The sequence below is a fragment of the Castor canadensis genome, chromosome 12, assembly GCF_047511655.1.
Source record: "Castor canadensis chromosome 12, mCasCan1.hap1v2, whole genome shotgun sequence".
Lineage (NCBI taxonomy): Eukaryota > Metazoa > Chordata > Mammalia > Rodentia > Castoridae > Castor > Castor canadensis.
In genome coordinates, this window is record NC_133397.1 from 123,224,180 (window position 1) to 123,487,898 (window position 263,719).

General features: G+C 40.3%; 6 protein-coding genes and 2 long non-coding RNA genes across 23 annotated transcripts; 5 read left to right on the top strand and 3 right to left on the bottom strand.

Moving 5' to 3' along the window:
• Positions 1 to 605: 605 nt before the first annotated feature.
• Dbt (dihydrolipoamide branched chain transacylase E2) lies at positions 606 to 36,802 on the top strand. 2 transcript variants are annotated; one of them, XM_020166449.2, is made up of 11 exons: positions 606 to 700; positions 8,267 to 8,390; positions 11,622 to 11,697; positions 17,493 to 17,674; positions 23,011 to 23,132; positions 26,066 to 26,282; positions 26,580 to 26,746; positions 29,936 to 30,013; positions 31,291 to 31,482; positions 31,602 to 31,673; positions 34,858 to 36,802. In XM_020166449.2, exons 1-11 carry the CDS (start codon positions 650 to 652, stop codon positions 35,023 to 35,025), a joined length of 1,449 nt encoding a protein of 482 aa, XP_020022038.1. In that variant the 5' UTR covers positions 606 to 649; the 3' UTR covers positions 35,026 to 36,802. The 2 variants fall into 2 exon arrangements, with proteins under 2 accessions (XP_020022038.1, XP_073907004.1); XM_074050903.1 differs by lacking the exons at positions 26,066 to 26,282; positions 26,580 to 26,746.
• Positions 36,803 to 52,439: 15,637 nt separating this feature from the next.
• Positions 52,440 to 77,792, top strand: Lrrc39 (leucine rich repeat containing 39). 3 transcript variants are annotated; one of them, XM_020166458.2, is made up of 9 exons: positions 52,440 to 52,596; positions 59,862 to 60,054; positions 66,341 to 66,446; positions 67,596 to 67,752; positions 68,402 to 68,538; positions 72,216 to 72,361; positions 73,226 to 73,378; positions 74,455 to 74,591; positions 77,659 to 77,792. In XM_020166458.2, exons 2-9 carry the CDS (start codon positions 59,942 to 59,944, stop codon positions 77,712 to 77,714), a joined length of 1,005 nt encoding a protein of 334 aa, XP_020022047.1. In that variant the 5' UTR covers positions 52,440 to 52,596; positions 59,862 to 59,941; the 3' UTR covers positions 77,715 to 77,792. The 3 variants fall into 3 exon arrangements, with proteins under 3 accessions (XP_020022047.1, XP_020022048.1, XP_073907017.1); XM_020166459.2 differs by lacking the exon at positions 77,659 to 77,792 and having other exon boundaries at positions 74,291 to 74,585; XM_074050916.1 differs by lacking the exon at positions 77,659 to 77,792 and having other exon boundaries at positions 74,395 to 74,585.
• Positions 72,267 to 97,958, bottom strand: Trmt13 (tRNA methyltransferase 13 homolog). 9 transcript variants are annotated; one of them, XM_074050913.1, is made up of 12 exons: positions 96,872 to 97,623; positions 94,864 to 94,910; positions 94,712 to 94,778; positions 92,027 to 92,115; positions 87,891 to 87,953; positions 87,377 to 87,446; positions 87,123 to 87,229; positions 86,623 to 86,790; positions 83,738 to 83,810; positions 82,567 to 82,641; positions 78,774 to 79,206; positions 76,411 to 78,131 (listed from the first exon to the last, which is right to left on the bottom strand). In XM_074050913.1, the coding sequence occupies exons 4-12, from the start codon at positions 92,096 to 92,098 to the stop codon at positions 77,936 to 77,938; spliced, it is 1,257 nt and encodes a 418-aa protein (XP_073907014.1). In that variant the 5' UTR covers positions 92,099 to 92,115; positions 94,712 to 94,778; positions 94,864 to 94,910; positions 96,872 to 97,623; the 3' UTR covers positions 76,411 to 77,935. The 9 variants fall into 9 exon arrangements, with proteins under 9 accessions (XP_073907013.1, XP_073907014.1, XP_020022039.1 ...); XM_074050910.1 differs by lacking the exons at positions 92,027 to 92,115; positions 96,872 to 97,623 and adding exons at positions 78,580 to 78,691; positions 97,717 to 97,958 and having other exon boundaries at positions 77,992 to 78,131; XM_020166451.2 differs by lacking the exons at positions 92,027 to 92,115; positions 96,872 to 97,623 and adding exons at positions 78,655 to 78,691; positions 97,717 to 97,958 and having other exon boundaries at positions 77,993 to 78,131.
• Positions 97,954 to 143,924, top strand: LOC109678084 (spindle assembly abnormal protein 6 homolog). Of its 2 annotated transcripts, XM_074050904.1 has the most exons (17): positions 97,954 to 98,252; positions 106,293 to 106,353; positions 107,749 to 107,828; positions 108,182 to 108,286; positions 109,297 to 109,468; positions 110,484 to 110,549; positions 111,587 to 111,706; positions 125,755 to 125,946; positions 130,309 to 130,503; positions 130,603 to 130,692; positions 130,770 to 130,949; positions 131,409 to 131,490; positions 132,308 to 132,444; positions 134,678 to 134,806; positions 140,085 to 140,182; positions 141,188 to 141,282; positions 141,362 to 143,924. In XM_074050904.1, exons 1-17 carry the CDS (start codon positions 98,188 to 98,190, stop codon positions 141,466 to 141,468), a joined length of 1,974 nt encoding a protein of 657 aa, XP_073907005.1. In that variant the 5' UTR covers positions 97,954 to 98,187; the 3' UTR covers positions 141,469 to 143,924. The 2 variants fall into 2 exon arrangements, with proteins under 2 accessions (XP_073907005.1, XP_073907006.1); XM_074050905.1 differs by lacking the exon at positions 106,293 to 106,353.
• Positions 143,381 to 181,666, bottom strand: Mfsd14a (major facilitator superfamily domain containing 14A). Of its 2 annotated transcripts, XM_074050906.1 has the most exons (12): positions 181,422 to 181,663; positions 167,465 to 167,560; positions 160,819 to 160,881; positions 160,000 to 160,127; positions 158,058 to 158,172; positions 154,892 to 155,110; positions 154,348 to 154,461; positions 153,573 to 153,644; positions 148,900 to 149,012; positions 146,910 to 147,007; positions 145,769 to 145,932; positions 143,381 to 144,728 (listed from the first exon to the last, which is right to left on the bottom strand). In XM_074050906.1, exons 1-12 carry the CDS (start codon positions 181,503 to 181,505, stop codon positions 144,522 to 144,524), a joined length of 1,473 nt encoding a protein of 490 aa, XP_073907007.1. In that variant the 5' UTR covers positions 181,506 to 181,663; the 3' UTR covers positions 143,381 to 144,521. The 2 variants fall into 2 exon arrangements, with proteins under 2 accessions (XP_073907007.1, XP_073907008.1); XM_074050907.1 differs by lacking the exon at positions 145,769 to 145,932 and having other exon boundaries at positions 181,422 to 181,666.
• On the top strand, positions 180,629 to 202,353 carry LOC141414955 (uncharacterized). Its single transcript, XR_012439975.1, has 4 exons — positions 180,629 to 180,806; positions 199,563 to 199,686; positions 201,778 to 201,857; positions 202,136 to 202,353. It is a non-coding gene; the product is annotated as an uncharacterized lncRNA (long non-coding RNA).
• Slc35a3 (solute carrier family 35 member A3) lies at positions 188,260 to 230,717 on the bottom strand. Of its 3 annotated transcripts, none has more exons than XM_020153787.2 (8): positions 230,355 to 230,717; positions 210,648 to 210,852; positions 207,187 to 207,341; positions 206,985 to 207,107; positions 202,268 to 202,439; positions 198,452 to 198,570; positions 197,321 to 197,454; positions 188,260 to 191,754 (listed from the first exon to the last, which is right to left on the bottom strand). In XM_020153787.2, exons 1-8 carry the CDS (start codon positions 230,589 to 230,591, stop codon positions 191,664 to 191,666), a joined length of 1,236 nt encoding a protein of 411 aa, XP_020009376.2. In that variant the 5' UTR covers positions 230,592 to 230,717; the 3' UTR covers positions 188,260 to 191,663. The 3 variants fall into 3 exon arrangements, 2 of the variants coding, with proteins under 2 accessions (XP_020009376.2, XP_020009379.2); XM_020153790.2 differs by lacking the exon at positions 230,355 to 230,717 and adding an exon at positions 229,960 to 230,090; XR_012439974.1 differs by lacking the exon at positions 198,452 to 198,570.
• Positions 230,718 to 230,930: 213 nt separating this feature from the next.
• Positions 230,931 to 235,387, top strand: LOC141414956 (uncharacterized). The gene is made up of 2 exons (XR_012439976.1): positions 230,931 to 231,067; positions 234,248 to 235,387. It is a non-coding gene; the product is annotated as an uncharacterized lncRNA (long non-coding RNA).
• Positions 235,388 to 263,719: the final 28,332 nt, after the last annotated feature.

Genomic DNA, 263,719 nt, shown 5'->3' on the forward strand with positions numbered 1-263,719 from the left:
ATACATTGCCTACTTATGGCGTTCTATAAGAAGGAAAGATAATGGTGATGACATTTTAATTTTAGATGTTGGGTAAATCTTTCATGGAAAAAAAAAAAATAGCGAGAAGCCAATTTCGTTAATCAAGAACACTTAATGGGAGTAAGAAATGCTAGTCACTGGAAGTGTTCCAGGGTGGATTTAGGAAACAAGTACAGAGCCTTGCTACAAAGTACAGAAATGTTTCATTTTTCTGTAATCTAGTTACCATACAGCACCAAGAAGGATACTTTCCTACTCACCCCTCAGGGCTTAACCTGTCTTTAGGTGAGCGCTCCTCCTTTGGGTGACTCCGTTTCCCCCAGTACAAGGACTAAAAAGATTATCGTTGGAGCATATGTGCTTACGCAGCAGTACCAGGCCCGAGTCCGCACCAGGATTGAAATCTGAGCCACCCTGCTCCTTCTCACTTCTCTCCCACTCCCTTAGACGCTTTGCTATCAGCGCCCCACGAGGTCGCTCGGGCCCGCCCACTCCCTGATTGGCTACCGGGTGGGAGGCTCGTTCCTTCGCTCCCCATTGGCTGCTCAGGTGCGTCTCCCGCCTCCTGATTGGCCGCCCGGAGAGGGCCTCTCTCCCAGTTACCCAGAGACGCTATTTCCGGAGAAAGATGGCCGCAGTGCGTGCCCTGGGGACCTGGAGCTGGAGCGCAAGGCTGCAGGTAAGCCGGTGTGGGTGACGTCGGGCAGGGAAGGAGCGGTTTCTACGGAGTCACATCCAGGAGTGCTGTGTTACTTCTCCGAGAGCCACGGGTCCACCCGATGGACAGGTGGAGGATGCGTGGTAAGGAAAGGGCAGAGAAGGGGGGCGAGCCCACCGGTCTGCAAACCGGTCTGCACTCCTGCCCCGGACGCCAGGGCGCTTCTGTCGCGATCAGGTCGCCGTCCTGTATTACCTGCATCCCCAGACCCCACTAGCCTTTCACCTGCTGACCTTTGACTGAGCACCTGCCAGGTGCCAGGCATTGTGAAAGGCGCTTAGGGATACAGAGATAGATTCTTTCGGCATTGGTGCGCGCCCACGGTATGGCAGATGCTGGTCCTACCACCCCTGACCTCAGGAGATGCGCAGCCTAAAGGAAGAAACCTGTCGAGCACAGAATGCCACCGGCGGTCCTTACCCCTGAGGAATGGAGAGGCTTGGAATTCCCGTGCCCACGTCACTCCAACTTTTTATCACCCCATTGTCCTGCAAGTCCCCCTTTGTCATACTTCGCAAAGTACTGAGGCATCCCAAATGACACTATTTCATCCTATCTGCACACCTCCTTCTTCTTCTTCTTCTTCTTCTTCTTCTTCTTCTTCTTCTTCTTCTTCTTCTTCTTCTTCTTCTTCTTCCTCCTCCTCCTCCTCCTCCTCCTCCTCCTCCTCCTTCTTCTTCCTTCTTCTTCTTCTTCTTCTTCTTCTTCTTCTTCTTCTTCTTCTTCTTCTTCTTCTTCTTCTTCTTCTTCTTCTTCTTCTTCTTCTTCTTCTTTCTTCTTCTTCTTCTTCTTCTTTTCTTTTTCTTTTCTTCTTCTTCTTCTTCTTCTTCTTCTTCTTCTTCTTCTTCTTCTTCTTCCTTCTTCTTCTTCTTCTTCTTCTTCTTCTTCTTCTTCTTCTTCTTCTTCTTCTTCTTCTTCTTCTTTCTTCCTTCTTCCTTCTTCTTCTTTCTCCTTCTTCTTCCTTCTTCTTCTTCCTCCTCCTTCTCCTCCTCCTCCTCTCCTCCTCCTCCTTCCTTTCTTTCTTTCTTTCTTCCTCAACACCCTCCTCCTCCTCCTCTCCTCCTCCTCCTCCTCCTCCTTCCTTTCTTTCTTTCTTTCTTCCTCGACACCCTCCTCCTCCTCCTCCTCCTCCTCCTCCTCCTCCTCTCCTCCTCCTCTCCTCCTCCTCTCCTCCTCCTCCTCCTCCTTCCTTTCTTTCTTTCTTTCTTCCTCGACACCCCCTCCCCTTTCTCCATTTCCCTAGAGGTCTCTATAGCGATTGACTCCTGACCTTTCAAGAACCTGCTGTGTGCAGCAGGTCCTCTGCTAGGCACTGGGAATACAAATACAAAACAGAGACTGCAATCTCCCAGAGACTGCATCCTTGTAGTGGGGGCAGGGAAGAAGGAGACAGCGGTAGCTATTAACAATTACAACTCAGCATACGAAGTGCAGTGATGGGACAAGTGCATAGAGCTACAGGAAAACAAAGGAGTGGATCCCTGTGGGGGACGTGGGGATCAGAGAGAAATTCCCAGAGGACACTGAGTAACTTGAGGTGTGTGAAGGATGAGTAGGAGGCGACCAGAACAGGGCTCTTGTCAGCAGTACCTTGCTAGGTTTGGGCTGCCCTTCTTTTGCAAGCTCTCCATTCTTGGCTTCTAGACACCAGCCTCCCAATATTCTTCTTCCCACATCTTTGGCCACTTTGTTCCAAACTCCTGGGGTTTTTGTTGTTTATTTTGTGTTTTTTTGTTTTGGGTGGTACTGAGGTTTGAACTCAGTGGGTTCACACTTGCCAGGCAGACACTGTACCACTTCAACAACCCCTCCAGTTAATCTGTTTCTTTACCCAGTTTTAAATACAGTGAAAGGCTGCATAAGGATGTTACAGTCCACTATGGACTATATATATGACAATGTTCCTGTAAGATTATAATGGAACTGAAAAGTCCTATTGCCTAGCTTTTTACTGTACTCTTCTTACAGATGTGTTTAGAGATACAGATACACAATACCATCTGTGACAGTTGCATGCAGTGTTTACTACAGTTGTGCAGCACAGGAGCAATAAGTTATATCATGCAACCTAGATGTGTAATAGCAGAGCTGTTTAGTTTGTGTAACATGCACTAAGATGTTTGCATCTCAGAACATATGACTGTTCTTGATCACTTTTTTTTAGTGGTACTGGTGTCGGAACTCATGACCTCATGCTTGCCAGGCAGGCACTCTATCACTTGAGCCACTCCTCCAGCCCATGCCTGTTCTTAAGTGATGTGTGACTAATGGCGTTCCTAGAGGCTCTGACTTGGGCCCTCTGAACTTTTCCCATTTCCTGTGTTAGCTCATCCACTTCTTTGGGTTTAATTACTATCTGTGCTGATGATTCCCTGATCGTCCAACCAGTTCTACCACAGACTCATGTGGCATATGTCCAAGAAGTCTACAAATGCATTGTATAAGAAGTGTATTCTTAGATGCAAATAATAAAAACCCAACCAATAAGTAGGAAATTAAACATCTATGTGCACATAGAGCATCCCAAAATGAGATGCCAGCTGGCATTGAGAAAGAGACTCATCATCAGGGTTGTCATATCGGCAATTCATTTGCCCTTTCCATCATGGCCATAAGAGAGCTGCTACAACTTCTTACTCAATATCAAGGCAAGAAGGAGGAAGGGATGGAACCAGGTGACTTAACTGGGTAAAACAGTGTGATCTGGCCAGTGCTAGCACAGAGAGCTTAGAAAACCTAGCCTTTAACCATCTCACAATGTGCCATGATACCTCAAAGACACCTCAGACTCTCTGGTTTCCTGAGTTGAACCCTCAAACCTGCTTCTCTTGTATCTAGCCTGTAACTCTGAAGAACATCTGGTCCCTGTTTTTTACCCTGCCACCACTTCAGGTGTCCTAGTTCATCCTAACTGGACCTCCTGCCTCTGATCTATGCCTTTCCATCTCTTTCTCCACAGTGTAACCAGAGTGGTCTTGTAGAGTAAGGCACACATTTGATGTCCTTTTCTTGCTTAGGACTGCCTCAACAAGGCTGGTAGAGTGGCTCAAGTGATAGAGCACCTGCCTAGTAAAGCCTAGTAAGCGGGAGGCCCTGAGTTCAAGCCCTAGTTCCACCAAAATAAATAAATAAGAAATCTGGAATACTGCCTCAACGAAATGTCCAAAATTCAAGTGACTGGGAAGTTTATGATCAGACCTTTCCAGTTTCCCAGTCTTCATTTCTTTCTTTTTTTTTTTTTGCGGTACTGGGGCTTGAACTCATGACCTTCACCTTGAGCCACTCCGCTAGCCCTTTTTGTGATACATATTTTTGAGATAGGGTCTCACAAGCTATTTGCCCAGGCTGGTTTTCAACTGTGATCCTCCTGATGTCTGCCTCCTGAGTAGCTAGGATTACAGGCGTGAGCCACCAGCACCTAACAAGTCTTCATTTCTTATTAAAAACCGATCCTGACTCTGCTGTTCCTACCTTCCCCAATACACTAGAACGCTGTTAAACACCTTGGACTCATTTGAACACACAATGTGTGTTGATTCCTTTGCATACGTGTTTCCTCTGCTATAAATACTTGCCTTACACCCCATGGCCTCTCCAGCAGCACAGCTTATCTCCTGCTGTGCTACTCACATCCCATGTCTTACAGCAGCTCAGTTTCCTTCCTTTGGGTTTCCTTAATACACTCTATGTCCACCATTGCAGCACTGTAACAATCACTGCCCACTTGCCCTTGACTTTCACTCTACTGTATACTCTATAAGGGAAGGATGTGCATCATTTTTTGTTCTGTATATAATCCCCAGTGCCTGGCATGTTGTATGTGCTCATAAATATTTGTTGAGTGACTCAGTAAAAAGAGTGTTTTCATCTTTTATAAAAGTAAGCTAGCCAGGCAGGCTCACGGCTATAATCCTAGCTACTCAGGAGGTAGAGATCAGGAGGATCATGGTTCAAAGCCAGCCTGGGCAAATAGTTTTCAAGACCCTATATCAAAAAAACCATCACGTAAGGACTGATGGAGTGGCTCAAGATGGAGGCCCTGAGTTCAAACCGTGGTACCACAAAAAAAAAAAAAGTTGTAAGCAATGGGAACTCTTACCACCCCTAGGGAATTATTCAGATACAGATGGCCTTATACCACGTTTCACATTTCCCTGGATATTATGCATTTGATGGTTAACCAACTTAACCACATCATATTGGACTTTTCTATGGTGTCTGTCCTCCTTTGGAATAGACTAATTTAAACTTAGGGACTACATATTGCATAGGATTTAGCTTTGAATTTCTGGTTCCAGCACAGTGTCTGACTTTAGGCTTGCTCAGCAATTACCTGTTGGATTATTATTATTTCTTTATTATGCTAATGTGTAAAACTTTTTGTCTAATTTTTTTTGTGGTACTGGGATTTGAACTCAGGGCTTGGTCTTAGGCACATTTTCTACCACTTGAGCATGCTCCCCAGCCTGCTACAATTTTTTTTTTTGGTATTCTTGTAGTAGATATTGAATTATTAGTAATTACCTTGAATCACTAGATGCAAAGTGGGATTGCCTCAGACAAGGTGGGCCAGATAGTCTCCATAGAATTTGGTTCATAGGTAAATTAAAAATTGCCTCAACTACAAAATATATAAAACTGGTAACTGTATAAGTATGCCTTTTCTTTTTTTGCTGGGACTGGGATTTGAACTCAGGACTTTGCACTTGCAAAGCAGGCCTCTACACTTGAGCCATACCTTCACTCCATTTTGTTCTTATTACTTTGGAGATGAGGTTTCAAGGCTGGCCTCGAACCTCACTTGATCCTCCTGATCTCAGCCTCCTAAATAGCTGGGATTACAGGTGTGAGCCACAGGTGCCTGGCAAGCATTCTTATTTTATTTTATTTTATTTTTTTCTTTTATTCATATATGCATACAATGTTTGGGTCATTTCTCTCCCCTCCCCCAACCCCCTAAGCATTCTTTTTTAAATGAAAGCCTTATGCTTAATTTACTAGTTTAAGTTTGATTCTGGGAGGAAAAAGTCTTCTCTAGCTTCACTAGTGTTTTTTTTTTTTTTTCACTAGTGTTTTTTAGTCTCTCTCTTTCTCTCCACTGTCATCACTTTGGTCAGGAGCCTGTTATTTTGTGTCTCAAGGTTGTAATCATGCCTTGGCCTCTACCTTTCTCTTCAACGATGGTAGTCTAATAAATGATTGCTAGACTGATTTCCTAATCCTTTTTTTAAGAAAACACACAATACATAAATCCTTACTCCTTTTCCTGGGCTGGAGGTGTGGCTCAAGTAATAGAGTGCATGCCTAGCAAGTGGGAGACCATCAGTTCAAACCCCAGAACCACCAGAAAAAAACATATTCCTTTCCTAATAAACTTTATTATTACTTTCATTAAAAAAAAAAAATCCTTACTCCTTTTTCTGACATTTACAGTTTCAACAATTTGGTCCTGGAGCTTTCTTTTATAAATTTGATGCAACCAAATCAAGTTGCTCAGTGCCCCAGCAGATTCCGGAAGCAAATTCCTGGCACGGTTCCTTTGGTTGTGCTCTTGCTCTGCATCGGGGCTTCTGTGTCCTTGTGCTCTCTATTGTTTGTTCTTATCCAAGAAGCCTTCCCAGGTCAAGCTAATCTGAAAACACCCACACATCTCTCCTTAAGTTCCTTTACTGCCTATAATTTATTACGAAAAATTAGAGCATGATCTTCCCATAGTTTCATTTTCTTTCAAAAGTTGCAAAATGATGGGGCCAGGCATGGTGGTGCATGTCTATAATCACAGCTCCTTGGGAGGTGGAGAGAGGAGAATGGTGGCAAAAAGTGAGAGACCCTATCTGAAAAATAAACTGAAGCATAAAGGGCTGGAGGAGTGGCTCATGTGGTAAAGCACCTGCCTACCAAGCATGAAGGCCTGAGTTCAAACTCCTGTAACTGCCCCCCCAAAAAAGTTCAAAAATCTGAAGTATTTTATTTAAATCAAAGCAAATCTATGTATTTCAAAACTTGTATTTACTTGCTGTACATTTTCTACCTGAGTAGGCAGAGTTTGACTTTATTCTTTGATTTTTTTTGTTGTTGATCAAGAGCCAGGGTTGTGGGAGTTGAAGGAGAAAGGAAGGTCAAACAAAAGGGGTATGCTGGGAAAAAAGAATTTTTTCACTGTCTGCTTAGTTTTAAGCTATCAATTTAAATTACTTTAGATAAGCTCTATTGTTCCTGAATGTCAATGTTGAAATGAAAATAAAGATATTATCAAGATTAGTTGCTTGAGAATGAGATTTTTAAAGAAAAGCTGAGATGTATGTTTACTTATTTTTGGCAGTACTGGAGTTTGAACTCAGGTCTTCACACTTGCCAGGCAGGCGCTCTACCACCGAGCCATGCCCCCAGCCCTGAGATGCGTGACTTATGAACGGGATCTTCACATTTTCTTTGCTTCAGAAATCAGTAACAACTTAAAAATTAAGTTTTAGAAAAATCACATAAGAATTTAAATGTACTGTTCCAGTCAGTAAATCAATTTTTTTATTTCATATTATTTGCTTTCAGAAAAAAAAAATTCTTATTTCTAAGTACGTGTTAAAACATGACTAGTACAGGTTGGGTGTGGTGGCCTATGTCTGTAGTCCCAACTACTTGGAAGGCTGAGGCAGGAGGATCACTTGAGCACAGGAGTTCAAGACCAGCCTGGGCAACATGGCCAGAACCCATCTCAAACAAACACAAAACCAACCAACCAAAGTCTCTAATGTGTATCATAACTTTACATTTTTACAGACTAATTGCTACTAATACACGTGATTTTTTTTCACTAAGAAGTTAGACATTATTGCAGTTTACCTAAAGTTTGATATAGTTATCAGATAGTAATAACACTGAAATGTCAACATTCAAAATAAATTATTACACCTTTCAGACACTTAGGTTTTTATATATCAAGTTAAACACATCCAAGCCTAACATATTGCCTGTTATCATACTAAAGTGTTACATAAAATAGTTAAAAAGTCATCTATAAATTGTAATGAGAGAACTTTGGGGACACTCAGTGGAAGAATGCTTGCCTAGCATGTAGAAGGCCCTGAATTCCATCTCTAGTGCTGGGGGAAAAAAAAAAAACCTTTGGGTATAATACTTACATACGTCTTTCCATGTTTTACGTGCTAATAATCACTATGAAATTTCCATAGCTTTATTTCGGGAAGTCTAATGGCTTCCTGTAAGCTGAAGTGTAAGGAATTTTGGATCTGACCCTGAGACTATATTACTAAACAAAAGAACAACAAAATGTTCTCCTTATGCTAAAATTTGAGTCCTTTTGATTTCTTGGACAAAAATTCTTAAGAAAATACCAATCTTCATAACCTTGATTGTTCCTGCTGAAGTGTCCTGAGTTTTGCCTAGAGAATCTCCTATTGACCTTGTGATAATGATTATTCTAAAATAGAACTGAAATTCAATATATACTTAAACAGATAAACTGTTCAGTTACTTTGTAAATGCCTCTTTTTGTGTTCTGACCTGTAGATTTGTGTTCGCTATTTTCAAACATGTAGTAATCTTCCCGTTTTGAAGCCAAAATGCGTGTGTTTCTTCGGTTATCCTTCATTTAAGTATAATCACCCACGTCACTTACTGAGAACAGCTGCTGGTAAGTATGCTCTCAAACAGCATGTGTAAATAAAGCATCTTATGAGTATTGTCTAATTTTTTTTTTTTGGTAGTTGGAGACTAACCAAAGTCGAACAGAGTTGACCTTGTACTTGTGGCGTGGCTCTCCCTACATTTACCCGTTTCCCATGTTCTGTTTTTCCTCCTACTCCCTGCTTTCCTTGATGCGTGTCTTTAGTCTGTTGGGATTGTGTTATTGGGCTATCGATTCCCACATCGGTATGTGGGACCTTAGTGTATGTTGGTAATGAAAAATAGAATTCAGACAAATTCTGCTCTTCAATGATTTTTACATGTCAGCCTCCACAACAGCCTAAGACTTGTAAGTCTTACCTTCACCACTTTAAATAAAAGATTAACATTTATATATGTATATACATATATGTGTGTGTGTATACAGACATCCTCACATACAGCCACACAAAACATACATGGTCCTGGAGGGGCTCCAGTAGTAAAGTGCCTGCCTTGTAAGTGTCAGAGCCTGAGTTCAAAGCCCAGTACTGCCAAAAATAAATAAATAAAAAATTTTAAAAGTCAGTTTCATCTGGACTATGGCATAATTATAGTAGTTAATTCATTGTATTGTGGAATTCATTCATTCTACAAGTATTTGTTGGTCACCCACTGCACCATGGCACTGCCCTGGGTACCTGCAATACATCAGGAGGCAAAATTAACATCTTTATACCTGGCAGATTAAATAATTAGAATGTGAAAAGCATTTGGTATCTATTTTTCTCTGTGCACTCTTCTCTTTTTAAGGTCCTCTTCCTTTGCTTCTCTTTGATTTCAGTTTTTACAGGAGCACACTCTTCGCCATGCCTCTTCTTACATCCCATCAACTCTCATGCCTCAAGTATCACCTGCTCATTGGACATTTTGGAATCTGTAGCTGTAGCTTGAACATCTGTCTCACCAGTTGGTGGCTAAGCATCTCTGTTCCTGTCTCATGTATAAATCAGATTCCCCAAACCCAGTCTTTTACAAGTCTCTTTTTCCCAGATTCCTTAAATCAAATAGTTCAGCTAGAAACCTAGAGTCATCCTGAATCCTGTCTCACTTCCAGTCATTTGCCAAACACCGTCAATTTCACATCTCATGTGTTCCTCAAATCCATCTTCTCCTTTTCCAACAGCTTTGAGGACTATGTAAGCTCCATTCCTAAGTCTTACCTACAGTAGGCGCCTGCTTTCCCTCCCTGCTTTGCCTCTGCTGTTCCCCCCCTAACAAGCCACTCCAAGTTTAGTGGCTTGAAATCATCTAGGTGAGAGTGTCCAAGATCGCGTCAGTCACGCGTCTGACAGTTTTTGCTGGTTTTCCACTGGGACATCTCATTTCTCCTCCATATGGCCTATCATTCTCAGGGACATTAGATCAGCATTCCAAAAGGAAGAAGGTAGAAGCGTGAGGACCCTTGAGACCTGGGCTGCTGAACTTGCACGGCTTCATTTCTTCTACACTGGGTAATCCAGCAAGTCAGCCCAGCATAGCTATAGATGTGGTGACACAGATTCTACCTCTCGATGGGAACGTGGCTCCTGGTGACCTTTAGGATAAAGTCCAAACATCTTAGCATGGCACACAAAGCTGTTTTACATCTGGGTCGCTTTGCCAATACCCTCCCTTTGTTCAACCATATAGAACTGTGCATCATTCCCTTACCCTGCTATGCAGTCATTCCTGTGTTCTTGCTTTCCTTGCTGAGTATTGCTGTGCACTGAGGTGCCACTGTTTACTCTTCATTTTGATGACATAGATAGATTTCTCCTTCTTCATTTGAACTCAAAACCAACCATTCTTGATCACAAATCTTTGTGTTCCTTTCTAATTACTTCCTTTGCAAAAAAAAAAAAAGTCTAGAAGTAGAATTACTTATTGAATTAAAGATGTAGACTTTCAAAAACATTTAAGGCATTTTGTTGTTTTGTTTTTTGGGAGGCAGGGTATTGTATTCCCAGGTTGGCGTCAAATGCCTTGGTTCAAATAACCATCCTTTCTCAGCCTCCTGAGTAGTGCAGGCCACCACACCCAGCTCTTAAGTTTTCTGGTCCTTCTAAATCACGTTCCTTTTTAGAGAGACACCAGGACATACATTAAGCAGTAAGCTGGGAGAGAGCCCTACATTAGAGAGGAAACAACTGCTTAATACCTCCAGGCCAAAAAGCTGTTTTATATTTCCTTACTGTTTAACTCCTCTATCTATCCACTCAAGATTTTTTTTGCAGCACTGGGATTTGAACTCAGGGCCTCATGCTTGCTAGGCAGAGTGTCTACCAGTTAAGCCACTCCACCAGCCCTTAACTCCTCTATTTATCAAGGGAAGTTTTATAATCCCATCACCGGGTTGCACATTTTATACATACATGGTTAGCAGCAGTCTGAAGACAGATCTTCTGAGTAGATTCAGAGTCATTTGTTAACTTGGAAAAGTGGAGAGGACCTGGGGATGCTGGGTATTGACTGGAAATCCTTTGTCTTTTGGGAATAATTACCATACAACTTCTCAGTTTTATTTAAAAAAAAAAAGAGGGTGGGGGGGGCCACGAGTATAGGTCAAGTGTTAGGTTGCCTACTTAGCACATGCAAAGTCTGGAGTTCAAAACCCCAGTACCACCAAAACAAAGAAAAAGGTAGACATTTGCAAGAGGGCTGAACATGGAAAGAGGAAAGAAAAGTGTTAGGGATAATTTGGCAGAACCTAATTTAGGCATATAAGAATTTCCCATCAGGTCTACTGATTTCTACCCATAAAGAGTAAGGATGGTGACAGGGAGTCAAAAGAGATCTAACTGACAGCAGGCCATTTCTGGTAAATTATTGTCATTTCCTACCATAAATTAGGAGATCCCGTGGGGAACCTTATTGTATATATCCTTGTTCCGCTTTCTGTTCATTACTATTGTTTCAAAACCTCATTGATTTGTTAGCAGGGACTTTTGTAACCCTGTAAAAGAACATTATTTGGGAAGTTGAAAAATGTAAGTTCTATGTCAGTGTCACTAGGTCTGTGTCATGGAATAACTTATTTAAATCCTTAATGGTTATGAATAGTGGTTTTGATTTTAGAATTATAAAATGCCTGCATTTTTGTCTGAAAGATGGAACAGTTTCTGTCTCTGCTTGACAGCATTTTCTAATTTGAGATGTAAGAGCAACTAATGGTAATATAGACACATTTAATAAGGTCATTTCTCATTTGTCTTTGAAGCTGTACGGGGGCAACTCGTTCAGTTCAAACTCTCAGACATTGGAGAAGGGATTAGAGAAGTCACTGTGAAAGAATGGTAAGTTCATCTCAAAAAAAAAAAATCTAAGTAAATGTAAAACTGACTTAAGCACAAATGAGTATGAGTTAATTTAAACTGAGAAATTTCTTCATAAAACATTTAATACTTTTTTTTAACAGCAGTAAGTTATAATTACTTTGAGTTGACAATATGCTTGTGGCAAAATTTGTCATACGCCAAAGCATTTTATTTGATGTGACTTGTGGATAATTATTGCTCCCTCCCCCTTTTTAAGATCCTTTTACTGTCTATCCTTTATGTCAGCTAAAAAGGAAAATTAATTTAGAGTAATCCCAGGAGGATCTCAAGTTCAAGGCCTGCTTGAACTACACATGAGACCCTGCCTCAAACAAAACAAAATAAAAACATGGAAATTATCTTATAAAAGGTGATAAATTGATATAAAGATACAAACCATACACACACACACACACACACACACACACATATGATGGGAGGTCTTGGGGATTGAACCCAGGGCCTTAAGCAGCCTAAGCAGGTACTCTACCACTGACCTACACCCACCCCACCATATATATGTCTTTAAAGCATTTAATGTATGAACTTATAATTTCCTTCCAAATTATTTTGAAATCATCCTATAGTCTGTGCTCTCTTTACCACGCTGAAAATGATTTTAGTAAGAAATGTTTGACTCACTTTGACCTGACACTCTTTCCCTATATCTTTAGGAAATTAAATTATATATTCATATATATTATACACACACATACACACCTGAAACAAGCCCCTCTACCACTTTAGTCATCTTCTACCCTTTTTCTTTCTCTTATTGGGAGGAAAAAAACCACCTCTGCATCCTAAACTAACTTTAAGAGGTTTTTAGAAGTAACAATTCAGGTGAGTAAATAGATTTTTCTGACCATAATTTTATACTGTTCAAGAGCCTTCCCTTCCCACCCCTTTTCTTCCCTTTCCCCCTTTCCCCTTTCCTTCCCTTTCTTCTCTCCCCTCCACTTCCCTCTCCTCCCCTTTCTTCTCCCCTCCTCTCCACTCCTTTTCCTTCCCCCCATGTTATATAGCCCAGGCCTGACCTTGAACTTGGGAGCCTCCTGTCTCAGCCTCCTGAGAACTGAAATTACAGGTATGCTCCTCCATACCAGCTCAGATTCTTTTAAGGATCTGATTAAGCCACTTGAACATTCTTTTCCTCTACTTCTTACCATTTTTGATTTGTAAATAGAAGAGGACTATAATAACATAGACATCCCTTACAGCTGTGTGTTAGTGGCACAGTGGGATTGTGAGATGAGGAATGAACCTCAGTCAGAATATCCTGACTTTGAAGCTTATCAGCTACCTTATCTGTGACTTACTTATTCTGAGTCACTGTCTCTTAATGTATAAAGTGGGGCCTTGTACATTTATACTGCCTCTGCCTACTCACAATGTTGTTGAAATGAATGTAATGTGTAGGAAGTGCCTTTAAAAACCTCCAAAGAGCTATGTACATTTGATTTATTGATACTTTATTTTTAAGACCAAGTTACCCTTTCTAGGTTTTTAAATTTTTCTGACATTTCTTAATTCCTACTCTTGTTAATTCTGTAGCTCCACATGCTAGTGAAAGATTTGAGGTTCTTGGAATAGGAAATTGTTTTATTCTTGATGAAAAGCCTAAGGCTAGATGTTTTGCCCTATGTCTATAATCCCAGCTAAGTGGAGGTCACAGGGTGTCAAGTTCAAGGCTACGCTGGGCTTCACAGCAAATTGAAGGCCAGCCTGAGCTACATGAAAGACTATCTCAAAAACCAAGGGCTGGAGATGAGTTCAGCACTCCTAAAAAATAAAGAACAGAAAATCAAATAGTAAATCTATTAGTTTTTCAATGAGAGATAAATCATTTGTTTTTCAGAAATTCTTAAAGAAACATTAAGAGCTTTCTTGAGATTGAGGGTATGGTTCTCATGGTGGAGCTCCTGCCTAACAAGCATATGGCCCTGAGTTCAAACTCCAGTATTGAACCCTTTCCCCCAAAAAAAAGCTTTCTTGAGTTTTTTTGCTTTTTGGGTTTTTTTTTTTTTGGCAGCACTGGGGTTTGAATTCAAGGCCTCAATGCTTGCAAGGCAGGTGCTCTACCCCTTGAGCCATTCCACCAGCTCTTGAGTTGTATGTTTGATCTCTAACTTCATATTTATAAATAACTCAGGAAAAATACATATTGTCTTATAATTGGTAAAATGCTAAAAAGCAAAATTTGGTCTATAGAAAGGAGCCTGAAATCTGAATAAGTAAGGAAGCATAATTTGACAGAAAGTGTGGTTTTGTATAAGGGGGAAGTTTATTGTTAGAAGTTGTTTTTCCATACATTTATGTGTGAATAAAGTATGAATAAAGAAGAAAAATACTCCAATTTCAAAAACAAAATAAAAGTTTAGACAACATACGTGTTTTTCTCTTAAAATCTATTTTGTCTGATATTGGTAACCATTCCACCTCTTCTTTTGGTGTTTGTATGTTTTCTATCCTTTTCACTTTTAATCAGTCTTTTTTTCGTTTCCCCCTTCAATTTTCATCCTTTTACTCTGAAAAAAAAGATGAAAAAGTATATCTTATATCCACATACTTGGATCATTAAAAAAATCCATTCTGATCTTTCCTTTTTTATTCAAGTATTTAAGCCATTTACGTTTAATGTCACTACTAATAAGGTAAGATTTTTATCTGTCATTTTGCTCTTTGTTTTTTTTTTAACCATTACTGCCTTCTTTTGAATCAAGTAAATATTTCTTGTGTAGTATTTTAGTTCTCTTTTTAATTTACTTGTGTTTTTACCTTTACTGATGTTCTTTATTTATTCATATGCATTTGAGTTTCTGTTTAATCTTTCATTTCAGCCTGAATATCTTAGTATTTTTGGAAGGACAAGTGTGTTGGACTGATTTTTATCAGTTTTATGTGAAATATTTCAATAGTTTCTGCCAGATAGGAGATTTTTGATTGACAGTTTTCTCCCTTCAGCATGTTGAATATACCATTTTATTGTCTTCTGGCTTGCGTGTTTTCTGATTAGAAATCCTGTTAACCTCAGGAGGAGTCCTTGTACATGGTAAGTGGTTTTTCTTAGGCTGTTTTCAAGATTCTCTATTGTTCAACAGTTTGATTTTGATGTATCTAGGTGTGGCTCTCTTTGAGTTTCTCCTTCTTGGAATTGGTTGAATTTCTTACATGTGTACACTAGTGTTTTCCATCATATTTGGAAAACTTGGGGGCACTGTTTCTTCATATATTCTTTCTGCCCCTTTCTCCTTTCCTCACAGAAAACTGATGATGTCTTGCAGTTCTCTGAGGTTATGTTCATTTTTTCTTTTCTTTTTATTCCTTGGAAAAATCTCAACTGACCTAACTTTAAATTCACAGATTCTTTCATCTACCAAATAGATTCTGCTGTTGAGCCCTAGTGAAGTTTTCATTTTAGTCATTGTAATCTGCAGCTATAGAATTTGGTGTGTTTTTTTTAATTTATATATATATATATATATATGTATATATATATATATATATATTTCAATCACTTTATTGATCTTCTCTCTATTTTGTGAGACATCATTGTCTCATACTTCCTGCTAATTTTATACATTCTTTTTGATCTTTGAATGCATTTTAATATTCATTTAAGTTAACTTTTAATTGTCAATTTTAAGTCATTGGCTAGTAAGCCCAACATCTGGACTTCCTCAGTGATAGTTTTTGTTGTCTACATTTTTTTCAAGTGTATAGGCCTTATTTTTCTGTTTCTTTGCATTCTTCATATGTTTTGGTTGAAAGGTGGACATTTTAAATGACAAATCTGGGAATCATATCTCCTCTTTCCCAGGAGTTTTTTTTTTTTTTTTTTTTTTGGCAGTACTGAGGTTTGAACTCAGGCCTTCATGCTTGCTAAGCATGCTTGCTAAGCAAACACTATAAAGCTTGAGCCATCCCTCCAGCCCTTTTTTACCTCCCCAGGACTTTTGTTGTTGCTACCACTGAAGTCTATACACGAGTTAGTGAACCCCTAATGATTAGATATAGATTTCCTTAAATATCTTGAGCCAATAAGGCTTCAACTCTTTGCCAAGGAATTCTGTGTGTACTCTGAACAATTCTGTGTGTACTCTGAACACACCTCAGTCCTATGGCAATTTAAAGTTGTGCCTCAGCCTTTGTTTTCTGCATTCACAGGGCCTCATTCAGCTAGATGTGACAGGTTGGAGCCCACTGAGGTCTTCCTTGAGCACGTCATAGCGCTGCACATTTGCATGGCCTTTCAGATCCTTCAGAATGTGTCAGCACTTTACAAAGCTGCCTGTGGGCATCTCATTGCCCAGATCTTCCTTTTGAGATTCTTGGCCATACTTTGCCCCCAGCTTCTCTTACTATTTCAGCCAACCAATACTTATAAGAATACTGCCAATTGTTTTCATCAAACACTGGCAATAGATCTTTTCCAGCAAAGGGAGCTCTGAGTTGCACCAAGAGAAACCCTGTGGATACAGCTTTTCCCGGGAGCTGCCAGGCAAGTCACAAAGAGTGACAGTTCTCTGGGTGTGTAGCTTTTTGTGGAGTTCCACACCCCATCTGCCAGGCTGCTGATTTTCATGGCTACTGCTGAGCAAGGTAGGGGAAGGAAGATAGTAATAGAGCAAGTTAAACATACCACAGAATCTGTTGTTTTTAATGAGGCCCAGCCAGTTTTCCTAAATAAGTACATCTCAGTTTTTGCAAACATTTTTTAAGTTCTAGAATTCTGAAGAGTTGATTTTTTTTTAACTTTTGTCAGCGTACTTGTTGCTTGTATGGAAGAGAGATCTTTGGAGGTCCTTAGTTTGCCATTCTGGAAATATAATTTCTCTGTATGTGCCCCTTCCTTCCTTCTTTCCTTTCTTCCTCCCTCCTTTTCTCCCTCCCTCCCTTCCTCCCTTCCCCCTTGGGATTGAACTCAGGACTTCGAGCATGCTAGGCTAGCACTCTACCACTGAACTATACATGGAGCTTTTATGTGTGCTTTTAAACCTAATGCTATGTCATGCATGATGTTTTATCATGGCTCTGAGAGCTGGTTAAGATAGGAAGACAAGGAGTAAGAATGGATTAACAATTATCTTGAAGAATTAATGGCAAGTCAGAAATATGCTAGACACTTCAGGAATGGTATTAGAATCAAAATTGTCTGTAGCATTTCAGGTTTGGTCCCGTTCCTCCTGTTCTGTTTGCTAAGAATGTCTATATGAACTCTGTAAAAGCATACCTAAAATGATTAAGGTAATGATATGCAAAGGAAGACTAAAATAATTCTAGAAAGAAACAGCGAGAGAACTCTTACTTAAAATTCAATGCACAAAGGATGTGTATTGAAGACATCAAGTTTTTCTTTCTTTTTTTTTTTTTTACTTAATTCTAGAAACAATGGCATTTCTTAGAGGCATGTTTCAGATTTGGGGTTTTTAAGTTAGAGTTGCTCATCCTGTAATACAAGTCAATAAACAAATACCATTTAAAAAATAACATTTGAAGAACTTTTCCAAAAAGATGGATCATGCAGAAAACACAAATGTGTGATTAAATCTTTAGATCCATGAACGGTTGTTAAAATTTTAGCATTTCTTGGAGGTCTTATCAAAGCTTCTCTGGAAGCCAAGTTCATCTCTGACACATTTCTTGGTGTACCATCTGGGCGCAATGCACATTGACATGGGCTAGATGGGTGCTGACATGACTCAGCACGGCTTTTACATAGGATGATCTGACATGACTGTTCATGTAAAGTGTCTCGCATCCTTTTCTTTTAGGTATGTGAAAGAAGGAGACACAGTGTCTCAGTTTGATAGCATCTGTGAAGTTCAAAGTGATAAAGCGTCTGTTACCATCACTAGCCGTTACGATGGTGTCATTAAGAAGCTCTATTATAATCTGGATGATACTGCCTATGTGGGGAAGCCATTAGTAGACATAGAAACAGAAGCTTTAAAAGGTACCTAAATGTGCTCACCTGTCTTACCCAATCGATTACTGCCGTCCTTTTGTCATTGGGTCCCTACAAAAAGTGATCCTTGCCAGGTGTGGCACCACATGATTTCAATCCCAGCCTTCAGGAGGGTAGTGAGTTCACGGCCAGCATGACTGTATCTCAAAAAAACAGTAAGAACAATAACAATAGTTAAGAGTGATCCTTACTTTTTTTTAGCAGTTCTGGAATTTGAACTCAGGGCCTCATGTATCCTACCACTTGCGCCACTCTGCGCACCCTTTTTTGTGTGGGGTATTTTTGAGATAGGCTTTCTACCCTCCTGATTTCTACCTCTTGAGTAGCTAGGATGGCAAGCATGAGCCACAGGCACCTGGCAAAGGATCTTGGGTTTGTTTGTGTGTTTTTCTTGGTGGGACTGGGGTTTGAATTAGGGCTTTGTGCTTGCCAAGCAGGCGCTGCTCTGCTGCTCGAGCCACACCTCCAGCCACTGATCCTTATTTTTAACACCTCAGAGAATCTATGTTGTGGGTTAAAAAGACAAAATTAGGAAAACAGAAAAGATTCTCTGTAGTGCATATTACCTTTTGATCAGTTACCATGTTGTAAACATGTAAAGTAAGATTTCATTTATCTGGAGGCCTGCCTTCTAGAAACCATTGTGTTCAAAGAAGCAACAAGCTGTCTCAGGATTTAAAGATTCAGGTCCTGAAGACTGGTCACTAAGGACAAAAATTCAAGTATACAAGGATTTAATCTAAGCCAGGTATGATGCTTCATTCCTGTAATGCCAGCCACTCAGGAGGCAGAGGCAGGAAGATCTTGAGTTTGAGAGTAGCCCAAGCAAAAAAAAAAAAAAAAAAAAAAGGGCATAGTTCAAGTATTTGATAGCTTGCCTAGCATGTACAAAGCCCTGAGTTCAATCCCCAGCACACCCCTAACCCCTCCCCACCCCCTGCAGTATAGTTAAATCTAACATAGGACTGCTCTCATTACCACTTGTAATTAATCACCTTTTCATCAGTATAACAAGACTTGATACAGGTTCATTTAGCTCATTCTTTTGGAGATTCGAAATTCAAGATTGGACAGCTCATTGGTTTGGCCTCTGGTAAGGGTGGCTGATGGTGACCTATCCTGGCAGGGGTGCATACAGCAACAAGCAATCACATCTTGTACCTGGAGTGGAGAGCCTAGTCAAGGGTAGCACATTAGGGTGTGCTGAGGACTTCCCACTGGGCCCTGCTTATTAAAGTTTCCACTTACTTTTTAATTTTGCCACCCTGAGGACCAAGTTTCTAATCACAGCAGACCCTTGGGAAACACTCAAGCCACACCCATACCATAGCACCATGGATATCTGTGTAGATTTTATGTAATACATATGTGCATTCCCACTGATGATCGTTATGAAAGCCAAACTTCTGTAAGAGAAATAGAAAAGAAGGAAAGCCAATGAAAGTAACAACATCATTCAGAAGCAGCAGCATCCATGGGACATGAGCAGTCGAAGCTGTAACACAAGGGAATTCATTATGAGAGTGGAAAGAGGACAAATGAAACGTTGAGCAGTTCATTGGCTGCAGATAGCTGGCCCTCTGCCTCCAAAGTTCACTTAGCTCGTGTCATCTAGGAAACAGCTTTGACATCAGGCTGTGATTGGACTCGTAAGCCAGCATTCCATCTGAAGGTGCTGAGATAAAGACATTTTGGTAGTAACTCAGAAGTGTGAATGCAGCATTTGAGTTACAGTGGCAGGCTGAGTCAGAGCTGCAGTTCCATACAATGATAACTAAGACTGCCATCACTTTTTTTCCAGAATCACATTTTAGAATATATAAAGTATTTTTTTCTGTCTTTCCCTGTGAGGGATTCTAGTTTTACAAATAAGGAAGTACATAGTCAGAAAGTTTGGGCAATTTGCTCAATGGTCAGTGTCAAGGCTGGACTTAATATTTAATTATGTGCCATCCTGGAGATCAAACCCAGAGCATCGAGCATGCTGTGCAAATCCTCCACCACCGAGCTGCAGCCTCGGCCCCAGGAGGGCCAAGTTTAGAGCCTCCAGGAGGGCCAAGTTTAGAGCCTAGATTCCTGAGTCATCAATTGAGTATTTTTCACTGTGTTGCCTCTAGAAGTTGAAGATGGCTTACTGAAGGCTTATTATTGCTTATTTCATTTTCCTTACTAAAATGCAGTATATTGTAGAAAGTTATAAAGTGCAGAAAAGTAAGAATAAGAAAATGAAAACCTATGGTCCTACTATACAGAAGTCACCACTACTTAGCACCTAAGTCTCTATCATTCCAGACATTTTTCTAGGGTATATATATTTGGTTTTGGTTCCTTTTTTTTCTTCACAAAAATAATATATTATACATGCTGTAATATGTTTACTTAGTTAATGATCTATGTGTTCTCATGATAAAACATTTTTATTTTGTCTGAATTTCAGGCCATATTTCAATTTCTCCACTTGTCTGCAAATATCCTTGATATTTCAATTTTTTTTCAAACTAGAATCTAATGTCAGAATATACATGTCACCTGGTTATTACATCCCTTAAATGTCTTAGTCTAGTTCATTCTCCCTTTATTTTATTTATTTATTTATTTTAATTAGAGCATAGGAACTTTGCCTTTACATTAACAAACATGTTTCTTTTTTGGTGGTACTGGGTTTGAACTCAGGGCCTTGTGCTTGCTAGGCAGGTGCTCTACCATTTGAGCCACTCCATCAGCCCTAGTTAAAGCTTTTAAAACTGCCTTTGATTCACTATATGAAGATCAGTCACCAAAGATGAAACCTTACAGAATATAGGGTAGTCCTGGAGCCATTCAATCCCACCAGTTGGGGAGAGGGATACAATTCGGGTTTCTTCTTACTTCTGTTCTCCTCAGGTTCTGTTTCTCTAGCGGTAAAATTGTGAGATCTTCCCTGCTTACTCAGCATTTTTTGGATCATCAAAGGAGAAACGTGTAAAAACACTTTAGAAGCTATTTGACATGCTTTGTAGTAAGATGATACTGTGTTAATTAAAAGTAACTACGTGAGTGTGACAAATAACACATGAACGACTTCTCACCAGTATGTTTGTTTTATCACTCCTATTTACACCCAGATTTCTAAAAGACAGAAATATAGAGGTTTTCCAGGAAAGTTTTCCAGGAAATGTTTTCCAGGAAAGTAACTGTGAATGACTTGATCTTTCAAAAATGCATCTAGTAATTTTGATATATATTTTTGGGTTATATGTTTCTCATATTTCAACAAATAGACATTATCCACATTGGTACTGGGGTTCCTACAACAGAATCTCTTGATTTTTCTTTGGGTCTAGTTTCTAATGCTAATCTTTCTTACTAGTGTCTCCAGTAACTTAACTAGATATGAAGAATATACAGAGATTCAGAAAGTTCAACAAAATTACATCTTTAACTCTAGGAGTTGTAGTCCAGTTACTTGGACATGAAAGAAACGTTGCTAGGGTTGGCTGGATGTGGTGGCTCACACCTATAGTCCTAGCTACTTGGGAAACAGCAATCAGAAGGATCACAGTTCAAGGCCAGCCCAAGCAAAAAGTCCAACCAGTGGCTGGATATAATGGTGTGTGCCTGTCATCCCAGCTACACAAGGAAGCACAAGTAAAATAGGCGTAAAGCGAGACCTTATCTGAAAAGTAACCAACACAAAAAGGACTAGTGGAGTGGCTCATATGGTCCAGCAAGAATTTTTGCCTAGTTCAACAAAAACTAGTACTTCCTAAAAAAATAACTAGAGCACAAAAGGACTGGGGGTGTGGCTCAAGTGACAGTGTCTGCCTAGTGAGCTTGAGGTCTGGATTTCAACCCATGGTACTGACCAAAAAAAAAAAGATCAAATACAATTTACTAGGGCCACGAACTAATGGGACAGCACGCGTGAGTCAGCTATAGGCTTGAATTTCAGCTCTTCAATTCTTTTTGACCTTGGGCCAATCCGTTTATCACTCAAGCCTCATTTTGTAAAAGTATATAAAATGGAAATAATAATCCTACCTTACACTGTTGAATGAAGATTAAGTTGATGTTGTGTGTGTAACACGGTATTTCACATATAATAGCGCTCCAATAAAAGGTTTTTGGTTCTTTCCCTTTTTTACCATTCCGAGACTTTTGAGAGCTCCATGGGCCCAATTTATAGACTAGTTAGAGGATTGGACAGACTGTCTCCACAGTGGTGGAAATTTTTATTTGCTTAAAGTTCAATGTCAGTGTCAAAGCAAACCAGGTTGTCTACTGATTTGTGGAAGTTAAGTTTTTCATTTGCTGGTTCAGACAGATTTCCTAACAACAAACTTTGACAATTAAATGCTTGCAAAAAACATTTTTTCTTCCAAAATATACATACTAATAGCTTGATAGTTTTTCTTGCATCATAAGAACCAGATGAGCATTAGCCGCAGAACTCATTAAACCATATTCAAAGCAGAGCAACATTTTATTCTATTTTATTAATGTTTTTAGAGGTCCTGCAGTTTGCACTCAGTCTTCCATTAGGCAGGTGCGCTACTGCCTGAGGCTTGGCCCCAGCCCTCAAAGCAGAGCAGAATTTTAAACTACAATGAAAGCTTTTAAAATGTTCACAAATTTTATATGATTCTTTCAGATAACCTATGTCACATTTGATTCTTTCTTTATGCTTTGTATAAAAATATAACTGAGAAGTGTTTAAAATACAGTATGTTTAAAATTTTATAGAAGAATGCTGGGCACGGAATATATGTCTTTAATCCTAGCTACTAGGAAGGCAGAGTCAGGATGGACCATGGTTCAAGGTCAGCCTGGGCAAAAAAGCTAGCAAAACCTGCCTCAACCAGTAAAGGCGAATGTGGTGGTGTGAGCCTGTAGTCACATCTACAAGGAAGGAGGACTGCAGCCCAAGGCTGGCCCTCGGCAAAAATGTGAGACCCTACCTAAACAATAATTATGGCAAAAAAAAATGGACTTGGGGGTATGGCTCAAGGGTTAGAGAATCTGCCTAGCAAGTGTGAGGCCCTGAGTTCAAACCCCAGTACTGCCAAAAAGAAAAAAAAAACCTTATAGAAAAAACTCTCAGATTAACTTGCAGCTGCTGTATGACTACGAAACATGAAGTACACACATGCACACGAGTACTTAAACAGAACCAGGACTGGCACCATCCCACTCCACACTTACCACTACCATGTTGCACGTTCTCCCCGTCTAATAGTCAAGAATGCTACTTGCCCACTCTGACCAGTCCCTTTGAGTTGTAGGTACTATAGGCCACCAAGCTTTTTACAGGACTCTTTTCAGCTGAAGTATTGCCTTGTTACCAGATTCAGAAGAAGATGTCGTGGAAACGCCCGCCATGTCCCATGATGAGCACACACACCAGCAGATAAAGGGTCAGAAGACTCTGGCCACCCCTGCAGTTCGACGCCTGGCCATGGAAAACAACGTAAGTTTTCTTGCTACTGAAGCTGGCACAGAAGGTACGTGCTCGTGTCTCTGAACAACCAGCCGCCTGTCCTGTGATGAAACGGCATACACAATGTCTGTTACTGAGAAGTGACAGTGACATGTGAGCACTTGGAGAATGACATCAGGAACTTATTATTTGATTCTAGCTGGGCTCTGTGCTTCTGTTACTCTTTATTAGCGCCTCGTAGCATTAAGAGTCATTGAGTACTTACTGAGTGTCTTCGGTCAGGTGAACCACAAATGTAACTGGAGACAGGACCTTGCATACCTGTGATGGATTTATTAAATGCATGAAAATCTGTAAAGGGAATGAGAGAAGCGGATAGGAAAGGGGAGAGAAAGCAGTGGGCCAGGGATGGATGTGGTGACAAGGATCTGCCTTGGTCCAAGAGGGATGGGAAATATCACAGAAGTGTACTACACTGAGACAAGGAGCTGACCATTTATATTCCCTTTGTCGTCTTATAGTCAGCTTCCTGTTTCTATAACAAGATACCTGAGACAACCAACTTAAAAAGAGGAAAGGTTTATTTTGATCCACTTTCGGAGACATAGACAGGCATCCTAGAATTCCCTTCTAGGGCACATCCCCAGTGATCAGAAAACCTCTTACTACATCCTACCTCAAAGTTTCCACCACTTTCTCATAGCCACAAACTTGGGACCAAGCCCACACATGGAACTTTGAGAGATATTCTAGATCCAAACTATAGCAGTCATTGGCCAAATGGAGGGTAAAATGCCAAGCAAGGTGGCATGTTGGCTGTGCAATAACTACTAACACATTGTCTCATTTAACCTGTGAGACGAGGTGCTGTCCTAAGACTTACAGAGGTAAAGTAGCTGAGATCATACAACTGATACAGCAGTGGAACCAGAACTTAACAATGAGTCTGTGTCATGGCAAAACCAGTGCTTCCTGTCATGTCCTGCCCCCATTATTTGAGCATATGTGTACTCAAATATAATCTAGGATGGATTCTTCCTTGGGTTTTAGGGTTTTTTGTTTTTGTTTATCCGTTTAGGCAGAGTCTTGCTGTATAGCCCAAGCTAGCTTTGAACTTGTGATCCTCCTGCCTCTGCCTCCTGTACTGTCACGCTATTCCTTGTGTCTTAGCCCAAAATTAGAAAGTTTGTATATGTTCAAAGTTGAGGCTGGAGGCGTGGCTCAATTGGTAGAGCACGTGCCTAGCAAGCCTGACGCCTTGTGTTCAAACCCTAGTGCTGCCAAAGAAAGAAAAAGCAGAATGGGGAAATGCTTACATAAGTTATGTTATATACCTTGGACAAACTTTTCCTTTCAGTTGTTTTGAGACAGGATCTCACTATATAGGCCAGGCTGCCCTGGTACTCTTAATCTTTCTGCCTCAGCAGCCAAATGCTTGGATTATAGGTCTGAGCCACCGTGCCCAGTCCTCCCCTTGATGCAATTTTACACAATGATTAAGTATGTTCAAATACAAAAGCCAATAAGCATATTAGAAAATAGAAATTACCATATGAAACACTAGGATGTTAAGGCCATCAGATGAAATAATTATGTAATATATTGCTATAAAACAAGTAGGCATGATTAGGCATGCCTAAATTTGGGATACTAAGGCAGGAAGATCATGAGTTCGAGGCCAGCCTGAGCTACATAGCAAGGCCCAGTCTCAAAAAACAACCCCCCTTTTCAAAAACAGGAAAGAATGCTATAAAGCACTTTAGCTATGCTTTTTCTTAGTTATATAGAAAGATCATGTGTAGAAGATATGCATGGCTTAGTTTCCCTGTACCACTTCCTAAAGAAGTGTACAAATATGATTAGAAATTAAATAGTAGATTTTATTATCATAAACCGCTTTTTCTCTTTTCTTACAGATTGAATATTAATTGAATTTGTTTAAAATGAAAAAACCGGTGACACCAGAGGCATTTACAGTTGTTTGTAATTACCTAAAAATTATTTGTTGAAATTCTTAGAGTTCATTTGTTATAAAGTTCATGTTGGGTATTATAGTCCTTTACTTTTTTAAAGTCGTCTTTTAGAGACGCACTAATCCAAAGGAAGTGAGGTACAACCCTCAGAAATTAATTAATACACATATGTATAGGGCTGTCATCTAAGCTGGAATGTGTTTATTTAAATAGAATTAAATATCTTGTACTGATATTTCTAGAGCAACCAGCAGAAAAAATTAATTGTGGGGGTGGTGGGGGGAGGTGACACAAACATTGTATACACATGTAAGTAAATGTAAAATTGGTAAAATAAAAAGAGGAAGGAAAAAAACCGAATTGCGAGAGCTTTATATGCTAATGACTTACAGTATTACATGTCTTACTGGTAGCCAGCATCAGAAGTGTCGATCTAAATTTGTTATAGTGTTTATTTCTTCTTTAAATTCTTACTTCACCTTCTTATGTTGTCTCTAAAAATAGAAAAGGTCAAGAAAGAATTGTGGGAGTTTAAAAAATATCTGATTGAAAATGCAAATTTTCATAAATAGCTATGTATTATATAGATACTTCAATACTGCTATGCCAATAAACAGTGCACACAGAAGTAATAAATAGAGCTGGGGGATGGCTCAAGTGGTAGATCGCCTGCCTTGCAAACAGGAGGCCCTGGGTTCAAACCCCAGTACTGCCAAAAAAAAAAAAAAAAAAGTAATAAATGACTGACCTACTTAGGTATGTTTTCTCTAGCTTATCTGTTAAGATAATAAAAAATGTACTAATTTATTTGGCAAAGATGTAATTACACCTTGAACTGATTACCTTCCACGTGTGTGTGTTGGGAGGTACTTGGGCTTGAACTCAGGGTCTTGCTCTACCACTTGAGCCTAGCCCTGGTTAACTTCCATTTTAAAACCTTGGTGGTAAGGTTTATTTTAGGAAATTATTGTAGGTTTTGTTTTGGTTTAGATCAAGCTAAGTGAAGTTGTTGGCTCAGGAAAAGATGGCAGAATACTTAAAGAAGATATTCTCAACTATTTGGAAAGGCAAACAGGCGCCATATTGCCTCCTTCACCAAAAGCTGAAGTTATGCCACCTCCACCAAAGCCAAAAGACAGGGCTGTTCCCACACCAACATCAAGACCGCCAGTTTTCACAGGCCAAGACAAAGCACAACCTCTAACAGGTAACAGGAACAGCAGTGGAGAGCAACAGTGCATTTATTTTGGAGGAAGCTACTTCAATAAATGCTTGTTTAATATAGGATGTTTTTAATTCTTACTTAAGGAACAGTTCCAATTCAGCATACAACTTTTTAGTGATGAAATAACATAGCTTCCCAGGAAATACTTCAATTTGTGTGTGGTATTAATTTCTGAAGAGTAATACATGATCACGTTTGTACACGGTGATTAGATGTTTCCCACATCACTACATTTGTAAACAACGTAACCATTGTAAACAATGGTTGGATGTTCCCTAGGCTTTCAAAAGGCAATGGTAAAGACGATGACTGCAGCCCTGAAAATACCTCACTTTGGCTATTGTGATGAGGTTAACCTTACTGAACTGGTTAAACTGCGGGAAGAATTAAAGCCCATTGCACTGGCCCGTGGGATTAAACTCTCCTTTATGCCCTTCTTCTTAAAGGTAAGATTTCCTTCATTCCACACAAAGCTTGAGTAGAACTTTACATTTTGTTCTGCAGAGATTAGGGCTGGTGGAGTGGCTCAAGTGGTAGAATGTCTAGCATTGTTCTACAAAGATGTGATGTGCTAACTAGGTTTGCATAAAAATATTCCTTCTCACCATATCATATAGTTAGAAAAATGTGCAGACTTCAACACTTCTTTGTTTCACAAGAATTTACAAAACTGAAATTTCTGTGTCTTATTTTTATCTTTTACCTCTGTGAGCTGGGGGTAGGGGGGAGTTGTTCTAACACTTATGTGTTTGATTCTGAAAGGACCACAGAACAGTCCTGGTCTGAACTAAGAGGAGACTCAGTATTGGTTCTGCATGTCACACATGTGTATTTATTCAGCAAATCTATGTGGTGGGTTCTGAGAATGATTTGTAGTGCAAGACCTTGGGACCAGTATGAAATGGAGTCAGCCCATCATCAGCTGACCTTGAGCACCTTACAGTGTATTTCATATTGATGATCACTGTGCCCAGGCCCTGTGGTAAGCACCCTGTGTGTGGTATCTTAATTCTTGGAGTAACCTGACATATGAACATTACTGTCCCTCTTTCCTTTTGAGGAAGTCAGGCCTCACAGTGGTTGAGAACTTGTCAGGGACCTGTTGTCAACAAGTGGAATGGCCAAATTTCTAGTTCTGTTGTGTTACATGAAAGAGCATCATGATGTCTGAATTCCAGTGTGGCTCCCTCCAGCCCTTCCTTCACATTGCACCAAGATGATCTGTAAATCAGATGATTGGATTATTTCCTCATTCTTTCAGTGGGTCCCCTTCATTACCTTTAAAATAGTTTCCAAACTCCTTTGTGTGACATACAAGTATTATAAGTCTCTGCCGCCCACCTCTCTCATCTTCTCTTATAGCCAGTCCCCACTCTGTCTTAGTTACAATAAGCTACACATGGTAGAATACACAATTCTACCTGAAGTATCCTGTGTCTTTCTGCCTCTCTCTCTCTCTTTCTCTTTCCCTCAAGTTTTATTATGTAGCCCAGGCTGACCTCAAACTTTCAGTCCTTCTGCCTCTGCTCTCCCCTCCTCTTTTGCTGAAATGCATGTACATCCTAAATACCAAATTGTGTTCAGGTGGAAGCCTTCAGAGACCTTCTATGGCTGTCACTGCTTAAACACTCATTTCCCACTGTAATGTATCACAGTATATTGTCAGTGTTTACTTGGTTGTCTCTTTGCTGGACACGGAACCCCATGAGACGGCAACCATTCTCTTTAGCAACTTCCCTTCTGAGTAAGTGGATGCTTACTGGACACCAGATGTGTGTATGTCTCTGTGAAAGGAGAACCTCTGGACTCTGTCAGGGCTGTGGAGTGTATCTGTCAAGGCAAGGCAATTGAAACAGGTGGATGACATCACCCAAATTGTGTGAATAAGAAAATGGCCTAGGGTTGCACAGGGTAGGTAGAAGTTAAGTTAACAAAGACAACCAAAAAGGTGAGTGGAGGCAGGGCTGTGTTGATGGAACAGGCAAGAGTCCCTGACAAGATCTGCTGTCTAGCTAACCAACCACCCCATCGTTTCGTGGTAAGCAACGGTTATATATTGGTTGACTCATGTGAGTCTTCTAGTGAGCAGGGTGAGTCAGCTGACCTGAGCAGAGGCCTCGTGTCTGTGGGCAGTTGGTGAGAGGCTGGCTGGTGCAGGGACGTCTCTTATCCCTGCAGCGTACTCACCTGTTTGTCGTCTCATAGTATTTCAGGGAGGAAAAGAGAAAGCAGAAGTGCCTATGTCCTTTTTCCAAGCTCTGCTGCATCAAGTTTGTTCATGTCCTGTTGACCGAAGCAAGTCACATGACTAAGTTCCGCCCTGGAGACATCAGTACCAAGGGGCATGAGTAGAGGGTGGCATGAAAGGGTGGGCTGTTAATTTGACCTCCACACCTAGTGAGAGGGAAAGCGGTTCAAGAGGAGATGGTGGCCATGTGTGTCACAAAGGTTAAGTAGCAAAGGGATAACCAAAGGCCATTGTACTTTAAGGTCTTGTGTGGCCTTGCCAGACCGGATTGAGTAAGGTACTGTTGAGCAGAGGCCTATTGCAGTTGGCTGGGGAACGAAGAGAAATTGAGGAAGAGCTGACACTCAGAAAAGCTGGAGAAAGGCAGTGGGGCAGAGTGAAGCTCAGTTGGCTTTTGTCTGCAGGACATACCTCCTGCACCTGTGCACGGAAAAGGTGAGGCTGAGGGAACTAGCTGGAGAACCGAAAGGTTAAAATGGTAGTGCGGTTTAGGGGAAGATGGAGACCCCAAGGTCTCAGAAGGTAACCTTGAGAGCGAGCGAGTGAGCGAGCCCTGCCGGTGTGCCTTGCCCCACTCATCTTACTACCTCCTGGTGACAGCAAGGCTCTTGAAGAAAGAATGGACCTGCTTTAGTATACGGAATCTTTTATTGCTGTTTTCCTTCATTGTTACAGTCTGAAATACCCAATCTGCATTTTGAAAATCAAATTTTTTTAAATTAAAAAATTACCATGAACATTTTAGAATATTTTAAAAATACTATGAAGTATCGTACAGGGGGAAAATGACTTAATCCCTGGACACAGATCTGTATTTTCTTTTATAAACTTTTGGTTATACTCAAGACACTTTAGAACAACCTTACCATAACCTTACCTGTGGAAAAGATTAGGGTTACTGGTAACAACTGGCATGCTTACTGAATTATATATAATTAAAGAATTTGCATCAAATTTTTTCATTCTATTTTCCTTCCATTGATCTACTTCCTGAACCTGGCCTAGCTAAAGTAATCTTATGATGTGTGTTTTAATTCCTGGCGTATTTTTGAACCCTGGTTTGCTTCGTATGGAAATCTTAAGACTACTTATGTAAGGGAGGAAATCACTCAGCATTGATACATTTCTTTGGAATTTTGACAGTCACCAGTTATTTTGAAATTCTTGATGTTTACACACTGCCTAACTATTTCGCCTAGTTCTTAATGGTGAGGGCAGTCTAACTTCACACTGGTTGCAGGCTACACTGAAAGTAAGATGCTGAGGCAGGCACTGTCTTGAGAATAAACTAAGCATGAGTAAGAGTCCTTTCCTCTCACCTCCTCTTCGAATCCCCTGCCTTCTCTGAGTCAAAAGTGCTAATGTCACATCCTCTTCTGTTAAACAGGCTGCTTCTTTGGGATTGCTACAGTTTCCTATCCTTAATGCTTCTGTGGACGAAAACTGCCAGAATATAACGTACAAGGTTGGCTATGCTTTGTGAAAATGTTTGTTACAAATAGAAGATGGTGCAAATGTGCTTGTAGGTTAGAGACTTGTATCTACTTCAAGTAGAGATCTTTTTTTAGCAGGGTGCCAGTGGCTCACCTGTAATTCCAGCTACTTGGGAGGCTGAGATAGGAAGGATTGCAGTTCAGGCAAATAGTTCATGAGACCCCCATCTCCAAAATAACCAGAGCAAAATGGACTGGAGGTGTGGCTCAAGCAGTAGAGCACCTCTTTGCAAGTATGAAGCCCTGAGTTCAAATCCCAGTACAACCAAAAAAAAAAAAAAACCTTTTTTTGAGACTAGAATTAAAAATATGGGGTAAAGCAGTAAGCAAAAATATAATTTATTATTATTCTTCTTTTTCTTTTGCAGTTCTGAGGGTTGGAATCAGGGCCTCACACTTGCCAGGCAGGTGCTCTACCACTTGAGGCATTCCAACATCCCTTTTTGTGTTCATTATTTTTGAAATAGGGTCCCATTTTCATTTTTGCATACTTTAAAAAAGTGAATGAAATTATACATCTTTTTAACTTGCTTTTTTCTTTGTCATTTAATATATCATGGACATGATTATACGTCAATAAGTACAACTTTGCTATTCATTTAGCCAGTAACCAGTTGCCAAGTATTTTGATGCTTTGTCGTTTCTCAAACCTACCAACAATCTGCACCCAACATCCCTATTTATTCCTGCCTACTTCTGCATTTATCTCCTAAGTCCAAATTTTTGTAAATATTGGTACATGTTGTCAGGTATTCTCCAGAAAATCTACACCAGCTTACACTCCCACCACTAATATGTGTATTACATTCTTAACAGCAAAATCTTACCTTTTAAAAAAAAAAAATCTGTTTTTGATTTGGTGGTGGCCTTGTGTCCCAGTCCTTTTTGCTTTAGGTTACTTTTCAGATAGTGGCTCACTTTTTCCTGGCCCTGGCCTTGGAATGTGACCTATGGCCTATGACCCTTCTACCTACTGCCTCCTGTTGACTACTATGACAGGTGCATAACACCATGCCTGGCTTACTAAAAAGTTTTCTTTCTTTTAAATCTTTACCATTCTGGTGAAAATAGGTTTTTGTTACTGCCTAAACTGGCCTGGAACTCATGGTCCTCCCGCCTCAGCCTCCCAAGTGCAAGCATGCCAAGCTTGATGAAAACAGTTTGTGATGGTTGTTTTAGAAAATAGTGAAAATTTGTCCTTTCTTTCTTGTTTATTAAAAGGCCTACTATACAATTTTTTATTTCTTAGGCTTCTCATAACATTGGGATTGCAATGGATACCAAGCAGGGGTTGATTGTCCCTAATGTGAAAAACGTTCAGATCTGCTCTATATTTGAGATTGCCACTGAACTGAACCGCCTCCAGCAACTGGGCTCTTCTGGGCAGCTCAGCACCACTGACCTCACTGGAGGAACATTCACTCTTTCCAACATAGGATCAGTGAGTCCTGACGTTCAGATTCAGAAGTCATAACCTAAACTTCTAATCATGTGCTCGGTTAGAAATGTAAAGTGTCATTTGCCACATGTGCCATGAAAGCTTTTCTACTTTTTTTTAAGATTGGTGGTACTTATGCCAAGCCAGTTATACTGCCACCTGAAGTAGCCATTGGGGCCCTTGGAACAATTCAGGTATGTGTATTAAATAATTGAAAAATAGTTAGGCAGCTGGAGACTTGAACATAAAGACTAGTCATTTCTATGGTTTTCCCCTCTCTGTATAAGTCTGAGTTTGTGAAGTTTGACTCCGTAAGACTATTATTTCTTCCTAAGAGCTAGGCCTGCAACTCTGCCAGCTGCCTCAGTGTATGATAAACGGTGGTGGTCTGGGTTATTTCTGTATGGATCAACCATTGTGAATTATGCCAGGCACAGATGTGAGTCTTTATGGAGCCACAAATACAGCCAATCTGCTTCTGTCAAAGTATCTTTATTTCAGAATACTGAAGTATAAATAGCAAGCCAATCCAAATTGTCATTTGTAACAAAGTAAAGTACCATTTAGAGCATTTTTCTAATCTTTAGTTGTACTCAAGGATCACTGGGAGAACTAGTTAAGAATGAAGATTGCTCGGTCTTGTATTTTGAACAAGAACCCAGTGGTTCCAATAAAGTTATTGTATGTATGAGGAGACTGGCTTAGAGCAGGGCTGCAACAATTCCTCACAATGGCTGTGCATCTGAACCATCTGGGGACTTGAACAATTATGCCACACTGGCCCCAAAGCAACTGAGCAGAATTTGAGGGGATGGTCTTGGGCATTCTTATTCACTCAGGGTTGAGAAACCCATGGATACCTCTTTAATACCACCATGACTTAACATCACTGTCACTACATTAACCTTGATTTTGCTCTTCACATTTTCAGAAAAACCTTTCTTCTGTATACTTATACCTTGACCATGCCTGGGACTTGCCTTTCATGAGTTTCTTACTTCATGTAGCATCCAAGACCTCCACAGACACTTCCCTTCAGCCTCTGACTGGATTCTAGCTGCTCTGTTACACACCCTTCTCAACATCGCTTTACCTTCTGGCACACAGAGAAGTTAGGGAGAGAGAAACAAACACACAACATGACACTGTTCTGTCCAACTCTGGCATTTCTGTGAGCAATGATTTCTCCATTACTCATTCTCTTCCCAACAAGAATTCAACATCTGAGTCTCAAAAATTTTGGCTTTCTACAGTCTGCAAATCATCATACCTGTCTGACAAAGTTTTGTTTTTCCTTAATGCTATTTTCTTCTAAATTTAGACACACACATATGTAATTGTGGTTTTTATATATACAAATATATATGCAACATTAAATTTACCATCTTAATCATCGACGCTTAATACCTTAAGTGTATTAAGTCCATCCACTATACTGTGCAGCTGTCACCACTCTCCTGCATGCAATTCTGCCCCACTGATCAGTGATTCCTCACTCCCTCCCCCCAACCCCTGGTAAGCACTCTTCTGTCTGTCTCTGAGTTTGACTGTTCTGGTACTTCATGTAGGTGGAATCACGCAGTATTAGTCTTTTTGTGTATAACTTATTTCACTTGGGATCTTTTCAAAGCTTATGTTGCAGCTTGTATCAATTTCATTTGTTTTTAAGACTGAATAATATCCTGTTGTGTGTACATGCCACGTTTTGTTTATCCATCTGTCAATGAGTTTTTGGGTTGTTTACAGTTTTTTGGCTGTTGTGACTAATGCTGCATGAACATTGGTGCACAAATATCTATTTAACAGGCATATCTTTAAAGAATCATTTGCCTATGATTTCCTCAAGATATGAAGTATAGTTAGATTAATCTAGATCATGACTTAAATGTAATTTTTGTTGGATAAGGACAAATATTACTTAATTCCTTCCTCCTTCTGTTTGGTGTCTCCTTTTTGCTATTTTGTTTTCACTGTCTAAGGCACTACAACCTCTTGGGTTCTTAACTCTTAGTCCTTCCTTTCTTCCTTCCTTCCTTGACCTGTTGGCTACACAAGATAGATGATTAATCTCACCTTCTTGGAACACTTTCTTCACTTTGACTTGCACAATGTCTGGCTGTACTGGCTTTCCTCCTATCTCTCTCTGAGTTTCCTTTTCTGTACCCCACCATTGCCCCAGTCTCTTTAGTATTGGAATAACCCAGGACTCAGTTCTCACCCATTTCATTATCGGATCCAATCTTGGTATCTTTAAATACCATTTATACATTGATGACTCCCAATTTTACACCTCCAGGTCTGGAACTCACCTTCAACTCCAAACTCATATATCCTGCATGGATGTCTGACAGGCATCTGAAAATCTTAAGAGGTCCAAAACCAAAATCGAATTCCTCTCCTTTCCACCAGCCCCCACCCTCCAATCTGCTCCTCGGGAGACTTCTCCTTTCAGTGGATGGCCATTCAGCTGACACACATCCAGGGGCTTCTCATATCAGAATCAAAGGCAAGGCAGTTGCAGTGTCTGACACGACCACACACTAATAGTACTCCAAAGTGTGTAGGGCCCATGGACTGTAGCTGCTGTAATTTTGTCTACCGAATTGAGTAAGAACAAGTCGGGGCTGACATTTTGTGCATTTTTTATTTGCTTAATACTTGTGTGTGTGTGTGTGTGTGTGTGTGTGTGTGTGAGTGGTGCTGGGGATCAAGACCCCAGGCCTTGCACATGCTAGGAAAGTAACAACCACTGAACTACAGTCCTAATGTATTTAAAACTAGCTCACCATGGATTAGAAATGTTTGTTTAAAGAGTCCTTTATCAAAGGTAGATTGAGAAGCACTGCCTTTGATGACATGCCCCATACCCAGCTCTGGCTGTGACCACATCTCTCACCCTTGCCCCTGCCCTTCTCTGGAGCCACCCTGTCTGCTCGGTGGTTCCTCCACCATTGTGGTCATACTTCCCCGCCATCTCCTCTGCATGTATCCCCACGCCCTTGGCTTGTTCCTCAAGCCCTCAGTGAAGAACCTTAAAATCTATTTGTCTCAGTTATCTGTGTCTCCCTAGAGCCTATAAGAGTACTTGGCGTGTAGCTGGTGCTCATTAAATAGTTGTTAAATATTTGGACTCTGAGATGGCATCTGAGGTAAGCATGGGAGCTGTGTACAGGACAGGAGATGCCCTGGAGAAGCTGAAAGCTTAAAGCTTGCTCGCCTGAAGCTGGGAAAGTAGGAGTGAGTGTCGTGGGAATGCCCTCTTCCTGTCTGTCTCAGGGTGCAGGGTTTATCTGATGTCACACCATTGTCACCACAGCCTGCACTTTGAGCAAGTGAAAGTTGATTCCTTGTTTGTTTGTTTATTCTTCTTATTTCTAGGCTCTTCCCCGATTTAACCAGAAAGGAGACGTGTACAAAGCACAGATAATGAATGTGAGCTGGTCAGCTGATCACAGGATTATTGATGGAGCCACCATGTCACGCTTCTCTAATCTGTGGAAGTCCTACTTAGAAAACCCAGCTTTTATGCTGCTAGATCTAAAATGAAGATTAGCAAGATATCCTTGAACTTTTCAAGCTTCCAGAGGGTATGAAAAGCTGCCGCGCCAGCACATTGTCCTTTGTCACAATTTGTAATGTAAATGATTTGTGTTACACAGTTAGGGCTCTAAGGCACAATACTTGGCACTAGTCTGTTAGACTTTTTGCTGAGAAATGAATAAGGGTGTGATGGTTCTCCAGAGGCTTTCACGTTTTGTAGGTCAGGGTGTGGCTTCTTCATATGGTGCTGAGGTCTTTGTATCAATGGGTTGAAACTGGCAAGAAAACAAAATTACTGTTACCAAAAGACAAGTAGTCATACACATACAGTATTTGCCCTGTTTCTTTTTTTATTTTTTAACTAATTCTTAAAGTTTTAAGTTATACTTAGAAAAAGGAGTTTATATTCAAAACTACTTTCCATTTCCCTACAATCATGCTAACTGTCATATATTAAAAAACAAGTGCAATTATCTTTACCTTTTAAGATATCCAGGCGTCTACTCTTGCTTTGAGTAGAGGGTATCTATTTATGTAAATTAACATCTTTTAAAAGGGAAAATTATAACCTGATTTTAATTATGGTTTTATAACCAGTCAGGTTTCATGGTCTCTGATGGATGTACTTTTAGAATTTTGGTAATGCTTTGGCATTTTGTTGGGAAAAACTCTATCTTTGCAAACTCACTTCATGTGAGGAAGAAACTTTAAATCTACCAGCCACTGACATTTTTTTTTAATATTCAGAAGCTCAGTACCTTTTAATTTTCTTGATCGTCAGCTAAAAGAGGAGTGAGAACGGGAAGTGCAGGCTGTTCCTTCTCCATACCTCGAGTAGGAACACGAGGGAGAGGAGAAAGTTGTCATGGGAAGCCATGGGCATAAAGATAAAACAGTGCCAGGCACCAGTGACTCACGCCTATTGCCCTAGCTCCTCAGAGATCAGAGGATCATGGTTCTAGGCCAGCCCAGGCAAATAGTTCAGGAGACCCTATCTCAAAAATACCCAACACCAAACAAGACTAGTGGAGTGGCTCAAGTGGTAGAGCAACTGCCTAGCAAGTGTGAAGCACTGAGTTCAAACCCTAGTGCTGCCAAAAAGTAAATAAATAAATAATGATGATTATTTTGTTAAAGTCCACTTTAATTAGTAATAGCATCAAGATGAAGCTAATCCAATATTTTTGTTTAGAACTCAGAAATCTAGTTTGTTTGTTCAGTTAAATACTGTATGCCAAAATTAGTTGTTCAAGTGGAGTTTTATGACCAAAACAAAACGATTGCTTTATGTCTACTTGATATTTTTCAAAATTGGAATAATTTTTAAATCAAAATAATAAATCAAGTAAATAATATTATTTGGAACACTTAGAACTGGGTGTTGTGGTACATATCTATAATCCCAGTGTTTGGGAGGCTGTGGTAGGAGGATCATGAGTTTGTGGCTGGCCTGGGCCACATGGTTCTACCTCGATAAAAGGGTGTGGGGAGCTGGAGGTGTGGTTCTAGTGGTAGAGCGCTTGCCTAGCAAGCATGAGGTCCTGAGTTCGAACCCCAGTACCATCAAACAGAAAGAGAAAGAGAGAAAATCAGATAGCATGGAGAGTTACAAACAAAATAAAATATGACACATAATCTTATCGCTGTTAACATTTTGATGTCTGAATCTGTATACAAAGCTTTTCTTTTTATAAAATATATACTATTTTATAATTTGATTTTTTAAAATTTATCATTATATTATGGGTATAATTATATTATGTCAATAAACAGTTCCACATTATCATATTTTTAATGATTGCTTAATATTCCATTGTTTGTATTTATTGCACATTCAAATATTAAACTTTGAGCTGAGCATGGTGGTACACAACTGTAATCCCAGCACTTGGGGGGCAGAGGCAGAGGGATTATGAGTTCTGTAGGCCAGTCTGTGCTATATATAGCAAGACCCTAACTCCAAAAAAGAACAAATAAATAACACCTACTGCATCTTCTGTGCACCAAACATGGTGCTACAATCCCTTCCCTCATGATTTCTGCTTGTCATTGAGCTTACATCCTAGGGAAGGAGACAAACATTAAATAACCATATAATCACACCTCTACAGGAAAAGATTAGGAAAAACCAAGGTGCTATGAGCCATCTAAAAGAGGTTACTCAATCAGTCCCATAATCTAAATCTTTATTGACAGGCATTCTCTGAATTTAAGACGAAGAATGACATGATCAGTAAACATGTCAAAACTCGGAGGAGGGCATCCTGTAAGTAAGGCATATAGCACGCTCCCCTGAAGGTCCCACATCATTGGCTCAGGTGTTCTCCACTTCCCCCGAACCTGCTGTTATCACTTCTTTTCAGTGTCAGTCATCAAGAATTCAGGAAGGATTAGGAAAGCAGAATTCCCTGGAGAGATGAGAGCCGGGAGCTCAACTCCAGCAACTTTGCTGATCTCTGGGCTCTGCACATGCTAGGACTGGGATAAGGGGGACAGAGTTTGTGCTGTGTTGCTAGAGGTTGAAATTAAAGCAGAGAAGCCAGAAAATTCAAGTCCTTCGCTAACACGGAAACTGAGTACCAGTACATCATGGTGGTGCCCAGCAGTCTCATGACCCTTACTGCCAAGCCAACACTGTATCTTAGCCCAGGCCACTGACTGCCCCTGCCACTGTCCCCTTCTCCCCCTACCTCAGGGACACAGCAGGCAGCAATACTCCACCTGCTGGAGTGATACCCAGGACTGGAGAAACCAAAGACCATGTACGCAGGCCTGTGTCCCTGCCCTGGCGTCACCATCAGGCACCAGTGGGACAGACTCGAGTTTAGAATCATTGCCAGCCTCAGAGTGTTCCTGCTAATCCCCCCCCACCCCCAATCCCACCTACCCCTCCTTCCCTGAGACTGCAGGTGCATCCCTGCAGCCCTGAGACTCAGGTGTAACCCAGTTGGCATCAGCCACCCGTCTCTTTCCACCACCTGTCCCCCAACTGCAGACCACAGCTGTCACCAGGTCAGTGCTCTCAGATGGAGCCTTAGAATTCCCCAACACTGGGCAGACACCTGTGCCAGGGGGGATGGACTCAAGTCACTGCCAGCTGTGGCATGACCCTTGCAACTGTGCAGGTGCCTATGGCTGTGAGATTCAGGCATGACCCAGATTAGAGAAGGAGTGAGAGAGAGACATAATATCTTTTCTGACCACAATGCAATAAAAGTAAAACTAGATAACAAGAAAACTTTGAAAACAAATACATGGGGAAAGTTTAAGAATTCTTGAAATAATAACCTATGAGAAACAGCAAAAACAATATTAAGAGGAAAGTTTATAGCAATCAATACCTACATCCAAAAACTGAAGATAAACAACATCTTGCTACATCTCCAGGAAATGCAAAACAAAGAACAATCCAAATTCAAAGTTAATAGAAAGAAACAACAAATATCAGAGCAGACACAAATGAAGTAGAGACTGAAAAACTCAACAAACAGCTAATTCTTTGAAAACATAAGCAAAATAGATGAACCACAAGCTAAAGAGAAAGAAGACTCAAATGAGAGCAGGTATTCAAAACAAGACATTGCAACTGACACCATAGAAATACAAAGGTCATTAAAGATTTTTTTATGAACAATTCCATGCCAACAAATATGGTAACATACAAGAAATTGACAAATCCCTAGGCACAGACTTTTACCAATATTGATTCAGGAAGGAATAGAAAACCAGAACAGGCCAGTAACAAGTAATGAGACTAAATCAGTAATAAAAAATCCCCCATCAGCTGGGCAAGGTGGTACATGCCTGTAACCTCAGCTACTCAGGAGGTAGAAAGGAAGTGGGATCAGGAGGATTGTGATTTGAGGCCAGCCTAGGCAAAAAGTTAATAAGACCCCATCTCAACCAACAAGCCAGATATAGGGTGCCTCTGTAATCTCAACTACACAGGTGACATAGGTTGGAGGATTATAGTTTGAGGCTGGTCTTGGGTAAAAGCACATGAGACTTTATCTGAAAATTAACTGGAGCAAAAAAGGGTTCAAGGCATGCCTCAAATGGTAAAGCATCTGCCTAGCAAGCGTGAGGCCCTGAGTTCAAACCCCAGTACTGCTGAAGAAAAAACAAAACCAAAAATAAACCTCCTATCAAAGAAAGGCCTGAAACAGCCAGCATCACTGCTGAGTTCCACCAAACACTTAAAGAAGAACTGATAGCAATTTTTTTAAGTTATCACTAAAATAGAAGAGGAAGGAATTTTTCCAAACACAGTCTACCAAGCCAGCATTACCTTGATACCAAAACCAGATAAGGACACAACAAAGAAAGAATACTATAGGCCAATATTCTTGATGATTGTAGGTGCAAAAATCTTCCACAAAATAATATCAAAACAAACCAAACAGTATACTAACAAGATTACTCACCATGATCAAGTGGGACTCATTGGTAGGATAAAAGGTTGGTTCACCATATGCACATCAATAAATGTGATATACCACATTAACAGAAAGACCGACCACATGATCATCTCAATAGCTGCAAAAAACACTGGACAAATTATAGAAAGTATTTACCTCAACATAATGAAGGCCATTTAAAACCAGCCAATAACTAACACTCTACTGGATGGGGAAAGCTGAAGCTTTCTCTTTGGGGTCTGAGACAAGACAAGGATGCCCACTTTCACCACATTTGATTAAACATTAGCACTGGAAGTCCTAGCCACAGCAATCAGTCAAGAGAAAGAAATAAAGGGCATCCAAATTGGAAAAGAAGTCAAACCATCACTGTTTGCACATGACATGATCTTACATACCTATAAACCCCAAAGATGCCACTAAAAATCCTTTTAGAACTAATGTATGAATTCAGCACAGTTGTAAGACACAAAATACCTACAAAAATCAGTAGCATTGCTAAATGTCAATATCAAATTATCTAACATAGAATTCAACAAAAGCAATTCCATTTACAATAGCTGCAAAAATACTGAGGATAAATTTAACCAAATAGGTGAAAGATCTCTAAAATGAAAAATACAAAATATTCACGAAAGAAACTGAAGAGGACACACAAAATGCAAAGATATCCCATGTTCATGGATTGGGGGATTTAATACTGTTAAAATGTCAATAATAGACAAATCTACAGTTTCAGTGCAATTTCTATCAAAATACCAGTGAGACTCTTCAAAGAACTAGATAAAAAGATTTTAACATTCATATGGAACCACAAAATTCCCCAAAATAGCCAAAGCCATCTCGAGTAACAAGAACAAAGCACGAAGCATTACTCTACCTGATTTTAAAATGTACTATAAATCTGTAGTCATACTAACAATTAAAAGAAAAAAAACAGTATGGAAGCTGAAGATGTGGCTCAAGCAGTAGAACACCTACAGGTGTAAAGCTCTGAGTTAAAAACTTAGTACCACCACCACTACCAACAACAACAAAAAAACAGTATGGTTTGGTATAAATGCAGACACCCACACCAACAGAATAGAATGGAGAGCCTAGGAGAAATGTGTCTTCTGTCAAATGACTTTAACAAAAGTGCAAAGAACAAACATGTTGGAGAAAGAGTTTGTTCAAAACCTGGTGTTAGGAAAATTGGATTTCCACATGCAGATGAATGAAACTAGACACCTATTTCTCACCATATCCCAAGTATCAACTTATGGTAGATTAAAGATAAGTGTAAGACTATTAGAGAAAAAAAAAAACAGAAGAAATGTTTTAAGACATTGGAATGGGGAAATGTTGTTTGGAGAAGACCCTAAGAACAAGGAAACAAAGCAAAAATAGACAAATGGGATTACATCAGACTAAAAAGTTCCTGCACAGCAAAGGAAATACAGAGTGAAGAGACAACCTACACGGTGGGAGAAAATATTTGTAAACTACTTCTGAGAAAGGGCTGATATCCAGAATATATTAGGAACTCCAAATAGTTCCTCCAATTACGAAAAAAAAGAACAAATAACCAACTTAAAAATGAGCAATGGACTGCAACAGAAGACAATAGGTATGTGATAAAATGCCACATCACCGATTCAGGGAAATGCTCATCAAAACCATGAGGAGGTATCACCTCATCCTAGTCAGAATGACTATAATCAGTGGCAATCGAGTGTTAGGAAGAGAACCTTGCATACTTGGTGGGGATGTAAACTGGTACAACCATTGTAGAAAACAGTATAGAAGTTCCTCAAAAAAATTAAAAATACAACTACCATATGACTCAGCAATCCCACTACTGGGTACACATCCAAGGAAATGAAAGCAGTAAGTTGAGAAGACACCTGCATCCCATGTTCATTGCAGCACTGTTCACAGTGGCCAAGGAATGGAGGCAACCTAAGTGTTCACATGTACTCAATGGAATATTATTCAGGCAGGAAAAGAGAATTGAATCCTGTCATTGCAACAACACTGATGGAACTGGAGCTCATTATGTTAAGTGAAATAGCCAGTCATGGAAGGACAAGTAGCACTTGATCTTACTTGTAAGTAGAATATTAAAAAGTTGATTCCATAGAAGTTGAGAGGAGGTGATTACCAGAGGCTGGGGAGGATTTATGAGGGAGAGAAGGGGAAAGGCGGAAGTTCTGGTGCATTATTGTGTAGGGGGGGGTGACTATGAACGACAATAATTCACTGTAGATTTTGAAAGTCTAGAAGAAAGAATTTCAAAAGTTTTGACCAAAAAGAAATGATGAATGTTTGAGGGAACATCAAGATATGTTTAACTTGACTTAGACATTACACATCAAGTGATACATGTTTATGTTTCATATACCAGTTAAAATTAATTCAGTTTAAAAAATGTGAAAGTAACCTCCATAAAGTAAGACATTGCCTTCCCACTCTGTCTCATATTGGGTTTTTAAATGCTGTAAGTCTTTCAGGACATGGTTAGGGAGGAGGATGGAGGGATGGTAGAGTGGGGAGTGGGAGGTAAACACAGAAGATGCTACCAGATCATATGGCTACTGCTAAGATTCCAATACTGAGCAATTTCTGCAACAAAGAATATCTCTATTTTCATCCCAGTTTAAGTTCAGTGTGAAAAAAAAGCAATTTCACTCTCATACTTTGTGTAATGTTGAAAATTCACCTGATACTACAATGCAGATTACCACATCGATACACTGTATTCATCTAATCTTTCTTGAACTTTTTGCATGTTAATATTAGCTTTAATATTGTACTGTTATGCTGGCACAGTAATTGTGACAAAAGAAAAAAGTCTAAGCCTAATTCTATGGTCTAACAAAATATTAATAAAACCCAGTGACTTACCATAGGGATATTTTTATCAAGAGAAAAAGAAGATATGTAGTTGAGTTTACCTGACATAGTCTATGAGAATGTGTAACCACCAAGTTAATTTAAAACAAATCCATTACAAATGCCCTGACCATTTTCCATAGTACCTGTCTCAAGTCTCTTCTATCCAGACATATCCCCTGCCCTGTCATAAGCAAACAGCCTCACCTTCTGTCTCACAGAGTAGACAAGTGGATTCAACTGAAGAATCCTTATTCTCACACTGTTGCTTTGTTCCTCCTTTGGGGGAAGAAGTGGTTCTCCATCAGCAAAACGAAGCTTTTTTTTTTTCTTTGAAATTTTTTATTAGGATATATTCATTATACGGGGGGGGGCGGAATTCATAGTGACAATTCCGATTGCACTTATATTGAACGTTATTTACATTGCCCCCATCGTCTCTCCCTCTCAGCCCCCTCCCCACCCCACTTAAAGCAATTGCAAGAGGTTTCTTAGTTCTGAGAAACCAAGCTTTCTACTGTCAATATTAACTCTACCTCTTTCTTCTGCTCCCTGCCCCCATCCAGCCCAGGCCCCATCTTGATTCCTTGGTCTCTGCCTCCTCACCTCCAGGACTGTACCACAGCTGCTCCCATGGTACATTGGTGAATTCTCATTTCCAGTGTTTCATGGGGGAGGTATGGTCGGATCCCAGAATTTCCACAAACTAGAATATGGCAGGATAATATGCATAAGTCTGTTTCTTTTCCTTCCAGGCACATAGTTAAATATTTCCTGCCTAGCCTGCAGTTCGTAGGGCCATGTAATTCATTTGTGGCCATTAGAAAGTGGGTATATGGGTGAAAGTGATGTGAGCCATATGCAGAGGTGACCCATAAAACCTGTGAAGAGACTCTCCACATTGTCTCCCTTCTTCGCCATAGAAACCTTGAAGGCTGCATAGCAAAGTTGGCGGCCACACAAGATGGAAGAAATCAGTGCTCCACATGAGCAGGTAGAGCAGACCGCCCCCAGGTACCGTCCAGCACAGACTGTTTTGGATGAAATACAGTTGAACAATGTAATTTTATAGCTTTACGACACTAATGTCTTGAGATTAGTCTGCTAGTCTAGTTAGTAGCACTCTAACTCTGAGCTGTTCAATGCCTTATCCACCAGCCACATGTGGCTATTTTAATGTTAGTTAATTAATGTGACCACTGAGTAATTGAAATGTGGCTGGTGTAATTGAGATGCTTGACTTTAATTTTAACTACTTAAACTTTTAATTTAGTTTTAGGGGGGTGGTTCTTGGAGAAGGGGGTTTGAACTCAGATGGGTACTCTACCATTTGAGCCCCTCTGCCAACTCAAAAGTTATTTAAAATAGCCACACATGATGGTAGGAGGTGCCATATTGTACAGCACAAGTATAGAACGTTTTCACCATCACGGAAAATCCCAGGGGAGAGCACTGTCCTGACTAATAAAATAGAGATATATCTTTACTTTTAAAAATAATACCTATAGCAAAACCCAAAAACTCCCTTTATTTGTAATGACTAATATTCCATTGCTTAAATAAAAGAAGGCTCACAACAACCTTCTCACACTTTTGCATCTTCCCAGTACTACTCAAATAAGCATCCTCTCTTGCTCCTTTCCTGCTAAATTTTCTTAGTAGTACTGGGATTTGAACTCTGCACCTTATACTTGCTAGGCAGACACTCTGCCACTTGAGCCACCCCACCAGTCCCTTTCCTGCTAATTTTTATTTCTTTTTGAAGTGCTGAGGATTGAACCCAGGGCCTCATGCACACTAGGCAAGTGCTCTACCACTGAGCTGCTTCCCCAGCCTGCTCAGCTCCTTGGATCTGTAGTCTTTAACTTCTTGCACCCTTTCCCAATTTACCCCACTACACATCTGAAGTCATGCTATTGGTAAAAGGCCTGGCCACATCTCTCACCTGCATATCTCCTGAATAGTCCCCTCTGGACTCACCTCTAGCTTGCACTGTATTTCAACTCTTTAGTATCTCAAAGTCACCAAGTGGTTCGCTGACGTCTCATCACTCAGACCAAGTCAACTGTTGCACTATTCATGCCAAACCTAGCCTGGTCCATATCATCACTATTATCCAATCAGAATAAGCTCAGGCTCTTTGATATTCTGGAAGACATCACCATTACAGTGAGCCCCCAGGTAGCATGTCTCACTGGACTTCTGCAAAGTCAGGGTAAATGGAAATGAAAATTGATTCATTCTGAAGGCAAGTACTGAGGCACAAGGGTCTTTAACCACAGTGAATTCACATGCTAGTCAGACCCTTGAGCGATGACTCCCTGCTGGAGACAGTCCAGAGAAAAGCCACAAAAACAACTGAAGCATGACAGGAATAAATGCCACTCTGTCATAAAGAGGTCATCTATAACAAGCAGTTACAAGGACCCTGTGGAATGTTACAATTCAAAGCATGGGAACAGCTGTGTGGGTCTTAACACGAGACTGGAGAAAAGAAACGAGAACAGGTGGAGATCAAGAATTTAGGTTCTATGTGAGGAAAGACCGGACAAAGGAAAGGGTTCACGTTCATATGGGCTGAGTAGGCAGCAGTCTCCTCCAACAGGCAGTGCTCGTGACCCTCATCCACGCCCCCGAGGACTGACAGGCTGTGTGACAGTTGGGAAGAGCTATTTAGCTTGAAGTTTACTGCAAGAAACTTTCACAATAATTTTAAAAATACAGTTAAAAAAATAGTCCAAAAGACCAAGCTTATAGAATCTGTACAGAAATTGCAAGAGTTTGTTATCCCAGCACTATTCAGAAGGCAGGAGGACCATGAGTTTGAGGCCAGCCCAGGCTACATAGCAGCAAGTCTCTGTCTCAAGAAACAAAACAACAAAAAGCTACTTGGGAGGCTGAGAATGAGACAGCCCGTGTTTCCAGGCCAGCTGGGGATAATGGCTCATGCCTTTCAACTTATCTATGGCAGGAAGCCTAAAATGGGAGGGTGGTGGTCCAGGCTGGCCTGGGCAAAAAGCAAGACCCTATCTCAAAAATAACCAGAGCCAAAAGGGCTGGTGGTGTGGCTCAAAAAATAGAACTCCTGTCTAGCAAACACCAGGCCCTGAGTTCAAACCCCAGTAACACACACACACACACACACAAAGTGCTAGAGTGCAATTAGCTATAAAACCTTAGCAATTTAATTTATTGAAAAAATGTAGGCAGTTAGAGTTCAAACTGGCATAAACAAAAGCAAATGGACTACAGTGATGGCAGGTGCAATTAAGTGAATGGAAACTGCAGAGGGAACTGTAAAACTGACCATGACGCAATCTGAAAACGAGACATTCAAATTCTCAGAGTCCATTGGAAGCAGGTGAGGCACCACACTAACTGCAAACCAAAGGTTTCACAAATTGCAGAAGAACCTGACTGTGGTAGCATTGTGTTGCTGGCACAAGATGAGAACCCTGTTGGTTCCAATGTTGCTTGGATAAAGCAGGACAAATGGCCATGGAGAGGGGTCATTTTTTTTTTTCTTGGTGGGACTGGGGTTTGAACTCAGGACTTCCCACTTGCAAACCAGGTGCTCTACCACTTGAGCCACACCTCCAGTCCAACTGGAATCATTTTTTAAAACTGCGACTGTTTCCACTGTTCTTTCTTGCACTGGTTTCTCTAATATTTTTGTGTATTGGAAATAATGATAAATTCTGGGCCTGGTGGCATGGATCTATAGTCCTTCATACTTGGGATTCCAAGGCCAGAGGATCAAGACTGCCCTGGGCAACATAGAGACCATCTCAAAAAAAAAAAAAAGATAAAAGATAAACATGGTGCATGCTGATTTCAATAGGGCACTATTTTTTCTAAGGCGTTTGCTTTCAGATTATGATACTTGCTAAACACAGAAACAAAATTCTTACAGCTTCTCGCTTTACTACATATTAAAGCACTGCATAGTATTTTCAGAATAGTGAGACACAATTCTTGTAATTGTCTTTTTGAAATTGTATATAAAATGTACTATAAAGTTGGGCCCACATCCTAGAAACAAAGTATTGTGTAATTTACACAGAATTATCTGTGTGAAGAGGTTTTAAATATATATTAAATATAGATTTTATTTCTATAAAACTAAAAGTAGTGCATAAAAATAAAAGCAGATGCCAGGAGCCAGTGGCTGACACCTGTAATCCTAGCTACTTGAGAGACAGATCAGAAGAATCTTAGTACAAGGCCAACCCAGGCAAGAAGTTCAAAAGACCCCCATCTCAACTGAAAAAAAGCTGAGTGTGGTGGCACACACTTGTTATCCCAGCCACAGCAGGAAGTCTAAAACAGGAAGGTCATGATCTAGGTCAGCCTGAGCAAAAATAACCAGAGCAAAAGAAAAGGGCTGGAGGTGTGGCTCAAAAGTGGTAGAGTGCCTGCCTTAGCAAGCATGAAGCTCTGAGTTCAATCTCAGACCACCAAAAAAAAAAAAAAAGAAAAAAGAAACTCTGTGGGTAAATGTCACAGAAGTCAAGTGAGAAGTGAGCCTGGCTACAGTCTGAGAGTTTGAGAGTCAGGGAAAAGTACGTGGTGTCCAGGAGCACGTCCTAGTGTCTGTCTCAGGAATGGCCTCTCTGTTTTTTCAGGCCAAGAGTTGCAAGTTATTAGGTAGCTGTAACTTTCAAATATAAGTCAGGGTCACTCTTCTATTTGGCAAGGGTGCAGTCTGTTGTTTAGGCGTTTCCCTTACACATGCACGTGTGCACACACGCACACATAGCCACTCCATTTACTGAAAGATTTCCACAGCAAAGAATATCAGTGTTGAAACAGCGTGGTAGTGGTGTCAAGACAGACACACAGACCAGTGGAATAGGATAGAGTCCAGAAGTCAACCTCATGTGGAATGATTTTTTTTTTTTTATAAAGAATGTGAACACCACAGAATGGGGAAAGGACTGTCTTTTCAAGAACTGGTTTTGGGAACAGTAGATATGCAAAAGAATGAAGGCGGGCCCTGCTGTGGTTTGCATGTTTGTGTCACCCCCAAATTCATGTATTGAAATCTAACCACCACGATGATGCCATTAAGAGCTGAGGCCGTCGGGAGGTGATTCAGTCATGAAGACTCTGCCTTCGTGAACAGTGAGTGCCCTTGTAAAACAGGCCTGAGGGAAGTTCTTCTCATCTGCCATGTAATCCACCAAATAATGAGGACACAGCAAGAAAGTGCCGCCTGTGAGCAAAGGGCCCTCGCCAGACACTGAACATACTAGAATATTGATCTTGATTCCCCAGCATCCAGAACTGTAGGCAATAAATTCTGTTGTTTAGAAATCACCAGTGCATCACAGAGACACAATCATGGTTCCACATAAACTACTCTATCCATATGACATACCACATCAGCACAATGACAAGAAAAAGCTATGCTTGCTCCAATGGGTGTAGAAAAGCCATCTGACAAAATTTAACATTTTCCATGACAAATTAGGTTTAGAAGGAATGTACAGAGCATCGTGTGCACACTTGTAATTGCAGTGCTTGGGAGGCAGAGACAGGAAGATGGCAAAATTGAGGCCAACTGGGGTGACATAGCAAGATCAAGGTCAGCCTGAGCTACATAGAGAGACCTCCTGACCAAAAAAAAAAGTACATCATAAATGCCACATATAATAATCCATATCTAACCACATACTCAATGGTGAAAAGTGGAAGTGTTCTTTCCAATAAAAATAGCATGAATACTCTTACCACTTCCATCCAATATAGTACTGAAAATCCTAGCCAGAGCAATTGTGCAAAGAAGGAGGTAGAAGGCATACCTTTTACCCAGAGGAAGAAGTGAGATTGTCCCTGTGTGCAATGACATAATTTTATAAATAAAACACCTAAAGATTAAAGAAAAATGTAAGACTTGAAGTGAAACTACTGGGAAAAAAATAGGGGAAAAATTCCACGACTTTGATGTAAGCAACAATTTTTTTGGCTATGAACTCAAAAGCAGGAGCAACAAGACCAAAAGTAGACAAATGGGAGGGATTACACCAAACTAAAAAGCTGCTGAAAAGTAGTGGAAATAACAGAGCTCAGCAATCCCCTGGAACAGGAGAAGGTATTTCCAAGTCACGCATGACAAGGCATTGATATCCAAAATATATAAGGTCTTCAAACAAGTCAATAATAAGAAAACAAATAATTTTAAAATGAACAAAGGATCTGAATAGACATTCCTCTAAAGAAGGTACATAAATGGCCATAGGTATATGAAAAAATGCTCAGAATCATGTATCATTAGAGAAAAGTTAATTAAAACCACAGTAAGGCCTGAGGTATGGCTCAACTGATAGAGTGCTTGCCTAGTGTTCCTGAGGACCTGGGTTCAATCCCCAGCATCAAAAAAGAAAAGCCAAAAAAAAGTCAATACTTTTAAAAAAATGAAAGATAAGTGCTGGAAAGGATGTAGAGAAAAGGGAACACAACATACTGTTGGAAATGTAAATTAGTACAGCCTTATGGAAAACAACAGGGGGGGTTTTCTAAAAAAAATTTAAATTAAAAAGTTACCATATGATCCAACTAGCCTACTACTGGGTATATATCCAAAGGAAATGAAAATATCAGAGATATCTGTACTCTCACGCTCATTGTCACATAATTTGCAACAGCTAAATACAGAATCAACCTGAGTTTTCACCAACGATGAGAGGATAAATAAAATGTAGTACACATACACAATGGAGTACTACTCAGCCTTTAAAAAGAAGGAAATTCTGCCACTTAAAACACAGATAGAACTGGAAGACATTCTGTTAAGTAAAATAAGCCAGACACAGAGGGACAAATGCCACATGATCTCACTTATATGTGAAATCTAAAAAAATATTGAACCAGGTGTGGTGGCACATGCCTGTGATCCCAACACTCAGGAGGTGGAGGCAGGAGTGTCACAAGTTCAAGATTGGCCTGGGCACACAGTGAGACCTTGTCTCAAAAAATTAACTAATAGGTAACTAATTAACTAAACAAACAAACAAGTACAAATTTTAAAACTGAACTCATAGGAATAGAGTAGAATGTTGGTTGCCATGATGGTGGGGGAGATTTAGGACAAAAATAAACACACAAATATATAACCTGGTCTAACTGGATATTGTGAGCATTTAAAAAAATTGTGCATTGAAAGATACCATTGACCAGGCACCAGTGGCTCACACCCATAATCCTAGCTACTTGGGAGGCAGAGATCAGGAGGATCACAGTTCGAACCTAGCCTTGGCAAATAGTTTATAAGACCCTATCTTGAGAATACCCATCACAAAAAGGGCAGGTACCACAAAGAGAGACAGAAAGAGAGAGAGAGAGAGACAGAGAGAGAGAGAGACTTTCAACAGAGTAAAAGCAAAATTCATAGAATGGGAGAAAATGGTAAAGAACTTGAATAGACATTTCTCCAAAAAGTGTACACAGCCAGGTGCTAGTGACTCATGCCTATAATCCTAGCTACTCAGGAGGCAGAGGCCAGGAGGATTGTGGCTCAAACCCAGACTGGACAAACAATTCTCAAGACCCTATCTTGAAAATGCACAACACAAAAAAGGACTGGTGGAGTGGCTCAAGTGGTAGATGCCTGCCTAGCAAGTGTAGGGCCCTGAGTTCAAACCCCAGTACTGACAAAAAGCAAGGTCAACAAGCCCAGGAAAAGACGCTCAACATCGACAATCATTAGGAAATTCGAAGGAAAACTACAATGTGACACTACCTCATCTGTTATGATGGCCATTATCAGAAACAGAAAAAAACAGAAATAACAAGTGTGGGTGAGGAGCAGAATAATTGAAACTTTTCTACTCTGTTGATAGAAATGTAAAATATACAGCTGCTTATGAAAGCAGCATGGTGAATCCTGAAAATTTTTAAATAAAGTTATATGATCCAACAATCCCAATCCCGGGTATACACACAAAAGGACTGAAAGCAACATCTCAATAAGATCTTTGTAAGCCCATGTTTATAACAGTATTATTCACAATGCTAAAACATGGAGGGAACTCAGGTGACTGTCAATGGATGAAAAAAATAAGCACGATGTGCTCTATACATCCAATGGAATATTATTCAGTCTTATAAAGAAAGGAAACTGTGATGAAAGCTACAACGGATGGCCCCTGAGGACCTTATTTTGCTAAGTGAAATAAGCCAGTCACAAAAAAATATAAGTATGGTCTGGTTCCAATGATGTGAAGTACTTAGAGTAGTAGAAATGATAGGGACAAGCGGTTGTATAGGGGTTCACAAGGTGTAGGGGGTCTTGTTTAATGGGTTTAAACTTTTAGTCTTGCAAGAAAGGGTTATGCAGGTGGTGACGGTTGCATGATATTATGGATATATTTAATATCATTGAACTGTACTTAAAGGATTCAAGATGGTAAATTTTATATCTTGTGTGTTTTATAATTTTTTAAGTGGACAAAAGATAAGGAGTCAAGGGAATTAGTCATAGAGGAGACATAATGATGGCAGCAGAGGATGGAGTCATGTGATTGCTGGCTTTGAAGATGAGGGATGGGGCCATGAGCCAAGGAACAGAGGCAACCTCCAGAGATGGAAAAGGCAATGAAACAGATTTCCCCGAGCTCCAGAAGGAACCAGCCCTGTTGCCATCTTGACTTTAACCAAGAAGGAATGGCTGGGGACTTCTGAGTCCTAAGAATGTAAGAGGATAAACCTGTGGGAGTAGAGGGAGAGTGTCAGTGCCATGCAGTTGACAGTGAATCGCGTGGTGTACTTTCTGGGTTTTTCTGGTTCACTGCATTTTATTTGCTTAATTTTCTGTGCCCATCACTAAGTCTTTATAAACTTGAATATCCTAGGTTCACTGTGTATATATTGGACAAATTACTTCATCTCTCTGTACCTCAGTCCCTCATTGGCAAAACAGAGCCTTCCATGGGCTTCTGTGAGGGTGGAATGAGCTAATATCTGTAAGAGCTTAGACAGGGCCTGAATATAATAAGCTAGTAGTGTTAGTTATTATTTCTACCCTCCGGTAGAGACAAGAAAGAAGAGCTAGGCACAGATACTATTACCCTGTGATCATAGGTCTGAAAATAGCTAGCTAGCCAGACTAAGGTTTTCTTTTCAGAAGAGATGATTTTTGCCATGGAGGGAGGTAGCCTAGCTCCTCTCAAATGGCTTCATTCTTCACACAAAGCAGTGTGCACAAATTATCCTACTTTTTCCTTCTGCGTTGTAGGTTTGCCATCCGTGTGAGGCCCAGGTTTGTACTCTGAAGTTCCAGAGGTAAAAACTTCATCAGAGTCCATGACTCTGGCCCACTATAACTGTGATACATATGTTAGGAAAAGAAAACAAAATGTAGCTCAATGGTAGGGTACCTGCTTAGCATGCAGGGACCTGGGATCAAACCCTAGCACCAAACCAAACAAAAACAAAAACTATGCACACCTAGAAGAGGGCCAAATGGGAGGGCAAGTGTGAGAAAAGATAAAATACATTAAAAATATAATGTCAACAAGAAAATTAAGTAGGGGGAGATTCATTATCTTTTGAATTTTATTCATCTGCATATATTACAAATTCAAAAAAATAAATATAACATTTTTTAAGAACTTGGAATTAAGTTCTAGCTACAAAAGCTAAGAAACAGAGGTTGAGAGGTAATTAAATTTGCAGCCTAATGAGTGGAAATATAGCTCAGATATAGAGCTGTTGCTTAGTAGGTGCAAGGTGTGAGTTCAAGCCCCACCACTAAAAAAGCCAAAAGCTGAAGACAGGATCCAGCAGATGTGCATTTCCCTTTAGATTGAATATTTACAGACTTGTCATTTAGCAGGTAGGGTTTTTGTTACACCATACATCACCGTATATCCAAGTTCCTCTGCTTGAAATAGATGCATTGCATTCTGTTAGATACTTCAGATGTGTAAGCCACGAAAAGTAGAAATGCCTCAAACAGGAATTATTTTTCTGGAACTTAGCAATAGTTATGCCTGGTGGTTTTATAATGCCTGCAGGAGAGTGTTTTGCATTTTTCAGTCTACAGCACTCACTCACCTACATTTATCAGTTGATCCTTTGCACAGAATCCCATGTGATTCTTGCTATTCTCAGCTTTGTCCCTGAACTAAAATTAGAACCCGGATGACATTACATTGCACTTGTTACAACCTGACTGAGGATTGTAGTCACTTGGAGCCACACTGAAAAAAATTCACCCTGTCATCCATTCCTAGCTGATAATCATTAACTTTGGGCGTGTCAGCTTCAGTATCCACCAACAGTGGTAAGTATTTTTCATAATACTTTTTCTCTCCATTCTTTACATATAAACAGATTGTTGGTGATAACTTACTTTCCTGTTTCTGTAATTGCCAGAATATATGACCAATCTTGGAATTGAATTTACAAGTCTTTTTAGGGGGATGCATCTTCCCCACAAGCACGAAGCATTTCTTCTGAGATTGTATTGCTTTTGCTTTTACTCTGGATTTGGGAAGCTGACTCTCCCACTCACATTCTTGCCATGCTACCTGCTAGGCTATGTGCTTTTCTGTAATGTACTAATCAGGGCAGAGACCACACTTCTGTGTTGGAAGCAGAAGTACACACACTGTTGCTGACTTGTTTTCTTGTGAGGGAAACCTATGGTTATAGGAAAACTGACAGAGGACCAAAATTTAATAGCAAATGAGGAAATTAATTAGCAATGATTGAATAGTTATATTTAATATATGCATATATAATATATATGTGTAGATACATGTAGCTGGTAAAATACATTTATATGTAGATAGTTGGATTTTAAGATAATATTATTTGCTATTACTTAAAGTATTTAGCAAGTATTTCAATATTGCTAACATTTGAGACAATAAATTACAGGTGATGTGCCCAGGTAATTGGATTACCAGTATATATACTTTTGTACATGTTTCTTACCTAAGGTTTCACTATGTAGCCCAGGCTGGCCTAGAACTCACAATCCTTCTGCCTCAGCCTCCCAAGTACTGGAATTGCACTACACCAAACCCCAAGGTTCCTTCCTTCCTTCCTATCTTTTTGGGTGGTATTGGGGTTTGGACTCAGGGTTTCACACACTCTACAGCTTGAGTCACGCCCCCAGCCTCCTAGGTTCCTTGATGGCAAAAAGATCTGACAATCTGTCCCTGAGTATATTCTGTATGCATTGCTGGAAATAGCTCTCTCTCTCTCCCTCTCACTCTCATACACACACACACACACACACACACACACACACACACTGCACCACTGTGTAATTTTAATTTTAAAAAATCAACAATTAAAAATTAATTAAAAAAAGATTAATGGTGAAAAACCGTGCTCTGTACCCCTCTACCCCATTCCTGCCACCAACCCAATTCCTCAGAAGTGACCTTTTAACCTTCCTGGGATTTAATTTTCAGAGGTCATCTCCACATTTCTTTGATGCTTTGCAGAGGTAGTAATATGCTATTTCTTATCAACTTTAGACATTATCTATGCAACTTCATTCTGGGACGTGCTGATTCAGCTCTCTTATACCTTCAGAAAATTACTTTTTCACTGTATATATATATATATATATATATATATATATAGAAAGAAAAAGAGAGAGAGAGAGAGAGAGAGAGAGAGAGAGAGAGAGAGATGTGTGTAAAAGTTAGGGTTCTGCTATTTTGTCCAGGCTGGCCCTGAACTCCTGGGCTCCAGTGATCCTTCTACCTCAGCCCCCTGAGAAGCTGGAATTACATGTGTGCCCCACTGCACCTGGCTTTGAAATATTTTAATATCAATGTAAAATAGGATCATGACTTTACAAACAGATTTTAGAACACAAACATTAATTTCTAAAACAGCTTCTCTCCATTTGTCTAGAACGTGTGAAGCCTGCACGGCACTCAGCACTACTAAATAAATAACAAATAAATACATAAAATGGTTTCTCTCCCTTCCAGAAGCTTAAATATGAGCATATATAAATCTTAGGGATTTTTAAAAGAACAGTTTTTCTATTTTAATAGTTCTACAGTTGACAAACATTAATTCCTGAATCAAAGGCCTCTAGTAGAAACATCTAGTTTTAAAATGAAATATGTAAATGTACTATTGACTATGAAATCCAGCCAGAAACCATCCTTTCCCCCACACTTCAGACAAACCACCAACTCCTGTCTAGAAGACTAGTGGCACAGACATTACTTTGCTGTCCCCTGCCAGCATCCAGACACCCTGGTTCAGTCTTTATAAAGTCACAGACCAGTTCCAGTCACTGAAAGACAATGCCTCACCTTCCTTGCATTACAGCCTGGCAAGGCACCTGCCAACAATGCAGTTTGGGAAATGAGCCGTCAGGAACATGGCGGCCTGACTGCAGAGTAAACTGTATGTCCTTGGACTGCCAATCAAGTGAGGATCCTGATGAGAAAGCAAAATTCCAGGAAGCATTCTTTTTACCCTCATTTTGAAAAACATTGCTGGGAGCATTCTAGTTCATGTTTCCTGGTGGAGACGTGCTCTTCCTGTTAGGTGTATACCAGGGAGTGTAACTGCTGGTCATAAACTTTGCATATCTACAATGTTAGATTAATAAAACTTTTATTCCAAAATAGCTGTAATAACTTACATCTCCACCAATGCACCAGCACTGTGTGAGGATTTCTGTAATTCACATTTTCACCAACACTTGGAAGGGTCAGTCTTTTTCATTTTAGCCATTCTGATAGGTATGGATTGGCATTTTGATATGATTTTAATCCACATACCCTTAAAGTTGAGCACAATTTCATCTAGGTTTTTTTTTGCCATTTCAATTTCCTGTTTTTTCATCTTATGAAGGTTTCCTTTTTATTACCAGCATACATTAAATATATAAAATAGTGAGTTTCATTCACTGTGACATTTTCAGACATGTATATTGCATACTTTGATCATATTCACCCCCATCTCCCTCTTTTATCCACTCCTCCATCTTCCCTAACATTACTACTTCTACTTTCATATCTTGTTTCTCTTTAGCTTCCACATATGAAAGAAAACATGATACTTTTTAATGGAGTCTGCATTATTTTGCTTAACATGATGATCTCCATTTCCATCCATTTTCCTGAAAATAACATGATTTTGGTTCTTTTTAATGGTTGACTAACACTCCATTCATGTGTTGATGGGCACCTATACTGATTCCATAGCTTGGCTATTGTGAATAGTGCTACAATAAACATGGGTGTACAGGTGTCTCTACTATGCCAACTTTGATTCCTGCAGGTGTGTACCCAGGAGTGGTATACTGGATCTTATAGCAATTCTACTTTTAGTTTTTTGGAGACACATCCCTTCTGATCTCCACTGTGGCTGCATTCTCGCCAGCATTTGTTATTTTTGTTTTCTTAATGGTAGCCATTTTGAATAGAGTAAGATGGAATCTCAAAGTAGTTTTTGTTTGTATTTCCTTGATGACTAAAGCTAATGAACATTTTTTTCATTTTTTTGTCATTTGTACATTTTTTAAGTAGTGCCTGTGAGGTTCTTTTACCCATTTGTTCTCTTGTTGCTTAATTTTTTGAGTTCTTTATATATTCTTGCTATTAATCATCTGTCAGATGAACAGCAGGGGAAGATTTTTTTCCACTCTAGAGGCTGTCTCTTCATTAGCAATTCTGCTATCAGAAGCTTTTTCATTTGAGCAATTTCATTTGTTAATTCTTGATATTCTTTCTTGAACAACTGGAGTCCTATTTGGGAAATTGTTGCCTATCCCTGTACCTTGAAATGTTTCCTCTATGTTTTCTTTCAGGTATTACATTAAGGTCTTTGATACATTAAGGTGTTACATTAAGGTCTTTGATACATTAAGGTATTACATTAAGGTCTTTGATTACATTAAGTTGATTTTTGTACAGGGTGACAGGCAAAGATCTAGACTCAATCTTCTGCCTATAGACACCCAGTTTTCCCAGCACCACTTGTTAAAGTGGTTATCTTTTTTCCAACATATGTTTTTTGGCACATTTGTTGAGAATCAGATGGGTTGCAAGTATTTTATTGAGGATTTTTGTGTCTATGCTCATGAAAGATATTAGTCTATAATTTTCTTTTTTGTGTGTGTCCTTATCTTGTTTTGGTATCAGGTTACTACTGGCTTCATAGAATAACTTTTGAAAACAATAAATTTTTTGGAGGTTACTGTGAATGAAATTATTTTCCTCATTTCCTTCTCAGCAAATTCATTATTGGCAGATCAAAAATATACTGAGTTTTGTGTTTTGATTTTGTATACTACTACTTTGTTGAAAGTATTTATCAGAGCTAAGTGTCTTCTGGTGGAGTCTACAGAGTCTTTTAAGTATAGGATCATATCATCAGCAAATAGTACCAATTTGACTTCTTCAACTCTTATTTGTATTCCTTATATTTCTTCTTTTGTCTTATTTCTCTAGCTAAAATTTCAAATACTATATTGAAAAAGAGTGGTGAGAGTGGATACCCTTGTAACACTTGTTATTTTAAAGGAAATGCTTTCAGTTTTTCCCCATTAAGTATGATACCGGCTAGGGTTTGGTGCATATAGACTTTGAGGCACGAGCCTTCTGTGCCTCATTTCATCAGAGCTTTTTATCATGAAAGGATGTTGAATTTTGTCAAGTGCTTTTTTCTGCATCTAATGAGATGGTTCTGTGATTTCCCTTTGATTCTATTTATGTGCTGTATGACACCATTTGCATGCATACATTGAACAATTCTTGCATCACTGTAATGAAACCAATTTGATTATGGTGTCTTATTAATGATTAATGTGTTGCTGAATTTGGTTTGGAAGTGTTTTGTTGAGGATTTCTACATCTATGTTCACCAAGGTAGTTTTTATATAACTTTCTTTTTCTTTTCTTTTTTTGTCATTTTGTCATATCGTTATCCAGTTTGGTGTCAGGATAATTCTAGATTCATAGAATGAGTTTGGAAGCATTTCTTTCTTCTCTGTTTCTTGGAATATTTTGAGGAGCACTGATGTTAGTGCTTTAAAGATCTAGTAGAATTCATCAGTGAATCCATCCAGTCTAGGCTTTTCTTTGTTGGGACAGTTTGATTACTACTTCAGTCTTATTGCTTGTTTTTATTCTGTTTAGGATTTCTACTATCTTCTTGGTTCAAATTTGGCAGGTTATGTGTGCCTAGAAATTTGTTCATTTCTTCTAGAGTGAGGAAGTGCATCCATGGGGACCCTTATACAGCGACAGTAAGAGTATAAGTGAACAAATCACTTTGGAGAACAGTTTGGCTCTATCTTGTGAAGTGGTACACTGGCATACACTATGAGCCAGCAGTCCTAATTGCAGGTCTGTATTCAATAGAAATAATTCCTCTTGAGCATCAAGAAGAAAAGGACAAGAATTTTAGAGGTATTGCTCATAATGGCAAACTTCTGGGACTCAAATGTCCACATTTACTGGAATGGATAAATTGTGGCAAAGTCATAAAAATGCTTTTTCTTATTTAAGGCTATGTAAAGTCCCATGCTATTGATGTACCACAACATACCGGTGTCACTTGGGTTGTTTTCAGTATTTTGCTGTTGTACAAAGCACTGTAATGACTAACTTTGCAAAAGACTGTTACTCCAGAGGCACCTGCACATCCATGTTTATTGCGGCACTATTCACAATAGCCAAGTTATGGAAACAGCCAAGATGCCCCAGCACAGACGAATGGATTAAGAAAATGTGGTATCTATACACAATGGAATTCTATGCAGCCATGAAGAAGAACGAAATGTTATCATTCGCTGGTAAATGGATGGAACTGGAGAACATCATTCTGAGTGAGGTTAGCCTGGCCCAAAAGACCAAAAATCGTATGTTCTCCCTCATATGTGGACATTAGATCAAGGGCAAACACAACAAGGGGATTGGACTATGAGCACATGATAAAAGCGAGAGCACACAAGGGAGGGGTGAGGATAGGTAGGACACCTAAAAAACTAGCTAGCATTTGTTGCCCTTAATGCAGAGAAACTAAAGCAGATACCTTAAAGCAACTGAGGCCAATAGGAAAAGGGGAACAGGTACTAGAGAAAAGGTTAGATCAAAAAGAATTAACCTAGAAGGTAACACCCATGCACAGGAAATCAATGTGAGTCAATGCTCTGTATAGCTATCCTTATCTCAACCAGCAAAACCCCTTGTTCCTTCCTATTATTGCTTATACTCTCTCTACAACAAAATTAGAGATAAGGGCAAAATAGTTTCTGCTGGGTATTGGGGGGGGGGAGCGGGAAGGGGTGGAGTGGGTGGTAAGGGAGGGGGTGGGGGCAGGGGGGAGAAATGAACCAAGCCTTGTATGCACATATGAATAATAAAAGAAAAATGAAAAAAAAATAAAATAAAAATAAAAAGATAGCAAAAAAAAAATGACTAACTTTGTAATATGTCACTTTACATTTTGAAAATATTTGTGATGTGTGAGGGTCCCTTTGTGAATTTGATAGATAATGCAACATTTCTTTCCACAGGGAATATAACAATCCTTACTGCCACCATTAGTGTATAAGATTGCCCATTTCCCTCTGCTCTTGCAAATTTTATATCTTCCTTTCTAACTTTGTAACTTTGTATATGCTTTCATTGCATTATAGAGTTCCAGTATACTGTTGAATAGAAGTGAGTGTGCACATCTTGAACTGAATTTTTGTGTGTGTGATGGAATCCAGGATTGCACATATGCTAAGCACACACTCTACCACTGAGCTACATCCCAGCCCACTATTTTCCTGAAGTTGGAGGAAAGAATTCAAAGACTTGTGAATCAAATTCCTTGCTTATTTGGTGAAAAATCAATACTACTGCTTGTAAGGCTAGGATATTTCATCAAATGGATCTGCCATAGTTTACATAACCATTTCCTAGTATTGCACATTTTCCTGTTATTTGTGAGATTCCATTTGCAATTTATCTTATGCAACAGCAAATGGTTCTGATATGTTATTCTCTTAACTGAAGTGAGGTTATGCATATGTCACCCAGACTAAATTGGTATCCCAAGATGCTGGATTCGTTTTATGTATCCATTATTTAAGCACTTTCGTATAATAGGACATGTGAACTAGTTGCACTTGCTCATTGCTGTGAATTTCATGGTGGGAAAGGAAGTAAGCTTGGCACCAATTCCCACCTGTGCTGCATATCAGATAAGGGGCCTTGAACAAACTGCTCAGCTTCTTTAAGATTCTGTTTTCTCAAGTGTACGTTAGAGACAAAGAAAATATTCGTATCACAGTATTTTTACAAAAGCTTTTTAAGTGAAATCTGGTATGCACAAAACATACAATATCCAGGTGTGGCGGTATGTGCCTGTAGTCTCAGTTAATTGGGAGGCTGATATGGAAGAACTGCTTGAGCACAAGAGCAATATAGTGAGACCCTTTCTCAAAAACAAACAAAGGAAATAGAACAGTTCTTGGAACAGAGAAAGTGCCCGATAAACATTACCTATTGTGATTATTGTAGTGCTCAGTGAGCATTCTGACCTGTTGCTTTTTCCCTCTGGTACCATTAGGTCCTTTCTGAGACGGCACCTGAGATCCAACTATTCAGAACATCATGAGGTTGATGATTTTATGATCATGTGGAGAAATCATGACAGAAAACGTGGTTTTTACTGGGGCTGTCAACGCTGTAAAGGAAATTTGGGAAGAAAGAATAAAGAAACACAATGAAGATCTGAAGCGAGAGAAGGAATTTCAACACAAGTACGCTCTAACGTGTTTATTACTTTGGTGAAAATTCATAATCTCATCATTATAAAAAGTTCATTTATTAAATGCCTCATTATTGAACTTGATAAAAAAGTTTTACTTGCTGAAAATTCCAAAATATACTTAAAATCCCTGACTTAATGAAACGTGGCTATGAGATGAGAGTCATGAAAATCAAAGTGTTTGTGTGTGAAAACAGTAGTCATCTTTCATAGGACTCTGTTTAACATTCATCAAAGTATGATTAATATCACTTAGCCTAATTTTCAGGACTGTGTGTTCAACATTATATATTCTAGTATCTAAAATAAGATCTGGAGTGAGGGGGAGATAGAAGGACAGGTGTGGGAGGGTATAAATATGGTGGAAATATTACGTACTCATGTATGAAAATGGAAAAATGAGACCTGTTGAAACTGTTCTAAGAATGGGAGAATGGGGAGAGGGGGCATAAAGGAGGATGATGGAGGGTGTAAATTCAACTATGATATATTGTAAGAACTTTTGTAAATGTCACAGTGTATGCCCAATACAGCAATAATATGATAATAAAAAATTTTAAAATAATAATAAATGTAACAAGATGTGGAAATAGAAGGTACTGTAGATTCCCAGCTATTTGAATAGCTGCTATTTGCAGCCAGGGCCTCTGAAGATCACCCGATTTCCTGATCACAGCTTTATGTAGCGAGTATGGTCCTCGTTTCCTCTGCTTCCTTGATATCTTCCCAGTTTTCTAGTGTATTCTACCAATCCCGCACGAGTAGTCCCTTTGCTCATAGATTATACGTGGCTCCCTGTAATTCTCACTCATTCAGTCTCTTCTTAAATAATAAATTAGATAATGTCAGTTAGCAAAAAACAGAAGAACCAACTATAAAGGCTTAAGCAAGAAGAGAAAGGCAGTTCCAAAGGCAGTCAGTGTGAGGCCACAACACAGTGAAGACTCAGTTTCATTTCCATCTCCAAAGCCACTTGGCTTGACCCTCAGGTCAGTGTCCCTCGATGTCACAAGAGGCCAAGGCCCTTCCAGGCACCCCAGCCAAGAATCATTATGTCCTCAGAAGAATGGACATGAGTTTCTTTCTTCTCACAGACCTCTCCCTAGCCTCTCCTTGGATCATCTGTATAACTAATCCAGTTACCTTCCAGAGGAATGAGATTGCATGCTTGGTTTGGGCAAGCCAAGATTTATCCCTGATTCTAGGGGGAAGGGCAAACACATGGAAACAACTGGTATTCTTTCAGCAAAGAATAGAGGGCAGTCAGGCATAGTGGCTCACACCTATAATCCCAGCATTCAGGACATTGAAGCAGGAGGATAGAGAGTTCAAAGTCAGCCTGGACTACATAGTGAGACTTTGTCTCAAAAAGAAAAGAAAAAGAGTAGGGAACAGGCAGGAATGGTCATTGATAAACAATGATTTGTGTCTGGTAAATGTCAGTAAAGATAAAAGATCAGGATGGGGAGAAACCATTCCTCCTATGCAAAGCCAATAAAGCCAATTCCATGCCACGGTAACAGGGTCAGGTAAGGGAAGCAGCCACTTCTGTGTGCTACTGTTTACTAGGGACTCTGCTAAGCGGTTTATTTGTACTCTGTCATTTACTCAATCATCTTCACCTGCTGAAAAAGTGTCATGATGGGGGTTAGGTTGCATTTCCAGAGAAGGAAACCAAAATAATAATAGTGAGGCTTACAAAAGCTCTGTTATTTTACATATATGTATGTGTGTATATATATATATACACACACACACATATAAACACATACACACATATATACATATATATTTTGGAAGCAGAATCTCCCTCTGTAACCCAGTTCATGTAGCTGGTCTCAAACTCCAGATCTACTGTCTCAGCCTCCTAAGTGCTGGGATTACAGGCATGTGCCAGCACACCCAGCTTCTATTCAATGTTCTGATAAGATGCAGACAGAGCACCATGTCTGGGCTAGAGATGGAATAGCACTCCATGGACTCAGACACACACAGCACTCTATCATGTCGCTCAACTGCCTGTGGTTTCCATTATTAAAGCTCCCACTTCTCCCCCATAATCAGCAGCTATGGCCACCATGTTTGTTTCCAGGCCAGTAGGATCCTGCACTTCTAGGAAACTGCACATGCTACTCCTGCTAACCTCTTGTTGCCAAAACCTGGTATAGCCCATACCTAATTTTGAGAGAATGACCAAGTGTCTTTGCCCAGTTACTTTAGAGGATTTTTTTTTTTTTTTTTTTTTTTTTTTTGGTGAGAGAGGGTCTCCTATGTAGTCCAGGCAGGCCTAGAACTCGTGACACTTCTGCCTCCACTTCTGGAGTGCTGTGATTTCAGGCATGCCCAGCTAGAGGATTTATTATTGAGGAATAAGAGGAGTACCTGATATTGTCACACGTGAGTACTGTTATTTCTCTACTTAAAGGGGAAAAACCTAAGGGACAGGCCTAAGGAACCTGTTAAAGGTCACTTCACAAATAAATGTGGATCTGACTCACCTCAGGTCTTACATTTCCTAGATTATAACCTCCCCCCTTTTAAATAAAGCTATTCTTATTAAATTAACTAAGTTTATATTTGTGCAATTCTGGTAAACTTGAATCTAGAGTATTCTTAATAAATTCTACCTATTTTTAAAACAGTGACCAGGAATCATGAGTAGGTTCTAAACTCTTGGATTTCACCTATTACTTGTTTCTGTGTGAAAGAAAAAGTTATCCAGACACTTGCGAAAGATGGTCAGACAGACTTTATTTACTGAAGGGGAGCCGTGGCACTAGGTATGAGGCCCCTGTGGACTTGTAGTGATGGAGACTGGACTTAACTGATCAAAACACACACAAGTGGGGATCTATAACCAAGGGGTGAGGTGTCAGCAGACTCAGACCTCAAGGATAAGGGACTTCTGTCTATGATGACTTGATAAGATTGTTGCTCAAGGAGGCAGTCAGATACCAAAGGAAAGGGATTCTCACTAAACTGGCTTAGTAGGATTCTTGCTCACACTGTACTCTACAGAGACAAAGAGGAAAGCACAGGATTCAAAGGAGGCAGAACACAAAATTTGAGTCAAAGGAGATGGTGGTCAACTGGTGGTCATTGAATTTCAGCAGCTTTGTCGTCGCTGCATAAAAGTAATGAGAATGCGTTATTTGCCCCCTGTTGTTTTTAGTCTTCACGACTATGTTGTGATTAAGCAGGAGGTATCTGTTAATGAAATGCAGTTTCCAAGAGTTAATTTACAAACACCTCTATGAACATTACCATTAGGTCTAGAAATTGAGGAGTTTTCTGACAACCTTTGAGGGAAAAAAAAAAAAGAGATTGTTTAAGAGATTGCTTAAGATCTAGAGTGTTTGCTAATTGTAGCTCAGTGGTAGAGCACTTGTCTAGCCTGCATGAGGCCCTGGGTTTGATCTCTTGACACCACAAATTAAAAAGAAAGGAAGAAACCTTATGTGGAGTTTATAAAGCACAATTTCAGCATACTTTCTATAATCTTAAAACAATTTCATTATAAAATCATTTTACAGCATTATAAAGCTTGGTCTTGCCAGGCATGGTGGTACATATCCATAATCCAAGCATTTGGGAGGCTAAGGCAGGCAGATCAAGAATTTAAGGCCAACCTGGGTTAAAGAGTGAAATCCTGCCTCAGTCAATCAATCAGTAAGAAGGACAGCAACAGGTACTGGCAAGGATGTGAAGAAACTACAATACACTATTGGCATTGTAGCCAATTTGGAAACAGTTTAGGATTTCCTAAAAAAGAACAAATGTCAGGGGAAGAAAAGGGGAGGATGGGGAGTGACAGCTCATGGGTATGGAGGGGTTTCTTTGGGTAAGATACATTTTGGGATTACTGGAGATGGGTAGCTAATACTGTGAAAATACCAAAAACCACTGAACTGTATACCTTAAAAAGAATGAATTCTATGGTATGTGAATTATGTATCAATAAAGCTACTATAAGTCAAATATATGAAGGATTATGAGTTTTTCAAAAACTTAGGATTGTGTTTAGTGTGCACAAGGCCCTGGGTTCTACCGCCAGCACTAAAACAAACCAACTTCAAAAAAAGGAGTGTTACCAGCACCAAGTCCATCTGCTCAAAAGCCAATACTAGCAAGAAGAGAGTTGGTGGGAAAGAAGTCAGGTTTATGCAAGGGTCAACAACCTTAGAAAAATGGGGAGCTCTCATCCACCAAAAAGACCACTCGAGAGAGCTCAGGTATGCAAAAGGGCTTTACAGTGAGGGAAAGAAGGTTCAGGAACACAGCATGCTGGGTGGGGTCCCCATCCATGGCGTCGCTCTCCTGTTTTTTCCTCTGGCTGGAACATCATAGTGACCTTCACCTCCTGGGCTAGTTTCTGTAATACTTTCTTGACAAACATGTTACTTTTCTGCAAGTTAATCCTCACAGCAATTTACATGCTTTGTGTGAGCTGATTCACAGGACTAAATAATGAGGAGTGTTACACGGGTGTTATCTGAAGGCCCCTAGATGTTCTGGGTTCTCTAAATATAAAGAAAGATGGTAGAGTATTTGCTCAGTGTGTGTGAGGCCCTGGGTTCCATCCTCAGCACTGTAAAAAACAAAATAAACACCTACAGAAAGATTATGTAGCAGTTAACATCTTAATCATTCAAGTGCAACTTTTCTTTAAAATTTAGAATACTGGCCAAGTACTGGTGACTCACGCCTGTGATCCCGGCTACTTGGGAGGCTGAGATCAGGAGGTTTAAGGTTCAAGACCAACCTGGGCAAATAGCAGGAAGGACTTCATCTCCAAAATAACCGGAGCAAAATGGACTGGAGGAGTGGCTCAGGAGGTAGAGCCCCTGCTTTATAGCATGAAGCTCTGAGTTCAAACCCCAATGCATAAAAAAAAGAAAAAGAAAAAGAATTTAGAATGCTGAGGCAAGGGAGAAGTAACTGTACAAAGGATAACTCTCAGAGGGGCAGCTGCTGTACAGTAGGATATTTGTGATACTAATCATATTTGTAATTCTTATCTGATTTCCAGAAACCATTGGCCCAGTGGTTTTTTTTTTTTTTTTTGTGATACTGGGATTTGCACTCAGGCCCCTGCAGTTGTTAAGTAAGCGCTCTGTCACTTGAGCCACACCCCCAGAACTTTTTTTTTGCTTTTTTAAGGCTATTTGTCAGATAGGGTCTTGTGGGTTTTGCCTGAGGCTGGTCTCAGACCGCGATCCTCCTGTTACTGGAATCAGTGATGCTTAGGAAGGAGGTCTTCAAAACGGGGAAGGTCTCTCTACCTGGCTCTTGGGCACTGAGTTCATGAGTTTTGCAAAAAAGAATGTTAGATCTCATCAAGGTAGAGACAGAGAAAGTTTATTAGTAAAGCAAAGCAAAGGAAAGATAGTATAGAACCCAGACATGGGTGTGGGAACATCTGATAACAGAGGTATTTATGGTGAAAAAATGGGATGTGGGTTTTGGCTCAAATTTACCTTCAGGAAAGTGCTCTCTTTTGCTCTGACACTGGAATAATGAGCTGCTTTTGCTGTTACACTGTCTTATCAATTGAGCCCAAAGATTTCAAGGCTGGCCTGCCCATTAAATTTGAGTCACGATGACCCAGATGTTTGAACATTCCTTTAAACAAAGGATGGGTCCTACCAGATGCTCCCTTTACAAGACAGCTGTCCATTCTTGGGATAAATATTTTCCTTTGTAGATACTTTTTGTGCCCAGAAGAGTCATTTTCCCAAGAGTCCCTTTCCAGGGTAAGTGTCTTTCTTTAAGATATCCTTGCTTAGTTCTCAGAGTGCACTAATTACCTTTGGGCAAGTGGGCAAGACCAGAGGGAGAGAGCTGCTCTTTTTTTCTTTCCAGTAAATGTTGCAGTTTGTTGAGAGAGTATAAGTCTCGAAGCAGAGAAACCAGGAGCTATATGTTGAGCTATTCATTAGTGCAATGTTTATTTGTGAATTCCTGGCTGCTGTTTCCCATGCTTCAATTTCCCTGATCTATCCTGTCTCATTCCTACCTGTGCCCCCAGAAGCTGGAACTACAACAGACACACATAGACATGCCAGCAATGAGATGGGGTGTTTCATTATTCTTTGTCTAGGTTGGCCTTGAACCTTGGTCCTCCTAATCTCCATCTCCTGAGTATCTGGGTTTACAGGCATGAGCTACCACACCTGGCTTCAATGGTTATTTTTGATGAGTCGTTTTTCTTTTTTACACAAAACTGAACGGTACCTATGTCATTACCTATGAACTACGATGATTTTCTGGTCTCCTAGGCTAGTGCGGATCTGGGAAGAACGAGTAAGCTTAACTAAGCTAAAAGAAAAGGTCACCAGGGAAGATGGAAGAGTCATTTTGAAGATCGAAAATGAAGAATGGAAGGTAAACTCTAGACAAGGAATACTTGACTTTTTGCACTGTGTAGGAAAGTTGAGAGAGTGACTCTGAGGCTGTGTAAGGAAGACTGGAATAGCTAGAAATTCTAATTCTAATAATATGACAGATGAACTTGGGCACCATGAACACAGAAAAGAAACATAACTTCACAAAATTTTTTGAAAAGCTTTAATTTTCTTCCACCTGCCTAAACTCAAGTCATTTGTGGTATTTTTCCTCCTCATCCTTCTAATAAGCATTTTCTCATTTTCTATAAAAAGGTGACCATCTTACTAATGAGTACCACATAGATTTTCCAAAGAATGTTTGATTACAGCTTTACAAAACAGGGCTGGTGCATTGGCTCAAGTGGTAGAGTTCCTGCATAGCGAGAGTAAGGTCCTGAGTTCAAACCCCAGTAGTGGCAAAACAAAAGGCTTTACAAAATGGAAATGGATGCTAATTTTTTGTTAGGTGTAGCTCATTCGTATCCTTTCACTCTCCTTTGCACACATGTGCACTCACACACAGTCGCTTAGTTATATGAGGCATACTCTAATTTTTACAAGGGCTTCCCACCTTGGGGTCAGTGCTCATTTTCATATATATACCTACGTTTAGCTGCATAGTTAATGTCCTTATTTTCTCTTTAATCTATCTTAGCCTGAAATGGAAAACAAATAGAGCTCAGAACAGTTGAAACTCTAAAATCTGTAACTTAAAAAAACTTAAAAAAATCTCTACTTATAAGATCCTTCAAAACAGAAGAGGAAGTGAAGTTTAAATTACTGATTACGTTGATTTTTTTTACATTCTCATGTTGGTGCTCTCATTACTCACATTTCACACGTGCTCAAGGAAAGCCTAACACAACAGAATCTTTAGGACAGACTTTTATGTGTATGCATTATTGATCAATATAGGTTATTTTTGTTTATTCTAAGATTGGAGTTGGAAGGTTTAGCAAAAAAACCCAAACAAACAAAAAAACGTAAAGTTCTTAGAACTCAGAAGTAACACAAAGTACAGAAATGCAACCCAGTAAGGAGAAAATATTCCAAAGTGTTTTTACAAATCAAATGAAAGTCACACGCGAGTGTGGTGTATTGCTAAACTATTTCAGTAAAGTAATAGCTCTGCTATTTTTTACTCTAGACTCTTCCTGCTTCTTTACTGAAACTGAGTCAACTACAGGAATGGCAACTTCATAGAACTGGTTTGTTGAAAATTCCTGAGTTCATCGGGAGATTTCAGAACCTCCTTGTGCTAGATTTATCTCGGAACACAATTTCAGAGATACCTCGAGGAATTGGTAAGGAAGATTGTTTTTATTCTTGTGCTGCTTTATCTACTGGCAGACGGTGTTTTTTGAGAAATTTGTTTTTGATATGTGGCTAAAGATCTCATCCTTATATATTCCTGAATCCTGAGATTTTAAATATTTAATCTAAATTGAAGCTCCAAGGGTTTGTTGAGATGATTCAAGGTGCAATTTCACGTGAGGAAAGTCTCTCTGTAAACACCGTTCTGCAGAGTTTAGAAACAACATTGCTGGTTTGGCTATTTCTCTTACAACTGTTTGTTGCACACAATAAAATTAAAAGATTCATTGCACAGTGGGGGGCAAATCTCCAAATGAAAAATTGCTCTGAGCATAGTGCATTTTGTTTGTTTTTTGATTTTGCTGCTGGGGATCAGAACCAGTGCCTGGTGCACGCTAGGCCAGGGCTCCACCACTGAGCGCCACCCTCAGCACAGGATTTGTAACGTAGATCTGACCAATGAAAATAGTTTTCTTCAACTCCTGTGACTCTGAGGGGGCAGGGCACAGATTAGGAAAAGGGAAGAAAATAAGGTCTATGAATTTGTCAATCTGTAAATTCATCAATGCTGTAATGCTTAGTAACTGGAAACATTTTGACCATCTGTTTTCCCTGTGTTTTTACTTACTTAATTTGTAGGATTGCTCACTAGACTCCAGGAACTGATTCTCAGCTACAACAAAATCAAAACCGTACCCAAGGAACTAAGTAATTGTGCCAGCTTGGAGAAACTGGAACTGGCTGTTAACAGAGATATCTGTGATCTTCCACAAGAGGTCAGAAAGATCTAAATACCTATGATATATTTGTCTGTCTATGAGCAGTTTATTTTTCAACTGTGGGATTGTTAAAAAAATAAAACTCACTGGGCACAGTGGCTCACACCTGTAACCCTAGGTATTTTGGAGGCTGAGATAGGGAGGATCAAGGTTTGAGGCCAGCCTGGGCATATAGTTTGCAAGACTCTATCTCCAAAATAACCAGAGTAAAATGGACTGGAGGTGTGGCTCAAATGGTAGAGTGCCTGCTTTGCAAGCATGAACTTGAGTTCAAACTCAAGTCCCACCAAAAAAGAAGTAAAAGTTTAAAAAACAATAATAAAAAAATAAAACTCACGAGGAATTGCTAAGACTTTTATTTCAGGAAAATACATAGTGAAAATAATTAAAAGTATAATGTGGATCTCTTGTTTGTTTTGGCGGTACTGGGGTTTGAACTCAGGATTCGAGTTTGCTAGACAGGTGCTCTACCACTTGAGCCATGCCTTCAGTGAATTCAGGTTTTTAGCCAAAGAAGAATCTATTTAACACAAAAGATCCTCCTGCTATTGTTACATATTGACATCATTTGTTGACTAGATTGTCATCTTATTGGCGGCCAGAATGAGAATTTTATTTTATTTAAATTCCTAGAATTAAGGACAAGCCTAGGATGTAGTGGTTACTTAATAAATGCTTTTCCTTTGGCCGTACTGGAGATTGAACCCAGGGCCTGGAGGATGTTGGGCAAGTGTTCTCCTACTGAACTATACCCCAGCTCTTAATAAGTGGTTTTTTTGAATTGTTGGGAATACACACTAGTGTGTGGTGATAATAGAAAACCCCTTTTACTGCCTGTGTTGACAGCGATCAGTGATTGCGACAGAAGTAAATCTGGGAAGCATGCTGCTTGTCAGCTTCTTGTCTCTATCCAGTAATAAGGCTAAGGGATGGAAAAGCCTTCAAACTTTGACTTGCTATCTTGTCACTGTTAAACCAGATTGATCATATAAAATAGACATTTGCATTTCAGACATACTTAATGCTCTTACAATCAGCAAATTTCCATGGCATTTTACCTTGGAAACAATGACTTTGCAAGATAAAAGTTAAGAAAAACAATAAAAATAAAAATAAATCTATTCTCTGTTCCCATTTATGTTGGGGAATGTATTAGACTTATTTTCCAAAACCAGTGAACAAGGCACCAATAGTAGTTGCTCTTATAAATAAAATATAGTGCATATATGTATGTGTGTACATTTCATCATGTAATAGTCATATTTAATGAAATGTGTGCCTTTCCACATGACAAAAAAACAATCACATGGACAATTTCTTTACACATTAACAAAGGCCAGTAATTTTTTTCTAATTCCTATGATTTTGTTCCTAGGATTGGCTGCCATCTGTAGGCTATGTGAATATGTGTATGTCTATTAGCCAGTCTCTTACCTTAATTTCTTCACTTTAGGAGGCAGATTACAAATGGAAGAAATACTGAACTGAAATCTTGAGTCTGGGATTGTTTAAACCCCAAAGTGTGGCTTATAAGTAGCCATGTGGCCTTGGACACACCGCCTTACATGACTAGATGTCAGCTTCCACATAGGCAAAATAAGGATGTTATACTATACTTGCTTTATTATCTTTTCAATTTTCTAAAATCAAAAGGTTCTGGTGCTGGGTTGGGGCATGGTTCAGGTAGAATGCTTGCCTAGTATTTTTATTTCAATTTTTTTTTCGTTTATTCATATGTCCATACAATTTTTGGGTCATTTCTCCCCCCTCCCTCCACCCCCTCTCACTTCCAGACAGGAACTATTTTGCCCTTATCTCTAATTTTGTTGAAGAGAGAGTATAAACATTAATAAGAAGGACAAAGGGTTTTTGCAGTTGAGATGAGGATAGCTATACAGGGAGATTCCTCACATTGCTTTCATGTACGTATGTGTTTACATTCTAAGTTGATTCTTCTTGAACTAACCTTTTCTCTAGTTCCTGATCCCTTTCTCATATTGGCCTCTGTCGCTATAAAGTTTCTTCATTAGTTCCTTTGCATTGAGGACATCAAATACTATCATGTTTTTTGGGTTTCTTACCTATCCTCATACCTCCCTGTGTGCTCTTGCCTTATCATGTGGCCAAAGTCCAATCCCCTTGCTGTATTTGCCCTAGAGCTAAAGTCCACATATGAGGGAGAACTTTAAAAAAAAAAAAAAAAAAAAAATGAGGGAGAACTTTCAGATATTGGTCTTCTGAACCTGGCTAACCTCGCTCAGGATGATGTTCTCCAGTTCCATCCATTTACTTGAGAATGATAAGATTTCGTTCTTCTTCACGACTGAGTAGAATTCCATTGTGTATAAATCCCACATTTTCTTTATCCATTCATCAGTAGTGGGGCATCTTGGCTGTTTCCGTAACTTGGCTATTGTGACTACTGCTGCAATAAACATGGGTGTGCAAGTGCACTGAACAAGGGCAGCCCAGGTAAAAAAAGTTCACAAGACCCCCATCTCAATCAATGGCTGGGAGTAGTGGCACACATCTGTCATCCCAGCTACTTGGGAAGCATAAATAGAGGATCATGGTCCAGGCCAGTGGGTATAAAGCAGGACCCTATCTCAAAAATAACCAAAGCAAAAAGTGCTGGTGGAATACTTGGTAAAGCACCCAAGTACAAGGCCCTTGAGCTGAACTCCCAGTACTGCCAAAAAAGAGATATTTAAAAATCATCAATATGAACACATTCTAAAACAGAGGGAAACAGAAGCAAGTGTAAGATAAGTACAGTATCATAATCTTTACATTAAAACACAAGCACTAAATTTTATGAAAACATATATATATAATATAATATTTATAGATAGAAATACATAGAAAATGTATTTTTCTATGCCAATAAGGACATGAAAACATGTGGCAACGATAGATATCAAATTCAGGACAGACATTATCTGTGGAGCACAGGAGGAGCAACAGAGGGCACTGCCACACCAATACAGTTTTGATTTTCAACTGAACACACTAGCATTTGTCCTCTTATTTGCAATAATTTTTGGTTGCTTGTTTCATTTAGAAACTAGGACTACCAAGCAGTAAATATGATGTTTGAGATAATGTGTGTAAATTAAGGGACAAAGTTTCAGTAAAAGTAAGTATTATTTTGAAGATTAAGTTTTTTCTGTGTAACTCTCAACTACAGGATGAAAATAAAACATGATAATAAATGCTTACTCTCAGTATTAAAAAAAAACCCAAAAACCAACCAAACAAAACCTTTTACCATGCAGGTTCTTTCTGTTAACCCTAGAACTTGGTTATTTTGGAAAATGAATTTTCTTTGAATAGATACAATTTTTCCTCTCCCTCTCCCTCTCCCTCTCCTTCTTGCTGTTTCCTTCTCCTGCTCTCTGCTGGGAACTGAGCCCAGGGTCTCACAAATGCTAAGCATTCCATCACTGAGCTATATCCCCAGCCCTAATAGATGTAATTTTCATGAGATGTTTTCATCTCACCGGACCCTATTTAGCTTTATTTTATATTTATTTTTTTGTGGACTGCTGTGCTTAAACAAAGTCCAAGTGTAATATGAACGTTCCCTGATGTGAAATAGCCCCTTTATCCATGTGAATCTTCTAGTAGTTTACACTGTGGACATTTGCCTAGAAAAACCATGCTCTCCTCTTCAGCTTAGCAGACTGCTAAAACTTACTCACCTAGACTTGAGTATGAACCACTTCAGCACAGTCCCTTCTGCGGTATTGGACATGCCTGCCTTGGAGTGGCTGGACATGGGAAGCAACAAACTTGAACGACTTCCTGATACTATAGAAAGGTAAGGTGACTTTGCATACTGCGGACTGATGCCTTAACACCACCTGAGAAAAACAAGAAATAGCAAACTAAACAAGACGAAGGGGTCCCCAGCGTAATCCATCACAACAGGTCCATTTGGTTTGAGATATGCTGCTTTGCAGCAGGTCTTTGCATTTATTCCAAATATGTAAAAGAGTTTGAGGAGGGGGAAAGTGGCTATGTGACTTCAGGACATTACCGGAAAATATGCCACAAGAACAACATTACTTAGTGGTTGCCTGGCACTTCTGTGCACTTCCCAAAAGAACGAGGGAGCTCATGCAGAGATGTTAGTGAACTTCCCCAAGATCAAGGTCAGTTAGTAAGCAACTAACTAGTTAGGATTTGAACCTAGGTAGGCATCTAGGCATTCTGGCCCTATTATGTACTGTCAGTCATTATGCATACTGCCCTGGACTGGAGGTGTGGCTCAAGTGGTAGAGGGTTTTCTTTGCAAGCCTGAAGCCCTGAGTTCAAAACTCAGCCCGGCCAAAAAGAAAAAATTACACATACTGCCTTGCTCTGAATGGCATATTATTGCTGACTTTTCTCTTAGACTCAGATTAGATGACATCTACAGCATTTAAGAAAACTGTGAGCAATATGAAGAACTCCATAGTATGTTGATTTTATTCCTAACACTAGATGAGGGCTACACGAGAGATTAACTCCTGGGTGTAGTTTCCCTAAACACCAGGGTATGTGAAGCCAGTTAAATCAACCAGTAAAAATTGATTAAAGAAGATATTTTAAAAACTGACATTTCTTTGATTTTTAAGGTAATTAAAAACCTGCTTTTAATATTATATGTGACTAACTGCAGAAACCTGTTTTAATTCGTCAGCATGCAGAGTCTACATACATTATGGCTACAGCGGAATGAAATAACATGCTTGCCAGAAACAATCAGCAATATGAAAAACCTGAGCACTCTTGTTCTCAGCAACAATAAACTGCACGATATCCCCGTATGCATGGGAGAAATGGAGAATCTGAGGTAAAAGGTTGCAGAATATTGAGAGATTGTGGTTAATAAATTTGTGTCCTTATTTACATGGATGATGTCTTAAAAATCTTTCCCAGTGTTGAGACTCTATAATTTGGTGGATAGGATTCATTAACACTGGTCTAACTTATTTCAGAAAATCTTTGAAACTAAAATAATACTGGAATTTATCAGTTTTAATAAAAAGCTGGACACTGGTGGCTCACACCTGTAATCCTAGGTACTTGGGAGGCTGAGATTGGGAGGATTGTGGCTTGAGGCCAGCCTGGGCAAATAGCTTTAGAGACCCCCATCTCCAAAATAACCTGAGCAAAATGGTCTGGAGGTGTGGTTCAAGCAGGAGAGCATCTGCTTTGTAAGTGTTGAGCCCAGAGTTCAAACCCCAGTCCCACCTAAAAAAAAAAAAAAAAAAAAAAAAAAAAAGCTATGTTGGTAATATTTTCATGAAAATTATCTTTATAGGCCAATAAACTGCCTCAGCAGTATAAAAGCCAAAAGCATAAACAGACTGATCATCTTCCTTCTAAATAATTATAAGTGCATACAATTAGATTACCTATAGAAAATAGGTATGATTCTTTTCTAATCAAAACCCCATCATTTCTTTTCAAAATTTAACTTCCTGACAGTGAGAATAAGTAAACAGACACCCAACCTCAAAACTTCCACAACAAAATCCATTCATCCCTTCACTTATTCAATAACTATTAGCCTGTACTAGAAGGTTGAGACACAAGTCTATGAAACAGGTCTACTAAATTCATAGAATGAATTCCATATTTCAAATACATTAAAACTGCTCTTAAATGTTAAACTTACCACATTCAATGCATGCTATGAACTAATAGCTGCTTTAAAAATCTTTGGAAATAAGTTGTCTAAAGCTAATTTTTTTTCTTCTAGGAAAGAAACTTAAAGTCTTGGGATATATCACATCTCACCAAGATGTTGTTATTGAAACCAGTTAAAAGAGTAATTTAGCATGTTGTCATTTGATCTTTCTCCAGGGAAATAAACACACACTTGTAAGACACCTATAAAAATACTGTTTTTTGGTGAACTGCTAGGTTTGTCAACTTCAGAGACAACCCACTAAAACTGGAAGTAACACTTCCTCCCAGTGATAGCCCTGAGGAAGAAGAGGAAAAGGAATTATTTGGCCTCCAGTTTATGCATGCATACATACAGGAGTCACAAAAAGCAGGTATGAGCTTTGTATACACCACCGCTTAAATCTTTTCTAGGGATAGAAATAACTTCTTCATCATTCCTTTATGTATTTCTCATCCTTCTTGCCTTTTCTACCAAATTCTGGTCTTGGGCAATATTGTGGGAGGGGAAAAATAAAGGGAAATTCTTTAATTTTGGTAAAGACTGCAAGAGAGTGATTGTATCCAAATTTTTCCAATGGAGTTAGGAAATAAATTCTTTGACTAAGCACCTGAAACACAATCAAGTGTATGAAGATGTAATTCTCTATTTTGGGGGGCGATGGTGGTGGTGCTGGTGCTGGTGAATCAGACACAAGCCTTTTGGCATGCTAGGCAAGTATCCTATCACTGGGCTGCAGCTATAATTCCAGTCATCAACGTGATTCTTAAAGCATCACTACCTCATTCTACCAGTGGCTATCCTTGTCAGTTTGAGAATGAACTGCCTTCCCTTTCCTTCCCTCTTTTTTCTCTCTATATAATCCACAAATGGCAAAAGACCATTTTTCTTAGAACATAGATTTTAACCAACAGTTACATATGAGGTTTTGATATACAGATTACAATCACTTAGTCTCTTATAATTTTTTTTTAATTAAGGAGCAAGCCTTTAAAGAAGCAAAGATTCTTTAAAGAATCTTTAAATCTGAGGCCAAGGGTAAATTCTCTGTTAATACAAGCAATGAAACAATATAGTAATAAAAGCCATGGTTTTGTAATTTGCCAAAGCGTGAAGGGTTTTTGCCTTAAAAGGAAGATTGTAGTTTAACTCAATGTGAGAAAGTGACTTTGAAAACTGAGTGTAAGCAGAGAAGACAGTAACAGCTTTTCTGCTAGGGAAAATCATTTTTGCCAGTATTCATGGAGGATGTTTAGGAATGTTTCTTTAGGAAGTGGTGACTACAGGCTGAGGACAGACAGTTCCATGGCAGAGAACTTGCCCAGCATTCTTAAGGCATTGGGCTCAATCCATAGCACCACAAAAAGGAAGGATTAAGACCACAGAAGGAATAGCATGGATGACACGTTGGGGTAAGACCACTAAAGAGGTTCTGACAGTTTGGGGCCTACTTCTGGAAAGCGGAGAGGAAAAATACATCAAAAACAAGTAGGAGATAAACTTGATCACTGAAGGAAAATGAAGAAAGGGAATTCAGGATAACCAGCAACTGGACGAATGCTGGTGCCAAGATAGGGAGGGAAGTACAGAAGCTGTGTTGGTGAGCAGAGGGAGGTGGCAGAAGCTGAGGACGAGTTCCCATTTTAAAAGTAAATTGGATGCACCTGTGCAACATGCAAGACGCGGTAACTGTGCAGTTGAATGTGAAGTTTCAAGAAGGGGTTTGCTGAACCTGAAAAGTATACCAATCAAGAAGTAGCTATCTGCGTATCTTACGCAGTCACTTTCTCCTATGTGAGAATAAAACGAGGTTGGGAGCCGAGTGCCGGGTGCCAGTGGCTCATGCCTGCAATCCTAGCTACTCAGGAGGCAGGTATCAGGAGGATCATGATTCAAAGCCAGCTTGGGCAGAGTTCCATGGACCCCATCTCAAACAAGCCTTCACAAAAATAGGGCTGGTGGAGTGCCGCAAGGTGAAGGCCCTGAGTTCAAGCCCCAGACCACAAAAAAAGTTGGAACAACAAATCTTGACCTAAGGCTAGCATGTTGAAGGACAAGCTTATTTTCCCGTAAAGTACTTGGTATTACCAGAAGCATATCATTAAGCTAAATAGGCCGCAGGACTGATTGATTCAGTAGGATAATTCTTGGGTGTGTAAGTATGTTTTATGAAGCATAACTGAGATTATGGCTGATGTAGAATATTTTTATTTCTTGGTGTAAAGTTCAATGATACAAAACAAATTTTATGACACAATGAACATTTATGATACAAAATAAGATTGAATGATGTATTATTTCATTTATGTTGTCTTGAGAAGTATGTGTAACTAACTTAAATGTAAACGAAGAGGTAATAAAAGCCTGCCTGTCGTTAAAAATAGATTCATGAACTTTCTACTTGTTGGTATTTACTCTGTACTTGGAACTTCTAAGCATTTTACGTGTTATCTCATTTGATGCACACAACAACCTTGTGAGGTAGGTGTTTTTATTATTAGCATCATCCCCATTTAAGAGGAGAAAACTGAGGCACAAAAAGAAGTAGCTTTCCCAAGGTCACACAGTTGAGAGGTGACAGGGATGGAACTGGAAGCTAGGCAGCCTAACAAGATACATGAGATTAAAGTAGAAAAGGCAGAAATTAAAAACGGGCCAGGCTTCTCATCTACAGTTCATACAACCATAGAAAACTCAGGATAAAAATTGTTACCTTGATATCATTCTATTTTCTAAAATTAGTGATTCTGGAACTTGTGGCATATGTACTAATGATTATGACAACTGTTACAAGCAGATGTAGAAACGAGTCAAGAATAAGATGTGGACGAGAGTAGTATGTTTGGTTTAATATCTGCTTGTGCATAGAAGCCACTGAGCAGTTAAATAAGGCCTAAATGTGAAAAAGGTTTTGGTTTTATTATTTAATTTCTACTTTACATGATATGAATCATGTAATTAACTCTGAAAGTTATTTGTAAATTTCAAACTTAATTTGTGATTGATGCTTGTAAGTATCATTTTAGAAGTTCTACCTAGGTATTTATACAATAAAAAACTGAAAATAGATTTTTTTTTTCCTTCTTGAAAATGTCTCTTCAGTTTTGGTGTTTGTCATGGACAAATTTTGATAGTATATAAACACAAATATATCTCTGGAAGTCTGAAGGTGATTTCATTTACTGATTGTCAACATCTCTGAATTTGTTTGCATTTGAGAAAATCACAATTGTTATTCTTTTTACATCTGCACAGCCAAGTATTCACACTTAAGCCAAATACTCAGATTGGCCTTTGTTAAAAACTGATAATTAATCATTACATCTTGAGCTTGACAAATAAAAAATATTAAATAAACCAAAGGAAAATAAATTTCCCAAAGTACTGTGAAGAGAAGGTTTATATGCTAATCATATGTTGCTGTGTGCTGTGTGTTCCAGATGACCAAATCAACTGTCCAACAACTTTATCCACCTCTATAAATACTGACGGATGAAAGAATTCAAAATGTCCTGCTGAAGAGGACTGCTTTGGGAATTTGGTGAATGCTCTGTGTTTGGACTTCTGAAGTAAAAAAACAATGCTAATGCCAAAGTTTAATGAGGCCACAGTATTTTAAAAGTTCCTATTATCTGCCATTTCTATTTTTATGAATATAAAAATATAATTTAAAAAATTTGTTTTGTGGAAGACAGATATGCTCAAATTTCTTTTCCATTAACCAGTTGTTTGTGATGACGAAGAATGAAATGGCAAAGCAGTTAGCAATACATTTTCCAAAGACACCAAGGGGTCTATATAGTTCTGTAAAGCAGGAATGAATCCCTTTTGCTGTAAATACTGGATGCGGCCTTGATCAATCAGGAGTTTACACAGATGCCCTATTTTCTTCTTTTCTTCAACAGTAAGAGTCCTAAATTGAATAAACACAAATGAATTAAAATTCTGTAAAAGTTTATCACAGGTGTTTTAGTGACTTCTATTCACTGAGGAGCTTCGAAGTAACCTGCGCTACACAAGGTGCTACGACTCATGCTTCCAAGACATTTTACCTATGACACAGTTTAAATGTAAGCAGTTCAATGTACTCTAAAATGGATTGTAAAATGTATTTTCTTGAATAAACTGTTGATAATAGAATCTAAAAAGAAAGTAGTCCCCCTTTATTTCACTTTGTCTGGTTTCACTTACCCAAGTTCAATCACTGTCTGAAAATACTAAATGGGAAATTGCAGAAAAACAACCCCTAAGTTTTAAATTAGCGACATTCTATTGAGTAGCATGGTGAAGTCCCATGGACCCCACTCCTTTCCACCTGGACATGACCATCCCTTAGTCCAGCTGCACTGTGCGTTACCCACACTGTATGCGTTCCCCGCTCATTAGTTGCTGCAGGAGTCATGGTTATCAGGCTGTGGAGGTTTGGCAGTACCCACCGTCTTAAGCCTCCACTGGGGGTGCTGGAATGTATGCCTGTGACAAAGGGAAAGACGACTGTGCAGCAATCACAGATACTTCTCCTTCAGTGTTGCATACTATAAACATAGTCACGTACCCAGGCAGGCCATCAGCTCCATCATCTGCGACTCTGCACCCTCCGTCGTCATGCTCTTCACTACTGTCATTTTGACGATCTTGTCTCTCTGTAGTAATGTCTGCCGCTTCTAAAAGTGTTTTCCGCATCCCGCAAGTTGCCCAACTACTCATTCGCTGGAAATAGTGGAATTCCACAGCTCCAAGGCCGAGAGCCCTGAAATACTCTTTGCCCACATAGTGTCTCCAGTCACACCTGTGGTGACAACAGAGTGCAATAACAATGCCAGCCACAGGGCTCCACTTCTCGGGGACATTTCGTTCATTTCCTTCCTTGGCCAAAGTGTTAACTTTTGTCTCTGTTTTATCATTCTTTATGCGTTTGGCTAAAGGTTCTTCATTCCTTTCCTCATAACTGGCAGCATAGGTTTCAATCAAACATCGTAATGCAAGATCTGCAAACACAATTATGTGCCCCCCCAAACCATATCATCTTTAAAAATAAGTACTTTTTACATTTCTTAAACAGTATGGTTTTTTATTGCCCAACAAAAACCTACTTAGCTATATACTCATAGTAATTCTATGACAAATTATCAATTTTGTTCAAGTTTTGCTCTTTTCTATCTTTTTTTTAGTGACTTATTCTGCATAAAATCTACTTTCCAAGAAAACTACCTGAAGCTTAAGATCTACAATTTGAGACTCTTGTCCAAATACTTGAATTGCCTCTCATTTCTCCTACGCTAGCTAGATAAACTGCACAGAAAACATTTATTTACCTACACTTACATTCCCAGGTAATGCTGAGCTTAAGAAACCCAAAGAAAAGAAGAAAGACAAGTTTGTTCAGCCTATTGATGCTAGGTTCAGGATGCCAGTACTGAAATTAAGACTTTCACAGCAAATAGCAATGGACTGGAAAGTTGACAAATGGGGCCAAAATGTGGAAGGAAGGCTTCACTGAGGCCTTACTGCATGTAAGCATTCATTCAGTGTTTACTAAATGTTGCCTTCTATGTGCAAAACCTTGAAGATGCAATGATGAATGACACACACACATTAAGGTTATGTACTCCACATTAAAATGAAAAAAAAAATTAACACATCTTAAAACTAAAAAGATGGATTTTTGATGACTATGGCTACTTCACACTGAAAACTGCTATACTACTCTCTTGACGATATTAGAAAGTTTACAGATGTACACCACAAAACCTACATTTTTCTCCGATTAGACTGTCATGTTGTGTCTGATTAATTAAAAACATAAGCAATTAAAGACATTTATTTTATTGGCAGTGCTGGGGTTTTAAACTCAGGCCCTTGAGCTCGCTAGGCAAGTGCTCTGCCACTTGAGTCATGCCCTCAACCCTTTTTGCTTTAGTTTATTTTTCACGTAGGGTCTTGGCTGGCCTCTATAATCCTCCTACCTCTGCTTCCCCGTGTAGCATGTACCACCACTCTCAGCCCAAATGCATACACACACACATACAGTATTTTTTTGTGTGTGGGGGTGGTACTGAGTTTGAACTCAGGGTCTTGTGCTTGCTAGGCAGGCACTCTACCTCTTAAGCCACTCTTATCAGCCCTCAAGTGCATTTTTAAAAATTTTATCATCCTAAGATGTAACAAGTGTGTATTAAATGATTTGATATTTCACAAGTAAATTTAATTCAATGTATGAATTTAAGCCAACAAACAGTATTGGGAACTATTATCTGGAGATAGTGAGAGATAATCTATCATTCTGTAAAGTATTATTTTTTTTCTTGTTTTGAGATGGGGGAGCAGGTTCTTGCTATATTGTCCAGACTGGCCTTAACCTCCTGGGCTCAAGACATCCTCTTGCCTAAGCTTCCCAAGTAGCTGGGACTACAGATATGCCGTCACATCTGGGTCCATAAACTATTATTTTCTAATAAGTCATTGTTTTATTTACATCTGACTTAAGCAAATGATTTTTCAGAAATGTGAATTATCAGAAAAATTGCTTAAAGGATTGTTATTTCAGAATTAAAGGGAGCCTTGGCAATCTACCTCACCCTTCTTTTTTATAGTAACCTTTAAAGTCACTAGCCCTTAATGGATAAAATCAAATACCTAGGAAAGGGCAAGGAAACTTAGCAATTTGGTGGCCAAGATTATGCATTCAGACATTCACTGAGTGTTACATTCCATGCACTGTATTAGCATATACCCTATTCTCAAAAAAAACTCAGTGAGGAGATTTAGATAAACATATTAAAATATAATAAAGATATGCAAAGGGTATAGTACTATGATGGTATTTTTTAAAGGAGGCTCCCTGCCCAGCCATTTTGATTGGGTGATTACAATTCCAGGATCAGTAAGAACAGAAGGGCTTTCTATGGCAAGTACACAGGATTTGATGTTGCTGAACAGCAAAGCTGGAGACAGAAACTGGCAGAGAGCTGCTGCGGAGTTTAAGGAAGGGAAAGACAGTAGAAGGGCAGCAGATGGCTCTGAATCTGGTATTTAAAGGACAAGTAGAGGAAGACCATGAAAGAACCAGAAAGAGTGGCATTGATGAAGGAAGGGGAAGAACTGGGAAAGTGTCACGAAAGAGAAGGAAACAGAATTTAAGAAGCACAAGCAACTGCAGCAGAGATAATAGGGGAATTCAGATAGAGTGAATCAAGAGGGGTCAGGGGAGTGTATGGAACAGGAGAAATGGCCACCATGAGTTACACTTTCAAGAAACACTGATTAGGTGGAGAGTCAAAGGTATGTGCTTCCTCCCAGAAAGGAATTGGTTATTTCAGAAGGCTTTTGTGAGGGTTCAGTAAGATAAGGTATAAAAACATAGTCTAAAAACTATGACAGACAACACAAATATACAGAAGTCATCATTTTCAGTCAACTTAAATAATGTCTTATGGAGGCTCCAAGTTCCCCAGGTGTGTGGATGATGAAGCGAGCAGCAGGAGCCAAGATGTAACAACAGGTAACAGTCAGTGAGCACCACTAATGCCAGACACTTCACCTGTAACCTGGTAAATAGCTAATTAATAATAAATCATATTCCTGTTTCACAGATGAGGCAACAAATATCTAACAACCTGATTTGCAAATGCATGCTGTTTGCACTCTCACAAGTTAGATGTGATGGACAGAAGTGTGAATATGGGACTGCCTAGATTTCCTAGTTCAAAGTTTCTTTTTTCTTGCAGGGCACTGGTGGCTCTCACCTGTAATCCTAGCTACTCAGGAGGCAGAGGTCAGGAGGATCAGCCCAGGCAAACAGTTCACGAGACCCTATCTCAAAAAAACCCATCACAAAAAAGAGCTGGTGGAGAGGTTCAAGCAGTAAGAGCACCTGTCTAGCAAGCGTGAGGCCCTGATTTCAAACCCTAGTGCTGCCACAAAAAAAAAAAAAAAAAAAGAAAGAAAATTTGTTTCTTTTTTTCTTTTTCCTGAGAATCCTGAAACACAATAATCTTCCAGTCGGAGAGGTACTTCCCAATTAGGTGCTTAAAAACCTTGCATTTTCTGGGGTGGAGTCAGTTTCTCTAAATAACCTGTTCTCTTTTTTGGCTGAAATCTAACTCAAAGAACCTTAAGGTCCCATATGACACAACATTTACACACGGAATTCATAATTCATATAGCAAAATGATCCAAATAAATAAGAAAGCCCTGTTTCTGATGTAACACTAGCCAGTGCTCCTATGAAGACTATAAGTTGTAAATATAAGAGATCTAAAGTACTCAGCAGAGACCACTGAAGGAGTTGGGGCCATTTCAGCTAAAACTTTACTGTCAACTTCAGCATCATCTGTGTGTTTACATACCTGTTGCCACACCACACAGATGCTTTCCAATTCCTACCACAGGTAGCTTGCCTTCTCTTAGCACAGGGATCTTGCCTGCGATAAAACCAAGAACTAGGTTACCTATCTGTGAGATAAAGTACTAATGTGGCCTTCTGCCACAGAGAATTAGAATTTCAATTTTAGGGGTAAAAGACAAAAAAGGTTCTCACTTTATAGAATCCAACATATAAAGCAGGAAATTATTTAGGGTTTATGACATCAGGAAAGTAATATATTTAGTCAAATAATCTTAAATACAGTAATTTAGATACAAATGTCACATAGCTTCTCAAGACCAGATTAAAATTAGCAGATAGATAATGTCGGGATATTTGCATTACTTTTTTTAAATATGAAAAAAAAACTATTTTTAAAAAAAGATATATAAAAGCAAGTGAAAAAGAAGAAAAAAACAGGGAAGTGAAGAGAATGACTGAAGGGTGTATTTGTATATGGAATGTGAATTCCACAGCAATGACTTATTTTGTTTGGGACAATTTAAAATTCTAGAAAGTATCTTTTATACATAGCTACACAGAGAACTATCTCAATTTTTTTAATAGTTTTGGTAAAGTCACGTTAACTATAGGCAGAAAGCGAAAGCTAGTATGAACAGACTCAAAATTAATTTAAACAGGACAAAGAAGCAATATAAAGAAGCAATATAAGGGCATTATTATCAAAATTTTTAAACTCATTCCAAGTACAACACTTTGTGTACAGTTACTACTGAAAAGCAGTTTTTTTTGGTGGGACTGGGGTTTGAACTCAGGGCTTCATGCTTGCCAAGCAGGCGCTCTACCACTTGAGCCACACCTCCAGTCCATTTTGCTCTGGTTATTTTGGAGATGGGGTCTCTCAAACTATTCACCCAGGCTGGCCTGAACCTCAATCCTCCTGATCTCAGTCCCCCCAAGCAGCTGGGATTACAGGTGTGAGTCACGGGCGTAGTTAGAATGCAAATTTTTAGTGTATCAATCCCAATTCAATTTACATGTATTTGTTACAAACAATATCCTATATTAACAGCAGACTAAGTTTATTTTGTTTTTTCTGGAGCACCACTGTGCATGAATGGATTTCTAAGCGGCCCTCAGAGTTTGAAATGCCTGTGATTTATGGCAGAACAACAGAAAGTTACGGAACTCACTCAGACACAAGTGCTGAATATCAATCTGAAGCCTCTCAAACACTGAATTTTCCTTTCTGTGCTTGCCGTCCACCTGTGTAAACAGAACATTGCTGTAGCAGTGACTTTTTATGTAATCACCAAAAAACCCAGCTTTATGAAAAATGAAGATCTGTTTCTTTCCAAAATTCAGACTAGGTTACCAGTTCTTATTTTTTACTGCTGAAAAAGAGAATGAACAAAAAATTCAAGGTTGTAGTTTTTATAAGAACTCTAAAATAGTATCATTTTCTAAGGCTTGAAAATTGTATCAACTGTTAGGTACAATATAATAAAAATAATATATGCATTTCCTTCAACCCTCACAAAGGAGCGAAGTTCCCAGACATTCAGTGGGTTACTGAAGATGATCTGCCAGCTCCTTTGTCACCCCTGGTGTTCTCCTTTGGCTCGCTCCTCGCCTTACTCTTTGAAAAGTCACGACCACTTTAATCGACACAGATGTGACTGTGACTTACAGGTCTACATTTTGGCTCAATCTCTTGAAGGATCATCAGATGTATCTTTTTTTTTTTCAGTACTGGGGTTTAACTCAGGGCCTTCCACTTGATAGGCAGGTGCTCTATGGCTTGAGCCATTCCACCAGCCCTTTTACCTTTATTTATTTATATATTTATTTATTTTTGCATTACTGGGGTTTGAACTCAGGGCCTTCACCTTGAGTCACTCCACTAGCCCTCTTTTGTGATGAGTTTTTTTTGAGACGGCGTCTTTCGAACTATTTGCCTGGGCTGGCTTTGAACCGTGATCCTCCTGACCCCTGCCTCCTGAGTGGCTAGGATTACAGGGGTAAGCCACCAGTTAGGATCTCATGTGTTTGTCTGGGAGCCAGTCTCAAGACTGCAATCCTCCTACTTGTACCTCCCATGTAGCTGGGATCACAGGCACATGCCACCACGCCTGGCTCATTTGTTGATGGGGTCTCCCTAACTTTGTGCCTAGGTGGCTTTTAACCACGATCCTCCCAATCTCCAAGTCCTGAGTAACTGGGATTACAGGCGTGAACCAATATACCTGGCACCTAGGGCCTTACATATGCTAGGCAAGTACCACTGAGCTACACCCTTAGTCCCTTTTTTAAAGCTGTGATTTTTGTTGTTGTTTGTTTTTAATGGTGCTGGCAATCAAAACCAAGACCTGCTGAATGCTAGGCAAGTTCTCTAACACTAGGCTACATGCCAAGCCCTCAGACATGTCTCCAATTGTGCACTGGAGAGCTCTATGCAACAGCAAAGGGGACACAACTAGAACTGAAACATTATTTCTTCCTCCAAACCCACCCTCCTGGCCCCAAGAACACCGCTTGTTACTTCAGCCATGAAAACATTACCCAGAATGACTCCTCTTCCATAGTCAATGGATACTAGTGAGCCTCGTGGCTTCCATGTTTTTAACAGTTCTCTTCCTCTCCCCTCCTGCACATCCCCTACAAAGGCCTTAGTTCCCTGGCCCATTGCTTAGTTAGATTATTGGGTAAAAATGATCAATCTTCCTGCTTCAAGTTTCAGGTTCTTCCAATACAGACTTATGGTGGTGACAGGATAAACTTTAAAACCCTTTTGCTTCACAACGCTTAACATTCTTTCAATCTCCTCCAACTTCCCCTCCCTCCACCAACTCCACAACAACCCACACTATAGACTGAGGCTGGCTCTCCATCTTCACACTCTCAGAGCATCAGGTCCTTATCATAATCATAACAGACTCAGCACACAGAACCAAAAAACTTGTATATCTGCCCCACCAGAGGTATACTTCTAGAAGGCAAAACCCAATCTTTTCCACTGTGTCCTCAGCACATAGCAAGATACAGCCAAGCTTCTTCCTGAACACACACTGTGAGGCTAGCTCTCTCTCCAGTCTCTTTGCTGCAGAAGTCTGCTTCACACCACACACTCCTATCACATAGGAACGTTTGCATGTGTCCTGTTGTTTCAGACCATTTGCTTACACTGTTCTTGCTTCTTACAATGCTTCTGAAACCCTCTCCAGCAAACACTAATTCACCTTTAGCTCAAGGTTTAGCTCAAACATCACTTTTTCTGTACAGTTCATTCTCCATCACTTCCCTGCAATGAAGCTTATCATTCCTTCCTATACACTGTGTAGACTTTTTGGTTGTTGTCTCCACATCTTAACACTCTACCACAATTACTTATTTGTGTAGCTCTTCATTCTAAACATAAATAACAGAGCACAGGGGTTTTGCCTTTAGCTTTTGTGTGCGTATTACTGGGAGTTTGAATTCAGGGCATTCCACTTGCTAGGCAAGCACTCTACCCCTTGAGCCACAGTCGTTATATAATTTATATACTCAGTGTCTCTTATGGTGCCAAAGAGTAAGCTCAAAAGTACTTTTTGAATGAACAGTAAGTCAGCAGTGGCAAATGTAGGAGTAGGACCCAAGACTTTGAGCTCCTAGATTGAGCTTGGCTCTTTTCACAGATTTTCCTGGCTCTGCAAATTGTGTGTGCGCGCGCGCGCGTGTGTGTGTGTGTGTGTGTGTATGAGAGAGAGAGAGAGAGAGAGAGAGAGAGAGAGAGATTTGAACTCAAGAGCTTTGAGCTAGCAAAGCAGGTGCTCTACTACTTGAGTCACACCTTCAGTCCCTCTGCAAATAATTCTAAGAACACAGATCACAGACCATAAACATTCATATTAAAAAAAATTCAGCTTCAAATTAATTTAATATTGCATTAAATCAATATAATTTGGACAGATAAAAAGCTATAAACAAATACATAAAAAAGGAAATTTATTTTAAGAAACATGTTTCTATCTTTTTTTTCTAAATAAGAAAAATGTTAGTGAAGGTTGGTTCCTATGCACTGCAGGGGTTCACTCACCTTGAATCTTGTGGTCACTTTCTCTACTAGGATGAAATGAACTTTTTCAGCATCTTTTAAGGCAATATCAACCCAATGGGATAATTTCCCCTTTCCTGCTCCAAACTCAACAAAGCATCTTCTTGGACCAAGTAGCTTTAATTTTTCAATGTTACCTAAAATAGAAGCCTGCAAACTTCACAAGATTATTTTATAAACTAGAACAAACAGATTTGGCTCACATGGGAAAACAGCAAGGTAACTTCTATCTAAAGCAGTAGCTCACACTGATCATTTCTGTGTGGCTGTAATTCTTTTCCTACTTTTAAATATTCAATTCTCTACTCAGAACCACATCTACACCAAAAATTTTAATACATGTTTATACATATTTTTTTAAACAGAACTAATTTGTACCTTGAAAAATAAACTAAATAAAATATCATTAATAACTGTTGAGAAAGAATAGAATATGAGCTTTAAACAAATGAACAGAAGTAGTTATCGTGGCATGAATATACCTGCTGTTTCAGGTGCTTGATTGCAGAATCACCATTTCTCGGGTCATTCAGGGCATCAAGTAATGCTGGATGGGACCTAATGTCATCTTTAAGTGTAGAATTCAAGCCTGTGCCAAGTATAAACATGAAAGCTTAAGCGTCCATCACAGGACTCAGAACAACAGTAGTAACATCTCATAAACCAGAACAGTATCAACTCATGTGCCACCTAATTGCTCTAAAATAATTCAACTTGCAACTTTAGACAGACTTACCTTCACTTGCTTTTCTCAATTTCTTAATTAAGTTTTCCAACTGCTCTTCAGATAGAGAAGAAATTGGAACCTATACACAAAAATAAAACTAAATAATGGAGCCCCAAAATACTTTAAAGTACCATGACAGAGACAGGGTAGAGGCTAACAGCTGGGCAAATCCCATCCATGACAGCTTCTTTCTGATAAAACCTCTTTTCTAAGCTGCCATTAGAGCCACCCACTGCTAAGTCTGTACTCAGTCTCTGCCAGGCTACTTTAATTCCCCTAGCTGCCTCCAAGTCACAAAGTCTAGGCTCAGAAGAATCACAGGAAACTCAGAGCACACTGTAGCTTGTTATGAGCATAAGCTAGTCTGGGCACTAACCACTGCTAACAATACTGATTCTACAGGAAAATGCATTCTAAGTTCAAAACACCAGATTTACTCCAGACAAAAATTGGAATATGGCTTATTCACAATGTGAAGATAAAAACTACTGTTTGAAATTAAATATTAAGTCAATGTACTTACTAATTGTTCAGGTATTTCTGTTTCATCTTTTAAGCCTGCATTAATATCTTGAATAAAGAAATCCTTGACAAAAACAAAACAAAACCATAACAATATTATTAATATGAGGCTCTATGAGGCTCACAAAAATTAAGCTGAAAAACTGACTCTTCCTTTCATCTCTTTCTCTGCCTGCCATTGCTCCTCCCATCTATTCAGTTACTAAATCATTACCAAGTGCCTACTGCAGGCCTGGTTTGCATTATGTGACTCCCCCCAAGGCAGACAACGGAAGAGACAAATCCATGTTCATGGATCTTATATTTTAGTGAGGTACTTATCTGAACAAGCATCTGTCATCTAAGAAATTCAGTAAGGATTTTTATTAAAACTTTTACCTGTTTACAGCATAGACTGAGGATTGTGCCAGTTTTGCTTTATGGTGTTAGAGCAAAACAAGAGTATATGCTGCTTATCAGTACATTTTCGATTTCATTTAGCTTAAATTAGTTTGGATTTAAATAGTCATGTGTTTAGTCTACAGCCATACCACCCTGAACGCATCCGATCTCGCTAAATAGTCACGTGTTTAGTGGCGGCCATACTGGAGGATGTTACTCTAGGTGCGTTACACAGTATTACTTCTAGGAGCCCTGAGTGAAGGTGAAAGTGACTTCACTGCAATGGAGACATCACAGCATGCATGGTAATGGGCTTTTGTGCCGTATGTAGCGCATCCTGATTGTGTACTGCTAGCTTTACCTACATGTTTAACAACAAAAACTGGTGGCTAAATGGGATGGGTGAAGAATGCAGGTATTATATAATGTTCCGTTAGATGACTAACAAAACTGTATTAGGAAATTAACTCTAACTATTAAACCTTGATGTATTCTTAGTTAAAAATGGTTGGAAAGAATGTTCTAGGTAAATTGTGCTGTGGACTGGACTTTTATATATGAAAATTATTTATACTGGAGAAACTCTCACCAATCTACTTTCATTTAGTGAGTAAGATTTTTACAAACTGATGATGTGTTTCAAAGTCATGAAGAACAGTGTTATAACTTTACCTGGGTAATAAGGGTCACATTATATAGTATACCAGATAATACTGCTCTGTATTTCTTCCCCAATCTCATCACCCAGAGTTGCCATCTTTCTTTGCCACTGTGTCCTGGCATGTGACAGAACCTGCCCAATGGCATTCAATTTTTAATAAATTCATCTGTTTCCTCAAATTTTCCCCAGAACACTCATTCTACTTGCTTGCTTCTAACTGAAACCTGGCACATAGGTAAGAAAGATACTTGCAAGTAAAGCCTTCTAACAGGAACTTAAAGGCTGCTTTTGGGGCTGGTGGAGAGGCTCAAGTGGTAGAGCACCTGCCTAGGAAGCATGAGGCCCTGAGTTCAAACTCTGGTACCACCACAAAGAAAAAAGACTGTTTTTGGCAAAAGCACTGACTCGTCACTTAGGCTTACAAGTGTCTGATGGATAATTAAAAAGAGGATAACAACTTGCCATCTCTGGCTTCACACTGCATTTGTCTTCTTTGCTATTTTAAACTTTGGGTCAGATTCCAGCTTGACTCTGACAGGTTGACTTTGAAGGAGTGTCCTGAAGCTAGGAATACAAGGTTGATTAGCCCTAAATTTACCTCACTTCTCTTATCCTCTTTTGAGGCTTAAGACACCACGTTAAGAGTAGCTAAGATATTTTCAAGATTCCAGGAATAGTGAGCCTTATAGGCAGATCACCCCATGATGGGAGTGGAGGCTGCCCCCAAAAAGGGACAAAAACCAAATTGTCCACCTCCAAGCAATAAGGATTTTCCTGGTGCCAGTAAGAACCCACAGAAGCAGATCCGAGACAATGATCAACCAGATCAGAGTTCAAGTGAGACAGCTTCACTATTCCTACTTCCTTCTCCTACATAACCCTGGAGTTACGGTCAGTGACTAGAAGACAAGGTAGAGGTCACTAGTCCCCCTTGTTCCCTTCCAGTATGGCCACACAGAATAAATTCTTTTCCTACTTTACCATTCATCTCTTTTGACTGGCCGTGGGTAGCAGAGTCTGCTGTACTGAGACCCCAAGAGTTAAGCCTTTGACCTAGGACTCTGGTAAGTCTCATTTTCTCTTTCTATCAAAGGACCTAAGTTCTGAGGAGGTAGTAAGGTGGTTATCATTTTCCTGTACACAATCTTAATATTAAGATACCTTTCCTTTTTTCTTTTTTGGCAATACTGGGGTTGAACTCATGATGTTGTGCTTGCTAGGCAGGAGCTCTACCACTCCCCCAGCCCTAAAACACTTTCTTTTGAGCTTATAGGGCCCAGCGATTCTCAACATGGAGGCATTTGGTGATATATGGGGGTGTTTTGTCAAAATGACTGAGAAGAGGTACAGTTGGGAGACAATTTTCCCATGGTTGCTCAATTTTCCACAAGTCCTACAAGCAGAGGCACTGACTACCTTTGTTTCACACTGTCTTTTCAAGGATATCTCTGTATCAAACACCATTGAGAAAGAGAAATGGTGTCTCCTATAGATCACATGTTAGGCTCACTTACTGTACAGTATGATATAGAATAGTGTCTACTTATGGAACACAGATCAGGCAGGTTTGCTTACTGCCCAACTAAAAATACCCTACTTCCTTGTGTTTTAGCTCCTGAGCTATTACACAAGCCCACTGCATATGCAGTATCCATGCAGGCTACTCTGGTTTGACCTCATAAGCCTTGGGAAACTAGGGGAATTGATACAAATAAGAAGCTCTTGCTACTTGCTGTGAAGTGAGTAATAAAATTCCTGAGGCTTTGGGTCTAGCTTAGTGGTAGCACACATGTTTAATAGGCATTCTAACACCAAAAACAAAAAACCAAACAAAAAAACCCTTTGTCTCTCTACCTCTGACCCAGGAGCCTCACATCTGCCAGTATTCACAAACCTGTGGCAGAGCAACTTGTTAGGCTGAAAATAAGATGAAATTTCAGAACTTCCTCAGTTCTTGACAAATGCACTTGCCATTTGCTTCTCAGAGACCAGGATGGATGCTCTGTCACCTACAGAGATGCTCTGGATGCACACTAAAACTGTCCCACCAAGAAATCCTGTGCTCTTAAGCCATCTTCTAACCCTCCCAGGGTGGTAAGCCGTCCACTGGCTGTTCATTATCCAACATTCCATCACAGACTTTGAGCAGGGCAACAGTGGCTCACACCTGGAAGTCTAGCTACTTGGGAGGCTGAGACTGGGAGGATTACAGTTCAATGCCAGTCTGGGCAAACAGTTCATGAGACGCCCCCCATCTCCAAAATAACCAGAAGAAAATGGACTGGAGGTATGACTCAAACGGTAGAATGCCTGCCTTGTGTGCACCTCCTTTGCAAATGCTAAGCCCTGAGTTCAAACTCCAATCCCCCCACCAAAAACACTTTGACAGCAAATTGTCCTTTACACACTAACTCCAACACAAATGATCCCATTTTTAAGCCACCTGTGTAACAGCTCTGCCTGACCTTTGTAGTTCTTAATTCCTTCATACCACTTTGACAAAGTATTTCCATGGCCCTCTGGATTGCTGTGAACCATTTAGCCTCCAAAATCTCAAATGCTATTAAACCTATTCTCTAACCACAATTTGCAGTGTGCCTACCCAGCAAGCTCAAAGCCGAGTTCAAACCCCAGTAGCGCCAAAAGAAAAAAAAAAAAGAACTCTTGCTTACTCTACCTTTCTAAAGGCCTGTACTCACTTTTTTTCCAGGTAATTTCTGACTTCCATTTCACGTCATCATTATTGTCCTTTACAACATGGTCCTTCTGTCACACCCACACTTATAATAAAACCTAGTGCCTATATTAATTTGATGTGTTTCCTTCAGTGTTTACTGAAGGTAAATACACCTGATCTCAGCCAAGAGATGGCGAAGTAATTTTACTGTCAATGAAAGGAAATATATACATTTCCCCACAACTCCTGTACCTGTAGATGTATTAGATATATGCATATATTCTGTTGATCAGGTTGATGGCTAACTGCTAAATCATCGATATGCATTCAGTTATGTAAATATAATCTTTAAACTTTTTAAGTTTTGGAGGGTTTGGGACAGGGCTCGTTGCGTAGCTCAGGCTGGCCTTGAACTTACCATATAGCCCAGATTGGCCTCCAACTTTGGATCCTCATGTCTCTGCCTCCCAACTGCTGGGATTACAGTCATGCATCACCATACCTGGCCTAAATTTTTTTTAAAAATAAATTTTACAGTGTATATTTGAGGTTTACAGTATGATTTTATATAGTAAAACGGTTACTATAGTGAAGCAAGTTGTTACTCCCCCTCACCCCAATTCTATTCTGTTACCAAATAGAAATCTGATTTTTTAGCCCCTTGTTGGGTGATAAATGGTTATTATGGTTCTGTGTATCCCTTAGGTATAGAGAAGGGTGACTGTAAACTGTATGACTTTACCTTCAATGCCTAGCTTGCTGAATACTGCTGAAGAAAGACCACTTGGTAATTTGGATTGGTGCCAGTTCAAATTCATTTTCTATTAGCCTGGATCTCAAAGAAGTCTAGCAATTAATCTCTGTAATGTTAATTCTAAACTTTTTCCTCCCCCTCAAATCTCCATTGCATCATTGTCCCCCTCAATCATCTAGTCTTTCACTGGGCGTGCTGGTGCACACCTGTCCTATAATCCCGGCACTCCAGAGGCTGACATAGGAGGATCACAAATTCAAGGCCAGCTGGGGTACACAGAGAGACCCTGTCTCAAAACAAACAACAAAAATTACAGTGATCAAAGGAGAGCTCCCACCATCTTTTAACATTTCCCTCTATTTCAGTGGAAGAGCTACCGCCCTTCGGTTGTTCCTTTCTACCTCTATTTTGTTCCCTATTTCTGCCTCAAGTATCAACAAAGCTCTAGCTCCACTTTCTTCCTTCCTACTGGCCTATTAGCATATGTAAAACTACATCTCCCCCCCCTTGAAAAGATAATTGAAAGAATACTTCCTCTATCCTGCATCCTGTCTGCCATTCCAACATTCAAGTTACATTTACAGCCAAGTCTTTTAAAAAATAGTCTGCCTAATACCTGCTATTTGCTTACCTATCATCCCACTCTCATTTCTGCTCATCCCACCCTATTTACTACGGATTTTGCTAAGATCTTTGATCTTTAACCAATACCATTTTGCCAATCCACAGGTTTTCTTTTCATCCTTACCTTTATTCCTCTGTGATGCTAGTCCTTTCTTTTTGAAATTCTTCTATACATGACCTTCTAATTTTTCTCTTTCCTATCTTTCTTGCTCCATTCTTTGTATAGTTTCTTTTAACAGTTCAACTTTCAACATCGGTGATGCCTAGAGTTCTGCCATGGTCTCCTGATCAACTCCCTGGCTACTCTCATCTTTTACTCAGCTCTCCTCGTATTTTATCTTCAAATCATGTGAAATGCACAGTGCTGACAAAGCAACCTACTCTCACTTCTAGGTTTTTGTACTTATTTTCCTTCTTGAATGGCTGATTCTCCCTTGATCTTGGCTCTCATATGATACTTCCTTTGGAGAAACCGCCCTGACTCCTTCTCATTTCTCTCACCTCTACATTTTCCAAAAGAAAATTATTTATTCTCCTATAGCACCCTGTACTCAGTTTTAGCAAATACTGCACTTTCCTTTTCCCATTGGATTGTAATGTTATTCTAGACAAACTGGCATAAGAACTCACTTCATATCTGCTGAAAAATAAGTTCTTTTTCTTGTCATCCTTACCTTTGGGTAACTAAACACCCAAAGCTTTACCTATAACTGGTATATATTTGACTTCCAAACATTGATTATATGCTCAACCTTTCTATTCATACTCATATATCCAACTGTGAATTTCCAGCCACCAAGTTTTTATAGATTCTGCTACCTCTATAATTCTAGCATTTATCCCCACCCTTCCCATCTTCTTTAATTCAGTCTCTTAAGATGTCACTCCTGAATTTCAGTAACAGCTTTCTCACTTGTTCTCCTTATTCCAAGCAATCCTCCCATGCTGCTATAAAAGAAAGTTTTCTAAGACAAAAATTTGACTTAATTATTCCCAAGTTTAAAATCTTTCAGCAGTTACATTTCAGAATAAAGTTCAAGTTTCTTGAAAGTATGTGGTTTCTCAACTCCATCCTTTTTACATGTTGTTCTTTCTGCTGAGAAGAGCTCGCTCCCTTTTCTTTGCCAAATCAAGGTTCTGGGAAGCCCTTCTTGACCTTTGATTTTAATTCTGATGCAAGTACATGCTCCCATCATTTCCTGCCTTCTTTCTTTTCCTTCCTTCTCTTCCCTTTTCTTTATTCCTTTCCTTCCTCTTTCCTCCCTTTTTCTTCTTTTTCTTTTTGAGACAGTTTCTCACTATGTAGTCTAGATTGCCCCAAACTTGCCTCAGCCTCCCAAGTGCTGGGATTATAAGCGTTCACCACCACTACAACTGGCTCCACTTCTTCATTTGACTTTACTAAAAAATATCCCTTATTTACAAGTCTACTTCCCAGTCTCAACTCCCTTTAAGACTATCATATTTTATTGAAATAAGTTTAATAGGCATGTAATAAATTTTTTTCAATAGTAAAATTATTCTCTGACCACCACTCAGGTCCCATAAGACTATTAACTGTATTTACAAGCTCATGCATCATGTACACTTAAGTGCATTTACCAAATTCAGGCCTCAACGCATGACTCTTGTCCAATATACACATTTGTAATACACTAAATACTATTTTTATAAACACTATACACCATACATGTCACCATTGGGTTTAACTGACCAAACACTTACAGGTTTTGGCTTTTCTCTTGAATTACATTTTTTCAAATGCTTTGCTAGTTGATCTTCATATACTGTGCTAAATTTAAAGAGAAAATTTAAAATGAGATTTGTGACACTTACTGCTTCCAGCACAGAAAAACTCTTATCTAATCCATACTTACTGTTTTGGATCTAAAGGACACAGGATTCTTTTCCGAGTATTTTCTTCCTAATAAATTGAAAAAGGGATATAGTTAGTTAAGTAAAATATCAACCTTATTACTTATAGATGTAACTGTAGAGTACGTGCATTCCGCCCCCCCCCCCCAAAAAAAGTAAGGAAATCTTAAAAAGACACAATGAGAAACTGGCAAAATCAAGTCATCTGGTCTAACAACAAAATCTCCAATGTGGCTGGCTTAGGTAGTATGAATAAATACAGCTTTGGACAAACAAGAATCCATAGCTTCAAATAGGTTATAGAAAAGGCCCACATAAGGAATTTTGAATCTGAGCTAACACTGTTATTTTGTGTGCCACCATGAAAGAAAGAAGTGTTAACCATTTATTTCAAATTAACTAATTTAAAAAGCTGACAAAGATTGTATATATTTATTATGTACAACATGTTCTGAAATCTGGATACACTGTGGAATAGCTAAATTGAGCTAATTAACAAACACATTACCTCCATATTTATTATTCTTTGTGGAAAATGCTACCCATCTAAATGATGACACAGCAGTGATTTTAGGATGCATCTTGATCTATACGTTGTTAAAATGGAGGGGAAATGTCTTAGAACCAACAAAACATGGCATTTTAATAACCTGGCATGGATCATTTTCCACCGGCTTTGCAGCTTTTCAGGATAGCAGTAATATGCTTTTGAGATACACTAATTTAACACTAATTTATATGCACTGTGAGAAAAGAAAGGAAAATTAATAGTGTTGGCAATTCTACCCAACATTCCATATGAGCATGTAAGAAACAGGATAGTGAAATCAAGACAGCCGGCCAGCCAGACTGGTTAGGTGACTCTCAGCTACTAGCTTGGTGTCCCTAGGTAGGCCTCCTGTCTCATGTGAAAGATGAGAAAATACCTTACCTCAGAAGGTCTGTGTAATCTAAGTGAACAAATATTTTTAAAACCAAAACAAGAAAACTGCTTAGCACAGTGCTAGGAGACCATGCTGACGAGTCAGCTCAACTCATGTCTGTTCTGATGTGCCTCTTGGCATGTCCATGAAATTATACACCCTGAATTTTATCGGAAAGCTAAGACATTTCCAACTTTTTAAAAATACTGCACATTATTTCCTCTTTATTTGTTTACTTTAAAACTTAACGTGTAGCAGCCAGGTGCTGTGGTGATGATGGTACAACACATTTGTAGTACCAGCTACTTGGGCTGAGGTGGGCAGACCACTTGAGATTAGTAGTTCAAGACCAGCCTGGGCCACATAGTGCTCTAAAACAAAACAATAAAACTTAACTTCCAAAGCCTAATAACAGAATGGGGGGGGGGAGGGGCTGGAAGAACTTTCTCAATATTCCTCAACATTGGCTCTACAGATATTTTGAGTTGGCAAATTCTTCTGGAGGGGAGGGACGGTTCTATGATTTGTAGATTTACCAGTGTCTGGCCTCTACACATCAGATGCCAGTTACAATAACCAAGATGCATTCAGACATTCCAAATATCTGCTGGGGGACAAAACTTATCCCGCTGAGAACCACTGGGTGAAAATCAGTTATATGTAGTGTCATTACAACTATATATGACACCTTTTTAAAAAGATGGAAACATAACACCCAATTACACCTTAAGTTAGATTCAGGAAAATGGTCACAATTCAAAACCCAATTGTGTCACAGAAAGTGTTTCCACTGGGTGTCTTGTAGTCCTTCTTTGGGGACTAATAACTAGATGTCATTTCTCTCTCGGAATACCAATCAGCCAGTAGAGGTTTATTCATATCCCCTATGACCATCTTTAGTCACCTTCCAGATGTCTGGATAGAGTGGGTACAAAATCCTTCTACAACATATCTCATTCTTCAATCAAGGAATGCTTGCTGACCCCTTAAAACCAGACAGTACAACTGTGGTTGGACTTTAAAGAGTTCCTGCAGTAAGTTACACCTTCCATATTCCAAAAGGAGAAATGTAAAGGAAGGGGCTGACCTGTATTGGATGTTCCCAAGAAGAATAAGAAATAAAATGCCAACAGTTTTAGACGTTTAGAGGGGATGAAATCACAGCTGCTGGTCTATTTGGTTTATTCTTTCTAGTCCTATTGAACATCCATTTTTTTTCTACCAGCATCCTCTTGTCCTTATTTTTCTATCACGCATATCCTATTTAATATACAGAGATACAATTATATTGGCTGATAGCATAGTTACACGTATTACGTTTATCGAACAAAATGGTACCCTTTCAGTTTTCAATTTACAAGGTCAATTTTTATATATTTAAACAAAACCTTTCTGTTCCCAGTGCAGCCCTGAAGTTACAAGTTTACAAGCTGTCTCCTCGAGATTGTAGATCTAAATAAATGTGCCAACGAGAGACTTTCCAGTGCATTCAGAGGCCGGGGTTCCGCTCACAGAACACAATCAGTGAAACGTGGGGACTCCCACCACTGCTGCTGCTAAACGGCCACGTCCCACCAGCCAGGCACAGGATGCAAGTTTGGGGTGAGAGTAAACTCGGTGTCACTCCGACAAACGTGTCAGAGCTGGCGCTTTACAGACAGAGGAAAGGGAGACGATGCTCAGCGCCCGGCTCGTGCTCCCCGCGAGGTCAGAACCGCAGGGGCGGGGGGCGTGGCTCAAGGTGCGGGCGCGAAGCTCCGAGTTCAAACCCCCGTACCGCCACAAAAAATTAAAACTGAAATCAAAATTAAAAAGCTGGAGAATCCAGCGGACAGAAGCAGAAACCTGTCAAAGAGGGGAGGGGCCGGGATCCAGCACCCGCCGACCGGGAACCTTATTTCCGACTGTCGGGAAGGGAGGGCGATACCAGACCTCCGCGGCTCCAGCGTGCTCGCCACAGAACCTTTTCCCCGCGGCCACCACCATCCTGCAGAACCGCTTCTTCTTTTCCACATAGTAACTGCATCTACCCTCAGCTGGAAAACCAGTATCACGCGGACTCGGCGTAGAAGCTGCCATAATAGCGAGAGCATCCAGCGCCCAGCTAAAAGAAAGTTCAGTTTCCTCCCGGTCCTGTTCCCTTAACAAATATGGCGACTTCGGGGCCCAGCACTCAGGTCAGTGGCCGGAAGTAGTGCGCTCGACCACGCCCCTTCCTCCGCAGAACCGGAAGAAGCTGATGGTGGCTGGCGAGGGACAAACCTCCTTCGTTTTCCTCTCTCCTCCTCCGCGGGAGCTGAGCGCCAAACTCAAACTCCACCAGAACGGAGACGTCTTTCAATCTAGCGCTGGAGGTCAGGTCTGTGGGGCTTTTCCGCACACCGGCCGGGGCAGCGGTCCAACATGAGCCAAGTTCTGTTCCAGCAGCTCGTCCCACTGCAGGTGAAATGCAAAGACTGCGAGGAGAGGTGAGGCCGCGTCTCCCAGTGCCGGCGGGTGGCGGTTGGGGTCGGGCCGGCGGGGAAGATGGCGGCTGCGGCAGTGGCGGTGGGACGGGAGTGCGGCCGGGCGTCGCGGAACGGGGTCGGCCGTTGCAGAGGGGACGCGAGGAACGGTTTGAGGAAATGGAAGGAGGTCCATGTCGGAATCCTGGGTCTGGACCGGGTGGTGGGGATTCTCGCCCTGCGCGTCCCCCCTTTGACGGACGAGAGCTGGGCGCAGTCAGCTTCAGACCTCGGCTTGCAGCGCCCTGACCCCAATCCTGACTCCCGCACCCCCTTCTCCTTTGAAGTATACTAGGGTAGATTTTTGCTCCTCAGCTGTAAATAGTAATTTCGGCTCATCGTCACATTCGTTGCAAAATAAATGGTTTAAGCAATGAGAAAAGCAGAAACTGCATTCATTTAAGAAGCACTGTCCGCTTGTTTTGGCCCTGGGGACGTGGTGGTCTTCATGGAGTTCTCAGAAAAGTGCTGTGCGAGCTTTTAATAGATCTGACCGAGAAGTCAGGGGATCTAGGACTTAGTTTAATTAGCTGTCTCTTAAGTTTCCTCACCTGTAAAGTTGACCTAACATGCCTACCCTCATGGTTGTAAGGAGGATCCCGTGTGGAAATGTATTTACAAACTAAAGGACGCAGAAGTGTGGCGTGAAAAATGAGGACACTGGTTTGCTGAGTTGCCAGTAAACTGCGGTCTGTAAATTCAGAATCGGGTCCAGAAGCAATTGGCAGTTCTGAAACCAGCAGCTGTGTAGGAGCTGTACATTATTTTATTTATTTATTTTTTTGGGGGGGGGGTGGGAATCAAACCCAGGATCTTCAGGATCTTGCTCACGCTAAGTGCAGACCCTGCCACTGAGCTGTATCCCCAAACCTTAATTGGTCATAATTTTGTGCTGTTCAGTATGGTAGCCACCAAAGCATTTGAAATGGGGCTTATCCAAATTGATGTGCTGTTAAGTGTAAAATAAAATTCACCTTGGATTTTGACACATGCTACAAAATAAAAATGCAGTACACCACAGTGTTTATGGTGGTTATGTGTTAAAATGGCAATATTGGAGGTGTATTAGGCTAAATACAATGTATTATTCAAACTAATTTTACCTGCTTTTTGAAGTTTCTTTTGAGGGGGGCGGTTAATAGGTGCTGGGGTTTGAACTCGTTGCTTTGCACCTGCTGGGCAGATACTCTGCCACTTGAGCCATGCCCCCAGCCCTTTCTAAAGTTTTCAAATACGGCTTGTAGAGAATTTGAAACAACATCCATCCAAGGCTCACATTTGTGGCGTGCAGTTTTATTTTTATTGGGCAGCATGGTTCCAGTGTTAAAACCTCAGCTCTTCTTCATTACAGTGTTTTGTCGTCACAGTTAATCTTCTTAAAACACAGTGTCAGCCTTTCGATCTTCTTGTTCACAAACCTTTTAGATATTCCTGTCCACGATCGCAGGGATTAGCAAATAGAGCCTGTTGGCGTAATGGCCCACTGTAAGTGAAATTTTATTGAAACACAACCGTGCTTATGGACTTACAATAGTCCATAACTGCTTTTGCCCAACAGTAAAACTGAGTAATTATGCTGTTTTTTGTTTGTTTGTTTGTTTGTTTTGAGGGGGTCAAGATTGGGATGTAGCTCAGTGATCTCTGTGGTAGAGGACACATTCATCCTCAGCTCCGCCAATAAAAAAAAAAGAGAGAGAAATGAGTAAGTATGACAGAGACTCTGTAGCATGCAGAGTCTAGAGTATTTACTCTTTGGCCATTTAGAATTATTTGCTGACCCCTGACTCACAGGAAGAGCAACCTAGATTCTTTAGTTAAGAATTCAAGGCATGTTCTGTTCAACAAATATTTGTAAATTGCCCACTGTGTACCAGGAACTGTCCTTGGTGCTCAAGATATGAAACTCTCTTTCCTTTGTGTCCCTCCCCTCAACCCAAACAAAAGCATTTATCATTGTGTTCCTCTAGGAACGCATAGTGTAATAGGGGATATATAAAGATTTCCCTTGGAAAAGCAGCAGGGCACAGGTTAAGAGTTCAGGCTCTGGAGCTAGATTGCTCGGGCTTAAATTCCAGTTCTGCCACTTATCAACTGTTTGATCTTGCACAGTTTATTATTTCTTCTTTTGTGAGTGTCTTTGGTGGAGAGGTTGTTTATGTTGGTGTTGTGGATTGAACCGAGGCCTCTGCATATGCTGAACACATACTCTGTGGCTGAGCTGCATCCCACACCTCATCTTGTACAACTTAAGTTTCTGTGCCTTAACTTAAATGCATGACAATGCCAGTACCTACCTCATGGGGTCACTGTGAGGATGAAATGCAGTAATACCCGTGGTGTGCTTAGAAAAGTGCCTGGAGCATAATAAGCGTTGGTTACCTTTAGCTATTACACAGTGGTTAATGCATAAAGTAACAAATACAGTGAGGTCATAGAGAAGGAAATTCAGTTGAGAACAGTGGTAATGATGGGAAACTCGGAAGATCAGTGTTGTAGAGTTTTGAAGCCTGTGATTTACCAGCCTGCTTTTTCAGTTTCGTTTCTAAGCTCTTTCCACATTAGTCACACAAGAATGCCTGCTATCTAAATGGGACCTCATAAAACTAAAAAGCTTCTGTTCATCAAAAGAAATGGTCTCTAAACTGAAGAGAACACCCACAGAGTGGGAGAAAATATTTGCCAATTATACATCAGACAAAGGACTGATAACCAGAATATACAGGGAACTTAAAAAACTAAATTCTCCCAAAACTAATGAACCAATAAAGAAATGGGCAAGTGAACTAAACAGAACTTTCGCAAAAGAAGAAATTCAAATGGCCAGAAAACACATGAAAAAATGCTCACCATCTCTAGCAATAAAGGAAATGCAAATTAAAACCACGCTGATTCCACCTCACCCCTGTTAGAATAGCCATCATCAGCAACACCACCAACAAGAGGTGTTGGCGAGGATGCGGGGAAAAAGGAACCCTCTTACACTGTTGGTGGGAATGTAGACTAGTACAACCACTCTGGAAAAAAATTTGGAGGCTATTTAAAAAGCTGGACATCGATCTACCATTTGATCCAGCAATACCACTCTTGGGGATATACCCAAAAGACTGTTACTCCAGAGGCACCTGCACATCCATGTTTATTGCGGCACTATTCACAATAGCCAAGTTATGGAAACAGCCAAGATGCCCCAGCACTGACGAATGGATTAAGAAAATGTGGTATCTATACACAATGGAATTTTATGCAGCCATGAAGAAGAACGAAATGTTATCATTCGCTGGTAAATGGATGGAATTGGAGAACATCATTCTGAGTGAGGTTAGCCTGGCTCAAAAGACCAAAAATCGTATGTTCTCCCTCATATGTGGACATTAGATCAAGGGCAAACACAACAAGGGGATTGGACTATGAGCACATGATAAAAGCGAGAGCACACAAGGGAGGGGTGAGGATAGGTAAGACACCTAAAAAACTAGCTAGCATTTGTTGCCCTTAATGCAGAGAAACTAAAGCAGATACCTTAAAGCAACTGAGGCCAATAGGAAAAGGGGACCAGGAACTAGAGAAAAGGTTAGATCAAAAAGAATTAACCTAGAAGGTAACACCCACGCACAGGAAATCAATGTGAGTCAATGCCCTGTATAGCTATCCTTATCTCAACCAGCAAAACCCCTTGTTCCTTCCTATTATTGCTTATACTCTCTCTACAACAAAATTAGAGATAAGGGCAAAATAGTTTCTGCTGGGTATTGAGGGGGGGAGCAGGAGGGGGTAGAGTGGGTGGTAAGGAAGGGGGTGGGGGCAGGGGGGAGAAATGAACCAAGCCTTGTATGCACATATGAATAATAAAAGAAAAATGAAAAAAAAAAAAAAAAGAATGCCTGCTATCCTCTGAATGTGTCCAATACTCTCTTTGTCCCATACCTTTGCTCCTGCTGTACCTGCCTCAAATGCCTTGCCTTTCATAACTTCTGAGGTGTGGCTTAAATCCCTTTACTATAAGGACCTTTCAAAGTTGGCTAAGTTGAAATTAATTGCCTTTATTTATTTATTAGGTAGCATGGTATAGGAAAGAGATTTGATTTGTTTTTTAAGATAGCACTGGTGTTTGAGCTCAGGGCCTCATGTTTACTAGATAGGTACTGTACCACTTGAGCCATCCCTCTAGACTGAAATATCTGAGTTCTAATTTAGGCTTTGCACTGTGCCTCAGGTTCTTCCTCTGTAAAAGTGATAACAGTTACTTTAGGTTTTTGTTGGTAAATAAGATGATACCTGTATGTGACAGGTACCCAGTAATGCAGGTACTCAGTAGGCGTAAATAACTCTTTCTTTCCCTCTCGCCAGTCCCTAAATACAATCAGAAGTAAATCTAGGAAAGAGTCACTGAATCCGACCTCAGTTTTGAGGACCTGGACCATGTTTATTTCTGTTGGTTTCCCTAGCACCCAGCATTATACCTGGCTCAGAATAGCTTTTATTTGTTTGAATTGAGAGTTTAAGGACACAGCTACTGAGAAATAGCAATTGGGCTAGAAAGCAGTTGTGCTAATGTTGAATGTTTAAGATGCTCTTTGTTTAAGAACACCTGACCAAATCCAAGTGACCCAGGGGTGTTGTGCAGATTTGTATAATGCTCAAAATGTGACGCTTGCTGAGAGGAGAAGTGCTGTCTTTGCCTAATTTGTTCTGTATTGCTCTGTGTCATTAACTGTTACGAGAAAATACAATGTGTAATTTCAGATGTTATACCGCCTCTGAGGTCACATTTTTCTCTGAAATGTTTCTGGGGGTGTTTTTGGAATAAACATTGGGAATATGTTTAATTTATGGACTTTCTATTTTCTTCCCAACATCTAATACATTTGGGCATTTTGAATGTATGCAATGATATCATTAATACGATTGGCAAATTGTAGTATCATAACTTTGAGAATTATGTAAAGGATATTTTATTAAATAGATGCTTCTTCAGTTTATTATTATTACTTTTACAAATTCACAAAGTATGAAAGGACTTCTCAAACTGTAAAATACTACAAAAAGTTAGGTGTAAATTGTAGTATCATGTCACTATGGCAATGTGATAAAAAAAAAAAAAACCTTAAATAAGATGGAAACCAAACATAATGACACTGTAGAGCTAAAAAGACCCTCACAGGACCATCTAGTTGAATCACTTATCTTACAAATTACAGAACTGGGATATTCTTTTTCTCAATAATGTGTAAGTGCAATTAGAGTTATACTCCAACCTCTTTCACATACGGTGTTCCAGATACCAGAAAAATAGGAACAACACTTTCTCTTGTTTTAAAAATAAGTCTTCGAAGAACACCCACAGAGTGGGAGAAAATATTTGCCAGCTACACATCAGACAAAGGACTGATAACCAAAATATATAGGGAACTTAAAAAACTAAATTCTCCCAAAACTAATGAACCAATAAAGAAATGGGCAAGTGAACTAAACAGAACTTTCTCAAAAGAAATTCAAATGGCCAGGAAACACATGAAAAAATGCTCACCATCTTTAGCAATAAAGGAAATGCAAATTAAAACTACGCTAAGACTCCACCTCACCCCTGTTAGAATAGCCATCATCAGCAACACCACCAACGACAGGTGTTGGCGAGGATGCAGGGGAAAAAGGAACCCTCTTACACTGTTGGTGGAAATGTAGACTTGTACAACCACTCTGGAAAAAAATTTGGAGGCTACTTAAAAAGCTAGACATTTATCTACCATTTGATCCAGCAATACCACTCTTGGGGATATACCCAAAAGACTGTGACACAGGTTACTCCAGAGGCACCTGCACACCCATGTTTATTGCAGCACTATTCACAATAGCCAAGTTATGGAAACAGCCAAGATGCCCCACCACTGACAAATGGATTAAGAAAATGTGGTATCTATACACAATGGAATTTTATGCAGCCATTAAGAAGAACTAAATGTTATCATTTGCTGGTAAATGGATGGAATTGGAGAACATCATTCTGAGTGAGGTTAGCCTGGCCCAAAAGACCAAAAATCGTATGTTCTCCCTCATATGTGGACATTAGATCAAGGGCAAACACAACAAGGGGATTGGACTATGAGCACATGATAAAAGCGAGAGCACACAAGGAAGGAGTGAGGATAGGTAAGACACCTAAAAAACTAGCTAGCATTTGTTGCCCTTAACGCAGAGAAACTAAAGCAGATACCTTAAAAGCAACTGAGGCCAATAGGAAAAGGGAAACAGGTACTAGAGAAAAGGTTAGATCAAAAAGAATTAACCTAGAAGGTAACACCCACGCACAGGAAATCAATGTGAGTCAATGCCCTGTATGGCTATCCTTATCTCAACCAGCAAAAACCCTTGTCCCTTCCTGTTATTGCTTATACTCTCTCTACAACAAAATTAGAAATAAGGGCAAAATAGTTTCTGCTGGGTATTTGGGGCGGGGAGAGGGAGGGGGCAGAATGGGTGGTAAGGGAGGGGGTGGGGGCAGGGGGGAGAAATGAACCAAGCCTTGTATGCACATATGAATAATAAAAGAAAAAGGAAAAATAAATAAAAATAAGTCTTCGTGGGTTGGGGGTATAAGAGCACTTGCCTGGCATGCTTGAGGCCCTGGGTTTCATCCCCAGTGCCAAAAACCAAACCGAAACAAAAACTCTCCTCTTTGTGCTGTAGCTCAGTGCTGCTCTTCCATTTCAGATAACAGAAACAAGTTGGAGTAACATTTAACTTCTTCATATAAACTAAGATTGAGCACCCAATTATATGTTCAGTAAGAATTGTAACTAAAATGTCCCATGTTAATGCAACATAAAATTATTAGTCTGAGCTTTAAGAAAGAGCCAGACAGTTGAATGTTGGTCAATTATTTCTAGGTTTTTCCGTCAGTAGTCAATTGCTGTGTCTATAGTTTTTATTTCTGTAGTAGATAAGTAGTAGAACATGGAAATGGTTTAAACAAAATCTCTAGAAGAATAACTTAAAATTGAACAAACTTTAATCCCCCTCACACACACACATTCAGAGAAAAGCCATTTTTCCCAAATTTTAGCAAGGATGTATTTTAGTAAAATAGGATAAAGTAGGAAGAAATAGGAAAGGGAGAGAGACATATCCTACCTCCCATACGGAAAATGGGAGTGAAGACTGACCATTGTCACTGAGCCTAGCAGGAATTTGAAAGCCAGTCCCCTGTAACTGTTTTTACTAGTTTTTCCCTCATTTTCATAGTGTTAGAAATATCTTTAAGATATTGGGTGTCACGAGAGATGACACACTCAGAGGTCAGCAGGCAAGGCAAAATTTACTTCTGCAGAAGGGTGCTCCACAAATAAAAAACAAGGACACCCCGCGGGGAATCTGCTGGGGTTTTAGCTCTCATACAATGCTGCCCCTCCCCTGAATTGGACAGGTTTTGTGTTCACAGTCCACGCACGGTTGGCTAATTGGAAAGGGGACATTGGGAGGGGGCTTTGAAGTCAAAGAAATTTCAAAGCTCAGAGAAGCAATAAGTGTTTTAGGTTACCAGCTCCAGAACCAGGGCATCTACGGAATTTGTCTGGCTGAGCATAGCAGTCCTTTGTTCTTAATAGAAACTTTTGTCACTTTAAGCAATGTCCATGAAGTGAGCGTATAGGAAGCGAGTTAGTGACAATAACACTTGTAACACAGTGGTTATTGATTAAATTCGTTGACAGAAAAGAACCAACCTCGGCTCTCACAATAAACATTTTTTTCTTAATTTGGTTATTGTGTGTGACTACTTTCATGTGTATGTCTGCTCAGTACTGGACTCTGTATGACACAGCATAGAACATGGAATGCAGTGCCCAACCTAAACTTCAATCCAGTGTGCTTTCTAAGAGTCTGTCATCAGCTAGAGAATACCTGTGGAAAGTCTTGGGACATAAGACTGAAAACTTCTCTTAGTTCCCGTGGTAGTGAAGCTCACTGCACATGACTGGCTCTGATAGTTGGACATGTCTTTTCTTACAGGAGAGTAAGTGTTAGAGTGAGCATTGAGCTACAGTCGGTTTCTAATCCAGTTCACAGAAAGGTTGGTGTTTATTTCTTTTTTGAAACATCATTTTTGTGTATTATAGGTAATTCTTTTATTTTTTAAAAAAAGTTACACCCATCTTTAAATTTTGGGTCATTTTGTAATTGTTGCAGTCTAGCATAGTAAAATCTCCTGAGACAACTAAAAGATAATTATACCATATATTTCTAAATCATACAAGAAAAACTAGGGGTTGGAGTAGCAGTCTCCCGGGGTTTGTCTAGATCATTTAAAAGTTAGTACAGTGTGTATTGATGCTTTAAAGAACCGTCCTTTCCTGGTGTAAATGTGAGAAAGCAGAATGACCTGAAGTACAATAGGAAGAAACAGTCTTGAATGTTTTACTTACCTTTTGAAGAGACGCATTTAGATCATCAATGTGATCTTCAAAAGTAGGAATCATTAACAGAGCTAAGGATACAACTCAGGGAGTTGAGAAATACAGCATCTATGTTCTCTTTGCTAGACTTCCCTGAACATCTCAAGGATGTACTAGTATTAGTGGTAGCGTCACATTTTTTTTCTTTCAATAGCATCTTAAAGTGAATTTCAAGAAGTATTTAAATGGAAGCTGCTTAACAACAGGGCATTCTGAGGCAGAGCAAATACCCAAATTGCTATTTTCATAGTGTGGAGGTTATATATTATATTACTTATTATTATTTATGCCTGCCATACGTCTTCATTTTCTAGACTTCTAATGAATGGCTTAGGTTTTTCTAGTACCATAGGAGTTTTATTTCAAACTTATTCTTAACCTGGGTGCTTCATTCTTTATTAGTCCTCCCTTACCCTGTAGCTGTTTTCCTCACACCAGGGTTCTTTGGAGTATGTAATTTTGGTGTGCTTTTCTGCCAGCTTTAGCTCCTGTGATGATCTATCACACCATAAGTTTAACAACCTAGAAAATAGTCTTTATGAAAGGAGCCCACTTCATTAGGAAAATGAAAACAGATGGACCTCCCCGTCAGTAGCCACCTGGAATAGGAGAGACTATGTCCTTACAAGAAGCCTTGGCAACGTGTCACCTGATACTCTTCTACCTGAGACAAATGCTCTGTCCTTTGTAGGGTGGATGATTCTCAGTTCTGCTAATAAATTTGCTGCATTTGAAATGCCATACCAGTTAACTTTGGGGAAACTGAAAATACAAAATTTTCCTATATCTCTGATAAAATTTAGTTAACTTCTTCAGACCCTACATGGCTGTCACAGAGCATATTGTATACTCCTGTTTAAAAGTCTGAATCTCTAAAAACTGACAAAAAAATAAGCAGCCCAGAAACCAAAGCTATCTGAATTGTAACTGTGATGTGTTGATGTTATCAGATCATTTTACTTTCAGGAAAGAGGAGGATCTGTTGAAAACATTAAAAACAATCTTTCTTTTAGGATTTAGTTATCCGTCTGACTGATGATACAGATCCATTTTTTCTGTATAACCTTGTTATATCTGAGGATGACTTTCAAAGGTAATTGATTGTTTTTGGTGGGGAGGAGGTGGGCCTTAGACTAAGTTGCTTAAGATTATGAATGTATTTGTAACCATTCTCTTTGAAAGACATTTACCAGTCATACATATGTATTCAAATTATACATTCCTATTCAGAACATTTAGTTATTGTGAAAATACTGGCTGGTTTGTTCTGTAATTATTTAAGATGTCTTTAAAAAATATTTTATAGATCATATTTCTGCTTAAAATAGCTCAGCAACTTGAAGCTTTTGCTGAATTTTTATTAAGTCTATAAAGTTTCTGTAATCTTTTCAGGGTATTAATTGTAAGTAAAGATAGTAACTCAATTTCTTTTCCTGTCTTTGCTAGTTTAAAATTCCAGCAAGGTCTTCTGGTAGACTTCTTAGCTTTCCCACAGAAGTTTATAGACCTCCTTCAGCAGTGCACTCAGGAGCAAGCCAAAGAAATCCCAAGGTAAGCTGCACAGGAGCACTGCATTACTAAGCTTCTTTCAAGACAGACTCTTCCTTGAAAGCTAGTGGGTGGCAAGATATTTTCCATGTATTATAAGTACTCTGGTTTACTTTAAAAACTGTGGTTAGGGCTCTGTTAAATCTCAGATTTTAAGGAATCTTGATTAAAATCAGAAATACTTAAGGACTGGAGTTGTGACACCAATGGTAGAACACTTACCTAGCAAGCACAAGGCCCTGAGTTCAAATCCTAGTATGGGAGGTGGGGGAGCTTAATTTTTATGTTTTGACAAAGCTACTAAAGTTATTTGAATTATCTTATAGCATCAAGTATTTGTTTTGTCATGATCTTGGAAAAGGGAAGAATAAGATTTTGATGTGGTCCTAATGCTGATCCTTAGAAAGTTTAGCATCAGAGCTGGAGGGCAGCTAAATGGCATAGTGCTCCCTTAGCATGCACAAGGCCTGCGTTCCATCCCAAGCACTGCAAAAAATAAAATCTCCATCAACCTTTTATTGTTTTAATCAACTCATGATTATTACTTGAATCCGTTATTTCATTCGGAGATGCAAAATGAGGCTTTTGTACATCTGTCATTCTTTCCATGTTTATTAGGCATAATTCTATAAAGAAGTTCCTGATCAGTTAAGGCTCTTTGATGCTATGAAAGTTCACATGGAAAGGATAAATGCTTAATTCTTACTTTGAAATTGTCGGTTTTGAGAGTAAGGAGCTGGTACTCTGGGTAGCCAGTGGTGTTGAGTGAATCTCTGTTGTTAGTTTTTCCTGTCTATTTCCTTGTCTTTCCCATTATGAACTTAAGGACTTTCATGGATGCCCTCGTTCAGTCACCTCCCCGACAATTACTTTTTACATTCGGAGTCCTTTCACATCACCCTGGGACTTCTGTGTGCTCCTTCCCTGGTCTTTCTACGTGGAGGAGCTGGTGATGCACTGGCAGACTTTCATGGTCTCATAAGTGTATTACAATGTGACTTTTCTTTTCAAAGGTTTTTGCTACAGTTAGTTTCTCCAGCAGCTATTTTGGATAACTCACCTGCATTTTTAAATGTGGTAGAGACAAATCCTTTTAAGCATCTTACCCACCTATCACTAAAACTTATACCTGGAAATGATGTAGAGATAAAGAAATTTCTAGCCGTCTGTTTGAAATGTAGCAAGGTAAGATTTTTAAATTTAAATTACTCTTTTAAACTAAGTACCAGAGTATTTTGATAAGTGACTGAACAGCTCAATGTTGCTTTTATTTCTGTAATAAACTTATAGTTTTCCATTTAGTCACAGTGTAAGTATAGAATACAAGTATAGAACTGGACCAGGAAGTGACAAACCCAGGTCTTGGGGTTTTTACTAATCACTGTGACCTTACACAGGTTACCTAAACTCTTGTGTCATAATTCCATCAGCTGCCATCTATGTTTGGAAATACCTACCCTATCTAGCCATCTTGAATGACACAAAATACGTGAATGTGCCTTGAATACTGCAAAGGGCTACAGGGCCGTTGATGCAAGGGGACAACATAGTGTTGCCACTTGAGTTTGGGAGGGCTGTTGTGTTTGTTTTTTAATTTTTTGGTGGTACTGGGGTTTGAACTTAGGGCCTCACACTTGCTAGGTAGGCGCTCTACCACTTGAGCCACGCCTCCAGCCCTTTTTTGCTTTTTTAGTTATTTTTCAAGTAGGGTCTTGTGTTTTTGCACAAGGCTGGCCTCAGACCAGCTTCCCATGTGTATTGAGATGGGAGTCTCACTAACTTTTTGCCCAGACTTGTCTGGAACCATGATCTTCCTGATCTCTCCCTCACAAGTAACTAGGATTTCAGGTAAGAGCCACTGTACCTGGCTGCTACTCAAGAACTTTTAGAAAGTGTTTTCAGTTGAATGGTATAGATGAGTGCATCTCAGACATGAATAGCAAACGGGTCATCTGGGGATCTCAAGCTGGTGCAGTGGCTCAAATGGTGGAGCACCTACCTGTCTGGCAAGTGTGAGGTACTGAGTTCACGCCCCGGTACTGCAGGGCGGGGGTGGGGGAGGGATGTAGGTACTGAGCTCTTGCATGTCTTAAACAAACTTTGGGATGGTGCTGATGCTTTATTTTGGTACATGTTGAGTAGCTTGGCTACAGATGATTGCATTAAATTGTAAACTGCATAATTTTATTTTTACTAATAGGAAGAAAAATTATTATTGACGCAATCACTAGATGATGTTACTAGGCAACTGAACGTTACACAAAAGGTAATTCCAGTTTCATATTGTCCTTGCAAGTTATCCAGACATTCATTCTGAATTGCTTCTTGAATTGCATTTAAACTTTTGTGTATTTTTCTTTCAAATAATGTTAACACTGGTCTACCAGATTGTGCTTGGCAAGCACAAGGTCCTGAGTTCAAACTCTAGTACCACAAGAAACAACGAAAAGGATGCTGTTTAATTTCCCCTTGTTTTTGCTACCCTTTCCCTAACAGTTAATTACATTAATCTGATGCTTTCTTTTTTTTTAAAGACATTTAATTTCACTCAAACATATCTGTCACTTCCTATTAATGACACAATTTCTATAAGTTTTCATTAAAGGAATCAATATTTAGTATCTATCACATGTTCTTTCTCTTCTTCCCTTTTAGTCATCTCATTCCTCTGGCTTAAAATGGCTTTTTCAGTTCCCTGTATTCTAAACCTTTCCCTTCTTTTCTTCTGTTATGACCAGAATTAATTCCTGATGAATTTACCATGAGGTCAGTGATAGCTACTGCATTTTTGCCTCTTGTCCTTGAAATTGAGGACGAGATTGTGTGGTAAGCTGCATGGCTTCAGGCAGAAAATACTCTTGCACAACATGGCTCTCGTGGGTTTTATGTGTAAGAAGTGAACTGTTCCTTATGCCTGGCTTGCTCCACCCGCCTGGACTGTTTTACTTCTTAATGCCAGAGGAGAGGATTTGGTGATGAAGAGTTAGATGTAACTAAAAGCTTAAAGATAGTTTAAGCCTGACCTGTGGACCATTTTAAGTCTACAATTGCTTTTGTTCTAATCTTCTTTTTGTGGTATTAGGGCTTGAACTCAAGGCCTTGCACTTGCGAGGCAGTTGCTCTACCACTTGAGCTACTCAGCCAGTTTGTTCTAATCTTGATTACCTCTAATTTAAAATTTTTGAATATGTGTTGAAAAGCTGAAATTTCATTTTCTTTAATATTCTTGTAAGTATTGCCACGTTCTAATCAGAAGTGTAACATACTCAGGAGGCGATCTTAACATTTTGTACTCTAATACAGACATTATCAGAAAAAATGCAGGAATTAGACAGGCTGCGCAATGAGTGGGCATCCCACACAGCCTCCTTGACAAACAAGCATTCTCAGGAGCTGACAGCTGAGAAGGAAAAAGCCTTACAGGTGAGAAAATTGAAGGTAACTGGGAAAATAGGGGTTTATTGCTGTTGCCTGTTTTGTTAATTACAAAAGTAATAAATGTTTGTTTTAAAATTTTCTAATGTTAGAGAAGTATATAAAATAAAAATTAAGCATGTACCTTTCAGTCTTATTATCCATATACAAACTAAAGACTTTGATATGGCTTTCCAAATTTTTCCCTATGTTTAATAATATGTAATTATAAATATATGTGTATATATTTATAGCAACGTGCATTATGATTGTGTGTATTAGCACATAGCTTTTGGTTTTATGCTATTCCAGTGAGTCTTACTGGATATTTCTATTTAACTTATTTCCACTTAACATATTACTGGATATAGTAATTACAATTTTTTTCACTTAACATGTCATTTTGTATCAGTACAGACCTTTCTTTTTAGTGGCTACATAGTAGTCATCATTTGGGTGTGATTTAAATTACTTAATTACTGTATTAAACTGGTGGGTGTTGAGATGCTTCCATTTATCGTAAGCAGAAGGCATGGAATATAAAATATAGATGGTTACTGCAAATTACCACCCAAAAGGGTGACACCAAACAATCTGAAAGATAGTGACTGCCCTCCCTGTGCTCCTGACGTCGCCTAGCCTGGCCTTCTGATTAGCCTTCTCAGTGTTTGCCGCCTGACACGTTTTCGTGGATATTTCTTAGATTCCCAGTAAAGCCAAGCATGTTCTAATGTGACTTTTGACCGTTTTTACTTTCTTGGATTACTTTGTAATATCTTTCATTCCTTTTTGCTATGTAGTTACCATTCTCTACTTTCAGTATAATTTCTTACCTCCTGTATTGTAGTTTCTTTAATACTAATTTTTAAGTGCATTTTACTAGATAGTTGCTCTTCAGGCTACAACTGGATAATTTTTTTATATGTAGCTTTCCTCAAGTTAAGATTTAGAATATTGTACCACCCTTGTAGGTTCCCTTCTGTGCCTTCCCAGTCTATGTAATACTTTACAGGCGGTTATCACCCTTCCACTTTTATCAGTATCAATCAGCCTTGCCTGTTATTGAACTTCACATAAACTGAAGCATAGAATGTTTGTATTTATTTATGTATATCTTCCCTCACTTGGCATAAATATCTCTGAGATTCAGTTATGTTCTTGTGTGTTTCTTTTTATGTTATCATATAGACTCTCATGTCTTTTTCTTAATTGGCATTTGATTATTTGTGGTCTTTTGCTATTGTAAATTTAGCCGGAATGAGTATCCTTGAACGTCTCTTTTTGTAGAGGCATGCACTCATTTCTCGTGGGTATGGTTTAGGATTGAACTGGCTGAGTTGTAGTACAAGCGTATGTTTAGATTTTGTGGAAACTGCCAGTGTTCCAGAGTGGGTTTACGCTGGCGTTCTCTAGGAGTAGTAGTGCCTCATGCGTGTGAGCACTGCTGCAGCACACTGGCCACTTGATTATTCTTCTGTGCAGCGCCCATTCAAGTCATTAGTTCAATATTAAGTTGACCCGTTTGTATTTTTCTTAACGATTTGTAGGAATTATTTGTATATTCTAGACATGAGTCCTTTATCAGCCCTCAGTATCTGCTGGGAATTGGTTCCAGGGACCTTCCACACCCTCAGTCCCCAGGACACCAAAATCCACAGACGCTCAGGTCCCTCATATAAAATGGCATAGTATTTGCTTTTAACCTGTGCACACCTTTTCCTTACATAGTTTTACACACAAACACTTAATACTGTGTAAGTGGTAAGTGAATAGTTGTTACACTCTGCTGTTTTGGGAGTAATGACAAGAAAATGTCTATACATGTTATAATACAGAAACAACTACAATAGGCCTAACTACATGGTGCAGGAATAAGATGGGGAGACTAAGGATATGTGAACTAGCAGAGAGAAGGTTATAGCTGTGTGTGCCAACACATGACTTCATGTAGATTTGCTTAGTGCTTGGCACATGGCACATTCAAGTTTTGCTTTTTGAAATATTACAGAATTTACAAACAATGTTTTAATCCACTGTTAGAAACTAATGTTACCCCTGCTGACTGAAGTATTTTCTGTCTGTGGTTTCCTTTGCATTTCTTAATAGTATAAAGTAAGGACACTTTGCCATATTATTGGTAGCATCTTGTCGCAGCCTGTCACTTGGTTTTTCAGCAGGTTTCTGCCATATACAGCCCTTTTTACTTGAATGTCACCAGATCTGTCAGTCATTCCCTTTTAGCTTACGGTTTTATTCCATGTTTCAAAAGCCTTTATTACTTGAGGATTATGAAAAATATTCTCTATTAGTCTAGAGTTTTTATAATTGCCTTTTATATGTAGCTGGAGTGAGCTTTCTCTTGCTCCTGGTTATTACTGAACCTAACCAGGGCTAACTGGGGGCAACCGGAGATGCAACATAGACAGAAAGTGGGATCAGGTATTTTGGGAGCTCGGGTGGAGATGCACAACCCTCATTGCTTTCTCTATCTTCATTCTTTAAGGCCTTACTCCTTTACAGTTCTTTAAAACTTTGCTTCTGAAGTCTTCTTTAAAACCTTGCTTATAACCTCTTTCCTTAGACTCGCTGTGTCCCATGTTTTCTCTTAGCTGTTTTTTAGCATAATTGCCCTGGCCTGCATGGGTATGCTGCGTGAACCTGACTGAGAGTGACGGGGAGTGAGAAATAAGACGCACACAGACATAAAGACATAAAACAGAAAAGCTGGGGACGGGAGGGTTGCACGTTCCTGATGGGAAATGTGAGTGCCTACCTGAGTCAGAGTGTTTATTAGGACAGTACAAGGAAAAGAGTCGGGTAAAAATCAAGATTTAACAATTCTTGATGCAAGGTGAAGGGAATGAGGTTTTGGTGGGCTAATTTTCCTCAGGCTACAGAAGCTTAATTACAACACATCAGTACTGGAACCATCAAAGCACGCAGGACACCTTATCTAAGGTATTGATTAATCTGGCATCAGGGAGTCTCCTAACAGTTCTGGTACTTTATCTAGTTTTGCATCAGGGGGCTGGTGTGCGGACACAGCAGGTTGTATTCTTTAAGGAGATGTGAGAACAAAGGTCAAGACACCAGGTACTGGGAAAATTATGGTAGAAGAGGCTGTGCAAACTCCTACATGGAGAGGCTGTGCAAACTCCATTATATCCCAGTCCAGGGTCATGCCTGGTCCCCAACATCTCTCCTACTCTATTTCTTAAAAGCTCCCGATGTATTTCTATGTCTAATCTGAGGAGTCACCTTTTGGTCTTTCGAGTTCTGACTGAAAGTAAGCAAAAACAACAAATCATTAGTAACGCAATGCCAATGAAATACCAAAAAGAATATTTTAGAGTACTAAAAGGGTTAAATCCTTGTAATTCAAGTAATATAGTTTTTGCTATATCTGCAGGAGTAGCCACCTGATCGTGTGCTCGCTGCATGGCTGAAATTTGCTGTCTTAAGGCTGTAGGTTAAAGGAGTCATTGTTGTTTTCCCAGGCTCCCATGACATGTGCTTTAACGAGTTTCCATGGGAAGTCTGTGGCATTGTAGGGTGCCTCAGTGGCACAGATATGGTGGAAGCCTGCACAGCACAGTAAATCTTGATGGAATTTCAGCGTTTGAACTTCATCCCACTTAGCCAGCAAAGCAGCTTCTAGAGAATTTAAGCGGATATCAGTTTTTCATCTATAGCAACTTGTTGGAAGGCATAACTGACCTTTTGTGTTAATGTATTAACATAATGAGCATTTTGAATGCTTTGGGAGAGAGCTACTGCAGCAGTAGCCATGGTGGCAATGGCAGTGATGGCTACCACAATGCCTGCTATCAAGAGCCCTGCAAATCTTTTTCTATTACTAATAATGATTTTATTTCTTTGGCAACCTGTAGTCCTCTATCATGATACCATGGTCCCATGAAATTTGTAGGTACCAAGATACAGGGGCTTTGTTTTACTATAAGTAGGCTGCCATTTATGTAATTGTCCACACATGAAGTTAAGTTGCAATTAGAACAAGAGATATCAAAAATATTCTATTTTCTGTAAATGTTAATTGATCCAGGCAATAGAGCAAAAGGATGTTGAACACAAGCTTGCAATCCTTTAATAACAGAGCTGTCTGAATGGCTAGTTAGACTGGCATTAGCAGTAGCAGCTCCAAGCTGCTCCGAGCTAGTACATTCTGATTGAATGGTTCCTCCGTCTGGTACCACCCAAGGGCTGGTCCAGTACCCCATAATATTAGTTTCAGAAGTTCATTATAAGACCAGTACACAAGCTTGTAGTCTAACATTAATAGGCATTGGAGAAGCAGATATACATTGTTCCCATGAGGCTCCCTTATGGGGGCACCAGGGATTGCACTTGTCATGACAGCGGGGAATGTGAGGCCACTGTGTAGCATTATATGACTCAGTGGCATTAAAGCTGAAAACTTCTAGTTTTTTATCAAGAAACTGAGCGCCATTCCATAACAGAGCACTTTTCCAAATGGGCGTGAGAGGGAGAAAATAAGGCAAATTCCCCAGACAAATGGGTAAAGCAACAGCTTGTCCTGTAAAATTATAATTAGTGAAAGTAGGAACCAGGTGTCCACTGGAGTGACCTCCTACCAGCTCAAGAGTCATTAGTAAAAACTGATATTGGTGGACTTTTCCAGGTAACTGCATGAAGCAGAGGTGGATGAGGCACAAAAGCCCAATGTAGTAAGTTCTGGGCTTCTGCAGCATTTACCTGCTGGCTAATGATGGTAATGATAGCTAGCAGAAGAACAGCAGGAATTTCTTCCTGTCCCCACTCCTTAATGGCATTCTTGTCCATATCCACCAAGCATTTTCTTTGACTCCAAGTTGGGGGAGTAGATCCCCCAGTTGTTTCATGCGTTTGTCAAGGTGATGAAGTTATCTCTTGTAGGACTGGTAAGGGTGGTTCCTTATCGCTTTCAGTGACAGGATCTCCAGTGGTTTGGTTTTTGGTGGGCTTGGGCTCCTCTCCTCCTCCATCAGGTGGAGCTTCTGCATCTGATGGCTGATGGGTGCCAAGCATCTTCATGAACCATGAGGGTACCCAAATTGGGTTTTCTGCATCTTCAGGAAAAACACAAGCATGGCCTCGGCCCCATAACAAGTCTGGGCTAGGGCCTTGCCAGGCACCAGTCATTACATCTTTCCACAATACCTGTGGCAAATGTTGTTTATTACAATGTTCCCAATGTTTTTCAGCTGGAGTAAAGCCAAATTCAGAGCAATTTTAAAAATTTAAAGTAAAAAGAGCTTTGTTGATCTGAGTGGCCAGGTTGCTGTCTCCCCCTTCTTGTCTTTGTAATTGAACTTTTAAAGTTTGGTGAGCTCGTTCCATTATAGCTTGGCCTTGTGGGTTGTAGTATATGCCTGTGGTATGAAGAATTTTGTAGGAGGAACAAAAAGCCTTGAAGGCAGTAGATGTATAGCTTGGACCATTATCAGTTTTAATATGGAGCGGCTTGCCCATCACTGCAAAGGCGGCCAAACAGTGGTCTATGACATGGTGTGTTGCTTCTCCTGATCTTGGAGAGGCAAAAACAAAACCAGAGTATCAATAACAACGTGATAAGGCTGTCATCCAAAAGATGGAATGTGAGTAACATCCATCTGCCATAGTGATAGAGGACGAAGACCATGAGGGTTAATTCCATCACTGGGCACAGGCAAATGAGGAGCACATTTTGAACATGACTTAACAATCTGACGAGCTTGTTCAACCTTAGCCAGGGCCATATGACCCTCTGGTGTAAGATATCTAGGAGAAGATGGTTGAGTGTCTCCCTGTAAAATATTTAAGAGAGGAGACAGTTCACGGGTGGTAAGTTTTAAGGCAGGATGTAGCCAATTTATATCACCTAATAATTTTTGAAAATCATTTAAAGTTTTTAAATTATCTTTGCAGATTTCTGGTTTTGGGGGAGCTGATAGTCTGTCCCTCAATAAACTGTCCCAAATATGAAAAGGGAGATTGCTTTTGTACCTCATCTGGAGCTATAGTAAGGCCCATTTGGCCAAATTATAAACAACAAAAGAAGTTTAGAAGAAGTGGATTTTCCTGGCATCCATTTTTAGTTCTGTCTGGACTATAGATGAGATCCTGACAACTTAAAAATGCTGCAGAATGTCAACAAACAACAGTTAAAGGTTTTGAAAAAAGCCAACAAAAGTAAATATTTAGAAGGCCAAACTCAATTGAAAATAGGTATTGGGTAATTGCAAATGCTCTGAAGAAGGACCCAGACTGAGAATGAAAAGGCTTAGAATAGCCATGGTTAAAATACTGAAAAGTAGTTTGGGAATTGTCAGACATTTAGTTATTTCCATTGGAGACTATACTTTTAAGAAAATAATTATGACTGATAGTATTAAAATAGCAGCACTAATGCTCCTTGTTACAATTAGGAACACGTGGACACAGCTTTTAAAAGTTCAGCATCATTAACTTTAGATCTCTTTAAGTTAGGGAGCCAGTGCCTATGATCCCAAATAGCCTCGTTTTTTGATGTCCAGTCACATCTTATACATATACAGTAACACTTATTTGATTAAAACTAATATAGGTCAGGTTTTAAGTAGCAGGATTGCTCAAATGGCAAGGTTTTTCTGAATGTTACTGATTATTAACAGCACACCTGCCAAAAGTTTTATTAAGCATTTTATATGTCAAAGATTTAAATGCAGTGCATTTGGATAAACAACTTTAGGCTGGTCAGTTAAATGTAATTCTTTTGAATAAAAGAGAGCTTTAGCTCGTCATTTTACATAAACGACACTTTAAACTTTGCAAATGTTTGTACCAATTTCAGATAAAGTATAGGCACAGAACACAGTTATAAGGTGGTTATTTAAGAGACCTTTGCATGAGCAAATATGTTAAATGAACTCTGATTTAGTAGTACTAAAGCTTGACAAGATCAACAGAAGACACAAGTAATTACTTTTAATAAAATCTATCCACATAACAGTTTTCTATAGATGTTACTCAGAGCAGAATAATATTAAGATAGCCTTGTTATTTTATGGACATAGAGAATTAGATTTCAGTTTGATATGACCCCCGAAAATCTTTTAGGCAACTCTTAGATTATAGTCAACTTTATCACACACCGAAGCTTTTTATTATATACTTTTAAATCTTACTCAGACCTTCATATGACATTCTGAATCCTCTGATGGCTTGTCCTTACCCTTCCTCTCCATATTTGAAACAATCTTTAAGACAAACCCTTTTTTACAAAATCCTTTCTCATCTAAAAACCTTCCTTTTTTCCTTTAACTTCCCCCAAAATATACACTCAATACCTATCTATATCCTTTCTGCTTATTCACTTTGTAACTTGTATTTTAAAATAACTTTTATAAGAATTTAAATTTAAATAAAATTGTTTTTTCAGTTAGCCTTATTTTTAAAGACACCTTTTGTTAATAGATATAGTTATAAAAGAATTGAATGTAAATTACACCTATGACAAAATGAAGCAGATTAAGGTTACTGTCCATAAAATAGTGCCTATAATTAGTTAGACCTGATTAACATAGCCTTTAAAAAACTGTTTTTTCTTAAAAGTAACAGCAGAAGAAGAGATAGAACAGAAGTTATTGTATTCTTTACAATAATTTTATTAAAAAATCCTCCTAAAGATGTTTAAATATACACATATGTAAAAAAGATTTTAAATTAGGTATGCCATAAATGTCAATTTAAGTGTGCGTAGATTCAAGAGCTCAATAACATGGAAAAATTAAGTGGCTACAGTACATTGCTAAGTTATTTTTTTTTTAATCTTTAGGAGCAGATTGAGAAGTGTCCCATTCTGTTCTTTTAGGACTCATTTTGGTTAGCTTAACAACTGAGGCAAGAATCAATTTTACAAATAGTGTTTTGAGTCAGTCTCAGGTTTTAGTAAGACTGTTGCCATAGCTATTAGATTTTTGTCTCTAATAAGTTAATCATACAATAGACATACACAAAACTCACACAATGAAACACAAAACAAATACATTAATATACACAAAATTTACACAATGACACAAAACAAATACATTAATTTTGAGTGCACTCTTAGACATCGAAGACTTTAGATTTACCTCTAGTATTAAACATACGTACATAGCGATCTCTTTCTTTAGATCTAGTTTGTCCCATATTTATTACTCCCGACTATATTCAGAATTGCGCTCTCCCCTCCTTATTTTCCTTGTGGACACGTCTTTTGGACACATTCCCTCACCTTGTCCAATGAGTTCTCTTGCAGTCAGGCCCCAAGGTCGGGCACCACTTGCCCCGGCCTGCATGGATATGCTGCGTGAGCCTGTCTAAGAGCAACGGGGAATGAGAAATAAGACGCACACAGACATACAGACATACAACAGAGAAGCTGGGGACGGGAGGGCTGCAAGTTCCCGATGGGAAACGTAAGCTCCTACCTGAGTCAGAGGGTTTATTTTATTAGGACAGTACAAGGAAAAGAGTCAGGTAAAAATCAAGATTTAACAATTCTTGATGCAAGGTGAAAGGAATGAGGTTTGGTGGGCTAATTTTCCTAAGGCTAATGAAGCTTAATTACAACACATCAGTTCTGGAATCATCAATGCACACAGGACACTTTATCTAAGGTATTGATTACTATGGCATCAGGGAGTCTCCTAACAGTTCTGGTACTTTATCTAGTTTTGCATCAGGGGGCTGGTATGCAGACACAGCAGGTTGTATTCTTCAAGGAGATGTGAGAACAAAGGTCAAGACACCAGGTACTGGGACAATTATGGTAGAAGAGGCTGTGCAAACTCCTACATGGGGACATGCCTGGTCCCCAACACATAATCTTTCAAAGTCTTTTCTCCCAGGCTTGCACTGTCTGTTTAGCTTTCTTCACACTTGCAAAGAACAACAGCCATGCCTAAAATCTGCATATGCATAACTCATAAAATCCTGGTCCTTAGACTTGCACTGTTCTCTTTAACTTTTCTTTAGCTTAGCTAAAGCCTATGCATAATGTTCTCTCTTTAGCTTCCTTAAAGTCTGGGCCCTCAGGCTTGCTAGCAATTCCCCTTTAGCAATTCTCCTTCAACAATCTTTTCTCTTTAGCATTTTTTTCCTTTTCAAAAGCCTCCTACACCAAAAAGCCTAAAGCTCCCAAAGCAAAAGCCTGGCGTCTTCCTTCAGTGAGTCTTTTATACCCAGTGGTGGCTGGGTGGCTTCACCCAGGGTGGAGCAGCAGTTCTCTGGAAGGGGCATGACATGGTAACAGGAGAAACCTGTGTTCCTGCTTCTCTAAACATGAGCAACTTAGGAGAAGCAGCTGTTCTGCATCTTCCTCTTTTGTGGCCAGGGCTGTGCCAATCTCCATGTACAGATAAACATCTTAGGAAAAGCAGTTGAGCTGCATCTCGCCTTGCTTTTGTCCAGTTCTCATAGGCTTCTCAGAATCTGCTCTCCACATGTAGCTTTCTAAACTATTTGAAATATATTTTTGCAGAGTACAGTATGCAGAAGATTGGTTTTTTTCCTGCTGGTTTTTGTGGTGCTGACAATGCATCTCTTGAACATGCGAGGCAAGTACTCTACCACTGAGCTTTATGTGCAGCCCTCCCTTGACATGTCATCAGTCATTCCCGTGTCTTGCCCCATGACTTCAATATACTAATCTTCACAGTGTTCATCTAGTGGAAAGATACATCTCTCCATTTAATCAGGAATTGTTTGTTTGAAACAGGCATGCTCCTCCCTTTATCTTTATTTTACATTCTTGTCAAACAGTGGTTTTGCTCTATAAATAGGACCATCCACTCCACTGCCTCCACCACAGTGGTTACTTTTTCTCATTGTTTATTGGGAGTATATATATTAATGTCATACCAGTCACCTTGGTAAATGAACACATTAATTCTAATAGTTTTGAAGTCTATTATCTTCGGGTTTTCAGGTGGATATATAAACTCTGAAAAATAGTTGGATTTTTCTCTCTTGAGATTTTTGTCTCTTTTATATAGAAAAGTAAAAAAGGAATCCTTACTTTTTGGTAAATGACTAAAGTATCTTACCTTTAGATAAGATGTTGACTGTGCATTTGAGAGAAAAGGTTTTCTTCTGTTTCAATTCCTAGAGTTTTACCCCCAAAGAATGTGAAGTCAGGTAGACTGATTTTGGGGGAATCTAACCATGTAATCATGTTATGTTTTCCCCCTTAATCTGGTAATGTAATGAATTATAACTGCAGATTTCCAAATGTGGAACCATCTTTGAATTCACTGAATAATAAATAGTTGTAAAGGTTTTAGGGATTTCCTTTAATTAATTTGCTAATATTTAATTCTCTATGTTTATCTATTTTCATAAGTGGTATTGCTCTGAGAGTGCCCCTTTTCCCCCATATTGTTCATTTATTACAATTATGGGCTATTGCAATTATACTATCATGAAATAAGTGAATATTTTCCCATTTTCTTTACGCTTTGAAATAGTGAAGTAAGAAGCAGTTTTCCTTGAAGGCCTGAAGCAATTAATATTTTTAAATTTTTATTTGCATTTAGATTATGTTGAATTTATTACTGTGCCATAAATTTTTGTTTTCTGTTTCTTCTGGGGTATCTTTTTGCCTTGTGCAGCCTCCTCTTCTGGTTTAAGGAACAGTTTGTGCCTTTTCAGTAAGTAGTATCTCAGAGTGGCAGGAGGGAGCTCAAGTGTGGGTTAATCTGACCACATGAGCTCTATAAGTGTGGCTGCACATCTTGGGTGCGTTGCTCACCCGAGTTTTCAATGACCAAAGAATCTGCACCTAACCCCTTCAGTTCAGCATTGCTCTTTGCATTTTTGAGCATGTGCAGCAAAAGTTTAGCACTGTTCTTGGGCCAGCACCCTCTGTCCAGCCCCACTGTTTATCCTCAGCACACCACCCAACTCCATCCTTGTGACACTAGAAGGACGTATTTTACTTCTTCTTTTTTTTTTTCTTAATGGTACTAGACTTTGAACTCAGGGCCTTGCACTTGCTAGGCAGGTACTCTACCACTAGAGCCATACACTCAGCTCATATTCTTTTCTTTTTTATTTATTCATATGTGCATACAATGTTTGGGTCATTTCTCCCCCCTCCCCCCACCCCCTCCCTTACTACCCATCCCGCCCCCTCCTTCTCTCCCCCACCCCCTCAATACCCGGCAGAAACTATTTTGCCCTTATCTCTAATTTTGTTGAAGAGAGAGTATAAGCAATAATAGGAAGGAACAAGGGTTTTTGCTAGTTGAGCTAAAGATAGCTATATAGGGAGTTGACTCACATTGATTTCCTGTGCATGTGTGTTACCTTCTAGGTAAATTCTTTTTGATCTAACCTTTTCTCTAGTTCCTGGTCCCCTTCTCCTATTGGCCTCAGTTGCTTTTAAGGTATCTGCTTTAGTTTCTCTGCGTTGAGGGCAACAAATGCTAGCTACTTTTTTAGGTGTCTTACCTATCTTTATATCTCCCTTGTGTGCTCTCGCTTTTATCTTGTGATCAATGTCCAATCCCCTTGTTGTGTTTGCCCTTGATCTAATGTCCGCATATGAGGGAGAACATACGATTTTTGGTCTTTTGGGCCAGGCTAACCTCACTCAGAATGATGTTCTCCAGTTCCATCCATTTACCAGCGAATGATAACATTTAGTTCTTCTTCATGGCTGCATAAAATTCCATTGTGTGTAGGTACCATATTTTCTTGATCCATTCATCAGTGGTGGGGCATCTTGGCTGTTTCCATAACTTGGCTATTGTGAATAGTGCTGCAATAAACATGGGTGTGCAGGTGCCTCTGGAGTAACCTGTGTCACATTCTTTTGGGTATATCCCCAAGAGTGGTATTGCTGGATCATATGGTAGATCAATGTTTAGCTTTTTAAGTAGCCTCCAAATATTTTTCCACAGTGGTTGTACTAGTTTACATTCCCACCAACAGTGTAAGAGGGTTCCTTTTTCCCCACATCCTCGCTGTTGTTGTTGGTGGTGTTGCTGATGATGGCTATTCTAACAGGGGTGAGGTGGAATCTTAGTGTGGTTTTAATTTGCATTTCCAATATGGCTAGAGATGGTGAGCATTTTTTCATATGTTTTTTGGCCATTTGAATTTCTTCTTTTGAGAAAGTTCTGGTTAGTTCACTTGCCCATTTCTTTATTGGTTCATTAGTTTTGGGAGAATTTAGTTTTTTAAGTTCCCTGTATATTCTGGTTATCAGTCCTTTGACTGATGTGTAGCTGGCAAATATTTTCTCCCACTCTGTGGGTGTTCTCTTCAGTTTAGAGACCATTTCTTTTGATGAACAGAAGCTTTTTAGTTTTATGAGGTCCCATTTATCTATGCTATCTCTTAGTTGCTGAGCTGCTGGGGTTCCATTGAGAAAGTTGTTGCCTATACCTATTAATTCCAGAGTATTTCCTACTCTTTCTTGTATCAACTTTAGAATTTGTGGTCTGATATTAAGATCCCTGATCCCATTTTGAGTTAATATTGGTAAAGGGTGATATACATGGATCTAGTTTCAGTTTTTTGCAGACTGCTAACCAGTTTTCCCAGCAGTTTTTGTTGAAGAGGCTGTCTTTTCTCCATTGTATATTTTTGACGCCTTTGTCAAAGACAAGTTGGTTATAGTTGTGTGGCTTCATATCTGGGTCCTCTATTCTGTTCCACTGGTCTTCATGTCTGTTTTTGTGCCAGTACCATGCTGTTTTATTGTTACTGCTTTGTAATATAGTTTGAAGTCAGGTATTGTGATACCTCCAGCATTGTTTTTTGACTGAGTATTGCCTTGGCTATCCGTGGTCTCTTGTGTTTCCATATAAATTTCATGGTAGATTTTTCAAACTCTTTAATGAATGTCATTGGAATTTTGATGGGAGTTGCATTAAACATGTAGATTACTTTTGGGAGTATAGACATTTTTACTATGTTGATTCTACCAATCCATGAGCATGGGAGATCTCTCCACTTTCTATAGTCTTCCTCAATCTCTTTCTTCAGAAGTGTATAGTTTTCCTTGTAGAGGTCTTTCACATCTTTTGTTAGGTTTACACCTAGGTATTTGATTTTTTTTGAGGCTATTGTAAATGGAATTGTTTTCATACATTCTTTTTCAGTTCATTATTAGTGTATAGAAATGCTAATGATTTTTCTATGTTGATTTTATATCCTGCTACCTTGCTTATAGCTATTGATGCTGTTTATGTTAGCTCATATTCTTAATTTCTATTTTGTCCTTAATTGTTATTTTGAGAATTGATGGCTTTTCTGTTTTTCAGTATTTTTGAAGAATCAGTTTATTTTTGTTTTTTGGTTTTGGTGGTATTGGGGTCTCTCATTCAGGGCCTTCTTATCCATGCTAGGCATGTGTAACTTTCATAATCAGAAAAATATACTTTATTTTTAAAAGGTTTTAGGATTGACTAGGTTTTTTTTTTAAGGCATTTAGGATATTGTGAAGATAGTGTGATATGATCCAAACAGGCACCAGAGACTGCAGTGTCACAGTCATGGTCACATTTCCTTATTGGTAAAATGTAACTTCTGTGCCTTGCCAGTGTTACAGTTGCACAATATTGCTCACACACACACACACACACACACACACACACACACACACACTGTTAAAGCCAAAGTACTGTGATGCTTAAAGCAAAGCTCAGTGTTCTTATGTACTCGCTCATTCTCACACAGATATGTTCATACTGTATGCAGTATTTTTTATGTTATCATGTATCATTCTTTTCTTAACTTGAAAACCATTACTTCGAAACACTTGTGTTTAAGAGAAATGGAAATTATAAATAGGATTTTGGTGTTAATTGCCTTTATCTGTCTTACTTTCTTCTTCATAAAATCTATAATTAAAAATAAATACCAGGCTGCCTAGAAAGCGTGAGGCCCTGAGTTCAAAACTCATTGCCGCAAGAGAAAAGGAAAAAAAAATAGACACCTTTTCAAAACAGGGAAATGTGGGAATGATAACTTCCATTTTTTGTGTTGAGATCATTCCATATTTATACTTTTGTGCTTTTTCTACATAGGCGCAGGTTCAGTGTCAACAGCAGCATGAACAACAGAAGAAAGATCTAGAGGTCCTGCATCAGCAAAGCATCCACCAGCTGCAGAGCAGACTGTCCGAGGTGGAGGCAGCTAACAAGGAGCTGACTGAAAGAAAGTACAAAGGAGACGCCACTGTTCGAGAGCTTAAAGCAAAGCTCTCTGGTGTTGAAGAGGTGTTGAATGTTGCTTCTCCCCATCCTCATTTTATTCATTCCTTTATTTGTTTGGGGCAGTAGTAAGGTTTGAACTCAAGGCATCACATTTGCTAGGAAAACACTATGACACTTACTTACACCTCCTGCCTCGTGTTTTTGCCAGAGCCAGCCTGAACCCAGATTTTATGTACGTCCTGTGTAGCTGGCATAGGCATGCACCACCCCACCAGCTTGTTGGTTGAGATGGGGTCTTGCTAACTTTCTGCTTGGGCCTCAAACTGTGATCCTCCTGAGTTCTGCCTCCTGGCTAGCTAGAATTATAGGTGTGAGCCACCACACCCAGTCACCTGTCCTAATTTTAAAGAATGCCTTAGTTTGGTTACTTTATTTCAGTTTGGTTACTTTATTACTTGTGTTCCTTTTGATACTCTGCAAAGATCTCTTGATGTTAGAGTAATCATGTCAGATAATGCAAAGAACACTGAGAATACGCAGTTCAATAAGCTAATTCAGAACAGAACTAAGGCAAGTGTGGATATTTTTATTGAATGTATTTTTGTGGCTCTACTGTGGTTTATTCTCAGGTGCTCTGGCACGTGAGCTGCGCCCCAGCACCAGGCCCACGCTTGGCTATTGTTAGTTAAGGGCTTACAGAGCAGTTTACTGGCTCAGACATCAGGTCTCTCAGTGTGTTCTTAGTGCTCGTGTGATGTCTGTGTCTTGGGTGCTCAGTGTGATAGGGCTGGTTCTTCAGGCTGCACAGTAGATCATGTACCTATAAGGAGTGTAGTGTCCAGTGATCACAGTGTAGTGGTCATAGTTATCTTAAATTATAGGTAACACTTACTGAGCCTTTGGTATGTGATAGGCACTGTTTAAGTGCTTTTCATAGATTAACTCAGTTCTTGTAAAAATCTCTTTAAGGTAGGTACTGTTGCCCTCACTTTACAGATGATAAAACTAAGGCACAGAAAGGTAAAGAGATTTTCCTAAGGTCACATGGTCAGTAAGTGGAAGAATGAAGACTGGAAGCCACCTTTTATTTGCCTGCTTTGTGACTAGCGTGTTTGTTTTTGTGCTACTCGGACCCAGTACAGGGCCTAGTGCATGTAGTGCACACACTACCGCTGGCTACCACTGTCTGCACTCAGCCTCTCAGTGACGTTTAAAGACCTTCTTGTAATGGCGCAGCACGTCTGTTGATGCCTGGACGCTGATGGCCATCGCTGCTTGGCATTATTCTACTCTGATTTATTTATTTTGCTTTGTTATTTATTTTGCTTTGTTGAGACAGGGTCTCCTGGGGCCCGGGCTTTCTTCAGACTCGTGGTTCTCTGGCCTCAGCCTCCAGGGTGCTAGAATTGCAGGCGCTCCCTGTACATTATTATCATGTGAATTATCTTTAAATAGTCACTTTTTTTTTTTTAAGACAGGGTTTCTCTGTGTTCCCTAGGTTGGCCTCAGACCCCTGATCTCAGGCAAACCCCCTGGCATACCTTTTCCAGTAGCAGGACTGCAGGTGTCCACCACTGTGTCTGACTTGTAGATATTTTAAAATTCTATCATATTTAAGAGCAAAGACCAGCTGTCCATGCACAAAGGTTCAACCTATAATCTCAGCGCCATTCCTTCCCAACTTGATGGGCAGAGATAGGAGAATTATAGTTTCAGATCAGCCTGGACAAAAAAGTTAGTGAGACCCATGTCAGAACACAAGCCAGGGGCTAGTGGAGTATTCAAGTGGTGGAATGGCTCAAGTGGTTGAGTGCCTGCCTAGCAAGCCTAAAGCCCTGACTTCAAACCCCAGTACATCAACCATATTCACCTTCTGAACTTCCTTCTTTTACCCTCCCTCTCCCATTAGTGACCTCCCCTTAGCATGACCTGTTTTTCATAGTATTGCTGTATTTGTATTGGGCGTATATTCCACGTATGAGAGAAAACATGCAAGCTTTGGCTTTTGAACCAGGCTTACTTCACTTAAGATGATGTTCTTCAGTTCTGTCCATTTACCTGCAAATGACAAAATTTCATTCTTCTTTGTGGCTGAATAAAATTCCATTGTATTCCATTTTCTGAATCCATTCATCAGTTAGTGGGGCATCTTGGCTGCACATGTCTTTATTATAATTTGATTTACGTTCCTTCAGGTATATCCCTAGGAGTGCTATTGCAGGATCATATGGCAGTCCTGGTTTTAGTTTTTTAAGAAGCCTTCATACTGTTTTCCATAGTGGTTGTACTAATTTACATTCCCACCAGCAGTGTATAAGGGATCCTTTTTCCCCACATCCTTGCCAACATTTGTTGTTATTTGTGTTCTTGATGGTAGCCATTCTAACAGAAGTGAGGTGGAATCTTAATGTGGTTTTAATTTGCATTTCCTCTGTGACCAGGGATGGTGAGCATTTTTTCATGTGTTTTTTGGCCATTTGGATTTCTTTCTTTGAAAAAGCACTGTTCAGTTCATTTGCCCATTTCTTCCTTGGGTCATTGATTTTTGGGGAGTTTACTTTTTTAAGCTCCCTATGTATTCTGGTTATTATTCCCTTGTCAGATGTATAGCTTGCAAAGATTTTCTCCCCTTCTGTGGGTGGTCTTTTCAATTTAGAGACCATTTCTTTTGTTGTGCAGAAACTTTTTTACTTTCATGTAGTCCCGTTTGTTAATCCTTTCTATTAGTTGCTGAGCCTAAGTTGAGTTCTGTTGAGGAAGTCAGTGCCTGTATTTATTACTTCCAGTGTATTCTCTGCTCTTTCCTATACTAGCTTTAGAGTTTCAGGTCTGATATTCAGGTCCTTAATCCACTTTGAGTTGGTACTAGTACAGGGTGACAGGCAGGGATCTAGTTTCAGTTTTCTGCATGCAGATAACCACTTTTCCCAGCAGCATCTGTTGAAGAGGCTGTCTTTTCTCCATTGTTTGTTATGGGTGCCTTTGTCAAGAAAAGATAAAGCCCCCATGGACATATCCCTAGTGAAGTGCTTTCTTCATCTAGGCCCATTTGTCACCAGCTGGGGAACATGTATTTAGCAAATGAGCCTGTGGGCACCACCATAACATTAATTAAAGTATTTCTCCCAAGATTTGTGTGACAACTTCTAATTGTAAGTCCTGATCTGGGAATTGTTTTGTTTTGTTTTTTATACCTTTAAGTATTCAGTTACTTCATTTTGTGAAAGTATATATTTATAGGCATTAGTGCCCTAAAAATAATAATTGTTGCCATTTATTATGTATTTACCATGTACCAGTCAGTGTTGTAGGCAATTAATGTAAGGACATTTGTGAAAATTGAATGCAATAATTTATGAAGTCTTGCTATGTAGACCAGGCTGGCCTTGACCTCATGATCCTCCCGCCACAGCTTCAAGTGCTGGAATTAGCATGTGTGCCATTATGCCCTGCAAACTCTGTTTTAATAATTGTTGTTTGCTTGGTTTTGCTTTAAAACAAAGAGAAGTCCTGGAATGTTAACTTATTTGTTGGCATGGAAAGATATTTTTAATATATTATGGAAAAAAGGTAAACTATAAAAGTATACAGTGTGACCCATTTTTTGAAAAGAAAATCTGTCCAGGCACTGGTGGTTCACCTCTGTAATCCTACCTACTCAGGAGGTAGAGAGCAGGAGGGTTGCAGTTTGAAGCCAGCCCAGGCAAAATAGTTCACGAGACCCTATCTCAAAAAAACCCATCCCAAAATAGGGCAGTGGAGTGGCACAAGATGTAGGCCCTGAGTTCAAGCCCCAGGACTACAGAAAAAAAAAAATGTACATACAAGCAACAGAAAAGTATTAAGTCTAGGTCGTGGTTCTTGTCCTTCCCTACCCTTGAATAATTTGGAGAGAGAAGAAATTCTTGTCACAAGTTTTTAAAAGTTGTCATTTAGTCATCAATCAGATTGTTTTGCTTTCCCTTGCTGTGATTGAATTAGTGTATTTTACTATTTTATTCCAGTACTTTTTTTTTTTTTGGCGGCACTGGGATTTGAACTCAAGACCTCACGCTTGTCAGTCAAGCACTCTTACCACTTGAGCCACTCCACCAGCCCCTATTTTATTCCAATTGTATAATTTACACATGTCATTAGAGAGACTCTAATGTTTTTGTTTCAACAAAATCTCTGTATTAGTCCTTTAGGATTACTGAAGACATTTTTTTTTTTTTTTCTTTTTATGAGACAGGGTCTCTCTATGAAGCCCAGGCAGGTCTCAAATTTGCAGTATTCCTGCCCCAGCCTCTACATTGCTGGGATTACAGGTGTGGGCCTCCACACCTGGCTTTGAAGACATTTTTGGTATTTTAAACATATGAATTATAAATAATCAGACTAGTCAGTTTCCCTTTTTTATAATGTGTAATTTCTTTTCCCCCATAGGAGCTTCAAAGGAGTAAGCAGGAAGTCTTGTCTTTGCGAAGAGAGAACTCTACCCTGGATGCCGAGTGCCACGAGAAGGAAAAGCATGTTAATCAGCTACAGACAAAAGTGGCGGTTTTAGAGCAGGAAATCAAGGATAAAGACCAGCTTGTTTTAAGAACAAAAGAAGCATTTGATACCATGCAGGAACAGAAGGTCTTTATTCTTCTAAATACGTTATCACTTTTATAAGTGATGCTTTCCCTGGACAAGTTTACACAAATGCTTTAATTATTCATGTTTAAAACAAATCAGGTGGCGTTAGAAGAAAACGGTGAGAAGAATCAGGTACAGTTGGGAAAACTTGAGGCCACAATAAAATCATTATCAGCAGAACTTCTGAAGGTTGGTTTTAAAAATTTAATAGAATGTTAATATTGCATTGGACTATGTAGAGATATACATGTGAAGCTCTTTTATAGGCAAATGAAATTATCAAGAAGTTACAAGGGGATCTGAAAACTCTAATGGGTAAGCTGAAACTGAAGAACACAGTTACTATTCAGCAAGAAAAACTCTTGGCTGAGAAGGAGGAAAAATTACAAAAGGAACAAAAGGAATTGCAAGATGTCGGACAGTCTCTCCGAGTTAAAGAGCAAGAGGTAGTTAATATTTTTTGATTTTGTGTTGTGACTATTTTGTTTACAGAATATAGCAAGGTTCATTAGATGTATTTTTTATATTTCTACTTTGTTACATTAGACAATGGCTTTGGCCTTTTTTTGGCAGTGTTTTGGTATTGTAGAACTAGATTCTATAGAAGTTAACTTATTTCAGCTTGGAAAGGTAGTTACCATGACTCAGATATCTTTATTAAGCATATATGTACAGAATATGTGGATGGGTGTGTGTGTGTGTGTGTGTGTGTGTGTGTGTGTATATATATATATATATATATATATATAATATACACTTAAATAACTGATCATGTAGTTGAGCTCATTCTTTTATTATCATTTAGCGGTACTGGTAGTAATCATTTATTTAATTAGCAGTAATACTTTAGTTTTTATTTTCACCTTTATTTTGTTTGACTTATTGTGAGGATTGACATTTTTCAGGTATGCAGATTACAAGAGCAGTTAGAAGCTACAGTCCACAAACTTGAAGAAAGTAAACAGCTTTTAAAAAATAATGAAAAGTGTAAGTATGTTATATTTTTAAGTAATTGAGGTTTGTAGTTTTATTCTCAACCTGAAATTTTTGTTCAAGTTCATAAAAGTATACATAAATCAAGATATTGCTATTTTATTTCAGCTTTAAATATTGTCTTAATGTCTAATAAATTATATCACTTGCCCTTTAAGACAGGAATTGTCATCATAAAGAAAACTGTATCGTGTCAGTAACTTCAAATTAAAAGTGTTGAAAATATTATCTGTAATTTACTGTTTAAATCCTCACTACTCCTTTTTAGAAAATATCTGTGTTAATCTAATAATAGTAGTTATAATCATACATACATTTTTTGAAACTGGGGTAGATTAAACTTAACATTTTCTCAGTTCCTAGAACTGAGTATCAGACATAAGATTGTGAACTTGAAATCAATTAAGGTGTCATTCTAGAAGCAAAAGCTCACAGAGATTTTTGAGTAGCAAAAGCATGTGCCTCTGAGCTGACGGAGTGAGGGGTCCTGTGTGGCGGTGATAAATAAGAATCTCTAATTGGAAAAGTATAGATGAGCTCCTTTTGTTCAGCGCTGATGTAAGGTTCTTGTAAAAGACTTAAAGCCAAAAAACCTTACTATATCTGGTTACTGTGGTGCATGCCTATAATCCTAGCAGTTGGGAGGCAGAGACAAGAAAATTGTTATTAGTTCAGACTAGTCTAGACTGCCTTGTGAGACCATGTCAAAAACCTAAAGGGAAAAAAAATTATTACAATTTCAAAATATCTAAGATGATTGGAGAAAATAAAAGCAGTCAAAATACTTTGCTTCTTGTTCTCTTTATTTAAGTAATCACGTGGTTAAATAAAGAACTAAATGAAAATCAGCTCATGAGAAAGCACGATGTATTGGGACATGCTTCCACTCCACCTGTACATTCCAGCAGCAACACAATCAGAAGTGGAATTTCTCCTAACCTGAATGTGGTAAGATTTAAAATGCAGTGTCCTGAAGGGCACTGTTCCTAGATTGTCACGAAGTCTTCGTGACAAAAGGTGGTGGGACTAACAAACACTAGATCCTGCATTATATGCACAGTAGCAGAGTGCAGAGTGCCTTGGAAGCGGGGGCATGCATGCACTTAACAGAGAACTGTATGTCAAGGACACACTTCTTCGTATGACTTCATCAGTCATATTAAGTCGTGCCAAATATGCCAAAAAAACTTTAAAATGCATATGCACACAGAATATTTAAAACGCTTCAGGAAGCGAGGTTTTAGGGTTTGGGCTCAAGTTTGAAATAACAATGAAAAAATACTAAGCAATTCTATCAGTGAATTAAAAGAAGGGTGGAGTGGGGATGGGAGGGGTAGGAAGAAAGCTCCGTTAGCAGGTGTGTCAGCTCTAGAGTCTAAAAGAAACTGGTTATGAGCTAGAAAGCCTTCCCAAGACCAGGCCATTTGCTTCTTCCCTACAAGGAATAAGAAGGGAGAATAAGAAAGAAGCTCCTGATGGTTGGGTGGCAAATTTCTGCCATGCCAGCCACTAGGGCAGTGAGGTAGGAGGGATTTGAATTGGAGGCCAGGCAAACAAAGTTATTGAGACCCTATCTCAAAAACAAAAGGAGCTGGAGGTGTGGTTCAAGCAGCAGAGTGCCTATTTTCCAAAGTTCTAAGCCATGAGTTCAAACCCAGTCCCACCAAATAAGTAAATATGCCAGGTGCTTGTGGCTCACACCTATAATCCTAGCTACTTTGGACAGAGGTCAGAAGTGTCATGGTTCATGAAACCCTATCTCCAAAATACCCAACACAAAAAAGGGCTGATGGAGTGACTCACGTGGCAGAGAGCCTGCTTAGCAAGTGTGAGGCCCTGAATTCAAACCCTAATACTGCCAAAAAAAAAAAAAAGAGGCAGTTCTTTTGTGGCCTGGTATTATAAGGGGCAAGGCCAAGGTGGAAGTAGGAACTTGCCTAGCAGTCACACGAGGCCCTAGCTCTTCTGTTGACCGTAAGTTTTACAGAATATCAGAAGGAACAAGTTCACCCTGTAACCATGATGAGTCAAGACAAAAACAAGACCACCCTTTCAACAATCATGTCTGGAGGCAGACAGAAATAGGAACATTACAAACCTCGGCAGTGGCCAGGCACCCTCCTGCCCTGTAGCGTGAGTAGTTGTGACTTCTTTGATACTCAGCTTTGGTCTTAATGCTTTCCTTCTCCCTTATTAAGATTTATTTAGGTCCTCAGTCACACATTTGTGGTCACTTCTAGTTCATGTCAAAGTCCAGTAAACAAGCCTCTGTCCACTTCCTGAGACAAGCCATGGTTCCCATGCAGCACGGTCCTTCATTGTCAGAAGCAGTACACCCAGCTTTTACAGACGTCTATCCTTGTTCCTGGTGCTCTCTGGCTACAGGAGACTGTCAGAGTGTGTAAAACTCAAGTGCCTAGCTGAATTTTTAATCTACTGTGATAGATAGTGCTATGTGTTTAAAAGAGGGAAAAGATTGCTACTGAATTGGAAAGGGGGAAATTGAAAGAGGCGCCTGGAGCTGAATTACAAACCTGAAAAAAATCTTGTAGTCTCACCTTTGATGACTGAAAATAAATGGCCATGTGAAGGAGGTTGTGCTGTGCGGTCACTGATGTATACGATTGTCTCAAGATTTGTGCTTCAGGTGGTCTCTTAGCAAAATAAATGTTTTCAGGACATTGGTTAATAGTTACATATTTAAAAATTAGGGAAAGCAAGTTACTATCTCAATCCATTTAAAGACAATAATCTTGGTTTTTAACTTAATCTGGAAAAAAACTGTTTTATCTTCCGTGAGGCTATTAATTTATGAGCTTTCATTCTTCCTGACACCTTACAGGAAGGCTGGACAGAACTGTTCGTGCTGCTTTGTTTTAACTTACTTCACTTTGGCCCAGACTTGCACAGCCACCCTGAAGAGACCTGGACCATAGGTATTCCAGCGTCATGCTATAAAAACAGTTTTTCTGAATTTATTTTACTTTTTTGCAGTGCTAGTGTTTGAACACAGGGTAGGCAAGTTCTCTACCACTCCCCATCTCTAAAACAGTGTTGTGGAGCCATTAAAATGGGCCTCAGAGATAGTCTCTCAAATATTAATTATTCACAGCCTCCTCAATCAGCAAATACTATTTAGAATTATTTCCCATCCTTAACTTATTTATGTTCTTGCTTCTAGGTTGCTAGTAGACCGACTTACCCTGGCTGTGGAATTGGTTATCCTGTCTCTTCTGCATTTGCATTCCAGAATACCTTTGCCCATCCAGTGTCCACCAAAAATACTTCCCACCCACTTTCAGGACCAAAGGTAGCCAAATTAACAAATACTTCGTGAAAACTACAGAAACTTCTTAGCATATAAATATTTTTTACCTTTTAAAAGTCAGTTTATTATCTGTTTACTTGCTAAGTATTAGGTACTATATTAGATGAATGTATTACCAAATAAATAGTTTATATACTTGCAAGAAACACATGCACTGTATGTTTCCTGAGTCCTGCAATTTGTAAAATTCTAGATATCACTCTGCTTAGTCTTTGCCTATTCTTACTCAGCACTCCATTTTTATTCATTCTGCTGCTTAAACTATTAATCTAACTAGGATTATGACATCATGCTGCTGGTATGTCAGACGTGGTTAAACTCGCATTGTATTGCCAGAATTTAAAGCTCCATAAGGCAGAATTACAGCACATTCTAAAGTAAGGTTTTCTTGTTCTTTGGCAGTGCTGGGGATTTAACTCAGGGCCTTGGACATTCTAGAAAAGCATCCTACCACATCCCAGCCCCTAAAATGTAGTTTTGGCAACATCTCCAGAAGTGTGCGGTCAGCAGTCCTTCCTGCCCTTGGCTTGTTTGCTAGGACTTTTTTCTGTCCACTTGCGATCTCTGTCGTCGTCGTTGCTGTTCGTGTATTAGTTGCCTGTTGTGGATGTTCTTAAACGAAGCAGCATTTGCAGATTTGGTTTCCTTGTTTGTTTGTTTGTTTTTTCCCAGCATGTTGTCTAGGCCGGTCCAAACTCACTATCCTCAGTACTAAGTAGCTGGGATTACAGGGACCCACTACTCACTATTCCTGGCTTCTCACTATCTCTTTCTTCATGATCTCCATCTCCATACATGATCATGTATGTCCAACAGTAAATAAAACTAAAAAAAAGTCCACTGAGCTTGAGTCTGCAGTACAGAAACTTTTCTTTATTGGTGAATTGTATGCATAGTACTGCTGAACTTTGTGTTATGTGCAGTATAATTTAGAGTTTAAGAAAGTGGGATCTTGGACTGATGGTATGGCTCAAGTGGTAGTGTTTGTGAGGCCCTGAGTTCAAATGTGAGCACTGCCAAAACCAAACTAATAAAAAGCTCTCCAAAACTTAGAAAGTGGGATCTAGCTGGGTGGAGAGGTATACACTCCTAGTCCCAGCACTAGGGAAGCTGAAGCAGGAGGGGTGTGAGTTCGAGGCCTGCTTGGGCTTTGGAGTGAGACCTTGTCTCAGGAAAAAGAGAAAGAAAGGATCTTAGGGTAACTCCTCCCTCTTTCAGTGTGCTGTTTAGACAGTCCACTTCTTCAGTTAAATTTATTTCTAGGCACTTTATGTAGCCATTGTGAATGGGATTGCTTCCATTATTTCTTTCTCAAGGAGTTCATTAGTAGTATATAGGAAAGCTAATTTTTGTGTGTTGATTTTGTATGCTCCTGCTTCATCAGTTCTAGTAGTCTTTTTATTGTGGAATCTAGCATTTTCGAAGTACAGAATTATAAAATTTGCAAATAGATAATTTGATTTTCTCCTTGCCTTTCTGTATGCTATTTGTTTCTCCTGCCTGATTATTTTGGTTAAATTTATTGAATAAAAGGTGACAGTAGACAACCTTCTCTAGTTCTTGATTTTAGAGGAAATTCTTTTCGTTTTTTTCCCGTTCAGTATGATGTTGGCTATGGGGTTATCAGATACAAGCTTTGTTATGTTGAGGTGTGGTCCTTCTGTGTCTAATTTGTTCAGGGCTTTTATCATGAAAGGGTGCTGAGTTTTATCCAATACTGTTTCTGCATCTATTAAGATAATCATGTGGTTTGTAGACTTCATTCTACTTACGTGATTTGTTACATTTATTGAATTGTGTATGTTGAATCATTCCTGCACCCTGGAATGAAATGAAGATGACCAGGAAGTATAAGTTTTTGATATGCCATTGAATTCAATCTGTTAATACTTTGTCAAGGATTTTTGCATTTGTATTCATCAGGAATACTAGCATATATTTTTCTTTTTTTTGTAGTGTCTTTGTCAGGTTTTGGTAACAGGGTATTGCTGGTGTCTTAGACGGAGTGAAGACGGGCTCCCTCCCTTTCAGTTCTGTCTAATAGTTTGGGAAGCATTGGTGTTGGATGAGTTTGTCAGTGTTCAGCAGTCTGGGCTTTTTATTGTTTGATCCAGTCCTAACTGCTCGTTAGGACTCTCTTCAGGTTTTTAAGCTCCACTTGGTTCAGTTTTGGAAGGTCAGATGTTCCTAGAAATTTGTCCATCTCTTTCATATTTATCGATTGGTGAGCACATAAGTTTTTCAAAATAATTCCTAATGATACCTTTGCTTTTCTGAGGTTCACTGAAAGAAATGAAAATTTATTTAATTTTATTTGTGTTTTCTCCTTTTTTGTTTAGTGTAGCTAAAGATGTATCAACTTTATCTTTTCAGAAAACCAACTCTTATTTCATTGGTTCTTTTTATTCTTTTACATTATTTTATTTATTTCTACTCTGATACTTGGTTTATTGTTGATTTTCTAAATCCTTGAGTTATATCTCGAAGGTGTTTGTCCCTCCTGGAGTTTAAGCTCTGGGTCTTACACTTGAGAGGCTCTCTGCACTTGAGCCACGTCTTAATGCAGGCGCTCATTGCTGTCATCTCCCCTCTTGGTACTACTCAGGACTGCCGGCTCTGACATGTCGTGTGTCCATTTTTTGCTCATTTCAGTGAGTTTTTTAATATCCTTCTGACTTCCTCAGTAACCCACCATTCATCCAAATCGTTTTGTTGTCTCTATTATAGTTTCTAAAGTTTCTTCTATTACTGACTTCTTCTCTTCCATTGTTAACAGAAAATATGCAGGATATAATTTCAGTTTTGCTTTTTGTTTTTTGGGTTTTTTTTAGATTTAAGACTTGGAATGTTCAGTGAATGGGTATAAATGTCCATTGGTTTATAGGATAGTTCAACTCTGATGTTTCTTTGTTGGTTTTGTGTCTGGTGAGAGTGGGGTATTGAAATCTCCCACTATTAGTGTATTGGATCCTATCTTTCTTTTTAGGTGTAATAGTATTTGTTTTATAAAATTGGGTGCATGTAGACTTACACTCATCATATGTTCTTTATGAATTGATCCTTTGATTTTTATATATTGATCTTCCTCGGCTTGCCTTACTGTTTTTGTCTTAAAAGTTCATTTTGTCATATATAAATATATGTACTCCTGCTTACTGTTCCATTTGCTTGGGATATAATTTTCCAGCCTTTCACTTTCAGTCTGTGTATGTCTTTGAAGACAAGGTCAGTTTCTTATAGACAGCTTGTGTTAGGTCTTATGGTTTTGTTGTTGTTTTTAAGAGTCTTGCTATGTACCCCAGGCTGGCCTCCACTCAAGTTCTTCCTGCCTCAGCCTCCCAAGTGTTGGTATAAGCTACCACATCCAGTTTCTGGGTAATCAGTTTATCCAGTCTGTATCTTCTATTTGGAGAATTAAAACCATTTTCTCCAGTATTATTATAAAAGATGGGGACTGATACCTGGCATTGTATTGATTTTCAGTTGTTTCAAATATTCTTTGTTCATTTCTTTCTCTTTTATTTATCTTTGTGGTTTGATGGTTTGGTGTATTGATAATGTTTGGGTCTTTTATGTATTTACTCTTCTAGTGAGATTTACTCTTCACACACCATCATGATGATAGGTATCTTTCTTTTACTTGAGAATGTAGGACTCTCTTAAGTATCTTTAGTAAGTCCGATCTGGTGATCATAAATTCTCTCAAGTATTGTTTATCTTGGGAAAATCTTTATTTCTCCTATGTTTCTGAAGGACATTCTTGCTGTATATAGTAATCTGGGTTACTTTCTTTCAGGAGTTGAAATACATCATTATAATCTCTCATGGCCTGTAGAGTTTCTGCTGAGAAATCTGCAGTTGGTCTAATTGGATTGCCCTTAAATGCAACTTGACACTTTGCTCTTAAAGCTTTTAAAATACTTTCTTTGTCCTTTACTTTGGGCAGTTTGACTCCAAACTGTCCTGTTGAGGATGACAAGAAAGTCTTGTCTATTTGGAGTTCTGAAGGCCTCCAATAACATGAATGTCCATGAGTTTCCCAAAACTAGGGACATTTTCTGCTATCCATTGAATAGGTTTTCTATGCCAGTAATGCAGATGTTTGGTCATTTAATGGTGCCCCAAAATTCTTGAATTCTCCATTTTTTCTTACATATTTTTCCTTTTTTTTTTCTGTCCAAATGTGATATATGTACTTGTCAATTTAATTTTACATTTCAGTTAGCATACATTGATAGTATGGGGATTCATTGTGATAATTCCATAAATTCATGCAGTGTGCTTTGAACAAGTTCAGCCCCTTGAATGTGATAATTTTGAAAAACCTGTCTGTAAGCTCTAATATTCTTTCTTCCACTTCATCTAGCCTGTTGTGGAGGCTTTCAACTGAATTTTTTATTTGACTTATTGAGGTCTTCATTTTCATTTTTTCTGTTTGGTTCTTTTTCAGTATCTCTGACCTTTTAATGAATTTCTCATTCATATCATTGTCTGCCTAATTTTACTTAATGGTTTATCTGTATTGTCTTGGTTTCCACTGAGCATTTATTTATTTAGGCAGTCCTAGGGGTTGAACTCAAGGCCTTGCATTTGTTAGGCAAGCAGGCTACCACTTGAGCCACAGCTGCAGCTCTCTAGTCATTTTGATGGGATGTGGAATATTATGAACTTTATGCTGTTGATCTCTGCATTTCCTCATTTTTAGAGTAGCAAGTGTAATCACCTTGATCCTCTTGAGTTTTTGGTTTAGGAAAAGGTACTTTCTGCTCAAGGGATAGTTCAACCCTATTAAAATGATGTGACCTATCTTGTTTTCCCTCAAAGTCTTTGTCTCTCTGCTGTTGAACTTTGGAAGGAAAATGTTCACCTCTTCTTTAACCCATGTGTTAGTTTTTCACTGGTGTCACGAAATACCTGAGAGAATCAACTTAAAGGAGGAAAGATTTGTTTGGCTTATGGTGTGAGAGGTTAGGCCAAGTCACTTAGCTCCGTTGCTTTTGGCATGGGAGGGAGTATCTGCTGTTCAGCTCATGGCAGTCAAGAAGCAGAAAGAGAGGGAGGAAGGAGTAAGGGTCTCCACATTCCTTTCAGGGGCATGGTCCAGTGACCTGACTTCCACAGCAGAGGCTTTTCAGTCTCAGTGGGGTGTGCTTGTGGTATAAAATAATAGATAAAACCTGTGATTTGTGATCCAGATTATTAAATGTAATCACCTGTCTCAGTCCTCACTCAGCTACAGAGGTGTTTTCCTTCTTTCCAGGTTCACTTTAACTTGCAGTTTACAAAACCAAGTTCATCCCTGGGAGACACTCAGCCAGGAGCAGCTGTTAGCATGCCTGGCTCAACTGATAAGGAAAAGTAGGTGCTGCCAACATGATTTAATGTTTGTGGTTTTGAAGTTCATAAAGAATTTGTATCCATGCTTAGCAGCTGTGATGCTGAGACATTTTCAGATGCAAACTTCATTTGGATTACTTGTAGCTATAAAGGTGGTCTCTCCTGTCTGTTCTTTAAGCTTTGACATGTAACATCTGAGGATTTCCTTTTTAAATATTTTTGGGTGCATACATAGAAATCCTTCTTAATTCCTCATAGTGAGTGTGTTTTTTGTTTTCCTGAATGGCTGTATATGCCCTGGATGCCCTCCATTTTTCTTATTTTTTTTAATTATTTATACGTTTTCATTAGTATATGATAGTTGTACAGGAGGTTTTGTTGTGTTTCTAAATATACGTCTACCCTGGTTTGGTTCGTCCCCTCCATTATTCTCCTCTTCTCCCTCTTTACCCCCAAGAAATTTGTTTTTGGGTGGGGGACTGGGGTTTGAACTCAGGGCTTTGCACTTGTTTTTGTTTTGATGTGTCTGGGGGAAGTACTGGAGATGAAGCCCCGCTAGGGTCTCACGCATGCCAGATAAGCTCTCTGCTACTGAGCCACACACCCTCAGCCCAGCTGATATTTGCGTATTTATGGTACCGGTTAAGTGTTCTTTATCCGAAATGTCTTGAGGCCAGAAGTGTTTTGGATTTCAAAATTTAGGATTTGGGAATATTTGCATATATACATAAGGAGATGTGTTGGGGATAGGAGCCAAGTCTGAACACAGGATTCAAAAGTTCCTTCTACACATAGCCTGAAGGTAATTTTCTGTGGTATTTTAGCGTACCTGTGTTTGACTGGTCTATCCTGTGAGGCCAGGTGTGCAATTTTCTATTTTTGTAGCATCGCAGGGGGGCTCAGTTTTGATTTGGGAGCATTTTGGATTTGTGGGTTGGGAATGTTTAGCTGTGTTAAGTGTGTATTACATAAACCTTGAAAAATAATGAGATGAGACTTTTAGAAAAAATGTATTTTCTTTTTGAGTGCTGAAAATTTGGGGCTGGAATCCAAATACTTGAGGAAAAGAGAAGATAGCATTCCGCTACGTGGACTCAGCCAGAATCTGTTCAGTAACTCAGGTGAGAAGGCATTTCGGGGCTGAATGGTGTGCGTGAGGACCTCAGTGAGCAGCTGTGATCTTTTTGTCCCCACTTGTAGACCACCAGCAGGATGGCACCCTGGGAGCACTGCAGCCGCCTTCCAAAGCCCTGGCACCCGCTGCCCCCTCCTCTGCGTACTTCCCTGGGCAACTGCCTAGCAACTAACTCCTGCAGCATCGTTTACGTTTGTGCACTTCAAAATGTCTTAACAGAACAAGCAAGTACAAATGTTGCATGGACTCCTGCTAAGATTCTTTGGATCCTTTATGCTACTACTGTCATTTATGGCAGACATTTTATACAAACAAATTTGTACGTGATAAAGATTGAGGAAATGATATTTTTTGGTTTGTGAACATGCTGTTTTATAAAATAGTATGAATTTTATTAGAATTCTGTTAAATTCTTAGATATTCAGTTCTAAGTAGTTGATCCTTGTAAATGATCATACTGAAAATTTGGGTAAGCTAAATGCTAGTCGGAAAGTATGAAACCAAAGATCACTAATGGTCTTTTTTTACTATTTTTATTACTAAGTTCTAGATTTGCCACCTGACAATTACAAGCAAAAGGTAATTATCTCCTAAGATTATGTTACTGATATTTCTGTGAAAGAAAAAGTCCTAAATCGGCCTTAAATGAACTAAGCCTTCATAGCAAGTAAGAATGACTTTTCCTGAAACATTTAAATTAGCTATTGTCTACAAAATAACTTGTTACAAAAATAATTTTAATAGTATATTTACATGACCAGATTAAGTGTAAAGTGCTTTAGTCATTCCTGCTGAGTTTGTTAGGATTTTAATGCTTCCTGAAAGTACACTCATCCATCTCTTCTCCCCAGTTTTGAGTTTTATTAGCTATGCAGTAAAATCCCTACCAGTGAAATAGTTTTAAAAGTTGGTTCATATAAAATCTCATCATGAATATTCCTTGAATGTTTTTGTAGTATCAAAAGCTGAGTTCATTTTAGTGTTCACTTAAGTAGGTGAAATAACTGCTAGAAGTTACATCTTTCTTCCCCATTCCTAAAAATTTCAAGTAACAGCTGTTCCTTGGGGGAAAAAAAATCAGGCGATATTTCAAAACTACCCCAGAATCATGGGTCCCATTTTGTTGTTGGCAGCCATCCAGCACAGACGCTCATTAAGCATCCTTTCCATCCAAGCTTGTCTGCAAGGTGCAGTGCTGTGTGAAAACGGAAAAATGCTCTAAGAACTTTACACAGATGCGGCAAGAGGCACTTCAGCACAGTGGCATACATGCCAACTGACGGAGTTCACACAGCAACACAAGGATCTTTGCTAAGTTTTTTAAAAATGAATCCCATGTCTTGAGTCTTGTATACTCTGAAATAATAATCTTAACTAGGGATCTGATTAGAAAATTGGGTAACATTAGGGAGTAACTTTCTCCCGTTCATTTAGATACTTTAGTAAGAATACTGTTATGGTAACTTGAATGAATCCACTTACTCTGGAAAGTCTCTTGGCTGTGGAACTTTGTTGTTGTAAATACTGTGTAACATGTATGTGTATCTAACATTGTGACAGGGTGACATGTGGCTTTTTTCCTTTTCATACAGATGTCCCTTAACCACATACACACAAGGAAAGTTGCATTTCCATAAAGATCATTCTGACATCACTTTGTTAAAGCTGTATGTATAAATGTATATATACATATATATATATATACACACTTCTGAGTGTGCTAATTCTTTGCTCTACCTCTTGAAACTTTTATTTGAAATTGTTTTGCAGTGTATAATTGTACATGTGTTAATCAAAATGTTGCATCTTATGTTATTTCTATAAACTGAGCTTTGCTAATAAATATTAAAATTTGAGAGAATGGTATGTGAGCAATATAAAGAAACAGACCTGATGTGTAACACCTGTGCTTAGAAAAGTCAGGTACTTCCAGTTGGTTTGCAAACTGCATTTTGGTTTTTGTCATGAGGGAAGAGAAGTGGATTCAAGTGCAGATGGTAGGACAAAGCTTTGATTTGTTAGACACGATTATGGTAACAATGTGAAACAGGCCCTGCTGTAGGGAGGGACTCACAGATCAAGACTTTTTTAAAAAGAAAAAAATCATTAAAATATTTAATTTTATTAACAGAATATTTACATTTTTAAGACCTTATTTAACCATAGTGAATGTTCCAAGTTTAAAAAGCATTAGGCAATAACCACACACAAGATGAAAACTGGAAACTATACAATACTCTATGTACATTTTTACAAAGTAACACTTTTTAAATAATATAACTGGACACAAAAATATACACTTTAGAGAAATTCACATCAGTAATTGTATAAAGCTCTCTTCTGGGGTCCTGAAAATTGAGGACAAACATTAGCTGTGTAAATGAAGTGTTACCGTGACAGTCCGGAAGGCCACTATATATATTCATCTACATGTAGATGTCACACTGACATTTTCAAGGCTACCAACTTTACTGTATGATTTTAGATTATGTGTTCAAGTGTTGAGTGCTTGTGATTATGCAAACATTAAAAGAACAGTGGCGTGAGAAGCAGCTGGGGAACAGACAGGAGCCACCGTTTAGGTTTACAAGCTCTCATCACCCCAATTTAAATTCTAAATGGCTATTTTCTTACTTCAAAAACAGTGAATAATGTTTAAAATAAAATATCCTGCAAATAAGCTCGAAACATGATTCAGATTTTTAGTACAATTTTCTTAAGTGTTTTGTTTTTAATGCAAACAATTCATTTACCATTTCTTTATTTTAGTGCATCTGCATTAAGGCTTTGAATTATTTGACCCAAGATTTTACAATATCAAAATCTGTCTCAGGATTTTACAATGTTAAAACAGGTCCACAACCACACTACCTAGTTGGTCTCAGAGAGTCAGCAGTTGAAGCTCAACACTTTAAGGAAACGGTAGCAGAGACATATGCTAATATCTAAGAAGTTACATATATAGCTTTTAATTAAAGGATGTATAATAAAACAGTTTAGTGGCAAGAAATTGTTGCTAATAAACAAAAGGTTTCTTTTCAAAAGAAATTGTAACATCTTTGGAAAACTGTCTGTTCTTCCTTGCTCTAGTTCCCCCAGAGTTCATGCAGATGTCTTTCTTAAGACAGTCTCAAGTGCACTGCGATGGAGATGGGATGCACATCCAGAGCGACAGGTGAGAACTCAGACCTGGTGCAGAGAGAATCAGCTTCCTGATTCCGGTTGTCACACGTTTGTGTCCTGGAGTAACGGTTCTTTGGCCTCTCCTGGAGCTTGAGTACAATGAGGATGACTGTGACTGCCACAGTGCTTTCTCCAGCTGCTGGACCTTAAACTTAAATTGGTGTGCTCTGGGATAAACAAGGCAACGAGCAGAGCCAGCAGTACTGAACAGGCTCCGAAGAGGAAGGGGGGACCCGGGATGATGGAGTTCTGAGGAAGACAAAAGCGTGTCATGAGAAGTCGCTCATCTTTTACTCCTGATCGCTATGAATTACAAACCAGTTACTCCTCTTCATTAAGGCCACAGTTACAAAATGCCTTCTCTTTTCAGTTACAAAAGGGACATGATACTCAATATAAAATTCTGGGAATGAAAACTGATGACAGCCTATGCAAAAATACCACTTTTTAGCACAAAGTCTGAAAAAGATGTTCTGTCAGCCTGCCCTTCATTTGTTAGTCCAAGAGAAAAACAGGAAGATCTCAAAAGTAAAACCACATAGCATATATATTTAACTACAGTAGTAGAATTAATTACTATTTTTTTTTGTTGGAAAAAAGGTAATTACACTCTTAGGACTGAAAGTAAGAAAAATACAGATAATGCTGTTACCTTGAAAAGAAAAATCTTTATCTTTGCCCCAGATTACATTCATTCATAGCAAAAACTTACACCACCAGTTTTAATGGTGTGTACCCCACAAACCTTTTTATTTAAAGGAGGCTTAGCTGGTTGTAAGATCGGTGTGTAACACTTACTAAACCAAGCCAGCAAACAGATGAGCAATTTGTGTTGTCTAAAATCACCAGTGTGGTTTGGCATTAATGTTTTCAGTTGTAAGAACAGAAATACAGAAAACAAGTGGGTACAGAAGGCAGGCTTAACATGGGAACTGACATTGCAAGTCTCAAAAGAAACAGGAAATAAAGAGAAATGGTTGACATGCCAACAGGTGTAATCTGACAAACTAACTGCTCTTTCTCAAAAGGAAAAAAGTATGCACTGCCCATTTCACCCAGTTATTCAGAAGAATGCAATCACTTAAGACTTTTTAGTTTTTAAAGTTATTTTTGTTTTGCAGCGGTGGGGATTGAACCCAGGGCCTCATGGTCTACGACTGAGCTACATCTCCAGCCCATTAGGTGTTTCATTCAATCTGAGAATAGTTAAGAGTTTCATCTAAAAGTTTTTGTCATCAGCATTTTTTAGTCCAGCCAAATAAGCTGTAGAATCTGCTTATGTGACTCACCTGTTCAAAGTGGTGCTGAGGGCTTGTGTTTGTCCCTAGGTCTGTTCCTGTTATTGGCAGTTCTTTAAGCTCCACATGGAATATGTAGAAAATGAATCCATAGAGGGCTGGTCCCAGACCATTGCACAGTCCTCGAATTCCTGTTATCATTCCTTGAACAACACCTACATAGTTTAAAGAAGTCATTTCATACAAATCACGAACTCAAATCTAAAACAAAGGCTGTTAGCAAATACTAACACTTTACTGCAATAGTGTTAAAAACTACCTAGAAGCCATCAGCTCTGCAGAGCATTGGATGCCCTCCTGTACCCACAGTAAACTCAAAAGGACAGCATCTCCCTAGATACAGCCTTAAAACATCCCTGCTTGACAGCCAGACTCGAGTTCACAAGTGCTGCAAGCATTAAAAACCATCCCCAGCAGCCACTTACGACCCCTTAGTTGAACATAACGCTACTGAGTCTGCCTGACGAGTCTCTAGGATGGGAAAGGACAGGCCTCCTTCCCATTTCCTTAGTGACTGCTGCTATTCTTGTGCAACACCTTTTTCCTCATGACCAGATGGAATATACCCTTCTCAAAGAGTTATTCCTTACCTGGTAGCATTCCAAAAATTAAATGTTACCACAACTGCGTAACTTTCATGTTTACCATGTTATGTCTTCAAATAACTGAAACCTTAGGATTTTAATATATTTTATGAATCTATCACAGGGTGTCTAACACAATATGGCCAATAATGTTTAGTGAAACTTCATTACTAGGAAGTGTAAGTCCAGCTGGAGGAACCAGGTCAGCGGGGGCAGGTTTTGGGGTACCTTGCCCATCGGCCCTTTCTGTATCCTGTTCCATCCCCCCGAAACCTCTGCTATGTTCTTCCACCTCCCGGTTTGGCCTCACGGTGGGTTCAGAATCAACAAAGCCAAGAACACGGATAGGCTTAAACACCTCTGAGACCAGGAGCCAAAACAGCCTTCCTCCTTTAAGTTATGTTGGATTGTCACAGTGACAGTGACAGTGACAGGGATTATACCGCCATGTGAGGTAGCATCCTAGACTCTTGCCTTTCCAGCTTTGGCTTTTAGGCTTTAGCACTGGGTGAGGGATGGAGGTATTGTGCACGTTCCTGGTGACTCACCCTGTTGGTCCGCATCAGCAGTTCGTGAAACGAGGGCACTGACAGCTGGGAAGGTGATGCTAGACATGGCCGCTACTGCCCCAGCAGCCCACATCATCCTGTAGTCAAACAGCAAAACAAAACTAAACGCTGCTTCTCCGCAGTACCTGGGGAAGTCAAACTACAAACTTCCACTCAAGTCATCTGACAGTGAACGAAGGCTGTAGTCCAGGGCGGTCTGGTTCTTCCTGGGCAACTCTAGGCATGTCACTTCAAAGTCACCTGGCTGGGCACCAGAAGCCCATACCTGTAATCCTAACTACATGGGAGGCTGAGATCAAGAGGATTATAGTTCTGGCCAGCCTGGGGAGGGAGTTCAAAAGACCTCATCGCAACAGAAAAGAGCTGGGCGTGATGGTACACACCTGTTATCCTGGCTGCAGGTAGAAAGTGAAAAACAGAACTGGGGTCCTGGCCAGCCTGGGCAAAAAGTGAGACCCTATTATCTCTAGAATCATCCGAGCAAAAGGGGCTGGAGGTGTATGGTTCAAACAGTAGAGCACCTGCCTAGCAAGCACAAAGCCCTGGATTCAAACTCGAGTACCACCCAAAGAAAAACTAATCTAGCCAGGCACAGTACCTCAAGCCTGTAATCCTACCTATGTGGGAGGCAGAGACAGGGATGGTTATGGAGTCAAACTACAAACTTACACTCAAGCAATGACTGGATGTGGTGGCATGCACCTGTTATCCCAGCTATGTGGGGAAGCACCAACAGGATCAGTCCAGGCCAGCCTGAGCCTAAAGTAAGACTACCTCAAACATAATGCAAAAAGAGCTGACAGCGTGGCTCAAGTGGTGGAACAGCTGCCTAAGAAGTGCGAAGTTCTGAGACAGTTCAAACCTCAGCACTGCCAAAAACAAAGTCTAACCTAGTTTATTCTCAAAAGCAGGAACTACGACTTACAAGAACAGTGTGAGTTTGATATAAAATTGGGGTATTAATGTTGCAAGAAGTTGAGAGGCTATATTGAGGATAATAAGTACCGTGGATAAAAAAGTATCACTAGATACCCTGAACATGAAGCCAACAAGAGTCTCCCGACAACGTTCCCGCGGGCTTGTGATTCAGTGTAAGATCCAGTGTACCGACTGGATCTAATCCTTAAATAAACAATAAGTCACCTGGAAGCACGTGGCTTAATGTTTTGGTCTTTTTAGGGTGTGAGCTCATGAGTAGCTCTTCATAAAGGGCTGGACTGCAGAGTGGTAGGGAGGGGATTCCTGGGAGCCCCATACTTGCTAGGCAGGTGCTCTTACACTTGAGCCATTCCCCCCAGCCCTTGTTTGATACTTTTTCACACCCAAGTCCCAACAGAGACCTCAGCACACAGCATGGTGGATATGCCTGAGCACAGTGTACGCAGCAGCCCGGCCTGATCGTATGATGTCAGCTCCCTACAGAAAGCAGAGCAAGAAGAGCAAGGGAAGCCCGGACCAAGACACAGGACTGTGCTCACTTCTCCTCTGCCAGCAGCAATGATGATTAATGTTTCCCATGTTCTCATCAGGAAAACCAAACAGGTAAACAGGGCTGACTTTTGGGGCCTTGTTGCTACGGAATTTTATGCTTTTTCCTAGTGACAAACTGAACTACATTAAATTCTCTTTAGACCTGAAGTTCAATAATCTCATGCGAAAATTCAGCCAGTCACTAAAGCATAAAATGTCACTGTACGCTCAAGCCACGCTAGGAGAATGTACACATACACAAGTGGGAGAGTGGCATGTATGTTTTGAAAGAAATGATAGGCTAATGTCTTTGCCTTAGTTGAGAAGCAAACAAAACAAAAAGCTTGCACATACCCATATTCCCAGTGCTTCACAAGATGAGGCAGGAAGATCACAAGTTCAAAACCAGCCCAGTTTACACAGTGAGAACTTCTCTGAACACCCTGCCCTACACACCCAAATTAAGAAAATAAACATTAAAATATTTATTTATACCTACCAAGGTTCTGAGCCAAAGCCATACCATGCCAGCTGTAATATTTGAAATCCCAGACCCAATAAAATGGTGTTTTTATTTCCAATTGACCTCATAAGTAAACTCAAGACAATAGTCTGGAAAGAAAAAAAAAAGAAATCATTTGTCAGAAATTTGTAAAAAGAAGAAAATATTTGGGATTTTTCATTCTAAAATGAACCAAGGTTCTTACTGCTTTCCTGTGATCTGGTTTTTCAGCAACAGCTGCCTGAATGTGAGATCCCTGCACCTAACACAGACCCAGCTCAGAGGTAGAGAAGGGAAAGCTGGCACTTACTACCCACCGTGTCTCTACTGAGGCCCAAATCAGTCAGGAATTGAAAACAGCATGCCAGCTCGAGAGGCTCAGCTCAGAGAAAGATCTGGAGACCCTGCATGCCGTGGCTTTAAAAAGCCTCAGACTGGTGCAGTGGCTTACACTGAGGCCCTGAGTTCAAACCCCAGTACCACAAAAAAAAAAAAGTTTCATTAGGTTTGGTCACAAATTTGTTGTCTTATGACTCTGAAATCGCATAAGCATGAGATTCCGTAAGGTTTGCTACCTTGTAGGATTACATTCTTCAGTAACCATAGTTCACAAGAAGGAACTCATCCAGAGCCAGCCAAGAAAAAGTTCAAAGCATCTAAAAGAAACATTTGGCTTCCCTTCTTCACTCTAAAGCCAGTGTTTTCTAGTCTGCTGAGTGTGCAAAACATTTTCACCTTTATTTCCTCCAGTCAGACGCAGCCTGATTTACTTCCTCCTACAGTAACACTCCAGGCTTGCCACTGCTTGTGGGTGGGACTGGTGGCCAATACAAGAAATAACTAACATGAGACATGATTAGGGTCTGAGTGTTTCTCTCGATGGTAGTATGTACAGATGTATCAGTTACTGGCTTCAGTCAGTTAGGAAAAGGATAATGAATACAATCAAAGCTCTGCAGGCTCAAACTCATTGGGAGCTCAGGGAACCATGGTGCAAGGGGGAAAACGTGGGCAGCTACCTTCAGCACCCCCAATTGCAGCACTTGCATCTAAAATGCTGTGACTCTTTTCTGGCTTAGGAGCTCTCAGGGCAGACAAAGTTCCTGCTCTGGAGGAGATCTGATGTCCCTAATGAGAGCGGCATGGGCTAAGTACCAGTGGACTTCTATTTACCTTGCTATCCCCAGACCTAGTCAGTGTTCTTCCTAAGTGGCTATGGAAAGCATGTCTGACTGTAAATGTCATAATGCTCTCAACTCAGTGACAATAATGGAACAAACATATACACAGTGTGCTGCACAGAAAAAGATGGCTTCCTTTCACTCAGCGATCACTTGAGATGAGAGGACTGAGTCCCAAAGGTTAATGACTTAAGCAAGATGGCACAGTGGAGTAACAGTTAACAATGACAGACACGTGAAGGTCTGGGCAGGCATGGTGGGGAGGAGAGCCCTCTGAGTCAGCGTAACACAGGAGCACAGGCCCTGCACTGCAACTCACTCAACAAAGCAGAGAGAAAAGGGTACTGAGATTATATCAAGAGTTTAGATTTCATTCTGGCACAACAGAAAGTGAATTTTAAACAAGAATTAGGTAAGATTAAATTCCCATGAAAAAAATACCCTGCCAAGTGAAGAATGAGGAGGCAGGAATGGAAGGCAGTATAGCTGAGAACAGGTTCCCAGTGATTCGAGCAGGAGGAATGCTCCAATTCAGGATGTGTTTTGACAGACTGCATGTGGAGTTAAGAAATGAATGACGCTGAGGACTGTGGCCAAATGACCAGGAGCTGTGGTACCACACAGCTCTGAGGAACATTGAGGAAGGTCCTGGTAAGGCTCAGATGCCCAGCAGACTTGTCAAACAGGAGCTTCAGATCTGGGAGTCACCAGGACGCACAGGGCTACATATGAAAGCCTTAGGAATAGAAATGCATAGAATTAACCACGCCTACCTTTCTTCATTGATGTGTCAGGAACTCATGCACCTCTGGTGCCACATGGATGGGGCCTTGGGTAAACAGAAAGAAAAAGCCCCAAAAGATTCAGCAATGACTAGACCCCCACTGGAAGGTGAGTGTGATCACTTGGGAGAGGTACACATCCAGAACTTCAGAACTTCATATAACACCTCCTAAGTTTTAAATGCTTACTACTAATTTTTAAAGTTTTAAAAACACTGTGGAGATGGCAATGAGCTCCAGTTTAGCACACCTGCTGGGTTGAAGGTGGGCGTGATACTAGAATCTAGAATTCTACCAAAATTCACACAGAGGCAAAAAAACATGGAATGAATGGGGGAAAGCCACACTGCAGTGTCTTCCGCGCAGTGACAGAGACAGGCCCAAGTTATCATGGGTGCCCAGAGGAAGGGGACTTAAGATGGAGGAGGGGGAGGCAGACAGCAGAGGAGGAACAAAGGCACAGGCCTAAGTAGAGAGCCACAGGTCAACAGGGAACAAGTCCTTTTCAACAGTACACTTCTGCACAAATCCAAATGCGAGACAATTCTATCTTTGAGACTGTATGTAATGTTTTAATAAATCTTATGACAGAAAAATGTAATTATCAATATATATATATAGGTGGGCTACACACTCTGAATTTTCTTTGTGGGACTGGGGTTTGAACTCAGGGCTTCACACTTTCGAAGCAGGTGCCTGTACTACCTGAGTCACCCAAGCAGTTAGGATCGTAGATGTGAGCCTCTGGCACCTGGCCTGTTCACCTGACTTAACACCAAGTCATTTTCTCACCTTTTAACGTGATTTTTCATCTCAGAAACTTCTACGGAAGCACCAAATGCCCAGGGGTCCGTTAAGGATCTTGCTCCTTGTGTACTGTGTCTGTGCTGGCCAGCACTGCTGCCTGGAGCACTGTTCCTTTCCAGTCTCACTGCCTTCAAGGCCCCTGCTGCTGAGTGGTCTTTACGACACAAATCCACTCACACCGTCTCCCTGATTCACTACTCTGCCCCACCAGTCTCTGCACTCTCAGACTATTTCTCGTCTGTATCCCTTGTACCAGGTGCCACCTGCTGAACAGAGAATAAACCCCCTGTAAAGCATCTTCAACTCACTGATCAATCTGCAGCATCGCTTCCTGAATTTATTAGGTACCTATGGCTCACTCGATCAGTTAAGTACAAAATGGAACCTTTTATAGCCATCAATCTTGTTAGCCTGTTCTCTTCATCTAAATCGTACACAAATATTAGCAAATCTAATCTCAGCAATATGCAAAAATGATATTCATGACAAGGTTGGACTTATCCCAGAATTGCAAGGTCAATTTAACCTCTGATTATTCATCAAGCTCTACCCTATTTGTACATTTTTCTTTGTGTTGTACTTCAAAAGCTGTATTTTTTCAAAAGCTATTTTTACATATAAACTACAATATATTTTCCTCCAAAGCTTTTCTGAAAGCCAGGAATGAATACTTAAATATTTGCCATGTTTTTCCCAATCAAGAATTAAAGTTAGAAACAGTACTAATACTCAATGCCAGGTGTCTATTTGTGGGAACAGAAGGGACATACACCAAGAAAAAAAAAGAACCTCATAAATGCATAAATGATGAGCTCAGAAGGAATCCTACCCCCAAAATGGTAACCCACTCAAGAGTCTAATTAAAAGAAGAAGCCTGTCTTCTATTACAAGTTGCAATCTAGCAGACTGATGTAAGGTGGGAAAAATTCGTTCACTTAAGATTATTGGGTCATCTGCAAAGTGTGGAAAAAGCAAAGCCAACAGCAGGAAAAGGGTGGAGCTTTGTCACAGAAAGTCTGAAGGCTGGGATGAATATCTTCTAAGAAAATCCAAGTTTCTGTGTTGATTAGTGTCTTAGTCACTAAGTGATGACTATTTATCACAGGGCTTCCAGCACATGTGCTTTCCTGTCACCCTACTGCTCAAACTTGCCAATGCTTCCAAGTGTCTTATTCGAGTCTTACCACGCCCAGGCAAGGCCCCACTTCCTGCCTCTCTGCCTTGTGCATGCCTCCAGGGCATAACATGCTGAAGGCAATGTCCCCTCAGGTTTTGTTTCTGTTGCCACTATTCAGAATTCTCTTCCTCCAGATATCCCTACAGCTTGTTCCTCATACCTGAGTCTGATCAAATGTCACCTCACATCAGCAAGGCCTTCCCAACAGCCCTGTGGTCTCCCACAAAAGACCTCTTCCCAAAGTCACTCTCTATACCCTTTTCTGCAGTTCTCATCACACCTAACATGTTTCCATTGGCATTCCTACTTTCTGTGTTACCCCACTACAATGTCAACTCTTATCATAACAGGACAGCTCATTTCACCTCGACATCACTCATGCCTGACTGACACATGGTAGGTGCTCAATAGGTATCTGATGAATGAGTGAATCAACAGAATGAGGACTAACAGATACAAGATTTCTTGACTTCACACATGGGGGAGCCTAGTGTAAGTCAATAAACTGGTTTTTTTTTGGTTCGGTCACATGTTACTCAATAGGCCTCAGTCACAAAAATCTGATCAATGCTAGCCATATTGTAACCTGGTTTCTGACCTTGCAGACCCCAGATTCCTGACTTTGGTGACTCCACCAAGACACCATCACTGTATGAGGTTCCACGAGGATGGCCAACCAGGGTCAACTTCTATGACATCACTACAACTAAGAAAGAAACTCACCTGTGCAATAATGGAAAGAATGCCAAGGACTGCTATAAATGCTGCGACACTTTCTGGTGAAAATTTCATTATCTAGAAGAAGGTTTTCAGAGTAAGTAAAATTAATAAAAGAGCAGCACTAGTAATATTAACATTAAGATGGGCCAAAAAATATTTATAGAGTTTTTAACTCACATTTAACTCAGTTAATTCAAATTCTAACTCATTTATAAACAAAGATTTCTTCAGAGGAAATGTAACACATTAACATAGAAAACACACCTACCTAAACACGGCAGTCCCTTAATTTGCATATACTAAATTGGACACAGCTATTAAGAACTCTGAATCATTTTACAAATGAACCCCTCAGCATTTTGTGTTTTCCATATTGACAAAGGACTGACTTCTGCTTAGAAAGACTGGTGTTGAGGAAAAAAATCCTTTGGTGCTCATTTGGCTAGCTGTTCACCTTAGATTTGCTCTACATCAGAACAACTGGTGGAGGTGAGTGACTTCAAACATCCTATTCCCTCTACCCTGCCAGGTGCCCAACTAAATACCTTACTATACCACATGCAGACGTGTGGGGCGGGGCTGCGGGCATACCCCAAGGCAGCACAGGAAGAAGTGCAAGAGGAACGCCAGGCACACTACCCAGAAAGTGAAGTGTAGCTCACAAAATGGTGCTCATTTTAAAGGTGTTCACTTTAAACCCAACTGCCCCATCTCAAGATTAAAGATTTTCTTATGACACCACACAACGAGAGCCCACTTTGGTAGGAGGGGACTTTACCTGTCTGAGGTATAAAAAGAAGCTCGAATATTGGCCTGCCTCTGGTAGGTAGGAGAGAAACACCGTGATGCAGATTAGCAGCACTATGGAGTCTTGGCCCACTTTTTTTAAGGACTAGAACAAAAAAAAAGACTGACGTAAGGTTTTATATGAAAAGCACTGAAGTATTCTGAGGGACATTTTTGGCACTAGACACAGAGACAACTGACTATTTTACCTTCCCCAAACTATTCTGAATAGTACTTCAGAATGTTTAAAACAAAACAAAACCGCAACAACAAAATCGACCATTGAGCCAAGTGTGGTGGTACACACCTGTAATCCCAGCACTCAGGAGGCTGAGATAGGAGAATTTTGAGTTCAAGGCCAGCCTGAGCTACAATATCAAGACCCTATCTCAAAAAAAGATAAAATGCAAAAACCAAAATCAAATAAAGAAAGAGACTTCAAGATGTGTTCCCCAAAAAGCACCCACAGCAAAATAGTAATGCTTCATCGAACCCTGCATTTGCTTTCTTGCCAAAGAGAACGAAGAGAAACTTACTGCAAAGGGGTCAGCCTGCTCCCAGGAAATGGGCGCACCCCATGACGCTGGCCGCATCTTCTCAGGCAATGACTCGGGCACAGCCACAAGGATGAAGCAGATGTCCAGCAGAGCTATTGCTGTGGCAAGAACCACCACCAAGCTGTCCCCATACACTCGGCCCAGGTACGCGCCGATCGCAGGGCTGGTGACGAGACTTGCAGCGAATGTGGCTGAGACCTGTGAACAAGTGAGGGCAGAGATATCAGGAACACTGACTCCACCCCTCCCTCTGCCTGTCACAGCTGTGGCCACAGCCTGCGTTGCTCTTGCTGCCTAGGCCACACTTCTTGTGCTGTCTTTTGCAGGAAAAGGAAAAGATTGGATTCTTGTCTAAAATATGTAAGAGCCTCTCAGGACAGTGGCTTCAGAGTTTCTTTTAAAACTTGGAGCCTTTGAGCAATAAATCCTATTGGCAAATCAAGTAAAACAGGTTTACAAAAAAAAAAAAGAAAAAGAAAAAGAAAACTATTTGAGGGCTTGGAGCACTGAGAACGAGCCCCTCCCTGTCGGCCACAGGAGTCCTTAGAACACCACCACAAATCTTTTCTACTCTCTATGAAAGGAGTCTAAAAAACATCCCCTAAGGAAATTAACTGTCATTGTTATTTTTATAATATTAAAATTAAATGCTGGGCTTCTGGAGTGGCTCAATCAGTAAGAGTGCCTTCCTAGCAAGCATGAGGCTCTGAGTTCAAACCCCAGAGCTGCCAAAAACCCGCTGGACATGGTAGGGTATGCCTATATGTCCCGGCTACTTGGGATCTGAATCAGGACTCCTCAAGTCCAGGAGTTCAAGGCCAGCCTGGGCAACACAGAGATGCCATCTCAAAGATAAATACATGAGTAAATATCAGTTTCAGTAATCCTGATGTGTAGCAGAACTACTAAGAATAAGAATTCCTGGCGCTTACACCAGGTCTAAAACTGAGCAGTCCACACAGTGTGGTAAAGGTGAGGACTGAAGTAGAAAGGACATAGCTAGAGAAAACCTGTGACCTCCAGACACGCCTGGCCTACTGGACAGCCTATTGCAGATGAGTGGTAGGTGTGAGAGCAGAGAAACCAGTCTTCAGAAGATAAGCACAAATTAAAGTTTTTCTTTTTCTATGCCATTTTTGACTTTTGAAGGAAGGAGTTCAACACAAAAGATCTTATTTGCAATGTTTATTAAAAACTGCTCACGGAAAAAAAGGGGGGAGGGGAGAGAGGGGGCTGGAGAAGTGGATCAAGTGGTAGAGCACCTGCCTAGCAAGCATGAGGGCCTGAGTTCAAACCCCAGTGCTGCCAAAAAAAAAAAAAAAAAAAAAACCTACTCAAAACAAGCAATTCAGTTTTCAAAGGCTAATTACCTAACAGATATATAAAACTCTAATAACATTAAACTAGCTATCTATCCAATAAATTTAGCTATCAGTCCAAATGTCCAGGTGAATGAATGAACAAAATGCAGTACACCCCACACAAATGAGTATTACACAGTAACAGAAAGGGACAAACGACTGATATACAGTATCAATGTGGATGAGTCTCAGAAGATTAAGCTAAGTGAAAGAAGCCAGATATTAAAGACTACATTTGTACTACCATCATTAATATTAAAGTCTACAAAAGGCAAAACTTCAGAGATGGAAAACACATTGCTGGTGGGCTGATGGAAATATTCTAGAAACAGACTACAGTGGACTTTTGCTCCAGCAGCTCTCATGTGGCAGACCTGAGCCAAGAGTTCTAGCAGTTGTGGAGAGGGCGGTGGTCCCTTGCAGTGGGGTCAGCTAGCTTTCTGAGGGCATGCAGCAATCACATCTGCAGAGCAACAACAACGGCCGAGCACAGCTCTGGTGCCTGGAACCACGTCTCCTCTCAGGCCTCCCCACCTGGAGCTGCTTCTATCTAGTCGAGGAGGACTCCTCGCTGTGCAGCCCTATCACTGTTAAGATTTAAGCAGCCATTTCCTGATTATGCCTTTAATACACAAAGCTTCCAGGGCAAAAAACTGTAAATTAAGGGCTGGTGGAGTGGCTCAAGTGGCAGAGCACCTGCCTAGCAAGTGTGAGGTCCTGAGTTCAAACCCCACTACAACCAAAAGAGAAAAAAAATATTAATTAAAATATTTGACAAGTCAGGCATGGTGGCATACATCTGTAATCCCAGCACTTGGAAGGCTGAGGTAGCAGGGTTATAAGTTCAAGGTCAGACTGGACTGTATAGCAAAAACTTGTCCCAAAATATCAAAACAAACAAGCAAAAAACATTAACTAGGGAAAAGCAAATTACTTCAAACATCCTCCCCTCTTCCCTCCTTCAGACTGCATTATGGTTGTAAATTTACTAAAATACACTGAACTAGGTGTATAAAATGAATTTCACTGTAAATAATACGTGAACTATGCCTTAGTAAAGCTACTTATAAAAACACTGGCTGTCATCAGCCTACCATCATTTAAAGTTCTAAGTTTATAACTGAAACCATCTGTTCTTTGTAGAAGTTTCTCCCTACAGGTATTCCCAAAGAATCTTCTAACTCTATCGTGCCATGCTATTTCAGGATGTGATAGACAGCTAACTGTACGGCCATTATTTCATTTACCAAAACAGTGTGTGGCAAGCTGTTGCTGATGGGCTAAATGTACTAAGGATGAGTGTTGAATGTGTAGAGAGTTCTAACCACATGCACACACATGTGATGTAGCACGATGGAACAGACTCTGCAGAAGGCTCACAAAGCTACAGAAAGTGCCTGCGAAGCCCTGAGCTATAAACGCTTGCCTCCTGGATTTCAGATAAGGCACTGAATATGAATAGCAATTTTTTAAATTCATGACATATTAAATAATTCCTTATTTTTAGGATTCTGGTAAAAAAACTCCACAAGGAAAAATATACGATAATTTCAAAATATGACACATGACTTACAATACTTCCTGTATGTTAAGTGTCAAAACTTACATGGTTTTATACAAGAGAAAAAAAACTTTTTAATGCAGTTTAATGGATGACTATTTCTAGGATGTATTTTATGCCAAAATAAATCTTGTAATGCAAAAGTTTGTAGTCCTTATTAATAAGGACGCCTCTCAAAGGGAGTTCTCGGCAGACACGTTAAGAACAGGACAAGTATACGTACCAGTCCATAAGCCATACTTCTTTCGTGCTCTTGAGTTATATCTGCTACGTATGCAAACACCACAGAGAAAGTCACGGCAAAAACCCCAGAAACAGAGATAACAGCAAAGTACCACCTAAGGGTGAAAGACAACCAGGGAACGTGGTCATGGCAATTCTGTTGCTTGGGACTTTTCATCTTTGTTAATTAGAGTAAGAACAGCTAATTCCATTCTGGGCACTGTTAGTCTAGTGCCCAGACTAATAACTCTCTAAATGCTAGACCAGAGAGTCTATGGAAACATACAGCTACAGGGGGCCTTTCAATAGGAACCCAGCTACTACACAGGACAGGAATCCAGCACTTAAAACAGGATAATGCACTCGGTAAACCTTTCATCCAACTGGTGAAGTTGTTTTAACTAAAAATCTAAAGCCTGCTGTACTCAGTCATTACTATTCTCTACGTGAAAACAACTCAGTAAACAATACTGATGACTGAGTTTCTCCGTATTTATTTTGATCCTTCACACAGAAACTACATGTTTTTCTTAAGTTATTTTCGGCACTTCCAGTGTTGGCAAACTCAGTCTTCACACAGAGGAAACCTGAACAGCAGAGTTCATGAGTAAGAAAAGATATTATAGAGAAAAAAGAAAAGTTATCTTAGAAAACAAACTAGATTTCACTGCACATTAATACTAAAATATCTAGCTAAGAATAAAAAATTCCTATTATAATAATGATGTTTAGGTTTTTAAAATGATGCTAAATCACAATGACTTTACTGCAAATCCTTTGCTCTTCCTGAAGTCTCATCTGCATGATTAGCATTCACTTAAGATGCAGTCTTCAGTGAAGACCAAGGCTGAATCCTGCCCATATACCCCACAGGACATTCTAGAGACACAAGGAAAATATGGCCTGTTCGTGTTTTGACTTTACTAACAATACTCAGTGGAGTAGAAACCACCAGAGAATAAATGCACGACTACCACTCTTGTTACTGTGGGGCATTCTCTTTTTGTAAGCTTTTCCTCCTGTCTACCTAGTGACAAAATATCCTAACTTTCAGCAGAGTGGCCATGAATGAGCACAGCCCCCTGTAACTAGGAGAAGCACATGCTTCTGACCAAAGAGGAAAACAAACATTGGATGGGAATTCTGTAAAGTTTCCTTAAAAGAAGGCAGTATTGCTTTTCTTAGCCACACCTTCCATTGTGCTGCCTAAAGTGGGTGTTGGTGCGTGAGTAGCCATTTTGGACAAGACAGTGAAGGCAGAGCTGAGGACAGCAGAGCAGCAAATCAGAAATCGTCTTCATTGGAACTGCTCAACTCCAGACTGTTTTTCACAGGGACACAGAAATAAACTACCTGATTTTAACCAACTATCATTTGGGGGTTTATTGATCTAGTAACACCTACTCATAATTAATACAAATAATGATAAATTTGTATGTGTTTTTAACATACTACTTAAGAAAATAAGCACATCTATCCAGGCCCTAAACTATTTTTTTGAAATGTGGGTCTGAAAATCCAAAAGCAGGTATGCCAGGACAATACAGATGCTTCCAACAGTAGAATCTAGTTCTAAAACCCTTATGAACTATTACTTGGGTGCTACAATTGAGGAACCAGCCTTCTTATCTGTGTTCAAGAATTAACATAATAAAATCTTAAGTCACCAAGTGTATGTAAACAACTTATTTCTTGTCTGTATAAAATTTTAAAAATCCCTCAGGCTAGAACCTCTTTGTGGGCTCAGGCTGGGAAGTGAGTATGAGGAGCTTTAATGAATTCTCGATCACAGTAACTCTGCAATCATAATTCTACAAAGAGTATCATAAGCTCATTACATATTTGTACGGATAAGTTGGCAAAAAAAGCACATGAAATCAAGAGACATTAAGAGGGCCTAAGAGAAAGTGATACCTGGCTGCTATAACTGGACATACACTTACCACGGGCTGATCTTCATTAAGGGGATTGGGGCACATGTGAAAAACACTGTTAGCAGCAAGAAGGACTTCCGGCCCCAGACGTCAGAAAGAGCACCAATGAGCGGGGCACTGAGGAACGACAGCAAACCCTACAGAAATTTAAATCAAAAATGGATGCAAGGTATCCAGGAGCCAAAAATAAATCACTTTACGACCACAGAAGAACTTTCAAGAAGCTTGTTTCTAAAATAACTAAGTCACTCAGCTTTAACTGTAACTTATTTCTTCTTCTCTGTGACAATTTTCAACTCTCCATAGCTGGAATCACCTGCAGGGATCTGGTTGGTGTTAAATATGAAATGTTCTAAATTCTCGATTATAACAGCTCTATGTTAGTAATTGTACAAAGAACATCACAGGCTTGTTACCTGTCTGTAATTGACAGGTGAATTATCTGTAAGATCTGTTGAGCAAATTCAGTCAAGAGTAAAGAGTCTGCATAACACTACCATACTGATGTGATTTTATATTTTTGTGGCTTTTTTGGCACCAATTTGCACTAATGTTTACTTTTATTGTTAGTTTATAAAAACATTGAGACCTCTGGAATAAAAACGTTAACAGAACAGGAAATATGATGTGATTAAATTATCACATATAGTTGGTTATATTTTAACCAAATCATATTTAAAACCTAGTTAGTTTAAAACATATAAAGGAGCCCCCCAAATTACAAACTAATTGCAAAAAAACGACACTTAGATTAATCAGTCACCTTAATACACTAGCTGAACTATATACACGTAAGCAAGTACGCATGCACATGTACACACATCCTACCTTTACTCCTTGAATTAGGCCATTCATTAGAAATGTATGTTTAGGGAAGGTTTCATGTAACACCTGAAGAATAAAACCAAAATAAACACATTACTTTTTAGTCTCAGTAAAACTTCTACATTTATGTTTTGAAACATCTCTTCATAAACAAGCTAATTTTATTTCATGTAAGTTTTCAGATTGAACAGTACCAGGCATGCCACTTTTCAGATGTAGCAACCAGGTTTTTGCTTGATTTAGAAGCCAGTGTGTCTTCCATGTTATCCAATGCAGTCTCTCGGTACAACAACAGTCAACAATGTACAGGTCAGACCCTGCAACAACTAATTATCTGGCCTCAAAATGGCAACAGTGTTGAGGTTCAGGTTTCCTGTTGTTTATTATAACATAAACTTTTTCTACAAAGGAGGAGATGGTAAATATTTTTGGCTTTTGCCAGCTTTGCAGGCCAGTCTCTGTCACAAGTACTCAACTATACCTTTGTAAAACAAAAAGTCACAGACCATATATATAAAATGAGTGTGACTGTGCCCCAATAAAATTACTTACAGAAACAGTCTGTGAGAATGAGTTGGTCTTCTGGCAAGTTTGTCTAGGAAAAGATTCTAAAGTTCTAATGGAAACGATTTTAAACTCCTGGAATTAGTATCATCAACATTCATAATCAACTCACTCTACTTTTCTTCCCATAATCACTAAGGGCAGAGTGTGAACCAAATCTTCCCAGGTACAAGGAACAGGCTGGACAGTACAAAGAACGAAGGACACAGTAAATACCTACATGAAGTTCTATCACCAATGGTTGACTTGGCCAAGCGACCTCCCACTCCAATCAATCTGTTCTCTTCATGTTTGAGGACACTCCTGCCCTGTTCAGTATCATTTACACAATGACATTTGGTCCATTTTGAATGTTTTTATTTTATTCCAAATTGTTCCTCTGCTAACAAACTTTCCTCCTTAAAGCGAATTCTCCTTTAGGGCCAAGTAATTTCTAACAATTTCAACAGAGACAAAAGTAACAAGTAATTCAAATGCTGTAACAACTTTTGATCAGTCAAGATCCTTTAGCACTGGTCTTTAAGACTTGAACAGAAAAAAAAAAACAGTATAACATTTTCCAAGAAATTTTATTGATTTAAAAAATTTTTTAAATAAATGGCCCTTAAAATATTTACTGCCTTGGGAATGTCTCTGTAGCAAAGGATGAGAAGCAGTTAGTGGACGAGATGCTGGTGCATCTGAGTGTCCTACAGGCTGGGAAGCTGGTAGCCTGAACCACAAAATGTCATCCTAGTGTTTTTACAAACATAGGTCTATCCAAGCAGGGAAATTGTCCCTTAGGATCCATCTTTAGCTAATGTTATTTATTTAACCAATGATCACTGATTGAACACCCACCATGAACCAACCACACACTCATAAACTTTCCAAAGTATATGTATTTCAGTCCTTAAAAATATTGGTCAGACCTGGGTGTGGTGCCACAACCCCAATAATCCTAGCAACCTGGAAAGCAGAGGAAGAATAGTGAGTTCATGGCCAGCCTAGGCTACATAATGAGACCCTTTCTAAAAAAGACAAAAGGGCCAGTGAGCACTGGCCCACTCCTGTAATCCTAGCTACTCAGGAGGCAGAGATCAAGAGGATGTTTTGATGCCAGGCCAGAGCAAAAAGAATGAGACCCATCTCAAGCAATAAAAGCTGGGTGTGATGTCACGTGCCTGACATCCCAACTACACAGGAAGTATAAACGGGAGGACCGTGGTCTAGGCCCACATTCCAGGCCTGAGCTGGCCCAGGCAGGGAGCAGGAGAGGATGTGAGTAAGAAAGGCAGAAGGGCTGGCTGAGCTCCACGTCCAGTGCCAAGCTCACCCTCCAAACAACTGTGCTGGGGGAGAGGGGCACCCAATTCTCCTCAGCGAGCTGGGCCCCACTGTCCTCGCCAAGCAGATCCTCCACCAGAGCACAGTCTCTGTCCGTGGTGAGTTCTATGAGCTTAAAACTCATGAACAACCACATTAGTCTTAAAAATAAAAATTAAAGTTAACATGAACCTAAAATCAAACATTTATTATAATTAATGTCAGCTGTGAAATGGATTAATTTAAATAGTATCTGAACGTGAAATGCTGAAACATACTATTATAATGTAATTTTTGGTAGATAATATAAGCAGACAAAAACACTGACTTAAAATACAAATAAATGGAATCCTATCTTTACCCTCATCTTCCTTTTTATTGTTTCTTTTTTTTTTTGGCAGTGCAGGAGTTTGAACTCAGGTCCTTGTGCCCAACCACATCAAACACATCTCCAGTCCTTTTGCTTTATTCATTTTTCAGATAGGGTCTTGTGCTTTTGCCTGGGCTAGCTTTGAACTTCAAAGCTATCCTATCTATGTTTCTGCCATAGCTGGGATTACAGGTATGCACTACTGTGTCCAGTTTATTTTTTAAAATAGAGCCTAAAAACTTTTTTTTTTTTTTGCCCAGGGGCTGGCCTCAAACCAAATCCTCCTATCTCCACTCACAAAGTAGCTATATCAGTTTTCCTTTTCAAATGAATCTTAGTAAAGAGCTGTACCTCTCTAGCAGGCACCATTTATAATCAGCTTAAAAACACCTAAGGTGGAAATTAAATACTTAAAAGTAAACATACGTTCAGAAAGAGCGGAAAGTGCCACCACCTGGTACCTTCTTTTATCCTGAAGCTGAGCTCTCCATACACACCAATGCTGAGGGGAGTACGAAAGACTATAGGAGCCCAAAACAAAAAACATAATCCACAAAGCCCACAACAAAAAACAAAATCTGTAAGCAAAAAGCCTCAGAATGAACAAACTCTGTAAAAACCCACACTGAATCCATTATGCTTAATAGGGATAATATGGCAGATATATAACAGAACCATTTCTAAAACATACACACACCTAGACTCCACCCCTGAGATTCTTGTGATCTGAGCAAGACAGGCTTTAAGGCCCTGGAATTTCAGAAAGCCTCCCGTAGCATCACTGGTTAAGAAAACCACTGAATGAATAGACAGCACATTCTATTGCGTGAAAGCACTCATCTCTAGTGGGCCATCCCATCCTGAAGGCAAAGGCAGAGAAGCTGGAAGCTGGGATCTTGTCTGCAGGGGTGGGTAGGACTGTGGGAGAACTTTCATATGCAACTTACACTTCTCTATTCTGTTTTATATTTTACAATGGCCATACAATGTCTCTAGTTATTAGAAGGCAATGTATATCTATTAATATACTGAGATAAGCATGTATAAGAGTCAGGCATGGTGGCACAATCTGTAATCCCAACTACTCAGGAGGCCAAGGCAGGAGGATCAGAGTTCAAGGCCAACCTGACCAACACAGTGAGACTCCATTTCAAAAACCAGTGTTTGGATGGGGGCAATGTAAATAATGTACAATATAAGTCTAATCGGAATCGTCACTACAAATCCCCCTCTCCCCCCATATAACGAGTATATCCTAACAAAAAATTTATAATAAAAAAAGAGTGTTTGGGGGGCATGTATGTGTACAGATTTACACATGTACCCACATGTAGAATTTCCTTGAATGATGCGCAGATTTTTGCTATTCAAATGAGCACAGTATAAAGTACCTAAGACAGGTCTTTAGATGCAAGCTAATCCTCGTTCTGCCTGTGTGTCTCCTCTCCTGCCCCAAGGTTTCCCTATCATACAAATGAGGAGGAATGCAGAACACAAAACTATATTTAAAGACGCACACAGCTGTCCCCTGGGATCCCTAACAGGTTAGTTCCAGGCCCTTTTGGAGACCACCATCTGAGGATGTTCATGCCCTCTTTATAAAATGGTGAACAGGTGCACAGAACCTACACAACTGCCCTACACATTTTGAATCATTTCTAAATTACATATAGTACCTAACACAATAAATGCTATGTAAATAGTTGTTAATCCTGTATTATCTGGGGAATAATGACATGAAGAAAGTCTGTACATGGTTAATACAGATGAATCTCTTAAAAAATTTAAAAACAGTTTCTATCTGTGGCTAGTTGAATGCAAGGATGTGGAAGTCACAGACAGAGGGACAAGTGTAAACACAGAGAAAATAAAGCGCTAAGCTAATTACTTATTCACACTTGCACTTGCTTCTAAGATGCTTGACTTTTAAAATGAAAGGGGTGAAGAGTAATGAAGACATTAACATCATTATAGATGACTATCCTCAGTGACCACAGCACCTCGTCCCGTATTTAAAATCCATGTGTGAAGACCACTCATGGGAACAAGGAGTAACTCTTATGAGGCACAGAAAGGAATGCCTTCCTGTAAATCAAGTAATTAGCAAAAATATAATGGCAGTTATTCTAGGAAATGCCAGCCCAAACCAAACCAAACAACTTAACTACATCCCCACACATGCACCTTTCCCTTTCCTCATCAGAATTCAGTATCTCAAAGGTAGAAAAAGGGGTCTGGGGTACGGCTCAGGGGTAAAGCACTTGCCACACATATGCAAGGCCCTAGGTTCAATCACCTTACCACCAACCAACAAAGGGAAGAAAAGGGAAAGAAAAATTAAATTGTAATTGACAAATGGATAGTATTAAGAATTAAGAATATTCTAAACACAAAGTAGAAAGATTAATAAATATGCCCTTATACCTAAATAACTCAACTTTTTCCTTGTTCTTAAAGACAGTCTCCCTCTGTCCACATGAGTGGTTTTATATATATATATATATATATATATATATATATATATATATACACACACACACACACTCACACACACATACAGATACACACACAAAACTCTATCAATCCTACACAAAATATTGACATATGTGAAAAATATTAACCAGAAGCAAAAATTGTGAGTAGCTTCAAATCATAATGATGAATTCTGGAAACATCACCAACAGCTTTGGTGGCTGCTTCCTAGCAGCTGACCCACATTTCCTAGCAGCTGACCCACATTTTACTCCTCCCTAGCTACTGGTCAAGCATCTCAAGCATAGGTAGCCCACTCACTACCTTCATTCCCAAAACAATGAGCACCGGAGTCAAGGAAACTCTAGGTAGGTTCAACACCAACACTGCAGTTTACTATGCCCTAACAAGTTTCTCAAACTTTCAAAGCCAAAAAAGTTGTGAGAATGAAGAAGGATTAACATATTTGGAGTGCTGAGGGCTATGTCTGGGCCCATGGTAATACAAACACACATGAAATGCTTACTATTACAAAGCTTAAGTTTGAGTCACAGGAGTGGCCTCCACTAGCCACACTTAGAACATTAGGAGAGCTCTATCATGTTATCATGCACCTCTAAGGCCCTTGACAGTTAATACAACCTAACAAAGTTATGCATGTTGTAATGAACCTGCAGCATCTGAGGAAGTCGCAAATCACTGCACTTGCATGATGAAGGCAGAAAATGTGTAAATTAAAGCTTGAAAGATTCCTATCAGAAACTAGTTTTAAAAAGAAGGATATTTTAAAAGTTCACATTACAATTATTTTGGAAATCCATTTATGTAGAATTTAGATAATAAATTACCTAAATTGAGATAATTAGAGATGTACCTCTTCAAAAGGAAGGGATCTCAATCAAAAGATACTCAAATTGCCATTCTTACAATTAATTATGTGACCATTACTGAGGAAACTAGTCTGATTTACAATGCACAGTTTATTGCAAAGAGAATCCATTTATTTGAAGATTTTGTTTCCTTCTGAGTCTTATTTTAACAATACCCACAAATATAGCATATATATCCAAAGTAACTGTTAAACATAAATACTTTATGTGTATACAGCAATAATTATGTAGGTAGAAGAAACTGTGCCAAGAAATGGACTGTAAATGTTCTTAGACTAGGTTCAATCTACGTATATAATCAATCAATATTTCTGTAAGCAATCTTTTTATACAATTCTTTTTGGTATAACAATGGTCAAACTCCTGAACACATAGCAAGTATATTGCTTAAAACTCTATTCTTAAATAGATTTTGTAAGCTGATTTTAACTACTTATTAATTAAATTAATTACTCCTTTCAAGATACATAAACCCTTACCATAGTTAGACCTTCTCATTCCACTTCCCTTATCTACAATGATAAACCAGGAAAAGATCAGCATTATCTGAGTTGCTTGGTCTAATAAGGACATCTTTCTAAGGGTTCCACACCCTTAGGCATTCTAGATCCTTAGCTCCAATGAAAAGAACTGTAGGGGTAGGGGGGAGAAACAGCCCAAACAATGTATGCACATATGAATAAATAAATAAATAAATAAACCAAAAAAAAGAACTTGCATTTGGAAAATGCAACTACATAAACGAATGTCAACATGACTCCAAGTAACGCAGTTTTTGACATCATCTGTCTTAAACCTATTGCGTGAGAACTACTTCTACCTAAACAGAGCAGAGACTGAGATCCAAATTCACACACCTCCACCCCAACCCCAAAAAGGAAGGGAGAAGTAAAGGTTGGAAAAGACAATGAAAGCAGGAAAATAAGGAGAGTCCTGAATGGACTACTGGTGGAGGTTAACCATGCAAAGGGAAAAGGCTATCTTTTCCTCCAACACTAGCAAAGAGGAGGTTTTAGGGGTAGTGGTAAACAAATGAAAGGCTACTTACCACCAAGGTGGGTGCCGTCAATAGTCCCCAAGCAAAAAACTCCAGAAAGATGACAATAACCGCATGGTAAACACTAGGAGAACCTATTCCTTGAGGCTGCAAAATAAGTTTTTAAAAAGTTAACAGTGCATTGCAGAGTTACTAACAATGACAATAATTAATAAGTATTTAAGAACACAGTCACGAGCTGCTTAATAACAGGGCCATGTAGTCTACACTGCTGTTCAGCAGCTCCAGCCAATGTGAGGATTTGCATGCAAACAAATAAACATCACTCCATCACCCCAAAGGCTTTCAAGCCTATTCAATAGCCTTAGGTGGGAGTGTAAAGAGCATGCAGCAGTGTCTGGATGTCTCTGCGTGTTGTGAGGCTACTGTGTCATTCAGTCCTGCCACAGCCCTCTCCGCAGAAGCTGAAATTGAGGAACTAGGTTGGAGGCCCACAGCAGGGAATGAACAAGAGGTCATTCCTGCAGCAAACACTCGAGCACCTGCTGTGTACAGAGGGTCTGCAACTACAGAAACTATTAAGCATGGTTCAAGTGGTAGAGCACATGTCTAGCAAGTGTGAGACCCTGAGTTCAAGCCCCAGTACCAGCCCCCACAATTAAGACACACTCCCTGCCCTGATCTAAACTTCACAGCCTAGAAAGGAATAAACCTTATCAAAACCATGTTTATGCGTAAATGCAATGCAAGAGACCTGCAGTTGTGGTTTGAACATGAAGTATCCCCTCCCCACATCCCCAAAGGCCCATGTGTTGAAGGACTGGCTCCAGCTGGTGGTACTTTTTTTTATTTTATGCTCATGCCTGTAATCCTAGCTACTCAGGAGGCAGAGATCAGAAGGAATGAGATTCAAAGCCACTCTAGGCACAGTTCAGGAAACCCTATCTTGAAAATACCCAACACAAAAAAAGGGCTGATGGAGTGACTCAAGTGATAGCAAGCCTGAAGTCCTGAGTTCAAACCCCAGTACTCCCAAAAATAGGGGAAAAAATAAATTACTCATAATAAGCTAATTTTCTATGAAGTTATATGCAAATAAATACAGGAGAGGAAAGGTCACACCCAACTTTCAAGGAAAACTAGAAGTTAAACTTTAGCCTGAGAAATAAGCATATTACATAAAAAGCTCTTTTTAATTTTATATCTTCTTTTCAGGTCTGGTCATTCTGACAACAATTCCCAAACCAACCACAACTGCTATCTGAATGAGCTTATTTTGTATGAGTAGCTATGAAATGTACAAGACAGACCTGAAAAACTGTAAAAAACTATTCTTTTACATGTATCACAAGAAAGTACCAAAATTGTGTTTAGTATCATTATATATTAAACTACATGAAACTTTAAAGGTATGTCAAACAAAACCAGAAGGATGAGAAGGAAACAGTTAATAGCTTCATACCCAATTAAGGGCTTTTTGACAAAACCCTTCACAAATAATAATAAGGAATCATGTTAACAAAGTAGTCACTCTGGGATGGAGGGCAAGGAGGAGATATGCATGGGACAGGCACGCAGAAGCCCCAAAGTCCTGGTGGTGAGTGAGTGTTCATTTAATTAGTCTTCTAACCATACTCAGACATTATAATACTCTCAGGCATGGAATATTTCACAAGAATTACACTGAAATCAAAATATTGAACACCAAAATCTCCCTTGGCCATTGGTCCTCCCTCCAAATCATCACCAAATCTCTCTCCTCTTCAATGAAGCACCTAGAAAAGTTCCCATTGCAGGCCTATACTTCTCCCATGCCCACTTTAGAGGTGACTGGAACATGAGGGCACTGGCTCATCAGTGGGTTAGTCCACTGAGGAGTTCACAGTGAACAGGCTATTTGGAAGTGGGGCCTGGCTGGAAGAGGTAGGCCACTGGGGGCATGCCTTTGAAGGGTATGTCATGTCCCCTGCCTCTTGCTGTCCCTTTCTGCCTCCCGCCGGCCATGAGGTAAGCAGCACTGTCCCACCACCCTCTCAGAAGCAACCCCACCATGTTCTGCCTCTCCACCCACAGGCCCAGAAGAACAGAGTCGAGTGACCATGGACCAAAACCTCTGAAAACTCAAGCCAAAAATAAATCCTCTGCCTCCTCTGTCTTCCTTGTTTTCTCAGCTGTTTTGTCACAGTGACAAAAAGCTGTCTACCACACAGGTTAGGAAGCAAGGAAGGGATGTGGGTAATGACATCAGAGAACAGAATGAAGCAGACAAGGATGGGAAGGAAGAGTTCCGTGCTCATGAAACAAAGGGGGGCAGAAGGTGTAGTTCCAATTTTGTCAAGGAGTTTCTCATCTTTACTCTGTACACATTAGTGTTTCAAGCAAGGTACTGGTCTCATGGCCTTGCATTTTTTTCAATCCATCATGGTGATTTCCTAAAGGATGAGACAGAGAAGCTAATTTCTTGTACAAAGAGGAGTCCAAATCAGTGCAGAGAGATGAGGACAAGAAGTAGTGGAGCAGGAGGGATGCCACAGAGAAGGGAATGGACATAAATATTCACAAAATGACATTAACCAAAGGAGGACTCAAACCTGACTTCTGGGCTTTTCTGCTGGGGTCTTGTAGTGGAAGCTGGTATCATCCCAGGCCTTTTCCTCCAAGAGGCTCTAATCTCATGGACAGGAGAGATGGCCCCTTTACATCAGATATTTCTACTCCCTTTGAGCCCAGGACTAAAGCAGTGAGTCAGCAACACATGTCATTTTGGACTCAGCAGACTGGATGAAATGAACTAGAGAGTGTGAAGTGTGCAAAGAACAGGGAGCTAAGGCAGAACCCCAAGCAGCACCACCATTTAAGTATAAGGAAGAGGAAAAAGGATCCAGGAAGATGTATCACAGTTGACAAAGAAGTTTTAAGAGGGGAGGGGTGTTGACTAGCACAAAACAGAACAGGCAGAGTAAGAGGTGAAAAATTGTCAGGATTTGGGAAGCTCACACCTGTTCTGCTTACTACCAAACAACCCCCAGAAAGCGCAGTAGAACTCTTCAGTCTTTTGTGCTGAATTATACTATGAATCTGCAAGACAGCGGCACTGTTCCCAAACACATACACAAGGGACCTTTCATTCTCTGTAACAGAGATACCTCATAGGTCCTTTCAAAAGAGTTTGGAAAATGTTGATAGAAAGTAAAATGAGGGCTTTGAGGGGGAAGGGGACAGTGGTAGAGCACATGCTTAGCAAGTGTGCAACCCTGAGTTCATTCTCCAGGACAAAATAAAAGAAAGATAATTATACAAAAACTTGTGCAAATATACTCACAGAGCAAAAAGGTAGTAAAAAACAATGTATTAAAAGTAGCTCTCTTGCTGGGCACAATGGCTCATGCCTCTAATCCCAGCTACTCAGAAGGCAAGAGACTGGGAGGATCATGAATCAAGGCCAGTTTGAGCAAAAAGTTAGTGAAACCCCATCTCAACCAATAAGCCAGGCATGGTAATTTGCATCTGTAATCCCAGCTACACAGGAGGCATAAATAGGAAAACCATGGTGGGAGAGTGGAGAGACAGGTAGATGGATGTACACAAGACTGTATCAAGGAGGTGTAGAGGAAGTTTTTCTCCTTAGGTGAGGAGCACTTAAGTAGAATATCAGGAAAGGCTTCCCAGAAGATAGGAAGTATTATCTAAGCTGAGATCTCAAGAGTCCAGGAGGAAAGACATCAGTATTGTCAGGTGCATACTGTGTGGGGAGGGCTGATGGCAAGAGTACCTCAGGTAAAGAGGACAGGATGTGGACAGGCCAGAAGACAAGAGCCACACCACGACATTTCAGTATCTGATTACCTAAGGAGGAGATGGTAAGAAGTCAAGGCAGAGAGGTGAGCAGAGATAAAGTAGAAATGTGACTCCAAAAGGCCATGTTTCATTCTTGTGACAGGGTCTTGTTATGTAGCCAGGTTAACCTTGAACTCACAATCCTCCCACATCAGCCTCCCAAGTACTGGGATCACAGGCATGCACCATCACACCCAGCAGAAAAGGCATTTTACGTCACATTCAGGCCGCAGGGAAACATTGCAATATTTGAAGCCAGAGAGTAAAATCACATCACAAGATTGCCTGAGCACAACAATGACCTTCAATTCCATGAGGCAAACAAGGTGAAAGGGAAGACAAGAAGCCAGGCTGTTGCAGGTGAGACTGAACAGCAGCATAAAAGACAGTGGCAGCTGGCACCAGTGGCTCATACCTATAATCCTAGCTACTCAGGAAGTAGAGATCAAGAGGATCAAGGTTCAAAGCCAGCACCAAGGGAGACCCTATCTTGAAAAATACTCAATGCAAAACAGAGCTGGGAGGGGCTCAAGTGATAAAGCACCTGTCTAGCAAGCATGAGGCCCTGAGTTCAAACCCAGTACCGCCAAGAAAAAGACAGTGGTAGCAGGAATGAAGCAAAGTGAGTGGGTGCAAGCAACACTTAGGAGACAGACAGGTCTCTGGATGTACAGAGGGTAAAGGAAAAATCACAGATGTTCAATTTGGGGTGTTGTCAGCAGGACAAGGAGAAAAGGGGAAGGCACTTGCCCAGCATGCATGGGGCCCTGGGTTTAAGCCCCAGCACTGTTTTTGTTTAGTGGGACTGGGGTTTGAACTCAGGGCTTTGCATTTAGTAGAGCAGGTGCTCTACTACTGGAGCCACACCTCCAGTTCACTTTGCTTTGGTTATTTGGGAGATGGGGGTCTTGTGAATTTTTGGCCTGGGCTGGCCTTGAACCATGATTCTCCTAATCTCAGCCTCCTTAGTAGGTAGGATTACAGATGTGAGTCACTACATCCAGCTTCCAGCACCATTTAAAAAAAAAAAAAAAAAAGTGCCAGGTGCCAGTGGCTCACACCTGTAATCCTAGCTACTCAGGAGGCATAGATGAGAAGGATCACAGTTCAGAGCCAGCCCAGGGAAACAGTCTCCGAGACCCTGTCTCAAAAAAATCCTTCACAAAAAAGGGCTGGTGGAGTGGCTCGAGGTGTAGGCCCTGAGTTCAAAGCCTTACACCACAAAAGAAAAAAAAAGTGAACTGAAGATTATTCAAGAAGTAATATAATAATAATAATAATAACAACAATAATTAGTATCTTAGCAAGATGATACAACCTTGAATACCCAATACGAAGCTGGGCAAAGCCAGATTTGTGGTAATCCTGTATTCCTGGCACTAGAAAGGCTAAAATGGGAGGATTGTGAGTTCAAGGCCAGCCTGGGTTATATAGTGAGACCCTATTTCAAAAAATCAAAATTGAAACTAAAAACACTAAAAGATGATTTAAAAAATACCTAGTAACATCACCTAACATTCAGAAAAAGCTCTGCCATACTTCTAGTAGGAACATGGAAAGCTGAATAATCAGCCTCGTGTTACAAACCCTTCACTCACAAGCCAGGCAGAGCAGGGCACAGCCCTAACTGGTTATGGGTAAGTTTTAATGACATGTCAAATGCTTATGACAGTGCTAGTTTAAAAAAAGAAAGAAAGAAAGTAGGATAAATTCAATTACAGAAAACAAAACCTTAATAGTGTTTATATTGGGTAGTGATTTTAAGTGATACAACATAGTTTTGCTAAGCTGTTGTGAATTCTCTAAATAGTTTCTAAAGTTGGCATGTTGGTTCTTATTGAAGAAAAAAGCTATGTAAAACTGAAATGGAGAAAGCCAGGCAGCTGTAAGTAGTACTTGTCTCATCTCAGTGGCCTAGTACTTGCTGAGCACACACAAGGCCCTGGATCCCATCCCAAGCAGAGAGGAAAAAGCAGGGAGAAGGAGAGACATTGTCTCGTTCTGAAGTACTGGACAGTTGATTGTCCCTAATCTGAAAATCCAGAATCAGAAACTTTCTAAGTGGTTTTTAGATCAGGGACACTGACCCAATACATTCTAGGCAAACAGAACCAAACCTGTGAACCCCAAAATCTGCAACTCCTCTCCCCCAAGCATTTCAATGAGGGACGCAAATTCATCGCTTTTATTTTAAATGAGTTCAAAGCAATATAAGGCTGGGGATGCAGCTCAGTGGTAGTGCTTGCAAAGTGCATGTGCAAAGCCCCAGCACTGGAAAAAAAAAATAAAAAGGCAAATACATGTCATTAAAATGTACAACTTTTTAAAGTATTTCACTGTTTAGAATTTAGAAAACTTCTAGGCAGGACTTTTAACCTAAACACTGCTGGTTTTATGGACTATCTTTAGTAAGCAAAATTTTAGAACAATTTAAGAAAGCAAGCCAGGGTCATAGACCATGTAGGGGAGAGGTGATGGGAAAGAGGTAGGACAGACATTGACCAGTGAGTAGTTTAGAGGATCAAGAGAAGAGTGTTCAGTTATAATGAGACCACATCATCACATCATTTTAAGATGCTTAAAAAAAACTGCAAGAGACAAAGTGAAAAATTCTAAAGACCAGTGTGAACACAGACTAACACCTGTTCAACCTCAAATGCCAAGATACACCAACTAAAATCACAATCATTGCCATACCAAAAGTCTTATTCAGCTGACTAACCTCTTTTGGGAGATGGTTCCTTGATCGTTGAACTTCAACCTCAAAAATCAGAAACGATCTCTTTGCCTCCGCCTTTCCACTGCCAGCCCTTTTTTGTGATGGGTTTTACAAGATAGGGTCTCAGGAACTATTTGTCAGGGCTCGCTTTGAACTTTGGTCTTCTGATCTCTGCCTCCCAAGGAGCTAGGATTCCAGGCATAAGTCACCAGTGCCCGGCCAAAATACAAACATTTTCTTTTTTTGGGAGGGGTGTGTGTGGGGAGGAGGACAGCACTAGGGTTTGAACTCAGGGCCTCATGTTTGCAAGGCAGTGCTCTTACCACTTGAGTCACTCTGCCAGCCCTAGTTGAAATTTTTAAAATCTAGACATTTACTTCTGTAATATACTGGTTTCACTTTATTTGCCTTAAACCTTTTCAAGTTTATGCTCCCCTAAGGAAAGCCCTTTACTTTATTATTCTGATCTGGATCACCTGGTAAATGCATCTCACAAAGGTGCTTAAAAGATATTTGTAGGGCTGGGTGTGCTGGTACACAACTGTAATCTTGAGACAGGAGGATCTCGATCCCAGGTCAGCCTGGGAAGTTAGTGACACCCTATCTTTGAACAATCTGATTGTGGTGGTGCAGGCCTGTCACTCCAGCAACTAGGGGACGTGGTGGTAGGAAGATCATTGTCCAAGGCCTGCCTGGGCAAAAGCATGAGACCTTATTTAAAAAACAAACTAAAAGCACAAGGACCTGAGGCATGGGCTCGAATTGCAGAATACTTACCTAGTAAACATCAGGCCCTGAGTTCAATCCCCAAAAGATGCTTTAAAACTGAAATGAACAGAAGACTGTCCCTGACTTAAAACAGTCTGACAGACCTCTTCAACTTGATGTTGTTAAGTGCTATGCATTCAGAGGATGCTATACTTGCAATGTTGAACTGTGACCTTTTCCAGGGCTAACAGTCTACAGTACAGCCTCGCCTGTGATGCGCCATGCCGCAGCTCCCAGTTAGCCATGCCACCAGCATAAGACAGTGATGGTCAACAGTGAGCCATGCTACTACGTTCTGACACTTGGGATGTTAGGTGTATTAAGTGCACTTTTCAAGTTACATTTCTTTTACAATGGATTTAATCAGGACATAACCACATCTAAGTTGAAAACAACCTCTCCTCTGTAACTCTCTTCCACCTTTCACTGTCTTCAATGCAGTTACTAATTAAGAGGAACTTATAGGGTAAACTCTACTGAGCAACTGTGTGTAGATAAAATGGCTTAGAATCATAAAAAAAGTGATTTTTTTATGACACAGAAAGCAGAGGGTTCTCCTAGCTCAAAGGAAACTAAAGGAACCTAACAACTACATGCAAAGTATGACTCTTGACCATGTCTCATATTAAAAACACAAGCAGCTACGAAAGGTATTTTCAGACAGGGCACCAGTGGCTCATGTCTATAATCTTAGCTACTTGGGAGGTTGATATCAGAAGGATCAAAGTTCAAGGCCAGCCCAGACAAATAGTTCTCAAGACTCCCATCTCCAAAATAACCAGAGCAAAATGGACTGGAGATGGGTGTGGTTCCAGTGGTAGAGCACCTGCATTGCTAAGTGCAAACCCCTGAGTTCAAACCCCAGTCCCACCCAAAAAAAAAAAAAAAAAAAGATATTATCAGGACAATTGGAGAACTGTCAATGGAAGTAAATATGAGATGCTACACTTTGGATCTAAAATTCCTCCAGAGGCTTGCTCCTCACCCTGTGGCACTGCATGGAAGTGATGGAGACTTCAAGAGATGGAACATAGCAGGAGGAAGTTAGGTCACTGAGAGCATAAACTTGAGGTCCAACCCCTTTCTCTTTCTCACCTAGACATGAGGTAACTAGGCCTTCACCATCAAGTACTGGGCTGCCACAGATCCAAAGCAATGGAGTCAATTAATCCTGGATTGTCTCTCCTCTTTTTAAGTAGATTTATCTCAAGTATTTATTACAGCACTGAAAACTGACAGATAATGTTAAATTTCTTGACTGTGATATTTGTATTTTGATTACACTTTTTTTTTTCCATAGAAGATACAGGCTACATATCTAAAATTGACATGATTCTTGCAATTTTCACTTAAATATTCTGCAAAACAAGTAAAAATGAAATAGGGGAAATTTTTTTATGTGCAGAGGTATGTCCCTATAGTCTCAGCTACTTGAGAGGTTGAGGTAAGAGAATTACTTGAGCCAGAAGTTCAGGTAAGCCTATGCAACACAGCAAGACTCTGTCACTTAAAAAGAAAAAAAAATCTTACAATGGTCTACATTCATCACCTCTGAGCAGTAAAAGCTAGCCTACACATAGACCCCCAAACAAGGGCTAGACTTAACATTTTTCAACTTTACAATAGTTCAAAGGCAGTAGGCATTTAGTAGACACCATGGTTCAAGTTTTGCTCTTTTCTAGGCTTCCAATGTATAGCACAATACTCTCACAGCTCCCAGTCAGGTAAACAAGCATCGGTGGCCAGCGTTACTAAGCTACAATGCTTAGTAGGTGTATTAAAGGCATTTCAACTTACAGTGTCTTCGATGACAGTGATTTATTGGGGCACAATCCCACTGTAAATAAAGGAGCATATGTGCTAATCTCTTATCTAAATCCTCATCTAACTCTCAAGTTCCAAGTCTGTAATTGCCCACTTACAAATCCCAGCAGGAATATCTTGGCCTTAGTAACTTCTGCTGTCTTCCTATCAGTGAACCAGGGGCTTATGTGGGTTGTTGGCCAGAAGACAGAACTGTTCCATCAGTAATTGGGTTCTATAATGCCAGTACAACCCTTATTAAATTGCAGGCCATCTTGTAATGAAACAGCAAGACTAAACTATACTGGATCTGTCATTCTGCAGGACAACTGGCTTGGACACTTCAAAAATGTCAAGATCATGGTAGAGCGCTTGCTGGCAAACATGAGATCCTGAGTTCAAACTCTAACACTGAATAAAAAAGAAAAAAAAAAGGCCAAGATCATAAAAACAATTAAAAACCTCCTCTAGACTAAAAGACACTGAAGAAACATGGAACTCGATACAACAATTAAATTTTGTATCCAAAAGCTTTACTGGGACAATTGGAAAATTTGACTATGGACTATATATTACATAATAGTAGTATACGCCCAATAAATTTTATAATTGCTATTGCTACATTAAGGCTGCAGGAAGAATATCCTTTTTTTAGGTGATATGCCTTGAATATCACGTCTACAACTGACTCTCAAATGGTACAGAAAAAAGTACGCGTATACACACATAAAAATAAATGTGTGTATGCATCTGAGAAAGAAATCAGCAGATGTGGCGAAATGTTAGCAACTGGTGAATCCTTAGTCTATGTGATAGGCAAAAGAATATCCATTGTGCTATTCTTGCAAGATTAAAAATTGAAGAAATAGGGGCTGGCAGAGTGTCTCAAGTGGTAGAGCACTTGCCTAGGAAGTGTGAGGCTGATTTCAAACCCCAGTACCACCAAAAAATGAAAATTGGGGAAATAAAAAAACGATAAAAGTCAAAATAAGATAGAAGGAAAAACCATTTTAAACTTAGAATTTAATTCTCTGACAAGTTATCAATCAAGTATAAGAGTAAAACATCTTCAAAAAGATGCATTTTCTCTGAACAACACACAACTAAGAGGACTAAAATAATTTACTGTGAAAGTTTTATACAAAAAAGACAAAGAAACTTAAGTGGTAGGCACAGAGAAATTGAGTTCTGCATGGAGAGACAAAGAAATATTGCTGTAGGAAACACTGTAACCACAAAGATGCTTTAATGGGGTCCTCCATGGTCTGACTGAGGAATACAGACTTTGCTATGAGTATCTGGTGTTGTGGTGTTTTTGTTGTTTTCTGTGACTTTAATCCACCAGGGCAAGAGTTACCATGTTTGTAAAGCAAAATGAAATCCAGTTCTTGAGTTCCTGACAGTATGAATCATCAAAATTACAGTGACACCATTATGCTAATCAAATCATTTTGGGTTACTGTGTACTGAAACTTAAATTTTACTTGGACATATGATGGGTAAGTGAAAACTGAGAGATAGTCAAAATCTGTATGGCATCACAGAATAAAGAAGTGTTTGTTAAAGTACTCCTAAACAGAATGGTATACTTACTAAAACTCTCAACAAAGGGTGTGAATCCCACTGCTGCCTCCAAAAGAATAACAACACTAGTAAGAGTTTAGAGAGATCAACTTTTACTTTTAAAAACAAGATGACCTGGGCTGGCAGAGTGGCAAGCAGTAAGATCGTTGGCCTAGCAAGTGTGAAAAGCAAGATGCCTACCGTTTAAGATTATGTTGCTTTGTGGTAACTTTTTAAAAATGTGACAATCCAATGCACCCCATTCCATCCTAGAAGGAAAAGATGTACCTGTTATATCACGTTAAGGCATCATTGTCACACTGTTCAAATGACTACAAATTTAACTCACTGAAAAGGTAAAATAAAACTCAAAATTTAAAAATCACTCCTACCTGAAAATCAAATTGCCACTAATGCCTAGCATGGAGCCTCAACTCAGGACTGCTCTCAATTTGATCACTGATTTACTCAACCATGTAGCTAAAGGACAAAATATTATATCACTCCTAGTCGCACAGAATTCATAACTGTTTTAGAACATCGAGAAAGTCATCCCATTATGAATAAGCTACTACATTTGCCCTTAAAAAAGACAAAGAGTATTTCAGTGATCTTGATGTACCCTGGCTGAAACTATCGACTTTTTTTGGGGGTGCTGATGATGGGGGCACTAGGGGTCAAACCCAGGGTCTTGTGCATTCCAGGCAAAGCACTCTACCACTGAGTTAAACCTTCACCCTCAACTCTTATTTTATTTGGCACTTCTATTTCAAAATAATGCTAAATTTGAGCTTTTAAATGACTGAAAAATTTAAATCATATGTATAAAAAAGTATTACTTGCAAAAAGCTATTCTTTTTACTTAAAACTTCTAACTTTTGGCAGCTATAAACAAGTTACACAACAGCTATATGCAAACCTCTGCAAGCACTCTGAACACACTGGCAAGCAGGTCTTCTAACTGTATCAGGGTGACACGAATGCATCACCTGAGAAAACTGTTCACTGATTCCCACACATGTCAATGTGAAGAAAACCTTAAATTATGGAAGGTAAGCCAAGTGCTGCCTGCCACATACAAACCAGAAGGAATACAGCTGGTCTTCCATTCCCAGATTCCATCAAATGCAGATTATGTGGTAAATAATTCAAAGTAACAACCATTTTATGTTAGGTGTCACAAGTAATCTAGAGATGATTTAAAGTCTACAGAAGAATGTGCACCAGTTATATGCAAATAGAATGCCATTTTCTATAAGTGACTAGAACATCAGTTTTGCATATGGGAGAGGAATCCTGGACCCAATTCTTCAAGGATACTGGGGAGGGGGTGACCCAGAGAGCTATCCTGAAACTACAGCAGCCATCCTCCTAGATGAAGAGTGAAAGCATAAGTGATTGAGTCCAACCTTGTGAAGTGCATGCTTACCTACTTCTATTTGTTCTCATTACAATCAAGAGGAGACACCGGAGTGTGGCTCAAGTGATAGAGAACTGCCTAGGGATTTCAACCCCTAGTACCACCAAAGGGAGGAAAAAAGAGAGGGGGGAAAAATCCAGTGTTTTGCTTCCCTGGGCATATTTCATTTTGCAATTAAGAAATCAATTTTACCTTTCTAGGTACCTCCAACAATACAATTCACATATACCTTGCTGTCTATCAAATCTTTAAAGTCACTTTTTCTACATTGTCAGAAATGTAGTCCCCTGGGGCTGGCGGAGTAGCTCAAATATAGAGTGCTGTGAGGCCGAGTTCAAACCCCAATGCCACAGCACTCCTTCACTATTTGCCCTCTCAAAACAGTTAATGGTACCCCACAGCAAGCTACGAATACACCATAACTTTAATAATGGGATAAAAAAATCGATTTTTAAAAAAGTCTTCCTCCTTTGAAAGTGCAAAGCTCAAAACCCCAGTTCTGCTGAAATAATATAAAAGCAAAAATAAATAAGTAAATAAGCAAACAAATTCTGTCTTCCAAAACTCACAGGATTTGGAAAGAATCTGCTTTGAGAGCAAATCAAACAAAATCCCCGAAAGAAGTAAGAAAACTAAACTTTACAAGGAAAAGGAAGGTGTGTTTCTTGATCAGTTTCATTATCTTTTGCAAAGAATACTGACGATCCTAAACAGCATGGGGTTTTATAAAATCCTCCACTGCCTCTATTTTGAAGATTTTATGAATAATTTAAAATGTCATCTTTCTGTAGCTGGCAAAAAATCAGTTATTTTTTATCCCAACATAGTTCTTGCTAACTTATCCAAAAGGGCTACGACTCTTAATTGAGACCATCAAAAGTAACACTTGAACCAAAAACAGTGAAGAGGACCTGGGAGATTTCGAACTTCCTCCTTTCAACAAATGTCAAGGCTAATAAACGTGACAGTTCACTGAAAACGTGTTCTGAAATCCATATGTTCCAAAGCTTTCTAGATTTTGGCACAGTCAGACGAGGCCATGTTCTGAAATGTCAAAAGAAAGTTGTCATCACTTCGCGTGCACGCGTCACATCCCAACCTCGGGTGGTGGCCTACTAGCACACCCAGAACAGTGCGGGGAAGGCCACCAAGGCCGCCTCCAGGTGCACAACACCGAATCACGGGACCAGCCCTGCCACCTCCCCATTCCATTTCAGAACGTGACACCGGCGCGCTCAACAAAGACAGAGAGGGGCGGCCAGGAGCCTCGGCCCGAAGTACAGGTGAGCTGTGCCATTAAAAAGTCCACGTCCCCCGCTGCACCAAGTGCATTGCCAACGGCCGATGTTGCTAACAAGTGAAACGTTTTTCCCATCCTCAACCTGTCCTCTTTGCAGCGTCTGGCTAATTAACGCTCAGGCCAAGGGAGTCTGGTTCTCAGACATTTAAGGATTTCTCCGCAGGCGGCGAGATCCCCCGGCGGCAGGGCTGACCGTGCGGACGGGGAGGGCTAGGCGCTGGGGCCCGACCGCGGGACAGGAGGGGGACGCGAACGCCGCCCGTTAGCAGCATATGGGAGGCAGGAGAGGCTCCCGGGCCGGGGCGCGCGCGGCGCCGGCGGGGCCTGGCGGCGGAGGCCGGGGCGAGAGGCCAGCGCACGTGGGGCTGGAGGCCGCGGGGCCTCGGGGGGCGGCCGAGGCGGGAGCGGCTGCCCCGGAGGGCGGCTCCCGGGGGGAGGGGGGCGGCGCAGGCCACAACACTGCCACAGCGACGCCGCGGCGCCGAGGCCGGGGCCGAGGAGGGCAGCGGCGCTCGGGGCGGCGGAAGGCGGAAGCGTAGGGGCAAAAGAAGCTTGGACGGGGCCCCGGGACGCTGGCCGGCGCGGAGCCCCCGCTCACCGTGCCTCCGTCCTTAATGATGATCTTCTTGGCCAGCATGATACTGCGGTTCGCGGCCCGTTTCTTCTTCTTCCCCTGGGTCATTTTACCATCCTCGACTCCTGGCGCTGCTGCAGCCACTACCGGGGCGGCCGGCCCCAGCGGCGAGTGCCGTCCCTCCACTACTGTCGGGCCGAGCCGCTCCGGGCGCCCGCCGCCATCTTGAGGGCCCGGCCTGCCTCGGGCGGCGCGTCACATCGTGCGATCGGCCGACGAGCGCGCCCGCCCCGCCCACGTAGCGTGACCCCGCCCACACGACGTCGCCCCGCCCACTCGCACGCTCCGCCGCCGACTCCAGGGGAGCGCGGCCAGAAGGGAAGGGAAGGGAAGGGGCGGGGCGGGGGGAGTTCCGAGTCCTTCCCTCCGCAGTTTTATGGATAGTCAGTGTCTCGCCTCAGAAGAAATCTACGTCTCAAAGTCATTACCTGCTCATGACTGATGAATGGTTGCATCGGAATTCTAACTGAAACCCTAAACTATAGCACAATTTCCAACCGTACTGTAACCAAAATGGAACTGAAGGGAGCAGACATGACGGGAAGCTAAGAGGTAAAGATAAGCTGGTTGTTTTGGGGGGTTTTTTGAGGCTTTGGCTCTGGTGCTCAGATATCCTGACTGGGTCGTGCTGGTTGCTGTAGCCCCCTAGTTCTTTATTCCCTTGACAATTAAAACTTGTGACACTTTGTAAGCCTCTACTTTTTTATTTGGGTGGTGGTGTAGAGGACTGCTAGAAAGAGTAAGTGACACAAATGGAACGTGAACGCAGAGTATTTCCAGTGTTAAAATTTTGATTTTGATTACTTTAGGAGTAGTTGTAAGATAATGTCTTTTTCCTTAAACACTTTAAAGTGGTGGAGGGATACAGTGCATGCTGCCTACCTTCATTCGTGGAAGTGGGAAGAGTGACAAAACAGATTGGCAAAATGTTAACACACACAAGTTCAATGGTACCCCCTCTCCTTGCAGCTGGCCAGGCCTGGTGATGCTTTTCTATCTCGCAGATTAGAGCGAGAAGGACAAACAGCACTGACTTCAGAGGCTAGGTCATAAAAGGCACTGCATCTTCCTGCCAGCTCTTTTTCATTCACTCTGAGCCCCAAGAGTCTGGGGGTGCCAGCTGCTGTGTCTTGAGGATACCCAAAGAGCTATGCATAGGGGCTCAGTTGTCCAGGAAGTGGGGACTCCCACAAAAGGCCACACGGGTCATCTTGAAAGTAGATCCTCCAGCCAGGTCATCTTGAGCTGACTGCAACCACTAGCAGTATCTCTGGACTGCAGCTTTTCCCTGTATTGAGGGTTGAACTCTGAGCTTCATGCACTGTCTTACCTTACCGCTTGATACACATCCCAGGTTCTGACTACAACTTCATGAGCATCCCTCTGCAAGGACCACCTAGCTTAGCCACTGGGATTCCTACTCGCAGAATCTATGAGATTAGAAAGTATTTGTTTTAAACCACTAAGCTTTGGTGTAATTTGTTACAAAGACTACTAGAAACCACCACAGATAGACAAGATAAAGAGGAAAATACAGGGTAAAGTGAACCCATTCTTTGTTCTTGCAACTTTTCTGTAAGTTTGAAATTATCTCAAAATAAAATGCTAAACAAAATTTGGTATGATTCTGTCTTCTGTTTCCATACTGTCTAGAAATGGAAAACCAATTTCCATGGAAGGGAGAGGATACTTTGTGATACATACTTCCAGATATATTTTCCCCATCAATAAATAAACTCATTTATTTTAAAAAATATTCTCACAGACAAACGTTTTAGATGAAGTTCAACTTGAAGCTGTAAGACAGCTTTCATGACTAAAGTTCCAGGAATTTGTTTCAGGTGAATGTAGAACGCTGGGAGGATAATTTATCTACCTGTACCAACTTTATCATCCTTAAGAAATGGTTGTTGATCAGTAATGACAAGTTACATGTTAAGAGGTTGGCTTGAAGTCTAGCATAGTGTGGTACACATCTGTAATCTCAGCATTCAAGAGCCTGAGGCAGCAGTAGCATGAGTTCCAGCCAGGGCTATATAGTGACATTCTGTCTCAAAATAAAGAGGTTGATGTGTTAGGGATCTTTGGTTAAAGTCAACAGAAACAAGCACTGGCTGTCGATCATAAGGAAAAGGGAATGACAGGGAAAGAGACTGGAAGTTCCCAAAATTAATAAGCTTATCTTGGAAGTAGGCAGGACCTAAGGTTTGAAAAGTTCACAGAACATTTCAGGAGGCACCACGAAAGGGAGATTCATTAGACAGAAGAGCAAGGAGTGGAAGCTAAAGACTCCGGAAGAAATGAGGTTGTACCACACATCCCAACCACCACCACCCCAACTCAAAACCTGCCATGTAGGAAAGAAACTGCACTCCACTGAGCAAACAGCTGAGGGCACTTTTTACCTGATAATGCTGACAAAGGAAAATAAAAAGGCCACCAAAAATCCATACAAGGCTACTCTAAAGTGGAGAATAAAGGCTTTTCAATTAATAGAAGCTGAGCACAATGGTGCACTCCTGTAAGGCAGCTACTCAGAAGGCTGAGGCTATGGGATCGCTGGACCTCAGGAGTTTGAGAACAGCCTGGGCAATATGGTGAGACACTGTCTAAAACAAAAAGCTTTATGAGGTGCAGCTCAGTGGTAAAGCACCCAGTCTAGTATGCCTGGGCCCTGCAAAAAAGAAAAGAGAAAAGATGAAAATAAACTCAAGAGAAAATACTATCTTTTAGAAAATATGAAGAAAACTACAAATGATACTCCATCATGAATATCATTAAATAAGCAACTGTGATATGAACATAGCAAAGAAAAAAAACCTGAAACTCAATAAAAATACATTAAAATAATAGCTGCTCAAACTCAGGCAATAGACTAAAAAAAAATCATCTAAGAAATGAAAATGGATACCTGAAAGCCTAGATACAAATGAAAGCAAGAAACACAGAAGAGGAGTACAACAACTATGAGAACAAAGAAAGTGGGCCTCAAAGCAAACATTAACAAGAAAATCATCACTTAGAAGGAGGGAGGGGAACAAGACTTCCTGATAATACCGACCCATGCGACAGCAGAGTCACTGAAGACAAGGCAGTGTCAGCCTAGGATTTCCTGTGTAGCCACATGTACTCCAAGTATCTAGAAGGAATTTTACACTATCGTAGTTTAAACGACTGTTGTGCTTAAGAGAATGTCCTCCTAGAGTACTCTGCTAGAACTTTATCCTGCCAAGTGACGAGGGAGACCAGGTACAGTACTGGTAAGGATTAAATACAGTTTTAAGTCAGGTGTGGTGATGCACAATTTTAATCCCAGCACTCAGGAGGCAGAGGCAAGAGACTGGAAACCAGCCCGGGCTACATAATGGGGCCCTCTCTCAAAAAATCAAGACCTGACGATGTAGCTTAGTGGTAGAACACTTGCCTACCATGTGCAAGGCCCTGGGTTTGATTCCCAGAACTAAAACAAGAAATAAATGAATTAAAAAATTTGTAATATACCTTAATTTTATAGATAAAGCAAAAACTAGGTTTGGAAAATAGTGCTTGTGTGTTCTAAGCAAATAAAGGTAAGAGAACTAAAAAAATGAGGACAGAAAGAGAAAAGGTTCATTGAACTCACTGTCACGTGGACAACTGGATCAAAGTGGAAGACATCACTTACAGTTGTAAATCAAATAGTAGAAGCCTCGACAAGCAAAAGAAGGAACTCTCAAAACCCTCTGGTAAAATGCTATCAGCATAAAAGTAACCACTAGAATATACCAGCCTTTCAAAACAAAAATTTAAAAAGCAAACAACACACTTCACTTAGTGAAGGAAACACAGCAAATATGGCATCATATCTCAAATATGTTTACTTTTCAAAAAGAATCATAGGAGCCAAATGCCAGTGGCTCACATGTATAATCCCAGCTACTTGGAAGGCTGAGATCAAGAAGATCGAGATTCAAGACCAGCACAGGTAAGGAGTCTGAGACCCCATCTCCAAAATAACCAGAGGAAAAGTGGACTGGAGGTATGGCTCAAGCAGTAGAGCACCTGCTTTGCAAGCCCGAAGTCCTGAGTTCAAATCCCAGTCCAACAAAAAAACCACACGCAAGAAAGACACTACCAACTAATGACAATAATAGAAGGTGGAGAGGAATGGAGTAGAGGGGAGGCAAAAGCACTACATTTCTCTGCTATGCACTATTTCTCATTCCCAAAGTTCTAACTTTTGAACTGAGTAAATGATTCACATATTCAATAGAATAAAAATTTAAAGAACTTTCAAAAGTCCAACACAAATAAAAACTAAGGAACCTAATTTTACCACACTCATAATAGAGAAGTGGGCTCTGGGGTTTGAACTTGGTCTTGCGCTTGCTATGCAGGGCTCTACCACTTGAGCCACTCTGCCAGCCCCTCCATTAACTTTTGAACGCATTCTCCAACTATACATCTCCAGTGGGCTGTATCCTAAAGACAAACAGAAATGTACTTCAATCTCAAATTTTACTCAGTATGCTTGCCCTAGTGATACATTGATTTTATATTGTTGAGATACATATTATATAAAACATAATATATAATGTTATTTGGGAGCCAAAATTTTCACTGTAAAAACAGGAAAATAAACATACAAGTGTGGTCTTTAAAAATTATACAATAATACACAGCTTAGATAAAAGGTTTGTAAACCAAACTCCTTTTAGATAGGGTCTTGCTATGTTGCCCAGCTGGTCTTGATCCCAGGGATCAAGTGGTCATTGTGCCTCAGTATCCCAGCTAGCTAGGAAGGACTTCAGGTATATCACTGTGCTCAACCTTTATAAACCCATTTTAAAATTTGTTGTCTATAATATACCAGAATTTGGGGATGGAGATGTAGCTTAGTGATAGAATGCTTGCCTGGAACATATAAGGCTCTGGGTTCAATCCCCAGTACCATAAGAAAAAAATATTCAGCAGCATTTAATTAAAAAAAAGTTAATTTCAGCATTTAATGTTTATCATCAAACATCAGAACTGAAAATAATATACTCTCTCTCTCTCTCTCTCTCTCTCTCTCTCTCTCTATATATATATATATATATGCTTGTCACTTAGCATTTACCTGATTATGTCCTTTTACTCTAGATTCATGTCATGTGAGACCATGTCACAGAATTTCAAGAATTAAAAACGACAATGCATAAACTAAGTCTCTGTAAACAAGAACTGCCATTGCTTGTGTCATCCCACGTATTTAGAGATGGTCAGTCACTGAGTAGTGAGGAATCTGGCCTCATTCTTGGGGAGGTCCCTATCAGAGGTAGGAGCATCTTCGTTAATTCATGTTGAGCCCCTCAAACCATACCTGACACTTCATGTAGCAGTGACCCACTGTGAGCGTCTGGTGCCTGATATCAGCAAAATCTCCAGAGAGGGGCCAAGTCCTTGAGAGAGTTCAGCCACACGGCAAAGGATCAGTCAAGTGTGCTGACAGATGAACCTCTGGACACCAAAGCTTGGGTGAGCTTCCCTGTGAATAGTCACAAGAGTGGCCAGAGGGGCCACAGGGAGAAGACAATAGAAGCTCCAAGCTTGAACCTCTAATATACCCTGCCTTATGTGTGTACTTTGTCTGGCTCCAATTCATTCTTCCCTCCCCTATAATAAATGTGGCGGAGTACAGTAACTTTCAGTTGGTTCTTTGTAGCTAATTATCAAACTTGAGAGTAGATTTGGGAAATCTCTGGATTTGTAATTACCAAGACACCCTTCTACAGGAGAAACTCCTGTCTGTGGTAATTGAAGGCAATTTGTTTCTTGTTATTTAGTGGGGAGGGCTACTGGGGTTTGAACTCAGGGCCTCATGCTTGCCACTGAGCCATTCCACCAGCCCTGTTTCTTTCTTGACAACATTCTTTGTCAAAAGTCTTGCCTTGAAGGGATTTTCTTTTTAAGGTAAAGTCCAAAGCTAGCACTGATCACGTATCCTGACCCTGTTGAATGGTGGTAGTATGTGTAAGATTTAGATTATGACACATATTTGCATAGCACTTGGAATTGAGCAAGGTGATTTTTTTTTCCTTTTCTGTGTTGGGGGAGCATGAGTGAGGGGGAAGCCAGGTCTTGCTATGTAGCCGCAGGCTGACCTGGAACATGTATTCCTCCTGGCTCAGCCTCCTGTATGCTGGAATTACAGGGGTATGCCACCACACCTGGCTTATGATGTTTCCAACAAAAGTATTCTAGTTCAAAAAACTAACCTTAAACATTATCAGTTAGTGTTTTCATGAGAAGTTACCAAGGGTAGAGAAAAAATATTAACTTATACATACAATGCTAATATTGTTATTTTTGTAATCTGTTAATAACATCATTTTGTGTATGATTATAAAATCTTCATGTTGCTTACTACGCTTGCTCTCTAGGCATTGAACTGATAATAATAACAACAGAAGCAACTAACTCAAATTGTAAAGTCAATGTATATAGAAGTACTGTACTTACTTAACCATAAGGCAAGCAGTTATTTTATTTAAAGAAAGTACATTTACACTATGATCATCATATAGGTAGAGAAACTCTTAAGTAGTTTAAATAAAACCCAGTCTTTTATGGAAAAGTATAGGCTAGAGGAAAGCAAGCAGGATGACAAGATACAAAATTAGCGAGAGGTAAAAATCACCAATTCATTTTTGATATATAAAAAGAAAGGAGAGGCTAATTCATAGATTTTAAGTCACACGTACAAGTAAAAAGGGAAACAAGAAAATATTGGGGAATCTTATGTAGTTATTTATGAAAATAATCTATTTCAATCATCTTTAAATAGAGTATCAAAAAATGATGAGAAATTTATTAAAAAGCCATTTAACAAAGACCAGTTTGTACATTCCTTTGAATTATATCCATAAAAAAATGAAATATAAAAATCACACTCTCAAACCCAAAAGAATCATTCTAGAAAAATGAAGTACAGACATAGACAAACTCAGGATCCAAGTCATTTAAAAATATTTTTTAAATCACAGTAAATTTAGCTTATAATCAATGAAACAAGTGACAGTATATAACCATTGAAAAGTTTCAAAAAGACGATTGATGGTGTGATGGTGCCACTATTTAAGTACTGTTCACTAATGCTTTTCTACTATACCTATTTTAATTCTGTTACATAATGGACTTAAAGAGCAAGTGTTGAATCAACCAAAAAATGGAATTGTAGTTATTCTTCAAATATCCTTGTTTTGCCCACGTATCTAAGTTGTAAATTATAGAAATACCCTCCAGAAGTCAGGTACTTGGTAAAGCAAGGCACATAGGACCAGATTTTGATAAGGGTGCTTTCTCTGTGGTCCTATAAATACTTTAGAATATCCTGGAGATTCGTAAGATGACATTCAATATAGCATAAATAATTTTTATAAACCTTTTCTTATGTAAAGCACACATCCATAGTAATTATTTTTACACCTAATGTTTAAGTGATGCCAAATTCTTTAAAATAAACTCAGTTTTAAAAAGTCAGTGGAATGTACAATGATGTTTTAGAAGTCTAGTAATTTAATATGGAAGAATATTCGGTAGTATACCAAGCGTATAGAACACAATGTCAGTTTCCTTTCAGATTGTTATTAGAACCTAGTTTAAATATCAAACTGTCTTTCCTTTCTACGGACTTCTATGACATTCGATATACATTGATGTAAACACTTAAGTTTTGCATATCTAACGTATTCGATCATAAAGTAACTTAGGACTTCTCTAAAATCATTCACTAAAGAAACACTTTCTATTACATTCCATACTTTTCTTCCCAATACCATTAATTTTTAATGGAATTAACAAACATTCTTCTCCCATGAATTAACATATTTTCACAATGAACAAAGTAGTTGAGACATAGCAAATGCACTTTAAAAAGTATTGAAATTTAAATAATGAAGGAGTCATCATTGTTAAGAGCTGAACACAGTAAGACTTTTCAAGGTCATTAAAACGTCACTTACATAAAATGGCATTATTTGTATATATGACCTGATCTAGCTCACAAGTCCACCTTCTCAAATACAATTATTTCCTTATGAATTACTAAAAATTAGCAACTACAGAGCACAATAACATTTTCAAACCTCCTGAAAAACCGAAATATAAATTATGCCTAAGTAAAGTTTGCACTGACAATCTACTTTAGACTCTTTTGTCCATTAATTACATTTTTATAATCTTTGTTAGGAATCTTAAAAATTGTGCTATTTTTGGATACTTAAAAATATGTTATTACTTTAACATACCTAATATCCAATAATTGACTTGCATAAATTTTTGTAGCATTAAAATAGGGGTACACTAAACCTAAATTAACAAGTACTTGAGAATACACACTGCATTCACATACAACTGGCAAACCATACTTCATTGTGGGGTAAGTATGAGTCACTCTGTTTAGCCCTGACTTCTGTGCTCTGGCAAGACAGATCTACTTAGTAGTAGCTAACAGGGTATAACATGATGCTCAAAATGTGCTAAAGTTCTTAAACGAAACACTCTAAACAGTTCTTACTAAAAATCATGGTATCATTTTGTTATCACTAATAAACTGATTTTTAAATATTTTATAATTTTAAGAATTTTAAAACTCTGCATGAAGTCGATTAGGCTGTAATAAGTAGAGACTATGTTTGTATTTAGAAAGGTAAGGGCCAGTCTAAATTAGCCAACAGTTCTTAATAATGGTATTTTTGAGTCAAAATCTACTGAACAAATTCCATTGGAACTCTATAAAAATATTTACCTGTTTACGATTTTTATATTTATTAAACAGACTTTTAAAATATATACAGTATAAATGAAAAAAATAAGGAATACTTCTACTCAATAGGTAATTCTGCATATACTCAATAATTTAAGTAAACCGATACTCTAATTATAAAAAGCATTTCTGCCCACTAATTCATCATTTTCTAATACATTCTCTCTCCTTCAAACAAGCTATAAATAACTGCATGCATTTTGCATCCTCAACTCCAGTGTTAAAAAGGAAAAAAAAAAATCCCCTATTTTTTATGGTGATACCTTCTTAGCAGCTCTTGTGGGGACACAGAAAGGGAACTCAGAGCTCAGTTACCTGAAGTCACATGATCAGAGTATTCCTGGAATGTCTCTAAGAAAAATCATTTTGGCCTCAGTTCACTGACATGTGTACTATCTTTTTGGTTGTTGTTTTTCTCAACAGCTGTAGATTAAAGAAAGCTTCTGCAAATCAACAAGTAAAATATTCACTTAAGAACTTTCTAATTATGTACAGTATATGCTTGATAGTTAAAAATTCTCCAAATAGAGATGCTAGATAATAATGTTATTTTAAATTATTAAATGAGTCTTTACTCAACCGTAAATTACATTTTAAAACTTTAATGGCAACCACACACAAATGTAACTTAAAGTAACATTAAGGATTTATCTGATGTATAGAAAAGCATGATGAAGAGATGAAGGCTGAAACTCCGTTAGTGTAAACGTCACACTACCTCTTACCCAGAACAGGACCACCTGGACTGCTTTCAGCTGTCCTGAAGCACTAACAGGTCTGAAGATGTACATGAGAAATAGAGGTCTCCTGATACTAAATTTAAATATGAATTTGTTCTCCAACAAATCAGACCAGAATATTATCAAATTTTATGTAATTAAATAACATTTAGCAGTCCTTTGTTTAGTAATCTTTTGTATAAATATAAAAATCTCAGCTACATGAAAATGTTTTTTCAAATCATATTTCAATTTTTCAGTTTTATAGGTAATTATAATTTTAGTATTCCACATGATTTGATTATCTGTACATAAAGACTAATAAAAATTTAATAAGATTAAATAGAACTAATTTGCAAGAATTGATATCTGACATTATGTGCTCTTGCAAAGAGTGCATAGAACATGTCTGCAGCAATCAAAAGGTAAACTCTTGTTAACTTCAAGCTTCCTCCTAACATTCCTTCTAATTCTAACCCCTGGAAAGCAGTTCAAGTTTTGATTTCTGGATGTAATGTGTTTTGTTACATATACAGTACACATACTTTATCCTTAAGCCTGTGTATTTTCAAACATTTCAACAATATCATCAGATTCAGCATGACGGTATCTTCACAGAATTTGTGGAAGTCCTCTGTGCAAGATTAATGTTGAGACTCCTAGTTGCACCATCATGAAAAGCCAATTAAAGACAGTACATGACTATGCTTTAGTGGGATTTCCTGTAGGTTTGGGATCATAACCATATAAGAAAGTAGCTGCTATTACAAGGATGGCTCCAAGGAAAAAGACACTAAATAAGATGAAGGAAAAATAAAAAGAGAAAATCAGATTATAAGCAAATCAAGTTCTTTTTACATCTTTACTATGAAAACAATTTTTCCTTATGGGGAAAATGTTCCAGTACCATGGTTAATAAATCCTGCATACTTCCTACATTCCAGGCATCTAAGTGCTTCTCATGCATTATCTAACAAAGTTCTCACAAGAAGTACAAGTGCTATCTTCCTATTTAAAGAGTTTAAATAACTTGCTTAAAGTCCTACCACTTTAAGCAAAAGACAGGATTCAAGTGCAGGTGTGTCTGCTTCTAGCGCCTGCACTCTCATTTACTGCGCTGTCACCCAAAACAGATGGCTTCAATGCTGGGTTTCACTTTACCATGTATCCAGCATACAATACATTCAATAAAAAAAGTCTCAATTCTTTAAATATTTGAAAATATTCAACCCTAGGTAACTTCGGTTTAAAATCTAAGGTAATAAAACTCAGGTCTGATTTTCATAGGATGCTTAACAAAAGGACGTTAGATTAAATACAGGGAGTCTTGGTCTCCTCCTTATCTTACCTGTAATTATAATCTACATAACTGGAAATGATGTAAACAAGACTACCAATCTTAACTTTTAATATATATGTTTTTAAAAATACTGTTGGCAACCGGGCGCTGAGGGCTCAGTAGCTATAATCCTAGCTACTCAGGAGGCAGAGATCAGGAAGATCACAGTTCAAAGCCATCCCTGGGAACGAGTTAGCAAAGACCCTACCTCACAAAAACCCATCACAAAGGCTGGTGGAATGACTCAAGGTGTGGGCCCTGAGTTCAAATCCAAGTACCACAAAAAAAAAATTACTGTCTGAGACAGGAATTAGCCTTGGTTTTAAAGTTTGCATTAACATTTCAAAGTCCTTCTCCTGACCTAAGTTTTTTTAAGGTTTTATAAAGGAAAGAGATCCTTTCTATGACATCAGAGGCCTTTCTTTTTTTGAGATTAGGTCTTAATGTGCAGTCTAATAAGACCCTGAACTTTAGATCTACCTTCTTCAGCCTCCTGAGTGCTGGGATTACAGGCACACCCCACCATGCCTGGCCAGAGGTCTTCTTAATATGGTCCCTCCAACCTCTCCTCACGCAATCTATAATTCAGCGACTGGACTCAATGGGTTCTTTCATAATACTGCCATGGACAATGCTATTTGCTCAGTCTACAATAGGTATATACTCGTAACAATCCAAGTCTACGTCTCCAAGACTCACTCCTCTAGACAGAGCTCCCCATCATAACATTCACTGTTTTAAATAATGTGTCATAGCCAAGTGCTATGGCTCACATCTATAATCCTAGCTACTTGGGAGGCTGAGGTTAGGAAGATCACAGTTCCAAGACACCCCAGACAAACAGTTCACAAGAACCCATGTCCAAACTAACCAGAGCAAACTGGATAGGAGGCATGGCTCAAGCAGTAGAATGCCTGCTTTGCAAGCGCAGCCCACCAAAAAAATAAAATTAAATTAAAAAATAAGTAATATGCCATCTACCCTCTGCTCCACTGCTCACCTAACTGTGTGCTTGTACTTCACTGCTGTCCCCTAGTGCCTGGCAGATACAGGCAGCTCGATAACTATAGTGAGGACTTGATGCAATGGTAACTTTTCAGAAGTCTTACATGCACTCATTATACCTTTAAGATTAAGATAAAAGAAAACAGCCTGGCATGGTGACATGCTTGGAAGGCTGAGACAGGAAGACTGCGAGCTCCAGGCCAGCCTGGGTTGCACAGTGAGACCCTCTCAAAAACATAAATGTAACAAAATAACATAGAACTTCCTGTAAGCATCTTGAAGAAATTACACATAATGCTATGAAAAAATGATATGCACAAAACACTGGTATTTAACCAGCATTTTTATACAGTAATACTTGTTTGATTAAATGCCAACAGCAAAAATTGTATTACTTTCAGCCATTAAAACGTAGGATTTTATCTGGGCGCCGGTGGCTCACCCCTGTAATTCTAGCTACTAAGGAGGCAGAGATCAGGAGGATCGCAGTTCAAAGAAGCCAGTTCATGAGACCCTATCTTGAAAAACCCTTCACAAAAATAGGGCTAGTGGAGTGGCTCAAGGTGAAGGCCCTGAGTTCAAGCCCCAGTACTGCAAATAAAAAAAAAAAAGGTAGGATATTTCTCTAACACCTGAATATCCACAGGAATAATAGATAATTAAGCTCTGGATAAACTTGTCTGGACACTTGCTTCATAAGTCATTACGAACTTTTTTTCTTCTGAAGTGCATAGACTGAAAGTTTGTGTTCAACTGATGTCTGATCCAACTTTCTACCCACTGCAGGAATCCCTTCTTTGAAAACTCTAATGGGATCCTCTTGAATACCTAACAATGTCATAAAACCCCTGCATCTCAAGTCACCAGTTTTTAGATGATTCTGAGAAGAGCTGGTAGAATGGCTCAAGTGGTAGAATGCCTGCCTAACAAGTGTGAGGGCCTGAGTTTCAACCCCAGCACTGCAAAAATTAATTTTATATGTGTCATGGTTCTGAAGAAAAATTTTGTTAGGGGAAAAAAAGTCTATCCAGATTTGGCATTGACTAGCAGACTTATAACACTAGTGCATACTTGTAACATTTGGTAAAAGGATAAGCAAGCCAAAATGGAATCATGATAATACCAGTAAACAAAGTAGGGAGTAAAGAAAGCTAGGTTAGGAAAGTGAGTATATGAGAAAGGTGATATTCACAGAGACGTCTAGCACTTGAGACAAAATCAGGATCTAGAGGGTTGGAGATGTAACTCACTGGGAAAGCACTTGCCTAGGTTCTATGGGGCCCTGGGTTTGATCCCTAAAACCACAAAAAGGTGTGTGTGGGTGTCAGGGGGAGTATTACAGAGTTTAGGTGGAATTGGAACTTACCTTCATACAGAAGGCAGGGAAAGAGCAAAGAACCTGACAAGCTAGCAAAGGAATAACTAGGAAGGCATAGCACCTCAGAGAAGCCAAAAGTTTGAGGAGGTAGAATGGAACAAAGACTTAAAAGCACAAAGATGGTAGCGCTTCATTCTTCCAATCGCTTAGGCATAAATCCCCTCTACTTAGAACAGTTCACCCATAGTTAGCTGAGAGAAAGGTGGTGTGTAGAGAGAGTTACAGGTAGGTTTATAAAAGGAAAGTAAAGTGCATGGAACTTCTTTGTTTTCTGAGTGGAGTAAAAAGTATAGTCATTAGCTTCTCTCACTCTTTTGTTTCTAATTCAGAGAAAATTTTTGTCAACTCTTCCTTTTTAAAATCTTCACAAACAGACCATTTCTCATAACCTCCACTTGCTACTGACCTGGTCCAAGCTACCCTCATTCTCTCGGGTTTAAGGAAATAGTTTTCAGACTTGTCTATTTGCCCAGGACCCCCAGTCTTTTCCATTCAGTAGCCAGAATGATTCTTTTTCAGTGTAAATCAAATATGACACTGCTGTGCAGAAACTAATTGCTCCCCAGCCCACAAGTGGGATCTGGCTCTCAGCTACTGAACTGCACTCATCTGACATTACTTTCCTTCTCATTTTTCCTTAAAGCCATGGTGACCTCTTTTGCTTTGGGCTTTGATTTGCCCTTCTGTCTTCTTGGAGTCCTACTCCTCTTCACACACAAAGGGCGTCACTTCTTCAAGTCATGGCCCAAATGGCACTCTTATCAAGACTACCCTAAATAAAAGAATACCTTCCTCTATTAGAACCTACTCTTTCCTTCTTTTTCAGAAAACTTATCACCATCAGAAAGTAAGCAGGGCTTTTCCTTAGCTTATAATAGGTACTCAGAATATCTGTTGAAACACTGTTCAAAGTCTTAAAATTTTAACATAGCTTAAAATGAATTTCTTAAAATGCATCGTTTAAAGTTAGTAAAACAGGATTATGGATGAAACTGGCAGTAAAAAAATGTGCTCTGTACTTCTGTACTGAACATTTATGGTTTAATTCCTCTAGCAGCCTGCACAATCAATAGGTTTAGGACATGTATGTTGAGATTTGTAATTTTTCATAAACAAAAATTTTTTAAGTTTCTTTTTTTCCAGTGTGACGTGGAATGAATCATGTAGCTAGTGAGACTAGCCTAACAATTCACACCTCTATCTTGACAATGTTTTACTCTGTTCATTAGATAGGGGAGCTATGTACTTTAATGTTGATAATTTTAGAATATGCACATTTTTGAGATGTATTTTAAAAGGCATAACCTTAAAAAAATTAAAGTACATATAAGGCCAAGGGACTAACCTTAAATGTTTGAACACAAGTAACATGAACAGGTAAAACAACAAGGACAGTAAGTTATATGCCTGCACATAAATTCATGTTTCAGAGGCAATTTACATGTTGGGATGAAAGGGAAAAAGTGACACTGCTATTAAACTAAGGAATGAGAATATGCCCAGCACCCCAAGGCAGATGGAGAAGATGGATTACTTCTTGTCAAATAAGTAAGATAGCTCCCCACCTTTTTTACTGTTAACTTTCTGGTACTGAGGACTGAATCTATAGCATTGTGCTTAGCCACCTTTATGCATTCTTACTTTTAAGAGAGAAATCCATTGACCCTTTCTCAATGAAGATTCAACTTTATTTCAAATGTAATTTACTAAACTGGGAAACACAGCTGAGTTAGGGCATGAGCATCCACTAGATGTCGGAGTGAAACTGCTGACTAGGCAATAAGAAAAATGAGCATGGACTGCAAATGGAAATGAGAATTTAAATGAGGATGAGTGAGTATGGATGAAAGATCTTAGGAGACTCCCAGGTTGAGAATTTGAGAAAATCAGGAAGGCAATGAAGCTGGAGGAAAGCCAAGACTAGTGTCCCAGCAGCCATTACAATATCCCATTAGTATAAGATTATAAATTAATTGCAAAAAGATTAACACAACCTTCACTACTATCTGTAATGGATACTCATCACACTCAGAGTCTATCTCCTCCAGTGGCATCCATAATGCACACAGCCTGGTCTCCTGCTGCAATTCCTTTCCAGACTGCTCTTCCTCCTGCTACCACTTAGCCGCCTCCTCCACGTAAGCTGACTTCAAGCTGGTCATGTACTCTCCTGGCTTTTGCAGCACAAGTTATGTTTTAAATATTTGACTTATTTTATGACTTTATGTGACTTACTCTCTTTTTTTGGTAATGTTTTTTTTTTTTCTTGCAGTACTGGAGTTTGAACTCAGGGCACGTACTTACTAGGTAGGCATTCTACCACTTGAGCCATGCCCCAACCATGTATTTAGTTTTAAATCTTTACAAAGAGAGTTAAATAGATTTTAAATATTTTCAATGATCTTTTTAAAGTTTAATCCTATTACAGAATAAATTTATTGGATCACCTTAAGAAAAATTCTTATTTTTCCTTAAACTTGTGGGTATTTAAAGAACTAAATAGGAGGATGTTGTAACACAGTAATCCCAGTACTAGGGAGGGAGAGGCAGGAGAATGGTGAGTTTGAGGTCAGGTCAGCCTGGGCTACATAGTGAGTTCCTGTCTTAAAAGAAAAGAAATAGAAAAGAATATTTTACCTGGTTGGCACAAAGTCTTGTAGCCAAAAGTAGGAGATCACTGTTGATAATATTATGGATAAGGAGGTTGCAAAGCCCTTCAAAATATTATCCGCATATTTAATTACAGCAGCTATCACAAGGCCTCCAAGTGCCTGCAAAAGTTTAAGAGATTAATTCTTTAAACAAACATAAAACTGCTTTTCCAATTTTATTACTCAGTGAAGGTTTAAGGCTTTTGTCTTTTAAATGTAATTTATAGTAAATATCTCTCATAACCAGTAAACTTCCAGGGCTTGTTCAACAGCCCTCTTATTTCAAAAGGTATCTAATAAGGTAACTACGAGAGACATGTGAAGTTTGTTGCAATAACTTTGATCATATTATGGAAAAAAACCTACCCTAACTCAAGGTGTAATTAAACAGCACAAATGAGGAAAGGCTGCTCACTCAGAATGGTGAAATATTTTTACCTTTGAGTAAAATTAAATAATTCAAAATAATTTACTAGCTTTTCAATGGCCCCATTCAAATTCAGTTCTCACTGTTGTCAAATCATTCTTCCTCAAGTGCAGTTTTAATTATGTAGTTTGACAAAAATATTCCAGTATGTAATTATGGAAGTAGTTTGATAAAAATCTCCAAATATGTAATTATCAAATAAAGCTAAAATCTTGCATAATTAAATATCTGGATCTTCTTTTTGGGTCTTCAATGGAATGACCACAGCCTTTTTGTATAGTGGTAAGGACTATAAAAAAACAAATCTAAAGTTTTATTTGTCCTTACCTTCATGTTTTTTTTTTTTTGAGGCTGAGTCTCACTATTGTAGCCCAGGGTGGCTTCAAACTCATGATCCTCCTGCCTCAGCCTCCTGAGTGCTGGGATTACAGGCGTGCACCACACCTGGCAACTATATTATTCTTAAACTTGCATTTTCATGATGTTAAATTTAAATACCACCAAGTTATATTCATGGTCCTTCTTTAAAATAAAAGAAGGACAGGTTCATTAGGGCAGTTCCATTTTAACTTCCCTGAGTAAACGAGCTACAATGAGCTGCCCCTGGAACCAGGACATCAGTAGCTACTTTGAGTCTATATGTTTAAGTAATACTTACTAGCATCCAATAAAACATTTTACATGCTTTACCTGAAGAACAACAACTATCCATGTCAGGCGGTTATATCCCTGAAAAAATCCATTCTTTGATACCAATTCTCCATCATAAACATATACCCCCATTAATCCAAATATACTCCCAAAGAAACCTAAAAAAAAAAAAAAAAAAAAAAGGCAAAGTCTATGTCATACGTGATTTAGTTTTCCCGAAAAAAGAATTTTGTGTTGACATTCCAAGTAATTTTATGCTTGTTCATTTTTGGGTGTTTGTTCATTTGAGAGAGAGTCTTGCTATACAGCCAGGCTGGCCCAGAACTCAAGATCTTCCTGCTTCAGCCTCCCAAGTGCTGGGATTACAGGCATGCACCACCACACCTGACTTAACTTCTGATGAAATTTGAATACTTTTAAATTTTTTTCTTAGTTTATATAAACTCAACAAAAGTATACTTAGTACTATATTATGCTTATAAGACAAAGACCTAAGGATATAAAAAGACAAAGACATAAGAATATAAAAAAGAGCCAAGCACCAGTGGCTCACAACTGTAATCCTAGGTACTTAAGGGAAGACTGTGAGGATCGAGGCTCAAGACCAGTGAAAGCTTGGGTGTCATACCAAGTTACATAGGAGGCCCTTGCAATACCCCTTCTCAACAGAAAAAAGCTGGGCATGGTGGAGTATGTCATCCCAGCAACAGTGGGAAATCTAAAATAGATCAAACCCCAGCCACCAAGAAAAATAAAGAAATGGATAAATGAATGAATAAATAAATAAAATGAAACAAAGTTAATCAACCTTGGAGCATTAAAATATAATGCATAAATTACATGAATACATGGCTATGTCATTCATAGCCATGAATTTATAAAATGCTTGCCTTTAGCATGTCCTTGTTAATGTATCTCCCTATTGGTATATCTAAATTTTTATGTTACATTCATATATGCACATACAAAAGGTCACACATGTGAAAAGCATTTCTTATGTATTTAGAAGTTTTGAAAGTACAATAATTAAAAATCAAAAAAATCAGGGCTAAGAAACAGTCATAAACCATCAGACTCTGGATGTAGCACCAAAGTCACCGTTTGGCAAAGTCAGCTGAGTGAAGTAGAATCCCTCACCTCTACCACACAGCCTGTCACGTGACTACTGAATCAGGAGGCTCCCAGGAGCACTGCTGGGCGATGGATACCTACAGGGACCACTTTGGAATACATGCACAGACTTTGGAATACATGCAGTCACAAAGACAGCAAAGGTAAAATGATCTTTTTCAAATAAAGCCTAACTAGGCAGTTTTCCATGATGGAAAGAAACTGAAAAAGTGCCCTAAAATTTCACTGATTTCTGCTCTATCCTTTTAATGTATCTAATATTGATCATGAAATTAATGCTAGCATGTAAATACAAAAACATACCTGAAGGTATTAATTTTTAAAATATAATGTGTAAAAATGAAATTGGTAACTACTAAGAAACATTTAGTACATACTAGAGTTTGGAGCTAATGTCCACCAAAGGCCTGGGTGTTACCAGCTTGATCTCTAGCTTGTGGCACTGTTGGGAAGTGGTGGAATTTTTGAGAGGTGGGACTTAGTGGGAGGTCTTAGCTCATTAGGGGGTGCCCTGAAAGGGGACTGTGGGACTCTGATCTGTCCTCCTCTCCTTCTCAGCTCCCAGAAGCTGAGCAGCTTCCTCTGCAATGTGCTCCTGCCACAATGCTCTGCCTCACCACAGGTCCAAAACAAATGGGGCCAGCTAACCATGAGTGGGAACCTCTAAAACTTGTGAGCCAAAATAAACCTCCTCCCTCTCCCTGCCCCGCCCCCACCTTTAATTTGGTAGCACTGAAGTCTAAACTTGGGGTCTCCTGCTGGCTAGGCCACGTGAATCACAGCCCCCCACCCCTTTTTGCTTTTTAGTCATTTTTCAGATAGGTTCTCAAGCTTTTGCTCAGGGCCAGCCTCAGAATGCCTCAGATTCTCCTACCTATGCCTGCATTGTAGCTGGGATTACAAGTGGGTAACATCAAACTCACTTGTTTGCTGATAGGGTCTTGCTCATTTTTTCCCAGACTGGCCCTGAACTGCACTTGATTCTCCCAATCTCCACATCCAGAGTGGTGCAGACATGCACCACCATAACCAGCAAACCTTCTCCCTTTATAAGTTATTATAGCTGGGTTATGTTACAGAGATAGAAAGCTGACTAGCAGTAACAAGGAGCCATGCATATCATACAGGTCAGGAGGTACAGATCTACCTCATTCTAACTGTTGAACATTCTACTGTCTGGTGATAATACAAAATATGTATATGAACTATGTGTCAGGAATTGATTGTTCAAGTGAGTTATGTACATGAGTGCACTACAAACCTGCCCACTTTATAGAAGAAACTTGTCCAAGTTCACACCCGTAGGCTCAGATTCTAGAATCCAGGGTCCTTTCCCCGCTCTTTGGAGTCCATGATCTTAATCACTACACTATTTAATCAAATCAATACTTTACTTAATGTCAGTCCTCTGTTTTCTATTTTTAAATACTGTAACCAATGTTGAAATGAATAACCTGAGACATCTATATTTGAACTCAGGACCTCACACTTGCTAGATTTGGGTTTTTTCAAGAAAAGTTCTCTTTTGTCTGGACTGGCTTCAAACAGATCTTCCTGATCTCTACCTCCTGAGTAGGTAGGATTACAGGTATGAGCCACAGGTGCCTGGCTTACTTTCTCAGAGGAAAAAAAAATGGTACTATGAAAGTTCAGTGATTTTGTTACCATACTACTTTAAATATGTTACCATACTACTTTAAATAGCTGGAATGGCAGATTTTAATCAAACTTATGGCATGACTTAAAATACAGGCCACTGAAAGCACAACATGCGGTATAGGACTGGAAAGGCCTGCACAACTGCTGATGAAGAGCGGTGTGGTAGATGTATGTGGACTGGAGCGGGGGACATGTTTTCAAAAATAATCCCCAAAGTTACAAAAACAGAGGTTTAAAATAGAATGTGTTGATTTGCAAATGAGCTGCTTCATACACAGTTTTATAGGTAGCACTATCTAAACTATAAGCCAGGAATAATAAATGTTGGAATTTTTGTATGAGGATCTAAATGCAACAATCCATGAATAATTTAAATATTTGTTCAAAGGCAATCCTTCAACCTGTGGAATATTTTTTTTCTTTTAAACTATTTATTTTCAGTTAGAAAATACTGTGGTATTTAAGAGTCAAAACATAACACTCTGAAATAAAAAGGCATGTTAAGATTTTAAGCAGAGTGAAAAGATCAGCATTTTCAATTCCTTTCATTACAGTATTTGAAATTCCCTTTCTAGGAATAAAATACGTGAGAAAAATTATAAGGGAAATTATCTGGGAAAAAAGTAACAACAAACCACACCTACAGCTCCAAAAGGTAAGGACAGAAACAAGCTACATTCTTATGTCATCAACTTAAAATTCTTAAATTAAGGCATTCATTTAAAATATAAGTATTTATTGATTGATTGATTGATTGGTGTACAGGAGTTTGAACTCGGGGCTTTGTGCTTGCTAGGCAGGTGTTCTACCACCTGAGCCACACTTCCAGCCAAGTATTTGCATCAACAGCAGATTTTATGCAAGATTTATTTATTTAAAGGTATACAGAAATCTGTACACATAAGAATACAATGTTCTTTTTTTTTGAAACAGGGTCTCCATATGTAGCCCAGGACAGCCACAAACTCTTGAGTCTTCCTAGTGCTGGGATTACAGATGTGCACCACAATGCCTCGCTAATACAATCATTTTTAAAAACAATATTAGGAAGCACTTAAAACTTACCAAGCTGAATGTTTCTTATCCACACGGACTGCTTTGTTTCTTTTAAAATTTTCTCAAAATAAACTCCAGCAAAGCCACTTGAAAAACATGCTATGAGAACTGCCATGAGGCCTACAAACTGAGAGCCAGCTGATAGTTCCTTAGAATTAAACTCCTGTGAATCTGAAGGCCACTGAATAAAAACAAGAATAAAATTGAAGAATAAAATTCCTGCAGATTTTACAAAGTACACGGTAAGAGCCAGCTCTTATTATAAATGCATCCGACATCATTGTTGGGAACTGCAGAGGAGAGCATCTGAGAGACACCATAGAATAATTTGTCTTTCCCTACAAGGACATTACTATTTAAACTTAGAATTTCAAAAATGCCCCAAGGAACAATAAATAGTTTACATTTCATCTCTTATGGAGGCCAACCTGTTATTTTAAGATACTCTTTTAGAGCCACTATTCCAGCACTTTTTTGTGATGGGTCTTGTTTCAAGATAGGGTGTCGTGATCCTCCTGATCTCTGGCTCCTGAGTACTACAATTACAAGAGTGAACCGCTGGCACCTGGCTTAGAGTTCAATCTTTAAGTCACCATTACAAATACAGGTAGGTGAAAGCATGAGCCCTTTCCATCCATTCCCTCTGCTGCTCAGCCAAAGCACAAGCAGGTGGACAGAGATCCACTGACCACGCATAATAAAGGAAGCTGTGAGGAAGGGACTCCAAACACTGCCAGGGACAGCCCATGAGAACATGAAGGAAAATTCTGAATCCAGAGAAAGGAAGCATGTTGGAAGTGTAAGCAAGGTACCAGGCATGGTTCTCACTAAAAGGCAGCAGACACAGCCAGCCAATGCCCAGTGATTTTCTTCCTCATGTAGTTCATTCCCGATTCCTGTTCTACTAGCTGGACTTTTATTCTTTTGGCGGTACCAGGGTTTGAACTCAGAGCTTCACACTTGCTAAGTAGGTGGTTCTACCACTTGAGCCACACCTCCAGCAGCTGGACTTCTTAAAGCCACTTTCCTTGTGAAACTATATTTTTCGTCACTATTATGCATTAAATAACTTTAATAACAAAATTGTTTGTTTCCTATTCAGCTTGCCCTCACTGTGGCACCAACAATGTTATATTGATTACCAATTCCCTGACTCTTGAAACCATTTTTTGTTGTTCCATTCCTCCCATTCTTTAGGCTGCACTACTCAGCAGACTTTTTTGTGAGGATAGAAATGTGTATCTTTGCACATACGGATGATGGCTACTCCTAGACTGTGTTAATGTGACTGTGGAAATGAAATCCTAAGTCTAAACAGCCACATGTGGCTTGCAGCTGTCTGACAGCTGTATGCACAGTTTCTACTCAGCCCTTAGCTGCAGAGCTGATTCATAGAGGCACTGACATCTTCCAAACTGAGTCCAAGATTTCAACTGCTATAATTCAGAAACTTGCTACTTCCCTAAAGCCAATGTGACTAAAATATATGTTTCTTTCTCTAAAACAAGCGCATTTTTTAAAATTTATTTTTATTTTGCCATACTAGTCATTTGAACTCAGGGCCCACACTGAGCTTTACCACTTGAGCCACAGCCCCAATCCTTTTTCCTTTGTTTTTCAGAGATGGTCTCAAGCTTTTGCCTAGGCCAGCCTCAGACTGCAACCCTCTGACACCTGTGTAGCTGGGATTACAAGCATGAACCACCACATCCACTTATTCTTTCAGATAGAATCTCACTGTCTTCTTCCCTGGTGCTGGACTAAAACTGCAGTCCTCCCAAGTAGCTGAATTACAGGCACGAGCCACACACTGAGCCCAAACATACCCTCTTGATGCCTTTATTTCTTTAAAAAAAAAAAAAATGCCACCAAAAAACTTGCCTTTATTCTCGTTAGTTTCAAACTCATATTGATTTGATTCTCCCCTTATACAACTATTTGGTGTGTGTGGGTGTGTGTGAGTGTGCTAGGCAAACTTTTTCCAGTGAGCTACATCTCAGGCCTCAAGTCAATAACTGCATCACCACTCTGGGATATTCCAATAGCAGTTACTTACTGGACACTTAGCTCCCTGTCATGCTAACTGCCTTCTGCTCCTGAAAGCTTTCTCCTCACCACTGGGCCCTGCACACATACAAGACACCCCTACCACCAATTATGCCACTGTCCCTTCCAAAGGCAGTGAAGTCCTACAGCTCAAAGAGGTTGAGCCTGAGCTCCTAGCCCAATACTGCCATATGTAATTTGGCACCCATTTGTGTTTGGTCATTTCATCTTGCACAACATCTTCTGCCATCCTTCATTCCAAGCAAGCACTGCCATTCCTCACCCTGCCTGATGCTAAGGCACAGCTGCATTTTTTAGACCCTCTTCTTGGCGTGGCAAGACCTAGACTCTGAACCTGTTTACACAGTGTGCATGTCAAACACGCACATTCATAAGTCTCTACCACTCAACTTAAGTAAGCTACTAGCAGTCAACATCCGTGTTTCACTGCTCTGCACTTCCAGGACCTAATAAGCAGGATTCAGACATAGCTCAGGATCAGGAAAAAGTAAATGACAGCTGATTTTACATAATCAGTACAGATTGCTTCTGGAACTGAAACCCAAACAGTGGAAGAAGTTTTAAGGAACTTTATTTCTGGCTCTGTCACTACAAGATTTGTGACCGTGAGCAATTTAATTAACTTGTCTGGGAACTTCAATTATTCTTCTCCAAGTCAGACAGAATATTTACTTTAAACAGGTATTACATAAGGTAATACAGGACAGGCACCAAGTGTGTGCCTGGCATATAAATAGTGAAGAAAGTATTATCTTTCAAAACCTAATTTAAATACAACTTTGTCCCTGAAGCTTTCCTAGAAGTGATCTATACCTACACAGCATAAGAATCACTTGACAGCAAATAATGTAAAATCAAATGCTGTTTGTGTTTCCTGAACTGAAGCTGGGTTTAAATCTTGCTGATTAGGAACTTGAAATGCAAGGAAGCAAAACATGACTACTGTTTTCTTGTAACTTTCTAGCAAGGCTAATTGTAGTAGTAAAGACAGACATCTACATAAACATTTGACATGTATACTATGGGAAATATAAGTACCAAATACTACTGCAGCAGAAAGGAAGGCATAAAGGTTCAGCCTGGAGTGTATGGAAGACACACTGTAGATTTAACACCTTAATTCACTCTTTTAGAAGAAAGAAGGAAGGGTAGGGGTGTAACTCAGTAGAGAACTGGCCTAGCATGTATAAGGCTCTGGGTTCAATCCACAGCATCACCAAAAAAAAAAGAAAGCAAGACAAGTAGATTTAGCCAAGCAAATAAAGGGGACAAGTCATTGTATACACGGGAGACAGAATAAATAAATGTACAAAATAGCATGTACAAGCAGCTTAATCATAGAAACCCAGAATGCGACCTTGAAAAGCAGAAATGAATCTGAGGTTGAAGGTGTTTCATGGAAGGTCCACTTTGACATGAAAACAGTGTTCCTGAAATTTCAGTTGTTTGGCCATCTTCATGGTTTCTGTCAAACCCATTCTCCATTTGAATTATTAATCACTTAATATTTCAATTTAAAATATCTCACCTTCTTAAAAAACTGTTTTTGGTTTTTTGAGGCAAGGCCTTGCCACATAGCCCAGGTTGGCCTTGATCTCACTATGTAGCCAAGACTGGTCTTGAATTTTCAACTCTCCTTGCCTCTGACTCCATAGGGCAGGGATTACGAGCCTGCACCACCACTTTGTAAAACTTAATAACTACTTTAGGTCATCCTAAGCAGTTTCTACAAAAAGTAAGAGTTTGATATGCCAGTTATGGTTTTATAATACCCATTTAAAATAATCGTTAAAATATTTATTCAAGGACTGGGAACGTAGCTCAGTATTAAGTGTGTACCCAGCAAATACAACACCCTGGGTTCAATCCCCAGTACCACAAAAATAAATAAATAAATAAAGGATTGAAGTCCAGGCCAGCCCAAGTAAAACTGTAAGCCCTAACTCAAAAATAACCAGAGTGAAAGGGTTAAAGGTATAGCTCAAGCAGTAGTGTGCCTGCCTTGCAAACACAAAGCCCTGGGTTCAAACTCCATACTGACAAATAACAGTATAATCCTCCAAAAAGGATGAGATCCTCATAAATAAGAACATAAAATAAGAGAAGTAACAAGTCTATAAGCAACACCAATCAAAACACAGTATCAGGAAGAGGATTCCATTAAGGAAACCAGTAAGGAATCACTAGAAAGATAGAATTACAAATGTTCCACATAGCCGATAAAATTTTACAAATTTTATTCCCTGACTAGATTGTTCATTTCTTTTCTTTTTTCTCTGGGTGTGGTGGCTCACGCCTGTAATCTCAGCACTTGGGAGTCAGAGGCAGGAACAGCAGAAGTTTCAAGGTCAGCCTGGATTACATAACAAGACCTTCTCAAAAAAAGATATTTTTTTTTGTATGTCGCACATGTTACACAAAGTACATTACACCGCAGCCCAATTTTTTATTTTTTTAAGTAAAAAAGTTTTATTTTTATTTATTTATTTGTACCATTTACAGCTTCAATATAGTATCCTGCATGAAGTAAATCTTCAAAAAATATCTATCAGCATTTCTTTGCTTTAACAAGAATACAACCATATTTTCCAGGCAAAATAAACAAGTTTTTGAAATGTGATAAAAATCAAAGGTATACTTATCTCAAATAGTTAGTTACCTGTACAAAAGCAACTCCTGTCATCAGAATTACCAGGGAGAGCCACTGGTACACGCCCAGCTTCTTACTAAGCATAGACACAGAAAATAATGCTGTTGTGAGAATTTTCAACTGATATGTGACCTAAAAAAGAAAACAGTGATGTTATTAATGCTTGTCTCTTTCTTGGTTAGAGGGACTATTACAAATGAATTTTAAGTACCTGATAAGTAGCTGCATCTAGATTTGACAGTGCCACATAGAGTAAATTGTTCTGAAGAGTATATATCCCAGATGGAATAGCGAGTTTGAGGGTTTCCATAGGTTTGTTCAGGATTTCATCATGGAGTACTCGATTCAGTGCTCTCAGACTACACTCTAGAGTGAATGAAAATGGGGAAATCAGTAATTAAGTAACTGAATAAATTGCAAATCCTATAGTTCCAGGCCTCAGTTTTCTCACCTGTAAAAAAAGAAACTAAGCTACATGTAAAGATATTTGTAGGTCCAAAATATACCTTTTGGTGCTAATTTCTTAAATGTAAAATGTTACAAGGAAACATATTAAAGACGAGCATTACCCTTCTATTCCTTTACTCTAATATGTAACCAAACTAATTATGTAAATACAAATATGCACACACATATACATGCACATTTATGATAACCAAAAGCTCACAGTATTTATTTTCAACCAAGTATGCTACCTTTATTATAATAACAGTATAAACATTTGTATTCTGTGTATTCCTTTTATCACCAACCATCCATGCTAATTATAACTGGGAAGAAATTAATCATGGAAGAAGGTTAATCAGTTAGGGAGTGGGGTCAGCTACAAAAAGGGAAAGCCCAATTATCATTAGATCAACTTGTCTCACATAGCAGGAGACCAGACCTAAAGCTCCTACAAGAGCTCGGGGACCCAGGCCTCCTCTTACTATGAAGATAAGAGATAGCTTTTGACCTTCACATTTTTGATCCATGAATAGGAAAACAACAGCCTTACAGGTATCTTTCTCTATTTTTTTGGTGGTTTGAACTCAGGGCAGGCGCTCTACCACTTGAGCCACTTGCCAGCCCTTTTTTGGTGTTTGGGTTTTTTTTTTTTTTTTTTTTGAGATGGGGGTATCTCAAACTATATGCCAGGGGCTAGCTTTGAACCGAAATCCTGAGCTCTGCCTCCTGAGTACCTAGGGTACAGATATGAGCCATCGGCACCTGGCACCTTACAGGTTATCTTTTGTGTTGACTGACCTAGAACTATGTTGCATAACTACCCCTAGCTTCAGGAGAGCTGGAAAATCAAGTCTGTTCCTTTATTTCCTCCACATTTGAGGTAGAATATGGGAAAGGGATTGTGGAAATGAACTTTGAGCTGGCCAATCTATATTGCTAACCACAACAAATGATAAATGTCTGAAGAACTTTAAGACATATACAAACCCTCAAGAGAGAAAAAAAATCTGAAGAACTCTACCACTTCACCAACAATGACACTTGGTAGTTGGTTTTCTCTCCTAATATGAAACAAAAAAACTCTGATCATGAAAATTCTGAAATGAAGAAAATTTAAAGATTGCTACCTGATTCTCACCCTCTCCTCACCCCAAGTCAAAAAATTGTTAACCAAAAAGTAACTTTTTTCTTAGTTTCATCAGAAAAAAAGTAAAATATTTGCTTATTTTGTAATTTTAAATTGAAATTTTAAACAATTAATGCTATCACATTTTTTTTTCACCAGTGCTTTAGAAAAGGCTTCGTTCTACCAAATTCCATGCCAATTACTGGTATTGTTGAGACTTTTTACTTTTTGTCGACCTGAGCCTGTAAAATGTGCCTTGGTGGCTGTGATTCCCGGGCTGCTGGTGAGCCTGATGTGCTGGGTGGGTTTCCCCCACCACCGAGCTCACCTGGCCCTTAGCATCCTCTCATGGAGGGATTAGCCAGCCAGGCCTGCTCTGCTGGGAGCTGCCACCTTTCCTGTTGACTTCTGACTTCTCCTTACTGAGATGTAGGAGCTCTTCGGAACTCTGAAGACCAGTTATTGATGGTTATATGTGATAAAATATCCTCTCTCAAAATGTGGCTTGTCTGCTCACTTGCTTTGACATTGGTATTTTTCATTTTAATATATCCCACAAAATTACCTATCTTTCCCTTTGTAGCATATTTTGCTTTGAAAATTGAGTTTGAAATCATTCATAGTAGCAATGCCACAGTTGTTTTTAAATGCCAATCTTCTATCGACTTGGAATTTATTTTTGTGCACAGCATGTCTATTTGTGCTTCAGCGCCACAATGCAACTGCTCGGGTTAAGCTATCTTTGGCTCTGCCATGTTAAATGCAGTGGGTACTTCCATTCATCTGGATCTCAGCAGCACACTTGTCAATTTCCTGTTCTACTTTCATGATTTTCTTTCTGCTGGGCTCTGCAGCTGCTATGGAAAAGTTGACAGTTAGCAGATGACCCAGCAATTCCACCCTGAACACACACAGAAGAAACGCAGGCAGAGACTCAAGTTCTTGTGTAACCACTTCAGCACTGTTCATTGCTCACTCCAGCGCCACTCACAACTGCCAAAAGGAGGGAACAACCTAAGAACCCACAACACATGAACAAGGAAACAAAATGGAACACATTTGTACACTGAAGTTTTTATCAATAAAAAGAAATAAAGTCTGATAGATACTCTACCATGGATAAACCTTGAAAACATTACACTAAATGCAATGAGCCAGACATAAAAGGACAACAGGTAAATGACTGCACTTATATATCTAAAATAAGCAACATCACAGAGAAAGTAAACTATGAGTGACTGGGGGCTGGAGGTAGAGGTGAATAATTACAGAGTTTCTGTTTGGGGAGATGAAAAAGTTTTGGAAACGGTGGTACTTATACAACAACACAAACATAATTAATGTCAAAAACTTGTATACAAAACATCATTAAAATGACAAATTTTGAGTTTTGTATATATGCATTGCTACAGTTTTAAAAAACTTAAAGCCAGGTATGGTTGCACAAACTGAGAAGGCTGAGCCAGAAGGATCACAAGTTCCAGGCTCCCTGGGCTACACAGAAAGACCTTGTCTCAAAACCCAAGATAATGACGTACTCTAGAATCATCGAGCTGCAAAACTGACAGGGATGCATACATGTTTTTAAGAGGGTGAGTAGGGGTAGGGATGCACCTCAAGGTACAGCATGTGCTTGGCTTCTTTTTCTAGCACCAAAGAGAGCAACAAAAATGTGTAGGTTGGATGGTTCATGAATTACATCTCTATGAAACTTTTAAAAACCTGTATCAAATGAGTCACTACTAGATTAATCGATGTAGCAAATAAGTCTTTAGTAAAAAATTATTATGGACCCCCCCACTCCAAAGTTCTAACAGTCACAGAATTTACTCTTAATCTCAAATTATTACACTGTAAATGCAAGAAACTATGATTTATGCTTGGCTTTGATCAGAGATAAATCATGATATAGATTAGAATAAAATGGCATTGTCAGAATACTAAAACTGTCTTAATAAAATTTTAAAATATTGAAATGTTCTTAATACTAGGGCAATTAAATAATGCAAGAATTCAAATGTATAGTTCCTATTATATTTACATATCTATAAATTAAATTACTTACAATAATTAAAAAAACAAAACCCCTAGATACCTACTACTGTCTCTGTAGACTAACAAGATGCAGGCCATTATCTTCAAAAGCTCAGCCACAACCACTGCTGTGGAAGACAGATAACGAGGACCCTCCTCTTTTAAAGTCCTAGAGTAACGCATGGTTAGGACCAAACTGGTAGTCTGAAAGACCAAAATCCCCAAGGAAAGGTATTTTAGGTTGGCAGACATTGTTTTATCTTCATTTGCCTGAAAAACAAAACAAACAGGGAAATAAATAAAATTACAAAATCCAGAAACTAATATCCAATCAAAGACATCTGGTTCCAGATGGATGGACTAAGCATTCTATTCTTCCTTCTAATTGGACCACACACAGAAAGTAACCACCAGAAGGCTCTGGAAGGTGAAGAAACAGGCAAACTGGCTAGAGACTATGGGTTTCCAGAGACACCCAGCAATGAAATCCTTTATTTTTATTTATTTTTTTGCCACCTGTACATTCCACACGGGGTGCTAAGGTAGCTCACAGCCTGCAACTGCCAACAAGTGCAGAGCAATCACAGCAAATAGAGCCCTACTTTCTCTAACCAAAAGAATAAGGGCAGCAGTCCTACGGAGCAGAACTCTTCCAAAGGATGACTGTAATCTGTGGGACACGGCCTTGTTTGCCGTCTCTACCCTGAACCAAGGACAGGAAAGGTGGCAACCCTTCCCCCTCCCAACAGTGTGCAGGGACAGAGAATATGGAGCAGAGTGCAGTTGACTAGTTATGCCCTATACAGTGTGAGCACCTGCACAGGCAGTGCCCTTCCTCCTCCCCAGTGGAACCAGGGTCTCAAATACTCAAAGTGTCCGGGATACAGCCCAAAATGAGTATCTCACACCAAAAAAACAATAAAAATCTCAACTTGAATGTATAACAGCAATCAGCAGATAACAATACAGAAATGACCCAGATGGTAGAATTACTAAGAATTTCAGAGAAGCTATCATAAAAATGCAGCAACAAGCAATTATAAGCACTCTTGAACTAATTTTAGACTCCCAGAGGATGAAATAAGTAATACAGCAGTTCTCTTATACCCTTTACACAAATGCAAAGCATTTATATTTTACCTAAAATAATTATCAGTATTACTCCAAGAGACTCACTTTATTTTTTATTTACTTATTTTGATGGTACTGGAATTCATGCCTCTTGCATGCTAGACTTACAGTCTAGCACTGAGTTACAATCCTAGTACCAAGAGACTAACTCAAATATAAAGACTCACATGGGTAGAAAAGTAAACAGACTAAACTGAGACAGTAGTTCAAGCTATTTGGGAGGCTGAGGCAGGAGGATGAGTTGAGCCCAGGAGTTCAAGACAAACCTGGTCAACACAGCCAGAGTCAACCTCAATACAAGAAGGAAGAAGGAAGGGAGGGAAGGAAGAAAAGAAGAAAGTAGAGAGGGGAGAGAGAGAGAAAGGAAGGAGAGAAGAAGGGAGGGATGGGAGGAAGGAAGGAGTAAGGGAGAGAACGAGGGGAGAAGAACGAAAAAGATACCATAAGAAAAATAGGAAAAAAATTGGAGTGACTATATTAATACCAGGCAGAACAGATTACATAAGAATTATTTCTGGTATCAAAGGGTATTTCATAATGATAAAAGGGTCAATACTTCAAGAATTTATAACCACTATAAATGTATATGTGTCTAATAACATAGCTTCATAATATAAAACAAAAACAGAAAAGTAAATCCAATCATAGCTAGAGATTTTAAACCTACTTTTCTCAATAAACAGCACAGATAGATAAAAATAAACAAGTAAACATACTGATAAGGATACAGAGGATCTGAACAATGCTATCAGCCACCATAACTGGTAGACATGGAGATGGCTCCATCCAGACCTTTCTTTAAGGAAAGACTTAAAGCAGAGTATGTGGTTGGCCAATGGCTTTCCCAACCAACATCACATACATCCTTTACCTCATGTGGATCTAAAGATTGAATTCAATCCCAAACAAAATCCCTATAGCTTTTTTCTGATAGAAACTAGAAAGCTGTCTGGGTGCCAGTGGCTCACGCCTGCAATCCTAGCTACTCAAAAGGCAGAGATCAGGAGGATTGCAGTTCAAGGCCAGCCTAGGCAAATGGTCTGTGAGACCCTATCTTGAAAAAACCCTTCACAAATATGGGCTGGTGGAGTGGCTCAAGGTGAAGGCCTGAGTTCAAGCCCCAGTACCACCAAAAAAAAAAAAAAAAAAAAAAAAAACCTAAAAAGCTCATTTTATTTTTTGGTTTTGAGACAGGATCTTGCTGCGCAAGCTCATCTCAAACTCATGAGCTCAAGTGATCCTCCCACCTCAGCCTCCTAAGTATCTGGAACTGCAGGTATGTGCCACTAAATCTCATGAGAGCTGACGTTAAGAAGGAGAGAAAGTGCTGAGCTTCCAGACCTACTGTAAGGCTATGAAAAGCCTGATACTGACGTAAGGACAAAAGTAAAGGTCAGTGGAATAGAATACAGTCCAGAATTAAACTCACAGATCCTACTTGGTGCAACTACTGTAAGTACCTTGTACTGGGTGACTAACAAACAACAGAAATTTATTTCTCAGAGCTCCAGTCTATGGCCATACCACCCTGAATGCACCTGATCTCGTCAGAGTTCTGTAAGCCGAAAGCCCAAGATCACAATGCCAGCATGACCAGGTGCTGGTGTGGTCTCTTTGCTAGGTTTGCAAATGGCTATCTACTCATTATATACTCACATGATGAACAGAGTTGTATAAAGGCATTTATCCCACTCATGAGGGCACCATTCTTATGTCCTAATTATCTCACAAAGGCCATACTTCCAAATATCATCTCATTGGTTAGAATTTCAACATATGAATTTGGAGGAGAGGGCAAGAATATTCAGTCTATTACACCATATGTATGTGGTCAGATGACTTTTCATTGTATGAATTTTTAGGGGTTTTTTTGGCAGTACGGTGGGGCTTGAATTCAGGGCCTTCACCTTGAGCCACTCCACCAGCCCTGTGTGTGTGTGTGTGTGTGTGTGTGTGTGTGTGTGTGTGTGTGTGTGTGTGAGAGAGAGAGAGAGAGAGAGAGAGAGAGAGGTTTTTTTGAGATAAATTCTCTTGGACATTTCCCCCAGGCTGGCTCTGAACCTCGATCCTCCTGATCTCATCCTGTAGCTAGGATTATAGGTGTGAGGGCTGTTGGTTTGTTTTTGAAGCAGGGTCTTCCTGTGTAGCCCAGGCCAGTCTCAAACTCATGATCCTCCTGCCTCAGCCTCCAAAATGCTGGGATCACAGACCTGTGCTATGGCCAGATGGCTTCTGACAAAAGTAGCAAACAAAATAACAGTCTTTTTGACAAATAGTTCTGGAACAATGTGATGTATTTTTGGTTTTTTTTTTTTCAACTGAACCTTGCTGGGCACCAGTGGCTCACACCTGTAATCCTAGCTACTCGGGAGGCATAGACCAAGAGAATCAGGATTCGAAGCCACCCTGGGCAAACAGTTTGTAAGACCCTATCTCAAAAATACCCAACTGGGATTACAAACCAGAGGCACCACGCCTGGCTCTAGAATAACTAACTTGAAAAAGCTGATGGCTACCAAGTAAGTATTAGAGAAGATTTAGAGCAAACAGAACTCTTAAGTTGCTAATGGGAATGTAAAGTGGTACAACCACTTTGAAAAGTTGCTAGTTACTGCAAGTGGTACAAGCGCCTTCCTTTCAAGCACAAAGCCCTAAATTCAAACCCTAGCACTGCTCCCCCAAGACCCCGCAAAAAAAGTTGCTAGTTACTTTTTTAAAACAGCAACAACATAATCTTTTCATTTGCTCTGGCAATTCTTCTTAGATGTAGTCAAAAAATTTGAAAAGATCTGTCCACACAAACAATTGTACGTGAACATTCATAGAGCTTTATGGTAACAGCTGGAAATGAAATGACTTAAAAGTCTGTTGGTAGATCCATTATGGACAATACTGTGGCATATCCAGACAATGGTGGACTACTCACCAATTAAAAAAGAACAAAACGCCAATACACACTAAAATACCAAAAATGTCAAAAATTAAGACAGAAAAGTATATGCTTTATAATTCCATTTAGATAAAATTTCAGAAACAGCAACACTAATCTATAGTAAGAGATACAAAGTCAAGGTTGCTCACAGCAAGTGCTGGGGTTGAGGGCTGACTGCAAGGCACAGCAAGGAATTTTTGATGGTGAAGGAAATATTCTGTGTAGTGCCTATATGACTTAAAATGGGGTATTTTATTGCATACAAATTAAAACTCAATAAAGTAGATTTTATACTTGTCTTTGTTTTTTCTTGGTACTCGGGTGTGAACTCAGGGTCTTGCATTTGCTAGGCAGACACACTGACACCTGAACCCCGCCCCCAGCCCCATAAAGTTGACTTTAATAATTAAAGCTTGAGGGCATGCTAAATAGCAGCATTCCTCACCAGGCTTTCCTCCTAGCTCTGGTCTGGCTCTCATGGCTCTGGACTAATGCCAAGGACATTCTGTCACTGTGTTCTTCACCCCAACTATCTTTTCCGTGATTCCATCTTCCACGGCAAATTCTTTAAATGTGAACTATGTTTATAGTGTATCTCATTAGAACTCTCAGTCAAGCTACCATTTATGGTTCTAGAGATATGGTCATTTGTCCTAATTGCTGTAATGTTATATAACTTGTTTAAACAAATTAAACAATCATTATTTAGTGCCTGCATTGACCCAAGTACCATGGTTACAGAGAAACTACTCTCGAAGGCAAAAGTTCAGCTTATGAAATTTGGCAAGTCCCCCCCTTGACTGAATATGCCCCAAGCACAAGCAACAATCAATGTCACACTATAAATATAAGGATGATTTTTTAATGGTAAAATATTCAAGTTCACAACTAAATACACACAAATAGTCAGGTGCCAGTGGCTCACACCTGTAATCCTAGTTACTCAAGGGGGAGAAAGCTGGAGAATTGTGGTTTGAAGCCAGCCTGAGCAAACAGTTCCCAAGACCCTATCCCAAAAAGAAAACCCATCACAAAAAAAGTGTTGCTAAAGTGGCCCAAGGTGTAAGCCCTGAGCTCAAATGCCAGTACTGCAAAAAAAAAAAAAAACACACATACAAATATAAATATATATATGTATATATACATATATTATTGGAAAATCATCTTAAGCATTTCACTTGCATTTCAGAGACAAAAATTAAACACCCATAGGAAAGAAAAAACAGACTTCTTTATTAACCATCTCTCTTCTGGAGACCTACAATAGCAAAAGAATCCTAATGTGAAATAAAATCACCACATTTAGAGGTGGAGCATGCCTCAGCAATCATCTAATTTAACCTCCTCATTTTAAAAGTGAGGAGAACAGTGAACAGCGAAGTTAGATGGCTAGCTGCAGATCACATGCCTCGTAACTAGAAATAAAGCTCATGCCGGGAAATATCAGCTTCCCTGGCTCATAGTACATTCCTGTAAATCCCAGGACATCCTGGTGCCCTTACCTCTAGATAGAGGGCGCACGTTACCAACAACTACTTTTGGCACAGGTGCTTAATTCTGCTGGAAAATGTCAAGCCACAGTTTCAACTCTGGTCAAGGAAGTCTTTTGTTTTTTCTGTGCTACCAAGATCATAATGTACCTGTTTTAAAGGCAATGTTCTAAGTTCTTTGCAAATGAAAATCTAAAGGTTAGATTGTAAGCCAAGGTGTACTTTCACAATTTTCTGTTCCATCTCCAAACATACATGACACCCATGCACACTCAAGGATAGTGCAGGACTTACTGGAGCTTTTTGTGTCTTACAATGTATTTTTAACAAGTTGGAAAATGCATACAAATAAATGATGTGTATCATATTACTTACAAAGAATTACAACTTATTATTCTGCCAAAAAGCAGAATAAATTCAAAATGAAAATCATCAAAATACCAGTATTTGAAACATTATACAAATACATAGTTTGGTTTTGGAACACAATATACATAAAACTAAGTATTACGTTTAGTTACTTAACACAAAAAAAGCACAACAAATCATTAAATACAAATTGACCAAAACAAAAATTATAGTCTGTTTCTATAATTTATAAAGTTTAAAATTACTTCTTTATTTGAATGTCAAATATTTTCCCATCAAAACTGAAAATAAACTTAAAATAATTTCAGTGTAAGATTTAATTTCAAGCAGGCATAGTGGTACATACTCATAATCCAGCCCTCAGGAGGATGAGGCAGGAAGTTCCCAAATTCCAGGATAGCCTGGGCTACACAGTGAGACCCTGTCTCAAATAAGAAAGAAAATAAATAAAAAGATTAAATTTCACTCCCTGCTATGTTTTTTTTTTCCTATAGAACCTAAGGCTCGTTTTTCAGGTGTTGCCAATTATCCAATTTCCAGATTATTCTTTGTTTCAGAAAAATAGTCAAGAAGAAATGGTGCTGGGTTCTTTTACATATGTAGCCTCATTTGATTTGCTATCATAAATCTTATGATTTATGATTTACTATAAAAACAGTCATCAGGCTGGGAGTATAACTCAAGAGGAAGAGTTCTTGCCTAGCCTGTGCAAGACCCAGATTTAATAGTTAGCACTACAACTACCAACAAATAGTCAAAAGATTACTGACTGCGTTCCTTTAAGGAGTCTGATTACTAAGCGCCCTACCCCATCTGGGGCTTTCAGATCCATTGAGAGTGGGGTGATGCTTAGACTCCCACTTTTACCTTAACAACTCAGAATTTAAAAATGCACTCTTCCTAATTACTAGGAAAATATGACTTCTTTCTGATGGGTTTTCTTTGGGTGTTCTGTTCTCCACGATAGCTTTTATACTTTACTTTAAAAGTAGTTTTTTCATGAGAAATTACAATAAAGTTACATTAATAAAATTTTGAACTACCCAAAGACATTCAATGACACTTTGGTATGGTTTTTGTTAATAATGTTCTGTTCAGTTTTTTGGAAATTCCTAAAGCCCCAAGACCTTAGCAGCACAAGGAGAATAAAGTACCTAAACTATGTCATATTCTTGCCAGAACAATTTCGGCAACTCTGGGGCTTTCTCACTTCAGTTAAACAGAAAATAAAGTCCTCCTGCCTAGCGTGCATCCAGCCCTAGACTGGATCCACATTTTCCTAAAATACATTTTTTGTTGAGGGGAAAAATGAATTACAATACAATAAGGTACCAAAAATATGACGTACATCCATAATTTCACTACAGAAAATTAACAAGGATCAATCATATCATATGTTTATCTTTCCTTTTTTAAGCAATAAAAGATGACAACCAATGTCAAAGTGCTTTAATCCACAACTCCAACTCTTATTCTTTGACCCTCCCTTCCCAGAAGAATGTATTATCACTAGTTTGGAATATATAATTCTAGACTACTTTTATTCTTTTTTATTTTTACTTTTTTTTTTTTTTGGCAGTGGGGCTTGAACTCAGGGCCTCACACTTGCTAGCCAGGCGCTCTTACTGCGGAGCCACTCTACCAGTCCTGTTTTCAAGATAGGGTCTTTCAAACTATTTGCTTGGTCTGGCTTCAAACCATGATCCTCCCAATCTCAGCCTCCCAAGTAACTAGGATTACAGGCATGAGCCTCCAGCACCTGGTTTAGAATCTATAATATAAATATATTTAATATGCTAATTATATGTGCCTCATTTTCATCAAAGTAGTTCCCAAGATCCTTGCCTTGTCAGCTAATTCTAAGCTGCTTTAAATGTTTCCCAAAAAAATATGACCTACTGGTGGTATAGGTCAATGGTAGAACCCTTGCTTAGCATGCTTGAGGCCCTGGGTTTGATCCCCAGCATCACAAAAATAAAACAAAACCAACAAAGAAAAACACCACACACATGTACATATATACATATCTATACACCACACATTACATAATGTTTATGTATCATTAATGCATACTAATAATTACCAACTCCCCAAGTTAATCAGGATTATGGAGAAGTTAGTTTGTATATGCTACCATTAATTGCATTACAGATTCACACTAAGCTCTGAAATATTCAAAACCATCACATACTATCTATCTCTGTTCATCTTTTCAACAGAACACATCCTTGTGGAAAAATGTGAAAATGAGTATGGCTAGACTTACTTCCAGTGGCCTACTGATGCACAGTCAGTACAATCTTTAGGTCTGTGCATGAAGCCTATCAGTCTACTGAAAAGACTCTGTGTTTGGCTGCTATAAGTCTCCAGCCATCAAAACTAAAAAAATTAAATGTTTAAAACTGTAATAAAGTCAGGCATGGCAGTATAAACCTGTAATCCCAGCACTCAGGGAGGCTGAGACAGGAGGATCTTGAGTTCAAGGCCAGCCTGGACTATACAGCAAGTTACTATCTCAAAAAAATAAAATAAAATAAAAACTTTAACAAAACTCATATACAGGGGCTGGCAGAGTTGCTCAAGTGGTAGAGCGCCTGCCTAGCAAACGTAATGCCCTGAGTTCAAACCCCAGTACCACCAAAAAAAAGTGAAACTCATATACATTTTAAAAGCTACTAAGATACGCTATGTGAATAGAATTTCCTCTGATTGTAAAAACAAAAGGTTAAAATAAATACCTAAATCACTATTTTGAGAGTAACTCGTATTTGCATTTCTCGAGACACTAACTCTGAAATATACTCCATTAGTACCAGCAGTCTACTAGGTGTTAATGGTGTCACGAGTCTGTACAAAAACACAAGCCAGCCGAGGTTACATCACATGTTCAAGGTTAATCTTGACTACACAGCAAAATTCTGTGTCAAAAGAAAATCAAAAAAAACCAAGTCATAAATGCTAAGCAAACAGAAGTTCAGAAACAACTACAGGGTAAAACAAAGCCTGCTCAGGTTTTTTTCCAAGGAAATACAAACAGAAATGATAAGCTCAGTTGCAATTTTTCTTCATTATCTTCCGTGATGCCAAAACATTAAAACCTAGAACACGTATTACGCTAATTAATGACAAAATTCACCATAACTGATTTTATTTCTGATACTGGAATTTATAAAGTTCTTTTCCAACTACCTCAGAAGTAAACCTAGTACTAAAAAAAGTAATGATACTCATTCTTAAAATACATAATATCTTGTAAAAAATACAAAAATAAAACATTTTTATATAAGTAAAAGAAATGAGAAAGTAATTCACGCTATTGATATAACCAATTTTGATTCTATAATAGAAATAATAACTTACACTAAACTAGTTCACTCCTAAGCGCTTGAGAAAAGCAAAATCTTAACCGGGTGCCAGTGGCTCACTCCTGTGATCCTAGCCACTTAGGAGGCAGCGATCAGGAGGATCACGGTTCCAAGCCAACCTGGGCAAATAGTTTGAGAAGCCCCATCTTCAACAATACCCAACGGAAAACAGAACTGGTAGAGTTGCTCAAGTAGTATAGTGCCTGCCCAGCAAGCATGAAGCCCTAAATTCAAGCAACAGTACTGCCAAAAAAAAAAGCAAAATCTTGCTCAATGACACTGGTTTTTTGGCTTGTTTTTGCAGTACTGGAGGTGGAACCCAGGGGCTCTACAGCTGCGCCCCATCCCAGGCCCTGCTGCCTCCCAGTTCCAATTGCATTATTACATTCTCAGTGAACAATGCTTCACTGTTCTTTCTTTCTTTTCTTCCTCAAGGTTTCTTGTTACATAAGTCAACATGAACCGTGTGCAAGCTACTGTGCTCTCAATTTTTAACGTGTTTTTTCACAGACTGCAGAATTTCCATTACTACATCCAAGTAAAATCAAAAGTATTCAAATAGTTCAACTATACAAATATAAAACCTATTTGCATTCCAGTTTTTAGATTAAAAAACTGTTTGGTATTATTGTACTCTACATCCGTTAGTGATTTAAGAAACAAGCTGACCTAGTATGTACAGCTCTAAGATCCCTTTCGAATGCTGATGCCATGTGACGATGTACTCCTTCCCACCTTCCTATGTGATATTCTGCTCATTTTCTGCTATGGTCATTTCCCATCACCAAAGACAGGATTTATAAGCTGGAGACTAATGTAAAAGCCAGGTGGGGGTAGGTATGGTAGTGTACATCTGTAATCCCAGCTACTCATGAGAAAGAGATTAGGAGGATCTCGGATCAAACCAGCCAGGCAAAAAAGTTACTGAGAACCCCATCTCAACCAACAAGCTGGCCCCACTCCTGTAATCCCAGCTATTCAGAAGGTATAGATAGGAAGAGCATGGTCTGAGACCGGCTTTTGGCAAAAAAACAAAAACAAAAACTGAAGACCCTATCTGAAAAATAAGCTAAAGCAAAAAGGACTGGGTGTGTGGCTAAAGTGGTATAGTGGTTACCTAGCAAGCATGAGGCTATGAATTCAAACCTAGCATTGCACACACAAACTCATGCAGGGCCAACAGGCACTACCCATTTTGACAGATTCAGGACTAAGGCGACTGGAAAAGCAAACAATTCTACACCACACAGCTCTCCAGAGGCAGCCAGGCTTAAATGCTTAAGACACTCCATACTGGTGCATGGTAAGAAACAAGACAGTCTTTTTCTTCATGGACCTTATTCTCCAACATGGAAGGACATCCTGCAAACAATTCAAGAAACAGGAAAGAGAGAGAGAAAGAGGGAGGGAGGGAGGGAGGACGAACAAACTAGTGTAGTGAATAAACTGCCAAGACAGAAAAATAAAACATAGGGTGTGACAGAAATTACAAGAGCCGGGCACCGTGGCTCACCATGTAATCCCAGCTACTCAGGAGGCAGAGACCAGGAGAATCACGGTTCAGAGCCAGCCTGGGCAAATAGGTCTCGAGACCTATCTCAAAACCCCTTCATAAAAATAGGGGTGGTGGAGTGGCTCAAGGTGAAGGCCCTGAGTTCAAGCCTCAGCACTACAAAAAAAGAAAATATTACAGGGAAATCATGGTACCTCGTGCTATATTATATCAAGTTGGCTAATTTGATTAGCCAAATTTTCCCCAAACCCCTTCTCTGCATGGTGCTGAGTTATAATTGGCCAAACCCAAACAATCACCAGGTTTAGAGAGCAGAAGTAAAGTTGGAGCCAGTCCTCTCTGAGTTTACGCTCACTGTCTCACTCTTGGCCAGCTCTTCTTCCCTCCTTCCCTCCTTCCCATCCCACCAAGCAGCAGTGGGCCCAGGCCTCTACCTCTTGACTGTGAATTCAGAAAGACAGCTGCACATAAACTTCCCACAGCTTCATTTCATGCTCTTGCTCTGGCAGCAGGACGTGGCTAGCTTCCCAGACTTCTTTGGAAGCTCTGACTTGTCCACCCACACCAGTGTTTCATGAGGGCTACTTAGTGAGTTTTGTTTATTTTGTTTGTTTGTTTGTTTGTGGTGGTGGGGTGTAAACTCAGGCACTCTACCTCTTCATCCACACCACCTAGTCCTTAGCAACTTTCTAGTAATTCTCCAACACCCTCTTCTTGAACCTTTACTTGGCCTGCTTCTCCACAATTTTGAAAAGTCTTATTCCTATTCTAAGTCCCTTGCTCCATAAAACTGAAGAATTCCATCTTTCCTAATTGAATCCTAACCGTGAGAGTTATTGGTAGCAAATGTGGTTACCAAAAGGTAACAGAATCATAATGACAACTCTGGATCTAATCTGACCAGATTAGTGGTAAAGGAGACGCTGGTCATTCATCATTCAGAAGTCACCTGCAATCATGTAATCAAGTCCCTGCTGACACAGACATTTTATTGGAAACAAGAGTACAAGAGCCAGGTGCCTGTGGCTCATGCATGTAATCCTACCACTTGGGAGGCTAGTATCAGGAGGATCACAGATTGAGATCAACCTGGACAAACAGTTCAAGAGATCCTATCCCAAAAATAACCAGAGCAAAATGGACTGGAGGTGTGGCTCAGGCACTAGAGTACCTGCTTTGTAAGCACGAAGCCAAGTGTAAACCCCAGTCCCGCCAAAAAAAAAAAACAAAAAACAAAAAGTATAGGGTTTTCAGCAATGGTTCTAAGTCAGCTAGGAAACACAAAGAAAGAAAAGAATGAACCTGAGGCCCTGAATTAGCAGCCTGGCCTGCAGGCAGAGAGTGAGAAGTCTCCCACCAACCACCCTAACACATCCCTTATGGCAGTACACTGGACATTTCTGAAGCCAGATGCAAAGTCTGATCTTACGGTTAGCAGAAACGAGAGGCAAACTGAGCTTACAGGCTCTCAGATCCTAATACTCTACCCATTTTTATGATGTCTATTATCCTAGTAAATCAAAATACAGGTAAGAATTACAGAAGGCTCAGTAAGGCCTCCCCCCACCCACGCCAGGTCCTGACCACTGCAACATGTATCACCTTATGTGGAAAAGACGACCTCCTCTGTGTTCAAACCACAGGTAAAATGAAGTACATGGAGGTGGAAGACTGTCCGGGTTGTCTGAGGGGACCCTAAACACCAGCACAAGCGTTCTTCTAAGAGACGGACAGAGGCTACACAGAAATGTATGCGCAGTCAATGATGTTGTATGGTTTACTCCGAATCTGCTAAGCGAGTAGATCTCAAGACTCCTCACCCCTCCATTCACACACACAAGTGAAAAACGTATGCTGTGATGGATGCTAATTGACTGAGGCAATTTCACAATGTGTATATACATACATATATATGTGTGTGTATACATACATACACACACATACACCAAATCATTACATTGTGTACCTTATATATTATATGATTTTTACTTATCAATTGTACCTCAATAAAGCTAAAACAAGATTTTTAAAAGAAAACAGCAGGGCATGGTAGTGCATGCATGGAATCTCAGTTACTTGGGAGGCTAAGGCAGGAGGACAATGAGTTTAAGGCCAACTGGGTTAGGAGCTGGTTTGATCTCAGGTAGTTAGGATTGGGGGCCATAAAGGAGCGATTAAAATCAGAAAGTGACCTGAAAAACAGTGCTGATAAATACCATGGTTCTTTTGTCCAGCAGGAGAAGAATTCAAGCAAGATACAAAGATTATAAAAAAGTAATACTAAGGTTTATTAGGTAAAGTAATACAGACTGAGTGTGCACCACCTCAAGGGACAGAAGGACAGGTTAGACTTTAAGGTTGGAATGTTTATTAAAAACTTTGAGTTTACTTGGCACCTGGGAGTCCTAGGTTTGGGTCACTGTCTTGTTAAATGAGAGAGAGGCTGCCTATAAAACTACCAGTTCCGCTCTAACTGATAGACAATCTCTGAAGTTCCTAACCACTGCACTATCCAGCTTCTAGGTTTGGGCCTTGGTCTTTGTTAAATGAGAGAAATTCACCTGAGTAAACTCTAGGCCCCAGACCTAGGTAATGTTTAAGATGTAAATTACTCTTAGAGTGGATTAAACTTTAAGTGAGTAGGCCCAGGATAGGGACAAAGATAGAGACAGTTAAGAGGGAAGGGAAAAAAGTGTGTCAAACCCTAAAAGAAAATCAGGGCTCACCCATCAGAAAGCTGTATCCAGGGGCTTACAAGGTCTTCCCCAAAAGTGTGCCAAAAAACTGCATAAAAACTTTTACACGAAGCTGCCATGGCTCAGTCTTTCTGGGACTCCCATTCCCTGGGAGTTTCTGCCTTTCTTCACTCTCTCTTGCCCCCCTCCCCCAACACTAGGGGCTCTATTCTCCCACTTTACACTTTTCCATCTCAACAGCTCTCCTGCTTTCATTCTTCAGCTTGTGAGATAAGAACAGAGAACTCCAACTTTACCTCTGGCTTAATACCAATGCTAGCAAGGTTCAAAGAATGCTGGCACCACTCGCAGCAGGAAGAGTTGAGGAATGGATGCTTCCCAGAACCACCGGAGGGCGCAAGGTCCTGCAGACTGTGATGTTGGATTTCTGGCCCACAGGACCGTAAGAGAACTGCTGTACTTTTAAACCTGCTGCAATTTGTTACAGCAGTCACAGAAAATTAGCGCAAGTATCTAAGTCTGTAGTTAAAAAAGAAAAATCATAGCTCTCTATTCTGTCTCCCTAAGCAGAAGGCATTTAATGTTTTGGAGACTGGTTACAATTAAGTTTCAGGGAGCTGCAAATTTAGATCAGTGGAGGTGCTTAGAATGCATAAGGCCCTAGGTTCAATTTTTAGCACCAGGAAGTAAATAATAAAATTAAGCTTCAGTACTTAAAAGAATTAGTTGTCAGGAAAACTGGGTTATACTCAAAAGTCATGGAGTAATTCTTGCATGCAGAATTCCCTCTTGCCAGGCAATGGTGGCTCACGCCTGTAATCCTAGCTACTTGGAAGGCTGAGATTGGAAGGACTGCGGTTTAAGACCCCATCTCCAAAAATAACTGGAGCAAAATGGCCTGCAGGTGTGCGTCAAAAGCAGTTGAGTGTCTGCTTCGCAAGTGGGAAGCCCAGAGTTCAAACTCCAGTCCACTGAAGAAAAAAAAAAACTGAAAACACCTTGCTCACAAATTGATAATAACATTTACATAGAGAAGGAAAGGACTTCACCAGTGTTATGAAATATTTCTATTACTGCTTATTTTAGACAACCTTTTTTGGTAGTCCTGACGTTTGAACTCAGGGCCTCATGCTTACTAGGCAGGCACTCTACCACTTGAGCCATGCCCTCAGCTCTCCCGTTGCTATTTTAAAGAACACGAAAGGCAAAAGAACAGGTTGTCTCTATTTTCATTAGTATCTTTGTTTTTATAACCTGAAATATCAATAGCACATAATCAAATATAAAGTTTATAAGCTACAAAAACTTCCCAAACTGGGGGAAAAAAAGTTTTCTGTACATACGAGAATATTTCAAGTTGGTTCCTTTAAACATAATTTATTGCCCAGATTCAAATATACCATGTGTCATGACATGCCATATGAAACATAGCTATCATGTAGAAAGCCAAGCACAGCAATTGTCTTACCAGACAATGCTGTTCCCCAAGCACAACATGAACATGAACAAAGTTCTAACGAGTGTGTTACTGGGTAATCAAGAACGGTGTGGGAGGTTGAGTGCAGTGGTGGAGCGCATGTTTAACCTAAGCAAGGCCCTGGGTAAAACACCTAGCACCAACATATTTACCTATCTAATTTTGCCTGAGGACAATCCTGAAAGGTAAGATGCCTCAAAATGATTTTCTTTCCTAGAATTCAAAACTGATTAAAAATTTTTAGGAAAACGTAATCAATGAAAGTAATTCAACAGAAACTGAATAGAACATATAACATGAGCTGGTTTTTCTGATGTATGGTCTGACAAACTATCAAGAATTTTAAAAGTTCTTTTAATCCTAGTTGGTGATTGTGTTTTCCACTCAGGACCAGATCCCGGTGCTGGAATTCAAATGCAGGCTAGACTCCTCCCTGTTGTTTTTCCTTCAGTGCTGGGGAGATCTGGGTGTTGCTTATGCTGGGCAAACTTTCTGCCCCTGAGATAGTGTCCCTAGCCCCTCTTTCTTTTTCTTAAACCATGCAATTTCAAACCCTCCCAGCTAAGCCTAGTCTCAGAAGATGACATATACTATGGTCTTCTGGTCTTAAACCACATAGACTATGAATGGCATTAGTTATGCTTATTCAATGTCTATCATTCAAGTTCCACATCACTGCCAGTAAGTGATGGAGGAAGGCCTCATACTCAATTCTCACTTCTCGTCCATACAGGTATCTTAATTAAACGTAGCTCTGACCACACGCCTCCCGTGGTTGTAAAACTTAACTAACTCCTTACCAAACAGAGAACTCCGTCCAAACCCTCCACACAGAACAACCACTCATAATCTGGTCCCAGCCTAAATTTCCTGCCATAAACTATTACCAATCTCAAACATATTCCGTCATGCATTTTTTGGACAAATATTTGTCTTTAAAAAAAAACAAAACAAAACTCTTTCTGGGGCTAGAGGTATAGCTCAGTGGGGGAGCGCTAACCCACTCCCCCACTTCCTGGGGAAAGTGGAAAGCCCTGGGTTTAATATCCAACAACCTGGGGTGGGGGGGGGTCCTCTTTCCCGTTTCCTGGTAGAACTTCTGCATATGTACCAGGACTCAAAACACAGGTCTCCTCTCAGTGCCGTTTCCTACCCCAGTGGAATGTCCTAAGTTTTCCAAGCAGACTGAGTCCTCCCCTACTGTATGCCCATACCATTTTGCATATCTTTTATCATAGCACTCAAACTTTATCAAACTAATTTGCTGACATATATATTTTCCTCTGCTTCCTTAGTAGCACCTACATTTTAGGCATTTACTGTGTTGGATTTAAGAAGGGATAAACAAACTCCACAATATGTAAGTCCTCACAAAAAAGATCCCTTTGTGAGGTAAGCTTTTCAGGGTGGCATGGCCATAAACAAGTCTTTGTGTGTAACACATAAATGACAGATACAGCCAAACCACTAAAGGTTCTCTAATAACTGTGACCTCACAGAGGTGAGATAAATGAGAGCCTTGAACACCCACCGTATATGAGGTAGCTTGCTAGGTGTTTTACACATACTTAAATGCAATTTAATTTGTAGGTTAAGAAACAGGTTCTGACACATTGCAGCTCACCTTGCATAGCATATCAAATATGATCCAAGATTTCTTAAGCCCCCTGCTCTTGCAGTAAAGCCTGTGTTTACAGCATGTCTAAGTTTTAAGGGTCAGTCAGCACACTGGACTCAGACTGCCTGAGTTCACACTGTCTCCACCAGCCAAACTATAGCAAATTACTTAACCTCTGTGTCCCTCTCTCCTTCACCTATAAAATGGAGGAAAATAATAGTAAGTACCTCATAGGATAATTGTACAGATTAAAGAATACAAATCAAGTAAAGAGTTTATTACAGTACAATGCCTTACTTGAGTACACATTCAATACCTTTAGAAGAGCTAATCACGATGAAACATGTTTGAAATTGTCTTTATAGCACATATGCATTTAGAAAAAACTTATCCAACTTTCAGAGGGAAAAAACAGGTATGCAAAAAGTCATTCACACATGGACATTTTCCTTATGGAATGGGCTTGTTTCTTAGCATCTATCTGATGTGACCCAGTTTCAGCTTTATTTTAACTCAAATGTCTACTATGCTATCTAACCCAGGATACCTTTTCAACCAAAATGCTCATCTGTAAATATACCTCAGCTTATCTCAAATGGATTCTCTGAGATGCCTGGGCAGGCAATCTGGGTAGAGAAGCTGACTAACATTTTAGCTTCTAACGTCATTCATGTTTGTATGTCAAATGCAGTAACAAAACACATTTTAAAACAATAATTTAAAATATGTAACAAGGCAGGGCACAAGTCTCTAATCCCAGTTACTAAATAGACAAAGGTAGGAGGTCAGCACAGGGAAAGTAATGAGAGCCTATCTTAAAAACAAAATACAAAACCCAAGGACTGGGAGAGTGATTACCTAGCATCGATGATCTAGGCCCTAAGGGTTCAGTGCCACAACCCCCAAAAAAAGAAAAAAAAAAAAAAAATATATATATATATGCATGCACACACTTCGTTTTTTAGATTGAAATTTAACATTAAGCTACCAATTCATATGGATCTGAACTTTAATAATAAATTCATTTCCATGAATAATACTTTAATAATGTACCAGTTCAATGTTCAACTTATCTCAGTTACCCAGACAGGTCTACAATTTACTGTTACATTTCTGGCAAGTTCACAAAAGAAAAGAGAGACAGAGAGAGAGAAAGAAGTCAGTCCACAGTTGATTAATATGAAATAGAAATTCGCAAGCATTTCAGAAAGTGAAAAGAGCTCTCGAGTCATACTGCCACCTACTGAACGAGAAGATTAGACTTCAGCGAGATTATTTCCACTGATTCTACATTCAGCCAGTCATTCATTCAACAGAGTGCGTTCCTACCAAGTAAAAGGCACATGTTTGAGGACACAAACTATAACCATTTCAAATATAAGTGAGGGTGTGTAGCGGTGTATGTGGAATCTAGGGCAAATTATTCAGTATTCTTATCTACAAAAAAGGAACATAAGAACTGTCCTACCTCATAGGTTTATTACGAGGATCAAATGAGATACTAAAATAGGAAAAAGAAAGGAAACTTCAATAAAACCTGAAATAAGGTTATACCACAACAGGAGGTACACCTGCCTCCACAAAGCACTGTAAGAGTTTGATAATTTCATTATATAATTTCATGTAATCAAAATTTATTAAGAAACTAATATATCGTGATACTGCACTGACGTGCTAAAAAATTTAAAAGGTAAAATTACTTTCTGTAGAGAGCTTACATTCTAGTAAGGACAATAAATTCCTCAAATAGTCATAGGAAAATGGAAATTTAGCAAGTATTACAAGATGTATAATGCCCAGCACACAAAAGAAAAAAAAGTGACACCTGGTGGAGTTCAGAAAGCTTGTAAGAGTTGGCAAGTCAGGCAATCAAGAATAAAATTTATACAAAGACAATAAGGAAAACCTTTAGTAGGAAGGAAGACCAAGGCAGGCAGGCAGGCATTCAGGGTGTTCAGAAATCCCACTCCCATGGCTGATGCTTTTAATCCTTGCTCCTTGGGAGGCTGAGATCCAGGAGGATCCAGGTTCCAGGCCCGTCCAGGAATGTAGTTGGAGAGACTCCATCTCCAAAAATAACCAGAGAAAAATGGACTGGAGGTGAGGCTCAAGCGGTAGAGCACCTGCTTTGCAAGTGTGAAGCCCTGAGTTCAATCCCCAGTCCCACCCAAAAAAAGGAATACAGAAATGTAAATATAGTTGTCTTTCCCTTAAAGGAAACAACAAAAGTGAATACGACCACGAAGAGAGAAACTACCCTTAAGCATCTTTAACTACCCAAGTGAAATGTAGATAAAGACAGCTCTGGTTTCACTTGAAATCTTGTGCTGAAGCGAATCTAATAAAAGTCAGGCTTCTACTATCAAGCAATGTTTCTGTCCATTATTACATTTCATACTACCTTCAATTCATGTGAACCAACCTGTCCTGAACCTAAAGTTTTGGCTGGCTTCAATAAAAATGGGAGCCCAGCGACAGTGACTCACGCCTGGAATCCTAGCTACTCGGAGGCTGAGATCGGGAGGAACAGAGATCCAAAGCCAGCCCGGGGCCGGATGAGACACCCCCCCCCCCAATCTCCAAAATAACCAGAACAAAATGGGACAGGAGGTGCGACTCCAGCGGTAAAGCGCCCGCTTTGCAAGCTCGAAAACCTGAGTTCAAACCCCAGTCCCACCGCAATTTAAAATGTTAATTACATTCCCAACACTCAGAAGCCGCCGCGCGCACACGCCGCATCCTGGTGGGAACCTTTACGCGGACACCTGCCTTCCCAGCAGCCTTACCACGGGCTTGCTGAGCACCAGGTCCTCGCGGGGGACAGCGGGCCCGGTCCCGGCCCCGGGCTCGCGGGCGGAGCGGGGGCCGCAGGGCTCCTGGGCGGAGGGCGGAACGGCCGCCAGCCTGGCGGGGTGCAGCCGCGGGGCGCTGTGCCGCGGCGCCCGCTCGACACACCCCTCTTCCTCCTCCACCCACCCCATTCCACACGTCGCCGCCCGGAGTGACCACGTGTCACCGCGCTGTGCCCACCTCTGCTTAACAAGTACTTCAGGTCCGGGACACCGTCCCCTTCACTCATTCGCACTGCCCCGCACGCCCGGCCGCCGCCTCGGCCTCCCGGAGCCGCCCGGTCCCACCGGCCTCGCGCGCCCGCCGCTCCCGCGCGGCGCTCAGGACTCACCTGCCGCACGGCCCTGCCTGCTGCACGCACCGGGGACCGCGGCGCAGCCACGCCCGGCGTCCCCGGCTGCCGAGCCCGCCGGCTCCGCCGCGACCGCTGAGCCTCAGCGCCGCCAGCTCCCGCCGCCGTCGCAGGCGCCACCTCGGTGCGGCCCTGGCGTTTCCGGGTTCCCGCGGTCCGGTCCGCCAAATGCTCCGGCTTCCGCCTCGGCCCCGGCAAACGCCGTTCCCGGCTCATCTCCGGAGGCCCCAGCTCTGCGTTCGCCGGCTCCGCGCCTGGGCTGCTCCCCTGGCAGACACCGCTCCAGGGGACGCCGCGGGCCTCGGCCGGACTGTCCTGCCGCAGAAAGTGGCACGGCGACAAGCCGCTTAAGGAAGGGCAAAGTACTTTGGGACAAAGGACCCTGAGAGAGAGCAGGGAGGAGGATCCTGGAAGCAAAGCAACCCAATCCAGAAAATGACAGTCAATGAGCTGGAAATAAACCAGATTACCTCCGGCGCCCGCTGCCAACCAGAGGTCTGGAAGACAGCCCGAGGTGTTGGAAATGACCGTCGCTCCCACTCTGACCTAGACCTTGAACCCAAAGCGGTGCAGCCAAAGGGCCTAGTGCCATTGACTGGGAGAGGAGAGAGGAACGCCACTGCAGCCCATCTCGATGATGTCCAGGCTGAAATGAATATTCCGGGACCAGACTGACCATGAAATAGAGCAGGGTTAGCCATTCCTTTTAACACAATGCTGATACACATTAAATATGTACTTTTTTGGGGTGGGGGAAGGGGTGAGACTGGGGGTTGAACTCAGGACTTCACGCTTACAAAGCAGGCGCTCTACCGCTTGAGCCACACTTCCAGTCCCTTTTGCTGTGGTTATTTTGGAGATGAGCTCTCAATAACTGTTTGCCCAGGCTGGCCTTGAACCTTGATCCTCTGAATCTCAGCCTCCAAGTAGCTAAGATTACAGGCACCAGTCACCAGTGACCAGTGTCCCATAGCTTTTTGAAGCGTCCTGGGCATATCTAGGTAATCTTGCTTCATTGTACTGTGACTCTGTTTTATATTCCTCTCACCCTAACTCTTCTTTTCTTTTCTTGGCAGTACTGGGAGTTGAACTCAGGGTCTTGCACTTGCTCCACCACTGGAGCCATATCCCAGCTATCCTAATTATTTTTGGATTTCTAGCACTTTAGTAAAGAGCCAGAGACATGCAAACACAATATATATTTTGTGAATTGAGCTAAAAACGGAACTGTCTGGTATTGACATCAAAGGAAAGCCTGACTCTATAAAAGTTCACTAGGGCAGAGGGCTGGAAGCGTGGCTCAAGTGGTGGAGAGCTTGTCTAGCAGGCTCAAAGCCCTGAGGCCCTGAATTCAAGACCCAGTACCACAAAAAAATAGAAGAATGTCAGCAGAGCCTGAAGCTCAATCAGCACTCAAGGAGACAATGCAATCCTGGTGTTGCCTGAGACAGGAACTAGATCAAAATAGACAAAGGGATCACCCAGTGTCCCCATAAGAGAGAAAGGTAGGAAATCCTTGGTTCAGCTTCCCAGCTTCCATGCAAGTCATGGGTGCTTGAAAGAAATCCACACCAGAACGCATTCCAAGGCATTACCAAAAAGTTTAAAGATGGTTCATACCTCAGTTCTTGTAATCCTAGATACTTGGGAAGCTGAGATTGGAAGGATCAAGGCTCAAGGCCACCCCAAGCAAATAGTTCAAAAGATCTCATCTTTCCAGTCCCCTTGTTGTGTTTACCCTTGATCTAATGTCTGCATATGAGGGAAAGCATACAATTTTTGGTCTTTTGGCCAGGCTAACCTCACTCAGAATGATGTTCTCCAGTTCCATCCATTTATTTGTGAATAAGATTTCATTCTTTTTCATGGCTGCATAAAATTCCATTGTGTATAAATACCACATTTTCTTAATCCATTCATCAGTAGTTGGGCATCTTGGCTGTCTCCATAACTTGGCTATTATGAATAGTGCTGCAATAAACATGGGTGTACAGGTGCCTCTGCAGTAACCTGTGTCACAGTCTTTTGGGTATATCCCCAAGAGTGGTATTGCTGGATCATATGGTAGATCTATGTTTAGATTTTTAAGAAGCCTCCAAATTTTTTTCCAGAGTGTTTGTACTAGTTTGCATTCCCACCAGCAGTGTAAAAGGATTCCTTTTTCCCCACATCCTCGACAACACCTGTTGTTAGTGGTGTTGCTAATGATGGCTATTCTAACAGGGGTGAGGTGGAATCTTAGTGTGGTTTTAATTTGCATTTCCTTTATGCTCATCCTAGAGATGATGAGCATTTTTTTTCATGTGTTTTTTGGACTTTGATCACATGATAAAGCGAGAGCACACAAGAAAGATATGAGGATAGGTAAGACACCCAAAAAACTAGATAGCATTTGCTGCCCTCAATGCAGAGAAACTAATGCAGAAACTTTAAAGTGACAGAAGCCAATAGGAGAAGGGGACCAGGAACTAGAGAAAAGGTTAGATCAAAAAGAATTAACCTAGAAGGTAACACGCACGCACAGGAAATCAATGTGAGTCAATGCCCTGTATAGCTATCCTTATCTCAACTAGCAAAAACCCTTGTTCCTTCCTATTATTGCTTATACTCTCTCTTCAACGAAATTAGAGATAACGGCAAAATAGTTTCTGCCTGGTATCGAGGGGGTAGGGGCGGGAGGGAGGGGGGAGAAATGACCCAAACATTGTATGCACATATGAATAAAAGAAAAAAAAAAAGACCTCATCTCCAAAATAACCAGAGCAAAATGGACTGGAGGTGTGACTTAAGCAGTAGAGCGCCTGGTTTGCAAGTGTGAAGCCCTGAGTTCAAATTCCAGTCCCATCAAAAACAAACATACCTTCTATCGAGAGAAGAATTCAGGCAAGACTCAAAAATGGTGAAAATTATAGCAAGGTTTATTAGGAAAGGAACTTAGTATAACTGGATAAAAGTGAGAAATTCCTGCTTGGGGAGCAGGAAATGAGAGTAAAGACTCAAAATGGCAGTCCTCATCACTTAGTCTTACACTTCTTGGTTGTAATACACCTGCTCATGTCTGGCAACCTGCCATCATGAATAATGGATCTGGGTGGCTGACAGGTGTTGAAACAGGGAGATGTCATCAACCCTACCCAAAACACTTGGTGGATTGGGTGTGTTTTAAAACTTTCCTTTGGCTGACAAGCCTTTCCCTCTGCGCATTCAAGGAAACTTGCAGCTGTGTAAGTCTCCCTGTTTTTGTAACTTGACATCTAAAAAGTGGTGAGAGAAAAAAAAAAAAGTGGTGAGAGGGGGCTAGCTGCTCTGGCTTTTTGAGTTTCACTTTCTAGTTTCAAGGTACTTTTAATATCCACTAACATAGTTTCTCTCCTGTCTCCCTATCTGTTCCGCTTCACCCATCACTCATGGCTTCCTGCTACCTAACAAAGGGGTTTCACAAAGAAGAAAATCTCACAAGATGGAAGTTTACCAAGGATTTATTTAGTAGAACAGGAAATAATATAGGGGAAAACAGAGAAGGGAAAGAGGAGGACCCCGTGAGATACTGAGTGTGGGAGCTTACAAGGCTAAGAATTGCAGTTTTTATCATGGATATACTTTCTGAGCTGGGTGAACTCCATCCTGAATCCCCACCTAGATACAAAGTCCCCTAATACTTTGCTAAGTTTCTAAGCATGGAGAAAATAGTTTTAAGGTGGATCTATTACCCAACACAAAGCATGTCTAAAATGGGTCTTATTACCCAAAAACACAGAGAAGAGGTGTCTGGGGTGCACTCTTTAGTACTCAAAACATGGGAGCAAAGTGCACAATTCAGGGTACCCACTGGCCAGACAAGCCTTTTATTCCGTGCCTCCTATCCATTCCAGAATTGTAACTCAGCATCTGAAAGAAGAGAGAAGTGGTGGAAGGAATGCTTGCTGTTCTCCAGCTCAGTGATTTTCAGTCTTTACTTCCTGGTTTGTTTTAATTCCTGAACCTAGCTTTTTAAATGAGTTAAATTAATTTTGAATTTCCTGTTGCCTCATGTCTGTCCTTCCTCCCTATTATCCTTAAGTGGTTTGCAGATTATCCAGTCTAACTCCTAAAGCAACCCTGGAAAGTAATTGTTAGATGTGTTTAAAAGCTGAGAAGTATTGACTCCTTACTTGGACTCACAAATTAACTCAAACAAATTAACTGGAAGCAGGAGAAAAGCTCGGCATCCCTGTCTCCACTTTGTATATGTCCTGGGCTCTGGACCATTCTCTCCTGCAGTCACTTGACAGCCATTTGGAATATAGTTAGGACCAGACATACCACCTGCCAGGCAGTCATGACCTTTTTTTTTATTTTGGCAGTACTGGGGCTTGAACTCAGGTGTTCTACCATTGAGCCACTCTACCAGCAAATGAAGACTCTTATTGTAATAACAGCCCATCTAATTAATCCTGAGACAATTAGCTTCCAGACCACCTGTGGCTGCCACCTAGGACCATCTAGGCCCACCAGAACACATGCAGTGTAGCAGGGAGGAGGACCAGAAAAGAAACAGACAAATTTGTGTTCTGATAATATAGCAGGGGGAAGGGATGGCATAGCAGAGATAAAACTGAAAGAATTGAAACATGAAGAAGGTCACATAGCACCGGGGGAATGGAATAGCCAATAAAGTCTCATGCAACCATATATGGGTTTGAGCTTTGCTTTTTGCTTCTGTAACCTGTTTGCAAGGGTATATAAAGCGAAACCCCTTTTGTTCTCAGGGCTCAGCCTTTGGACACGAGTCTGCTGAGTCTGTGCCAGCACAATAAAATGTTGCTTCTGTTAAACTGCCTCAGTGTCCCATATATCAGCTTGAAATTCCTGCAACCCTAGGACTGAGACTATTAAATAATTAGGTATACCTCTCCCCTTGCCCCTAATTCTTCCTCCTACCTAAGCTGAAAGCAAATGTCTGTTCAGATGCTGCTTTTCCTATTCATGTGTCTGCCCGTACCACCTAATAAACTTCCTTTCTCTGCCTTTCACCATTATTCATCTTTTTATTTGGCTGAACTTGACCTATGAAACCCAGGCATTTGGGCCTGGGGCCTAAAACATCCTGAAACAGTGAAAGGGGGTAAAAATCAGAAGATGTTCAATTAAATTATTAGGGGTTCCTCTTCTAAAATAATTCCATAAAGCCGGGCCAGTGACTCACACCTGTAATCCTAGCTACTCAGAAGGCAGAGATTAGGAGGATCACGGTTCAAAGCCAGCCCAGGCAAATAGTTCTCGAGACCCTATCTCAAAAAAAAGTATCACAAAAATAGGGCTGGTGGAGTGGCTCAAGGTGAAGACCCTGAGTTCAAGCCCCAGTACTGCAAAAAATAAAAAATAAAAAAATTCCATGACTATGGGTTACTAAAAGGGTATGTCTACAGCCAGTAGAAATAGTCATTTTGTCTGTAGCTACTAGAAGGCCTCGGTCAAAAAATATGAGTTGGTCTTCTGTCAAAGTTATGTCAGGTAGTCATGTTACAAACCTTTCCTTCAGAATCTCTGGGCTCTGGTTATCTTTGGTAGAGTTGGCACAAGTGACTCCATTTGGATGCTGGTAATTTTCTCTCTTTTCTGAGCAATTTTTCTCCAAACTGTCTCTGAACAGTTCTTTAGGAAAATATCCACCTATTAAGCCGCCCCCACCCCCACCCCCGCACACATACACCCATGTGGTTTGACTTTAGTCTTCCCTCATCTGCAGGGTGAGCTTTTTCTCAGATGGTCTGATCTGATTCACATCCCTGAGGGGAAGTAACAAACAGGTTGGGGAGTCGGTGTCAGGAGATCCTTTGGCCAAATGTAAGCAACTAAGAGGTTTAGAAGGATCGGCTGGTGGGTGGAGCGTGCCTGCCGTGCATTCTTCGGCCTAATTTGTCTGTTCTGTAGGCTATGTCCTGGCTCCTCAACAATGTCGCTCATGCCATTCTTAATAGAGGTTGGACTTCTGTGGAACATCAGCAGACAACAGTTTTCAAAGGAAATACAAAACAAAACCAAAGAAAGCAAATATTAAAAAAAAAATCTAGCTCATTTGACAGGTAAGTACTTGCAAGAGTCATCCTCTAGGAGTCTGACAGCAAATACTCCAGGAAGGCTCAAAGCTGCAGCAACAGAAGACTTACAACAGCCACAGCTAAAATTTTGAAAAGCAGTTTAGCAATTGCCAGAACAGCCTAGTTATTTCCATTGCATAAAGCACTTTAGGTTAGTAGTCATAACTGACAGCAGTACGACAGCACCGTCAAGCTCTCCTTATTACAGTTAGGAATCCTGCACACAACCCTGCAAAAGGCTAGCTTCACTGACGGTTTTAATTTGAAGGACAACAGCTTGGTACAGTGTTTTCCTAAGCTTTGCATTTTAGAAGGCTTCTGTGCTTGGGGAACATAAATACATTTCAAAGGAGCCAGTAATAGCAGCACAGCTACCAGGTGTCATAGTTACATTTTTAGTTTGTACCTTTAAGGTAAAGTTTTGAATCCTTGCCTATAAGAGATATAGCTGAGATGCTAAATGGTGCTCAATTTATTTGTTGTGTTGAAGCAAATGGTTGGATCTGACCAATGAAACCCAGCAGTTTGGGCCTGTAGCCTAAAATATCCTGTAAAGCAAGCATTACTTCTTGTATTTATAGAAGGAGAAAATGTGGCTTACAAACATTAAGTGATTTACTTAAGTTCCTATCTATACTGAAAGATAATTAGGGATTCAAATCCTTATTTGTCTACAGAAGTCATACTGTTTTTGTATGTTTGTTTTGGCAGTACTAGGACTTGAACTCAGGGCCTCACACTTACTAAGGCAGGCACGCTATCATTTTTTTTTTTTTTTCAGTACCAGGGCCCCTTGAGCCACTCCACCAACCCTTTTTCTGTTAAGTACTTTTGAGAACTACTTGCCCAGGCTGGCTTCGAACCACGATCCTCCTGATCTCTGCCTGCTGAGTAGCTGGGATTACCACTGGTGTCCAGTTTATTTATTTTTCAGATAGGGTCTCATGTTTATGCCCCATCTAGCCTGAACAATTATCCTCCTATTGATGCTTCCCATGTAGCTGGGAAGACAGGTGTGTCCCACCTGTCAGCTTGTTGGTTGGTATGGGGTCCCATGAACTTTTTGCGTGAGCTGTACTCAAACCTCTATCTTCACAAGCTCCGTCTAGGATTATAGGTTTAAACTACGGTTCCTGGTCTAGGATTATAGGTTTAAACTACGGTTCCTGGCTCAAACCTAGAGCTTTGTGTGCACTGGGCAAGTGCTCTACCACCGACTGAGCTACACTCCCAGGCCCTTGGAGTCCATACTTTAAAACACTTCAATTAGCCAGGCACCAGTGGTACATGTCTATAATCCTAGCTACTTGGAGGCAGAGGTCAGGAGGACTGAGGTTCAAAGCCAGCCCCAGGCAATTAGTTCGTGAGACTGAGGTTCAAAGCCAGCCCCAGGCAATTAGTTTGTGAGACTTTATCTTGGAAAACCCATCACAAAAAAAGGGCTGGTGGATTGGCTCAGCAGTAAGAATGCCTGCCTAGCAAGTGTGAGGCCCTGAGTTCAAATCCCAGATCATTATCAGAAATTCTAATTTAATTGGGTGTCCTATTTGCTAAATCCAAGCAATTCTTGTCAAGGGTACGAGTGTATTAAAATATCAAATTATATTTTTTCCCGTCGACACTGCAAGCATTGTGCACAAAAGTACTCAGTATCTCCAGGCAGAGCCTAGGCTGGTCATTTATTAACGCTAATGGCCTTAGGGCAGAGGTTATTCGAAGACACACCAGAAAAAAAAAAAAAAGACTATGGTGAGATGTTTTTTAAAAGATTTCTATCTGAAAAGACAGAGAGAGAGATGAAAGAGAGAAAGAAGGAAAGAGAAAAAGAAAGAAAGAAAAAGTGAAAGGAAAGGAGGAGAGGAAAGTGTACAGGTTTGCTCCTATACAAGAGCTATCTCAAAACTACTGAATTGAAATTACAGTTCAAGAGCAGGAAAAACCAGTTTGTTGTTTCAAGGTGCCAAGTTAGTTGAATCTGACTTGTTCTGGTTAGTTCTTGGGTTACCAATTTGTGAATAAAGCTGAGATTATTACTTGTCTACATTTACCTCTAAGAGAATTTGAATGAGGCAATTTCCATATCAATGCTTAACAGTCTATCATGTGAATCTCAAATTTTTGAGATGGCTCTCTACAGCCTGAAATGAATTGACTTTTCACTTCCTCCTTTGACCAGGAAGGGTGCTCCAGTGGCTTCTGTATGTTTTCTTTTCTTTTTCTTTTTCTTTTTTTGGTGTGTGTGTGTTGTTATTTTTATTATACACTCACTCTTTGAGTTAGGGGTCCGGGGGGGCAATTTCATGGAAGAGAGTCTTTCCTCTTTCTATGTATTCAGAAAGGAAGTTACCCGGCCCCCTGGGGCTTGTCGACTCTGATCAAAGCTTCAGTTATCACCTGATGCTCTGAAGTCCTTTGGGAATCCAGGAATTGGCTTTATCTGAGAATCAAAGTTAAATATAAATTAAAGTACCGGGGGAAATTAAAGCATTCACTTTTACCTGGCAGATATCTGACAAAGTCACCACAGGTTTCTTTGGGGAACACTGGGAGAAAGGTGCACACCTTGTGTTTGACTGTTAAAGGTGGCCAGAGGCCTCTTAAGTGTGGGAATGTTGGGGGAGGCTGAAATTTAGCAAAGTTGGCCTGTATTCACCAGTCCTAAAGTACATTTGATTATAAAGTTAACATGTAAACTGATTATGCTGCTCACGAAATATTTCCCACTCTACCTCTAGGGCACTTCCTAAAGTAGGTTGTTTCCTTCCAGCTCAGTTGGAACCATATGACTAGTGCTGGCCAATGAGTGATGAAGTGTGTCACCGAAAGCTGAGCACTGCAGTGTCAATTTGTAACTCCAGAACTCTCTTTCTCTGGGCTGGAGATGTGGCTCAGGTAGTAGAATACTTGCCTTAGCACAAGGCCCTGAGTTAAAACCCCAGTACCACAAAACAAACAAACAAGTCTCTTTCTCTAGCTTTTCGTTTGTTTTCGGGGTACTGGGGGTTGAACTCAGAGCCTCACCCTTGCTAAGCTGGCACTCTCCCACTTGAGCCTTGCCCCCAGTCCTCTGTCTGCTTCTGAGCATGACTGATCCATCAGACTGAATTCTGAAGTGAGGCCCCAGTGACCGCACACACAGCAGGAACCTGCAATAACCATAGAGTCAGAATGAGAAAAGAGACCTTAGTCTGGGTGTGATGACTCATGCCTGTAATCCTAGCTATCCTACCCGGGAGGTGGAGATCAGGAGGATTGCAGTTCAAGGCCAGACCAGGCAAAAAGTTCTTCAGACCCCATCTGAACCAATAGGCACACTGGCACTCACCTGTCATCTTAGCTTCATGGGGATTCATAAATAGGATTGCAGACCAGGCAGGACAGGCGTGAAGCAAAACCCTACATCAAAAATCACCAAACCAAAAAGAGCTGGTGGAGTAGCTCGAGTGGTAGAGTTGCTTGCCTAGAAAGTGCAAGGCCCTGAGTTCAGCCCTTGGTAACACCCTGCCTTTCCCCCAACAGAGAGAGAAAGATAAGATTCATTGATTTATGGATGTGGAAATTGAAACCCGGGTTTTGTTAGGCGAGTGCTCGACCTGTTATTAAGTTTTGACAAAACCTATCATATCATATATCAATTAATACTGAAGTTAATGACCAGTGTCTTTTTTTTTTTTTTTTGCGGTACTGGGACTTGAACTCAGGGCCTTCACCTAGAGCCACTCCACCAGCCCTATTTTTGTGACAGGTTTTTCAAGATAGGGTCTCATGAACTATTTGCGTGGGCTGGCTTTGAACTGTGATCCTCCTGATCTCTACCTCCTGAATAGCTAGGACTACAGGCGTGAGTCACCAGTACCTGGCACCTGGCAAGGAAAGAGTTTTCAATGGAGAAGTATTGGTTCTTTATTTGTTCTCTGTGTTGCAGTGCTGGGGATCAAACCCAGGTCCTCATGCATGCCGAGCAAGCAATTTACCACTGAGCTACACCCCCAGCTGAGATCGAGGGCATTTAAGACCGGTTTTGTAAGGTCTCATACGCAGAAACAGCTGGACCTTTGAACTGGGCTGCAGCTATGCCTGGCACCCTGATGTGAGCCGAACTTTGGATTGGGAATGGTACCAGAGATTTTAGGCCCCAAACTCCTGGGTGTCATAGGTCAGGTCCAGCCACTCACTCCAACACACCAAATAAAGAGCTCAGTAATGGTGAAGGGCAGAGAAAGGAAGTTTATTTTGCAGTTCAAGCACCGAAGAAGAGGAAAGGTAGCATTTCAACCCATCCTCCCCAGACAGCCATTTGCTCTAGGTTTAAATAGGAGAAAGAATTGAGGTCAGGGGAAAAGTTTTGCATAACTATTAGACAGTCAGCCTGGCACCTGTGGCTCACGCCTGTAATCCTAACTACTCAGAAGGCAGAGATTAGGAGCCTGGGCAAATAGTTTGTGAGATCCTATCTTGAAAAAAACTCATCACAAAAAAGAGCTGGAGAGTGGTTCAAGGTGTAGGCCCTGAGTTCAAAGACCAAGTACTGAAGAAGAAATATTCCTATATACATAATCCATGCGCGTTCCGGTGATCACAGGTGGCGTGGGATGGTGAACAGCTCCCCGTCTCAGAGCTGGTCAGAAGAAGCCTTGTTCCAGTAAGTCACTGCTGCCTGGCTGGTCTTTGTTTCCTGTGCGATCCTTTCTGGATTCCAAGATGGTTGCAAAATGATTGCAGGAGGGAAGGGCTCAGAACAAAGAAGACAATTACAAAATGGAGGTGGGGCTGTCTTGCTTTTTATCCTGCTTTCAGTTAATTTGTGGACACAAGTAAGGAGTCAGTGGTTTTCAGCAAAAGCAGCTCTTAAGGACTTGTTTCAGGTCAAATCCAAAGTTTCCCGAAACATTGCAAACCTCTGCTGCCCTCAATACTGGAGCCTTCTTCCTAACTGTTCGGAGGCAGAGATACACCCAATTTGCTTCTCACAAAATGGCTGAACTGTTGCCAGCAACATCCTGGTTAACCTCTGGTTAAGATGTTCTATTTCACCCAACAACAACAACAAAACCCTGGGCAGAAGACACAAACCACGTAACAGAGGACTCTGAAAAGTAAAGAAAATCAAACAAATAGCAGAGGAAATAAAAACCCAAAGAAAGACCAACGAAGTGGCAAGTTTCATATTTTTCCCTCTGTTGTCTCCTGGTTTAGACTCAAGGCAACCCAAATTCTGGAACACTGCAAAGGGTATAGCCAAGAGAAAATCTCTCTCTAATAAGAAGACCAACAAGAGGGTCTCCTGAAGAATGGAGCTGGGTGTGGTGGCATGGTGGGGCATGCCTGTAATTCCAGGCCTTGGGAGACTGACACAGGAGGATCAGGAGTTCAAGGCTAGCCTGGGCTACTTTGTGACACACTGCTTCAACTCCATCCCCACCACCACCACATACACACTTAAAAAAAAAAAAATAGAATTAGGGAAACCGGTTTGGTTTTCCCTGACTCTGCAGAGTCCTGATTTGTCTTGGAGATTGTCTTACCCCATTTGGGTAGCTGAAACAAAATACCTTAGACTAGGTAATTTATAAACAACAGAAGTTTATTCCTCACATTTCCTGAGGCAAGTCCAAGGTCAAGATGTCAATAGATGCCACTCCTGTTCCTGAACAGTGCTGTGTCCTTTCCCGGTGGAAGGCGCCTGGGGTCCCTCAGCTACCTGGGGCACTAACTCATTTGCAAGAGCTATGCTTTCCCGCCCTAATCACCTCCTAGAACCCTCACCTTCAGTGCTATCACACTGGAAACTAAATTCCAATACTGGATCTTACAGACACCATCACTCAGATCCTGTCGTGGAAAGTCCCTGAAATAGGAGAAAACTGAAAGTCAGGCAGTCTGTCCAGAGGACCAGAAGTGGTGTGGGAGCCAGAAAGGGGTTACAGAGAGTTATGGAAAGGAGTTAGTTCTCAGGAGGGCTGAAGTCCTGTTCTCAAGGTGTTCATGTGTGAGACTTTCTGAAACAGAAGTTTGTAGTTCAAGAGACTCTCCCTGTGTCCTGCTAGGATTCATTGCCACGTCTATGAAAAAAACTGACAGACAGATTAACAAGAGAAAATGCACACAAATGAAAACAGGGAAGAAGAAACAAATACCAAAAAATGAGGAAAGGAATTGGGAGTTTATATACCATCTTCAAGGGGAAAGGGACATAGGCAGCTTAGGAAAGAGTAATAATGTTTAGGAAAGACGAATTCATAGAAGGGTATGTGGGAGAGATATGACAGCTGTGACAAAATTTGGGGATAGTACCTAGTCTTCTCTCTATAAGAGTTGATCTTGGCTGAGTGTGATGATTTACGTCTATAATCTCAGCTACTCAGGAGGTGGATCGAGGAGGATCACAGTTCAAGGCCAGTCCAGGCAAAAGTTAGTGATACCCTTTCTTAAAAACAAGCTAGATAAGCCAGGCGCAAGTGACTCATGTCTATTATCCTAGCTACTTGGGAGGCTGAGAACTGGAGAATGACAGTTCAAGGCCAGCCCAGGCAAATAGTTTGTGAGATCCCCACTCCAAAATAACCAGAACAAAATGGGCTGGAGGTATGGCTCAAGCTGTAGAGCACCTGCTTTGCAGGTGCAAAGTCCTGAGTTCAAATCCCAGTCCCACCAAAAAACAAACAAGCTAGATATGGTGACACACACATGTGGTCCCAGTTACCCAGGACAAAGTGGGAGGACCATGGTCCAAGGCTGGTTGGGGCAAAAAAAACAAGATGCTGTGTGATAAACTAAAAAAAAAAAAGAAAAGCAAAAAGGGACCAGGGCATGGTTCAAGTGACAGAGTGTTTCCTTTGCAAACGTGAGGCCCTGAATTCAAACTCTAACACCACCAAAAGAAGAAAAGGTAGGGAGCCATCAGTGGAAGGGACTGATGACACTGAGACCTTTTAGCAGCTCTGTCTTGGTGCAGTTCAGAGAACTCCCTGAAGCTGTTGCTGTTCAATGCCTTCAGTTCAAAATAACAAGGATACCACAGCAGCTTTCTTGAGGTGGTATATACTGCATCCTCTATAACCAAAATCTGGGTTGGGAGCCTGGCTCAAGTAGCAGAGTGCCTGCCCAGCATGCTAGAGGCACTGAGTTCAAACCCCAAAACTGCCAAAAAAAAAAAAAGACCCAACTCTTTGAACACTGGTCTACAATTTGGACTACTACCCAGGTCCCATTAGTCCCTGGAGGAAGCAGGTGTAGAATAAATCCAAAAACTCTGAAAAAGCCTAAAAACTAAGATTAGGTTTGAGCCATGGTTCAGACTTTTGGCCTGATCCTAACTGGGAGAACTATCTGGTAAAAGAAAACAGAGAGAGAGAAGAAAGAGAAAAAGAAAAAAAGAAAAAAAATCCCCAGGAGATTTTTTTTTTTTTTTGAGACAGGTTCTCACTATGTTCCAGTTCAAGCTGGCTTGGAACTCACAATCCTCCTGTCTCAGCTTCTCGAGTGCTGGGATCCCCACACCCCACAAGATTACTTTTTTTGGCAGCCCTGAGGTTGAAACTCAGAGCCTCACACTTGCTAGGCAGGCGCTCTACCACTTGAGCTATTCTGCCAGCCCCCACAAGATTTTAGCAGAACTTGGTCTCATAAAATAGCAAAAAACACCCAGGATACAGTGAAAAGTAATTAAAAATTATTCAACGAGTTAAAAAATAGAACACAGGAAACTGCATCAATTCACAGGGAAGAAAAAACAACCCCTCAGGCCACAATGAACAGGTGTTAGAATTACCGGACAGGACTCAATAGCTTCCTGGTGGAATGGGAAAGAGGAAGTTGTTAGGTTAAAGAGTAATAAAAGTGATCTAGTGTGAACCACAGAAAGAAAATACTGAAAGATAATTGACCAGAGCCTCCAGAAACTTTGGGACAGCATTAGATAACTTTCATGCTATTGGAGTTAAAAGATAAGGAAATTAGTGCAGAAAAAAATTTTGAAGGATGAAGTTGGAGAACATAGATTACTGTTTCAAGAATCATTATGCTGAGTGCCAGTGGCTCACGTCTATAATCTCAGCTACTCAGGAGGCAGAGATCAGTAGGATCATGGTTTGAACCCAGCCTGAGCAAATACTTTGCAAGACCCAATCTCGAAAATATCCAACACAAAACAGAGCTGGTGGCGTGGCTCAAATGGTAGAGTTCCTGCCTAGCAAGCATGAAGCCCTGAGTTCAAACCCCAGTATTGTCAAAAAAAATAAATACAAAACTGTAAGTCAGGCATAGTGGTGCATGTCTGTAATCCCAGCCTCTCTAGAGGCTGATGTAGGAAGATTCCCTGGCCTACATAGCAAAACACTGTATCAGAAAAAAAAATGTATATATATATATATATAACTCAAAATAGAGCACAGACTTAATGGCAAAACAAACAAAAAAAACTATCAAAACTTTTTTTCATTGCTAGGAATCAAACCCAGGGCCTCGTAAATGATAGATGAGTTTGCTTCCACTGAGCTATAGCTCCCAGGCCCTCTGTTAAACTTTTAGAAAAGGAGGTGTGTTGGGCTACCAGAGTGGCTCAAGTGGTAGAGCACCTGCCTAGCAAGTGTAAGGCCTTGAGTTCAAACCCTAGTGCTGCCAAAAAAAAAAAAAAAGAAAAAGAAAAAGCACAGGAGGTGTGGCTCAAGTGGCAGAAAGCCTGCCTAACAAGCAAGAAGCCCTGGGTTGAAGCCCCAGTAATGCCAAATTAAATTATTCTTGTAATCCCAGCTACTCAGGAGGCAAAGGACAAGAGGATTGTGGTTTGATGCCTGTCTGAGCAAATAGTTCATGAGACCCTATCTCAAAAAAACCCTTCACAAAAAAGGGATGGTGAAGTAGCTCAAGGTGTAGGCCCTGAGTTCAAACCCTAGTACCACAAAATAAAATAAAATAAAATAGCTGAATCCAACAAATAATTCCTGATCCTGAGATCTTTGAACTGGAAGTGTGGCTCAAGCAGAAGAGTGCCAATTTTGCAAGTGCAAAGCTCTGAGTTCAAACCCTGGTCCCATTCCCCCCATGCACTAAATGTTAAAATGAAGTAGCTCAGTGGAAGAGTGTAGGCCCTGGGTTCAATCCCCAGCACCAAAACAAAAACAAAAACCAACTTGAAAATGTGAACCAAAGATTTGAACAGACTCTTCCCCAAAGAAGACCTACAGATGACAGATAAACAGAGGAAAAGATGATGTATGTCATTAGTGTTAGGTCCTTGGCATTCTTGGGGTGGGCAAGGGGTCCTGAGGCTAGCACCTAAACCAGACCCCCTGATTTATGACCGCTTGCAAAACTCCCCTGCTTGTTTCCCTGCTTACAAAACCTCAGGAGCTTCCTGTTTCCCAACTAGCTAGGCATGTTGACCCGTTCCATCTGGTGATCACAGATAATCAGGGACCAGGAACACTCTCCCTCCCTGTGATGTGGCCCCTCCTATAAAGCCCACTACCCATTCTAGCCAAGCTGCCGCACCCTGATCCCGAGGGAGGCAGCCCAGCAGTCTGTGCTTCCAATAAATCTTTCTTTTCTACACATGGCAAGGTCTTTGTTTGGCAATTCTTTACCTCTGTTGCTGAAACCTGGGAGAGGTTAACAGGATGCCCCTGCCCCGGTTGGCTCTCGTGTCCTGCCCTCTCCTGGACCCAGACTGCCAAACTGACCCCACGTACCTATGGACTTTGGATCCTGGACCATTTAGCCTTGCTGCCTCTCCCACCCACCACTAGACTCTTCCACTGCTCTCCACCTGACCTACTCCTGTCCTCAGACTCAGTAAGTATCACCCTACTAGGGGCTGCCTGCTCTCTCTCTCTTGGTCTCAGAAGTTGTAGCATTACACCAGGTGTGCCTCCTATGCCCACTGGGGCACCCCTCCACTTAGCAGAGGGACACTCGGCTAACCGGTCGGGAATTCTCTATGGACGGTGACCCAGGTTGGGGATGCCTGCCCTTGGGAACCTGTTCTGGTGACACTTCCCCCTCCCTCTTACTCTCTCTCTCTCCCTTTCTCTCTCTCTCTCTCTCTCGCTCTCCCTCTCTCTCTCTCTCTCCCTCTCTGTCTTCCTTTCCTCTGCCTAGGGTGAGAACTCGACAACCCCTCCTGCTTACTTTGACTAAATGGCAACTGGATGAACTGGACGATTCTGCTCTCCTTGCCTGAGTCATGTAAGGGAGGCTAGATCTTGACCTAGATCTATATTGCTCTCTCTCTCTCTCTCTCTCTCTCTCTCTTCTTCCAACTACACTATGGGGAGCACACACTCTAAATTAGATGCATCCACGCCCCTGGGATGCCTCCTCCACTACCTCGGGAACCTTGGTCTCCAAGACGATGTGAAACCTAAGCAACTGATCTATTATTGCAACACCGTTTGGCCTCAGTACAAGCTAGACTATCAATCACAATGGCATGAAAATGGTAGTTTTGATTTTCACACATTTCTAGATCTTGACAATTTCAGCCATTGCAATGGCAAGTGGTCTGAAATCCCATATGTCCAAGCTTTTCTCTCTCTTTCTGCTCTGGACCCTCTCGGCTCCAATTTTGTAACACCATTCAAATCCTCCTTGCCAGTGACAAACCCCCCTCAAAATTCAAAACTTTTCCTGACCCCTCTCCTGAAGATTCTTCCCTTACTTGTGACCTCACGGGCTCTGTCTGCCCACCTCCCAACTCCTTCTGCCAGTCCTCTACACCAATCTCTTCTCCCACCCCATCCTCTCACAGATCAGACCCCCCTTCTTCAACCCCTTGCCACCATATTCTCCTTCTACAGTAGTCACTATTGACCCTGAGCCATTGGCCCCTCAGGGACCAACACCGTCAATGTTGCTCTCAGCCCCTGCTACACCCTCACCCTTCTCCTCCCCACCTGCGTCCCATACCCACTCCCATACCTCCTCCCAAGCATCTATACCCACTCCAGAAGGTGGCAGGAGCTGACGGCATTATTAGAGTCCTTGTGCCTTTTCCATGACTGATCTCTCTCGAATTGAAAAGAGAGTTGGCTCCTTCTCTAATGACTGAAACTCCTATTTTAAAGAATTTAAATACCTAACCCAAGCATATGATATGACTTGGCATGATATATATGTTATTCTTTCCTCCACTTTAACTTCAGGTGAAAAGGAAAGAGTGATTGGCAGCCCAGGCACATGCTGATGACGACCACTGCACTGATCTCACTCTCCCGGTGGGATCTACAGCTGTGCCATGTGAGGACCCACATTGGGACTATCAAGACCCCACCATGCTAGCCACCCGGAATTATATGCTCACCTGCCTCCTTGTGGGGCTATAGACTGCTTCTCACAGGGAAGTCAATTTTGACAAACTTAGAGAAGTTATCCAGAGTCCAACTGAAAACCCCGCCAACTTTTTGGGATGCCTGACAGAAACCCTAACCCACTATACTAAGGTTGATCCTTCCTCAAGGGCAGGAATGCTTATTCTCAACTTCCACTTTACTTCCCAATCCTCCCTGGATATTAAAAAAAAAAAAATTTAAACAGGCAGTAGATGTGCCTCAACCCCCCCCCCCCAGGGAGATCTTGTGAAAATGGCATTTAAAGTATTTAATAACCAAGATGAGGCTTGAGACCAGCGAAAGGCCCAGCTCTTGGTGGCTTCCCTGAGGCTACCTTCTCCAACTCCGAGACAACAATGAACGCCTCCAGGGGCCTGCTTCAAGTGCAACCAGATGGGACACTGGGCAAAAGGCTGCCCCTCATCTTGCCCGCCCCCAGGACCCTGTCCACAATGTGGTCAAAACAGACACTGGAGGATCAACTGCCCCTCTTTATCTCTACAAAGTAGGTCAGTCTCTCACTCCCGTTCCCACCAGACTGAAGGCCTCTTGGAACTCTTGGGCCTGGCAGCAGAAGACTGACGTGGCCCTGGGACCTCGGCCCCCTCAAGATCACTTTGGAGGAGCCCATGGTAACCGTCCAAGTAGCAGGTGGACCTCAATCACCTACTCGGTGCTACCTGACTTTTTGGGTAAACTTTATCCTTCACAGATCTCTGTGGTGGGATGGATGGTCTCCTCCGCCAGCCAAAAGTTGCTGGCCCACTCTCATGCCATGTCCTGAGTTTTCCCTTTACACATTGCTTTCTTATCCTGCCCTCCTGCCCCACCTGTGCCAAGGTCTCTCTTCAGGGTGGTCTCAAAGCAACCCCAACCTTCTTGGCCCACCAGCTACAGGGCTCTATACCTGGAGAAGACTGGCAGATCAATTTTACCCACATACTCTGCTTAACTTCACCTTCTGTCCAACTAAGGATGCCAATCTTCTATCTTCCTTACCTCTGATATATCGAAGGCCTGCTCTGTCAGTCGTGACCTTTGGCAACCATTTTCTCCCTACTCCTTATCATCCCTTGCCTTTTAGATGCCTCCACTATCACCTAGGGGAGCTCAGCAGACAGACTTTTCACCAGATGCTCTTACAAACAACTGGCCTTGTCTGCAAATGAAACCTAAGAGAAACTGTCCACCTTTGCTCCCGGGGACCTCACAAATTTCTAAAATTCCAGCAGGATTCCCCCCCCCCCCCCCGCCACTTTAGGATGCCCCTACTTAGCAGGAAGCAGATAGACCAATTGGCACCCATAATACCAACAAAAGGCTCGAATGTTAGGTTCCTGGCAGCAGGCGAGGGGTCCCAAGGATAGCACTGAAACCAGACCCCCTCATTTATGACCACTTGCACAACTCCCCTGCTTGTTTCCCAGCTTGCAAAACCTCAGGAACTTTCCGTTTCTCAACTAGCTAGGCATGTCGACCCATTCCATCTGGTGATCATAGATAATCGGGGGCCAGGAACACTCTCCTTCCCTGCAGTGTGGCCCCTCCTATAAAGCTCCCACCCACTGCAGCCAAGCTGCTGCACCCTGAACCTGAGGGTCAGCCCGGCACTCTGTGCTTCCATTAAATCTTTCTTTTCTGCACGTGGCGAGGTCTTTCTTTGGCAGTTCCTTACAATTAGTCATTATGGAAATGCAAATAAAAATCACAATTTGAAGCTGGGCATGGCGGCTCATGCCTATAATCCTAACCCTCAGGCTTAGTCAGGAGGATCTATGTTCTAGGCCATCCTGGGCTGCATAGTGAGATGCTGTCTCAAAAAAAAAAAAAAGAGAAGAAAAGAAAAGAGAAAATCATAATTAGATATCATCACATGCCTATTATGACACTACCATGTGCTGGAGAAGGATGCGAAGTAGACTACTTCATGTAGCCACTCTGCAGAGTCTGCAGTTTCTTCCAAAGTCCAATTTACACTTAAAAGTTTCATCAATTCTACTTCTGGGTATTTCCTCAAGGAAATTGAAACCTCAAGTTTACACAAAATCCTGTTCGTGAATGTTTATGTGTTGAAAACCAAAAGCCACCATCTGACAAGGTTGCTGTGGTTTAGCAGCATTCCGACAAGGTCAGCATCTGCAGGTGCACCATGTCTCTATCATGGTGGAAGTTTATACTTAGTCAAGGACACTGGCAGTAAGAATACAGGGTGAAAAACACAGAAAGGTTGTAACAAGGTCAGAGTGTTTTTGATGTTTAAGTCTCTTCCTCTTTTGTATAAAGCTGGCAGAGAAAAATAAAATTTTGCCAGTTGGTCATCAGCCTGCTGGCCCTCTGGATATGTGTCTTGTCATTGCCTTCCTGAGTGAGGGAGTCCTTTCGTGTGTCCTGTCTTGTTTATTCCTGCCCTGAGCCCTTTTAGGTCAAGGACCTCTGCGATCCTGGCATTTATGGCAATTGTTTTCAATGGGTGACCAGAAACACAAAGTGTGGTACAGTTGCACAAAGCAATCATTTGTGATTCTTCTCACAGTAACCAGAAAAGGCAAAATTACAGGACAGAGAGTAGACTGGTTGTCAGGGAGGAGGAGCAGGAGCATCACAAGGAAATGTTTTGGTGGGATAGAGTTTCTGTATCCTGATTGTGGTGTGGCCACAGGAATCCATGCAGATTAAAACCAATACAACCGAGGGCTGGAGGCATGGCTCAAGTGGCAGACCACCTGCCTGGCCAGGGTGAGGCCTGATCTCAAGGCGGCAAGGTTTGGGGAAAGTTTGGGACTCTAAGAACATAGATGACTTGCTGTTGTAGTCCAGGTCGGATGATCCTCTCTTTCTCTGAGCCTTCTTTTCAATTGCAAATGTGTGTAGATTGTTCACACCCTGGCTCAGGGAGAACTCAAACCCTCCTCACCTTGCCCAGGGACCACCTGGGTCCTCCCTACTCATCAATTATTGGTGATTGAGAATCACCAGGTTCTTCCCTAGGTTAGCATGGGTTTGAAAAGCACCAGGAAAAGAGACTCTGCTTCCAGCTTCCACCTAGTCCCACTATGTCCCTTTTGTAATTCCCTCTCCTAACTTTTAATAAACTTCATTACATCCACATGTCTTGCCTGGATTCTTCCACATGGGACACAAAGAATTTGGAAATCTTCTGATCTGATTGCATCGTTACCATCAACATCACGAGTTGTTTTTTTTTTTTTTTTTTTTGAGTATGCTGGGTTTCACGCTTGCCAGGCAGGCACTCTACCACTGGAGCCATTTGCCTAGTGCCTCACTTGAGCTGGAGACTTAAACAGAGGACAAACTAGGGCAGGGGTGAGAGGCATTCATAATGAGGCAGTCCCAGGGACAGTGTGTCCTGCCTGGTTGGTCTAAAAGTCTGGTTTTAGCACTGCAGGTGAAATCTGATGGTGAGTTCTTAGCTTGCTCTCCTAGCTCAAGAGGCTTTAAAAAAATCTAATCTGATCTAGAGCCCACTGATATGTGTTCTAAAAATAAAGTATTAGCATATAAAAGATAGCTCGTAAAAGTTGTAAGAAAAAAATAATTGTACTGGAAACATGTTTACATATGACAAATAAAACTTTAAAAACCAAATTTGATGTGTCTTACTACAATGACAGTAAAGCAAATGTATGAAGGATTAAATTACAATTCCATTTTGTTAGTGTTACATGTGGTGTCAAGGGTCCTTGCCTTCACAGGCCAGAGAACTGGCTTGTGACACACCTGAATGATGAGTCAAAGCCGGTATATAAAGTAGGATTTATTAGAGAGAAAGGAAAGGCTACAGCCAGAGCACTGCAGTGCAGCCTGGAAGCTGGTAGCTCACTGCACAGGTGAAGGCCGGGGTTTTTATGGACGTTCTAACTCTGGGAACTCTGGGTTAGGTGGGTTTTTCTCATGGATTCGAGGGCTTTCTCAGGTGAACTGGTTTGGTCAGCACCTTTATTGGGGGAGGGGAACAATCTTGAGAGCATTTTGCTCATCAGCCCTGTGGCAGATCTGTATCTCTCCTGAAGATGCAGGAATGCAGACCTCCATCTCCTCAGGATGTAGGAATTATATTGCTCTCCATGGGGGATGGGATACTCACTCCAGACCCAACATTAGGGTGAACAAAAGTGAGGTCATGTTAGAATCGGACCCCACCCTTGCAGACAGCTTACTGGAAACACCCCACAATTTACTGGAAGAACCAGGGAATGACAACTCTCACCCTGCCTGAGATGGATGCCCAGAGCTGGCTGAGCATCCATCTTCTCTAGCTTCCCCTAGCAATTGTTAGTTCCAGAAAAATCTTCCTGCCCAGGTAAACTTCCCCTCCAGATGCCTCCCCTATATCTTCTCCACATCTGTAAGCACAGTGGGATTCTAGCTTTGGCTAGATCCTCCCCTCTGCAGAGTTTCTTCCTGAATAAACCCTGTGTTGGTGTTTGAGCCATCTCCTGCCTGTCTAACCCCTGTCTCTTTCAGTGCAACATGTCATATCTATGTAAATAAGTCAAATTTAATGAGACCAGCTTTATTTTGTGATTTTGTGAATGACTAGAGGAAAAATTTGTGTTTCAGTGGAAAATAACAGTACACCCTTCCAACTCCAGTCTTGACTTCCATACTGTTCCCGGACTCTAGCCCTGTTCCTTGTCTTTGGCTGTTTGCACTTTTCACACATTGCAGGTGATCTGTGGATATGCAAACTCTCTCTTCTCAGGTAGAGGTTTAAATTAGTTTCTCTAAACACTCCTCACCTCCTACTCCACCCACTTTGTGAAAAAACCAGTTTGGGTGCCTACCCATAATTTGCATTGGGTCCTGCCACCTTGTACAAATGAACCAAATATTTAATCCTTCCATTTTTCTTCATTATCAGGCTACAGCCCTCTAGACTAAGCTTTCCATGTTTTCCCCCTTCCTCTGACTCTGAGAAGTAAAACTTGACCACTCACATTCCTTTCAGGGGCTGTGATGGTCATTTTTCATGGGGTGAAGTCCTGTGAGCTAGAGACACCTTTGTTGTAGTCATTGATAAACAGAAAACCCAGATTTTCACATCCCATGTTCATGCTTCCAGGCAGGATATATAGGCATAGCAAGGGTGATAATAAAATTTATTAAAGGTTTTCTTGTCTTGCTTTGCTTTGTTTTTTGTGGTACTGGGCTTAAACCAAGGGCCTTCAGCTTGAGCCACACCACCAGCCCTATTGTTTTTTTGATTTTTTTCTGTGAAGGGCTTTTCGAGATAGGGTCTTTCGAACTATTTGCCTGGGCTGGCTTCAAACCTTGATCCTCCTGAGTAGCTAGGATTACAGGTGTGAGCCACCAGCACCCAGCTTTATTAGGAAAAAAGTTACAACAGCCATGATGGGCCAGGTATGAGGCAGAAGCAGAGAGAGTTTTTTTCTTATCAAGTGTTTTTAAAAGGTCTCTCTAGCCTGTGTCACAAATAGTCAATGAGTGGGGAGGGGTTTGGGTGGTTTCTGGGCTAGGGTGGTGGTTTGAACAAAGACATGAATAAAGGAAGGGGTAAGAGTGAAAGACAGACTAAGGGAGGTCAAGGAAACACTTCTCCTCCCTAGGGAATGCCTGTCTGCATCTGAAAGGCATCTCAGCCCTCAGGCAATGCAAAAAAGGCTATAAAACCCACTCCCCACCCTGATCCATGGGATCACCGGTTTCTGGGTTCCCCTGCATTCCCCAATATGCAGTCTTTCTCTTCTCTTCTCTACAAATAAAAATCTTTCTGACCTCTGCTGTGGGAGTCTGACTGTGCTTTCATTCTCAGAGCAGGGTCAAGATCCCTGAGCACCTGAAATTCCTGCGCGTCATCCATGCATCATATTTGGCAACACACGAAGGGACCAGCTGTCACCTGAGGTTGGTATAGGTTGTACCAAACTGGGAAAGGCTGCCTAGGAATGTGACCATGAGCATCTGGCACTCCAATGGAGTCTGTTTTCCAGGAGAGACCCCCCACCACAGCCTAACTAAGGTGGAACTCTCAGGTCGACCTTTTCTTCCTCTCTCTGTCTTGTTAAGGAGGATTTCTCCCTTGGGAAACTGAGGAAAAGCTCCGAGCCCATTACATCTGTAAGGCAGGCAATCTGAGGGAACTCAGATGCCAGCCAGGGGGTTATACCACAAGGCCAATGCTACGTGGGTGGAACTCGACTTCAGTGCACCGAGGCTTTTTTTTCCTCCCCTTAAACTCTAACTTTCTCTCTTTCAAGGTCTGACCCACTTAAGAGGAGGTCCGAAAACAGCAGGTGGAAAGGAACGTTTGTCTTCAAGCCAAAAAAGGTGTTCTGGCTGGGGCACTCCCCAGTGTCACCCAAAGGCTGAAGACAAAACTTCCTGACCCGCCCTGAGGCCCCAAAGGCGGCTAAGTCTCAGACCCCTCCAGCCATGTCCGTGGCAAACAATCAGATTTCTCATGCTCCTTCATGGTTTCCGTGGCCCGAGAGTGGAGGTCACCCCTTGCTTCCAGTGCTCCAGTACTGCCTTTGGGCAGGATCAACCTGGACAGCAGTGGTGACCAATAATCCCTCATGGGTTGAGCCTGGAAACTCTCTTTTCCTCCAATCCTCAGCCTCTCCTTCCTCTTTCCCAAGTAGTTCAGGGTGAATGTCGCCCCCCCCCCCACCTTTGCTCTAAACAGTAGTGAGCTTCTTTCTTCAGGGAGTTTGGGGAAAATCCCTGCAAGCACCAGAAAGTGCTAGTCTCTAATTTACACTTAACTGTCTTTGTCAAGCATCAGGTTAACTGGTTAAACAGATTCCGCAGCCTGCCCTTAGGGAAAAGGAAAAAAAACAGAAGGCAAAAACCTCAGGTCTTCTCCACTTTTTGCCCCCACCAGAACAAAAGCCTTCAGACGCTCTCACTCTCTTTTCATAAAAAGCATATATGCCTCACAAGGATATAGGGGGACAAAAGTCTACTTCATCAGGAGTCCCCATCCATGCCTGTACAGGGGTCCTCTTTCTGGCCATGCAAGCTATCTTGGCCACAATATCATCTGGGAGATGAGGAAAGATGGCCAGAAGGAGGGAGCTTTAATTATAATACCATTCTTCAATTAGATATGTTCTGTAAAAAGGAGAGAAAGTTGACCCAAGTTCCATATATTCAACTGTTCTTTTTCCTAAGTTATCACCCAGAATGGCTAAACAAATGCAGGCTAGATACCCAGACCATGGTAACCCTTTGCAAAAATCCCCCAAACTGCTCAAGCCAAAAAACCCATCTAATGCTCCATCAGCTCCCCCTCTCCCCCTTACCCAGCCACCTCACCAGACTTTGTCCCACGGGACTCTATCCCCTCCAGTTAATTCCTGGAGGGGATAGGGCTCCTGTTCCTTTTAGAGCGAGTGAACTTAAAGCAATAAAAAAGGATTTACGAAATTACACAGAAAACCCAGGTCAGTACATCCAGGCATTTAGAGAAGTCAGCAAAACTTTGAACTGAGCTGGAAAGATGTAATGCTATTGCTATCTCAGAACCTCACTTCTCTGGAGAAACAGTGGGTTCTAGATCAGGCAGTCACAGCTGGAGACAATTATCACTTAGATAAAAGCTGCCCTGCAGGCCTGTCTCAGACTTGGCCCTCACAGGAGGAAGAGGAGAGGGAGGGAGAAGAAAGACAAAGACATTGGATACCTAGAAGGGAACCTTGATTCCCAATCCCAACAGGAGATCAGGCAGTGCCTAGGTATGACCCTAAGTGGGACCCTGAAAATGACAAGGATGAATGGAGTCATAACCATTTCATCCACTGCATTCTTGAGGGACTAAGGAGAGCCAAGGTAAAACCTCTCAATTACTCCCAAGTCACAGCTGTACAGTAAGGATCCTCAGAAACTCCAGTAGCTTTCCTACAGAGACTTAAGGATGCTTTACAAAAGCATACCAACATTATACCAGAGTCACAGGAAGAGGAAATCATCCTAAAAGACAAATTTCTAACACAGTCAGCACCAGATATCCGTAAAAAGCTTCAGAAACTGGTGGCTGAAGGGAGCAGAGATCTGGACCAATTGGTTTGTGTACCCATGTCTGTATACTATAACAGGGACTTAGAAAAAGAAAGGAAGGACCTGGAAAGGGAAAAGAGAAAGGATAAGCGGCAGGAGGCTTTGATTGCAGCGCTCCGAGAGGCTCCCCCAGGGCAAAGTCCAAACCCGAGGACATGCTTTCAATGTGGACAGGCAGGACATTTTAGGAGGGAGTGCCCCCGGAGAAAGCTACCTCCGGGACCCTGCCCCATTTGTTGGGGAAAACATTGGAAGGCTCACTGTCCCCAGTTCCCAGGGGAACCTAGGTCAGAGCCTCCCACCCAATGACGGGTCCCAGAGCCTCCCAAACAGGCCCATGTGACCACCATAAAAAGCAGGGGAGCCTCTGGTTATACTCACTATCGAAAAACACAAGGTCAGCCTCCTTATTGATACTGGAGCCAGCATCTCAGCTATTCCTTTCTCTCCCGGACCCAGGTCCTCAAAGAAAATTACTGTTTGAGGCATATCAGGCCAGCCTCTAGAGCGTTATTTCACTCAGCCTTTAGCCTGTTCCTGGGGAGATTTCCATTTCTGTCACCCTTTTTAATTGTCCCAGAAACTCCTACTCCTCTGCTAAGGCAAGACCTTCTATCCAAATTGGGGGTATAGCTCCTTTTACCCCCAGGGAGTACTTTTGCTTCCCCTTAATAGAGGAACAAATGGACCCCACGGTGTGGACAGATGGACACACTGTGGGACGGGCATGAACAGCTGTCCCAGTCCTAATTTATCTCAAGGACCCCTCCTGGTTTCCCCATCGAAAACAATATCCTTTAAAGCCAGAAGTTAAGGAGGGGCTAATTTCCATAATCAAAGACTTAAAGAGACAGGGACTGCTAATAGAATGCTCCAGCCCATATAATACTCCTATTCTCAGTGTCAGGAAGGGACCTAACAAATGGAGTCTAGTCCAGGATCTCCGCCTGATCAATGAAGCAGTAGAGCCTCTCTACCCTGTAGTTCCAAATCCCTATATGCTTTTAGCCCAAATACCTTCAGGCACTGTTTACTACTCTGTCCTGGACTTAAAGGATGCCTTCCTTTACATTCCCTTACACCCTAAAAGTCAACCTATCTTTGCCTTTGAAGACTCCACAAGGAAGTCTGGACAGGTCACTTGGACTGTCCTCCCCCAGGGATTCAGAGACAGACCCCACCTCTTTGGGTTGGCTCTAACCCAAGACTTGGCAGAATGGCGATATCATGGGATCACCGGTTTCCGGGTCCCCCTGCATTCTCCAATATGCAGTCTTTCTCTTCTCTTTTTCTCCAACTAAAATTCTCCACAAATAAAATCTTTCCGACCTCTGCTGTTGGAGTCTGCCTGTGCTTTCATTCTCAGAGCAGGCTCAAGAACCCTGAGCACCTGGAATTCCTCGAGTGTCATCCGTGCATCAGTATTTTTGTAGAAATATACATGTATATGTGCATAGAAATAAGTCTTGAGAGATAAAAAAGAGACTTCCTCCAGGTAAAAAAAAGGGCCAAATGTGTGGGTCTCTCTTCCTAATAAGTAAACTCTCATAGTTCAAGTATGGTTGTGTCTCGTGGCTTTTTTTTTTTTTTGCTTTGCTTTGTTTCATGGTGCTGGGGAGTAAATCCTCACACGTGCTAGGCAACTGCTAGTGAGTTACTTTCTCAAAGTTTTATGTTTTAAAAAAGTTCTGTAGGCCTGTGTTCCATGAATGTCTCTGAGTTGAGTAAGAGAGACTCTTTTTTTTCTTTTTTTGGTACTGGGGTTTGAACGCAGAGCCTCATGCTTGCTAGGCAGGCACTCTTCCACTTGAACCACACCTCCAGCCCCTGGGTTTTTTTTTGAGACTCTTTTTAAGAGTGTCCATGAATAAACATGAAATTGTAGCATTGTAGCGTTTATTTTTAGTTAGAGGGGAGATTAATCTTGTAAGAGTCACCAAAATTCGTAACAGTTACTTAGAAACTGCTTTGATGAAAGCATTGACTCTTCTCTTGGGTTTGCAAATGCCTAAAGGGTAGCTAAAAGCAGGATAAAAACTCAGTATTTCTGCCTCCATTTTGCATCTGTCTCCTTTGCTCTAAGCCATTCTCTCCTGCAGTCACCTTGAACTCCAGGAACTAAAGGACGAATGGATAAACATTTTGGGACAAGAGTCAAATCTATGCCCCAGGCAGTAATTCCTTCTTTCCTCCCTCTCTCCCTCCCTCCCTCCTTCTCTTCCCCCCTCCTGCCTCCCTCACTCCCTTCGCTCCCTTCCCTCCTTCCTTCTTCCCTTTGTTTCTTTTTTTGGTGGTACAGGGGATTGACTTCTGGAGCTTGCACTTGCTAGGCTGACTCTCTTAGCACTTGAATCATGCACCTAGCCCTTTAGTGCTTTAGTTATTTTACAGATAGCATCTTGTATTTTTGCCCAGCACTGGCCACAGGCGGTGATCTTCCTACCTGTGCCTCCTGAGTAGCTGGGATTACAGCTGTGCTTCACCATGCCCAGTCAGCAATGACTTTCTTACTGCAACAGGCCCCACATGACCAATCCTGAGATAATTATCAACAGGACCATAGCTTTGACCAAGACTGCTTAATTATGCATACCTCCTGCCCCAAATATTCCTTTATTTACACTTAGAGCTCATGTCACCCCAAAGACGGGCTGAGGTACTTCCTGTACCTGCCCTTCACTGTCCCTCTCTTTATTTGGTGTCCTGGGATGGGCAGCCGAGTCTAGTCTGTTGAGACTAGACTCCTGGGCTGCTGGAGGTTTTGCCCTAAAACTCCAGTAACACGTAGACATTTTATAGTCTTGGGAACACAACTGCCCTTTCAACATCTCCAACTTAAAGATTCTGCCATCTTTGTTTCCTCAATTTCCTTCCACCCCTGCTCCTGGTAATAAGTAAGCAATTCCAGGTTAGTGAGCATCTTAGCTTTGTGGCTCAAAATGGATACTCAAATACTTCATGTCTTAATAGCAGGCATTGTTATCCAAAGAGACCTTAAATAAAGGGTTCTATGTCTGTTTATTTTCTCTACCTTATTATTACTAAAGTAAATTTTAAAATCTCTACTGGCTGATAAAAAAAACAACTCTTCAATTTTCTCATGAATCAAAACTTCATAATTATGTGTTACTGTAAATAACAGATGCTTAAATTTAGGGTTTTGACTTTGGTTTCTTTTTAATAAAGATCCATGAAGCAGCTGGGTGCCTGTGGCTCATGTCTATAATCCTAGCTACTTGGGAGGCAGAGATCAGGAGGATAACAGTTTGAGGCCAGCCTGGGCAAAAAGTTCACAAGACCCTATCTCAAAAATAACCACAGCAAAATGGCCAGGAGGTGTACAGCTTGTTTTGCATGTGTGAAGCCCTGAGTTCAAACCCCAGTCCCACCAATCTGTATCTATATATCTGTATCTATGTAACCATGAAGCAGTGTATTGACGGAATTTTGATGACAATTGGAAAAATTACTATGACATTACTAGTGGAAACATGGAAAATCTGTGATTTTGAGCTGATTTTCACACTATCACTACACTATCTCTCGCTGAGACTGGAGAACCTTGGTGACTCCAGATACTTCATGTCTTTTAGAATCAGTTATCTCATCTAAGGGAAGTATCACCAATTCCACAAGGCTATTGGGAAGTTTGATTGGAAATACTTGGAAAGGCTTATGTGAAACACCAACAGACAGAAATAGCCAGGCACTGGTGGCTCACACCTATAATCCCAGCTACTCAGGAGACAGAGATCAGGAGGATTGAGGTTGGAAGCCAGCTCAGGCAAATAGTTCATGACCCTATCTTGAAAAACCCATCACAAAAAAGGGCTGGTGGAGTGACTCAAGGTGAAGGCCCTGAGTTCAAATCCCAGTATCTCACACACACACACACACACACACACACACACAAAGATAAACAAATAATTATGCTCCATATTGGTTCAACAAAAAGCAAAGGGATTTTTCCCTAATTTCTGAGGGGGAAAAAAAAAGGGAAAAAAATCCATCTTATACTATAATACTGCAGTTACACTTAATGTAAAGTAAACTTAGGTGCAGTGGTACAGTCCTGTCATTCTAGCACTTGGGAGGCCCAGACAAGAGGATCATGAGTTTGAGGCTAGCCTGGGCTACACAGGGAGACCCTGCTTCAAAAAAGAAAACAGATAAATTTATTATAAAATGTAGATCAAAATAAATGTCCTGATTTTAGCTGGCAAAACTCCACATTAAAAGTGTTGGTTCCAGTGGAGAGAAATTGCTGGACGTGCCTGGATGGAAGCTGAAGACATGCTGCCCCCTGGTGGCACCTGTGTCCCAGGCAGCACGCAGTAGGCACCAGACGCTCCAGGGCGGTACAGTGAAACCTGGGCTTCCCAGTGACTTGCTGAGCAGTTCATTCAGCAGTGGATGTTTCCCAGCCTGTGCTCCTTGGATGTCAGGTCTGAGAAAGCAAAATGTGGTCATCCACTTATTGAGTGTGTGCTGTATGCCAGGGATGAATGGGCCAGGATGAAGACTGCAAACTCATGGAACTTTCTTCTAGTAGGGGAAACCTTAGCAATCCCTTCCCCCCAAAAATAATTCTCAAAGATTTTACTCAATATAGGCTATGCATTGGGGAAAAAAAACAAAGTCAGTTTTGCACATGAACACCATTCAGTTCAGTAAGTGTACAAATGTTTAATTTTCAAAGCCAGTAGGAAGATATATTTATTTAAAAAAAAAAATTTGTGGGACTGTGTTTTAAACTCCGGGCTCCACTTGCAAAGCAGGCGCTCTATCACTTGAGCCAGACCTCCAGTCATTTTTCTCTGGTTATTTTGGAGATGGGGTCTTGAGAACTGCTGGCCTTGAACTGGGATCCTTCTGATCTTAGCCTCCCAAGTAGCGAGGATTACAGATGTGAGCCGCTGGTGCCTGACTAGAAAAGTGTATTTAAAACAACTGCATCAATTATACAATTTGTGAAACACTACAATTTATTTTATGTACCTTTAAATATCAAACTTTAAAGACTATCTGGACCAGGTGTGGGGGCATACACCTGACCCCTCACTTCCCCAGGAGGCTGAGGCAGGAGGATTGCTTGAGTCCAGTTTGAAACCAGCCTGGGCAACATAAAGACTTAGAGTGGGAAACAAAACCAAAACAAACCAAGAGGATATTCTAATCGGACCTATGGGGTAGACAGCACTACCTTTAGATGAAACATGAAATGCCTAGTTTCATTAATAATCAGTGAAGGAAGGAGACAGGCAAGGGATTAGTTAGAGGAGCTGTTGTAAAAGGAGAAATGTGTGATATCGAAGTGGAGGTGCAGCATTGTGGAGAGCGGATTACGAGAAGCCTATGAGAACTGGACATAAGCAAGGCGAGATGCAGCTCAACCACTTTTCCTAAGATGTTTATCTTTATTGTGAGACTGGCACAGCCCCGGCCACAGAAGAGGATGCAGAACAGATGCTTCTCCTAAGTGTTCATGTTTAGAGAAGCAGGAACACAGGTTTCTCCTGTTACAATGTCACACCCCTTCCAGAGAACCGCTGCTCCACCCTGTTTACCACTGGGTATAAAAGACTCACTGAAGGAGGATGCCAGGCTTTTGCTTTGGGCTTTTGCTTTTGGCTTTTGGGCTTTTGGACTTTTGGCTTTTGGATGAAGGGAAACTTTTTGATGTGGGAGGCTTTGGAAGGGAAAAGGATTGCTGAAGGGAAAAGAACTGTTGAAGGGAAAAGGAATGCTGAAGGGAAAAGAATTGCTGAAGGAGAATTGCTGAAAGGGAATTGCTAAAGAGGGGTTGATAGAAAGTCTGCACCAAGAACTTTATACATAGGCTTTAGAAAAGCTAAGCTAAAGAAAAGCGAAAGAGAACATGGGACAGTGCAAGTCTAAGGGCCAAGACTTTAAGAGTTATGTAGTTTTTAGACGAGGTTGTTATTGTTTGCAAGTCTGAGCACCGAGGCTTTAAGAAAGCTAAAGAGAGAACATGAGACAGAGCAAGTCTGGGTGAAAAGACTTAAGAGAGATTAAGCTAAAGAAAAGCTAAGAAAAACATGGGACAGTGTAGTGAAGGAAGGTTTTAAAAAACTTTGAAGGAGTAAGGCCTTAAAGAATAAAGATAGAGAAAAGGAGAGTAAAGAGGAGATTAATAGAGAAAAGAAGCAATGAGGGTTGTGCATCTCTGCCTGAGCACCCAATACATCTGATTCCACTGTCTACCCTGTGTCTTTTCTGCATCTCCTGTCTGTCTGTCCGTCTATCTTGTGTGTTTTCTACATCTCCCATAGCCTCCCACTTAGGCCCAGTTAGGTTCAGTAATAACCAGGGGTGAGAAAAAGCTCGCTCCACAGCATTTCACACTGGAGTTATTTCTCTCTATAAAGTTCAGCCTGATAGCATATTTAACTTTTCAAATAAAGAACATTTCAGTGTATAATGTAAGCCAAGAGGAAAATCAACTTTGCTCTTTGGAAATATATTTCCTTTTTTTTTACTGTTTTTACATTTATTCATATGTGTACACATTGTTTGGGCCACCTCTCCCCCTGTACCCTGCCCCCTTCCCCCTGGAAATAGATTTTCTTTAGGTAGAGTATACATTATGGAGCTGTGTATAGTGGTGCATGCCTGGAATCCCAGCACATGGAAGCTGAGGCAGGAGGATCACCAGTTTGAGGCCAGCCTGGGCTATACAATGAGACCTTGTCAAAAAAAAAAAAAAAAAAAAAAAAAAAGCCAGGTGCCAGTGGCTCACACCTGTAATCCTAGTTACTTGAGAGGCTGAGATTGGGAGGATTGTGGTTCAAGGCCAGTCCAGGGCAAATAGCTCATGAGACCTCCATCTCCAAAATAACCAGAGCAAAAATGTGCTGGAGGAGTGGCTTGAGTGGTACAGTGCCTGCTTTGCAATTGGGAAGCCCCCAGTTCAAACCTCCCAGCCCCCCCCCAAAAAAAAGAAAGAACCTCAAAAAACAAATCAGAAGAAAATAGAAGCTAAAGTTTATTATTACTACATGAGACTGGAAAGAGATCACATCAGTAAAAACTAGAAGATGTGATTAAAGAAAAATTAAAAGCTTTTTTAAGTTAGAGAAAACCGCTCTAAACAAAATACCAAAGGCAGATATACTGGAGAAAAGGTTTAGCCAAAAGGATGAAGTATCAGCTACCTTGTAACTCTAGACTCACACAAATGAAAACAAAACACCACAAAATAACTAGGCCAATTCTGGAGTTCATCACATTAGCACATCGAGGGTTTAAATGAGTAAATTCAGCAAGCTTGACAGATTCTCCTAAAACCATTTGGTAGCTGCAGACTTGGGTCTTTATCTGAAGATAGACATCTGTAGTGAAAAATGGAGTGTCACCACTTCAGCAAACCTGAGTGGACTGACTTTGCCCACTGGCATCATGCTACATGTGCGTATGCAATTCAGTAATATAACTAAAATGAAAAAGGATGTGTATACAGTCTATCTATTTTTGTCTGTAGTATCTGCCTTGAGTAAGTTGATGAAACTTAAGTAAAAAATTCAAGCTATTCAAGAAATACTTAGGAAATTAGCTAGCATTTGTTGTCCTTAACGCAGAGAAACTAAAGCAGATACCTTAAAAGCAACTGAGGCCAATAGGAAAAGGGGACCAGGAACTAGAGAAAAGGTTAGATCAAAAAGAATTAACCTAGAAGGTAACACACATGTACAGGAAATTAATGTGAGACAACTCCCTGTATAGATATCCTTATCTCAACCAGGAACACTTGTTCCTTCCTATTATTGCTGATACTCTCTCTTCAACAAAATAAGAGATAAGGGTAAAATAGTTTCTGCTGGGTATTGAGGGGGGGGGGAAGGGAGGGGGCGGAGTGGGTGGTAAGGGAGGGGGCAGG

What these genes read in the sequence shown, in the direction of transcription:
- Slc35a3 (XM_020153787.2), bottom strand. Translation starts at nt 230,591, where the DNA reads ATGAGCCGGGAACGGCGTTTGCCGGGGCCGAGGCGGAAGCCGGAGCAT. An exon ending in TAGATGCAGCTACTTATCAG is followed by an intron (nt 207,108 to 207,186) that starts GTACTTAAAATT and finishes TTTCTTTTTTAG; the next exon opens with GTCACATATCAGTTGAAAAT. An exon ending in CAAGACTTTGTGCCAACCAG is followed by an intron (nt 191,755 to 197,320) that starts GTAAAATATTCT and finishes CATCTTATTTAG; the next exon opens with TGTCTTTTTCCTTGGAGCCA.
- Lrrc39 (XM_020166458.2), top strand. Translation starts at nt 59,942, where the DNA reads ATGACAGAAAACGTGGTTTTTACTGGGGCTGTCAACGCTGTAAAGGAA. An exon ending in TCGAAAATGAAGAATGGAAG is followed by an intron (nt 66,447 to 67,595) that starts GTAAACTCTAGA and finishes TTTTTACTCTAG; the next exon opens with ACTCTTCCTGCTTCTTTACT. An exon ending in AGAGATACCTCGAGGAATTG is followed by an intron (nt 67,753 to 68,401) that starts GTAAGGAAGATT and finishes CTTAATTTGTAG; the next exon opens with GATTGCTCACTAGACTCCAG.
- Mfsd14a (XM_074050906.1), bottom strand. Translation starts at nt 181,505, where the DNA reads ATGACCCAGGGGAAGAAGAAGAAACGGGCCGCGAACCGCAGTATCATG. An exon ending in GCCTAATTCAAGGAGTAAAG is followed by an intron (nt 160,128 to 160,818) that starts GTAGGATGTGTG and finishes AAATTTCTGTAG; the next exon opens with GGTTTGCTGTCGTTCCTCAG. An exon ending in TGCTGATGCGGACCAACAGG is followed by an intron (nt 145,933 to 146,909) that starts GTGAGTCACCAG and finishes TAAACTATGTAG; the next exon opens with GTGTTGTTCAAGGAATGATA.
- LOC109678084 (XM_074050904.1), top strand. Translation starts at nt 98,188, where the DNA reads ATGAGCCAAGTTCTGTTCCAGCAGCTCGTCCCACTGCAGGTGAAATGC. An exon ending in TCTGTTTGAAATGTAGCAAG is followed by an intron (nt 109,469 to 110,483) that starts GTAAGATTTTTA and finishes TTTTACTAATAG; the next exon opens with GAAGAAAAATTATTATTGAC. An exon ending in TATCAGCAGAACTTCTGAAG is followed by an intron (nt 130,693 to 130,769) that starts GTTGGTTTTAAA and finishes GCTCTTTTATAG; the next exon opens with GCAAATGAAATTATCAAGAA.
- Dbt (XM_020166449.2), top strand. Translation starts at nt 650, where the DNA reads ATGGCCGCAGTGCGTGCCCTGGGGACCTGGAGCTGGAGCGCAAGGCTG. An exon ending in GCTGGAGCGCAAGGCTGCAG is followed by an intron (nt 701 to 8,266) that starts GTAAGCCGGTGT and finishes TCTGACCTGTAG; the next exon opens with ATTTGTGTTCGCTATTTTCA. An exon ending in CAAAGCACAACCTCTAACAG is followed by an intron (nt 26,283 to 26,579) that starts GTAACAGGAACA and finishes GATGTTCCCTAG; the next exon opens with GCTTTCAAAAGGCAATGGTA.
- Trmt13 (XM_020166450.2), bottom strand. Translation starts at nt 97,863, where the DNA reads ATGGCAGCTTCTACGCCGAGTCCGCGTGATACTGGTTTTCCAGCTGAG. An exon ending in TCAAGCACCTGAAACAGCAG is followed by an intron (nt 86,791 to 87,122) that starts GTATATTCATGC and finishes TGAAGTTTGCAG; the next exon opens with GCTTCTATTTTAGGTAACAT. An exon ending in TATTCAGCACTTGTGTCTGA is followed by an intron (nt 82,642 to 83,737) that starts GTGAGTTCCGTA and finishes GTTTTATCGCAG; the next exon opens with GCAAGATCCCTGTGCTAAGA.